Source organism: Cavia porcellus, unplaced genomic scaffold (genome assembly GCF_034190915.1).
Source record: "Cavia porcellus strain 051 isolate PalLab524CR breed Dunkin Hartley unplaced genomic scaffold, mCavPor4.1 scaffold_10, whole genome shotgun sequence".
Classification (NCBI taxonomy): Eukaryota; Metazoa; Chordata; class Mammalia; order Rodentia; family Caviidae; genus Cavia; species Cavia porcellus.
This window is the reverse complement of record NW_026947493.1, coordinates 49,948,231-50,224,351: the sequence shown is the minus strand read 5'-3', so window position 1 is coordinate 50,224,351 and position 276,121 is coordinate 49,948,231. Positions and strand designations below refer to the sequence as shown.

General features: G+C 37.9%; 2 protein-coding genes across 8 annotated transcripts; one reads left to right on the top strand and one right to left on the bottom strand.

Moving 5' to 3' along the window:
* Nucleotides 1-105,976: 105,976 nt before the first annotated feature.
* Gdap1 (ganglioside induced differentiation associated protein 1) lies at nt 105,977-153,625 on the bottom strand. Of its 4 annotated transcripts, none has more exons than XM_063257472.1 (8): nt 153,609-153,625; nt 121,525-121,633; nt 119,830-120,161; nt 119,013-119,205; nt 112,903-113,076; nt 111,618-111,712; nt 110,319-110,433; nt 105,977-109,124 (listed from the first exon to the last, which is right to left on the bottom strand). In XM_063257472.1, exons 3-8 carry the CDS (start codon nt 119,944-119,946, stop codon nt 108,742-108,744), a joined length of 1,077 nt encoding a protein of 358 aa, XP_063113542.1. In that variant the 5' UTR covers nt 119,947-120,161; nt 121,525-121,633; nt 153,609-153,625; the 3' UTR covers nt 105,977-108,741. The 4 variants fall into 4 exon arrangements, with proteins under 4 accessions (XP_063113542.1, XP_063113541.1, XP_012999548.1 ...); XM_063257471.1 differs by lacking the exon at nt 153,609-153,625 and adding an exon at nt 153,303-153,551; XM_013144094.3 differs by lacking the exons at nt 121,525-121,633; nt 153,609-153,625 and having other exon boundaries at nt 119,158-119,205; nt 119,830-119,968.
* A 281-nt stretch (nt 153,626-153,906) lies between these two features.
* On the top strand, nt 153,907-228,848 carry Jph1 (junctophilin 1). 4 transcript variants are annotated; one of them, XM_063257470.1, is made up of 6 exons: nt 153,907-154,564; nt 159,718-160,477; nt 209,720-209,838; nt 218,632-219,272; nt 226,288-226,383; nt 228,175-228,848. In XM_063257470.1, exons 1-5 carry the CDS (start codon nt 154,186-154,188, stop codon nt 226,366-226,368), a joined length of 1,980 nt encoding a protein of 659 aa, XP_063113540.1. In that variant the 5' UTR covers nt 153,907-154,185; the 3' UTR covers nt 226,369-226,383; nt 228,175-228,848. The 4 variants fall into 4 exon arrangements, with proteins under 4 accessions (XP_063113540.1, XP_063113539.1, XP_012999224.2 ...); XM_063257469.1 differs by having other exon boundaries at nt 226,828-228,848; XM_013143770.2 differs by having other exon boundaries at nt 226,554-228,848.
* Nucleotides 228,849-276,121: the final 47,273 nt, after the last annotated feature.

Sequence of the window (276,121 nt, the reverse complement as noted above, 5' to 3'; positions counted from 1 at the left end):
TTACAAGATACAACCACAACTACAAACACACTCAACCACCTTATCTTTGATAAAGGAGCCAAGCAGGTTCACTGGAAGAACGACAGTCTCTTTAATAAATGGTGCTGGAAAAACTGGCTCTCCATTTGTCGAAAACTAAAGCTAGACCCATGTCTATCACCATGTACTAAATTAAAATCTAAATGGGTCAAAGATCTGAATATTAAAACAGAAACACTAAATCTATTGGAAGACAAATTGGGTAGAAACCTTGGAAACATAGGAGTAGGTAAAGAATTCATGAACAGGACTCAAACCGCACAGGAAATACTTCCCAGAATCAATAACTGGGACCACTTCTTATTAAAAAGTTTCTGCATGTCAAAAGAAATCTCCAGCATAGTGAAAAGAAAACCCACAAACTGGGAAAAGATTTTAGTGAACTCTCTCTCAGACAAGGGACTCTTGTCTAAAACATATAAAGAATTAAAAAAAACTCAGACCTCCAAAATTCAAAGATCCAATCCAAAAATGGGCATCTGAGATGAATACGCAATTCTCAGATGAAGAAATGCAAATGGCAAATAAATACATGAAAAAATGTTCAGCATCATTGGTCATTAGAGAAATGCAAATTAAAACCACACTGAGATACCATCTCACTCCTGAAAGAATGGCCAGGATCAAGAAAACCGACAACAAATGCTGGAGAGGCTGTGGGGAAAAAGGAACTCTCCTGCACTGTTGGTGGGAGTGTAGACTGGTACAGCCTTTGTGGAGATCTGTCTGGAGATTCCTCAAAAAGTTGGGACTGGAAATCCCATTTATTCCAGCTATTCCACTTCTAGGCATATTCCCAGAAGAACTGAAAGCATCATACCACAGTGATATATGTGCACCTATGTTTATAGCAGCACAATTTGTAATCGCCAGATCTTGGAAACAACCCAAGTGTCCATCAACTGAGGAATGGATAAAAAAGTTGTGGTATTTCTATACAATGGAGTATTATTCAGCTATAAAGAAGGATCACATTGAGATATTTATCAATAAATGGGCGCAGCTTGATACCATACTCATAAGTGAAATAAATCAATCTCGCATGTGTGAATACCGAATAATTTCCCTAATGTAAGTAATGATTCAAATATATAAAAATATGTGGTAATCATGATTCCCCATTAGGTGGCCTTGAAGCCTTATAAAGTTTTCACTCATTAATTAGAAAGGCTTTATTCTGGGCTTCTTGATATGGAAATATTTGAAGCTATAGTATATGAAGTTTTATCCAAATATTTCAAGGAAAAAGACAGACACTATGGTTACTACTATTAAGTTGGGTTATTTGGTGGTGAAGTACTAGGTTGCTGAAACAGTCATGCTTTGACCTCTATTGTTATATTGTTATGTCCTGTTTTATCTCAATCTCCCCCTTATTCTTTAAAAAAAATTATTTAGTTATTTCTTATGTTTGTTTTAATTAAGGGGAAAAATTTAAAAATTAGGATATATAATAGTAACTCTTTTTTATTTCCTTTTAACTTGTTTTGAAGTCCTGTAATACTCCCACGATCTTGTTTTGACTGATTAGACTCTGTTCCATTCTGTATGATAGTATCAAGTTTGAGGGTATAGGCAACTACTTTGAAGGCAATAAGATTCACTAAGATGCCCATTCTGGTTTGACTATTGTCTCCTTTGGAAGTCCTGTAATGTTTACAATGCCTAAGTTTTATTGGTCTTGTTCTCTACTGTTTTGTCCAACTTTATAATATCTAATGAGATAGACAATTCTTTTTAAGGAAACAAGAGACAACATTGATAACCATTGTTGATAACCTTGTACTCTGTTCTACACTATGTGCTATGTCTATCCTTGGTTTTGACTGACAGCTTTGTTTTGCCATATTTGACTGTATTCTCTCCCCCCCAAAAAAGTAATAAGAACTAAGGAGTAATAAAATCCAAAATGTGTAAATTTTGTTGTAAAACAGAGAGGAAAAAAAAAAGAGCTCTAACGGATATAACAGCAAGTGTGTTTAGGGGTGTTAAATAGCTGACTATATTAATGTTTTTGGATCATTGAACACAGCTGTTTGCAGTCTCCCTGTTTGAATGTCCACTTTCTATTCTTTGATACTGTGATTTGAGCAACTATTTTCAAGATGATAATATGTAATCTATTAACAGGTGATTTCTTACTGTTACTTTTTTTTTGTAGTTCTGTATTACGTGTACCCTTACACCGCTTTGTTTTGTTTTGTGTTTTTCTCTTTTTCCTCTTAAATAAAATTTTAAAAAAAAAACATATCTTCAGGTCATTTCAGTAAATGAATAGACATAGACTGGAGTAATGAATGAATGAAATCTTGGAAGTTTGATGACTTACTGCTCCTGGGAACTATCTGTAACACTTGTCCATTTTTCCTTGGATGTTCAGAAATTGACTCTTTCAAGAAGGTAAAATATAGATGCTTATATAAACCGGCCTTTGCTGCTGCCTATCCGGTAGTTTTCTTTGTATGTTCTGTCTACCTTCCCTTACCTTTGCTGACAGCTGCTCTTTTCTTTACCTTGAAGATTTCATTTATAATCCCTAGAGAACTCACTATTTCAAGGAAGACTTTTTCAATTATTTTTCTCTAAATAAATAGTCTAAGGTTGTTAGGGTTTTTCAATATTTGAAATAAAGTAAGATATATTCGAGGCCTCTACATCAAATTATGTGTAATTTAGAAATCATTTAATAAAAGGGTTTAAACCTTAACCTAATCATGGCCTCAGAAAAGGAGGAGCAACCCAAACATAACACAAAAGAAGCAAATTTAAATCATTCTCATCCTTGGAGCTGAAGACGTGAGAGAAAATCTAAACATAAAGCCCTGCATGTGAATGGATACTTTCATAGAGTGAACATAAAAATGAAGCAGAGGTAACTTGTTAGACTCTCAGGAAAGCCCAGAAGTACACAGAAAAACTAAGGTACTGAAAACCCAACCTATCTCCCCTCCCAGCTGCCAGTGAATCTCAAATTCTCTATTCATAGATCCTGTCTTCCAAGGTTAGTATGATCACAATCACATGTTCTCTTGAAATTCAACTGTCCTAGTGATATAACACAATATGAAAATGTTCATTTAGCTTTATTTACACAAAGTGTAAGTGACAAAATTTTTGAAGGTATCAGGAAAGCCTGAACTTGAGCATGGAGAAAATTGAACAGAAATGATAGACTAAGGAATTTTAAATAGGGACATACTCTTTCACCACTTCATATTTTTATCTGATTAATCAAGATATAGGGAAGGTGCTATGTCTAAATCACAGTTTAGGCCAGTGGTGGTGAACCTATTGCACATCTGTTATTTTTCTTTTAAGATAAAATATGTTAACATTCAAGTTGTTTTTTCTGAACTAAAACCTCAGTGTTCAGGTTTGATTGTGGTGCTGACACTTTAATACAAATAAGTGGCTTTGGGCCTGAAATTTGGGCCCTCATCTCTAAAAGGATCAGTACCACTGGTTTAGATTAAGAATGAGGCAGCACAAATAATGGAGTCTTAAATAGAGCAACAATAGATTCTCTTGTAATGAGTAAAAACAACTCACAAACTGTCTTAAATACTTTAGGAAGAATTTCTTACCAATGGAGACAGTAGTATGTCAGTTCATAGATTTAATTTGTTCTATGACTTTGGGAAAAAAATGGCCATGTTTATGTTTGTGTGTCAAAGATGCCCACTGCTGTGTTTGTCACCAGATGCAGATTTTGCAAATAAAAATGAAAGTTTGCCTAACACTTCCATTTGTGAACCAAATTGTTTGCAAACAAAAGTGTTCATGAACCAAAGTACCACTGTAATATTTCAGTTTAAACTTTAACTCTAATTCACATATTAAATTTTAGCTTAACAGTCTAAAAAATGTGATGCTGAGTAAGGATCATTCTAGCTCAGAGTGAAAATAACACAATGTGGAATTTCTGAATACTCTATTGCTTTAGTGGGAAAAACTAGAGTAAAAGCTAACAAAGTTTATGCCAATTTTGTTTTACATAATAAGGCCCATCTCATTAATCCTCTCAAACTTGAACACAATAGTTGAACACATAGTCATAAAAATTCAAATAGCTCTCTTCACATAACCTTTTTACTGTATGATCCACCATTTCAAAGATTAGGACAAAAGGAAAACCAAAATTGAGTCAGCTTGCTTACAAACTGCTAAATCCACATCTCTTCATCATCAAATGGATTCTAAGGTACACCCTCATTAAATGAAACTCATGTGGACCTCAGAACCAGAAAGCTGAACATTGATAAAACTGCTATTTCCAGGGTAAAATCATAGTAAGCAAAAGGCACAATGTCCTAGGACCAAGTGGTCAGTCTTGGATTATTTCCTTATGTGAATTTTACAGTGAAGTGTCATACCAAGACACTTGCAGATTACTGATTCACTTCTAAGACTGACCGATTGTAATTTCTAAAAAGCAAATTTTAGCAACACAAGTTTCCAGGTTCTTTGATGCATTTTCCTAAAAAATAATATTAAAATCTAATACTTTATTAAGAGGAAATGCTCCTGCTTTTAAGGAATTTAACCCACCAACACTGTTATGAACATGAATTTCCAATGTGTTTGCAAATAGTGCTACTTTCTGCTGTTTGACAAAAATGAAGTTTCAGATATCACTTTAAATAGTTTGAGAAATAATCTTCTATAGGCAAGGAAGCTCTTTTGGGTTATCAATTTAATAACTCCATTTTGTATGATAAAGTTTAATATTAACTTTTGTTCCAACAATGTGGCAAACTTAATTAACCCCTAATACAAAATACCTGGAAACACAGCAAACCAAATTTTACATAGAATCCCCAAATCATTAGCAAAAAACAGGGAGAAAGAAGCAACTCCAAAGGAATAATAACCACACAGCAGAAACAGGCACTGTGCAAACTTTTAGGATAATTCTTGGTGTATGCTGACTAAACAATATAAAAGACTCAAGTTTTATTCATTATACAAGGACAAGAAATAAATACTCAGAAAATGAAGAATTAGAAAATAAAAATCAGTAACTGAATGGAAAAAACATACCTTCAGAGAAAATGTGAATAAGAGAAAAAATATACCCCAGCACAGAGATACAGCAGGATGACTTGCCTACCTTCATGTAGGTTTGAACTGGGAGTAAAAGGAACTTTTGTTAACTTGTATAACCACACACATGCCCCACTGTGATCTGTGGTTTAGATTTATACTACTCGTATGTGGCTCAGGAATCCTCAGGCCTTAGTCACTAATGTAGAAATGGTTCTAAGTCCATAACAACCCTAAAGCATCAGAAAAAAGCAAACATGCAACATCTCTAGCACAAAATGTCCACAATCCAGCTCATGAAGAATTCTTATAGGAAAATTCACTGAAAAGGGTTTAAATCAAGATTTATAAATGTATGAGGGAAAAAAGTCTATGATGAGGAAGTCACTATGTATGAGATGACAATATTAAATTTTCTAATAATGCCAAAGGCTGGAACTACTGCATATTTAAAAATAAATGTTAAAAATAATGCCACATACAAAGATGTATGGAAAACACAAAATCTCTATAACAGGATGAAATAACTTCTTAAACATGCATATCATAAAAGCCTCATGCTCAAGATACATGTAAGAAGATACTCAAACTCTTTTGTATTCACAGAAATAGGAAATAAAACCATAATGAAATGTCATTTTACATACATTAGATTAAAATGGCAAATGTCATAACATCTAACAAGTCTAAGTTGAACATGGCAAATTCTCATACATAGCTCGAGGGAGCAACATCTGGTATAACTATTTAAGATGAAAATACTTTTATTCATTGTGATGACTGATACATTGTGTCAATCTGAGAAGTTTAACTAAGGAGCTCAGAAGGAAGTGCTACCATTTGCAAAATTCAGTTTCAAAAACAATCAGTGTTCTGATCACTCATACTAATTCTGTAATCACTATGATATAGCTCTGGTCCAGCCTAAGTCAAATATCTATTTTTAATTCATCTGGCCATATGGACAGAACCTATATTATAAACAAACTAAGGGTCTACTTCTGAGTCTTATGTTCAATTTTGGAAAGCAATAGTTGGGAACAAAAAGACAAACCCAAAAGTAGTCTTCTATGGACAATCTATGCTGAGACATGGGTCAGATGAGAAGAGTATGTTTGCCTGTTTTTCCTTTAGAGTTTAAAGAATTCCACCCTGGAACCAGCACAATAGAATGTAGTTTGAAAAGATGTCCAAATATTTCTTATTCTTGACATCCTGAAGATGACTTGAATTCATTAATATTTATATGCTGCCACCGAGCCACAAATTGAAATATTTTCCCCCATTAGTCTCATAGCTCACTGATAACTTTCAAGGTCTAGAAACATTTGTTTTAGTCTACTTCTAAATATTACAATAAACTTTTTTATATCTTTACCTTACAAACAGAATAAAAAAATCAAAGTTGATTTATGATATCAGGGAATGCAGAGTAGAAGTTTCTAAATGTCTATTTTTAAGACTCAATATGAAAACCATGACAACCAAATTCAACATTTACATGCCATAAAGATTCTTATTCTTAGATAATGTGAAAGCTAATGAATGTGCTGATTTTTATAAAGACCCAGAAAGACTTTGTAAGCCATAGCTGTGTCCACATAACCATGCAACCTACTTTAGTTGTCTGATTTAAAAGTCAGATGTAGCCAGGCACGGTGGCTCATGCCTGTAATCCTAGCACTCGGGAGGCTGAGGTGGGAGGATCGTTGTGAGTTGGAGACCAACCTGGGCTACAAAGTAAGCTCAAGGCCAGCCTGAACTGCATAGGGAGACCCTGGCTCAAAAAAGACAAAAAAAATAAAAGTCAGATGTGTTCCAGGAATTTGAGTTAGATGAAATAGAAGCAAAGACAGGCACAAACTTATTGAAATGATTTCAATTCTTTCATCACTCTTTGTTGACTGTGAATTGCCACCTAATATAAATATCTGTGTTTTCCAGTGGGCTGTTTCTCGAGACCTTCTTGAAAATAGAAGATTGGATCCCAAGTTCAGTCTACCTGCACCAAGATTCACATTTTATATATATTCTCATGCTTCAAAGTGTAAATTCCTTAGGACTATATACTATCATTTTATCACCTAACATTACTCTATCTCTTAGATTCTATGTTAAAAGATAATACTTTGAAAAGAGATATCTACTGCTCCTGTGCACTCCAGCAGCCATCAGAAGCCAGTGCCCAACAGTAACCAGCTCAAGTTGAGAGACAGAGGCTGGCCCTGCCATTGTGTTCACCCCGGCAACCTTCTGGATGCTTCTGTCCCAGGTAGCCAGCATGGGTGTGAAACACAGCTGCCAGCTCTGAATGAGCATATCCAGTGGTGACCACTGGATACCTGTAGCCAGCACCGGCCAGGAGAACCCAAGAGAACCAAACATTCACACTCCAGAGAAATTGTACCCAATGTGGGAAGTACCTGGGACCCAATTGACCGTTTGTTTGGAAGAACTCAAGAAAATGTCAAGAATAATAATCAAAAGGCAGTCTCTGGACTCTAACCCAAGCAGAGCAAGTGCACAAGATGAAAACATGGAAGAGATCAAGAGTCACACATCTGAAGTTTCTGAAGTAATGGTAACCAAAGTAAAGAGACAATTTAACGAGGCTATAAGAGAAATTAGAACAGAAATGCTATCTCAGGTAAAAGAAGAAATGAAAAACATAATAAAAGAATTGCTCAGCATGTCTAAAGACATAGATTTAAAAAATAGAGACACATAGGAAAATGAACAAAACTGTGAATGAACAATATAAGAGATTTATAATGCACAAAAACAGATTCAAGAGATACCCAGGAAATTAAAAACTCCATTGAAAATTGGCAAAACCACTTTAAAGAAACTGAAAATATACTTTCAGACCTTGAGTACAGGTGTGCTGCTTGTGATCACGAAAAGAAAGATCTCTTTAAAACAACAAGGAACCAGAAAATAATTCAATGCCTACAACAATATGCAAAGCAAAATAATTTAAGAATAATAGGTGAAAGTGAAAAAGAATGGTCAAAATAAATGACATTAAAATTCTATTTATTGAAGTAATAACAGAAAACTTCCTAAACATGGGAAAAAAGACAGGATATACAGATAAATGAGGTATACAGAACTCCGGCTACCCCTAACCAAAACAAATCTACACCCAGACATATAATAATCAAGATTCCAGAAATTCAACACAAGAATAGAATATTAAAAGCTGTTAGAGAAAAGAAACATATCACCTAAAAAGGAAAACCCAACAGAATCACGATTGGCTTATCAATACAAATCGTCAAGTCAAGAAGAGTTTTGAGTCAAGTATTGCAAGTACTGAAAGCAAACAACTTCCAACCCACATTGATGTACCCTGAAAAACTATCTTTCAAATTTAATGGAGAAACAAGATACTTCCATGACAAAGAACAATTGAAGGAATTCAGGACCATCAAATCAACTCTACAAAGAACACTGAAGGATATTCCAGAGATAGATTAAAAAAAAAAAGAGAGAGACCACAGCTCCAGGAACGACAGCAGAGCAGGAACACCAAGCAGGGCAGACAACTGAATGGAGGAGAAAGCAGACAGCCATGAGCAGGAAAATAGGATGACAAAGATGAGCCAGTGCAGGCTGGCTATACCATTAATGTAGATGGCCTCTATTCACCAATAAAAAGCAACACAGGCAGAGAGGATCAGGAGACAAGATCCATATAATTTTAGGAGATATTACCAAATGGCTGATCTAAAATACAAAGATAGAAGAAAAACAGAATACAAAATCAGATCCATTATATGAAAGACAAAAACTTGGAATATCTCTGTTTATTTTCAACTCTTTTAGAAGATAAAGACTTCACTTTAGAGTAAGTTCATCTTAAACTTCTGAGTAAAGTAACCAAACCATTATTTGCTAGCTCAGCTATCACCTGTAGAACTGCCTGGTGGTACTTCCTTTAGAACTAAGGATAACAAAATTAGTTTGCAAAATTATATTTATCTTTGGAAAGGTTGAAGTGTGAGGCCATAGCATGAGGTCTGGTTCCATTCATGAGCACAGCTGATTCAAAACCTCAAAGCATTGTATCCATGTCAGATAAAGACCAAGTGGAATGAAAATTCATTCCGTAGTTTGACAGTGCCTGGAGCTGTTCCAAGTTCCATCTTCTTTAATATTGATCTTCAGTGTCTAGTAACAGGTCCCAGCACAGAATTTTCAATAGGTTCTAGCATTTAGTGACATTCAATTTAGTACATTTTAAATGTGAAACACTAAGAGGGCTTAATTATTTCATGAGAGCAATTATTACAATGTAGAAGGAAGCAGAAAGAAAGTCTCAGGTGTAACGAGTTTCTACTGTGGCAGGCCCTAGTGATTAATAGAAATGAGCACACGCTCAATTCTAGAATGAAGAAGGATTCATATGAACAAGGCTTTAAGGCAGTGTTCACAATCCAAGAGAACATTGCCCACAAAAGTGTCCTCAATTCAGATACCAGTTACAAGTTCAAGCACTCCTAGTGACACCATCACCACTTAAAATCACTTTTGTTGAAAATTTAGGAATTCTAATAGCCACGCTTAGATCTGATAATTTTCCGGAATGACTCACGAAAAGCTATTTGCATTGTCACATTTACTGTAAGCAAAGATACAAACTACAACTAGCCTAGAGAAGAATTATATAGGAAAGCAACTGGGCAGTTTACCAAATTGAGCTTCTGCTTGTCCCTCCCTGTGGAGTCATGGAATACATTATTTTCTCACTGTAAAAGACTGGTAATATCCTTAGAGAACAGCCAACCCAGTAGCTCACCAAGCTTTTGGTATCCAGAGATCAACCATATGCACTCTGTGTCACTGACTTTTATCAACTCTTCCTTAAGGCTTTGGACAATATATTTACTATCCAATTTGTCTAATTTGTCTAACGTACAGCATTTTCCAAAGCTCCCAGGCAATAAGAGACCCACCTATCAGGCAGGACATTCCAGAAACCTAGAAAGCACCTCCCAGTAATCAAAAGCAAAAGCTAGAACTCTTTCGAGGCAAGGTTAATTCTTTGGAACAACAGTTCGAAATATTAAGTTAAACCACAAAACAACTGTCAATGTTGAACTCTTTTATATTGGAATTTTATATTATTGTATTATATTTATATTATTGCATTGTATTTATATTATTGTATTGTGGTATATTCATATACCACAATACAATAATCAGAAAATAGTTCACTCAAAATATCTACTATGCTCATACTATTCAAAAAGTAGATATTTGATTGTGATAGTTGAAGTAAAATAGGCTGCACTCCAGTACAGATTACCTTGCAAAGAAGTTAGGAAATATTCATTCAACAGCTATCTGGAAAACATTGACTAGGTGTTAACCCCTGTTCTAGGTAGTGAAAATATGGTACTTAATAAGATCAAAAGATCTTTGTCCCCATGAAACTTTTAATACGGTGAAGTTGGAAAAGGAAGATGACAGAGGCAAGCAGGCAAGAAAGCAAATATAGCAATTTTTTATTTAAAGAGAAAAAAGGACATAAAAAAACAAAGCAGTAAAAGGGTACAAGTAATACAGAATTTCAAGAAAAAATACAGTAAGAAATCACTAGTTAATAGGTTACATACTGTCTTCTTAGAAACAGTTGTCCAAATTATAAAATTAAAGCATATAAAGTGGACATTCATACAGTGATATTGGAGACAGTTCCGTTCAATGATCCAACAAAAGTTCAGTAATATGGTTTTCCATCCTACAAAATCCCTCAGATCACCTTCCTTTCCTCTCTTTTTTACAATAACAATTACACTTTTTGGGTTTTATTACTCCCACAGTTCTTATTACTTTTTTTGAAGAGAATAAAACCAAACGTGACTAAGCAAAACAGAGTCAGAACAGAAGGATGGGTATAGTACATGACGCAAAAATAGAATCCCAGGTGATCAAAAGTGGTTATCATTGTGCCTCTTTCTCTTTTTGAACTGAGTTGCCTATATCATCAGGTATAACAGAATTGATCAAAACAGTGCAGAACAAGACCAATAAAACCTACACTGAGGACCTTACAGGATTTCAAAAAAAGATAATAGTCAAACCATAATGGGCACCATAGTATATCTTATTGCCTTCAAAGTAGTTGCCTATACCCTCAAACTTGATGCTATCAAACAAAATAGACTATAGTATAATTAGACAGAAGAAGATGGGGAGAGCAATATTGGGGTTCAAATCAGGTTAATAGGAAAACAAAAAATTACTATAATATATCCCACTATTTTTAATTAGTTTCCCTTAATTAAAAAATGAGAAAAAATAGATTAATTTTAAAAAGGGGGAGACTGAGATAAAACAGGACATTGTAACACAACAACACAGGTCAGAACCGAACAATTTAAGCATCATTGTGTTTCACCACCAAATAATCTAACATAATAGTAGTCACCATAGTGCCTCTTTCCTTGAATTATTTGACTATAACTTCATATGCTATAACATCAAGCATATCAAGACAGTGTGAAGCCATTCAAGAGAATGAAAGAATTACAGGGTATTTAGAACCAGCTAATAGAAAACAAAAAATGGTTTCTGTATTACCTCTTTGCCTGTAAAAAATTTTGTTTATACTATCGCATATAGTAAAATATAATAAGATACAACATGTTAAAACCAGTGGAAAGAGATGTACAACAGCTTGATAGGACTTCAAAACAAGATGATATTAAATCAGCACTAGCTTTTATGTTGTGTTGTTTTCTTCAAAATAGCTATTCGTACTATCACAGATACTAAAATCGAACAACCGAGGTTAAAACCATTGCAATTATTGAGTGAAAATGTTATATGGCTTCAAACCAATATGATTGGGAATCATGATTACCACATACTTTTATGTATTCTTATCATTTCTTACATTAGGGAAACAATTCAGAATTTATACATGTGAGTTTGATTTATTTCACTTATGAGTATGGTCTCAAGCTGCATCCATTTATTTATAAATGCCTCAATGTGATCATTCTTTATAGCTGAGTAGTACTCCATTGTATAAAAGTACCACAACTCTTTATCCATTCTTCAGTTGATGGACACTTAGGTTGTTTCCAAGATCTGGCTATTACAAATTGTGCTGCTATAAACATGAGTGCACATATATATTACTGTGGTATGATGGGAATATGCCTAGAAGCAGTATAGCTAGATCAAATGGGGCTCCCAGTCCCAGCTTTCTGAGAAATCTCTAGACTGACCTCCACAATGGTTGCACCAGTCTACACTCCCATCAATAGTGCAGGAGAGTTCCTTTTTTATCCACAGCCTCTCCAGCATTTGGTGGTGGTGATTTTCTTGATCTGGCCATTCTTTCAGGAGTGAGATGGAATCTCAGTGTGGTTTTAATTTGCATTTCTCTAATGAGTAATGATGATGAACATTTTTTCATGTATTTATTTGCTGTTTGTATTTCTTCATCTGAAATTTGTTTATTCATCTCAGATGCCCACTTTTGGATTGGGTCTTTGAATTTTGGAGGTCTGATTTTTTTTTTAATTCTTTATATGTTTTAGACAGAAGTCCTTTGTCAGAGGGGCAGTTCACTAAGATTTTTTCCCAGTTTGTGGGTTTTCTTTTCACTATGCTGGAGATTTCTTTTGATGTGCAGAAACTTTTTAATAAGATGTGATCCCAGCTATTGATTCTGGGAAGTATTTCCCATGCGGTTTGAGTGCTCTTCATGAATTCTCTACCTACTCCTATGTCTTCAAGGTTTCTACCTAATTTGTCTTCCAATAAATTTAGTGTTTCTGTTTTAATATTTAGATCTTTGATCCATTTAGATTTTATTTTAGTGCATGGTAATAGGCATGGATCTAGTTTTAGTTTTCAGCATATGGAGAGCCAGTTTTTCCAGCACCATTTATTAAAGAGACTGTCATTCTTCCAGTGAACATATTTGGCCCCTTTATCAAAGATCAGGTGGTTGAGTGTGTTTTTAGTTGTGGTTGTATCTTCTAATCTATTCCACTGATCTTCGGCTCTGTTTTGGTTCCAGTACCGTGTTGATTTTACTACTGTTGCTTTGTAGTATAATTTCAAGTCAGGGATTGTGATACCTCCTGGCTTGCCTTTGCTGCTTAGAACTGTCCTTGCTATTCTAGGTCTCTTCTTGCTCCAGATGAATTTTAGGAGTGATTTCTCAAGTTCTATGAGGTATGTTGATGGTATTTTTATTGGGATTGCATTGAATCTGTATAAAAGTTTTGGGATAATGGCCATTTTTCACAATATGTATTCTTCCTATCCATGAGCAAGGGATGTCTTTCAATTTTCTGAGATCATCTTCAACTCCATTTTTCAGTGTATTATAATTTTCCCTGTATAAGTCTTTCACTTCTTTTGTAAGAGTAATTCCTAAATATTTCATTTTTTGGTGTGCTAATTTGAAGGGTGTGGCTTCTCTTACTTCTCTCTCTGTGACTTTGTTGTTAGTGTATAGGAATGCTATTGATTTTTGAGTGTTGCTTTTATATCCAGCTACATTACTGAATTTATTTATTATATCTAGGAGTCTTGCAATGGAGTTTTGGGCTCTTCTATATAGAGTATCATGTCATCTGCAAATAATGATAGCTTAACTTCTTCTTTTCCTATCGTTATGCCTTTTATTTCTCTCTCTTGTCTAATTGCTCTGGCTAGTATTTCCAGTACTACATTAAATAGGAGTGGTGATGAGGGACATCCTTGTCTTGTGCCTGATTTTAAATCAGGCCTTCAATTTTTGGTGATTTAGTATGATATTGGCCATTGGTTTGTCATGGACAGCATTTATTATATTGAGGTAAAGATCATCTATTCCAATTTTCTGCAAGGTTCTTATCATAAATGAATGTTGGACCTTATCAAAAGCTTTTTCTGCATCTATAGAAATAATCATGTGGTTCCTACTTTTGGCTCTATTGATATGATGTATTACATTTATTGATTTACTTATATTGAACCATCCTTGCATGCCTGGGATGAATCCCACTTGGTCATGGTATATGATCTTCTTGTTGATTTGCTGCATCCTACTTGCCAATATTTTATTGAGAATTTTTGCATCTGTGTTCATTAGGGAGATTGGTCTGTAGTTCTCTTTTTCAGTTGGGTCCTTCTCAGATTTTGGTACTAGAGTAATATTTGCTTCTAGGAACAATTTAGGATGGATTGCTTCCCTTTCAATTTCACTGAAGAGTTTGAGGAGCGTTGGCATTAGGTCTTCTTTGTATTTCTTGTAGAATTCTGCAGTGAATCCGCCTGGGCCTGGGCTCTTCTTTGTAGGTAAAGATTTAATTACATTTTTTATTTCATTAAAAGAAATTGGGTTATTCAGCAGTTTTACATCTTCATGATCTAGCTTTGGTACATCGTATGCCTCTAGGAATCTGTCTATTTCCTCTGTGTTATCAAACCTTTGAGAGTAAAGGTTTTCGAAATAGATGTTGACGATCTTCTGAATTTCTATAGGGTGTTTTCTGTAGTGATTTCTCCTCTTTCATTCCTTATTGCATGAATTTGAGCTTTTTCTTCCCTTTTTTAAATAAGGTTGGCTAGGGTCTTGTCAATTTTATTTATTCTTTCAAAGAACCAACTCTTTGATTCATTGATTTTTGTTTTTTTTGTTTTTTTTTTTTTTTTTTTTTGTCTCTTGCATTGATTTCTGCTCTGATTTTTACAATTTCTTCTCTTCTTTTGGCTTTGGGCTTGACTTGCTCGTTTTTTTCTAGATGTTTGAGGTGTAACATCAGGTTATTTTTTTGTATTCATTCTGTTTTCCTGATGTGGGAATTCAGTGCAATAAATTTTCCTCTGAGGAGAGCTTTCATTGCATCCCACAGATTCTGGTAAGTTGTATTTGTGTTTTCATTTGTTTGTAGGTATTGTTTAATTTCTTCTTTAATTTCCTCTATGAGCCACTGATTACTCAAGAGTGTGTTATTAAGTTTCCATGTGTTTGTGGGAATTTTGCAGTATCTTTTATCATTAATTTCTAATTTCATAGAGCTATGGTCTGACAGCATCAAAGGGGTAATTTCAACCCTTTTGCATTTATTTAAATATGTTTTGTGAATCAATATATGGTCTATTTTAGAGAATGTCCCATGTACTGCTGAGAAGGATGTGTATTGTGTTGTTGTTGGGTGGAATACTCTGTATATGTCTGTTAAGTCCATTTGCTCACAGGTGCCATTCAGTTCTTTTATTTCTTTGCTGATTTTCTGTCTGGTTGATCTGTCCATTGGTGTCAATGGTGTGTTAAGATCTCCTGTTAGAATTGTGTTACTGCTAATTTGGTGTTTCATTTCTGTTAGTACTTGTTTTATATAACTCGGTGCTCTGGTATTTGGTGCATATATATTTAAGATAGTCATCTCTTCCTCTTGGAGTTTTCCCCTAACCAGTATATAGTGACCTACTTTATCCCTTCTGACCATTACTGGATTGAAGTTCACATTGTCTGCAAATAGAATAGCCACCCCATTTGGGGAGGGGGGTTCCTGTTGCATGAAGTATTGTTTTCCATCCTTTACTTTCAGTCTGTGAGTATCCTTTTGGGTTAGATGGGTTTCTTGTAGACAACATATGGTTGGATTTTGTTTCTTGATCCATTCTGCCAGGCTGTTTCTTTTAATTTGTGTATTGAGACTATTTACATTAATGGTTATAACTGTTATATATTGGTTTATTGTTGACTTGTTATCTTTCTGCTGTTGCGTCTTTATCTTCTTGTTCTGTTTAATTGTCTGCTTTGTTTAGTGGTTTTTTCCTAAATGTATCTAGGCTGTCTTTCAGTATTCTTTGCAGGGTTGGCTTGGGGATCATGTAGTTTTTCAGCTGTTCTTTGTCATGGAAGTATCTTATTTCTCCATTGATTTTAAAGGACAGTTTTGCAGGGTACATCAATCTAGGTTGGAAATCATTTTCCTTTATGATCTGAAATACTTCACTTCATGCTCTTCTTGACTTTATTGTTTGTGCTGAGAAGTCTGCTGTGATTCTCATAGGTTTTTCCTTTATAGGTGATCTGTCTTTTCTCTCTAACAGCTTTTAATATTCTATTCTTTTGTTCGATTTCTGGGATGGCCATTATTATGTATCTGGGGGTAGTTTTATTTTGGTTATGCCTATTTAGAATACTATATGCCACGTTAATCTTGATATCAGTTTCCAATCTCATGTCTGGGAAATTTTCAGCTATTAATTCTCTAAATATCCTCTTGACATCCTTTATGTTGTCCCCTTCTTTTTCATTTATCCCTATCAACCTTATGTTGTTCCTCTTTGCGTCATCTTGCAGGTGTTGAATTGTTACTTCCTGATTTCTTGTTATTTTTAAAAGATCTTTCCTTTCCTGTTCACTAGCTACAATCTTGTCTTTGAGGTCTGAAATTCTATCTTCACATTCATTGAGGCAGTTTTTACAACTTTCGATGGAGTTTTTCATTTCCTGTATATCTCTTGCATCTGCTTTATATATTCTGTTTGTTTCTTATATTGTTCATCTAGGGATTCTATCTTTTTGTTTAGTTCTTCCCATATTTTAACTGTGTCTTCTTTAGATATGTTCAGCATCTCCTTCATTTCTTTTATCATTTCTTCTTTTACCTGAGAGGTTATTTCTAGTTTGAATTCCTTTAAGGCTTCCCAGAGTTGTTTCTTTATTTCAGTTACTATTATTTCAGATATTTCAGGTATGTGGCATATATTTTCTTCTATGCATATGACTCCTAGGCTTTCATGGGATGGGCTGGATGTTTGAGATTGCATTTTGGTCCTTCATTTTGTCATTTTCCTATATTTTTAACCTTCAAGTGTTGTCCCAAGTGAGGAAGAGAGGTCCACCAGGCTGGGACGGGTTCTCTAGCTTTGCTGGACTTTCTGTTCCCTGCAGGAAACTGCAGTCGGGCCCCCAGGTGAGGGAGAGAGTTCCACCAGGCTGGGACGGGATTCCCTGCCTCTGCTCGACTCATTGGTCCCAACAGGAAGCCGTGGCCTGGTCCCCAGGCGAGGGAGAGAGTTCCACCAGGCTGGGACAGAATTCCCTGCCCCTGCTCAACTTACTGTCTTGACAGGAAGCCTCGGCCTGGCCCCCAGGCAAGGGAGAGAGTTCCGCTGGACTGGGGCAGGGTTCTGCACCTCTGCTGGGCTTACTGGTCCTGACCAAATATAGCAATTTACACTTGATTTTAGCCAAAAGGCTGAAAAGCAATAAATATGGCAAATTATAACAGTTGTAAGTTCTATTAAAAAAAATAACATAGGATAGTGTGATAGGAATTCCAGGTGGAGGTAAGTGGCTAACAGGGTGGTTGGAAAATGTCTTTCTGAAAGAGGACTAAAGCATAAATAATGAGTAGGTACCAGTTATGAAAGAATCTACAAGCCAAGCCCTACAGACAAACAGGGATAACAGCTTATCAATGGTAAGAAAATCTGGGTCTCTGAGGAATACAAAGACTTCTACAACTGCAGTATATAGAACAAAAGGGTGATTGTGTGATACAATGTCAGAGAAGCTGTAAGGAACCAGTTCGTGTGAGACTTGATGAACAATAGTAATAGAATTTTATTCCAAGTTCAAGAGAATCAATAATATCATATAATTTTAATAACATAATTCTTATGCTTTCAAAATATCAGTAATATTTGATACCAAAATATCAGTGATGCATGCCATAGGAGGAGTTCAACAATAGGCTGTAAAAGATAAAACAGCCTCTTTCAGCTCCAATAGAACAAATTTCAGCAATGGCATTTGTGCAAGACCTTGAATGATGTCAAGTCTTTTTACAGAGTGGGTAGATGAGGTGCTGATAGAACTGCACTCCAGGTGATAAGAACCAAAGCAGCATAATCAGGAGCCTGGTCAGGAAATGAGCCATTTATCCCAGCAAGAAGGTGGAATTCAGGGATACAGGCCAAGTGGAACATAAAACTTGAGAAGTAGACTTAGACAAAGTCTAAAAAAGATGTTAGATACCAGGCTGAAGAGCTGAGCTTTTATTTATTAAAAAACTGGAAAAAGCATTTGATTTTAAGTGACAATATTTTAAGCGGAGATGTGTTTTATGTGGAGATGAAAATATTATTGAATTTGCATTAGAACTAGCAGAATTTCCAGAATAATTTTATTTGCTCATGTGTTAGAAATTGAATTCAAATTAACATGCAAATTATTGACCCTGTGTTGGGGGAAAAAAGACCAGCTGTAAAACTGCCTTCAAGGAATGGCTGAATCTAAAAGCTCAAGAAATGGAGCTGCCCACAGTGTCCCTAATTTCCTGTCCAATGGAAAAAAAGACCACCAACAATTTTAGGTTTGTGTTGTTCTCTTAGTTCATGTTCTCAGAAAGAGACAGAAATTCTCCACTCCCAATGTTGATATAGTAAAGTTAAAGGAAAACAATAATAGATGTAGTGATTACTAAAATTTATTGCATGCTTCCCATGTGCCAAAATGCATTCCAAACATTTCACATGCATCATATTTAATATGAGATAATACTATCAGCCTCATTTTTTAGATTATAACACTGAAAAATGAAAACCTTTCTCACAACCATTTATTTACTAAGTCATAGAAGCAATTCAAGTCTAAGTGTAGAGACTGACTTTAAAGCCAACACTCTCTTTACCATTTTTATTGTAAAGAATTCTGAACATATTCAGATTAATCAAACTAGTCTAACAAATGTGCATATATTCATCACTGACCTCCACAAAAGCCAGTGCACAGATTAATCCCCTTCTACATTATTTTAAAGCATATTCTGGACATCATATAATTACATTTAACCCATAAATACTTCAGTATCTTATTCATAACAAAATCACAATAAAATTACCATTAAAAGATAAGAAGTGATTTCTGAACATCAACAAATACCAGTCTACATTCATATTTTCAGTTGACATATGAAAACAATAAATTATTTTTACTTTTACATTATGAGGACACACCAGCAAAACTGTTAAATAACTTATTTTCCAAAAGCAAAAGTTTAAAAGAAAAATAATGGGAGAAATATGAATTATTAGAGCCTAAAAGGTCTGAGCAATCCATATATGGCCCTTATTTGGACACTGAATACAAAAATTGGTTTAAAATTCTTTTTTGTGCAAGGGAAATGAGCTGTTAAATTACTGTATCTGAAAGTTCCTTGGAAGGGTTCCTTTCTGTGAGGCTATGTCTCTGATGGGACTTCCTGGGGTTGTTTCCTTATTTTGTTTTGTTTTATAATTATGTAAAACATTTCATAAGTCAAAAGCCTATTTTATAAAGCATATTCAGAAAATCTGTGTGTGCATATGTGTACTCAATCTTCCTCTGATAAGTGACAAAATACTGTACACATTTTTCTCCACATTACCTTCTTCCATCTAATGTATGGAGAACTCCCTCTTTCCTCTGTAACGTATGCATAGAACTAATGTGGCTGCATCCTAGTTTGTTCAGCTGGATCCTTCTGTGTTGCTTCTAGTCTTGTGCTACTCTAATATCCTTTAGTAAAAACCTTGTCCAGGCATCTTTCTGTATTTTCACCAGCATGACAAATTACTAGAAGTAAGGTTCCTTGGTCAAATGATAAATACTAAGCTCATTTTGAAAAATGACTTTGCAGTCATACCAGCAAGATATAAAAGTGCCCCATAGTTTTCCCAACTGAATATATTGTCATATGGTCACATTTAGCATTATTTATTTATCTAATAGAAGAACAGTTTTCATTGTACACTTAATTTAGATTTATTTCATAGCCAGATAAGATGTACAACTTTTTAATGAAATGATAATCTATATACATATCTTTTTTTCTGAGATAAGTTCATTTCTCAAATATAATTTTCTCTGTGATTGTCAGTCATCTCCATTTTGAGAAACTATATATTAGTTAAGATGACCCTAAATCAATGGTGCAAAATGGAAATGTTTTCACAGTGTGTCATTTGCTTTTGGTTTTTGATTTTTGTTTTGTTTCTGTTTTGTTTTTGTGCCTTATTTCTCATGTTTGTTTGTTTTTGTTTTGCCATGAAAAGGTATATCATTTCTAAATGCTACCAAAAATATTTTATTCTTTTATTAAGGATACATATATTCTCTAATACCACATAATATGGATTGAATTATGCCCTCATACAAAAAAAAACCCCTCATATGATAATATCCTAATGTCCAGTACCTCAAAATATCCAGAATATGTGAGGAGACAGAAGTCTTAAAAAAAGTAATTAAATAAAATGAAGTCATATATGTAGTCCCTTATGAAGCATAATTGGTGAGCTCATCAAATGAAATTAAGACACAGACACATGCAGAGGGAAGACTAGGTGGTGAACCTGAAAGACAACTTTCAGAAGAAAGCAACCCTACCAAAACCATGTTAGACTCTCAGCCTCCAGAACTGTGAGTAAATAAAGGCTATATCTGCTTTTTAAGACTCACAGTGGGTTTTTCATGTCCACTTTAGCAGATGGACATATGACATATAGCTTATAATGGTGAATTTCTCCTTCTTATTTCTGTAAGAGTCAGTCATTATAATTAGCAATATATCTCTTATACCTTTACCTGTTTATTATTGCCTTAACTAAGCTTTTGAGATCATATTTCACATTGAATACACATGCCCTTTCACAGACATATTTAGGAATCACTCTGGTTTCAGGGAAACCTCCTTAATATTTGTTGTATTTGACATTTGGAGGCAACTTCTCTTCAAGGATGATGATGATAATAATCTCTTTTTTTCTTAAGTGACTATTCTTTAGAGAAAATTGAAAGACCATGCAACTGAAGTAGTGAGGAAAATTGAAATGATCTCTTCTAGAGATTTAGAAGACAACTAGAATTCTAGTATCACAAGACTTCTTAAATATTCTTCAAAATACTATTGCTAAGGATAGATATTTTTAATGTGAATTAATTTCTTAATGTAAATGTTAACATGCAATGTATTATCCTGAATTGAATTCTAAATTGAAACTCTTCATTCAAAAGCTTCACATAAATATGTTTAAATCAAAAATTGAAACTGCTCCTTTCTTTTCTGATTAGTGGGAAAATTAGTAGAAGTCAGATTGTCTGTAGCTTAGTTACTAGCACTATAAATTAAATTTATCATTTTCATAAATATAGCATGATTATGTATATTAATAAAGTGGAAGCTGAATAAAAGATGTAAGGAAATGTTCTGTGCTATCTTTGCATTCCTTCAAGCTACTGTTATTTCAAATGTTTAAAAATTTTAAAACATTAAATATACTCAATAAATATATGTGCTCATACATGTGTATGAAAATTTATGTCTGTATAAGCTAGCTGGATATGTAAGTATAAGCCAGATATTCATATATGTAAGAATAAGTAGAACTAGAAGCAACTGCAGACCCCAGGATTGTTATATAACTAACATACCAACTTTGAAGTGGAGAATCACCAACCAAAGAGGAACAATGCAAGAACCCCAGCCTTCCCAGGCTCAGTGGAGTTCTTTGGTTCCCTCCCCTGCCTGAGAGCCTGTGAGAAGTGGTAAGAGGAGCAGAAGGCAGCAGTTTCCCCTTGTTAAATAACATTTTAAAAGTCTATAGAGATTCAGATAGATTTGTGGTGATTTGCTTTCTCCCTAGCTGTGCACTAAGTTGCTTTTCCACCTCTTCCTAGGTATGTAAGTTTATAGTTCTTACTTCTGTAAACAAACAAGCTCAAGAAATTTAGCAAGCTGTGCAGTCTTACCAGGCTTACAGTCTTTGAGACACTTCCTGATCCAGGTCCACAACAAAAAAGTAAATACAGGAATCAAGAATACAACAAGCATTTCTATACACATTTGTGGATTTTGAGGACCTATTTGTCCCATGTTTTACTCCTGACATGGGCTCAGTATTGATGATATTAATGGGCTCAGTACTGATGATATCAAGGGGTTCAATGCTGAGAATATTGATATACCTTGCTCCTTTTTGTGCACACACTAGATATCCCAGACAAGAAAGATGGAAGGAACAATGTTGCTTGCTTCAGCTGTAGAGGTGAAATGTTATGATTCTACTATAATATAGACTGTTGATAGACTTAATACTATTTCTTAAGGATTCTTAAACCTGTGTTGCAATATTGAAATTGTGAAATAAGAATAAGCATATCTTTGGTCTGGAAACCTGTTTAAATAAATGTGTCTGGTAAACAAGTTGATAAGGGGTGGATTGGAATGGTTTCTACATTGTGTCAACTTGAGAAGTTTAGAAGCCTGGCTTAGTAACTCATTGGAAAGGCAGGGGTTCTCCCTTTGTAAACATCCTTATCCTGCACTGGCAGAGGGCACAGAGATGGTGTGCATGCTGTACCTGCCCTAGGGGAGTAGTCTGCTTACAACATAGAGGGGGGAAAAGAGGCTTACTCTTCACCCCCTTCCTTTGCCCTTGCTGCTTTTACTGTCTTAATGCTGCCATGAATTGCTACTTCCTCAAATGCCATTCAACAGGCTTGTTTCCCAGACCAGCTTCCAACAAAATGCCTTACACACTGTACCAGGGAGCAGACGTGACAAATTGTTTAATAATGCTCCTCATGTGTAATACATTTTCCCTCACCTTCTATGGGAGTTAATCCCCAACGATTACACCCCAATCATTTCTGGAAAATGGATGTCACTCACATTCCTGAGTTTGGCTCTTTATTGATTTATTTTTTATTCTGCCCACATTGGCATAGCAGCTAAACAAGTCATTGCTCACTGTTTGGATGCCTTTATATCTTTAGCTGTTTGTGGGCACTTAGGACTAACAATTGTTTAGCCTATACAAGTGTTGAATTCCAAATGTTTTGTAAAGCTTTTCAATTTCCCTTACAATGGGAATTCCTTATAATCCTCAAGGTCTAAAAATTGTTAAACATGCTCACTGTATGCTCAAATTCAAAAGTGGGAATCCTTCCCTACAAAATTTACACCTTGTAATAGACTTCACTTGGCAGTATGTAGTATTAGCTTTTAAATTCTACTAGGGATAGGACTATAGCAGGAAAAAATACAGTTGAATCAGGTAAAAGAAAAAAACTAGGAAGGATCTTTTGGAAAGATCTTAACACTGGACAATTGAAACCCAGCCCACTACTCACTTAGGGTAGAGAGTATGCTTGTGTTCTTCCAAAGAATGCTAATTAGCCTATCTAAGTGCCAGAGCATAATATCTGGCTGCATCATGGACCCAAGTCTGGAGGAGTTGATTCCACCTCACAACCAGCTGATGCTCAGTCCTGTGACAGTATGACTTGGAGACTGAGCTCCAGCCAGTAGACAAGGATGGGGCTAGATATGGCCTGGGGTCCATTGAAGGAATTCACCCAGAATGCCCAGAAGATGTTAACCAAAAACAGAAATCAATGATCTGAGTAGGTGGTAGAGTGCTTGGAGATAACAAAGTTGAAAGTTACATGAAAGAAGGGGCATAAGGGTTACCAGTATTCTTAAGACAAAATAAAATACAAGACTATAGGTTGATTATAGATAAAAGATTTTGTTCTTTCCAAATTATTCTTAAAAGAACTTTACTAATTGACCTACAATAAAATCTAACTATTCTATTTATAGTTATAAATTCTAAAATTATAAAAAGTTATTATAATTCAATTTGGTCAAAAATATATTTGAATGCACTGATTTTGTAAGATGTTTGTCGGTCCAATCTGTCAAGTTGTGTACTTGTTTCTATGTCTGTTTGTCATATCCATAAACAGTTATTCTTTTTTATTTGAGTTCAGCAATTTTTTCTCTTTTCCTTTTCCTTTTTGCATTTTTGGATCATTTGTTCAAAGTGTAATTTGTTTTTTAGATTTAAAAAGCATGATTCCACCCAGCTTGCCAAATGGTCAAAATGATGCTAAAATTGACTGTGTAAATGTAATGTGCACTATTGTTTATTATGACTTTAGAATTTCTCATTGTTCAAAAATAATGTGTTTAATATTATGATTGGGTTTTAATAAGTCATAAAAAATTGTTAAGATATTAAAAATTTTTTCTGGAAGGGGGAGGGGTAGATTATTGGACAAGACTTTAATTGATAAATAAAAAGCAGCTACCTGGAATAACATTATCCAGTTCTTGTTCATTAATGGAAGGCCCCAGTGATCTCCATAGTCTCTTAAGAAATACATCAATCATTGTTTTTAAAAATATATTATTGTGATATATTTACAGTGATCATCATCAAAAGGATTAAGTTTTCCAAACTATAAAGTTTTTTATTTAAATGTTTTCATATGGCTGTGGCAGTTGACTGTTATTAACCTCATGGTGTATCAAATGTACTCAGTCCTCCAGATGTACAGGCCATCCAAAATGTAATGCAGGAATTGTTTATGGAGACAGAGTTTCCTTTCAGAGACCTCTGCCTTTAACAGAAACTTATATGAACTACCTCTCACTAACGGTCAACAAGTCAGGTAAAATCTTCTTATGTATTACATGGGGATGATTGTCTACAAGGGGTATTTCATGTCAATATGAATATTCAGATGTGTTACAAAATATCATCATGATTGTAATGCTATAATGTTGTATATGGTTTTGATTTCTAATTTTCTGTGTAAAATATATAACTGTTATCACTCTATAGGTAATCAAATGTTAAAACATCTATGGTTAGTAGAAAATAATTGTTCCACTTTAATTTATAAGGTATTTGATGTTTAGATAACATAATTATTCTATGCTTACTGCCTATTACTACACTGTACTATTATCAATCTTTTCTTCTGGGTGCTAAATAACCTGAGATGAAAAACTAGAAAGATAGATGAGCTAAGAGGATAGCCAATATTTTGGCCTCAGCCTTCCAAGGTCACTGAGGACCCAGGACAAAAAAAATAAAACCTCTACTGTAACATTCCTATAACTCAGTGAGTCTCTGGTCTTCTGGCCAAGGAGACTGTGGGACTATAGAAGGAAGTGATCAATGGCGTATAGTGTGCCTAAGGAGAATCACCAGGGAAAAAAATCTCCCAAGCTTTCATAGAAAGAAACTTGGCCAAGCAATGTCTATGATTTATCCAGATGACTAACACTGACAGAACTACTAAAAGGTGCTGTGCATGGTTCCAAGGTAATTACTGAGAAGACTTCACTGAAATTGATAGATACCAAAAGACTGATTGTAATTAATATAGATTTCACCTTAACTTGGTCTAGAACATTCCACAGAAAAGTTTAACTACAAGAGGTATAAAACAATGCCATAGTTAATGTTAGCTATAAGAGAAACTCAAATCACTAACATATTCTGATAATTTCCACATACACTGGTAACTGACTACTGCTATGGGTTAATGGACTGTACAGAGTTAAATTGCTGCAATCAGGGATTAAAATCCTTGGACTGGAAATCTTTAGCCTAAATTAGTAAATTCACTCAGATTGGAAAGGGTTTGAGAATGAGAAGGTCTTCTACAGCATCCTCCAGACATAACTTCTCCAACTTTGACTGACCACTGATCACTTGCAACTGCAAAACAGAAAAGGGGGAGATGTAGGCAGTGACCAAAGATGGAAATTAATCACACATTCAGGCCTAAAGCAAGGCCATCCCTGCAAACACAAAGAGTCCAAGACAAGACACATACACAAGCTGCCCTGGCTCTGAGAACACAAATGCCCAGGTGAGCCAAGCAGACATCAACCTTCTAAGCATATAAATAAACATGCTATGGTGGTTGAGCAGTTCCTTTCCTCCCAGCCAAAGAGAGCACTCTACCTGAGTCCAGCTTTCTGTGTCTTGTCTTCATTTCTTCAACTTATCACCCTTCATGGTCCTCAAGAGCCATACAGGTTATGGCAAATCTTAGATATTAAAAACCTACTGAGGGTTTATTGAGTTTCTATAAACCAGAGGGATTGGAAAAACTGGAGATTTAACTACCAACACCAATAATAACATCAACTCACATATGAAATATTTGTATGTTAGGCACTAAGTATATATTCCCAAATAAAATCTATTCCCCCATCTATTGTGACTCTCAATAGTTTAGTGAATCCAGAAAGACATAAATGAAAAGAAAATGAGAAGAAAAAATAAACAGTTTTTAAAACAGAGTACTTACATAAAGAAAATCAATGATGACTTTTTTTTCAATGAAATAAAAAAGAGGTCAGAACAAAAGCCTCACTGGATAAGAAATACCTCATTCCTTCAATCAATGATATGAATAAATAGATCATACAAAGACCTTGGGAAAGTACTTCAGCAAATGATGTCAAGATCTTAACACAGAAAAGATTTTGGGCATATTTGAATTAGTAAGTCATTTACTCAAAAAAGAGAGAGAAACCTAATTACATTTCAGCCATGTTATTTACCATTGCAGTTATGTTTAACCTATGTCTTTAATTGGATTTTAAGTTTTTAACTAGCTTCCTGTTTCCTTCGCAAAACACACGTACTAAGCTATAGCAAGATATTGGAACTTCACATATAAAATGACTAGGCTTACTTAATTGGCAGTGTGACCTCGGATAAGTCAGTCTCTCTCAGTCTCAGTCTCCCCATCTGTAAAACAGCTAATAAAGTTCACTAATAAACTCTGTCACAGCCTTCATTTAAGGCAATTTCATGAGATGCTCAGAAGGAAAGTATCTTTTAGTAGAAAAATGTCACACTCAAACCATGTTATTCAGGCTGCTCACAAGAATATGCCTTCCCAGAACTACAATTTATCAACACATTCTCAGCAGTTATGAAAAATCAGTGTGAGAAATGTCCAAACCTAGCAGAGTCCTGCAGCTTCTAGTGAAACTCTCCTTTGCACAACACCCTTACACAGGGTGCCCACAACTCAGCCTCCCCACAAGTCAGAACTAGGAAAGCTTGTGCACTCTGACAATCAAAACTGCTTCCCCTTCTGAAGTTCAGGAGCTTCATGACCCCATGCTTCATTTTTATTTTTACTTTTTCTGTGGCTGCTGAGAAGTTCTGAGTGAAGTAAACTTCCTCAGCTTTGTTTTGATTCTCATACCTTTCTCATTGCTTTCAGTCTTGAAGATTCAACCTTCAGCTTGTCAGTGGTATTGCCTACAAAAAGCTTGAATAATAAATCTTTCAGGGCTTTCACAAAAATATATACATTTTAATTAATTAAGTAATAATCTCAATAGTAATAAATGAGACAGACAGTCCTCCATATCTATGGGTTCTGCACGCATGGGTTTAATTACGTTCAGGTTGAATATTGACAAAAATACATCTATATTAAATGTATAAAATTATTTTTTGTTATAATTTTCCCCTACATTATATATTAGAAACTACTGACATAGCATCTACATTGTATTAAATATAATAAATAATCTGGAGATAGTTTAAACTATCTAGGAGGATTGTGTAATTATATGCAAATACGATACTATTTTACACAAGGGATTGGAACATCTGCAAATTTTGGTATCCACAAGACCCTTGGACTCAATCCTATGCATACATGAGTGAAACACTAAAATAATGGTAATAATAACTGCAAATAAATAATAAACTGCAAATAATAATAAATTATTAAATATACACACTAGAGGAGAGAATGGTAGGATTTATATTCATAGAAGTAATTCAAGAGGTTTGTACTTTTACGTATTTTGCACATCATATTCAATAGAAACATGTCAAAAAACTTTGTATTAAGAATAAAATTTGTAAAAGACTAGGCTTAACAGTAAGAATTTAAAGGAAATTGTCAATAGTAAAAACAAGAAATTCTGGGTGCCAGTTCCATAAGTCATACAACATCCAACAGAGCCATGTTTAGTGAAATTAAAATAATAATACCTGAGTTGGTAAAAAAGCAAACAGCTTTCACCAGTTAGTTGCCAAACAGCTTTTCAGTTGTCATATTTCACAACCAGGCTCACAGGCAAGTGGAGATCCAAGTTCCCTGCCACAGTGTCCAGAAAGCTAAGAGACAATGTCATTTCCCCTTGAAGAACGACACCACTCACTGGGTTTAATACAGTGACCTCCTACAAATTGCATCCCTGACAGCTGGGGTTATGCTATGTAGTTAGCTTTCTGTGAAGTGTGTTCTCTGTGGTTATCATCATTTTCACCTGCACATTCCCAGTGAGAAACTTTATCTCTTCAGGTTGTAGGCCTTTTTAATAAATAAGAGAAAATATGACTTTTGTGGTATTTATACAATAGTGACAAGAATTCATTCTTTGTCCCAAATGTTTGTGGGGAGCCAATACTAAGATCTCTGATTTCTTTTTCTATTAATTTCCTTCAAGTTGCTTAATTTCAGTTCAGAAAAAATAAATTCTATAAACTTCATAAGAAAAAATGAATTTAAGAAGAAATATTTGTGTTAAATGCTGGACAACCTAAAACCTTAAATCATCTCAAATACACATTTCAAACAATATGTGAAATAAAAATACATCTGAAGCCACCGTTGGTTATTCCAGTATTTCCTATGTACAAACAGTAGGATATGTTAAAAGCTTAATCACAATGTTTCTATCACCAAAAGAATAATTGGAGCTATTGCTCTGAATAGAAAAAAAAAATACAATTCAATTCACAATACAGTTGATCCCATTTATCCATGACTTTACTGTCTACAGTTTTAGTTCCTGCCCAAAAATATTAAGCGGAAAATTCCAAAAATAAGCAAATCATAAATTTTAAATGGTATATAATTCTGAGTAGTGTGATCTTATGTCATCAAAGACATTAATTATGCCTTTGTCCTGAGTATCCATGCTGTATATGTTACTTAACCATTAACCACTAAGTAGCCTTCTTGGTTACCAACTTGACTGTTGTAGCTCCATGGTGTTTGTGTTCAAGCAACACTTACATAGCAGGCTAAAGTCTCCCCACAACACTAATGTCATTCACATCTCCTCACCCAGGTATTGTGTCTTCTCATGTCATCAAAGAAGTGTGAATACAGAATAATAGGATCATTTAAGAGTGAAAGACCATATTTACATAATTTTATTATAATACATTATTATAATTGTTCTATTTTATCACTAGGTATTGTTGCTAATCTCTTACTATACCTAATTCATAAATATTATCATAGGTATGTTTGAACAGGAAAAAACTTGTACATTCAAGATTCAGTACTCTCAGCAGTCTCAGTCATCTCTAGGACTTACAACACAACCCCTGAGAGAAAGGGGAACTAGTATAATTTCTTTAGAAGCAAATGATTTTCTTATTTGTTTTTAAAGCTTTTAGTCTTCTTTTTACTGAGACTCATTGTCTTCAGACATGTCTGGAAATTCCAAGGTAGTATCTTTTCATGTGTTATCTATCTCATCACATTTGTGCTCTTTCTCCAACTTGTGCTGTCTATGTGAGACTTCTTTATTCCATCTCTTATGTCCCTTTAATACTACTAATCTCTCTGTATGTTCTATTACTTTGGCAAAATCCTTCAAATATATACTCCATGAATCATTTCCCTTTGGTGGTTAATTACAACCTTCTTTTTCACCCATAAATTGAGTTTAAATCTCACACATAGTTGATCATTTCACAGTGTAACTGGTACTACAAGTCATGCTCTATGGGTCTTTACCTGCAGGAACCCTGAAAGACATCATTAAGAGAACATCAAATTTTATCTTAGTTTTTATAAAGTACCGATTAATGTTTCTAAATTCCTGATTGAGGTTTATTTATATTTGGAACTCAGGGATAAGAAATTGGAATTCCCCCAAAATTCTCAAGAATTCTCAAAATTATGTTATTCTTAAAACATTTTAAGTATTCTTATAGGCCCGCTTATTATTGCACACATACATAAAACTGTTTAGTAAATAATAAAAAAATTAGTGTTGACTTCCAGGAAGATGATGGAGCAGTAAGCAGCAGAGTAAACAGCCTCTCTGAGAGAAACAGTCTAGATGCTGGAATATAGCATCATGGGGAAGACAAGAAGGAAAGAAGTGGATTCCCTGGACCCAGGAAGAACCTAAGAATTGATGCCCACAGAGAGAGAAAAAAGAAAAACTTAAATGAAGAAGAAGGCAGTAGCTGGTTGCACCTTCACTTGGAGTTGGACGCACTGTGACAAGAGCTACTGGAACATAGGGATGGTGACTGTGGTGGCTGGAAAGCCCAGAAGCCCCTGAAAAGAGATGCAGCAGTGGAGGGAAGCAGCAGACACAGGACTGCACTGTCTGGTGGTGAGTTTAGAGGGCTTAATTCTAGTGCAGGAGAAAGCAATTAGCTGGGAGCCATTCTGGAGTCAAGCTGGATAAGCCTAGAACCAGAACTGCAGCCGGCTTCCTCCAGGAGTTCCTAGCTGGGAGCAGTCTAGTGGACTGAGCACTGCCTCTGTGCACAGTCCAACAGCCCTTGCTGAGGTTCCCTAAAAGTAACCAGCTTGGCCTATGGAGGCCAGCCCTGCCCCCATGTGTACTCTAACAGCCATGGTGGGGGCTCCAGCCCTCCTGCACCCACTCTGGCAACAATCTTAGATCCCTGCAGGTAACCAACTAGGAGGCAGAGCACCAGCCCCACCCCTATATGCAGTCCAATAGCCACAGGTGAGCCACACAATGGCAGAGGGGGTTCACCAAGTGATCCGGCCTGCAGATCAACAAGTTCAGAACTCCTGGAGGGGAAACGGGGATTAAATAAAAGACATAGGGGAGACAAAAGAGACGAAGGCAAGTTGATGTAACCCAATCAAGCCTCCGGTTTATTCAGAAAATGATCACACCTTTTATAGGCTAAGGGCGGGAGCTGGGACAGGAAGAGGTTAAACAGATGAATACAACAGGGTCACCATCACATCCGGATACGTGACGTAAGCAGGAGAGGATTATGGTTAATGTAGGCAGACGCAGTGCCCATAGGAGAGAGAGGCATCGAGGCAGCAATGCCTGTCACTTGGCTCCATACAACCAAGTGGGGCAGACAGTGGGTGGCCAGTATGGGCAGAGAGAGCCAACAGATCTGTCTCCATCTGCCAAGCACTGCCACCAGAAGACTCATTCCTATGGGTGGCCAGAAGAAGCAGGGACACACAGCCATGTAAGCTCCAGGCACCTGTAGGCCACCATTGGAGGCCCTTAATTCTTTCAGGAAGCCATCACCCACCAACGAAATCACATCCCTGCATGCCTGCCATCATCATGGGAATCTCAGTGTAGACACATAGGCTGAAAGAAGTATCCCCCCCTCCACACACTCTTGATCGCAGGGAAGCCCTGGTGTAGATGCACAAGTCTAGATAAGCCTGCTCCATGCCCTCCTGCCTCCCTGTAATCTGGGGTTAGAGGAACCCAGGATGCTGTCCCATTCCCCTACATGGTGGAGGGACAGCCAACATAAGAAGTGCTTGGGGCCCCACAACCAGCTTGTTGGGAGGAACCCAGGAGAATGTCAAGGCGAAGGAGCAAAAGGCAATCTCAGACTTCTAGCCCATACAGAACAAGTCTAGAAGATACAGCCATAGAAGAAAATGGAAGTCACACACCTGCAATCTCTGAGAGGATAATAACTGAAGTAAAGAAACAACTTCACAAAATTATAAAAGCAGTCAAATCAAAAATAATAGCTCAAGTAAAAGAAAAAATCACAAACATACTGAAAGAATTGCTCAGCATATCTAAAGTAAACATAGATTTTTTTAAAAAAGAGGAGCATAGGAAAATGATAGAAACCTTAAATGAATATAGAAAGGAATTACAATGCATGAAACAGATTCAAAGAGAGATCCAGGAAATTAAAAATTCAATCAAAACCAGGCAAAACTTCTTGAAAGAGACTGAAGATAGACTTTCAGTCCTCGAAGATAGGATTGCAGATAGTGATTGTGAAAGGAAAGATCTCCTTAAAATAACAAGGAATCAGGAAACAACAATTCAATGGCTGCCAGATGACACAAAGAAGCATAATTTAAGTGTGATAGGTGTCAGTTAAGAAGGAGGGGTCAACACAAGTGAAATTAAAAGTCTATTTACAGAAGGAATAGGAGAAAAATTCCCAAACATGGAAAATGGATCTGGCATGCAGATAAATGAGGTATATAGGAATCAAACTAGCCATAACCAAAGTAAATCTACAACCAGACATATAATAATCAAAATCCCATAAATTCAACACAAGGACAGAATATTAAAAGCTGTTAGAGAAAAGAAATAGCTACCCAGCCACAAAGGAAAATCAAATCACACCAGACTTATCAACACAAACCATTAAGTCAAGGAGAGTTTGGAGTGAAGTGTTTCAAACTCTGAAAGAAAACAACTTTCAACCCAGATTGATATACTCAGAAAAACTATCTTTCAAAATTTATGGAAAAACAAGGTACTTCCATGATAAAAAAAAAAAAAAAAAAAAAAAAAACAACTGAAGGAATTCACGACTACCAAATCAACCCTGCAGGGAGTGTTAAAGGATATTCTAGAGAGAGATAAAGATGACTATGCTTCTAGGAACAGCAGCAGAGGAGGATCACCAAACAAGACAGGCAACTGAATAAAGGGGTAAAATGGAGGGCCAAAAACAGGAGGATACCATGGCAGAGACAAATCAATGTGTGCTGATTGTAACCATTAATGCAGATGGCCTCAGTTCAGCAATAAAAAGAAACACGGGGAGACTGGATTTAAAAACAACATTCATTGATACACTTTATATAAGAAACACACTTAGGGGCTGGGGATTTAGCTCAGCGGCATAAGTGCCTCCCTTGCAAGCAGGCAGTCGTGAGTACAATCCCCAGTACCGGTAAAAAGGAAAAAGACCAAAAAAAAAAAAAAAAAGAAAAGAAAAGAAAAGAAAGAAAGAAACACACTTAACTGCAAAGGAAATTCATAGACTGAAAATCAAAGGACAGAAAACAATTGCTCCATGTGACAGGAAACCAGAAAAAAAGCAAAAGTTACTTGCCCATCAACCACAGAATGGATAAGATATGATATTTCCATGCAGTAGAAAGCTACCCAGCCATAAAGTAGAATAATCTTGAGGCTCTTGAAGGTAAATGGATGCAACTGAAACCAAAATAGTTATTATAAGAGTGACAGGGAAGGAAACACCTGGGAGGTAAATGTTGTTATAGCCTAATTCTAACCATTGCACCTCCATCTTGTTCTGTATGCGCTGCACAGCCCCTCCTCCTCCTTCCCATCTTTCTAGGGTAAGTTTCTATTTTCTGAAAGAGTTGTAAAAGCCTTAGGTTTCAGTTTCTTGTAACTCCCCTACCCCCTCTTCCGCTCATTAATCATGAAATGTGCTATTCTTTAAGAAACGTTTAACTACAAGGAAATTACAGGATGTCTTCCTAATCTAAACTTGCTTGTTTAGAGGGAAACTTGCTTGTTTGCAGGATGTGCCTTCCCCCAGAGGATGTTTGCCTAATCTAAACTTGCTTGTTAGCCCAACCCTTACCTGAACCTTGCTCTTCCCAAGAAATGTAATCACCATGCTCCTGTTCTGTAGTGCGTGACTAACCCACCCCCCTCCTAGCATTGTGAGACCAGCAGCTATTTGCGGTTTTATAAGATAAAGACCCTGCCTTTTAGTTGTCAGGTGCACAGTATTCCATATTGGCTCCCGGAGGCTGTGTTGCCAGGCCTGGCCTAAAATAAAGCCTTTGCTCCCTAAATTTTAATTTCTTGCTTCCTTGGATTTTATTCTGGGATCTGAGCTATCACATTGGGGGGCTCATCCGGGATGGAAGCAACCCCCCCCCCCCGACTTAATTCTGAACACCTAAAACTAAGCACTCTGGAGGGTTTGTTTGGACCATGGTTACTTTGTACTTTTGGGACATGACGCCCTCAATTTGGGGAGCACGGACCTCCAGAGAAACAGAGTCAGTTGGTTTTTGGGATGAACCTGGTCCATTTGTGACTCCACCCAGGTAGAGAACCGTTCCGTTGGTTAGTTTGTTAAGTTAAACTCCTCCAGAATCCTAAGATTTGACCAATTTTTGATTTTTGAGCAAAGGCCATTTTTGTTGCAGCTTGTGTTGTCTTGTATGTCTGTCTGTGTGTCCAATTGGTCTAACTGTTCTCCTTTTGGTTATCCCAAGTCTAACAGAACATTCTCTCCTAGGAACCCCTTCTACAAGCCCAAAATGGACAAAGGGATTTAGACCATTATTTTTGTCTCATTGTTATTCTGTCTCCTTCTCCTAATCTTATCTCTGTCTCTTAGATTCTCCCACGGGGGGGGGGGAACCTGACACCTCTGCCAGCCATGGGGCAAACTGAATCTAAATCCAGCATGCCCCTTAGCGTTGTGCTTGATCACTTCAAAGGATTTGAGAGGTAGGGTTATGGAGAGCCTGTTTTCAAAGGAAAACTAATGATTTTTGCTTCTCTGGAGTGGCCGATAGGGACAAATAGCATCTGGCCCCCCGACTGGATCTTTTGACATGGGCACTGCCCAGGATGTTGGTCAGTACATATTGGGGCCTTCCCCCACCCTCCCAGTCCAATCTGGACCTGAAGCAGATCACAGCCAAATTCACCTGACTCCACCACGGCAGTGTCAGCACTCTGCCCCCTTTGGGAGGTTCCCAATCCCCAGGAACCAGGGGACTTGATTTTTGTCTAACATCTGTAAGTATTTGGGTTTTTTTTTTGCCTGTTTATAATCTGAGTGCATACATTTGTAACTGCAGATAAAGTGAGACAGCTTCTGGGGGCCTTTTTCCCCCTTTTGTATTTTAGGGCTTTTGGGGCCCATTCATAACTTTGGGGCTTTTTGCCCATGTATATTTATGTTCAATGTTTTTGTACTTTAGATTTGTCTACCTGTTTGAATCTGTTACTAACTTTGGGGGTTTTTTTTGGCCCATTTGAACTTGTTGAATTTGTTGCTAACTTAGGGGCTCATTGCCCATTTCTGTTGCAGGATCCATATCGCTTATTAGACTCAAGGTTCATAATAAAAAAATTGTTTCTTTAGCTCACCAAACTGCACAAAACAATCTTTTTTATTTATTTAAAGAGAAAAACAAAATTAAATGAAGCAAAACAGTAAAAGGCTAGAAGTAATACAGAATTTCAAGAGAAAAAATGTACAGTAAGAATTCACCAGTTAATAGATCACATATTGTCATCTTAGAAACAGTTGTCCAGATTACAAAATTAAAGCATACAAAGTGGACATTAATACAGTGAGATTGCAGTCAGTTCTGCTCAATGATCCAAGAAAAACTCAGCAATATGGTTCTCTATCCTACACATTTAATATACTTGCAGTTATATCCTTTAGATCATTTCCTTCCTCTCTTTTTTACGCTAACAATCATACATTTTAGTTCCCATTACTCCCAGTTTTTATAACTTTTTCTTTGAAGAGGAAAAGAAAAAAGATTTTTTAAAAGGCCAAAAAACAAAAAACAAAACAAAACAAGATGGACCAAATAAAAACACAATGTGACAAAGCAAAACAGAGTCAGTTAGATCAGGAGGATGGACATAGTATATAATGAAAAAAAAAAGGATTACTAGGTGATCAACAATGGTTACCATTATGCCTCTTGTTATCCTAAAAAGAGTAGCCTATATCAGCTGGTATAAAAGAATTGAACAAAACTATACAGAAGACCAATAAACCCACATTGGAGAGCTTACAGGATTCCAAAGAAGATAATAGTCAAACAATAACGGGCATCATAGAATATGATCTGGTTGCCTTCCAAATGATTGCCTATACCCTCAAACTGGATACTATTAAGCAAAACAAAATATAATAAAATCAGTCAGAACAAGATGTGGAGAACAATACAGGGTTCAAATCAGGTTAATAGGGAAACAAAAAGTTATTATAATCTATCGCACTATTTTTAATTTAGTTTTCCCTTAGTTAAAAGATACTAAAAAATTAATTTTTAAAAAAGGAAAGAAAAAGGGGGGAGATTGAGATAAAAAAGAACATATCAATAGAACAGCACCGGTCAGAATCGAAAAATTTAAGCATCATTGTTTTTCACGCCCAGATAGCCTGACATTAATAGTAGTTACCATAGTGACTCTTTCCTGGAAATATTTGAGTCTAACTTCGTATACTATAACATCAAGCTTATCAAGATCGTGTGAAACTGTTCAAGAGAATCAAATTATTGCAGGGTATTTAGAACGAGCTAGCAGAAACCGAACATCAATTTCTATATTATCTCTTGGTCTATAAAAAATTTGCTTATGCTATTGCATACATTAAGATATAATAAGATACAACATGTTAGAACCAATGGAAACAAATGAACAACAACTTGATGGGGCTTCAAAACAGGATGATATTAAATCAGCGCTAGCTATTACTCTCTTATTTTCTTCAAAACAGTTATTTGTAGTATCACAGAAAATAAAATAAAACAACCCAGATTAAAACCATTCCAATTAATGAGTGAAAACATTATACAGCTTTCAAACCAGTGTGACTGGGAATCATGATTACCATGTACTTTCATGTATTCTTATCGTTTCTTACACTAGGGAAACTATTCGGTATTTATACATGTGAGTTTGATTTATTTCACTTATGAGTATGGTCTCAAGCTGTGTCCATTTATTTATAAATGTCTCCATGTGATCATTCTTTATAGCTGAGTAGTACTCCATTTTATAAAAATACCACAACTTTTTTATCCATTCCTCAGTTGATGGACACTTAGGTTGTTTCCAAGATCTGGCTATTACAAACTGTGCTGCTATAAACATGGGTGCACATATATCACTGTGGTATGGTGCTTTCAGTTCTTTTGGGAACATGCCTAGAGGTGGAACAGCTGGGCCAAATGGTGCTTCCAGTCCCAGCTTTCTGAGAAATCTCCAGACTAACCTCAACAATGGTTGCACCAGTCTACACTCCCACCAACAGTGCAGGAGAGTTCCTTTTTCCTCACAGCCTCTCCAGCATTTGTTGCTGGTGGTTTTCTTGATCTTGGCCATTCTTTCAGGAGATGAAATCTCAGTGTGGTTTTAATTTGCATTTCTCTAATGACTAGTGATGCTGAACATTTTTTCATATATTTATTTGCCGTTTGTATTTCTTCATCTGAAAATTGTTTATTCATCTCAGATGCCCATTTTTGGATGGGGTCTTTGAATTTTGGGATTCTGATTTTTTTTTTAAATTCTTTGTATGTTTTAGACAGAACTCCTTTGTCTGAGGGGCAGTTCACTAGGATTTTTTCCCAGTTTGTGGTTTTTCTTTTCACTATGTTAGAGATTTCTTTCGATGTGCAGAAACTTTTTAATAAGATGTGATCCCAGTTATTGACTCTGGGAAGTATTTTCCATGCGGGTTGAGTCTTGTTCATGAATTTTCTACCTACCCCTATGTCTTCAAGGTTTTTTACCCAATTTGTCTTCCAATAGATTCAGTGTTTCTGTTTTAATATTTAGATCTTTGATCCATTTAGATTTTATTTTAGTATATGGTGACAGGCATGGGTCTAGTTTTAGTTTTCAGCATATAGAGAGCCAGTTTTTCTAACACCGTTTATTAAAGAGACTGTCATTCTTCCAGTGAACCTGTTTGGCCCCTTTATCAAAGATAAGGTGGTTGAGTGTGTTTGTAGTTCTGGTTGTATCTTCTAATCTATTCCATTGGTCTTTGGCTCTGTTTTGATGCCAGTACCATGTTGATTTTACGACAGTTGCTTTGCAGTATAACTTCAAGTTGGAGATTGTGATGCCTCCTGCCTTGCCTTTGCTGCTTAGAACTGTCCTTGCTATTCTAGGTCTCTTCTCACTCCAGATGAATTTTAGGATTGATTTCTTGAGATCTATGAGGTATGTTGATGGTATTTTTATCGGGATTGCATTGAATCTGTATAACAGTTTTGGGAGAATGGCCATTTTCACAATATTTATTCTTCCTATCCATGAGCAAGGGATGTCTCTCCATTTTCTGAGATCATCTTCAATTTAATTTTTCACTGTATTATAATTTTCCCTGTATAGGTCTTTCACTTCTTTCGTGAAAGTAATTCCTATATATTTCATTTTCTTTGTTGCTAGTGTGAAGGGTGTGGCTTCTCTTATTTCTCTCTCTGTGATTTTGTTGTTAGTGTATAAGAATGCTAGTGATTTTTGAGTATTGATTTTGTATCCAGCCACACTGCTGAATTTATTATATCTAGGGGTCTTTCAATGGAGTTTTGGGGGTCTTCTATGTAGAGTATCATATCAACTGCAAATAGTGATAATTTAACTTCTTCTTTTCCTATCTTTACACCTTTTATTTCTCTTTCACATCTAATTGCTCTGGCTAGTATTTCCAGTACTATATTAAATAGGAGCAGTGACAGGGGACATCCTTGACTTGTGCCTGATTTTAAAGTAAAGGCTTTCAATTTTTGGCCATTTAGTATGATACTGGCTGTTGGTTTGTCATAGAAGGCCTTTATTATGTTGAGGTAAAGACCATCTATTCCAATTTTCTGCAAGATTCTTATCATAAATGAATGTTGTACCTTATCAAAAGCTTTTTCTGCATCTATAGAAATGATCATGTGATTCTTACATTTGACTCCATTGATATGGTAGGTTACATTTATTGATTTACATATATTGAACCATCCTTGCATACCTGGATGAATCCCACTTGGTCATGGTGTATAATCTTCTTGATGACTTGCTGCATCCTATTTTCCAATATTTTATTGAGGATCTTTGCATCTGTGTTCATTAGGGAGATTGGTCTGTAGTTCTCTTTTTCAGTTGGGTCTTTCTCAGGTTTTGGTACTGGAGCAATATTTGCTTCCAGGAATGACTTGGGAAGGATTGCTTCCCTTTCACTTTCATTGAAGAGTTTGAGGAGTGTCGGCATTAGGTCCTCTGTATTTCTTGTAGAATTCTGCAGTGAATCCATCTGGGCCTGGGCTCTTCTTTGTAGGTAAGGACCTAATTACATTTTCAATTTCATTAATAGAAATTTGGTTATTCAGCAGTTTTACATCTTCTTGACATAGCTTTGGTACTTCATATGCTTCTAGAAATCTGTCTATTTCTTCTGTGTTATCAAACCTTTGAGAGTAGAGGTTTTTGATATAGGTGTTGATGATCTTCTGTATTTCTATTGGGTCTGTAGTGATTTCACCTTTTTCATTCCTTATTGCATGAATTTGAGCTTTTTCTTCCCTTTTTAAAATAAGGTTGGCTAGGGGCTTATCAATTTTATTTATTCTTTCAAAGAACCAACTCTTTAATTCATTGATTCTTTGTATTGTTTTCTTAGTCTCTATTGCATAGATTTCTGCTCTGATTTTTATTATTTCCTCTCTTCTTTTGGATTTGGGCTTGACTTGCTCTTCTTTTTCTAGATGTTTGAGGTGTAGCATCAAGTTATTTGTATTTGTTCTGTTTTCCTGATGTGGGAAGTCAGTGCAATAAATTTCCCTCTGAGGACAGCTCTCATTGTATCCCACAGATTCCAGTAAGTTGTATTTGTGTTTTCATTTGTTTGTAGATATTGTTTAATTTCTTCTTTAATTTCTTCTATGACCCACTGATTACTCAAGAGTGTGTTATTCAGTTTCCATGTGTTTGTGGGATTTTTGCAGTATCTTTTATCATTAATTACTAATTTCATTTCGCTATGATCTGATAACATGCAGGGGATGATTTCAACTCTTTTGCATTTCTTTAAATGTGTTCTGTGAGTTAATATATGGTCTATTTTAGAGAATGACCCATGCACTGCTGAGAAAAATGTGTATTCTGTTGTTGTTGGGCAGAATACTCTGTATATGTCTATCAATTCCATTTGTTCACAGGTGTGATTCAGTTCTTTTATCTCTTTGCTGATTTTCTGTCTTGTTGATCTGTCCATTGGTGTCAATGATGTGCTAAAATCTGCTGTTATAATTGTATTACTGCTAATTTGGTTTTTCATTTCTGATATTACTTGTTGTATATAACTGGGTGCTTTAGAATTTGGTGCATATATATTTAAGATAGTTATCTCTTCCTCTTGAAGTTTTCCCATACCCAGTATGTAGTGATCTGCTTTATCTCTTCTGATCATTGTTGGTTTGAAGTTCACATTGTCTGCAAACAGAATAGGTACCCCCACTTTTTGGGGGGGTTCCTGTTGCATGAAGTATTGTTTTCCATCCTTTGACTTTCAGTCTGTGAGTATCCTTTTGGGTTAGATGGGTTTCTTGTAGACAGCATATGGTTGGATTTTGTGTCTTGATCCATTCTGCCAGTCTATTTCTTTTAATTAGTGCATTAAGACCATTTACATTAATGGTTATAACTGTTATATATTGGTTTATTGGTGACATGTTATATTTCTGCTGTTTCATCTTTATCTTTTTGTTCTATTTAATTGTCTGCTTTGTTAAGTGGTTTTTTCTTAAGAGTATCTAGACTGTCTTTCAGTATTCTTTGCAGGATTGGCTTGGTGATCATGAATTTCTTCAGCTGTTCTTTGTCGTGTATCTTATTTCTCCATTGATTTTGAAATACAGTTTTCCAGGGTACATCAGTCTAGGTTGGAATTAATTTTCCTTTAGGGTCTGAAATACTTCACTCGATGCTCTTCTTGCCTTTACTGTTTGTGTTGAGAAGTGTGCTGTGATTCTGATAGGTTTTCCTTTATAGGTGATCTGTCTTTTCTCTCTGACCACTTTTAATATTCTATTCTTTTGTTCGATTTCTGGAATGGTGATTATTATATGTCTGGGTGTAGTTTTATTTTGGTTATGGGTATTTGGAGTTTTGTATGCCTCATTAATCCTGATATCAGTTTCTAATTTCATGTTTGGGAAGTTTTCAGGAATTACTTCTCTAAATATCCTCTTGACATCCTTTGTATTGTCTGCTTCTTTTTCATTTATCCCTATCAACCTTATGTTGTTCCTCTTTCCATCATCTTGCAGGTGTTGAATATTCATTTCTTGATTTCTTGTTATTTTTAAAAGATCTTTCCTTTCCTGTTCACTGGCTGCAGTCTTGTCTTTGAGGTCTGAAATTCTATCTTTGCATTCATTCAGGTGGTTTTTACAACTTTCAATGGAGTTTTTGATTTCCTGTATATCTCTTTGCATCTGTTTTATATATTCTGTTTGTTTCTTATATTGTTCATCCAGAGATTCTTTTTGTTTAGTTCCTCCAATGTTTTTAGCTGTGTCTTCTTTAGATATGTTCAGCATCTCCTTCATTTCTTTTATTATTTCTTCTTTTACCTGATAGATTATTTCTAGTTTGAATTCCTTTAAAGCTTCCCGGAGCTGCTTCTTTATTTTGGTTACTATTGTTTCAGGTATTTCAGGTATATGGCATGTATTTTCTTCTATGTACATGGCTCCTAGGCTTTCTTGGAATAGGTTGGATGTTTGAGATTGCATTTTGGTCTTTTGTTTTGTCATTTTCCTATATTATTCTGTTTCAAGTGTTGTTCCAGTGTTGATCATGTTGTAAATTGACTCTTATGTCCTGGGCTCTTGGGACTACTCTGGTAGTAGCTCCCTCCTTGGGCAGTGGAGTCCCTGGATTAAAAGAGGCTTGCCAGGCTCCTCTCAGGTAGACCTAAAGCCTCCTCAATTTGCACAGTTTCCCCTTCTGGTAGCAAAGCTCCCCTGAGGGATAGAAGGCCACCTGGTGTGGTCCAGGCAATCCCAAATCCTGTTAAGCCCAGGATAGTGTAGCCACAAGCCCAGTGGGCTCCCAACCCCCTAGAGCAAGGATCTCATAATCTCCCGGGGATTGCATGTTTTGTAACAATCCAGTTCCTTGTATGGCAAAACTCCCCAGGCTTATAGAAGGTTCCCTTATGGCCTAAGTAGGCCTCAAACCTCAGCAGGACTGCTCCTTCCTCCAGGCAGTGGCAGTAGTGCTGGTGCTCTCCAGATCAAAAGAAGGCGAGATCAGAGCAGGTTTCAGCAGCTTGGCCCAGCTCCCTCCTTCCAGCCAGCAGCTGTGGTGTGCTCCTTGGCCAGAGGAGGCAGTGAGCGGACCTGAGTCCCCTCTGCTCAGCTAGGCCCTCTCCTTCTGGCCAACAGCAGTGGTAGTGTGGCCACCGGGCGGGAAAGGCAGACAAAACAACCTTTGTTTGTGTCTTTAATGTTGATCTTGTCTGGTGGCACCTTGTTTAATGTTTTAGCCCTCAATTAATTTCTTGCAACTTGGCATGCCTTTTTTAAAAAAAAAAGTATTTTTCTTTGTGATTAAAATGTGTGTGTGTATATATATATTTGTGGATTTTAAAAATCATATTAACTTTACCAAGTGAAACCAAGCCATACTGTTTCTAAGACAGTTAAGAAAATTACAGTTTTTAAAGTGTAGCATTTTAAGGTGGTAAAAACACATAAAATGACTCAATATATTTTAGACTACTGAAAGAAAATCACTTCAAGGGTTTTGTTGAAAGTTTTAATGTTGTCTGAAAAGCAAGAGGGAAGGTAATTGACTGGTAATAATTTTTAAAAAGGACAAAGAAAGTGGTTTTGTCTTCAAGTAAAAATGCCTGGCTGTGCCAGAATGTGAAAGAAGGTAGGAAAAGCTCAACTTGAGGGTATATAGTAAGTTGTAGAAAGCTTGAGGGGATGTGAATTTTGTCTTGGTTTATAGTACCTGCAAATAACAGGTTTGAAAAGAAGTAAATGTGTTCAGAATTTGACAGTATTGGATCAGTTTTGGTAGATTTATTCATAAGATTGGTGAACCATTACTGCAAAATGTTTCCATTAAAATGAGATTATACTCCAAAGGGGGGAGGGTAGACTGAAGCCCTTTTTGTTAAGTATATAATTCAGTAAAATGATGGCCTGCCATGCAGCACCCTGGGACAAAAAGCGGTGTGCCATCCAGATGAAGCCTGCTCTCTGATCCAGAATGACAAAACCATGTTTTCCTTTTATCCCACCCCAATTGGACAACCAGAGGTAAGGAGGTTTCCCCAGTATCGCCAGTTGTTCTCTTTGCAACTCAGTCAGCCCCACATGTTAGACAAAAATTGCAAAGGCTTGAGAGATTTGAGAAAATGCCCCTCAGCCAGTTAATAGAGATAGCACAAAAGGTCTTTGAGAACAGAGAGAATTTACAAGAAGCTACCAACAAGAAGATAACCAAGGTGTTAGAATTGCTCTATGAAAGAGAAACTAAAAAAAAAAAAAAAAAAGTACGGGAATTTCTGGGGGCAGGTGGATACTGTAGGCTATGGATTCTAAATTTTACTGAAACAGCTTCCCCCCTATATGACTCCCTTAAGGGAGAAACTCAAAATTCACTGAACTGGACTAATGAATGTGAACAGGCCTTCCAGCAGCTCAAGTGGGCCTTGACAGAGGCCACAGCCCTGAGACTCCCTGACATTACCAAGCTGTTCACCTTGTTCATAGATAAACTCAGGAGCATTGCCAAAGGAGTCCTAACCCAGGACATTGGCCCTTGGAAGAGGCCTATAGCCTACCTCTCTAAAAGACTTGATCCAGTGACAGGAGGATGGCCCCCTGCCTGAGAATGCTAGCTGCTGTGGCATTGTTACTTAAAGAAACTAAAGAAACTCACTTTTGGACAGAAGATTTCTGTAGTGACTTCCCACAGTTTAGAGACTCTTATCAAAACCCCTCCCAAAAAGTGGTTCTCAAATGCCAGAATTTTACACTATCAGGCCCTGCTTCTAGACCCAGGGTCAGTGGTATTCAAGACCTCTTCAGACTTAAACCTAGCCACCCTTATGCCTGATGACAACCCGGAGGTTCAGAGTGCGCCTCTCCATGAATGTGCTGACATCCTTGAACTGCAGCAGAACCTACGGGCTGATCTCACCAACCAGCCTTTAGGAAATGCCAAGAACTATTTCACTGATGGGAGCAGTTTCATCCAGGATGGCAAATGAGTGGCTGGAGCAGCAGTGACCACCAAAAAAGAGGTACTCTGGGTTAAGCAGTTAGAGCCTGGCACTTCTGCCCAAAGGGAGGAGCTCATTGCTTTGATCGAGGCGCTAAAGTTAGCTATGGGAAAGAGGGTAAATATCTATACTGACAGTAGATACACTTTTGCTACTGTACATGTACATGGAGCCATCTATCAAGAATGAGGTCTCTTAACCTCAGCCAGGACTAAGATTAAAAATGCTCCACAGATTCTAGACTTGCTGGCAGCTGTCTGGCTACCTTAATGAGTTGCTATTATTCATTGCAAGGCTCACCAGACAGGAGATGACCCTGTCACCTTAGGAAACAATTTGGCAGATCAAGCTGCTCAAAAAATAGCAACCACATAAGAGGAGCCAACCAAGGAAGTAACTGCTCTGATGCTAGTCCCTCTAACCTTGTCAGAACCAGTCTACACAAAGAAAGACCTACAGTTAGCATCTCAACTTGGAGCGAAGACCCCCTCCCCAGGGGGCTGGTACCAGTTACCTGATAAATGAGTACTGTTACCGGAGGCACTAGGGCAGGAGCTGTTAAACCAGGCTCACCAAACTACCCATTTAGGGGGAACTAAACTTGCTGAATTGTTCAGAACTCGGTTTTTTTATTCCAAAACTCTCCAAACTGACTGCCTCTTTGAGCTCCAGATGCCCACAGTGCTTGTTATTCAACTCAGCCAAGAGCTCTATGCTGGAGACCACCCGATATCGAGGAATCGTTCCAGGAGAACATTGGGAAGTAGACTTCATGGACATGTTAAGCCTGGTTTATAGGGGCACTGCTATCTCTTGATATTAGTAGACACCTTCACTGGCTGGGTACAGGCTTTCCCTACTAAATCCGAGTCAGCCTTAGTGGTAGTTAAAAGGCTATTGTATGAGATCACACCTCGATTTGGCCTCCCACTATCAATGGGGTCTGATAATGGCCCGGCTTTCATAGCCCAAGTCACCCAAAAGTTAACCCAGGCATTAAAACTTGATTGGAAACTTCACTGTGCTTATCGACCACAAAGTTCAGGGCAAGCAGAATGCATGAATAGAACTATCAAAGATACTTTAACTAAGTTGGCTTTGGAAACTGGTGATAATTGGGTGAGCCTTCTTCCGTTCGCACTGTTAAGAACTAGATGTACCCCATATATTTCTGGAATTTCCCCCTTTGAGGCTATGTTCAGAAGGCTCCCTCCACTGGTCCCAAGACTGTCAGAGGATGAATTAGTTGAAATAACTAACCAAGATCTCATTAAGCCCCTGCAGACACTCCAGCCTGTGTTGACCTCAATTCACCAGCTGTTTAGACAAAAACACCCAGATCCACCTCCAGAGACACCACTCAGAATGCCCATCAAGCCAAGGATTTCCATCTTGGTGCGGCATCACCATCGAGACTCCCTGGAACCCCACTGGGAAGGACCATACACTGTGGTGCTCACTACCCCCACTGCCATCAAGGTGGCAGGAAAAACTTCGTGGATGCACCACACTCACTTAAAGCCACTGGAAACAGCAGACAGCGAGGGACATACTCAGTGGACTATACAACTGACTGGTAACCCCTTAAAGTTAAAACTGACTAAACATAGTTATATTATACCAGTCATGAACTGCTTTAACTTGCTTGCTTTTGCTCCTTCTATCCCACTTCTGGGGATTTTAATAACATTGATGCCAACCTTGCATGGTGGCTTTGGTCCCCCAGGCAAAGAACAATCGTTAAGATCTTTGTATGGGAGTCCCTGTGATTGTGGAGGAGGCTATACTAAAGTTGAAGACACCAGCTGCAGGAGAATTATACATACAATAGGAAAAAAGGATCATGGTCCTTCCCACATAAATGATAAATTATATACATATAGTCTTCAGACAGATTGTGGGGACAAGTTAGCATTCCTTGTTGCTATACCTTCAGTTAAAGGGGGTTTGACTCAAATGTGTATGTGTAAGTTAAATCCCGTGTGACACCTAACAAAGGCAGCCAGCCAGGGCCATGCCCTCAGAATTGTTCTTATTATTCAGAAATGCATTCCTCCTGCTATGACTCTCCAAGAATGTATAGGCATAGATAGCAAAACTTACTTCACTGCTGAGCTTATGAGGACATGGGCTAGAAGTGCTGGAGGCAATTGGTCCACCAATCCAACAGTAATAGGAAATTCAAAGTATGCCCCAGCCTCATGTCTCGGCATGGTTGGTAAATCAGTGTGCTGGAGCAGGGTGGCCCCAATACATGTGTCTAATGGGGGCAGTCCACAAGATAAGATTAGAGAGCTCATGGTTGAGGAGTGAGTCAAGCAGCTAATAAAAATAATGTTCCCCCAGATACATTACCACCCCTTGATGCTACCTAAATCACAGGGAGTTGATCTGGATGCTCAAACTTCTGATATACTAGAAGCCACTCATAAAGCCTTAAATGCTTCCAACCCAACTTTGGCTGAAGATTGCTGGTTATGCATGACACGAGGGCTCCCCCATGCCCCTTACAATTCCCACCAGTGTTTCTCTGACCATGCTAGAGGAAAAAGATTACTTAAATTGTAGTGCTGGTCCCCCCTTTAGTAGGCTTCAAGGACTCTCTCTGTCTCCAAGGAGGTGTCCATAACAATACCTTCGACATTGACGTGGGGTTCATTGTGTTTACTAATTGTAGTTCCATAGTTAACCAGACTACCTCCCTTTATCCCACTGATGGACAAGTATTTATTTGTGGAGGAAATATGGCCTATACTTTCCTCCCAACTAACTGGACAGGGATATGTGTAACAGCTGTCCTATTGCCTGATATAGAGATTCTACCCGGGGACAAGCCCGTCCCCATTCCTAGTTTAGATTACATTACAGGCCGCTCAAAGAGGGCCGTTCAATTTATTCCTTTATTAGTAGGCCTAAGAATATCAGGACCCTTAGGTATGGGGGCAGCAGGAGTAGGGATTTCTACCCAACTTTCCAACCAGATCGTTAGTGATGTGCAGGCATTATCTAGCACCATTCAGGTTATTCAAGACCAAATAGACTCATTGGTTGAAGTAGTTCTCCAAAACCAAGGACTAGACCTCCTAATGGTGGAACAAGGAGGGATCTGTGCGGCATTGCAGGAACGATGCTGCTTTTATGTAAATAAGTCCGGCATTGTCCGAGATAAAATCAATACACTACAGGAAGACTTAGTTAAAAGGAGAGAGCTATTTGAAAATCCTTTATGGAGTGTCTGGAATGGAATCCTGCCCTATCTCCTGCCCTTGCTTGGACCATTGTTAGGAGTACTGCTTTTGGTCACAATAGGTCCTTGTATACTCAATAGAAAAACTGCATATGTTAGACAACAAGTGCAAGGCATAAAGCTGATGATGTTACACCAGCACTCCTATGAGCTTGTTTCCCAAAATTCCTAAGTAGTAGGCCAAAAATTTGGCCTCAGTCACAATATCAGAGGGTAATGTTATAGCCTAGTTCTAACCATTGTGCCTCCATCTTGTTCTGTATGCACCACACAGCACCCCCCTTCCCATCTTTCTAGGTTAAGTTTCTATTTTCTGAAAAAGTTGTAAAAGCCTTAGGTTTCAGTTTCTTGTAACTCCCCTACCCCCTCTTCCGCTCATTAATCATGAAATGTGCTATTCTTTAAGAAACATTTAACTACAAGGAAATTACAGGATGTCTTCCTAAACTTGCTTGTTTAGAGGGAAACTTGCTTGTTTGCAGGATGTGCCTTCCCCCAGAGGATGTTTGCCTAATCTGAACTTGCTTGTTAGCCCAACCCTTACCTGAACCTTGCTCCTCCCAAGAAATGTAATCACCGTGTTCCTGTTCTGTAGTGTACCACAAACCCACCCCCCTCCTTGCATTGTGAGACCAGCAGCTGTTTGCGGTTTTACAAGACAAAAACCCTGTCCTTTAGCTGTCAGGCATGCAGTCTTCCATATTGGCTCCGGAGGCTGTATCACCAGGCCTGGCCTAAAATAAAGCCTTTGCTCCCTAAATTTTAATTTCTTGCTTCCTTGGATTTTATTCCGGGGTCCCAGCTATCACAAAGGTGAAAACTACTGTTAATTTCTTATTGTCTTGACTCTTGTACTGGTTTCACAATTTTGTTATGTTTGCCTTTATTCTGTCTTGTCTTGTTATATTTTAGTCTGTCAGATGATAGGGGCAGCTATTTTGAATATAATGGGCTATATTATGGTAATCATGGTTTCCTATTATATTATTTTGAAGTCTTATAATGCTTTCATTTGTTTAATTGGTTTTATTGTGTTTTCTTGTTTGATTTTATTATGTGTGATGGTATGAAAAGCTATTTTAAAGAAAATGAGACTTTATGGTAACCATTGCTGATTTCCTATCAGCTTGTTTTGAATTCCTATCATGTTTTTGTTCTTCTGTTTTGACTGGTTCTATCCTATTGCTTTTTATTTGATTTTATTATGTGTGACAGTATACAACATTTTTGAGGCAAATAAGATATTATAGAAGCCAATGTTAATTTCCTGTTATCTGGTTTTGAAATTCTGTAATTCTTTTGAATGGTTTATATTTTTTGTTATATTTGATATTATTGTATGTGAAGGTATGGTCAACTATTTCAAAGAAAACAAGAGACATTATGGTAGCCACCGTTGAGGTTCTGTTGTCTTGTTGTGAAGTCCTGTATTGCTTGCATTGTTCTGTTCTGATTTGCTTTGTTCTGTTTTGTTTTGTTCTCTTTAAAATAAAAAATTTTTTTTAAATTAGTATCATTATATTTAGACCAGTGGTGGCAAACAGTGGTAAACTTGTCACAGTGGACATGCAGATTTCTCTCTGTAAGCACATGAGCAAAGTTGCCCAGACAGCCAACCCAGGCAGTTTTTTTCCAGTGGAAAAAGCACTACAACCCACCATAGAGCAGAAAAGTTACAATTTTGAGAAGCTAGAAGAATGATACTAAGCCTATCTTCAGAGAAGAGAAAGAAATAGATATAATTCCCTCTCTTCTGTGTTGAAACAACAACACATCTCGAATTTAAGATTTGGCCTGAGAGATTTGATTTGCTCAGAAGTAGGAAAGAACTGTAAAATCTAAAGAATCCGTGCATGCCTGCCTGGAAATGTAATTAGGGTGATCTGAATATTCAGTCTGAAGATGTACATTTGATTATAAATAATTGAGAAAGGCATATAGTTTAAGTCCAGAAGAGAAATGGAACATTTTAGGTTTGCAATCAGGTCTAACTTTAAGAAAAGAGGTAAATATATAAGTATCTTCTGGTTATCTAAACCAGTTTTCCAGGAGAAAAAAGTAGCAAGCAAGAAGAGAACTCCTGACCAGAAATCATACCTGCACTTGGAAACATGCTGCCATAGGAGTTGTTCTAGAAACTTCTAAGAACCATGATTTCACTCTGATTTACACACTTCTTTAGTACTTTCTGTTAGTGAAAGCCTAAAAATGTCACACACAACAAAAGAGCAGTTGTATGGAATGTTTTCAAGTACACCAACTGCAGTGAAGCATTACGTCAACAAGTTATGTTTTGGTTATTCTAACAGCAGGCAGCTAAAATACTCCTGGTAAGCCTGCTTAACAGCCATTACTCTAAGTAACCATCCGTATGAGTCAATTGCATACACCTACCAACAGATATCCCTTAGAAACTCCATTCTAGCTTGGAAGATAAATTACAGCTAGGGAAGACTAATGATGAGTTAAGTTTTGTAGCTTAACTAATACCAGTTTGAACAATTCTTTATCACCATGGAAATGCATAATAGAAGTAAAGGATGAAGTAGTGTTGATTATGCAAACTTTTTCACCATTCATAAACATCACTGAATAAAGAAACAATTAGGAGGGACACAATACAATATTTCGCATCCTTTTGTCTCAAGCACTAATAAATGCAAAATTTCCTATTAAGTAGCCATAAAATTAGATCCTGTACAAAAGCTTTTTAAATGTAAGTCTGCTGTTACAAATACAATTTTCTGTGATTTCTTGTGATAAGTGAACAGACCCTTTCATTCAGGCAGATCCCACATTTCAGACCAGATTTTCTTGGTATCACAGAATATTATGTTAATGTCAGTCCTGTGAGAAGTGCATGTGGGTTTATAGAGCCAACTCCAATGTAAAGTTTCAAGCACAGAAAATAAAGTGTCTGAGTCACTGTTTATCATTACTAACCTAAAATCCATTAAATGGCACTGACTGTCCTAAACTTTAATTTGAGCAACAAATATTCTCAATAGATTGCCATGTTGCTGAAAAGCTATGTGTACCACACATTTTTTTGTCTCATCAGCTTTTCAGCATCTAAGAGTTACAACTCAGCAGTGATTAAAAACATGATTTAAACTAAGACAAGTTAGGTATGTGACTTGGATGATTCAAGGCATGTGGATCTGGCTGAATGGTTAGCTTTGTTTATGCCAAGGTATTTGTATTCTTATTAAAATAGTTTAAAAATCTATGCAAGGTACTGACATTTATTGATTCCAATGTATTTTTGGTTCCTTGGAAAATGTCCCATGTGGAAACTTTCACAATTTATCATGTCTCCTCAGAAACCAATTTTCTGCCAGAACCCCCAACAACTCCCCTTGACGTTCTTAATGTCATATTAATGACCAGCCTCTGGCACTGAAATTTTGAAATTCTACTGGTTTGGACAGATTTTGCCCTCAACTATTCACCGTGTTTTAGTCTCTCAACCTCTGCCCGTTGTTCACTGTCAAAACTTACTGTAATGCTTCAATTCTGCTATTTAAAGGCTGGTTTAGCAATTTTGTAAATAATATGACTGCCTATTCTCTTAAAATGAATACTATTTATAAACCCAAGAAAAAAGTAAGTTCACATAGCATAACAGCAAACTTTCAGTAAGTACAAATATAAAGATATAAGAAGATAGCAGCAAGGCATACAGGAAGTCCCCTAGCATAGCATGGGCATTGCTAACTTTACTTTGGTTCAGTTCAATACTCTGTTTCCATTGCATCACAATAAAATTCATAATGGTTGAGGGAAGAGGATGGGGAGGAGAATTCACTCAGATACAGGTGCAGGAGTCACTAAAGAAAGGTAAAATTCTCCCAGAGTCAGCTGATAATAACAATAAGCAGGGACTTCAAAGGAGTAGTAACTTTGAGAGGCATTGTAGTGTAGTACTTAAGTATGAAAACTTGGAAATCAGGCATAATACTTGTGGGAATCTTCCCTACATATTTAGTAGTAGTGACCTTAGATAAATGGCTTAACATTTCTATATCTCAGTATGCCTGTATTTTAAAATACAAATAACTTAACCTTATGTACTAAATATATATTCAAATACATTTGGAGACTTTTTGTCATGATTGAATACATCAGTTCATACAAACTGCCTGGCACATTGTGATCCTCTAGAAGATGATAGATACTGCTATTAATACACTGATGCTATCAAAAACCTAAGTTAAAAATATTTTTTACTGAATACACAAAGTAAATAATTCTCACTAAACAAATGAGTAGTATCAATATCTTTCCTAGTACATTGTAAATACTCAAAAGATAGCCCTTTTTATTATAATTTTTAATCAATCACAAACTAATAAATCTGACCATCTTTTTATTATCACAAATTTCTAACATTTCAACTTACTTGCACTGAATTAAAATTATTCTGTTATCTTTTTTAAGTGTTCATAAGCACTAGCCATCATAAATTTTGTTTAATAGAAAGAAATAAAAAAACAAAATTTTGTGGATTCCATAGAAATCTTACCCCAGCTCCAAATGTAGTCAGAAGATTGAATTTTAAAGCTTCAGTTTAATCTAAATATAAAAGCAATTCTGTCAAGTTTCAGGTTTAAACATAAGCTGTACTCTTTTGATGGATTACAGTGCATCTTTGCTGTTTTATTAAATGGTCTGTTAAAATTACTGAAGCACACAGCAGAAACGCAGTACAACTTGAGAAATCTACCTAAATGTTTTACTTGAATGCTGCTGACCCTAATCCATATGCTTTTACTGGAACTTCTAGTGAAATTCAGGAGATATGTCCCATCATCAAAATCTAAAGAGAAAGCATATAAAACATAAATACTTGGCCTGCTTGTTCAGAAAGGAAATTTCCACCATCTGGGTTCATTTTCCATTCTAGTTATCTCCCTCATAGAGCATGTAGGCTAAGGCAGACATCCAAATAAAACATGTAAATATGCTGTGTTAGTTACTTTTCTTTTTGCTGAGACAAAACCCAATACCAAAATTAAAGAGAGGAAAGTTTATTTAGCTCACAGTTTGTAGGCATTTCAGTCCATAATCACCTGGGTCTAAGGCAAGGTGGCTTGGAGGAGGAACCTCCAGTTCATGGTGGCAGAAGATAGAACAAGGAAGCAAGGCAGAGATAAAATTCTTTCTGTCCCTAATATTATATGAAGGCTATGCACACTAGGGCAAGTGTAACACTCACACCCTTAATGCTAGCCAGGACCATGTCAAGTCAATCAGTGGATTGATTCACTAATCACACAACCTTAATCCTGGTATCACACACTCTAGATTTAGTCACCTCTGAAAAATCCCTATGATTTCATGAGGCTTTGGGGGGACATCTAGACACAAACCATACATAATACATCCTATGTCTTTTCGGACTGGATGATAAAAAATTAAGAATAAGGTTTGGATTCCTTCTTCTTGTACTTTTTCTTCTAAATTTTTATTCAAATGAAACAATAAAATGCAGTCAATACTATAATGAAATTGGCAGGATGGGAAACCTAATACTAACAAACTTCAAGTAATTAAGCTAAAGCATCTACATCATTTAAAAACTGAATACAAACTTGAAACATTCAAATGTTTTTAGTAAATCAAATATATATAGTGAATTATTCTTCCACAAGTCAAAATATAAAGTCAGTTTATACTTTAACATCAGATTCTTCGGTCATTATTGTCATATATGTGTTTGTCATAAAAATGATCATTGCTATATTGTAGTAGTATTTCTATTCATGTAAGTTTATACATATCCATTAACCTTTGTACTTATTCACTTTTAAATAATGGTATAAATTAACATAAAACTCTCTTTATTTAGATCAAGTGCAGCAACAATGAGTAAGAAGAATTAGTGATGTATCTGTACAAATATATTTTGATAGGTAATTTTAGGAATTAATTGACTTCCATTAAATTGGAAGTTTTACAGATAAGTTCAAGACTTTTCATGTATGTAAAAAGTTATTTGTTTATGTTCAAGAATAAAATTTTTTGCCTGTAATGGAAAAATTTTTTGAATTTTATGAAATAATATTACACTAGAATTATAAAAACCAGTAACTAAATTGATTTTTTTCAGTTTTTCAGTTACCTTCTTAAAAATTTCAAAACTGAGAGTATATACAAAGAGAATTTCCAATTCTAAAAATATAATAATTTAAATTCCAGGATTTCTATATTTGAGGCAGTGGCTCTCAAATTCTTTGAGGCAGTGGCTCAAAGAGGCAGTTGCTCTCAAGTTGTTCTGATTATGATATACAGAAAAAATATTTTTATACCCAGTCCCAGTATACATATGCATACATATTGTAAAAAATACCCAGATAACAATACTTCTCCTTATTATGTATGAAACACTCTAGAATTTCTGTTCTTTTCTTCATTTTTTCTTTTCTTTTAAACTTCCCAATTCAGTAATGTGTTGTGGCCACTGTTGGAAAATGCTGTCATATAGTTTGTGTATTCCAGTTCTTTTAACTTGTTTTTCCTAAAATCTAAAACAGTATTTTACATGTACTAGATACAAAACAAATAGGGAAAGGATTCTACCAAGCTTGATTAAGCCTAAAAGTAAATGATTAGAAACAAATGTACAAGTATGTTAAAAAATACTCTGTGTTTAGTTTTGAGTAGAGAGGCAGTTAAACCCACTCCTATGTTGAGAGCTAGCAGCATTATAAGCATGTACATTTTCAGTTGGGCATCAGACAGTGCGCTGGTATCATTCACACAAAAGCAGAATTTCATGACTCTGAACCTAACCTCAAAGTATTCCTCCCATATTCTCTCAATATAATCACAGAGATTGCTCTACAGTGAAACCACCTGGCATATGATAGGAATTAGTACTTTCTCTCCATCAACTTTACTCATCACTCTTCAAAAAGAGAGAGGACATGAAATCAAGATTTGTATTTGCCGGGCATGGTGGCTCATGCCTGTAATCCCAGCACTCAGGAGGCAGAGGTGGGAGGATCGTTGTGAGTTCGAGACCAGCCTGGGCTACAAAGTGAGCTCAAGGCCAGCCTGAACTGCATAGTGAGACCCCGTCTCAAAAAAAAAAAAAAAAAAAAGATTGTGTTTTCTGTGCGTTTAATGCAACTCTGATACATACTGGAGCTTTTACATATAAATCAGATTCACTATGTACTTACTGGACACAACTGAGTGCTTATAAGATTTACAGACACTAACCTGCACCACATCCTAAAGTATTATTGAAGTTGTATCCATACTCAGTAACAATCTCCAGTGTTGATCAACCCCCAGGATTATCATCCATAAAATAAGGTAAATAACTGATTCATTAATTTAACACTCATTAAAGCACCTGAAACTGGGCTAAGCAATGGGAAATATAGACAAATAAAACATAGAAGCTGCCCAAAGAAAAAAGGTATGATCAGAGGATACTCTAAAAAATGTAAGCAAGTGAAAAGACTAGTAGAAGCAGCAATATCTGGACCCCAAGTATGCATTTTATTTGTAATTGATGTAACTTCAATTACCTCAATTTGGGATTTGACAATTTTAATTCCTGATCTGGCCCAATTACCACAATAGCTTTTTCCCAGACTGAGCTCTTTGGTTTTCCATTTTTAGAATTCTATGTCTTGGGTCCTCAGTGCCACTCTAACCAGCAGTGTTATTTTTTATCCCCAGCTCAATTTAATTCTACCTACCTTTCAGTGTCCTCTAAGTCACAGCTTCATCATATGCTTGTATGCAATCCTCAGGTCAAAATCAACATGTATAGTGAGTGAGTAAGCAGAAACAAGCTTTAGAAACAAAGAAAGGAATGGGTACCTCTACTTAGAGAAGTTAGAGAGTGCAAAGAAGGAAAACGGGCATCCTAGTTAGAGAGAACAGCAAGTACTGAAACAGATGTAAACACATGCCTCCACCAAGAACTTACAGAGACTAGAAGGACTGCTACTAGGTCTCCCCCAGTGTGGTCAGTTATCTTACTTCCCAACACAAATGTTAGTGTAAAGATTGTACTAGACTCCATGTCTGTCACCATGCACTCAGCTAAAATCAAAATGGATCGAAGAATTAAATATCAAAACAGAAACACTAAATCTACTGACAGGGAATGTAGGTAAAAATCTTGAAGACATAGATGTAGACAGAGACTTCATGAACAAAATCCAGACCACATGGGAAATACTACAAAAAATCAACAACTGGAATCTTATCTTTTTTTTTTTTTTTTTTATCGGTACCGGGGATTGAACTCACGACCGCCTGCTTGCAAGGCAGGTGCTTATGCCACTGAGCTAAGTCCCCAGCCCCTGGAATCTTATCTTACCAAAAAAAGTTTGCACATCAAAAGAAATCACCAACAGTGAAAAGATAACCCAGAGTGAAAAAATTTTAGCCCGCTACCCCTCAGACAAAGGACTTATATCTAGAACATATAAAGAATTGAAAAAAATCAGACCCCCAAATTCAAAGACCCAATTCAGAAATGGTCATTTGAGATAAATATGCACTTCTCAGATGAAGAAACACAAATGGCAAATAAATACATGAAAATTTGTTTGACATCATTGGTCATTTGAGAGATACAAATTAAAACAAGGAGAGTCCATCTTACTCTAGAAAGAACGGTTATCATTAAGAAATCAACCAATAACAAATGCAGGAGAGGCTATGGGGAAAAAATGAACCCTTCTCCACTGTTGATTGGAGGGATACAACCACTGTGGAAATCAGTATGGAGAGTCTGCAAAAAACTAAGGTTAGAGGTCCTCTTTAACCCAGCTATCCCCCTTCTTCCTTGAAGAATTAAGAACACCATACCATAGCGCTCTTGTTTCTAGCAGCAGGCACTCTTGTTTCTAGCAGCACAATTTATAAGCGCTAAGCCTTGGAAACAACTCAAATGCTCACCAACCTAGGAATAGATTTAAAAAAAAGATGTGGTACTTTTATACAATGGACAAGACGCAAGTAGGACAAACGAGACTTTTATAGGTAAATGCATGCAACTTAAGACCATACTCACAAATGACATAAATCAGACTCACAGACATCATAGTGTCTCCCTGATGTGAGAAACTGAAAGACTGAATAAGATCCAAAATGTACAATAGATATTGTGAAATGGGAAGAAATTATTCAAAGGCAAAAGGAGCTAGGATGTGACAAAGGGAAAAGGAAGGAAGGGGAAAAGAAAAAAAAAGTGCAACACAGTTATACAGTAGTTTCTTTTAGTTCATTGAAAAAGAAAGGTTTGTGCTAATATTATTTGGAGAATCTTTTATCCCCATATCTTGTACTTTGAGTAAACACTTTAAAGAGAATAATATACAATGTATTAACTATTGCTATTCTCCCATTATTTGTTATGCAATTTTGCTTTAATTCTTTTTCATAAAATTATTTTTAAAATATTGCACCAAGTTTTGTCATGGAAAGTGCAGTAACACAAGAATGAAAAAGGAGGCGAAAAAAAAATGGTGGCTTGCTAGGGGATCGGGCAGAGAGTCTTTTCAGAGAAATCGTATTAGAAGCTAGAATATGATAACATGGAGAAAGCCAGACAAATGGATAACGATTCTTATTAACCAAGACACTGCAGCTGGAGGATTTAAAGTCGTGCTGAGACTGTGAAGGCTGATAACGGGAGGCTGCAAATCCCACACCTTTAAATCAACAAACTGACCCGTGGACCCAACAGGAAAAGCTATGTTGGCTTTTGGTGACTGCTGGAAACTGAGACCTGGGACCCGAGAAGCAGCCAGGACTGCCCCGCTGCACCAGAGGAGAAAGGCTCTGGAGCTGCGAAGCGGAATGCTGTGCAGATTTCTGACCATTCCGCGCTGTGCCGGGAGCTCGGGAAAGGTGGGCAACGTGGTGTGCGGTGGACCCGGGACCTGTGCCGAACCCTGGTGAGTTCTGGGGACCCCGTGGCTGCTGGGGTTGGCCAGAGAACATCTTGGAACTGGGCAGTGCCCGCCATGACGGGGACATCAATAACACAGAGAGTCTGGCGGCAGACATCTTAGAGTTGGGCAGAACCTACAGCTCGGTGACATCACCGAGTCCCCCTGTAGGGAGGGCTGGTGGAAGACATCTTGAAATTGGGCAAAGCCTGAGTACATGCTGGCTTCAGCATCATACAGAGAACTAGTGGGAGACATCTTGGATTTGGGCAGATCTACTGTTCTGGTGCTCCTGTCACAGAGAGGTCTGGAAGAGAACAGCTGGGATTTGGGCAGAACCCTGTGCTATAGTGACGGATTGATTGACACAGAGGCTGGAGACTAGCCTGTACCGCCCCTACATCCCAGCCTACCCCAGATAATAGCAAATTGGGGAGGACAGCAAAAACTCAAGTCAGCACGCTTCTGAAAGGCCCTAAGCAATTCGGAGAGGATCAGAGACCCCCAGGACACTCCAGTCTGAAGAAACCAGAAACATGACAAGAGATAAAAATAAAAAAAAAAACTCCAGCTGCCCAACATGAGAAAATAAGCCCAGGAGAAGTAAACACTGAAGAGAACAAGCACAGTAACCATCCATTGCTTGACACGGCATCAGCCAAAATTAAAAAATACTTTCATGATCTCATAGATGAATTTAAAGCTGTACTCCTGATCCAAGTGAGGCAAGATATAAAGAGATTAATTAAAGAAATGACAAGCCCTGCCCAAGAGAACACAGATGGAAGAACTGAGGAAATCAGAAAAGAAAGAGAAACTTCTGAAGAAGAATTTAAACATAACTTAGAATACATGAAACAGATCCAAAGAGAATACCAGGAAACTAAAAACTCCATTGAACACTGGCAAAATGCCTTGACAGAAACTAAAGACAGCCTTCTGAAACTTGAAGAGAGATTTATGGCATATGATCGTGAAAGAAAAAGCCTCTTAAAAATAACAAGGAACCAGAAAGAAACAATTCAAAAACTAAAAGATGACAAAAAGATACATAACTTAAGAATAAAGAATGTGAGTGAGGAAGCAGGAGCAACCAAAAATGAAATACAAAGAATATTCACAGATATATTAAAGCAAAATTTCCCATGTATAGCAAAAAGAAATGATATCCAGATAAAAGAGGCATACAGAACACCAGCTACCTACAACCAAAATAGATCTACGCCTAGACATATAATAATCAAGATTCCAGAAATCCACCAAAAGAACAGAATATTAAAAGCAGCCAGAGAAAAGATGCAGATTACCTACAACAGGAAAATTATCAAAATAACAGCAGACTTATCAACACAACCTCTTAAGTCAAGAAGGGAATGGGGAGAAATATTCCAAGTCCTGAAAGAAAATAATATGCAACCAAAGCTCATATACCCGTCAAAACTCTCTCTCAAAATTAATGGAGAAATAAGATACTTCCAAGACAAGGAGGAACTGTGGGAGTTCGTGGCCACCAATCCAACCCTACAGAGAGTGCTGAAGGACATTACAGAGAAAGAGAGGAAGAGATACCAGGATTCAAGCAACAGTGGCAGAGAGGCCTCAATGAACAGGGCAGACAGTGGAATGAGGGAATAAGGTGGACAAATTATAGCAGAAAAGTGGAGTAGCAGGCATGAGGCAGAGATGGTAAGCTATAGTCTTTAGTATAGACAGCTCTGAAACATTATTTTAAAAAGGCAGAGGTCATTGTTAATGGTGTATAAGGATTTAAAAGACACAGTACTCTTATCGCCATATTTAGCTTGAATTTAATTTGTTCTGGTCTGTCCACTCATGTCAGATTTGAGGGCACAGACATCTTGACCCAAAAATAGCAGGTTATACCATGGTAACTACTTTCCTATTAACTTAAACTGAAATCCTGTATTACTTACATTGTCTTTCTATGACTGACCTTAATTGAATCTGAATCATAAGGCTATGGGTTGGCCTTGGCTGATTTTATTTGAATTTGGTATGCTTGTTAGTATCAACCCTAAAAGTAGAGGCAACTACTCTGAAGATGACAACATGTAAAGGATATCCATACTGGTATTAACTAGTAACAGCTCTCAAATCCTACAATGCTGTCAAAGTTAAGTTTTTATAAAAATAGGTGATACTATGTTTAACTATAATAAGCCAGTGCTGTGGACAAATCTATTGAAAATAACAAGAGAAAACATAGTAATTACGGAAAATCATCTATATTGCGGTCTTATATGTCTTATCCTTTGCATGTTTTTCTAGGAAAATGTTTTGCTGTCTTGCTATGACTTGGTTTTCCCTATAATACAGAGAGGATAGATATATATGTAGAAATTCACACATGGGTTTTTTTTTTAATTATCTACGGGAACAGATTATATAATGCAAGATGTAATGAACAGATACTCTGAGGAAGAGACGCTAAGAAACCCGAGGCTAATTTTGTAGCATTATGATATAAATTCTAGCAATACTATTGTTTGCTGATTAGAATGACACTGGACTGGTTTCTTGAGTTCAATTTCAGCATATGTAGAGATGGGGACAGCTATCACAAAGAGAATGAGAGATGCGATGGTAGTTATTATTGTCTACCCTATTTGGAACTTGAGGACCTAAAAAGCCTTCATCATCCTGTAATGATTTGATTAGTTCTATAATATGCAATAAGTATATAAAGTGGGTGAAGATGGGGACAACTATTTGTAAGAAACTAGAGACAGTTAGACAGTGAAGATCTCCAGTGGACTTGCTTTGAAATCTGTATTTCTTTAAATTGTTCTTTTAAATGTTTTGTTCTGTTTTGATATGTTTAAGCTTACTCTCTTTGAGATGTAAAACAAATGTGTAGGACAGATAACCATATTACTGAGCTTTTGTTCGATCATAGAGCAGAACGGTTTGTAGTGCCACTTTTTGAATGTCATTCTAAATACTTTAATTCTGGACGGGGAGAACATGGCGGACAGACAACAGCAACTACTGAATGCTCTCTAAAGGCTCGGCTCAGAGGCCAGGAATGATGCGGACTAAGGAGATACGAACCAGTAGAGATATGCTCTGCTGACTCAGGAACGAACTGGGCTGAGAGAATCCAACTTGGAATACAGTCCTGGCGCTAAAATAGGAACAGAAAAATCTCGGTGTGGAGGCTCGACTCCGCGCCATTGGAAACCGCGGTTTGGATTTCCCGCTGCCCGGCGGCTGGCTGCCTCCATAGCGGCTCGGCAAGGAGAGACACGCAGAGGCTTGGAAACGGGAGTCTGTGAACGGAGTCGCAAACGTGACGGACAGGGAGGAAGGCTGACTGGTGGCGAGGTGAGCGAGGAACTGACTCCCTACCGCAGGTTGACTCCAGCGGAGGTTTTTCTGGGCGCGGGCAGTCCTGTAAGAGCAGGGCGCGGTGGCAACTGCAGCCACACATTTCCCTCTCGGACAGGATTGGTGAAAGGTGCCTGACCGGAGGGACGCTGCTGGCGGACTCCCTAGGCTGGCCTAACCCAGATCCCAGAGCCTGACAGTGGCCCGGAGGAGCGACCGACTCCCGCGTAGGCTGCCTCCTCCGCAACTCCCTGGGGCGCAGCGGTGAGCGGGAACAACTAGCCAGCGCAATTTGATCAAGCTGTGGCTGACAGGCAGGGAAGCCGGGCCTCCTGTGTAAGATTACATTTTATAAGGAACAGAAAATATGGGGAAGGGAAGCAACAAAAAAGGCTCCTCGACCCCCAATCCTGAGAATCAGGCAGTGGACACTGCACCAATATACATTAAGTGCCATTTAGAGAGCCTCATAGACCAATTCAGGAATGAAGTTATCAATGACCTGAAGCTAGAAGTATGCAGAATAGTTAGAGAAATGCTAAGCACCACCCAGGAAAAAGCAGATGGTGGAATGGAAGAACAGAAAAAGAGGGGAGAATTGCTTGATGGAGAAAACAGAGAAAGCATTGAGTATGTGAAGCAGGTGCAAAGGGACTATCAAGAAATTAAGAAGTCTACCCAAGACTGGCATAACAGCTTGAAAGAAACTAAGGACAGACTATCTGAATTGGAGGGCAGACTTGAAACATGGGAGAATGAAATGAAAAACTTCTTAAAAATAACAAAGAAACACACAGCAATAATACAAAGACAAGAAGATGATAAGAGGAGCCATAACTTAAGGATTAAGAACATAAAAGAAGAAGTAGGGACACAAACAAGTGAACTACAAAAGCTACTCACAGAAATAATCCAGGAGAATTTTCCTAATTTAGCAAAAGGTAAAGATACTCAAATGTATGAGGCATACAGGACCCCAGCTACCTACAACCCTAACAGAGAAACACCCAGGCATATAATAATAAAAATTCCAGAAATTCAATACAAGAACAGAATATTAAAAGCTGTAAGAGACAAGAAACAGATCACTTACAAGGGAAGACCCATCAGAATTACAGCAGATTTCTCTTCACAAACCATCAAATCACGAAGAGCATGGGGAGAAATAATTCAAGCTTTGAAAGATAATAATCTACAGCCAAGATTGAGATATCCTGCACAACTGTCCCTGGAAATTGATGGAAAAACGAGGTGCTTCCAGGATAAAGAGGAACTGGGGGAATTTGCAACCACCAATTCAACCCTACAGAAAGTATTGCAGGATATTCTAAAAAAAGAAAAATACAAAGAACCCAGAAATAGGGGCGGGGAGGCCACAACGAATGGAGCAGAGAACAAAATGAAGAAGACAAACTGACAGCTACTGACAGAAAAAGAGCTCAACAGAAATGAGACAGAGAAGATTGGATGATAGGAACAGCTTTTTTTGGAGAAAATGACATCTTAATAGGTAATGCTGATTTAGTACCATCTTGTTTTGAAGTCTCATCTAGCTTTTGTTCTTCTGTCTCCAATGGTCTAAACGGGTTGTATCTTATTGGATTTTGTTAAGTACGATAGTATAAGAAAAAACCTTTTAAAGACAAGGAGATTATACAGAGACCATTGTTCATTTTCTGTTAGTCGATTCTAAATACTCTATAATGCTGTCATTCTCTTAAATGGATTTACATTGTTTTGATATACTTAATGCTACAGTATATGAAGTTGTACTCAAGGACTTCAGGGAGGGAGTCAATATGGTAACTATTTTTGGGTCAGGATTATCTGGTGGTGAAACACTATTCTGCTTAAATGGTTATGTTTTGATCTGCCCTGTTTCGCTGTTATGCCCTCTTTTTTCTCAATCTCCACTCCATTATTTACTTTTTTATTTTTATCCGTTTAATTAAAGGGAAAAATATAGCAGGATATAATATAGTAACCCACTTTGACTTTCTATTATCTCGATTTGAAGCCCTGTGTTACTCTCACCATCTTGTTTTTGACTGAGGTTCCTCTATTCTGTTTTGCTGGATAGTATCAGGTTCGAAAGTTTAGGCATCAGCTGAGAAGATAATGAGATTCATTATAACGCCCATTCTCGTTGACTTTTATCTACTTTTGAAGACCTACAATATCTCCAATGTTTTGGTTTTGTCGGTTTTATTCTTTACGGTTTTGTTCAATTGTATTACAACTAATGATATAGGCAATTCTATTAGAAATAGCGGGAGGCATTATGGTAACCATTGTTGATCACCTTGTATTATGTTTTTATATTATCTATTATGTCCACCCTTTTGACTTGACCGATTCTGTTCTGTTATGTCACATTTGGTTTTACTCTCTTCCAAAAAAGCAACAAGAACCGTGGGAGCAATGAAACCCAAAATGTGTAATAGTCACTGTACAAAAGAGAGGAAAAGAAAGTGCTCTAAACTATATAACTGCATGTATATTTAAATGTATAAGATAGAAAATGATATCACAGAGTTTTATTGGATCATTGAACAGAACTGTCTGCAGTATCATTGTTGGAATGTCCACTCTACAAGCTTTAATTTTGTGACTTGAACAATTATTTCTAAGATGGCAATATGTAATCCATTAACTAGTGATTTCCTACTGCACATTTTTTTATTCTGTAAATCTGTATAACTTGTACCCCTTCACTGTTTTTTTTCTTTCTTTTCTTTTCTCCTTAAATAAAAATTAAAAAAAAAGAAAACTTTAATTCTATAACCTGAACAGCTATTTCTAAGATGACAATGTGTAACCTATCAACCAGCAATTTCTTACCGTTTGTTTTTCTGTAATTTTGTATTATTTCTACCCTTTTTTAAATCTCCATGTATTTTTTTGTTTCCTTTTCTTTAAATAAAAAAAAAAGAATGATAAAGGAAGCGTACAAGGAACATAAATTCATAAAGTAGCCAGCATGGCTACTTTGACAGTTCCATTTTCCTCAAGTATAACTATCATAAACTAAAGAACTATGTAGCACTAAAGAGTATCCATAGATATGAGTGTCTTGTTGATATTGGCTCTCATTTCATTCTATGAGTATTAACTAAGAAATCTATAATAGCTTTTTAACTATTATTTATTGTAACACTCAATGATCTTTTTTTAGTACTTAAGAGATTAGTTTCTTAAACATATATATGTTGTTTTTCTCCTGGATGAACATGAGACATTTGGGTAATCAAAGCCCATTGAAATTTCTCATTAAATTCTGCCCCTGATTTTTTTTCCTTTATTGGTCACAATAAAAAGATTCAAAATAATAATTATCTTTCAATGCTGGTCAGAACACTCATCTAAGACTCTTATATAAGTCACGCACATTAAACAAAAGTTTGGGGCCAAGTTTTCCCATCCTAAATTCTCTGAGTAATTCTAGGTCAGATGACAGAAAAGAAGTAGTCTTCATGTGACTCTGTAGTGAGAAGAGTTAGAGTTAGAAAGGACAAACTATATTTTGAGGAGAAGAACAGAGGAAGGGCACAAGGAATCAAAAAATGTTGACAGGAAAATCACAAAGAAACAGAAAATCAACTCAGATAAAAGCATGAAGCAGTCTGCAGTGCCAAACTCAACTCCCTGAAGATGAGGGAAACTCAACTTTGCAAGCACAATGTAAGCTTGTTAAGTGATAGCAACCTATATGATCCAGAGGATAAGCCCACAGTTATTACAAGCTATTAATTCAGAGTGGGGACATAGTCTGAAAGTTGTTCATCCTTTATGGCAAGATAGCTCCAGAGAAGAAATCCACTGCAGCACTTAGCCTGTCTTGGAGAGATATCACCAAATGAAATGCTGAAAGAGCTACAGTAGAGAATAGAAGTCATAAAATAACTATATTTCATAGTTTGGAAAGACATCCTGACATGGTGACTAGAGGGGAGTCAATGAAGAGAAATAGAGAGCTAAAGAGCTCATCACAGAGCATATATACTGAGGAGTTTAAGCAGTTTAAATCTGGAGTTCAAACTATGAAGGCATAGTGTTTATCAATGACACTCTCTGTGGTGAGGTACAAGATCCACTCCATGTGCTGTTCTAAGAGAGCTGGGCCTGAGAGCACAAAGACCAAGCCAGTGCTTTGCTCAATTCCTGAAGCTGCCCTCCCCACCAGCATGGAACTCAGTAATCTGTTTACTTCCTCACTCTCTGACTTATTTTGTTTATCCCTCTTCTTGGACATCTTGAGTGAGAGGAGCAAGAGGGACACCTACCTGTTTTACATGTCCTGAATTGGCTGGGTTGTCCATTCTAGAAGGGGGAGCAGGGCTCAGCATTCACCTAGCACCAGCCTGGGAAGTCGGAATGGAGAGGAAATACAACAGGTTTCAGGTATAACTTGCTACCCTCCTACTTCTATACCTGTTGGATCCAATAATACAGATCCTGGAAAGGAGCTTCTCTAATCCAAATACTTCAGCAAGAGGAGGTTTTTTGACTCATTTTTCTATGTGTTCTATTCTATTTGGATAAAATAAAAAACTAGTTTTGTGAGTGGGGAGGGGAAGGGGTTTGAAGGGGGGACAGAAATGGGGAGAAAAGAAAAATCAAGACATATTATGTACAGATAAAAATTTCCTATAGTGAAAGTGCTTGTTGTTATATATATCTAAATTGTACCAATAAATTTAAATAAAAGAGAAAAATAACAAATGCTGGTGAGAATACAGGAGAGAAGGGAACTCTTAAAAACAGTTGATAAAGTGTAGATTAGTGCAGCCACTATGGAAATCATGAATGTTCTCAAAAAACTAAAAATAGAACTATCATATGATTCAGGTGTACCACTCCTTGTTATACACCTGCATTCCCATGTTTGTCATGGCAAAATTCACAATAGCCAAATTATGGAATTGACCTAGGTACTCATCAACAGTAAACAGATAAATAATATACACAATGGAGTATTATTCAGTCATAAAGAGATATAAAATCACATCATTTTCAGGAAAATGGGGACCTGGATATTATAATGTTAAGCAAAATAAGCTAGATTCAGAAAGACAAGTATCATATATTAATAGGGAATATGACCTGAAAGTAAAGGGAGATTAGACAAGACGATGGAATTGCAGGAGGGGAGTAGAAAATAAGGAAAGGACATTGCAGAAATGAATATGTTCAAAGTATGTTATATGCCTGAATGTAAATGTCACAAAACAACTCAATATTCCACATAAATTAATGTATAAAAGAAACATAATAATTTATATCAAGACAAAAATAAATTAGCCTTAACTAGGAAATCAAAAGGTGGCTTATATACTATAATACATTCTCATTGTTATTAAAAATATTATCCCTTATGGTGCCATCCAAAACAATGACAAATATATTAAACATGTTCCTTATATATTTGTCTTTTAATATCCAAGTATTCCTGATATGGGTTAAAATAATGCACACAAAAAATTAATACAAATTATATCTGTATTAGTAAGGATAATGTTAGCATCTGTAACAAATTTCCAAATATTCTTGTCTTAACTTTACATACCTCTCTTGCTAAAATAAGTTTGGGGCAACCCACTCAGGACCCCTTCTGTCTCTCTCTCAGACAGAAGCTTTCTTTCTCTCAATAAAAATTTCTGCTCTTAACCACCATTGTTCCTAAAGTCCATTCTTCAATTTTAGAGAACATGAACGCGTACCAGACACATAGTAGGTCATAAATTTCATTCTTCTATATCATTTGGAGGTCTTCCACTAAGATCATCAGACAGAGATAAGAGTTTCCTTTTATTTCATAGACTCTGGACTGAAACTCATTTAGGTAACAAATTTTTATGCTTCAAGTTTTGCTTTGTCTTTGTCAGTTGCTTATAATTACTTGTGATAATTGCTTGTGATTTGCCCATTGATTTTAATTGCCTTGTCTCTTAAAATAATGATAAATCTAAGTTAAAACATGGAACAGTTATAAAGTTATGATATTTCTTTAATGGGACATTTTTATTATTTTGTTCTTGTACTTGTTGCACTTAAGTTATTGCTGAATTTACTGGTACACCTTGCTTGACCGTATTTACACAATAGCACTAGAGAGAATAATATTAGGACACCGCTAGCAGACTTCAATATAAACTTCTGTAAAATGGGCCTTCTTAAATGAAATCTAGGAGCTGGGGATTTAGCTCAGCAGCATAAGCACTTGCCTTGCAAGCATGCAGTCATGAGTTCGATCCCCAGTACCAAAAAATAAAAATAAAAATAAAAATAAAAATAAAAATAAAAATAAAATGAAATCTAGCTTAGACTTAGAAAATACACATGCCTATTGTAAAACTGGGACTCCTTTCCCTGTTTAAGCAGCACTAGGCTGGTGGCTGGTCTCCAAGACTTGGGGAGAGGTTTCACTGAGACAGAGTGCTCTGATCCTCCTCTGTACTCTAGAGGAAATGTCAAGCTTGTTCTGCTTCAGTTTCCTTCCTTTGAATTTACCTCTACTCATTTCCCACTTTGCACTTTCCTTATAGAGGCATGTGAAAGCAGAAAGAACTCTAGATTGGTCCAATCTTTTCATTTTAAGTTAAGCCCACAGAAAATGAACACTTGATAATGTGGAAGAGAGGGAATTCATCTTAGGTAAAGGAAACATACCCCATCTCTGGGTCAGATAGGACACTGGATTTGTGCCCATAGGGAGAACAACTTCCCATGGCAATGAAAAGAAGCTGTCCCCCAAAGCACACATATGGGACCTAAACACATTTTAGACTAAGGAGGCTGTCCAAACTTTCAAGTTGTGGTCTTTAACATCTTTATTATAAATTCATAGAGCACTAGGTAGTGATATTGCTCAGGCTTTTAACTATCCCTTATAGAACTCTGATGAAAGGTGGTTACTCTGCCAGGTAATTAATTGTTTCTTCAGCAGCTGCTACTCTTAAAAGCAAAGGACAGGTTTCCCTAGCATCTGTTTGGTGAATCCCCATTAACGCCAGTGGCCAATGCAGTCAATGAAATGTTGACCAGACAGACACCATGGATTCCTTTCTGGAGGCTGACTTTTGGTTTTCTGGGCCAGTAGAAACAGAACTGAAGGTTTCTGGCCAGGGCAACTCTGGTAGACACCCAAAGGTTCCTCAGTGGACATTTGCTCAAGACCACTGAAAATCTCCACTTACCTATCATCTTTATTTCTCTGCTAGTAGACTAGGAACTCTCACTAAGCCTTTCAGTGGATTTTTAGATTATTTAGACTATCCCTCCATTTAGAGATTAAACTGAAGTAGTTTGCAATAATTGTTTACATTCCACAGCAGCTAGTAGGACAAGGATTTACATTTGTGCTTTACATGTTAATTAAGAGTAGTCAACTCTTTTCTGTGTGTCTAGGAGACTTCAGTGCTTTAACATATAAAATGTGATTGCTAAATGATGATTAATGTTTAACTTGTGAACTTCAAAGATATGGAAATTTAAATATAGTTTAGTCTTTTCCTGTTACCTATATAACCTAGGTAATTAAGGTTACCTAGGTAATTCCGTAGGTAATTATATGGAAGACACAATTGTCTGGAGACCTCTTTGCCCTAGGTGCATGGGGCAAAGCTCCTCCAGTCAATTATTCTGTCCATTTCTAGAGATAAATTATTTACAACCTGAAAAGCACTCTTCTTGCAACTCACCTTTTTTGTATGCTCTCTTCCAATGAACAAAAGCAGTAATCTGTTACCAAGTTATGCTTCCTTCTTTAAACATTCCTGTTACCATAACATAAATGTCATAGAAACAAAGTTCATGAGCTACCAGGGAAGATAAAGTTATACACCGGTTGGAGGGTGGATATGCCTGTTGAATTTATCTTCTGCTCTCCAGATGGCATCAACCTGCCCTGGAGCAGAGTCCACCCAAGGAACGCCTGGAGGATATCAAATGGAAATAAAAAGGGACACCTAAATTATCTCATTTTTGATCCGTAGCTCAATGTCAAGTCTCTAGCACTGAAGGGCTAAAGTGAGCTTAGTGGAAGGTCCTGAGTTCAATTCCTGTTACAAAAACATTTCATAGCCTTACATGTTGCTTGCTACATTACAGACATGTGCAATTCAATGCCAGAGACCCTTACTCCTTCAGAATACATTCTCAAGCACTGGAAGATATTCAGCCCTTCCATGTTGAAAAACAGTCAGTTGGTATTTCTCTGCTGCATGGCCTATGTTGCCCTTAGAGCAAAAATGGAATACAGAGGGAAGTATTAATTATGATTTTTTTACAACTAAAATTATACTGTGGGGCTAGGGATTCACCTCAGCAGCGTAAGTGCCTGCCTGGCAAGTGCAAGTTCATGAGTTAGATTCCCCAGTCCCAAACAAAAAACGTGTCTGAATAATCATACTGTAAGAAAGAGGAAAAATGGTTAGAATTGCTGTATGTCCAAAATTTTTTTGCATTAAGGGATAATTTTTATCTACACTCCAGGTATAATTATAATTCTTATGAGACCACTCCCATTCATAGGTCTTTCTCTCAGTGACTTAAGGCAAATTAAGCTAGAACTAGGAAAATTTTCAGATGACCCTGATAAGTACATTGATGTCTTTAGAAGATTTACTCAGAGCTATAAGCTAGGCTGGAAAGATGTATTGTTACTCTTAAATCAAACATTGACCTTTAATGAGAGACATGCAACATTACAAGCTGCTATTACCTTTGGAGATGAATACCATATTGTAAATTTTAAAAGGCCAGAAGATAGAGAGAGCCAGGGGAACCACCAGTGCACAAGATCCCAAGGAGCCATACAACAATACAAAAGAGTAGAACAGGAGATGTTTTCAAGTGTATATTCTCCAAAGTCTAAGAAAGACAAAAACCAAGCCTTCTAGTTACTTTAAATTGCCAGCTATTTCTCAAGAAAAGGTGAAAACCCTCTGACTTCTTAGGTCATTTATCAGAGGCACTAATAAAACATATGTCCATAGATCCTGATTCGACACCGGGACAGATTTTGCTTATAGACATGTTTATTACCCAGACAACTCCAGAGATTAGAAAAAAGCTACAAAAGATAGTGTCTTAGTTACTTTTTACTTGTCTCAGTGACAAAGTTGGGAAAGGAAAGGTTTATTTCTACAGTTTTTGGAGGTTTCAGTTCATACTCAGTTGGCTCCAAGGCGGGGTGGCATGGCAAGGCCACAGTTCATGGCGGCCGCAAAGGGCAACATAGAAACCAGCAAAAGAGTGAGACACACCTTCTTCCTGCCATTACATTACATCCTGGTTCCAACCCCTAGGCCAGTGTAGCACTCACACCTCCAATCCAAGCACTAGACAATGAACCAATCACAAATGCATAATGCAAATGCATGAGGCCTGGGAGCCACTGACACAAACCATGACAGATAGATTTTGCTCCAGATAGTTCTCTTGACTCTTTAGTAAAAACTGCTTCCTTAGTATTCTATAATCAATACTGGGGGGAAAAAGAGACCAAAAAATGACTGCCTTTATTGTGGCCTTAAAAACACAGGCCTTAAGTCTGATTCTTGGGGTTCCAAGAAGAGATCAACAATGACACCTACCTGCCATTGCTGCCACAAGCCAGGTCACTTTAAGAGGGACTGCCTTAAAAAGCCATGCCCTGACTGCAAAGGGGCGCACTGGAGGCTGGACTGCCCTCTGAGGCCAAGGCACCAGAGTTCAGACCCATCTTATCAGATGGTTCAGCAGGACTGAAGGGCTTCAGGGCACTTCTTCCCTCCCTGTGGCCAGACTGTCATCTTTGCCTGTCATCTCTGCAGAGGAGCCCTGGGTAATCATGACAAGAGGTAAAAACCAGCCAATTGCTGGACATTGGCATATGTCTCTTTGTCCTTCTCATCTCTGATCTTCCTTCTGGGCACTGTACCTCAATATAGTCACCAAAATATAGGATGCATAAACTATAACTGGGATAACTTTCTCTTCATTCATTCTTTTAGTTACCCCTAAAAGCTTGACTCCAATCCTGGAGAGATTTTATCCTGTCTAAATGCTGTATTATATATCCAGATTGCCAACTAATTAAACTGATGCTAAGACTGGTTTTTATGAATATAATACATATTGTTGTTCATATATAAAAACTCAAGAGAGTTTCATTTGTCAAAATAATGTATTAATCTGGTTCTCCTATATTATCAAAAATTTAAAGATAGTTATAACTAAAACTAGAAGGATTCATGACAGAATGTCAGATTTCATCAGTAAAGGGACATAAGTGTCAAGGAGTTACAAGTAAATTAGAAACAGTTTCTAAACCTACCTGTCAACTCCAATGTTAATGCTTTGACTATACATGCCTTTTTATATATTCTTTGATTACATACATGATTTGATTAAAGTTTGTTCTTGTGTAGAAGGTGCCAAAACCCAAGGCACCATACAGATGAAACCAATAACAAATATGCTAGATATCTTTTGGATTTCTTTCACTGGGATCCATGAGATCTTGGCCAGAAATATGATGCATATTGAGGCCTTAATTAACTATACTTAACAAGCCTTAAATGACATTACAGCTAATCTCTCTCATAAATAAAAAGGTAAAATTAATGAGACAGGCCATCCTCCAAAATCAGATGGCATTAGACATTCTAACAGCACAGGAGGTACTTATGCAACTATAAAAATTTTAGCTAATATCTCAGTTGTTCAAGATATTAGACAATGGGGCTGGGAATTTAGCTCAGCGGCATAAGCGCCTGCCTTGCAAGTGTGTAGTCATGAGTTCAATCCCCGGTACCAATAAAAAAGAAAAAGACAAAAAACCAAAAAAAGATATTAGATGACATACCAATGACATGTAATATTCTAAAATTTCCTGAACCTTGTCCTCACCCTCCTTAGGGGAAGCCATTACTAGCTCCTCTTGGTGGAACTGTTTGTTAACTATACTCATAATAATCCTGTTGATTCTATTATTTGGCCCATGCATACTTAATTGTTTCCTTCAGACTTAAAGCTGTACACCCACCCACAACAAACATGCCTGGTGTCTACCGAAAGCCATTAGTAAGAAGCTCTGTAGAGTATCTCTGACTGCTGATCAACAACTATGACCCCTTTCAGCCTGAAGAAGCTAGATCAGTCATCACCCATTTCTCCCTCATGATAGTTTGGGATACTTCTTCAGAGGGGAGAATGTTGCAGGCAGCTAGCAAGTTAGAAATATATGCAGTCAGCGCTAGGCTCTTGAAGAAGCTAGCACAGAGAACCAAATGTGTTGTGACTTTGGAGGAGACATCTACCTCTTGCTTTGGGCCAGATCTCAAAACAGAAAGCAAAAACAAATACAATTACATCCTTTAGTATAACCTTTAGGGATTAGGTATGGATCACCTTGAGAAGCGAAGAGTCACCATTCCAACCCCCTACAGAAAGAGTCACTGATCTGTAAAGAATGCTCATTTGCTACATGACTTGCTTCCCCATTTGTTCCTAATTTGGTCAACTTTACCTGAACAATTAAACTTATTGCTTGACCATACTTCTGTCCCACCTTAGGCCCATCTATCTTGTGAGTTCCCAGTTTTTTCCACTTTAGACTCACCTTACCTCATGATTTTATTCTATTAAAAAAATCCCTAGAAAATACAGAGTCCCTAACAACCCACTCAAAACCCTTTCTGTCTCTCTCTCTCTCTCTCTCTCTCTCTCTCTCTCTCTCTCTCTCTCTCAGATAGATACATTCTTTCTCTCAGTAAAGATTTCTGCTCTTAAAAAAATAGAAATAAAAAGAAAGTAAGTTTGATACTGGTGCTTGTTTTAGTCACTTTTCTCCTTGCTTGTCTTACAGGCAGATGAGCTAGTTAGAAATATTATAGGCAGTCAGGGGCTGGGGATTTAGCTCAGCGGCATAAGCGCCTGCCTTGCAAGTGTGCGGTTGTGAGTTCGATCCCTGGTACCGATAAAAATGAAAAAGACCAAAAAAAAAAAAAAAAAAAAAAAAAGAAAGAAATATTATAGGCAGTCAGATAAGGCTAGGCCCTCAAAGAGACCAGCACAGAGGTCCAGATGTCTGATGATCTTGGAGGAGACACACACCTCTTGCTGTGGGCCAGATCTCAGGACAGAAGGCAAAGCAAATGCAATCACAACCTTAAGTATAATCCTTAGGGATTAAGTCTGGATCACCTTGAGAAGTCAGGAGTCACCATTCCAATCTCTAGGGATGAGTCACTGCTCTCTAAGAATGCTCACTTTCTACATGACTCACTTACCCATTTGTTCTCAATTTAATCAATTTTACCTGAGCTGTTAATCTTATTGGCTAAACACAGCGAGTTCCCAATTTTCCCCAATTTTGGATCCACCTTACCTCTGGTTTTACTCTATAAAAATCCCAAGAAAATACAGAATCTTTGGCAACCCACTTGGGACCCCTTCTGTCTCTCAGACAGAAGCATTCTTTCTCTCAATAAATATTTCTACTCTTCACTGTTCCTAAAATTCATTCTTTGATTTTAGAGAACATGAACTCACACAGGACATACAGTAGGTTGGCAGTTTCATTCCTCTATATCACTTGGATAATACTCAACTGCCACAACTTAAAGGAGGCAAGTGTTGTTTGAGCTCACAGTTTTTTAGAGGCTTTAGTCCATAGTCAGCCAGCTCCATGGCAGAAAAGCCATGGTGGAGGGGCATGATGGGTGAAGAGCTATTGGTGGCATGGCAGCCAGGAAGCTGAGAGAGAAAGGAGACAGAAAGGGAGATATAGCCTTCCAGATCATGTCCTCATTGACCCCCTCCCAACAAGGCCCACTTGCTAATAGCACCGTTAGCTGGAAACTCATTCATGTATTCACTCATGATGAGTACAGTGCCCCCTCTGATCCAATAGCCTTCTAAAAGCCCCACTTTTAAATGCATGACAGTGTGGGGGTGTCCTAGATCTAAACCATAATAGCACTCATGATTAGTAGAAAGTTTCCTCCATGTTATGACTTTTTCTCTGTACTACTCCATAAGCCTTGATATCAGTATCAAGTCCAACAGAAAAAGCACACAGAAAAGTAGAGAAAATCTTTTCTGGCCCCATCTCTGAAGGCATAAATCTTTCCTCTGGCTTTTCATTGGTAAAAGTAAAAAACAATGCCTAGTTATAAAGAAGGCAGGGAACTGTGATTCCTGACATCATATCACTCCCAAAGACAGCTCTGTCCTATCAAAGAAGGACATGAATGTTATGGATGATTACTAGTCTCTGCTACTACTGTTTAAATTGCAGAAAGAAATACTACAAACTACAATGTTGACTGAGTTGTGGTTAGGTACTCAATCTAGAGCAGCACAGAATATTAAAACAGACGAGGCAACTAGATAAAAAAAAGAGTTTAATGCGGGCATGGAGAGAGTCACCACCACAAGAATGTGCTGGCTCTCTGAAGACAAAGGGCAGGGTATGGGCTTATATGCGTTCTGATGGGGGGAGGCACAGTCTAGCTGACATTAGATGCTTGCTATCTTGAAACAGAGAGGGATAGGGTTATTTTTGCCATGCACGGGCTTTGGCAAAGGCAGCTGGGAAGAAGAAATCACAGGGGTCTCTGGGAAGAGGGGGCTAAACACCATCATGATTTAGCATTGGGTTGTTGCCACAGTGACTGCAAGTCTAGGGCAGGGGACCTAACAAATGTTAATTGAACTTACACCATAAGTAAAAACATGCAACACCGAGAAGTTAGTAAACATTTTCCACTGAGATCCATATTCACCTTAACCATTGCTATATGTTTTTATGGGTTACAAAAAGTAACCCATAAAATTCAAACTTGATTTTCTTGTCAATTTCCTTAAATTTGGTTTTTGAAATTATTGATATCAAAAATGTACTTTGTTGGCTGGGGATTTAGCCCAGCAGCATAAGGACCTGCCTGGCAAGTACATGGTTGTGAGTTCAATCCCCGGTACCAAAAAAAAAAAAAAAAAAAAAAAAATGTATTTTGGCAATCACTTAAATTTTCATTCTATAGATAAAATTTACAGAAGTAAAAGATGAATCACACTAGAGAAATGAAGCTAATTTAAAATCATCTCTCATATCTGAAATAATTAAGTAAATTAAATAATTATATCATCTTTGTACCTGAATTCAATCAATGTGAATAAAATGAATATGTCTTTATAATTTAGTTACATATAAATATTTAGTCCATATCACAGATAATGGAAGATGAACAATTAACATCAATATTAGCTATAATTGATTAATATTCAACTCTGTCTGTAGAAAAAGATATGCATAATACCTAAGCCTTTGTCCATAAAATAAGAGACTTGGATTTGGTAAAATCTAATTGTTATTACAGAAGAAGTACGAGAATAAGAAAAAATTATTCCTAAATTCTCTTTCTAGTTCTGTGATTCCAGATCTTTTGGGATCAAATAGATTAATGTTTAATGTTTAGTGACAGAGTAACATCAATGTAATTTTCTTTGCTAGTCTTAGCATCACTTGTGTCATTCCCCTGTAATTTGTGATGTCAACACATCACAACTTTTTATATAAAACTTTTTATATAAAATGTGAATAATTCTAGACTTCAAAACAGAGTAGACTTCATTCAAAACTTAAAAATGCAAATTAACACAACTATGCAGTGAGACATAGGCATTGCATTTCACTGGTGACAGGCATCAGTCTTCTTCCAGGGTTGCTTAATGCTTTTTAATGAAGTTATATTGCATTTTTGTAATGTAACCTAAAACCAAATGAAACTTTCTTGATGTGGAGTTTATTTCTGGAAGTTTGAGGTTTCTCTATAAACTCCAAATTCATGTGTGGTTCATAGAAAATGTTGGTAAGATTCAATCAACTTTTCAAAAGCCTGGATAGAGTTTCAGCAATTAGGAACAAGAGAATAAATGTGTTTTGTTTACTTTAAACCAGACTCTGAGTTTTGAATTTAGAATTGAACAATTGGGGTTTAAGTTCCATTCACAGGGAAAACATGCCTTCCTAGTGGAAAGAAAAGACCTGAAATAAGTAACTTTTACTTTGGAAAAATACAAAAATTGCTCATGTGTGGACCCTGGAACCAACTCGTCATGTTTGAAATAAGGCTGCCTCGGAGAAATTTAAAAGAAATTGTGTACTACAGCACATTATTGCCAGGTGTTAGTCTCCCTATTGAATTCCCAAAAGACAGAAGAGGTATGGGAATACACAGTCCTCTAAGGAAAAAAATTGTTCACCTCAGTCATATGGTAATGCACTAAATTCAACAACTTATTTTTAAAATAAATAATAGAATCTTTTAAAAAGCAAACAGTTGGTTATCAGTGCATGGTTTGAATCAGCTGACTGTATTCCAAATAAGAAGTTCCTGTGAGGTAAATAATGAAATCATTGTTCTCAGCATTTCAGAAGCAGGAAATCTGCAACTTGGTGTCAAAGGCTGCATTCATGTGTGCTATGTGACAATGCAAGTTTAACAGCCCTAATGCTTAGATACCAACAGCCAAGTTGTGGGCTGATTCACAAAGGTGAAATAAATCTGCCTGCTCTATTTGAGAGCTTCGGTCTCCCCCCCCACACACACCTCCTTTTGGCATTCCATAAATTTTGATTGGAAAATTTCATGGAAGAAGTGGATCTGCAGGAAATACAGCTAAAAATTATACTTGCTAACTGGCAAACTAACAGAAAAAATAACTTCTTCCAATCAGAGAGAGAGAGTGCAGAAAAGAGGTATGGATCTTGACTGTTTCTGGGCATAAAGGGGTGATTAAGTTCCAGACCAGGAGTAGATGAAGAGAAATATTTGGGAATGAGATTTCTGTCATGCCTTGTATACGGTATTGGAATCTGTTTTTTCGCTAGAAAAACATATTTTTAAATTAAGAATGAAAATATCTGTAGAAATTTTAAAACAGACTATCAAATCCAAAGCTCTTGAAATCAGCTCTACTACTTAAAATACAGTCAGACTCTTCTTTCACAAGAAGGGAAAAAAGTGAAATTTCTCAAAATAAGTTTTGGACAAACAAGGGCTGCAGTTCAGTTAGATGCATTTGGAACAAGCCTCGGTCAGTTTCTAAAGCCAATTAAATCTGATTTTCAAATAAACCTGGACTGAGTTAAAAACTGGTGTGTAAGCCATAAGAAACTTGCAAACAGGTGAAATTTAGCAAAGCAAGCTAATTTGAATTGATTTTTAAGATTTCCCCCAACTGAATTTTGGAAGGACCAACTGAAGATCCTGTAAAGTTGTTCACAAGTTGGATTTGTATAAATACATTTGTTTGTAAACACCCAGGGAAATAAGATGTCATGTTTTGTAGAACTTTGGGTAACCTAAATGCTACAAGAAAATCCAGATCAACAAAAAGGGTTGGAAACTTTCATAAATATTTTGTAAGCTGACTGATTTGTAAGAAAACTGAGGGAGAAGTATGTTTTCTTTTGTTTTTAATTTAAATGTCATTCAGATTCCATGTATTTTAATTCAATAACTAGGGGTAAAAAGTATAGAATTCTTGAAAAGATTCCAAAAGGAAGAATAATAGAAATAAAATGCAAACAAAGTATCCAAAGATTTGCCACCTGAATAATTCAAACTTCAAGCAGATACAAACTCCAGAGAGGGAGAAAAAGTAGATATCTTAAAAGGGAACATTTGCTGGACAAAAACTGAAAGCTTTCACTCTAAAATCAGGAACAAGACAAAGATGTTCACCATCACGAGTCCTATTCAGTTTAGTTCTGGAAATAATAGCCAGAGCAATCAGACAAGAGAGAGAACTAAAAGGAATATAAAGACAGGAAAAGAAAAGTTAAATTATCACTATTTACAGATGACATTATACTCTACATGGAAGACTCCAAAAACTCCATTAAAAGACTACTAGAGTTAATAAACAAATTCAGCAGTGTAGCTGGATACAAAGTCAGCACTCAAAAATCAATACCTGTACATCAACAAAAAACTCACTGAGAGAGAAATTATGGAAATATCACCTTTCACAATAGCATCTAAAAAAATGAAATACTTAGGAATCAACCTAACCAAGAATGTAAAAGACCTATATGCTGAAAATTATACTACCCTAAAAAAGGAGATTGAAGAGGATATTAGAAAATAGAAGGATATTCCTTGCTCTCGGTTAGGAAGAACAAACATTGTAAAAATGGACATATTCCCAAAATTGTTACACAGATTTAATGCAATCTCAATCAAAATACTATTAATATACCTTACAGATCTAGAGAAAACATTCCTAAAACTCATTTGTAAACAGGAGAAACCTAGAATAGTAAAGGCAATTCTGGACAACAAAGGCAAGGCAGAAGACATCTCAATTCCTGACTTGAAAGTATACTACAGACTTCCGGGAGAACATGGCGGACAGATAACAGCAACTACCGGAGGCTCTCTGAAAGGCTCGGCTCAGAAGTCAGGAATGGTGCGGACTAAGGAGACATAAGCCGGTAGAGATATGCTCTACTGACTCAGGAACGAACTGGGCTGAGAGAAACCAACTTGGAATGCAGTCCTGGCACTAAAATAGGAACAGAAAAGCCTCGGTGTGGAGGCTGGACCCCGCGCCATTGGAAGCCACGATTTGGGTTTCCCGCTGCTCGGAGGCTGGCTGCCTATACATCGGCTCGGCAAGGAGAGAGACGCGCAGAAGCTCTGTGAACGGGAGTCTGCGAACGGAGTCGAAAACCGGACGCGCAGGGAGGCGTGCGCTGACTTGTGGTGAGGTGAGTGAGAGAAACTGACACTCTACCACAGTTTGACTCCAGCGGAGGACTTTCTGGGCCAGGGCAGTCCTGCGGGAGCAGGGCGCGGTGGCGACTCCAGCCACACATTCCCCTCTCGGGACGGGATTGGTGAAAAGTGCCTGGCCTGCGTGATGCTGCTGGCGGACTCGGTAGGCTAGCCCAACCCAGATCCCAGAGCCTGACGGTGGCCCAGAGGGGCGACTGCCGCGTAGGCTGCCTCGTCTGTAATTCCCTGGTGCGCAGCGGTGGGTGGGAACAACTAGCCAGCACAATTCGATCAGGCCATGGCTGACAGGCAGGGAAGCTGGGCCTCCTGTGTAAGCTTGCATATATATAAGGAACAGAAAATATGGGAAAAGGCAGCAACAAGAAAGGCTCCTCGGCCCCCAATTCTGAGAAACAGGCAATAGCAGACATTGCACCAATAGACATTAAGCGCCATATAGAGAGCCTCATAGACCAATTCAGGAATGAAGTTATCAACGACCTGAAGCTAGAAGTATGCAGAATAGTTAGAGAAATGCTAAGCACCACTCAGGAAAAAACTGATGGTGGAATAGAAGAACAGATAAAGAGGGGAGAATTGTTTGATGGAGAAAACAGAGAAAGCATAGAGTACGTGAAGCAGGTTCAAAGGGACTATCAAGAAATTAAGAAGTCTATCCAAGACTGGCATAACAGCTTGAAAGAAACTAAGGACAGACTATCTGAACTGGAGGGCAGACTTGTAATATGGGAGAATGAAATGAAAAACTTCTTAAAAATAACAAAGAAACAAACAGCAATAATACAAAGACAAGAAGATGATAAGAGGAGCCATAACTTAAGGATTAAGAACATAAAAGAAGAAGTAGGGACACAAACAAGTGAACTACAAAAGCTACTCACAGAGGGGCCGGGGATTTAGCTCAGTGGCATAAGCACCTGCCTTGCAAGCAGGCAGTCGCGAGTTCGATCCCCGGTACCGATAAAAAGGAAAAAGCCAAAAAAAAAAAAAAATATTCTCTAAAAAAAAAAAAAAAAAAAGCTACTCACAGAAATAATCCAGGAGAATTTTCCTAATTTAGCAAAAGGTAAAGATACTCAGATGTATGAGGCATACAGGACCCCAGCCACCTACAACCCAAACAGAGAAACACCCAGGCATATAATAATAAAAATTCCAGAAATTCAATACAAGAACAGAATATTAAAAGCTGTAAGAGACAAGAAACAGACCACTTACAAGGGAACACCCATCAGAATTACAGCAGATTTCTCTGCACAAACCATCAAATCATGAAGAGCGTGGGGGGAAATAATTCAAGCTTTGAAAGATAATAATCTCCAGCCAAGATTGAGATATCCTGCACAACTGTCCCTGGAAATTGATGGAAAAACAAGGTGCTTCCAGGATAAAGAGGAACTAGTGGAATATGCAACCACCAATTCAACTCTACAGAGAATACTGCAGGATATTCTAAAAAAAGAAAAATACAAAGAACCCAGAAATAGTGGCAGGGAGGCCACAACGAATGGAGCAGAGAACAAAATGAAGAAGACAAACTGACAACTAATGACAGAAAAAGAGCTCAACAGAAAAGAGACAGAGAAGGTTGGATAATAGGAACAGCTATTTTGGAGAAAATGACATCTTAATAGGTAATACTGATTGAGTATCATCTTGTTTTGAAGTCTTATCTAGCTTTTGTTCTTCTGTCTCCAATGGTCTAAACAGGTTGTATCTTATTGGATTTTATTATGTATGATAGGATAAGCAAAAACCTTTTAAAAACAAGGAGATTATATAGAAACCATTGTTCACTTTCTGTTAGTCGATTCTAAATACTCTGTAATGCTGTCATTCTCTTAAATGGTTTTACATTGTTTTGATATACTTAATGTTACAGTATACGAAGTTGTACTCAAGGACTTCAAGGAAAGAGTCAATATGGTAACTACTTTTGGGTTGGAATTATTTGGTGGTGAAACACTATTCTGCTTAAATGATTATGTTTTGATCTGCGCTGTTTCGCTGTTATGCCCTCTTTTTTCTCAATCTCCACTCCATTATTTACTTTTTTATTTTTATCCATTTAATTAAAGGGAAAAAATAGCAGGATATAATATAGTAACCTACTTTGACTTTCTATTATCTCGATTTGAAGCCCTATATTACTCTCACCATCTTGTTTTTGACTGATGTTCCCCTATTCTGTTTTGCTGGATAGTATCAGTTTCGAAAGTTTAGGCATCAGCTGTGAAGATAATGAGATTCATTATGACGCCCATTCTTGTTGACTTTTAGCTACTTTTGAAGACCTACAATGTCTCCAATGTTTTGGTTTTGTCGGTTTTGCTCTTTACTGTTTTGTTCAATTGTATTATAACTAATGATATAGGCAATTCTATTAGAGATAGCGAGAGGCATTATGGTAACCATTGTTGATCACCTTGTATTATGTTTTTATATTATCTATTATGTCCACCCTTTTGACTTGACCGATTCTGTTCTGTTATGTCACATTTGGGTTTACTCTCTTCCAAAAAAGCAATAAGAACCGTGGGAGCAATGAAACCCAAAATGTGCAATAGTCATTGTACAAAAGAGAGGAAAAGAAAGTGCTCTAAACTATATAACTGCATGTATATTTAAGTATATAAGATAGAAAATGATATCACAGAGTTTTATTGGATCATTGAACAGTACTGTTTGCAGTATCATTGTTGGAATGTCCACTCTACAAGCTTTAATCTTGTGACTTGAACAATTATTTCTAAGATGGCAATATGTAATCCATTAACTAGTGATTTCCTACTGTTCATTTTTTTCTTCTGTAAATCTGTATAACTTGTACCCTTTCACTGTTTTTTTTTTCTTTTCTCCTTAAATAAAATTTAAAAAAAAAGAAAGTATACTACAAAGCTAAAGTGATTAAATCAGCATGGTACTGGCAAAGAAATAGATATAAGGATCAATGGAACAGATTAGAAGATGCAAACACAACTATAAAGACACTCAGCCACTGTATATTTGACAAAAGTGCTAACCATGTTCACTGGAAGAAGGATAGCCTCTTTAATAAGTGATGTTGGAAGAATTGGCTTTCACATGCCAAAGACTGAAACTAGACTCATATCACCATGCACTAAACTAAAGTCAAAATGGATCAAAGATCTAAATATTAAAACAGAAACACTAAATCTACTGGAAGACAAGGTAAGTAAATATCTTGGAGACACAGGAGTAGGCAGAGAACTCATGAACAAAATGCAAACCACATGCAAAGTACTCAAAGAATCAACAACTGGGATCTCTTATTAAAAAGTTTTTGCACTTCAAAAGAAATCACCAATAAAGTGAAATGAAAACCCACAGAATGGGAAAGAATTTTAGCCAGCGACCCCTCAGACAAAGGACTTATATCCAGAACATATAAAGAACTGAAAAATATCAAGTCATCCAAATTCAAAGACCCCCCCTCCAAAATTGAGTATCTGAGATGAACACATATTTCTAAGATAAAGTTATACAAATGGCAAATAAATACATGAAGAAATGTGTACCATCACTGGTCATTTGAGAAATGCAAAATGAAACAGCATTAAGATATCATCTCACTCCAGAAAGAATGGCTACCATCAAGAAACCAACTGATAACAAATGTTGGCATGGCTGTGGGGAAAAAGAAACACTTCTCCACTGTTGGTGGGAGTGCAGACTGGTGCAGCCACTGTGGAAATCAGTATGGAAATTCTTCAAAACCTAGGATTGGAAGTTCCATTCAGTCGAGCTATTCCTCTCCTGGGTATTTCCCAGAAAGACTGAAAATGTCATGTCTCAGCAATACATGTACACCCATGTTTATAGCAGTGCAATTTGTAATAGCTAAATCTTGAAAACAACCAAAATGCCCATCAACCATAGAGTGGATGAAAAAGATGTGGTATTTTTTAAAAAAATAAAAATTAAAAAATTAAAAAACAAAAGAGCCTGGTGTGGTGGCTCACGCCTGTAATCCCAGCACTTGAGAGGCTGAGGTGAGAGGATCGTTGCGAGTTCGAGACCAGCCTGGGCTACAAAGTGAGCTCAAGGCCAGCCTGAACTGCATAGCCAGACCCTGTCTCAAAAAAGACAAAAAGAAAAAAAAAGATGTGGTATTTTTATACAATAGAATACTACTCAGTTATAATAAAGGATGATCTTGACGTTTTTATAGGTAAAGGAGGCAACTTGAGACTATTCTCGCAAGTGAAATAAATCAGACTCACATTTGTAAATATTGTATCATCTCTTTAGTATAAAAAATAATAAAAAATTGAAAGAGTAATAAGATCCAAAGTTTATAATAGATAGTGTAATAATGAAAGGGAAAGAAAGTGCTCTAAAGGATATAACTGTATGTATGTTTAAGTATGCGAGATAGATAACCATACTGTTTTTGTTAATCTAGTTAATTTATCAAATAGAATAGTTTATACTGTGATTGTTTGTCTGCTTTTTCTGCTTTAATTTTGTAACTTGAACAACTACTTCTAAGATAACAATATGTAATTTATCAACTAGGGATTTCTTACTTTTTTTTTAATTCTGTATTATGTCTACTCTTTTTTCTGTTTTGCTTTTTTTCTCTAAATAAAAAAGGGAAAATTTGCAATAATTTATTCAAGGTTATAGAAGACAATAAAAGTTCCAGCCTTTTATTTGTTTCCTAATTAACTATTTTTTCTAATGAGCTTATTTTAAGGTCCTAGTAATTTACTTACTATAATCATATGAGTTCAGCACTGATAAAGAGAATTCAGAAGTATGGCAGTATTTTCCAATGGACAAACAGATGAGTTACTCAAGGATTAAAAACATGTTAGTATTTTGTATGTTCTTAGAATAAAGTCAGTAAACTCAAATAGAAATTTAAGTTTAATGGCAACCAGTATTTTTACATCTCTTTTTATACCCAAAGTATCTAGCCATGCATTAGCTACAGAAGAAATTTATGATGAGTTCATGATTGTAAATGTTTAATTATTCCAAACACCACCCACTAAAAAGATCTAGAAAATATTGCCCAATAGGAATAAGTTACCTTCACACCAATTTCTCACTAACAGGACCCAGGCCTCTTTGGAAAATTAACTGATTTCAAGTCTAGGAAAAAAACGTAAAACATGAACTTCAAGTACCTTACAAACCAGAAATTAAGGAAGCTCTTATATCAGAAACATAACCAAAGAACTTGAGCCAACTTAAATAAGTGCACAGTGGCCAAAGGTAGGACAATTTGAACATCAATAAGACAATAAAGATAATAGATTGAAGCCTATGAAATATGTTTAAATCTAAGAGTTCTTAATCCCACCCCTTACCCCCTTAAAAAACTAATTCACTGGCCACCTTGGAGGGTACTAAGAAACTAATACACTATTTTGAAACTTAGAAAATAATGGAAAGGAGCCTTGTCCTTGTACTTGTTAAATACTCTAGCACAGCAGTCAATATTAGAAGAAATGAAGAAAAAAAAGCAGGCTTGAACTCTCAAAGGTAAGCACAATATTCAAAACTTCAGGTCCTCTCCCTCATTCTAAATTAGACAGAAATTAACATACAGTCAGAACAGGACTGGGCCCTCAAGAAGTCAGCACAAAACAAAAGGACATTGAGGTGGCAGCAAATGCATAAGGTGGATAAACAATGATCAGGCCTTCCTGCCTTCCTAGAGATAAACAGCAACTTGAGATCATACAGTAATTAGCACTGCCTGGTCCAGTAGACCACATAAGCATCAGGCGTGTAAACGGGTGACCAGAACATCTGGATCCACACTCCCCTCCCTTCCCAAAAATCCCTTTGTTCTTTTCATAGACCCTGGTTATGTGACTCATTTCCCTATTTGATCAAATTAACTAAGTGGCTGTGGTTTTGATGTATAAATACCCCTGACAAAGAGCCGCAGTGGCCACCCTATTTAGGACTTTTACTGGAAATCCAGGAGCTATCCATCTTCCTCTTATTAACTTCATTCCTTGATGTTGTGGGACCACAAACTCTGAACATTTGACATCTAACAGGGCAGGTCATCAATTCTAATCCACATAAATCCAATCTAGAAAACCTCTCTAAACTCACTCACTATTAAGTTTAATGTTAATTTTTCCAAATAGTCTTACATATTTCTCTATATAATTGGAAATGAATACAATACAATGCATATATATGAATCTTGAGTTTGCACTTGATGGTCATCCCACTTATTCTAACAGCTGTGTATTATGGATGTACTATAATTTATTTTAATAATTCTCTTCCTAATAAGATTGTTTCTGGCATTTTTGTTATAAATTCTTCTTCTATGCATATCTTTACTCCTATATTTCTCTATATAAGTAATATTATAACAAAATGCTCTTAAAAGTCAAACTGGTGGGTCAAATGATTCATATTTTAGCAGTTTTAATGAAGTATAATTGTTATAAATAAATAGCTAGCTTGATAAGTTTTGACATATGAATGCATTCAGGGCACCATCACCATACACACAATGAATATGTCTATTCATTTCCTCACTCCTTTTTCCAGATCCTTTCCCCTATATCTTCACATGCTTTCTGTCACATGTCAAAAAAATTGCATTAAACAGATTTAAGAATATTGAATTTCAGACTACTGCAATAGAGGTCAAGACTTACAAAAGGGGAGACACTAAACTCAATTTCACTGAAATGAAATCAGGAGAGTTTTACACATTGGGGTGAACTGGTAGAAAATGCTGGAGGACATTAGTATGGAAGTTGGTCCATGTGATTAGGATATCAGTATTTGCTAATTGTTTTTAAACTCCTGCCCTGTAGAAAAACATTCCTGAATTATAAAATTGGCAAGATGTATATCTCACAGAGGCAGAGAAAATTTATAATTGTAAGTTTTCTAAAATGAAAGCTCTAAATCTAGCTAAAGTAGGAGAACATTAAATGACCTTCATGGTCACTAAATTGTTTTGAATTTTCTAGAATTTTATATATATGGAACTATAAAAAATAAATTTATAATACTGCTCCTTTAACCCAGTACAAATATTTTCATATTTATTCATGTTGTTCCATGTATCATGTCTTTTTTATCACTAAAGTGTATTGATTTTATTCACACACCAAAATTTGTGTATCATTTACCTACTGCTGAACATTTAAGTAGCTATTACAAATAAAGTTATTATGAGCGTTCATGAACGAGTCTTTGCATGGACTATGCCTTCATTTCTTCTAGTTAAATACCTGGGAGTCAAATGGCATATCATATGAAATAAAATTTTTATATATAAAATGTATATAAGGTATATTAGATATATATAGGTATACCATGTTTTAAGAAAAACTGCAAAACTATATGTAACTTTACATTCCCACAGGTAATATAGGAGATTTCCACAAATGTGGCACCACTTAGTATGATCAGTCTTTTTAATTTTAAGCATTGTTAGGTGTGCAGTAGTATCTCTTTATGGATTTAACTTGCATTTTCTAAAACTAATCATCTTGATTATCTTTTTGCAAGTTTATTTTTCATTCATATATTTGCTAAAATGTTTAAACCTTTTCTTATTTTTGTGGCTGAGCTTTCTCATTTTCAGATATAAGAATTGCAATTGTCTGTGGCTTGACTTTTAATAATAGTATTATTAAGGACTTTGGTATTATTAAGGACTATTTAAAACTATTATTAAGGACTACTATTATTAAGGACTACTTAAGGACTTTAAAAAGTGCTTAATATGATCAGTTCCAGTTGATCAATATTTTTTGTTTTGTGGACTGTGCTTTCAGTTTTAACTAAGAAATTTTTCCCAAATCTGATGTTTTTCCTGTGTTTTCTTCTAGATGTTTTTCAGTTGTAGCTTTTACATTTAGGTCTGTATCTGTTTCAGGAGTTTTGTTTTGTTTTTTCTTTACTGGGTATTGAAACCAAGGCTTTCTCACTGAGCTATGCCCTCAGCCCTTTTTTACCTTTTATTTTAAGACAGGCTTTCACTAAGTGGCTAAATTGCCAGGGCAGGACTCAGACTTGTTATCTTCCTGCCTCCCAGCTTCCCAGAATGTTGGATTTAAATGTGTGCACCACGGATTGATTTGATTCTTTAGGGGGTTTTTGTTAGTTTGTTTGTTTATTTTGTTCAGGTTTTTTCCCACCCATGAATATCCAATTACTTTTAGCACAGTTGTTGAAAGGCTGTATTTTGGCACTGAATTATTTTTGCATTTTTGTCAAAAATACGTTGCCTGCATTTGTTAGTCAATGAGGAAATGTTAAGTGTTGTGTTTGCAGAGTCTAGTTGTGTAGTAAATAGTGGAAAATATGGGGCTGCTAACTGGAAATTATTTAAAATAACTATATGAAATGTAATTGACATATACCTATTAAAGGAAAATATTAAATAAGAAAATGTCAAATTTCAGAAAACAATTACAGTGTTTAAAACAGAAAACTTTTGGTGTGCATTTCATCTTGAATAAATGAAATTATACCTCTATTCTTTTTCTTGACATCATCAGCATTTGTTGTTTTTTAAGTCTTTGATGATACCCATTTTTTTTGTGTGTGTGTGTCTTTTTCATTTTTATTGGTACCGGGGATCGAACTCACGACTGCCTGCTTGCAAGGCAGGTACTTATGCCACTGAGCTAAATCCCCAGCCCCAATGATGATACCCATTCTTATTGGGGTAAGATGGAATTTCAGTGTTGTTTAGATATTCATTTTCCTAATGTCCAAAGATGCTGAACATTTTTTCATGTACCTATAGCCATTCATACTTGTTTTGAGAACTGCCTATCCATTTTTAACTGCTCATTTTTAATTGGGTCTTTTTGGGGGAGGGTCAGTATTTTTTTTTTACCCTCTTTATATACTAGTCCTCTATCAGAAGAGTAGCTGTCAAAACTATTCCTCATTTTTAGGTTATCTCTTCACTCTGTTGGTTGTTCCTTTCCTGGGAAAATGCTTTTTAATTTTATGCAGTCTCATTTGCTGATTTGGGCATGATTTCTTATGTAATTGCTGTTACTTTAGGAAGGTCTCGCTATGCCTGTGGCTTCAAGAGTTTTTACCTATTTTACCTTCCAGCCAATTCATTGTTTCATATGAGGACTAGAATAAAGTTGATCAATTCGTAAAAGTGCCTGCTGGAGTATTATTGGCCCTGAACTGAATCTACAGATATAAATGGGAAAATGGGCTGCTTAAATATCATGTCTTCCAATCCACACATATTTTATCTCTGTCTTCCTTAAGATTTCAGTTATTTTAAATTTCCACTGTAGCTGTCTTTCACATCAGCTAAATTGTAAATATGTTACTTTTTTATGTACTTGTCTTAGTTACTTTTTACTCATTGCTGAGACAAAATACCTGAAGCCCAAAGTTGGGAAAGGAAAGGTTTATTTCTTACAGTTTTTGGAGGTTTCAGTCCACACTCAGTTGGCTCCAAGACAGGCAGGCATGGCTGGGCTGCAGTTTATGGCGGCCCACCAACAGCAAACTCAAACCAGCAAAGAGCAAGATACACCTTCTTCCTGCCATTACATCATATCCTGGCTCCACCCCTATGTGGGTGGAGCACTGACACCATCAATCCAAGCACTATACAATGAACCATCACAAATGAACAATGCAAACTCATGAGGCCTGGGGGACACAAACATAAACCATGACATTCCACCCCTGGTCCCCAGGACTCATGTACATCCTTTATACAAAAGACATTTAGTCCACCTCCAAGAGTTGCCAAAGTTCTAACAGCTTCAACATTGCTCAAAAGTTCAAGTCCCAAGTCTCCTCCAAGATCTATGGCAAACTCTTAACTGTAAGCCCCTGTACAAAAGAAACAAGGTTAAACATTTCTGAAATGCAAAGGCACAAGATAAACATTACCATTCCAAAAGTTACAAACAGGAGAATAGAAAGCATTCAAAACAAAGCAATTCCAACATCCAGCAGGGCAAACAGTAAGTCCTAGAGTTCTACACTCAGCATCTGAAGCAATCTGGTTGCAAGTTCCAAAAGCCTTGGGTGATTCCACCCCCAGGGCACTTCCAGGGATTTCAACTCCAGCAGCTTTTCTCTTAAATCCTCTCTGCTTGCTTTTTGCAGCTTCCCTTGGATCATCCATGTTCCTGGCTTTTCCAAACTTCTGGGGTCTCCACTGCACCTTCGGCTTCACCCTTACATCTTCACAAATTACCCTCTCAGGGGCACACTGCTTGGCCTCCCAGGCCCTTTGCAATCAAGGTGGAAGCCGTCTTACCCTCAGAATTCGTGCATTTTCTGTGCACCTAAAATCAGCACCTTGTGGATGCCACCAAGGTTTGCTGCTAGCTGAAGCAGTGGCCAGGCTTTTCTCTCTCTTGGCTGTAGGGATCAGTTGCCTGGATCGCAGGGCTCTGTTTACCTGATTGTGATGAAAAGCTTCTCTGTGTTGCCGCCATTCTGGAACCTCACGTGGCCTCTGTCACAATTCTGGGACCTCACATGGCCTATGTCGCCATTCTGGAACCTCACTTGGCCTCTGTCGCCATTCTGGAGCTTGGCACTCTGTAGCTTTTTCCTCTGAGCAAAATTTTTCATCTTTGCTGTGAGGTTGCACAGGGTGGGGACCTGCTTCCCGGGATGCCCCACAGCCATCTTTCTTATCTCTCTGTTTCTCTTCAGGAATCAAAATTTCAACTCTGTCTTTACAATCCACAGCCTTCCTGGAATTTTCCTTCTGGCCAAACTCACAGCATTGTAAATTATCCTGCCTGGCTCTTTGCTCTTGATTTGAAGCATATAGCTGGCTAAAAGCCGCCAACAATTGCCATGCCACAGCCTCAACATTTGGTTGCTTTTTAATTTCTTTTTCAAGATTGATCAGTTCATTGCCCTTTGTCTCAGTCTCAGGCAAAGTCTCTGGGCAGGAGCAAAATACAGACAAACTTTCTGCTAAGCCATAACAAACATCATGTGGAGTCCAACGACCAATGCAGTCCTTCCCAGCAGAAACCTCCCAAGCCTGGTCTTTACCATCAGGCTTTCTATCAGCTTTCTGGTCTCCTGAGCTCTGACCAGAATCTCCTCTACAGAACAGCCTGAGCTGCTCCAGCTCTATGCATCCAGGCGACATGTCCAAACCTTTCCAAACTCTGCCCACAAGCCATTTCCAAAGCCTTTTGAAAAACATGGCCAGATATAGTCACAGCAAACGACCCCACTCCTCGGTACCAAATTTCTGTCTTAGTTACTTTATGCTAGTCGCTGAGACAAAATACCTGAAGCCCAAAGTTGGGAAAGGAAAGGTTTATTTCTTACAGTTTTTGGAGGTTTCAGTCCACACTCAGTTGGCTCCAAGACAGGCAGGCATGGCTGGGCTGCAGTTCATGGCGGCCCACCAACAGCAAACTCAAACCAGCAAAGAGCAAGACACACCTTCTTCCTGCCATTACATCACATCCTGGCTCCACCCCTATGTGGGTGGAGCACTGACACCATCAATCCAAGCACTATACAATGAACCATCACAAGTGAACAATGCAAACTCATGAGGCCTGGGGGACACAAACATAAACCATGACAGTACTGTGAATGGAATTTTTAATTTTTTTAAGTTTTAAAACAAAAAAGACAAAAAAAGAGATTAAGATAAAAGAGGACATAACAAAACAGGTCAGAACAGAACAATTTAAGCAACATAGTGTTTCACCACATAACAGTAGCTACCATAGTGTCTTTCCTTGAAATATTTGAGTATACCTTCATACACAATAGTATAAAACATAACAAGATAATATAAAACAATTCAAGAGAATGAAAGTATTACAGGGTATTTAAAACCAACTAACAGAAAATGAACACTGGTTACTATATATCTCCTTGTCCATAAAAATTTTGTTTATATTATCATATATAATAAAATCTAATAAGCTACAACATGATAAAACCAATGGAGACCGAAGAACAAAAGCTTGGTAGGACTTCAAAACAAAATGGCATTAAATCAGCACTAGTGGCAGGTTTCTGCCTTGCTGTTTGCACCCACCATGAACTGTGGCCCTGCCATGCCATCCTGCCTGGGAGCCAACTGAGTATGGACTGAAACCTCCAAAAACTCGCTTGAATTGGTGCAGCAAGAATTACCGAGCTATCTGAAAGCCCACCGCCACTTCAACTCATGAGAGACACACTCGCACTGAGGATGGGAGTCAGTAAACCAAATGGAGAGCTGAGCTGGTGGCAAACCTGCATCAACCTGCAGTGAGTGACAGGAATAAAACCCTTCCATAGAAAAAGAGGCTCCAACAGTTGACATTCTGGGACTGCGCAGACTGGCAAGAACAAGGAGCTGCAGTGACTTCAGTCAGTTGCTCCCATCTCATTGGTGGGATTGGTGGGGAGCCTTGACCTGGGTCACACCCCAGACTGCGACCCAATAGGCTAGCTGAAACCAATTCCGTATGCCTGTCAGTGCACCCTAATGCAGTGAAACCCTCAGCAGGTAGACTGACCTGGAAGGGAATGCCCAGCATAGGCTGCCCCAGTATATACCTCCATAGTACACTGCAGTGGGCAGGAGCACCTAGTCAGTGCACTTCAGACGAACTGTAACCAACAAAGAAAGAAACCGGGGCCTCCTATATACACCTCTATGGAAGGAACAAAAAATATGAGAAGAGGAAGCAACAAGAAAGGGTGCCTAGCCACCAACCCTGAGAACATTGATCCAGGAAAGGTAAATGCAAAGGAGATTGAGAATGGCAAACATGCAATATCAGACATGGTACCAGTGGACATAAAGCGATATCTTTGGGACCTCATAGACGAGTACAAAAGTGAAGTATTTAACCAAGTAAATCAAGATATAAATAGAATAATAAAAGAAATGCTAAGCATCTCTCAAGAAAAAAACAGATGGAAGAATGGAGGAACATAAAAAAGGGGAGAATTGCTTGAAGAAAACAGAGAAAACATAGAATACATGAAGCAGGTTCAAAGAGATTACCAGGAAATTAGAAACTCCAATGAAAGCTGGCAAAACTACTTGAAAGAAACTAAGGATAGATTATCCAAACTGGAGGACAGGTTTGCAATGTGGGATCAAGAAAGGAAAATTTTGATAAAAATAAGGAAACAAGCAGTAACAATACAAAGGCTAGAAGATGACAAGAGGGTCTATAACTTAAGAATAAAGAATGTTAATGAAGAAACAGGGGTACATACAAAGGAACTACAAAGGCTATTCTCAGAAATAATTAAGGAAAACTTCCCAAACATAGGAAAAGGAAAAGATATTCAGATGTATGAGGCATACAGAACTCCAGCCATCTACAACCAAAACAGAACTACACCCAGGCATATAATAATTAAGATCCCAGAAAATCCAATATAAGAACAGAATATTAAAAGCTGTCAGAGACAAAAAACAGATTACTTACAAGGGAAAGTCCATCAGAATTATGGCAGACTTCTCATCACAATGCATCAAATTGAGAAGAGCTTGGGGCGAAGTATTCCAAGCCCTGAAAGAAAATAACCTCCAGCCCAGATTGATGTACCCTGAAAAACTGTCCCTAGAAATTAATGGAGAAACAAGATGCTTCCAAGGTAAAGAGGAACTGGGGGAATTCACAAACCCCAACCCAACTCTACAGAGAATACTGCAGGGCATTCTAAAGAGAGAGAAAAGCACCAGGATTTCAGGAACAGTGACAGAGAGGCTCCAAAGAATGGAGCAAAAAGTGAACTGAAGAAGACAAACAGACAACTAATGATGGAAAAAGAGCACAACAGAAATGAGGCAGAGAAGGTTGGATATAATTTCTAATATAGATGGCCTAGACACACTAAATTAAGGGAAAAAAAGAGAATCACAGGCAGAGTGGATCAAGAGGTAGGGTCCACCAAGATGCTCTTTATAGGAAATATAATTAACCTGAAAAGGGTATATGGACTGAAAATCAAATATGAGAAAACAGAACTATGTAATAGGGAACCAGAGAGTAATAGGGGCAGCTGGACCAGTATTTATGGATATGTTGGAAGACAGGCTTTAATAGGTAAAGAAATACAATCAGAGATCAAGCCCAGAAGTGAGAAAGTTCAGAAATGCTTAGGTAAATAGCAGGCTGCCCCCCAATATAAATCCAAGGGTGTTGGGGAGATCCAAAAATGCACAGTACACCCTGGGGGGCCAAAAGGGGAGGAATAGTCTTTAAAAAGACAGCAGAAGATATTGCTAGTAGTGTATCAGGAATTAAAACCCATATTACTCGCACCACTCTGCTTAGATAGAACTTATTCCATCCCAGTTTGTATATAAGCACTAGATCTGAAGACACAGCTATCCCAAAAGTATCAGGATATAGCACAGTAATCATCTTTAATTTCTTATTAACTTAATCTGGATCCCTGTAAAACTTATACTGTTATATAATGACTGATCATAGTTAAATCTAATTTGTTTGATTGCTGTTTGTTATTGACAGATTTTATTCAAAACTGTTAAGATTGACAGTATCAAGTCAGAGAGTATAGACAACAATACTGAAAATGACAGTGATTCACTGATACCCATTTTGTTTGATTACTATATTTTTGGAGTTCTACACTGTCTACAAAGTTGTATTTCTATTAATACTGTTATGTACTGATATATTCAATTATACTTTATCTGATGATATAGCCAATTCTATTGATGATAACAAGAGACAACACAGTAACCATGGTAGAACTCCTTGTACAGCAGTTTTACAAGTCCTTTTTAGTTTTATGTGTCTATAGGAATATGTTTCATTCTGTCCTGCTTTGTTCTGTTTCTCCTTCTAATATAGGATATAATATAGGACCTAATATAGGATATAAATACATGTTAAGACTCATGCTTGCATAAAACCTATAGTTTATGAGAACTGATCTTATGACACATGATGAAATGAACAAATACTATAGTACCCAATGCTGATTCCAGAGTGTCATGATGTGAAATTCAGCAATATTATTCTTTGTTCAGAGTGATTTTAGTCTGCTTTGGTTTGTTTAGTCTCAACATAAATGAAGATATGGGTAAATGCATGTATGTTTAAGTGTATAGGATTGATAATCATATTACTAAGTTTTTATTAGATAGTGAAACAGAACTATTTGTGGTCTCTCTGTTTGAATTCCCATTTATATGTTCCACTTTTGTATCTTGAACAATTATTTGTAAGAGGACAATAGGTAAACATCAACTAGTGATTATTACTGTTCATTTTTGCTTTGAAAATATGTACTATTTCTACCTGTTTTGTTTTGTCTTTAATAAAATTTTTAAAAAACAAAAATAAATTAATAAATCAGCCTAGCTATTATAATGTCTTGTTTTCTTCAAAATAGCTGTTCATACCATGATAGACAATAAAATCAAACAACCCAGAATAAAACCATTCCAACTAATTAATAAAAATATTATAAGGCTTCAAAGCTATATAATGGGGAATCATGATTACCATATACTTTTATGTATTCTTACCATTTCATACACTAGGGAGACTATACAGTATTTATACATGTGAGTTTAATTTATTTCGCTTATGAGTATGATCTCAAGCTGGATCCATTCATTTACAAATACCTCAATGTGATTATTATTTATAGCTGAGTAGTATTCCATTGTGTAAACATACCACAACATTTTTATGCATTCCTCAGTTAATGGACACTTCAGTTGTTTCCAAGATCTGGCTATTACAAATTGTGTTGCTATAAACATGGGTGCACATATATCACTGTGGTATGATGCTTTCAGTTCTTCTAGGAATATGCCTAGAAGTGGAATAGCTGGGTCAAATGGGACTTCCAATCCCAGCTTTTTGAGAAATCTCCATACCGACCTCCACAGTGGTTGCACCAGTCTACACTTCCACGAACAGTGCAGAAGAGTTCCTTTTACCCCACAGCCTCTCCAGCATTTGTTGTTGGTAGTTTTCTTGATCCTGGCCATTCTTTCTGGAGTGAGATGGAATATCAGTGTGGTTTTAATTTGCATTTCGCTAATGAGTAATGATGATGAACGTTTTTTCATGTATTTATTTGCCATTTGTATTTCTTCATCTGAGAACTGTGTATTCATCTCAGATGCCCATTTTTGGATTAGATCTTTGAATTTTGGTATCTGATTTTTTTTTAATTCTTCATATGTTTTAGACAGAAGACCTTTGTCTGAGGGACAGTTCACTAAGATTTTTTCCCAGTTTGTGGGTTTTCTTTTCACTATATTGGAGATCTCTTTTGACGTGCAGAAACTTTTTAATAAGATGTGATCCCAGTTATTGATTCTGGGGAGTGTTTGCCATATGGTTTGAATCCTGTTATGAATTCTCTACCTACCCCTATGTCTTCAAGATTTTTACACAATTTGTCTTCCAACAGATTTGGTGTTTTTGTTTTAATATTCAGAACCTTGAACCATTTAGATTTTAATTTAGTACGTGGTGATAAGCATAGGTCCAGTTTTAGTTTTTGGCACATGGAGAGGCAGTTTTTCCAGCACCATTTATTAAGAAGATTATCTTTATTCCAGTGTACATGTTTGGCCCCTTTATCAAAGATAAGGTGGTTGAGTGTGTTTGTCCATGTAGTTGTATCTTCCAATCTATTCCATTGATCTTCAACTGTTTTTATTCCAGTACCATGTTAGTTTTACTACAGTTGCTTTGTAGTATAACTTCAAGTCAGGGATTGTGATGCCTCCTACCTTGCCTTTGCTGCTTAGAATTGTCTTTGCTATTCTAGATCTCTTCTGGTTCCAGATGAATTTTAGGAGTGATTTCTCTAGATCTATAAGGTATGATGATGGTATTTTTATTGGGATTGCATTGAATCTGTATAACAGTTTTGGGAGAATGGCCATTTTCACCATATTTATTCTTCCTATTCATGAGTAAGGGATGTCTTTCCATTTTCTGAGATCCTCTTTGATTTTTTTTCAGGGTATTATAATTTTTGCTATATAGGTCTTTCACTTCTTTCATGAGATTAATTTCTAAGTATTTCATTTTTTGGATGCTAGTGTGAAGTGTGTGGCTTCTCTTATTTTTCTCTCAGTGGTTTTGTTGTTAGTGTATAGGAATTCTATTGATTTCCAGCTATATTGCTGAATTTATTATATCTAGGAGACTTTCAATGGAGTTTTGGAGGCCTTCTATGTAGAGTATCATGTCATCTACAAATAATGATAATTTAACTTACTCTTTTCCTATCTTTACCCCTTTTATTTCTCTCTCTTGTCTAATTGCTCTGGCTAGTATTTCCAGTACTATATTGAATAGGAGTGGTGATAAAGGACATTCTTGTCTTGTGCCTGATTTTAAGGTAAAGGCCTTCAGTTTTTGGCCATTTAGTATAACACTGGATGTTGGTTTGTCATAGATGGCCTTAATCATATTGAGGTAAAGACCATCTTTTCTGGTTTTCTGTAAGCTTCTTATCATGAATGAATGTTGGACTTCATCATAAGCTTTTTCTGCATCTATAGAAATGATCATGTGATTCTTGCTTTTGGCTTTATTGATATGGTGGATTACATTTATTGATTTACATATGTTGAACCATCCCTGCATGCCTGGGATGAATCCCACTCGGTCGTGGTGTATAATCTTGATGATTTGCTGCATTCTATATGCCAATATTTTATTGAGGATTGTTGCATCTGTTTTCATTGGGGAGATTGGTCTATAGTTCTAGTTTTTAGTTGGGTCTTTCTCAGGTTTTGGTACTAAAGTAATATTTGCTTCCAGGAATGACTTAGGAAGGATTGCTTCCTTTTCAATTTCATTGAAGAGTTTGAGGAATGTCGGCAGTAAGTCTTCTTTGTATTTCTTGTAGAATTCTGCAGTGAATCTGTCTGGGCCTGAGCTCTTCTTTGTAGGTAAGGACTTAATTACATTTTCAATTTCATTAAATTCAGTTTTACATCCTCTTGACCCAGGTTTGCTTCTTCATATGTTTCTAGGAATCTGTCCATTTCTTCTGTGTTATGAAACCTAGGAGAGTAAAGGTTTTTTGAATAGGTGTTGATGATCTTCTGTATTTCTACAGAGTCTGTAGTGATTTGACCTTTTTTATTCCTTATTGCATGAATTTGAGCTTCTTCTTTCCTTTTTTTAAAAAAAGTTGGCTAGGGGCTTACCAACTTTATTTATTCTTTCAAAGAACCAACTCTTTGATTCATTGACTCTTTGGATTGTTTTCTTGGTCTCCATTGCATTAATTTCTGCTCTGATTTTTATAATTTCCTCCCTTCTTTTGGCTTTGGGCTTGACTTGCTCTTATTTTTCTAGATGTTTTGAGGTGTGGCATCAGGTTATTTGTATTCATTCCATTTTCCTGATGTAGGAACTCAGTGCAATAAATTTTCCCCTGAGAACAGCTTTCATTGCATCCCACAGATTCCGGTGTATTTGTGTTTTCGTTTGCTTGTAGGTATTAATTTCTAATTTAATTTCCCCAGTGACCCACTGATTGCTCAAGAGTGTGTTATTCAATTTCCATGTATTTGTGGATTTTTGCAGTTCTTTTATCATTAATTTGTAGTTTCATGGCACTATGATCTGATAACATGCATGGGATAATTTCAAGTCTTTTGCATTTATTTAAATATGTTCTGCGACCTAGTAGATGGTCTATTTTAGAGAATGTCCCATTTTACTGCTGGGAAGAATGTGTATTTTGATGTTTTTGGATGAAATACTCTGTATATGTCTATCAATTCCATTTGTTCACAGGTGTAATTCATTTCTGTTATTTCTTTGCTGATTTTCTGTCTGGTTGATCTGTCCCTTGGTGTCAATGGTGTGTTAAGATCTCCTGTTATAACTGTGTTATTGCAAATTGGAGTTTTCATTTCTACTAATACTTGCTTTGTATAACTGGGTGCTCTGGAATTTGGTGCATATATATTTAAGATTATTATCTCTTCCTCTTGAAGTTTTCCCCTAACCAGTATGTACTGACCTTCTTTTTCTCTCCTGATCATTCTTATTTGAAGTTCACATTGTTTGCAAATAGGATAGCTACCTCCCACTTTTTTTTTCAGTTCCTGTTACATGAAGTATTGTTTTCCATCCTTTGACTTTCACTCTGTTAGTATCCTTTTGGGTTAGATGGGTTTCTTGTAGACAGCATATAGTTGGATGTTTTTTCTTAATCCATTCTGCCAGTATTTCTTTTAGTTGGTAAATTGAGACCATTTACATTTATGGTTATAACTGTTATCTATTGGTTTATAGTTCACATGTTATCTTTCTGCTGTTGCATCTTTATCTTTCCATTCTGTTTAATTGCCTGCTTTGCTTAGTGGTTTTTTCCTAAGTGTATCTAAACTGTCTTTCAGTATTCTTTTCAGGGTGGGCTTGGTGATCATAAAGTTCTTCAGCTGTTCTTTGTCATGGAAGTATCTTATTTCTCCATTGATTTTGAAGGACAGTTTGTCAGGGTACACCAGTCTAGGTTGGAAATCATTTTTCTTTAGGATCTGAAATACTTCATGCTCCTCTTGACTTCATTGTGCTGAGAAGTCTGCTGTTATTCTGATAGGTTTTCCTTTATAGCTGATCTGTCTTTTGTCTCCAATAGCTTTTAATATTCTATTCTTATGTTGGATTTCTGGGATGGTGATTATTGTATGTCTGGGTGTAGTTTTATTTTGGTTATGGCTATTTGGAGTTCTATATGCTTCACTGATCCTGATGTCACTTTCCATTCTCATGTTTGGGAAATTTTCAGCTACTACTTCTCTAAATATCCTCTTGATATCCTTTGTGTTGTCACCTTCTTTTTCATTTATCCCTATCAATCTTATGCTGTTTTTCTTTGCATCATCTTGCAGCTGTTGAATTGTTATTTCCTGACTCCTTGTTATTTTTAAAAGATCTTTCCTTTCCTGTTCATTAGCTGGAATCTTGTCTTCGAGGTCTGAAATTTTATCTTCACTTTTGTTGAAGCAGTTTTGACAACTTTCAATGGAATTTTTGATTTCCTGTATATCTCTTTGAATCTGCTTCATGTATTCTGTTTGTTTCTTATATTGTTCATCCAGGGATTCTATCTTTGTGCTTTGTTCCTCTAATTTTTTAACTGTTTCTTTTTCAGATGTGTTCAGCATCTCTTTCATCACTTTTATCATTTCTTCTTTTACCTGGGAGATTATTTTTAATTTGAATTCCCTTAAAGCTTTCTGGAGTTGCTTCTTTATTTCAGTTGCTATTATTTCAGGTATTTCAGGTGTATGGCATGTATTTTCTTCTATGTACATAACTCTGAAGCCTTCTTGCGATGGGCTGGATATTTAAGATTGCATTTTGGCCTTTTGTTTTGTCATTTTCCTGTATTTCCCTGTTTCAAGTGTTGTTCTAAGGCTTCCCCTGGGCCTGTTGGTAATTGTCTTCTATGCTCCTAGCTCCTGGGGTTCCAGGTGCCCAGTTCCCTAGATTGAGAGAAGTTCACTGCATGGCCTAGGCAGGCCTGAAACCTGTGGAGCCTCCAGTGGCCCAGTTACCCAGATTGAGAGAGGGTCACTGATGGTGGCACAGGCAGGCCCAAGACCTGTGAGGCCAGTTGAGTGTGGCAGGAACCTGGATAGTTCCTTGGCCTGTGGGAACAATGATCTTAGACTCCTGGGGCTCAGGATGGTGCATGGACACTCACCTCCAGCTGCCCAGTTCCCCAGATTGAGAGAGGGTCACTCAAATTTTTAATTTTTTAATGGTAATAAAATCATAATTTTTAATGGTAAAAATTATAATACAATTATGTTTTGTATATTGATCTTACATTCTGTGACTTTGCTAACTTCACTTAATATGTCTAAGCATTTTTTAGGAAATTCCTTAGGGTTTTCTATATTAAAAATATCATTTCCATTACAAATATAAAATTTTTCTTCTTTCTTCCCCATGTTATGCCTTGTGTTACTTAGGTGCTTTATTTCACTGCTTTTTATTCCAGTGTAATAGCAAAGAGAAGTGGTAACAGTATGTATAATTGTGTTATTCCTGATCTATAAGAAAACCTCAGTGTTTCCCCACTAAGTATATTATTTTTGGATCTTTTCTGGGATTCATTTACCATACTGAAAAAGGTTCCTCCTATTCCTGCATTGGATGCTTTTATTTTGAAAATGTGTTGAATTTTATTACAATCTTTCTCATCACTGAGATTTTCTAAGGGTTTTTATCTGTACTAATAAATGTGGCAATTGTATCATGTGATTTTCAAGCATTAAATCAAGATTCTACTCCCTACATAAACGGTTTATATGGACTCTATTTTCCAATATTTGCTGGACAATCATAAAAAGTGTTCAGTATCTGTTTTCTTCTATTATAAATATTTGTTAGATTTTGCATCAGTGTTACACTACTCTCATAAAATAATTTTGGAAGCACTTCCTTCTCTTTTTTCTGAAAAAAGAATCTGAATATAATCAGTATTATTTCTTACTTTATGTATGATAAAATTACCAATGAAACCATCTGGGTCTGATATTTTCTTTGCTCAAAAAAGTCACTACACATTTTTTTAATAAACATACAGATACTCCAATTTCATGTGTGAGTGAGTGTGTGTGTGTGTGTGTGTGTGTGTGTGTGTATGTCTGATGTGTCTGGTACTGGGGACTGAACCTAGGGCTTTTGCATGGAACTATATCCTCAGCCCTTTTTTAAATTTTTTGAGACACAGTATTGTTAATTTCCCAAAATGGATCTCCACAGTGATTTTCCTCCCCCAGCCTTCCACAGTGCTAGAATTATAGGCATGTGCCATCACACTCAGACTTAGATAAAAAAATTAATATGGGGCATCTGATATGGAGACACACTTCTCAGATGAATACAATCAGCAAATATATATGTGAAAAAATGTTCAACATCACTAGTCACTCGAGAGATGCAAATAGAAACAACACTGAGATTCCACCTCACCCCAAAGAATGGGCGCTATCAAGAAATCAATCAATAACAAATGCTGGAGGGGCCACAAGAAAAAAGGAACACTTCTCCATTGTTGGTGAGAATTCAGACTAGTTCCACCACTGTGGAAATCAGGGTGGAGAGTCCTCAAAACGCTAAGATTGCAAGTCTCATTCAACCCAACTATTCCCCTTCCAGGTATCTTCCCAAAAGAATTAAAAGCATCATACCACAGTAATATATGTGCGCCCATGTTTATAGTGGCACAGTTTATAATGGCCAGACCTTGGAAACTACCTAAATGCCCATCAACTGAGGGATAAATAAAAAAGATGTGATCTACAATGGAGTACTACTCAGCCATAAAGAATGATAAATGGGAGACTTTTATAGATAAATGGAAGCACCTTGAGAACATATTCATTAGTGAAATAAATAAGACGTGTAATCATTGCATTAAGTGTGACAAGCTGAAAGAAAAAACATATGTATATGTGTATGCATATGTACATTAGTTATACTACTGATTTCTCTGAGAGTGCTAAAGAAAAAGATTTGTACGATGTAGTTCAGACAGTTGAGTGCAGATGTCCTGTGCTCTGGGTGAATGATTTGGGGATGACAATGCACAATGTATGTACTATTGTTACCCCCTGATTGATGTGCTTTGAAATTTTATTATAGTTTTCCTCTTCTTCTTCATCTTTAAATAAAATTACCTTGAAAAAAATTAATACATATTTTACACATACATCAAATTATCTTATGTACCCAATGATATATATGATTATTCCAATTTTAAACCTTCTTTCTCTTGATATAGATATTTAAACTTATAACTTTTCCCAACCACTGCCTCTACTGTATTCATAAATTTTGAAATGTCATATTTTCATTATCATCCATATCAAACTATTTCTTTATCCTCATGATTTTTTTCTTTTAGCCATTATTCATATATGTATTACTTAATTTCCAAATACTTGGAAATTTTAAAAATAGTTTAAATATTGACTTTAATTTGAATCCTTCGTGGTTATAGAATATATTCTGTAATAAGGGTAATCTTTGGAAATTTGCTAATATTTGTTTTATGATCTAGCATACACTTACCTTGATGGGTCTTCCATATATACTTCAAGAAATGTTTATTTCACAGCTTCTAGGTACAATGTCTTATAAATGTCAATTAACTCAAGTTTGTTGATAGTATATTTAGATATTCTATATTCAAACTGAACTTTTGTCTACTTGTTCTATTAATTATTAATTCATAAATTATGATGAAAGAAAGGTTATAAAATTCTCCAACTTAAAAAAAAACTATTTTTCCCTCAGTTATCAGTTTGGGATACATAAACTATGAAATTTTGTTATTAGTTAAACATATATTTATAATTATTATGTCTTCCTAATGAATCATTGTTTTTGTTAAGAGTATCCCTATTTGTTCCTTGGTGTTAAAATTACTTTTTCTCAAATTAAAATAGCCAGAGCAGCTTTCTCAGGCTATTTGTCTAGCATATCATTTTCCATACTCTTATGTTCAATTTATACAACACTTTAAAATACATCTCTTACAGACAGTATTCTTGCACATATCTCTATTCTAATCTACTGTAATTTGATGATCACCAACTGGCAATTGAATCATTTTACAATTAACAATATTTACAAGCTGGGCGTGATGGCACACACCAGTAATCCCAGTACTGTGGAAGCCAAAGCAGGAGGATTAATGTGAGTTTGAGGCCAGCCTGGCCCACAAAGTGAGTTCAGTGCCAGTCTGAACTACATACATAGCAAGACCCTATCTCAAAGAAACAAACAAAAAAGTTTACACATAATGAGTATAATATATTTAAGTCTACAACCTTGGTGTTTGTTTTCCATTTGTCCCATTTCTAGGTTCTGCTGTTTCTCCCATTCTATTCCATCTATTGTGTTGTTACTTTTTAATTACTGTTTATTTTTCCCCATGGCTAACACTGTACTCTTAATTCAGCCTAGTCTATTTACAATACTAGTGTGTATTACTTTACACTTGAAACTTAAACCACTCCCTTTCTCCCACTTCCCACTTGTTATTTTATACTCACACATCCTTCCCCATTCTTCATAATCTAATAACCATGGAATATGTCCAGTGAATCATCATGTAGTTTTCTATTCTAGTATTCTAGGTTTTCTTCTAACAGTTTTCCTCTGCTAGTATTTCCTGTGTTGATGCAATCAGACTAAATTTTCTTTTAGTTCTATAAACATATACTATTTGTTAGCTGCTTTAAAGTCTCACTCTATTTCTACTTAATGCTACTGTTCATTGACTATGATTCTGTAGTTTTGCTTATCTAGTAACTTTTCACTGTCTACTGGACATGGTTTACCATACAGAGACTAGATTCCATTATCTTCCTTCTGAAAACTGCTCTTTTCTGCTAGGCAATTCAGCTACTATCTTTACATCAGGTACACTTGGCTTTATATTCTGTCACAGAAGATATGTAGAACCTTAAGTTACTTCTCAAGTACCTCTAAATTGGCAAGAATCAACTTCCAAAATATATCTCCCCAGCACATTTTGTGAGGGCTTGGTTTTAGTCTCTGCTACAGTGAATTCTGAGCAGTGATCTTCAACTTGAAAAATCAAGAGATGATTTTTTCCCCAGTGACATGTGGCAACATATGAAGACATTTTGAGTTGTCACAACTTAGGGTACAAGACACTACCAATATTTTAGAGGGAACACATTTTACAACACACAGAACAGCTCCATACAATGAATTACTTGGCATGCAATATCAATAGTGCCCAAATAAAAACACTGTACACTTTAAGGCATAGTCTTTTTTTCTGCCTGGCATCCTGGAGGCCCCCTTGCCCTCTAGAATGGAGCTCCAACGACTTTCAATATAGCTTGATGTCTAGTATTGCTAGTGAGGTGCTCTCTGGTAAGCCTTATGTCCTCTTGCTCTACAAATGCTGTTTCTTCATGGGAAGGTTTGAAACATCACATTGCAAGGGGATAAGTAATGAGAAGAATTTGTGGCCATTTTTACAATGGATCCACTTCTGTTTTTAGTACTAACATTTTCTAATTCATATAACTTTCTTTTTTTAATATAACTTTTTCACACTAACCTTAATATGGGATCTCTGAAAACATATCTTGTGTATTTAATGATTTTATGGATATAAATATGATTCTTAAATTTAAAATAATTTACTCTGATGACTGAAAAAAATATGATACTTACATATGCTGGCCATATGTCTGCCAATTACTTTAGGAATTAAATTTGTATATAGATGTGAGTGTTGCTGTTAGCATGGGAACGACCCCTTGCATTATATTTCATCAACATCTTCATACAACTGGGATACCTGTATAAAGAGAGTTTAATGATAGTGCATTCAAACAGCCAATACATAAGTGATGCAAAGTAAAAGAAAAACATAACTTTTCCATGAAACTTCTTCCAGAGTTTTATGATGAAGTAGTCTGGAGAAGATGCAACATCCTACATGAATGAAGTTAATCAAAACTCATTATAGGAATGTTTCATCTCAAGCCCTACATGATGTTACTTTTACTACACACACTACCTCACTACCTTCTTCCCCATCTGTCAAATCTTCCTATGACAAGTAACCACCCAACTCAAATGCAAATGATACAGGTCACTGTGGGGACAGCCAGATGCCAGTCTTTTCCCGTGAATCAGGGCCATTCACATACTGCAGAGGAAGAGAACAAGAAGTCACACAGAAGCAAGCCCTCCCTGCAAATCGGTGCCATACACAGGCTGCTATGGGTACAGCCAGACACCAGCCTTTTCCTGTGAGTCAGTGCCATCCGCGGACTGTGGGGAAAAGAATAAGAAGCAAGCCCTCCCTGCAGATCAGCGCCATGCACAAGCCACTGTGGAGATAGCCAGATGCCAGCCCCTTCCAGCATGTAGGCTGAGAAACAAGAAGAGATAACCCCCATCCTCACCCCCACTGCTGTAAGCTACTGGCTAATCTGGGGAAACACAAGCTGAAATGATGGCTACTGCAGTGGAATACAATTTAATGCTGCAGTATTTAGTGTTTCACTAACTTCGCAGGACTAAAGTTAGTGGTCTGATCATCTATTCAGAGGATGGTAACAGGCAATGTAGCGTCTATGAGGGATCTCCTTCTGAGGCCACTGTTGATTCCCTAATGTCTTATTTTAAAGTCCTGTGTCATTTTCATTATTTTGTTGGGTTGCATTTTGCTCTGTTTTGTTTGATTTTATTGTATCCAATGGCATGGGCAGCTATTTCAAGGAAGATATATATTATGGAAGCCATTTTGGATTTACTATTACCTTGTTTTGAAGTTCTTTATTGCATTCATTGCTTCGTTTAGGTTCTATTCTGTTCTGTTTTGTTTAACTTTTACTGTCTGAAGGTATCTGAAGCTATCTGAAGACAGTAGGGGGCATTATGGTAACCACTTGTTGATTTCCTATCGTTTTGAAGTCCTGTGTCAAATGGTTCATTTTCATGGGCTTTGTTCTGTTTTGTTTTGCTTGGTTTTCTTCTCTTCAAATGCAAATGATAACAGATTGTTTTAATCAACACTGCCTTTCTAACCCATGAACTTAGTTCCTCTTCATTTTCATAATGCAATAATACACAATTAAAATAAACTATCTTCGAAGCTGAAATTATACTTTCTCACTCAGTTTGTAAACTTTTACCTTACCTAGTAGCATACTGTTCTAGAGTATTAGAAAAACAAAACAATCTGAGGTAAGTAGAGATAAACAAAATAAACAGATCAGTATTTAATATAAATTATATGACAGTTATGTCTAAATACTGATTTATTTATTGGACTAATTTTACTTTTTTATATCATTACCATGGTGATTTTTTCTTTTCCAAGAAGACTAGAGTTACATAGTCAACTGACTTTCCATGTATTTTAAATATGTTTGCCATTTGTTGTTGTAAACTCAGGGACAACAACATCAATTAAATTTCCCCTTAATTTGCTTAGTAAGTATAAAACAAAAACAGTACTCAATTTGTTTGATAATCAAAACAATGGCTAAGCTTACCAAGGACAGAAATGTGGATGATAACTTGGTTATTCATAATTCAAACTTAATAAAAGAACTAGCTATTTCAAACATACACATAAATATCCTGAGGGTAATATATAAAACTTATTAACATATAACAAAATAATTTTACAAAGATAAATACTTTCAGGGCTGGAGAGTTAGCTCAGCAGCATAAGCACCTGCCTTGCAAGCAGGCAGTCAGGAATTCAATCCCTGGTACCGATAAAAAGGAAAAAGACAAAAAAAAAAAGATAAATACTTTCATAGTATTATATCGCACTCAAGTTTGCACTTATTTGGGAGCCTGTTGCAAAGGATCAATGTTATTTTTTAAAGTGCAATTCATTTTAACCACAAAATTGTGCATCTTTAAATGAAGTGAATCAGTAGGGTTTATTTATTTATTTATTCATTTATTTTTTTGTCTTTTTCCTTTTTATCAGTACCGGGGATCGAACTCACGACTGCCTGCTTGCAAGGCAGGCACTTATGCCACTGAACTAAATCCCCAGCCCCTGAATCAGTAGTTTTTATGTTATAAGTAAAGTATGACATTCTATAGCTAAATATCTTGAATCTAATTTCAGCTTATTTTACCCTACTCATCACATGATCCTTTGATTTTAAATGAAAGAAAAAAAAATACATCTTTTTCCCCAGAAAGATTACAAAATGAAACTTTGTGTTCAGGTTCATGTTTATTTTTCAATTATGTTTATCAATCTTACAGACAGAATAGAATATTTGTTTTTCTATAATAGTCAATGCCAACAAAAATCTACAATTCTGGCATCAATATCAATAATTACTAAAAATTGAGCAAGCAATTTACAAGGATTTGAGATTTAGAAGACATAATTACAACAACAATCAAAGAGAATGTATGAGTATTAAAACATAATAGCCAATAGTTTTACTACCTCAGGCATTTTCTACTTGTGACACTTTTGGAAAACAAGGAGCATACTGGCCAATCATTAGTGATCATGAAAAAGAAGATATGTAAAAGTGCCTATTTACCTAATGGTGCATGTTCAACTGTTTAGCTTGACATGGTACGGTGCTGTTATTACTCACAAAGCAAAAGAAATCCATGTTACATTTTCTCAAGCTTTTTTTTACAGATGAATAATCTGATGAAGATGTCCCGTTCAGAGATAAGGTCATTCATGTTTATCTTCCCTTAAAACATTTCAGAGAACAGGCTGAACCTGATAAACACTCCCTTAGACCACTGGATGAACAGCGGCATCTAGCGGTCATTACATCACTAATTTTTTTTTTTTTAAAAAACCTGGTAAGAGTACCCATGAAACAAGTAAAATTGCTAGGAAGCTTCATCTTTAATATTGACAAAAGTATATCTCTAATAAAATTTTATAAGAAAGTTGTAAATATTTCCTAGATTTCCTCTGATTCAGTCATATATACATTGAAAGAAAATTAAGATTTCTATTTTATTCTTAATCAACAACCCTTTCACAGGTAAATATCCTTTGTAGATTTTTAAAGCCAATTTTTATTTCTTTGTATCTCAGTTCTTGTTATTAACAGACTGTCATAAAAGATTCTGAAACACTATAAATTAGTTAATAATCAATTATATGACTCTTTCATGAGCACGAAGATTGGAATGCTCCGAGAACAAACAGATTCACATACTCCTTGAGGTGATACACTGGTTTGCAAAATTAAGACATTATAAAAGCTGAACCTATATTCATTACCATTAGATTAAGTTCAGTCTGGAGGTTTTAATTTTTCATCAACAGGGTATATCCAGTTTACCAAGGTTTTCAATAACTAGATCATGAAATGGAATGTAGAGTCAAAATGGAAGTACAAAATCATTTTACCATCAAAAAGTCTTGCTTCCCAGGTTTGACTGCTTGTATTAATGAAAGAATCGGTACATTCTTTGGCTATTTTCACAGTCCACCTGAGACAATACAAATGAGCTTTTATTACGCTCTAAAAGAGTTCATCATCTCTGTACAATCTGCCCACAAGATGCCTGGAACTGCTCTGGAGACCTTGATGGCCAGCTCAGAAGCAACTGCTTTCCTGACACCATGGAAGACTTTTTGGAAGACACACTATACATTACAATTCCACTACTCGTTGAATGATTGTGACTGTGTACTCCAGGTGGACTGAGGTATCTCCAAAATGTCTTCACATACATGGATGTTACAGGTGGGTCTCATTACATTTCTTCTCTGATTAATTGCCAAAGGCAAAGGCTAGCCCTTTCTCTTCCTCTTTAATTTCTTAAGACTTTGTGGACAATCATAAATATATAGATGGAAGGCCTATACAACAGTTTGTACTAATGTATTAGCCAATCAAAACGAAGGTTGAAGGTACTTGATATTCCTCAAAAGTAACTACCCAGCCACACCCCATGTTATGATCTGGGACATTCATCTACTTGCCACTTACGTGTACAAAGAGGGTTGTAGAGGCCAAGCTTCTCAGAACTGGACACAGTGGTAGACAAGAATATTTCACATGGTCCCCAATGAATTAAAGGCCAGAAGGAACAGTCTTCGTATCACTTAAGACATTCATGTAAACGCTACGCAGACATATTCCAATGGGCATCACGGCTCAAGTATATAATCACTTAATCTTACTAAATCAATGTGTATGGTCCACAAGTATTTAAGGTCAAGTAAGGTACAATATACATAAAGTTTGGGCTTCTCTCCAGCTCCCTGCTCCCTAGTAACTTCCCAGCCCTCTCTTCCCTAAAGTTTTCAATTACAGGAGTATATGTGCAAGCTGTGGACATGAGCAGTTAAATGTAGTGTTTAGCAAAGAAGCAGGCAACCATGAGTGACACTGGAGAAAACTGGACGTTACAGTCTGCCGCTCTACTCTGTATAGGTTTCATTCTCCTATTCTTCCTTCTTTCTCTTCTTTTTGACTCCCATATATCTGCCTGAGACTAGCAGTGGTAAGATAAAGCAGTGTGAGGTTCTGATGCTGTCTGAACCTCTGTGTTGGGTACAAAAATGACTTCTGAGTTCTATGGAAAGACACTGTACCTAACAATCAACATATGCAGATAATCTCAACTGGAGAGCTATAGGTAGTCACGATTATTGATTCTTCTGCTCATAATAATAACCTTCTCCCTGAATTACTTTAAGTTGATCCTGAAATGGATTGGGTTCAAGGTCTATGCTCTACCAGTATTTATATATCTTGACCTTGCACATGTTTTAAGAATATATAGTTCACATTTGCAAACAAGTCATCTCACTTATCTGCCTACAAAAACATTTTCATAACCATCTCTCCCCATAGAAATTATCCAAAGAGTAATGTGAATTATGCTTCTAACTAGTTGCCTGGGATAATTCTTCACTGGGCCTGGAAGAGTGGACAAGAGTCTAGCTGAATGATTGGGTGAGTTGCCACCACCAGATCCCAACAAAACTAGAAGTAATTTGGTCTGGGTCTAAATGTTAACATCATGCTGCCAAGTCTCTTTCTAAAAAGCATAAAAGCAAAATATCCTGCTCCTGCAAGCAAACCAACTACAAGGGTAGTGCCAAGAACTTTTGGGGCCCTTTTCTTGGCCACTCGGAATGCTGTTGGCAGCACTGCAGAGATTAATATGTTGTTGACATGTCCTAAAACCTTGTTAAACGTTTTTCGTTTCAAGACACGCTCGTAATAGGTTTCCAAGTTCGGTCGCTTTCCATTTCCCCAATTTCTCCTTGCAAACCCTAGGAACTTCAGGCGATGCAATGTGACAGCAAGAGAGACATCTGCCAGGGTAAAAGATTCTCCACAGAGCCAAGGCTGGTGGCCCTCTTCTAATTAGAGAAAAGGACACAGAGTATTAATGAAAGTACTGTACAAAGAAACTCTAGAAAATCCTATCTGTAGTCACTGTCTTAAAGGCAACTGTGAATTGACCAAAATGGTACACATTTTCTTGACAGTCACTTAGTGAGCAATTTTATGCTTAACAAAAAAAGGTTCATTCAAATATATTCCAAGCTAAAGAAGACTTGCTTACCATTTTTCAGCTACCTAAGTCCCCAGGCAAAACTGGAACAACTTAAACTCAAAAACTTTCTACTATTTTGTAAATAACTCTGAAGGTGACAGCTTACAGATCCAGAGGAGTTAAAAGATTAACAGACACTTCTGATTTAAAAAACAACAGGTATGCTATAAGAAAAATCCATGAAGTTATACCTGAAACTATTCAGTGGCCAACCACAGATCAAAAATACTTGAAAAACAAAATGGCATTTGTATTGAGCATGCATAACTTCTTCTTGTTATTAAATAATATATCTATTATTTGTATAGCATTCACAATATAGTAGGTATTTGAAGTAATCTAGAGATAATTTTAGGTATACAAGAGGATAAGTACTTGCAAATATCACAACATTTTATACAAGGGACTTCAGCATTCATAGATTTTGGTATTCTCATGGGACCCTGAAGTCACTCCTTCCTGGACACGGATGACTGTACTTAAAGCAAAAGAGAGCCCTATCGAGAAGCAAGTTTCAGATAACATGGTTATCATTTAGAGTAGCACGAAGTCCATGAGTATATACTTAGACACTGATTTGAAAGTAACACTCACAAGTACAGTATACAGGCACACACACACACACTGGCCCCTACTTTACACTTTAGAAGCTGTTTCCCTAAGGAAAGAACTAGAAGGACTTCAAAATATTAAATTACTTCACCAAACCATTGAAATTACAAATTTTTAAAACAGATTAGGTTTTCCTAACAGATGGTTCTTCTAACCATCATTTAACTGGTGCAAGAAAATCCTTCACAAGTCACACTTCAGCTACAGACTGAGTTACAATTAGACACCTTAATTTTAATGGCACTGTCAGTATCATAATTAAAGCTGCCCATGAATAACAAAGATAAACAAATTAAAGGATGTATTTGATGAACTCTAAGAATGTTCCCATAAAGATTTCTGGTGATTAAACAAAGAAACAAAAAGAGTACAAATGAGAACCTACCTGGGGTTTCTTCATTTCTTCTTTGCAACTCGGTTTCAACCTGATCCAATACCTTCTCCAACTCATCAAGAATTTTCTTCAAATATTTCACATTGTCATGATCAAGAAGCTTTGACTAACAACCAAAAAGAGAAACTAAACAGTTTATTTTTGCCCATAAAAAATACTGGTGCATGTATACATGTATATACATTCACATGTAATCTTTTCCCTTCTTCCTTTTCTCTTTTCTTGTAAGTTCATCAAAAAGAACAGTTTTTCTTCTTTCATTGATTGTTCAGTCATGTTTTTCATGCCTAAATCTTGTCATCTGGACAAACTACTTCTAAAACAACAGTATGCAATATATTAACTAGTGTTAATTTCCTACTTTTTTTGAAATTCTGTTTCATTTCTATCCTTTTATTTTTTAAAATAAAAAATTATTTTTAAAAAATCTGGTGCAAAGTAGATATAAACTTTTATATAGAGTTGGAACCTATTTTAGACAATGGCTTGAAACAGAATAATTTTGTTAAAGAAAAACCTGACCAAAATAGAGTGAAAATACTCCCACTGTGAAAATAACCCCAGAGAAAATCCAGTGCTCACTGATAACTCCTGGGAGGCCAGATGACGGGGGAGACCAAAGAACATAAATGATAAGGAGACTCCTCTCCTGCCCCACTCAAGAATGCAACTCAATCAGCCTTAAGTAACTGAGTAATCAGAAGTCCAGGAACAAGGCAGAAGTCTGGTTGCAGTGACTGGATTGTGTGGAAGACGACTACGTACACAGGCATTTCTTCTGAGGGCTCATTAAGAGGATAAATGAAGCTGGCAAATCAAGGGAGGGCTTGGAGGGCTGCTGTTTCTACACCTGTAATATGGGAGAAGCTTCGATGTCTGTCAGTGAGGAAAGATTCAACAGAATGCAAAAGGCTGACTGTAACAGATGCTCCTCATTAGGGACAGAGTCAATCAGTGTAACATGCACAGGGACATGGGTCTAGTTAGACCTTAACATGAGGCACTACCTGAAATGACAAATTGCCAAAGTTTTTTATTAACCTTGTTTTGCATTTTGTAACTTTCTGTGGCAACCAGAAAGGTCAATATCTGCTTCTTAAGCAACTGCCATGGAGTTTAACCATCAAATATAATAAAGAAATTCTAAAAGCAATGCATAAGCCAAAGGTAATATACACACTGGTGGATCACAATGTTTAATAGAAGATGTTCTAGAAGTAGTGTTATTCCTTTATAGAAAAAAACACAATACAAAAGTGGATGTCATTTGACAATAGCCTGCTCACTTACTTTAAGCCGCTTCTGTTTAGCGATATAAGCCTCTTGTAAATCAGGGTTTTCTTCGGCAAGTTTCTTCAATTCCGACTCTGTATTACCAATCTGGCCTGCCAAACAAAAAACATTTTTAATAGAAAAGTATTCTCTCCCTTCTGTACTAGTCACAAGGAGAAATAGCAATGGCAGGGACATGAGCTTTGGGGCTGATGCCAGCTACTGCTTCAAATATACTGTGTCTGTGCCTCAGTATCTTCACTTTTAAAACGGAGCAGTAGCACCTGCCACACAGGCAGAAGGCCAACTGAGAAGCACTGGGAGGGACTGACAGAAGGCCCAGGGCATTTTCATCCCCTTGAAGGTGAGTTGCTCCCTCTCTCCATACTTCTCAGTTTTTCTAGAATGAACAGGCAAATGAAGGGAAGGGAAAACGCTTATTTTTAAAATAATGTCAACATAGGTAATATAATTGTGAGTAGAATACATGCTTCAAATCATGTAACGAGCATTTATGAAGAGGAGGAGGAGGAACAAGAAGTAGGAAGAGAAGAAAGGGGAGAAAGGAAATAGGAGAAAGATAAGATGAGGAGAGGGGGAAAAAAAGGTCTCAAAGAGGGAAGACAATAACGTAAGAATGATAAAGGTGAGGTAACATGTAATAGGAAAACATGATTTCTGCATTGGAAGACCTGAGACTGAGCATTTCTTGTCAAACACTCCAGAATCTGACCACTGTCACCACCTGCAGCCATCCTAGCCTCAGTCACCTACACTGCAGAGCACACCTCCTTCTTTCTCTCACACCCTGTCTTGACTCTCCCATGACAAGAGTAAGGGAGTTGAGTGACACTCAACCTTGATAAATCTCTGATTACTGAAGGCAGAGGTAATCATCACCTCTAATCCAGCTCTCACACAGTGAAACAATTAAGGATCAGAAATATGAACTTAGTTGCCCATCATCCCAGGCAAATTGCAGTTTCCCGGCTCCCAGTTCATCTGTCCACGAGGACATGTTATGTTTTCCACTTTTCCATAGGCCATACTACTAAACATCATCCAAGCTTGGTCCTCAAAGCCAAGAGCTAATGAATCACGTCCCATAGGCAATAAGTGTCCATCTGACATCTGACGAGCAGATTAATCACACTGGTTCTTGGACAATGCATAATAAGCACATCCACACAAACTCAACACTCTATTCCCAATCTTCTCTCAGTGACAGGAGACCTGCCAGATCTCAAAAGAAAATTAAAGGAAACTTCAGGCAGAATTCTAGGTCTTTAAAATTTCTACATACTGCGAATCCTTGTGGTCGCATAAGCTGGGATCATTGAGTCCACAGTGAGCTCAGGATGTAAAATGCAGCCATGTGTATAGGCATCCATTGGCAAGGAGTCAAGAAGTTCTCGGTAATGCTGCACCCGTGGGTAATACATGCTTCCCTTATCGGGCATTAACCTGGGTGTTCTTTCTGAAATACACATACAAACATAAACACAAACATTGAAGAAAAGGTTGCAAATGAAATGTTATATCCCAAAACAACAAAACACTAACTCCTCATCACTAACATTTCAACATTACATATTTAAAAAATGATGTTCTCCTGGCCCCGACATTAACAATCTGAAATACTGATGTACCTGGGCAGATAAAGGCCTAATCACTCCATTAATTCTATCACTTTTCACATTGCAAGCTGTTGCTCGACACTCGAGGTCCAGTTATTTACATTACTTTCTCCACAAAGCGCGGTGCAGCCAACTACAAGTGCCAGCACCCATCTGGCTTGGGTGTGCCTTCCTCAAAACAGCGTATTTACTTATAGCACTTACCACCCTGTAGATAGTTATATTTGTGCCTCTTTAACATCTTCTAAACAAGGAACTACTGTTATGATCTAAATTACACATTTTAGACCCAAAATAAAAAATTAAGTGAATATGCATTATGGGAAGATAATTACAGCCCACTATTTCCTATGCATCAAGCAACATCAAGCATGATCCTGATACTAAATGAATATCAAATGACAATCTATTTGCGTCTATGCAAATATCACAGTTGTACTTTATCTAGATATTTCTAATAACATAAAAAGTAGATGGACCTAAATACTCACTTGCTAGTTAAATTCTAGACTGTAGACTTCTGGAAGGACCATATATTACTTAAGACAATGTATGACAACATGCTATCTGCTCAATAAATTATAACTCATGAATATGTCCCCAAATTTCTAGTTTTAATGGTTATTTGACCTGGAGAAGCTCTACAGTAGTTAAGAGGGACACAAATATGGTAGATGAGAAGTTCCCCCAAAATTATACAGTTAATTAGAAGCAGAACAAAGACCTCAGTTAATCCTCTATTTTATTATGCCATCACATCATCAAAGAGTTTACATTTCAGAGACTTTCCACAAAGATTAAAAGTGAAAGATGTGACCCAAAAGTCAGGGCTATGTCCTCTCAGAATCATTTTGCACTCGGCCTCGGAACCCATCCTTAAAAAATGCCAACTGAGGGGCTGGGCATTTAGCTCAGCGACATAAGCACCTGCCTTGCAAGCAGGCGGTCTTGAGTTCGATCCCCGGTACCAATAAAAAGGAAAAAGACACACAAAAAAAAATGCCAACTGACTTATTTCAAAAGAACAGCCTCAACATTATTTCTTCACTTATTTCTTACTTTGAGTTATTTATTTAATTTAGAATTCTTTTGAGCCTCCATTCCCGATTCATTCATAAATATTGACAATTCAGAAATAGTTGCCATCAATACAGCATTTCAAGCAGTCTCCTAATGCCAGACCAAGCAGATCAAGATTTTTAAACCACCAAACTGTCCAAGAAAAAAAGAAGACAGATTATACTTTAAGCTAGTCACCAGTCAAACATGGTGGCACACTGTGGTAATCTCAGCCCTCAATTGAGGCAGGAGAATTATAGCAAGTCAGAGGCCAACCTGTGCTACAAAGTAAGTTCAAGGCCACACTGAACTGCATGGTGAAACCCTGTCTCAAAAAGGCAGGGAAAAAAAGTCAACAAATGTTTAATTTCCTGTTGGAGAGTCCAGTACTAACATCTGTATTAGAATAACCAAGAAGGACACATCGGCTACACACTGCTCCTCCACAGAGAGCTTATCTAGCCACAGCATGCTTCACTGCTGACCCCAGGGGGAAAAAAGGCAAGCAAGTCACCTACTCCACAGCCAGCCTCTAGATGCCACACATCTAAAACCAGACTTTTCCAGACCTCAGTATCACTACTGGGACTTCAACCAATGCACTGTAGTTATTTCCATAAAGAAGAAATACCAGAGGCCTTAAAATCTAAGGAATTCTTAACTTTGAATGTGCCACTGATCTCTTCCCAAAATCAAAGTGTTCATAAATGCATAAAACAAAGGACAAACATAGGATTGCATGCATGTATACCAAAATAATCTTAAATTATAAAATACTAATACACATACCTTTTAACACATTAACATGACCTAGTTGGAAACCTAATAAGTACCCTAATTTAAAAATATCAAGATATCTTCAATAACTTAATACCCTCTAAATGTATACATGATTTCTTTTGGTAGCAAAGTCACAGGCAAGTTCTGATATTGCTATGATTATGCCCACACTGACAGTGGGAAAAAAAACTGATAAATTCCTATTAAAAATAAGTAAAATTAAAGACCAAAAAAGGACTGCATTGAAGATTTTAAATCTCCTGAATTCTACTCATAGATCCTTAAAGGAAAATTTTTCAGTTCCTAGATCTATAATCTAGCCCTAGCCTCCTCCAAGACAGTTGGAGAGTATCCACATGGTCAAAGATTTTTTTTACAACAATATTTAGATATCCACTGCTTTTTTTCAAATACAATCAGCACTTCTCTCTCTCTCTCTCTCTCTCTCTCTCTCTCTCTCTCTCTCTCTCATTCCTTAATGCAGCCAAATTTTCTAAAAAATTCACATATTACATTATTAGCTTTGTTAAACTTTACCTAGTGTTCTTCCTATTTCATTCTTAATCTGACAAATATTTTATCAAATAGTCATCATTTTAACCATTTTAGTTTTTCCGTCATTTGAAAATATAATAACATCACTTCTATACCTTTGTTCAAGTCATTTATGTAAATATTAGGCCCAACTCAAGGAACAGAACCCTATAAGAAGATCCCTAGAGAGCAGGGGGTGTAAAGCCTAGCATGCTTAAGGCACTGGTTTCCATCCCAGGAAGAAAAAATAAAAATAAAAAATAAGAATACCACTAAAGATTCTCAAACAGGCTGCCATCCATTTCAATAATTTGTTCATCTTAATCATTAAAAAGTACTTATTAACATCTATTAAAGGGTATTCACTTTAAAAGCACTTTTAAAGGCATTGGGTAGACAGATTTTAATAGATATTGTCTCTAACATCATGGGTGCTCAAAGTGCTCTACAGGTAACTGAAATATTTAAAATAAAGTATGGTAAGAAGTTATTATAAGTAAAATGAGAGTCTACAGCTGGAAGGATAACCTAGTATGAGAAATACACTAGAGAACATTCAATATGGAAATTGGCTTATCAACTGGCTCCTCTACTCTTGTAAAGTAATCTCAAATGTTCTCCTTATCAAGTTATACTGTTTCTAGAGCCATGGTTGGCAGATAATAGACATGTTTTTAAAAAGTGTTTGTGATATTCTCTGGCAAAATAAAACTTAAGCCAATCTTTTTTACTAAGAGACTCAAAATTTTAAAATACGTATTTGTTAACCATTAGCAATTTTATCAGTTGCAGAGATAAAACAATCCAATCAACTTATTTCACTCTTTTCTCTTTCCCAGAAGAGTAGTTACCCAACTGGAAAATATTTTTTTAAATCCTTTGGCAAACTATTCTAGAATTCTTCCAGACTTAGACTATGATTTATAGCAGTGCTTAAAATGTAAACACAGTAATTTATAGCATCATTCTCAAACTTTAATGTACACATAAATCACCCAGTGTTCTTATTAAAACGATTCTAATTCAGAAGATCTGCTGTAATCTCTAAAATCTGCATTTGATGATAAAATTCACTCTCAGGTGACACCAATGTTGTCATTGGATGGAATATGATTTAAACAGTAATGATTGGTAGAATTCATCTTTCCCTTTCTTTGACATTTGGGATAACATTTGTCTATCTCTTCTTTGGCTCTTTTTCCATTTCTTGTCAGTTCTTAAAGTTAAAAAATGAGTATCTTAATTACAATTGTGATAACATTTATGATATTTTAGTTTCAATACTCTGAGATAAACTCATCTTGACCTGTAAACAGGACTAGCCTGGATTTATATAACTATTGTCCTTTGGCTGTCTTCATATCTACCATAAATTTACAGACTCTTTATCTATTTAATCCTTTCCAATTGGATAATTACTCTCTAGGGAAAGAAGAAAGTGAACTAAAAATTGGTTGGATTTGTTTTATCTCTACAACTGATAAAACTGTATCAACTAATACAAAAGAAAACAGAAAAATTAAATTACCAAAGATATTCAGCAAGTTAGCAGCAGCATGAGACTAAAAGCTAGGACTCACGAACGGAACTGAACTCTGTTAAATTTCCATATTTCCTTTGTATCACTTAGCCACAGTGCCTTCTCCTCTAATTCAATAAAAAAAAAAAAATCAAGAAAATTTTCATATTTCCCTTGATTAGTTATCTAAATACATGTTAGCAAACTCAGAATATATTTCAGTTCTGTTATTACTAACAAAAGCAAAAAAGAAAGCAGGAAAACTTTTAATAAAACCTAATGATCAGTAATATTACTATGTTGTAAAGACCCATTTTATACTGCTGGGTTTCTGAGAAAAAACAAAAGGAGGAGGTGGTGATGAAAGAGGAGAAGTAAAGATTTAGATATGACATTTCATTTATTGTAAGTTTTACATGCGTATTTGTAAAGTTTTTGATCATTTAAAATGGAATTCTTACACATTTGTCTTATTCATGTTTTTATAATGACTTCTCCCAAGAAATACAAATTATTAACAGACTTATCCATTTCCAAAAAGCTCAAAGTTCACAAAAATTTTCCTAAATCACTGGGTCCACCATTTTCACTACAGTCCTCAGTATATAAGGGATGACAAGTAATAGTGAATGAACAGTTCGTTAAACCAAGTGATTAGGCCAATGCCGCCTTTAATTAAAATCTCCTATCAGAATTTAGAATCTAGGAAACTGATAGATCAAAAATAGTGGTAGCTTTGCCATTTCATGGGGGGGGGGAAAGAATAGACGTTTCTAATCTAATTCCCTGGGGTTCCCTGTTCCCCTACTACTAAGGTCCCACACCCGGTATTTCTTTTCATCACCCCAGATATGTTTTGAGCCAGAAATTCCTTTCTTCAGCTTTCTCTATTATGAGTTACACTCTGCTTTCATTCTGTCCAATTAACATCAGTGTAACTTGTTGCAGATGAAAAGTAACTAGATTGATGTGGCTTGTTTTTTCAGATGAGAATCAACAGAGGCAGAACTAGGCTGTTTGCTCTCAGTTCTTGCCAGGGGCCATCTGTGTACTCTTGGCCAAAAAATTGAAGCTACAATTCACCTGAATGGGTTTTCATCAGAGACAAGTGAGACAATGTGTGACTGGCAAAGAATACAAAAACAACTGGTATACTACGAAGAGACTGGACACAAAAGACTATGCCACTAAATGGCTATCTTATCTTGGGTAACTGTTTATCTTCCCTCAAGTACAAAATGGAAATAGTCTATCATGTCTGTCTCAGATGGGTTCTTTTGGAAGAAGATTAAAATAGAAATTATAAAATGCCTGACATAGGCTATCAATAAGTGATTACTACTTCAAAACAGTATATAAATTTAAACTTTATAAAAGATTTTAAACCTAAAAAAGATTTTTTAAAAAAATTTAAAGTACACAGAAGGAACTAAGGCCAAGAATTCAAAGTATACTAACATTCTATTTCTCTTGTGTAGGACTTATTGTTCTTTTCCCCCTTGTTTCTAATATAAAACCACTTAATAGATGAAACTCTTTCTCATAGAGTACATTTAGAATCAATACGATGAATTTGACTTTGAGGCTAATAAATGACTACTCCAAACAACACACTTGCAGGTTTTTTCAAGTGAATTTAAAGTTTCAGCATTGATGTTTGTACATTAATGAAATTTTTTAAATGGAATTACATTGGCTTATGTGAAACTTATGATACTGACCTATATTTATGTGCTTATGGAAATGGAAAAGGTTTTTATCATCAAAGCATATCATCAAACCAGAAAGAGAGAGTATGCAAGGAAGAGAACAAGAGAGAGAAAGAAAAAGAACACATTTGTGTTGAGAATAAATCCAAGAAATCACAAATAGCCTTAACATTACCATCCAGGAAAGTCTGTTCAAGATAATCAATGATCTGAGTGGCCTCACAAATTATGTTTTCCCCGTGGATAAGGACAGGCACTTCTCCAGTTGAGTTCAAACGCATAAACCAAGGTTCATTGTGCTCACTCAGGGGCAGACTTACATCATGTTCTTCGCACTTCAATGCCTTTTCAGCAATTACCAAGCGCACCTGAAAGAGTTCACACACGTTACTATAGCTGAAGAAAGTTTTCAATTCAATGACTTCTCTGGACATCACTAAGCAGCCTCTCTGGGCTTCCTGTGTTAACATTTTCAACATTTTTAAAAAGGATTTAAATGCCTAGAATAAACAAGTGAGATATAATCTAGTCTTTTCCTTAAAATTAGACAAAAACAAAATACGTAATGAAGATGATTCGGGCTATGTTCATTATACAGCCATCCTTCCCGCTACCACCATTTGCTTTGTGTCCTAAGCCTAATTCTGAGTCCTCCCCATTTAAGAAGAATAGTTAGGCCTTGCTGAGACCGGATTCGAAGAAGAAAGAGTAAATAAAAGGAGGAACGTAGGTTAATCGGTTGCATGAAGGCAGTGGGCTAGGCCTGTAGGCCAAATACTGAAAGTGATGCTTTTTGTTGCATTTCGTGAGTGGTAGTCCTTGGTCCGCGTCCTTTCCAGCTGAGATGGATTCTCCCCACCCCCAGCAAGGAGCAATCTCTATCCCACGGGAGGCGCCCCACCCGCCAGGTTGGCCTCCCTGGGTCAGGCCCAGAGGGAGCTGTCCGGTGCTGAAACTCGAGGCACGCCGCCCTCAGCAGCAGAGGCCTTTACCTTTTGAGAGCTGAAGGAGTGCGTCCAGTGGTACAGAATAAGCTTAACCTCTGCCTCGGCTTTGCTTTCCGCCATCAAAGGCGCACCCGCTCGCTGTTCGTCCTGCCTCCGAGCCATCTGGGATGAGCCAGGGCCAGAGGGTCTCGCCGGTCGGCCCGTGCTTCTCTCACCCGCGCAGCTTCGCAGAGCGTCTGCAGATTCGCCCAACACCTCCTACGGAGCGACGGCGACGAAGAGGATTCTGGGAAGTGTAGTTTCGCCGGTGAGAAAGCTGCACGGGAGTGAGCGGGAGGCGGGTCTGCGCCCGGGAAATGGCCCCTCGCAGGCGTAAACTGCAGGATGTAAGCGGGAGTTTTTTTAGGGGAAAAAAATTCTAAAACATGAGTTCCTAGTTATTTGGGTGAGAAAGTTAAAAATGGTGACAATATGTAATTCATCTGCATTGGAAATTGCTTAAGCATAAAGGCAGCAATTTTCCAAGGTACTTATGCCCCTTCCTTTGGTGGAAAAGGAGTTCCGGCGGCAGATAAACCAATGGGAAAAGGACCAGTTAGAAGATGGTATTATGGAGTCATGGGGACTAAAACAAGTAATAATCATGGGCAGTGTAAAATAGCCAAACAGAAATTTTAGAGCAAAATGGCCTCGCTTTTGGTTATGTGCTGGTTTTTCCATTTTCAAAGTAGAGATAATTTTATTTGGCTAATAAGGTTTTTTGTGAGAATTGAATAAGTAAATAAAATATTAAACACTCAAAGTGGCCTGGTATGTTGTAGGCACACAATATTATTACAAGGTCAGCTACCTTGTAAACTTTCTCTTTATAATCATGGTCAACCACAGTTTCATACCACTGCATTATTTTGTACCTCTTAAAATTTGGCATCATTATAAATTGGTATAATTCCTCTTTCAGGGATTATGTTACATGAAATAAATTACTGCATAATTCATCCAACAAAAATTATTTGAACACTTACTATGTTCCAGTTCCAGGCATATTTTGGATCTTGGAAATAGATGTGCAAGATCTAATACCTAGCACCAAAGATATGTCTGGTGGCAGTCATAAAACAGTAAATAGCCACAACAAAGTAAGAACTGTCTCATAGTAAACATATGAAAAATATTATACTCAGGGCAAATACTGCAAGAGACAAAGGGATGGCAGATAGCACATACAGGAAGCTCCCAGAAGAAACAAAAATCCATGAGGTTATTCCTCCCCTTTATACCATTTCATTTTTTGTTGTTGTTCTGTATAAATATTTATAATGCGTAAGTACTTCATAATATCTTCTTATAACCTTGGGTTCATATGAATGCTACAGCAAAACTGATCTCCTTACCAAATTTGTTATCAATTCATTTTTTAAAACTAAGTGCTGAATACCAGGCCTGAAGTATGACAAGCATGTGACCTACCACTGGGTTATGCCCCCAACCCCATCAGTTTGATCTTAAAAATAGGAGAGGAAAGAGCAAAGCTTTTAAATACGAGAGTGAGTTTCAATTCAACCTCCACCCCTAGCTTGGCCTTTCTTCAGCCTTTACTTCATCTTTTGTAAACTATGAATGTGCATAAAATATATGCTCACCCAGACTGCTCTGGGTATTCAGTCAGATAATGTATATAAAGCACCTACGATATTGCTTGGAAAATCATAGTTGATGGCTGGGTATGGTGGCACACACCTGTAATTCCAGCACTCAGGAGGTTGAGGCAAGAGGATTGCCATGAGTTCAAAGCCAGCCTGGGCTACACAAGCAAGTTCAAGGCCAGCCTACACTGCATAACAAGACCCTGTCTCAAAAAAAAAAAAAAAAAGAAAGAAAGAAAGAATCATAATTGATGAGCACATGTAAAAGCCATTCCACTGACATTAACAGGACATCATATTACATTTAATCTTTTTATGCCTCAAAATTTTTACAGCTATAGTACTATAACCATCGATCCTGATATGCCAACTTCATTGTATTATGAAATTCCTAGATTAATAAAGAACATTCCTGAGTATGTCCAGGGGGGTCATGAAGGCATGACCTTGAGTACCATATATGATCCCTATCTTCTTCCTGTTGGTTCTGTTCTCTGGTTCTGCTTCCTAGACCCCATGAACTAGCAGCTTGGCTCCTCCATGCCCTTCTGCCATGGTGTTTCTGCCTTGGAGTCAGCCTACCATGTTCTAAATTCCCTGAAACTACAGACTTAAGTAAACTTCTCTACCTTTACGCTGTGGGTATCAGGTTATTATGTCCAGTGACTAAAAGCGACTATACCTCAATAATCTCCTCTCCCATTCCTCCTTATCCAACTCTAGATTCCAATATATGTTATATAGTTCCTTTTCCTTAAATCACTAAATGTTTGAATAAATGCAATGCTCTTTTAGATTATCTTGCAGCTGAAAGCTTCCTAATAATAAAGTTCTGGTCTATCACTCAAAACTTTTTATCACATATTCTTCTCCAACAAAACCAGATAGTGAATAAAAAGTGAAATGATGGATTACTGAATAAGTAGTAGTAAGTACTAGTCACATGTCATTGTGAATGTAAATATGTAGAGTGTCTAAAGAGTAACTTAGCAAAATGCATCAAAAAAAACAACCCTTTAAAATGGGCTTGCCTTCCAACCTAGGAATTTCTCTTTAACTAGGGAAACTGTCTCAAACTCTGATACTTGATCCTAAAAATCTATTTTCCCCTTCTTTAATGGTTAATAGAAATTTTAGCTGAGCACGTGGCTGCTGAGAATAAAGACTACATTTCCCAGATGCCATTGCAGTTAAACATGACCTTGTGACTATATTCTAACAAGCTGGTGTCCATGAAGCAAGTTCTAAGAATTCTTCCTATACCACTTCATCCCATTCGCTGTGCTGCTCCCAGAAAAGCAGATGCTGAGTTGGAAGATCAGACAGTAGGGTCAACAATCTATGGTGGCTAAGCCCTGAGCAGGGTATCAATTTGAGCCTCTGAAGATGGTGGAGAGCAGAACTATTATACCAACCTCAATCTATAATATTCACTTTTACTTAAAGAAGAAATAAGGGTCTTGTTTAAGGCAGTGTTATTTGGTACTTCCTAACGTATCCTAATGTCACACTTCTTAAACAAAATGTCTTTATGCTTCTATATATCCTAATTTTTCTACAGTGAATATGTGTTGCTTTTGTCTCTTAAAAACCTGCACATTAAAAGAATATCATTACACAGATCGAAGAACTGCTGTATCTACTCTCAATCATCTATAACCTTTTATTTTCCACCTCAGTAAAAGCCCCTCTGTCAGTAAAAAAGATCTTATTACTAATTCACGTTTATTCAGAATGTCCACTAAATTGTCTGTGTATTTAGTGTCTGTGTGTCTTTGTACATCATCACATTGTTGTGAGCTCCTGAAGGGCCAGGAGCCAGATCCAGGTAGATTATCAGTGGATATGTTTATTGAGCCCTATATTTATAGGCACAGTGCTAGATGCAGAAGACATGAAGTCACAAGTTATAGTCCCTGACCCTAGAGAACTCAAGTGTGGAGGAAGAGAAATGAAATTTCAGTATCCTGGGGTAATTGTTTTGATATCTAGAAAGTAAAGACACCTAATATAGATGAGTTTCCCAGAAAAGGTGATAATTTTTACAATAAACTATGCCATACTATGCAATTAGCAATATATTCAGTATTGTGCTGTCACTGGCATGTTGTACTTAACTTAAATTTTGAGGAATTTTGCAAGCTGGGTTCTTCAGCCCAAACATATTAAAAATTAAGTCATTGAATATCATCTAACTAATTAGTGTTAATGCTAAAAATATGCAAAGCTTATCACTTTGTAATTACTTTGTGTATTGCTGTCTATGTTCTTTGGAGTTTATGACTATTATACCAACCAGATAGAAATAGTGTAAGAGTGTACTATTACGTGTCTCTTCCTAACTCCTGTTCAGTATTATGTTAGCTGCAAGTTGATTATAGTATTTTTACCAAAGAAATGAGTAAATGGTACCAGTAAATTATAACATGTTTATTTTTCCCAGAGATTTGGTTATCAAACATTTATCCCCCACCACTAAATATATCTATCTTATTAGTATTTAATAAATGGTTTTATGATGATAATAATCAGGAGAACTCTAGGTACCTCCGTGAACGAGTACACAAATTTTATACAAATCTGTTAATTACTTTTTGTGGTCCCAACCAGCTTTCATTCTTCCTTCTCCATTTCTCAAACACTGATTACCTTTTGTGCCTTCCATTGTCTTCATTGTGCTTAGAGAGAAAGTGGGTATGCACACATCTCTCTGTCCACTATCAAACACTTAGCACTGTCATGGGCACCTCTTTCCTGTACCCAAATCATGAACTTTTAGTAAAGTACATGAACTACATCTTTCCACTGGTGTTTATTATTAATGCACAAGCTAGAATCTTTGTACCTGAAGGGGACCAATCATATTTTTACAGTCTCCTTTGGTTTTAATGGCAGCCTGTGAGATAGCTATCATCCCCAGTTGATAGCTGAGGAAATAAAGTTCACTAATTATGAAACTAGTTCAGTATCCTTGAGCTAGTGACAGAGTCATAATTTAAATGTGAATGTCCTGACTATTAGTCAAGTATTATTTTCTAGCTCTGAACCAAGGATAAAAAGCTGTGGCTTTTCAAGCTATTGCCAACCTGGAGTGGACTTCTGGGAAAACACAACCACATTTTTAGAAATTTTTAGAAGTAAGTCCAGTTAGGTATATACATTTCTATCAGAGCTCTTGTCAAACTAAAGCTTCAAACTATTGTTTGTATGGCTTCCGTACACATTAGACTGAAAGGAAAGGGCCTCACATTCATTTTAGTATCCCCAAGAGCCCAAAATAATATGTTTGAATTGCTTGTTGGAGAAAAAAATACAGCTGACAACAACAGCAACAACAATAACCAATAATCAATTGCAGTCTGTCTCTAGAAATTCTATGAGTAAAGATAATTTCATTTAATAAAATTTGATATTTACAAATATGGATTGACGCTAACATCTCTGTAAATTGATAGTCCTTTATAATAACAGTTATTATAGTTTCCTGTCATTTAAATATTTCTGGGTGAATAATGTCTAAAGAGATTTCATTTGGATTTCATTGCTATAAAACAACAAATCACATAATTTCTTTGAGCCTGTGTCGTCTTAAAAAATTATAACCTACTAGATGTTATCTAGACATATTGGCTCATACCAGGAATCTTAGCACTTGGCTAAATCATGAGTTTGAGGCCTGCCTGGGCTTCATAGTACAATGGTATCCCAAAAAAAAATCTATGAGATAGTCTGGCTACACATACATACTCAGTTTGAGAAGGTTCCCTGAAAGTTCCTAGACAGTTATGGTCTGCGTGCTTTCCCTACATGTTCTATGTTTTATGCTTCCATAAATTGATAATAAAGTTTTAATATATCATTTAGTATTGTTATGGTTGAATTATATATATTCAGAATGATATATATACATATATATATATATTATATGCAATTTGCCTTACTAATAAGTGTCTGGAAGTTGATAGCCACCACTTTGAGCACCTCCTATAATTGCAGAGGACAAAATTAACTTGTATTAATCTCACAATTAATCCCTTTCAATAAATTTCATATTAAAATATTCACACAAGTTTTTTTCTTGATGCATACATTTTTGGCTATCTATGTAGTTACCATTATGTAAAATTCTTTGTAGGTATTAGGTAATTCTTATATTTTTTAAACGACTGTCAACTAAGCCAGAGATCTTGAAACCTGACAAATTGGAAGTCATGTAAAATTGTTTTTTAAAACACTTTTATGAATGACCACAAGAGGTCTCTATTTTTTAAGAAAAACCTGTCTCCTATTTTTTTCTTTCTTGAAAAATTAGAAATCAAAAAATGATGATATTCTCTTAAGAATATATTTAATTAAGAAAGTTCAAAAGCAAGTTTTCCAAAATTAAAACTATCTGTCATACATGTTGCAAATTAGAATTGTCTCCACTTTCTCTTGATGGTACCAACATTAATACCAATTAAGCACCCAAGAACTAGTTTGCTTACTCTGTCTTGACCCATGCCAGTAATATAATGAATTATATAAGGTTTGTAAGTGAAATAAACACTAGAAAAAAGTGAGGAGCATTCACCCACATAGATAGACATAGGAAAGCAAGCACATTGTCACCAAGATGTACTGTAACTGAAAGTATGCTGTGGACAAGGTGCTCAGTAACCAAGGCTTAGTGCTATGACAAAGCTATACTGTGTAGCAGGAGCCCTGTGGCCAATGTATGAGACTAAAGCATGTGGGAACCAAAGAGCAATGATCCATATACCCACCACAGGAAAAGAGGGTTACTTATTTGTAGATTTTTCTTTAAATTTTTATCTTGGATTGTAAATATAATTCTATTAACTGATATTCTCAAGCATCCTTCACAATTCTTAAGTATGATCTACTTAAATGAGATAAAAGATTTAGGAGTGGCACACTCCTATAATCCCAGCATACTAGCAGGCAGGAGGATGTCAGGTTCAAGCCTAGCCTGGGCAGATTTAGTGACCTTGTCTCAAAACAAATTTTATTTTACTTTTTTTTTTATGGAGGCACCACTGGGATTCAAAACAAATTTTACAAGACTAGGGGTTATATCTCAGTGTGCAGTTCCTGTGTTGAATCCCTAGTACTGCAAAATTAAGTTAAATTTTTTAAAAGATGGCTCATTGAGTACATTGATTTAGTAAAAGAATTGTGACAGTTATGACTATGTGACTTACATATTTGATTTATCATAGTAGTTCTCAAAGTGTAATCCTCTAATAAGTAGTTCATCACCTAAGAACACGTTAGATGTGAACATTCTATTGAATTATTATGCCAGGGAAGGCACCAGCAATCTGTGTTTAAACAACGTGTCTCTGATGCTCAAAAAGTTGAGAACTACCAACTTAGTGTGTAACTGTCTAACAGTTCTTAGCTTCTTATTTCTCCAGTAGCATTTATACAGCAAAACAGTATGTGAAAGTCATAAGGCTGACTTAATAGTATTTAAAAGAAAAGTTAAAGAATTTGGAACAGTCTCTACAAAATAGACAGTAAAATCCCAACACTGACAAGCCATGAGTTTGAATTCCCAGGGTCAAGGTGCTAAGGCTTCCAGTCTACCTTCAAAAAGTATAGATTACCTCCTTCTTGGCTTTTGAATAAAAGCCAAACTGATCCAAGAATAGCTCATACTTGATTTTGAGACTCTAAAATGTTTCTTCTGTCCTACCTTGCCTCCCAGAGCAAATTATAATATTTAACACAGTACCACTTATTAATTCAACAAGTAATGCTAAGGTTACTTTAACTCACAATTATTCAATTTTCTAGTTTTCAAAAGCTAACTAATAATACTAATGATATGCTAAATTCTTTACCTTTTAGTTGACAGTCTGCTTTGAGCCATATTTCTAGTAGGAAGGATTTGACAAATCTACCTGCTGTCTTTCATCCATCTGCACAGTGATGATGGTATACATATTCAGAATAAGTACAAGAACATAGGTAATATGCAATTCAAAGAAAGACGTATTTGCATTACTTGGTGCTAATTTTTTGGAGTGTGTACTTTGAGGGTTGTTATGTATACTGAATGTATACTGTATTTAATACTTGAAAAATCCCTTAAGGTGGGAAGTTATCCTCTTTTTATAGATGAAGGTACAGAAAAATAGAGTAAATTCTTCAAAAAAGTCAAGTAAATTCTTCAAACTGTAACAGTTAGTAAGAGTCAAAACTGAGGTTTAAACTCAGAAGTCTGGTCTGGAGAGTAAACTCTTCCACTATAACATCTAGTCTTATTATAAGAGCACAACTGTAGTCATCATCTGTGATTTTCCTGGTCTCACATACAAATATTGATACTACTCCCTAAGTCACTAATTGTTTTACTTTAGGGATTCCTAGTTCAAAACAGTATAGCATACATAGAAAAAAAACAGAGGAGGAGAGAATATACTCCTAAAAAATAAAACAATTCATTAATTGTATTGTATTTCTACAGTTAAGTGATTTTTAAATGTGTTTTTGTCCACTCTTGCTATTGTGGAAGGTGCTTGTTTCTTGCTATTTCAATAAATGATTCAGGGACTCTTCCAAGACACTTTTTATTCTTTTTCTTATGTTTAAAGAAATCTTTAAACATAAGAAAAAGACTTAAGATCATTGAATATATGTTTTTATAATTGAAATTATAATACTGAATAATATATTGGAATTTGTTTTTCAAATGCCCTTGCTTTTGTGTTCATTTATTCAGTAATAAGTGGAGAAGTTGACTTATATCTGCATTGTCTCTGGACACATGAGAAAAATGGCCCAAAAAGCCAGACAGAGGCTTTAAAGAAAGAAACCAGTACTGTTACCGGGGTTGCTCTAAGTCAAATTTTGCTTTGTGAATATAAAAATAGGACAAGATAAGATTCTGGGCAGTAGCAGATTCTGGGCACCAAATAACCATCTATGTTCCTTTGGCACCAACTTCAGCACACCGGCATGACTTTTTTCTTAACTACCCAACGTCACCAGAGCCATTGAGAGAACACACACAAGAGTTATGGCTCTAAAAACCTAGTTCACTAATCTTGTTGGTCCTAATAAGATCCTAAAGAAATTAAGATAACAGTGACGACTGACTACAGTGCTGAATTTTAAGTCTACTTTTAAAGTACAATGGCTTTAATTTTTTAAATATGCTGTTTTTTCAAATAAATATAATAATGTGATCAATAGGGAGTTTAATTCCAATGTATGCAACTGAAACAAATGGAAAAATGAAGGTGAGACTGTCTATTAATGCCACATGAGAAAAATGGGTAACATGGCCAAAATGAACCTACTTCCAGTGATCCCCTGTGGGGACAGGTTGGAGACATAGATGAACCACAAAGATCACAAGAGAAGGAGTTTGGCTTCCTAAGAAACTGTTATTTCAGAACGGAGACATTTAACAGAAAAACGAAAAAGGTCAGATGCAGATGATGCTTCCTTTGGTTCCCAAAGCACATGGAAAAAACTAGCCACAAACATTAGCATAAAAACCTTGCATTTTAGAGATTCCTGCTGTGAGGAAGTTATGAAAATCTAAAAGCCTGCTCCTGGCAATTCCAAATGGCACATGAAGGTAAGACGGTAAAACAACTACCTAGAGATGCAGCCATGCAGTGCACGAAACGGGTGTGTGTGAAATGACAGACAGGCGAAGTGCCTAGTGAGATGGCTAGAACCCGGTGGCTCTGCTGGAAAGGAAGATGTGGGAGTCTTGAAGGGAAGAAGATGCCCTTTCCTATTAGATCTCTCAGAACAAAGGTGCTGATTCTGTGCAGTGAAGTGGTTGAAATCCAGTGGGCCCTCTTTAAATAACTGATGACCAGTAAGAGCCCTCTTTTTCACCTTCCTCATTACTCATGTGCCTTGATGGCCAGGGCAGCTGCAGATAACAGCAGTTTTTCAGGCAGACATGCAGGGAAGGTCTAGGCTCAGTTCTCAAGAGCCCTGAGCCAGCTGTCCTGAAAGCTCCCTGGGACCAGAAAGATACTGAACTCCCTTTAGCTTTGAGTTTGGTCTGTGCCCTGCACCTTTGTTCTCTGCTAAGTCACAGCTCTGGAACCAACCCTTGTAAGTCAGCTTCAACCTATGTACATGATTCCTTCAAACTCCTGAGCCACCCCTTGTAGCCAGTAGGCCTGTTGGGTGCTGTAAATGTGATCCTCTCTGTCGTTTCATCCTCAGCAGAAGAGCGACATGACCATATTTATTGCTGTTGCTATTCTAGGGCCTGAATGACGTTTTTCTCCCCTTGTGGCTGAGCACTGCCCGTTCATCTTTCACCACTCCCTCCAAGTCTACAAGGCTAACACCAGCGATACAAATAGATTCCATCAGGAGGAAAGTTAAAAGGAGAAGTTCTTAGGCATTTCCAAATCAATCTGTGACAGGTGACTAAAAGCTTTATATTCTGCCATCCTGTATTTTAAACATGTACTGTTAGCAACCCTCTGTTCTCACAGACAGCTGTAGGTAAGTTTGCCAAGGAATGGGAACGAATGAGAGGGGTGACTTGACTGATAAACACGGCTTAGTAACTTGGCAAATGTTGACTTCTTCATTGCTGAGAGTGAGGAGCACCCAAATGTTACTAGAACCCCTAAAGACTTTCTACTTATTTGTGTGCAGCCTCAGTCCCTCCACTCTTCCGCACCAAGACACTCCTTGTTTATGACGCAAAAGGGATTAAATGCCAACCTGCAAACACTCCAATTAAGGATACAAACATACAAGGCACAGGTGATGACTCCTGGAAAGTAACTATATACAGGTTTTCTAAATGAAGAACACAGACACATAAATAACTAATTATAACATGCATTGCACTATTCCCTGAATGAGGATGATTCTGATTTAACCATTAAACACGCTGCATTACCAGCCGGAAAAATCTGCTATCATACCTCTTATCCCTCCATGTTGGTACTCAAATGGATGATCACAACAGCAAAGCTTAAACTGACTGCCTCTTCAGATTTCTTGTGCCCATCCACAGATCTTATTTGCAATGTACATGAAACCAGATAAACAGTGAAGGCAGAGTTGTGGAGATGACATGCACAGGTTGGGTTTGAGCCCTGCTCTACCACAGCCCAGCTGTCAGAACCATGTGAGCTTTCCTTCTGTAAAAGTACAGTAATAATAACTTAGCAGGAGAATTCAGTGAGATACACTTAGCAGGAGAATTCAGTGAGAAAAAATGTGTGTGAAAGAAGTTAGAAAAATTAAGAGGCAGAGACAGGAAGCTTGTTTTCCCTTTACAGCAGGAAGGTTTTAGGCCAGCAAGTTTTCTTTGGATAAGTTGTAGCACAGCCTGAGCAATCTGTTCACTCTTAAAACAAACAGTACACACTTGTGGCCCAGACTCTATGTTTCTGGCTGCCTGCCAAGGAAATACCTTCTCAATAGCCAGGGTATTACACAAAGTCAGCTGGCAGCTAGACTAGTTTTCACCTGAATAGTCTGCACACTATATAATCAAAAGTACTTAGAACAGGATTTGACAGTAAAGTGATATCTAACCACTTATACAGTGTATTTGCCCTGATACTGTTTTTCTCTCCTCTTTTCAGTCACATATTTCTGCATAATCACACCTCGTATGTAACTTGGCAAACTGGAATTTTTTGATGTATGTAAGACCAAAACTAATAGCTCTGGAGAACAGTTTCCACCAATGGTAGAAAAATCCAGTTCTATCTCTTTCTGGGTAATTCAACCACCTCCACTGTAATACAAATCTCTTTCTGGTAAATATTTGGTCATACTGGAATACTACACTCTCATGGTATGGGGTTGGGGGTAAATGGATCTATTTTTCTGGTGGTTTAGTATTCTCCTAACTTCAAGGGGAGGCACCTGGTTTGAGAACCATTCACTGATCCGCTGTAGCCTCCCTTAAATTGCCTTATCCAGCTGGATCTTTGGGACTTGACCTCTGGCCTTGCTGCAGCTGCTGAAAGATTCATATGTAAGGTCACTCGTGGTCAGTCCTCTCAACATGGTCAGGCATGTGGCCATCCACCCCTCCCTATCAAAGCTGACTCAATCTTGGCTCCAACTGCGCCTCTGAAATACTGCCACATCTTCCATCCAGTCTTTCCCTTTATGCTGTTCATCTACAGCTGTTACTCTCAGCATCAGTGTCCACTGGCAACCCATCAGCCTGTAATTCTTACCCACATTAGTTCAAGAGAACTTGATTACAATCTCCCACACACTTCAGCCCCAGAACCCAAGTAGTCTAAGGAGACGTTGCAGTTAATGCTCTCCAAGAAACAAATTTTAAGATTTGCTCATACAAGTTTTATTGAAAACTGTTCCCCAAGATACTCATACAGAAGCAAGGGAAGGTGGGCTTAGCAGACATAAAAGATAGACTTGCTCTGCCAGCACAAGAAGCTGCTTATTATAACATCAACTCCAGAATTGAGTTTGGGTTCTTCTTGATCCTAACAAACTTTTGAGTTCTAATGGTCCCTTTTTTTGAATGTTACAAGGAACCATTTTTCCCGCCCCATGGCTCTACATGAAATCTTTTCTCTTTACCTCTAGAAGTCTTTGGAAATAATCTACTATTTGTGAGTTGTTCCAGTTGCAGTAGGGAGCCAGACTTTTTAATCATCTGATCATATTATGTGTGCTGCCCCCTCCAAAGAGCTCTTTGGCTAAAGGCAATTCTTGGAGGACTCAGCTGAACGGCCCTGGCTCCCAACATTCAAAGCAGCTGGGGACACCAATGCCGGATCCAGAATAGAGTCTGGGCAGCACCTCAGGGTCCACTATGGGGCTACCTCAGGCTGTCTACCAATGTCCCACACCATGCCCTCTTTCTTGAGGTGTCTGTCCTGGGCTGATGCTGATTACTTAATGGAGGTTGCAAAGGAAGGAAATGTTGCCTAAGGCACTTTTGCCCTCAGATCCAAAATATATTTGGAGATATATCTGGAAATTTCCATCTCTACTCAACCTGTCCCAAACCTCTCCAAACTGCTATATAAATATATCTATATGCTCATCCTATATGCTTTTCCCAGTAAAAAGCCTGCATACAATTGTTCAATGGATGACTTTTAGGAATCCTACTAATTTTCTCCCTCAGGAAAGCCTGAATCTTACAAATATTAGCCTCTTCCATCTCTTGAATATCATTTCTTCTCAAGTTAAAATCTGTTTTTAAGTTGGAAGTTTCAAATTTACTAATTTTGTACATTGTCCTTCTCTCTGCCTGAAGCAATGAGCACTGTTGGTTGAGAGGAAGACTTGTGGAAATCTGGAACCTGAATATCAGATTTAGTTGACACTTCAAATACATTAATCTAAATGTAGACTATACCATTTTTGGCCTTCTCACAAAATGCACATTTCTTTTAATGGCTGCTCTTTCCACTTGGTAACTTAGACGTACTCTTGCGAGCTTGCACTTTTATTTCTGCCAGAGCTGCTCTTTATGTGCCTGAGGATAGAGCTCTAGTTTACAAGGATTCGTGATACTTTCTTCCCACAAGGAATGGTTTTGTGCACCTGCGTTTGTGTACCCAGCCAGGGAGGCAAAAACCACTTAGTCACTTCTTTCTAATCTTATCTGTGGTGGATATCACAAGGAGGAACCATAGAGACTGTGACCTCATTCAAACTGCTCTCTTCACACTCAGATATTATAAGGATCCTTCTTGACCCTAACAAACTTTCAGTTCTAATGATCCTTCTTGTAGAATGTTAGAAGGAAATATTTTTTCTGTCTACCTGACTCTATGTGAAAGGAAATCATTTCTCTTTCTACATCTAGAAGTCCTTGGAAATAATTCACTGCTTAAGGTTGTTTTCCAAACAGAAATTTACAAACCCATAGGAATTCACCCACTTATTCTAAAGGGTCTGACAAATCTCACTGGATTTTTCATCTCTGACTCTTATACTTTGTGTTTATATTTAGGTTAACTTTACCCCTGAGTTCTTCCACTTTAACTTTCTAACTAATGAGAAGAGAAGCAGGACTAATATGTAATTGGTGCATCTCCACCAAGCAATAACAAAAAAGGAGTGACAGCCCACTGCATAAAGGCCTAACAGATCGCACAGCAGAGGCTTCAAAAGCTTCTCTCAGGATGCATATGTCTAGCTCAGAAGCTGTGCCTTCGTGGGCAGTACTCTAACATTTTAAGATGCAAAACATCACCCATCATGCAAAACTCAGGTTGTTAATTTCTATGTTATTGTTTCAGTTTATGTTGTAACTAAGCACATAATACCTTATTTTTTACATATTGAAGTATCCATATATATGTAATTGCAAATCAAAATAAAAATGATAAAATTATTTAAGCCATCATGGAAGATAGGTCTAGATACATTTTTGTTTTGTTTTCAAAGCTATTTGAGAATTTCTCAAGTTTGAAAAGCATCAGTGCATAGAAGAGGGGGACCACATCTTGCTTCAGGGTATGCATTAGAATAGGGAGAGGTTGGCATTTAACACTCTTGTCATATTATCTTTTTAATTCTACCCTTCTTCCTCTTTTGTTTTCTCTGCCTCCGGCCCCAGCTATGGGGGAGGTGACTAAGCAATCCTGTGTTTATTGCCAAGCTCCTAGAACAAGATCACAAACAAACGTTGGTCCTTAGCTTTCTGTCCAGCGTTGTCTATCACAAAGACCCTCTCCCTCACTCAGTAAGTTGAAGCAAGGGTGCTTTTCTTATTCCCTTCAATGTTCCCCTTTTAGTTGTTTCCTCTTCTCCTACTGATTTATTTTAAGTTTCCTACCTATCTCCTACTCATCCTTCAGAATTTAGCTTAAATATAACTTCTTTACAGCAGTATCTGAGCAATATCTATAGGAAGGAAGGAAGAAAGAAAAGGGAACAAGAGAAGGAATGGGAAGACAGAAAGGAAATGGGAATGGAATGGAAAGGGGAAGCAAAGATTTCCCTGACTTTGCATGATTAAAACCTTCCCTGATTAAAAGAGCTTTTGCTATTCTTTTTTAATAGCACTATTTTCCTTCTGTTACACAATTTACAATGATGTAATGATTTAGTATTCACCCTTTAACTGAACTGTAAGTTTCATAAAGGCAGAGTTAATGACCATATGCCTGCTCTAAGGCATTCCATTTAGAAGTTAGTTGCTACCTGCATCCACAGTATCTCAATGAAGGAAAGCTTGAGGATTTTATATCACATCAATGACATAACTGCAAAGAGGATGAAAGACCTCTAACACATTAGAACCTTTTAATTAATGGATTACATTAATATGGAACAACCAAAAAGGATAAGTTTAAGTCAAAGTCATATGGCTTTTGAGATGAAAGAAAAATCACAAACCACAACATCACTTGTAGACAGCCTCCTTATACATTAACAATTGACAAAATATCCACCATAACCAGGATGAAAATGACTTCAAAGATTGCAAGTTTGTTTAGCAAAAATCAGCTATTTCTTGGACAGATCAACTCTTAAGATATATATGCATATATATAGAAATGCTATATGTATATATATATTAGCAGTCACTGAATTATTTGCTGGTAATGGTAGAAATGATTTCTTCTTCTTAATTTAATTTTATTCTTTATGAGAAAGTTGGTTTATTAAAAACAGGACTGTTCGGGGCTGGGGATTTAGCTCAGCGGCATAAGCACCTGCCTTGCAGGCAGGCAGTCATGAGTTCGATCCCTGGTACCGATAAAAAAGAAAAAGACAAAAAAATGTTAAAAAAAAACAGGACTGTTCATGTGTACAGGTATGAAATACATTAAAATATTGGGATACATTAAATACATATTTTGTGACCTAACATGCTTTATACAGAAGTATTATGTGTTCAAAGCAGTATTGTATTTGCCAGTAATGACCAATTTTGATTTTGCTGTACTTTTCGTCAGAATTTTTGAGACACTTCCCAACAAATATTTTAAGACTGTAGAAAATAAAAGATAAGAACAGGCATCTAGATAAGAGCAATTTGGGGGTGAGAAATAAGTTGTCTAGGAATTCCCTTTAATTTTAAAGAGCACCTTAAAAAATATCTTGAAGAGGCAGACACAAGATCACTTGGACACACTGTTTTCCAATGTATTCAGTCTTCAACTTTTCCTGTCTCAGCACTGCTCCAAAGCGCCAGGAAGTGACAAAAGAAAACCAGCTCCTCCAGGAGCTGACATTCAAGAGCAGGGGCAGGTCCAGGTGCTCAGCAACACAATGCACAGCAAGAACAGAGCCCTATGAAACTCACCAGGAGATCAAAGCTACAATTGTAAAGTGACTGGAAAACCACAAGAGCTGGGTGGGGGATTCTTTGTTATGTGTCAGCTCAAGGGCAGTTCTCCAAGCTTAGCCCAGGTCATGAGTCCTAGCCCTTTTAATTTTGTTTTAAAATGACAAGGAAGATACTGTATATAATTCACAGAACATTTTGAGAAAGAATTCACCCAAAAAAGATGAAGTCATATTAAGATCATTAGTACCAAGCAACTTTGAATGTATTTGGTCAGGTTACAAAATCTATGGTAATCCACACTACATAATATTTCCCTGAAGAGCACTCAGTATGTATTAAAAATAGATTCCTGAGCACCAATCCAAACCTAGGGAATCAGAACTCATAAAGTACCACTGGTGATTGTCATCAGGGGAGTTCTAGAAGTTGTTCTTCAGGAGTGACTTCATCAGAGAAATGTGAAGTATAATTTTAAAAAATATAGTGAATGTCGGGATATAGCTCAGTGGCAAGGTCGTGAGTTCAATCCCTGGTACCAAAAAAAAAAAAAAAAAAAAAAAAAAAAAAAAATATATATATATATATATATATATATATATATGCTAGGATTATTTCCAAAAGATGAGAAGTATAAAATAAAAAGCAGCCTTTATTCTGAGAACATGGAGAGAGATGACCAGCACCCCCACCGCTGGCGACCAGTGATCTCTCCGGCGGACACGTGGTGTGGGGACATGTAAATAGCCTCAGTTTGGGGTGGAACCTAAGGCGGGCATTAGGGATGTACTGGTAGCCCACTGGTCCTAGGTTTGGGCCATATGTAAATTTCCAGGGGCGGGAAGATGGCGTCACAAGTAACTTCCTAGGGACGGGAGAGATTGGGGCTTCCTGCTTCCGGTTGAGGCTTTCCTGGCTACAGTGTCCTATTTTGGGCCAAAACCCTTTCAACATATATATAGTGAATGTCAAAAACCTTTTAAAATTTATTACAGTAAAAGACACATTGTCATTAATCCTCCTCAAAATACCACCCCTGCACACACACACACACACACACATACTTCAAACATACTTATTCCATCATTCTGGCCACTTTCTGTAGCAGTTCTCAAAGTCCTTTTCAGAGAGTAGTTACTCTCCTAGGACTGCCTTCGTGTCTCAAACTGATTCAAAACATTTACCTTTCAGGTCATTTTGACTTTGTGGAAGAGCCACCAGTTTCAGGGTGCTTAATCCAATGAATAAGATGGATGAGGACAGAGTGTAATGTTTTCAACAGAAATTGCTATTATGGAAGCAAAGTATGACACAGAACATTGGCTTGATGGAGGATAAAAATGCCCATTTCTCAGGCTGTTTTCTACACAATTGTTTCTTAAACACTTTAACAAGCCTTGATAATATCCAGAGTTTACCACAGTGTTCTGGATACAAACTCAGCTCACACAATTCCATCAAGATCAAAAAAATATAATCAACATCACCTTGGTGTTGAATTTTGATTGATTCATTTTTATCATGAGGAGATCCAGATGATTTCCATTGAGAAATCTGAACCTTGGTCTCAGTATCATAACCATGGACCCAAATTCTATACTCATGCTGACATTTCTTAAAAAGCTGGAATCTGAAGCTGGAATCTGAACCACACAACTCCATTGAAATGTGTTGCTTGTGAACTAAGATTTACAGCACATGTCAAAACACATCTTCTCTCGGTTGTATCTTTCAACCAAATAACTGCACCAAACAAGCTGAAATTTGTCCCATTGTTACTAAGGGTCAGCATGCCACTTTTCTCATAGTAAAAATCCCTGCCTTTTTGATGGCACTCAGCAATCACAGTAACTATATCTTCCAATCATACTTTACTAGAGGAAGTTCTCAGAATACTACATATGTGATGGGGCTATACTCAGAGATTTTGCTGGGGAGTTGCTGCACAGTCATATTTTAAAAATGCTTAGCCGGGCAAGGTAGCACAAGCCTGTAATCCCAGCACTCCAGAGGCTGAGGCAAGAAGGATCGCTGCAAATTCAAGACCATACTGGGCTACAAAGTGAGGTCAAGGCCAGCCTGAACTGCACAGTGAAACCCTGTCTCAAAAAGACAAAAAAAAAAAAAAAAAAAACTAAAATTCCTCACCAAGCGATTTTTATCTTTGCCTTGACAAAGTATCAGTCCTGAAGAACTATTCAATGTGAGTATGAGGTGTAGAATTCAGATATAATTTAGCTTAACCAATTACTTGAGTGGGAATGACAGTGCACACTCTTTTCTAGAAATAGCAGAACTTTCAGACTAGCAAATACAGCGGACCAACAATACCAGCATACAGCTGGAAGTTTCTAAATGTCCATTTCTGTCACAGTCAGGCAGACAAACTATGAATTATTCAATCAGTTAATGAATCAGAAATTGCTCATACCATCTGGATTATCCAGGGAGTCTTTTTCCATGTGGGACAGTAAGCTTTGGAGGGTCCTAAAATTCACTGGGTCCACACATTGCTTTACATGTTATTGTATCATCTGCCAACAGGCAGTTCTAGTCAATCACACATACAGGATTGATTTTTTTTTTTTTTTTTTTTTTGTCTTTTTCGTTTTTACCGGTACCAGGGATCGAACTCACGACTGCCTGCTTGCAAGGCAGGCACTTACACCCCTGAGCTAAATCCCCAGCCCCCATAGGATTGATTTTTTAATAACAAAAAGAATGAAAACGTTAAGATACTAAAGATCACCGTTTCAAATTAATAAGTAATAAGCAGAGTAATTTCAAGGTTCAAAATAAAAACAAATGCAACTGTGCTTCAATGGAGCGTTCCTCTCCCACTCTTTTTCTTGGTATCTTTACATCTTTTTATATATATGCAACAGAATATGACACTGCATTCATGTTTTTATATTGTGTTTTTCCATCCATTAGATCTTGGGAATTTTTCCACATCAATATTTAGAAAGCTTCCTCATTCCTTTTCTCTTTTAGAGATACTGTTATAGAGCAGTTTGCTGTAGTGCATACACTACATTCTGAAGGACACACCTCATTTTTGCAGATTGGCATCAGCAAATTGAACTATCTGTGCCTTCAGGAGCTCATTCCATCATTCCATGAAGTCAGCTCTTCATAGATAATACAGGTATGTAACAATACAATATGTGAAATCTGAATTTTAATTCAATTTGAGGAAGTTCTGGATTTGATTTTCCATTTCTTTTTGACAAAGACCAGCATGTGTGCATGTGTGTGCGTGTGTGTGTGTGTGCATGTGCTTAAAGTTCAAAAAATTAAAAAAAAAAAATAGGGGCTGGGGATTTAGCTCAGTGGCATAAGTGCCTGCCTTGCAAGCAGGCAGTTGTGAGTTCGATCTCTGGTACCGATAAAAAGGAAAAAGACAAAAAATAAATAAATAAATAAATAAAGTTAAAAAAATCAATCTATGCATTGGTTCAGGCTTCAAGGAAGCAAAACCTAGGACAGAAGTAGACACACAAGAGATTTAACAGAACAAACACGTGTGAAGGATAAAGGCCACAGGAAGCAAGAGAAGGTTAGAAAAAGTCTTTGAATTATGACACAGGTTGAAACTGATGAAACAAAGAAGAAAAGAACATTATCTAGAGGAGCTTCATACTAAAGTAGCCCTGAGGAAGTTTCAGCCTTGAGGAAGAGGCACAGAAAATATTACCTGTCTGAAATGAGAGATGCACTGAGAAAGAATGGCTGCACTTCCATAATCCCACCATGCTCTGTTATTGGCTGCAAAGCAAGTGGACAGGAAGAGGGTTGGGACCCCAAAGTGCAGCAGCTGCAGGCTGTTCAGAAACCTCACTCCTAGATTCAAATTCTCTTGCAGAAAAATATGAGTGGTACATGTCTATGACCACAAGCTCCCATTAATTACAAGCTTCTTCACATGTGTTTAGAAGCAACTCCGTGGATCTTTCTTCCTGAAAGGAAGTTTTGGAAGGGGAATCTAATAGACAACAGCAGCCCTTGTCTCTGCAGGGGGCCTTGAGGTCACACATTTTTCTCATCTTCTCCACCTCTCTTCTAAATTCCCCTCACCCTCACTTGTCACATCAGTAAGTCCCAGTCGTTTACCTGGTACTATACCAAACCTTCACTCCATCTGACCACTGTGTAAGTCATACCTTTCTTGGAACAGGACTGCTGCATGTGTGCATCAGTAGTAACAAAGGAACAAACCAGGAAGCACTGAAAAGGATTGCCTGGGTTGTGCATGAATGCCTTTCTATGTCCATTGTATAGAATCCTCTTCTTACCCACTGGGGTCAGTCAACCATGCCAATTCGGTAATTTCTCATCTGCTGATGCCAGAGCACAAGTCAATGGAATTTGACCTTTGTAGTTGAAGTTTAATAAAATTTCTACCTTGTCCTCTGACAGTTGTGTTGACCCTCTAAGGACCCCACAGAACACAGAGTTGTAGGTACAGAACAGACAAAAATCCTGAGCAAGTCATTGAATATGATGGAAAGGAAGTACTGTTGCTTCTACCTCTTAATTCCCAGGTATACATACTCTTCCTGTTAAAGATACTGCTATATTTTCCGGGAGAACATGGCGGACAGATAACAGCAACTACCGGAGGCTCTCTGAAAGGCTCGGCTCAGAAGTCAGGAATGATGCGGACTAAGGAGACATGAGCCGGTAGAGATATGCTCTGCTGACTCAGGAACGAACTGGGCTGAGAGAAACCAACTTGGAATGCAGTCCTGGCGCTAAAATAGGAACAGAAAAGACTCGGTGTGGAGGCTGGACCCTGTGCCATTGGAAACCGTGATTTGGGTTTCCCGCCGCTCGGCGGCCGGCTGCCTCCACAGCGGCTCGGCAAGGAGAGACGCGCAGAAGCTCTGGGAACGGGAGTCTGCGAACGGAGTCGAAAACAGGACGGACAAGGAGGTGTACACTGACTTGTGGCGAGGTGAGTGAGAGAAACTGACACTCTACCACAGTTTGACTCCAACGGAGGACTTTCTGGACTCGGGCAGTCCTGTAAGAGCAGGGCGCGGTGGCGACTCCAGCCACACATTCCCCTCTCGGACGGGATTGGTGAAAAGTGCCTGGCCTGCGTGACGCTGCGGGCAGACTTGGCAGGCTGGCCTAACCCAGATCCCAGAGCCTGACAGTGGCCCGGAGGGGTGACTGACTCCCGAGTAGGCTGCCTAGTCCGTAACTCCCTGGTGTGCAGCGGTGGGCGGGAACACCTAGCCAGCGCAATTTGATCAGGCTGTGGCTGACAGGCAGGGAAGCTGGGCCTCCTATGTAAGCTTGCATATATATAAGGAACAGAGAATATGGGGAAGGGAAGCAACAAGAAAGGCTCCTCAGCCCCCAATTCTGAGAAACAGGCAATAGACATTAAGCGCCATATAGAGAGCCTCATAGACCAATTCAGGAATGAAGTTATCAACGACCTGAAGCTAGAAGTATGCAGAATAGTTAGAGAAATGCTAAGCACCACCCAGGAAAAAACAGATGGTGGAATGGAAGAACAGAAAAAGAGGGGAGAATTGTTTGATGGAGAAAACAGAGAAAGCATAGAGTACGTGAAGCAGGTTCAAAGGGACTATCAAGAAATTAAGAAGTCTATCCAAGACTGGCATAACAGCTTGAAAGAAACTAAGGACAGACTATCTGAACTGGAGGGCAGACTTGTAATATGGGAGAATGAAATGAAAAACTTCTTAAAAATAACAAAGAAACAAACAGCAATAATACAAAGACAAGAAGATGATAAGAGGAGCCATAACTTAAGGATTAAGCACATAAAAGAAGAAGTAGGGACACAAACAAGTGAACTACAAAAGCTACTCACAGAAATAATCCAGGAGAATTTTCCTAATTTAGCAAAAGGTAAAGATACTCAGATGTATGAGGCATACAGGACCCCAGCTACCTACAACCCTAACAGAGAAACACCCAGGCATATAATAATAAAAATTCCAGAAATTCAATACAAGAACAGAATATTAAAAGCTGTAAGAGACAAGAAACAGACCACTTACAAGGGAACACCCATCAGAATTACAGCAGATTTCTCTGCACAAACCATCAAATCACGAAGAGCATGGGGGGAAATAATTCAAGCTTTGAAAGATAATAATCTCCAGCCAAGATTGAGATATCCCGCACAACTGTCCCTGGAAATTGATGGAAAAACAAGGTGCTTCCAGGATAAAGAGGAACTGGGGGAATCTGCAACCACCAATTCAACTCTACAGAAAGTATTGCAGGATATTCTAAAAAAAGAAAAATACAAAGAACCCAGAAATAGTGGCGGGGAGGCCACAACGAAAGGAGCAGAGAACAAAATGAAGAAGACAAACTGACAGCTACTGACAGAAAAAGAGCTCAACAGAAATGAGACAGAGAAGATTGGATGATAGGAACAGCTATTTTGGAGAAAATGACATCTTAATAGGTAATACTGATTTAGTATCATCTTGTTTTGAAGTCTCATCTAGCTTTTGTTCTTCTGTCTCCAATGGTCTAAACAGGTTGTATCTTATTGGATTTTATTATGTACGATAGTATAAGCAAAAACCTTTTAAAGACAAGGAGATTATACAGAAACCATTGTTCATTTTCTGTTAGTCGATTCTAAATACTCTGTAATGCTGTCATTCTCTTAAATGGTTTTACATTGTTTTGATATACTTAATGCTACAGTATACGAAGTTGTACTCAAGGACTTCAAGGAAAGAGTCAATATGGTAACTACTTTTGGGTCGGAATTATCTTGTGGTGAAACACTATTCTGCTTAAATGGTTATGTTTTGATCTGCCCTGTTTCGCTGTTATGCCCTCTTTTTTCTCAATCTCCACTCCATTATTTACTTTTTTATTTTTATCCGTTTAATTAAAGGGAAAAAATAGCAGGATATAATATAGTAACCCACTTTGACTTTCTATTATCTCGATTTGAAGCCCTGTAGTACTCTCACCATCTTGTTTTTGACTGATGTTCCCCTATTCTGTTTTGCTGGATAGTATCAGGTTCGAAAGTTTAGGCATCAGCTGTGAAGATAATGAGATTCATTATAACGCCCATTCTCGTTGACTTTTATCTACTTTTGAAGACCTACAATATCTCCAATGTTTTGGTTTTGTCGGTTTTGTTCTTTACTGTTTTGTTCAATTGTATTATAACTAATGATATAGGCAATTCTATTAGAGATAGCGGGAGGCATTATGGTAACCATTGTTGATCACCTTGTATTATGTTTTTATATTATCTATTATGTCCACCCTTTTGACTTGACCGATTCTGTTCTGTTATGTCTCATTTGGTTTTACTCTCTTCCAAAAAAGCAATAAGAACCGTGGGAGCAATGAAACCCAAAATGTGTAATAGTCATTGTACAAAAGAGAGGAAAAGAAAGTGCTCTAAACTATATAACTGCATGTATATTTAAGTGTATAAGATAGAAAATGATATCACGGAGTTTTATTGGATCATTGAACAGAACTGTTTGCAGTATCATTGTTGGAATGTCCACTCTACAAGCTTTAATTTTGTGACTTGAACAATTATTTCTAAGATGGCAATATGTAATCCATTAACTAGTGATTTCCTACTGTTCATTTTTTTTCTTCTGTAAATCTGTATAACTTGTACCCTTTCACTGTTTTTTTCTTCTCTCCTTAAATAAAAAAAAAAAGATACTGCTATATAGCAGTATTGTTTAGTTATACATACTGCATCCTGAAAGACACCACTCATTTCTGCAGGTTGGCATCAGCAAAATGAACTTTATCTGTACCTTCAGGAGATTATTCCATCACTCCATGAAGTCAGCTCTTCACAGATAATACAGGTATGTAGCAATACAATGTGATAAGATCAGTGAACCTATAATCAGTGCTCACTCTGGCACTCCCTACTCTATCAAGTGAGTTTTCTGATGAGATATACATTGTGTAAAATCCCATGCAATGTGGACCCAGAATTTGATAATATTTCCCTGGATAGTAGTGGCAGCGGCTAAGGCTTTCTGGGAAGAAAAGACAAACACGTACTGAGGATAGTTGTCTCTTGAGTAAAGATGGATCACTGGCTCTTCTGGGAGCATAATCAACTTGCCACTGAGAAGGTGATTGGTATTCTAGAAGAATAGTCTGTTGCCAACAGGTTGGACAGTCAGAAGCAGCAGTGGATAAACAGGATTTGATAGGTAGAAGCCCTTGCTGTTGGCCTCCATCTCTGCCACTGAGACCACTGAATTCTTGTGCACCCATGCAGAGCTGCAAAGGTTGATGAGGAAGGCTACTCAACTGGCCCAATTTATTTAGGTCTCTAGTACCTCTTCCATGGAGGCCATTAGCATATAGCATAAAATCTTCACTCTGTGTCCAGTCCCATGCTTTTATCCACATGTCTCCTCCCTAGACTCCTAATGTTTCCAGTCTCCAGTTCTTTCCTTTCCAAGTTTTTGACCAGATGGCCAGGCTATTAACCACTGCCCAGAAATATGAACGTATTGAGATGTTGGGTCATTTTTCCTTTTACATAAAATAAATGACCAGTTCACTGTTCATAGATCTGTCCACTGGAAAGATATTCTCTGTCTACAAATATTGAGGACTAATCATGAGTATGGTTAACATGCAGCCTCTATTCATTTTCCATCCTCCAAGCAGTATATTCATAAACCAAATACAGCCTTTCTCCCTTCCACACATGATTGTATGGAGCCTCAATCTGCACACAGGTGAAAACTTAGGGAAGGATTCTGATGCAACCCTGGTGAGGGATGTGAGAGATTAGACAACCCATCCTTGCAGATTCATGTGCCATTTTGTCCTATTCAGCTTGGTCCTGGACATACCATATCCAATTTATAATAGGTTGCTTCCAGTCTACCTGAATTTGTCATGGTAGATTCAGTAGAATCCAGCTCATACTGGGAAATTCTGGATGAATGGCTGTTGGTTCTATGATCAGTGTTCCTTCTCAAGCAAGGACAAGTAACTTACAAAGAACTGTTTCTCAAAAGATACATAATTTTCTACTGCAGATGATAGGGCTTTGCTTAAGATCCCCATAAATCAGCATTGTGGTTCTTCTACTCATGATTGTCAGAGTTTTTACATATCTTTCCTTACTACTGAAGCCTCCAACACCATAGGATCTGCCTGATCATACTCAAGGCTGCCTGTATCATAGGCTGAGCCTCTGGGAAAAACCCTGTCCTGTCCTGAGCCCTCTCAAAGCGGGAAGCCCTCCTTCCACATTACCCAGCCTTACGACTGGAGAGGTTTCTAACTGTGGTAAAACTGCAGAAGTTTACTATGTGCTCTGCTTCATTTCTTCCATTAAGGAACACAGATACAGTCATCTGCTTTTTACTCCGGAGGATGCATCTTGGGCAGAGGCTGGCTGTGATGTGAGCACTACAGCAGATGTGAAGCCATGGCAGCTGGAAGCTAGCTACTAGTGCCCTCCTGCTGCAAGTACTCCCTGAAGGAGGTCTGTGACTCCATAGCCACCCCACAGAGAGTCGTGATGTCCCGAAAGTTTTAAAAAAGTGGTTGTCATGTGAAAGTTATAAGTAAAATGCATAAGATGACAAAAATGCTGGAGTATGATAAAAGAAGCAAGAAGGCTCTAGGCTTTGGAATGCAACCAGTACCTGAAGAATCCTATACGGGCTTTGAGATGTGCAAGGTGAAGTGATATGCAGATGGGGTGAGGGGGCTGCAATGCTCAGCAAAAATAAAACATCCCCAGTCATTCAGTTTGAAGAAAGCCTGCACTTATATTCACTATTGTTTCAAATCCCATTCCCAAGCTCTTGGAACCATTCATTCCTTAACTATAATTTACATTTCTTTCACTGCCTGATAATTGATTTTTTTCTTTCCTTCTGCTGTGAGTCAGTTAGTTAACATACTCCTTAGTTGTGCTTTCAACAATATTGTGTGCCACCTTTTTTGTTCAGCCACTTTATGGAAAGGTTATCACATCAATTTCACAACTTTTAATATCTCAATAGCAACACTCTCAAATATTCTTTTCTATTTCCATGCCATGCCCCTATGTGAGCTTTTTCAAATACCGAGTTGTTTTTCAGTTATATCTTCAGAACAAGGCTTTGTAATTTTAAATGCAGTAATAGAGAGATAAACTCCTTGTCTTGTCTCCTCAGATTGTGTATATTCCTCTTGTAGCAGGTCTCTTCTGTAGTCACAATCAGACATGGATTCCTCTCATTCCTTCTCTCTGTGGGGTGTTTCAGCTCAAGAGCAATCCATTATGTCTGGAAGGTCACTATATTCAACAGCTAAACAAGATGCCAATGATTCCCAAGAAAAGCTTCAACCACAGCAGTCTATAAAAATCATTCTATCCTCTGAACTCTTAGAACACGTGGCTTTTATTGGCTACTTGTAGTTGTTTTCCTTGTTTTCTGTTATTTTTCTTTCTCATGTCATGTCTTTTATTTTGGTTTCTTTTTTTTTTTTTTCCTTTTTATCGGTACTGGGGATCAAACTCATGACCCCCTGCTTGCAAGGCAGGTACTTATGCCGCTGAGCTAAATCCCCAGGGCCTTGTCATGTCTTTTTAGAGTTATTTTAGAGAGAACCTAAACGTAAAGTCTGAATCTTGTCTCCAAATCTGACAATTAAATATACACATATATTTATGCATGTACACATTTACACAAACATTTTATAGTTTGCCTCCGGTACTTCAATATGAACCTACAAATCACTCTGCATCTTCAAACTTATTATTCTTTTATCGAGTCTCACTCTAATCTGTCATTATCTTTTATATATTGTTAGAACTTTACTGAAACCCTCTACACGTGCATTGTAGACCTAGGTGGAGCTTTCCCCACTAGGAAGAGCAGGCAGAGAGCTGCAAGGGACAGATCATGAAAGAAACCAAAGTAATGTCCTTGAGACTTTAAGACTCAGCTGGTGTTTTGATGTAAGAATTAGCCCATTTCTAAATTAGATTCTTAGCCTCTAGGCAGGATTGCCTAATTCTCCAGTCAACATGTATCTAGCAGTTATACAACATTCTGGTACCTTAGAGCTAATGGCTGTAACACAATAGCTAGCCTAAAACTAAGGAAACAGAAGATGAAAGAGCTGAAGTGGTGGGAGAGAAAGATGGAACGGAAAAGCAAAAGACATAGGATCCACAGATGCCAAAAAGATGAATGCTCACAGGTGTCAAATTTGCAGTTGCTGCTGGTAGGATAGGAACTGAAGAGATGGCATTGCATCTGTCAAACTCGTGGTTGGGCAATTTCACCACACAAGTGAAAGAGAACCAAGTCCAGATTAAGTGCTATGAGAATTAAATGTAGCTAAGACTGAACTGTAATAAGCTCAAAGACATTCTGTAAGAATGTCAGCCGCTTCAAGAATAGACATCAAGAGCTTGAGAAAGGGGACTGTTATAGTTTATAACTAGATGTCCCCTAAAAGCCTCATGTGCTCATAGGTGGGACTTTGGAGAGGTAATTAGATAAGTGAGTGTGTGATACTCATCAATGGTTTAGTCTACTGACTGGTTTCTAGCTGGGTGCGATGTTGGATGGTGAAGTCTGTGGGAAGAAGAGATGAGTCACTGTGGGCATGGCCTGGAATGGTATATATCCTTCTCCTCTTGATCTCTGCTCCTTCCTGCTTGCCATGCCTTGAGCTCTTTCTTCTTTGCTATGTTCCTCTGAAATGTCTGTCTTGGAGTCAGCCAAATATGGACTACAAATGAAACCTCTACAAAGTATGAGCCAAAACAGCCTCTCATCTTTTAACTTGAGGGTCCCAGCAACGAGAATGTAACTAAGACAAAGCCCTAAAGATTAGGCCTGTCTGGAGGCCTCGTATGGAGGATACCAGGGCATACATGTCACCTAGAAGAAAAAAAAATTAAGCAAATTTAAAAGAGGAAAAAAAAAAAAATCAACCTGACTTTGAAAAGTAAAACAGTATTTTTTCCTCTGGGAAGGGTTGTGAGGAGACAATAGGAACAGTGTTGTTATGGTTTGGATCTTAAATGTCCACCAAAAACCCATACGCTAAATTTAGTTCCCTACTTATGGCACTACTGGGCAATGGTGGAACCTTTAGTGGACTGGACCAAAGGAAAGGAAGTTAGGTTGATCAGAATAATGGAACCCCTGCCCATTTCTCTCTCTTTGTACCCAGACTACCCCAAAGTGAGTCATTTCTTCCACCATACTTCTCACCATGACGTTGTGCAGGCCCAAGGGCCACAGGGACAAATAACCATGGACTGAAATTTCTGAAACCCAAACAAAGTCAAAACAAATCTTTTCTCCTTGTAAGTTGATTTTCTCATTTTGTTACACCATGACAAAAAGCTGACACTAATACTAAATTCTGAGGAAACCAAATGAGAGTGTCCCTGTATGCTGCCTCCTTCCTCTGTGAGGGAGAACATAAGGTACTCTGCAGAGGGTGAGAGACCTGGAGCTGACAGGGGCTCCAAAACATCAAAAGGGTGCCTGAAAAGATCTGCCATGCTGTGGGAGTTTGCAACTCCAGAGACTCGCAAACACAATTGGGTGCAGTAGCAATTGGTAATGTGACTGTCTCTCAGTGGGAGTTCTTAGGGGCAAGAATGAGAAGTGGTGACAGTTCAGAATTGGGGACTGGCAGACTAGATGCATCAACAGGTCACTATGAAAAGGGAACTGAGTACCAAGGACAGAGTGATGGAAACGACTCAGGAAGGCCTCCACACAGGGAAGGGAAGAGCCCAAAGGATAGAGAAGACATCAAAACACTAGGGATTTTGATAAGAGTTCATAGTTTGTTCAGGGATAGAGGGAGAGAATGCTGTCAAAAAGTTGAATTGTCAAGTTCCAGCTTTCAGAAGTTACCTATGTCTGGATCAAAGTAAGGTTCACATTGTGTTTGCGGAAGTGAATTTTAAGATCACGAAGTAGAGAAAGGCAACAGATTCTGAAGCCAGGATGAAGCTTTCAAGGACAATGGCAGGGAACACTGTAGAGGAGTAGGTGAGCCACTGGTCTGGGAAGAAGGTGGGATAGTGACCTAGAAAAGAAGCCAACAAAAGTAGGCCACCAGTGGCACAAGTGAGTTGTTCAGGTCTCAAAGAGGCACTATCAAATAGAGAAAAAGGAGAGCTATTTTGTCATCGGCTTACTTATGCTTCATTTCTCACGTCTATTACCCAACTGTCTACTGATAGTCTCCTCTTGTGTCTATTTCTGAGGGTCTGTTTGCTTTTGTTGTTGCTTTTGTTATGTGGTACTGGGGACTGAACCAAGGGCCTTACACATGTTGGCAAGTAGCATCGTTCTAGCTCTGGGATATATTTCAGGATCATCGTCTTCTAATGGACTATATATTCCCCAACTCTGCAATTTACTCTTTTTCCCCTCATTTTGTTTTTAAATTGCAGATAATAGCATTACTATTCACCTGGGAGGGCAGGGGATCAAACTCATGACCTCACGCTTGCCAGGCAAGCACTGTAGCTATTGTAAAATCATAGGAAACAAAATTTCTTTATCATCTCTTTTTGTCAACTCCCTTCTTATTCCCCTTTGCAAGTGCTCAAAGTGCTCTCACCCTCAATCAAAAAAAAAAAAAAAAAACAGTAATAAAAACTTCTCTGCTGACATGTTGGCTCATGCTTATAATCCCAGCATTTAGGTGGCTGAGGCAGGAGGATTACTGAGTTCAAGGCCAACCTGAACTACATAGATCCTGTCTTTAAAAAAACAACAAAAAAACTTCCTTTAGGGTCACACAGACCTGAGTTTGAATCCCAGTTCAACAATTTCTACTTTGAATAATTGTGGGCATGTCTTAATGACTCTTTACTGAGACCAAATACCTGATACCCAAAATGAAGGAAGGAAGGGTTTATTTCTTACAGCTCTTGGAGGTTTCAGCCCATACTCAGTTGGCTCAATGGCAGGGTGGCATGGTGGGGCTGTAGTTCATGGCAGCCACAAACTGCAAAGCATGAACTGGCAAAAGAGAGCGAGACACACCTTCTTCCTGCCATTACATCATATCCTGGCTCCACCCCTGGGTGGGTGAAACATTCACACCACCAATCCTAGACAACGCTAGACAACGAACCAATCACAAATGCTATGAAGCTTTGCACCTCCATGCGCCTGAATGAGGGTTTGGGGGGACGTTTAAATATACCACAACAGGGCACAAACACATCCTAATCATTAATTTTTTCTTCTTTAAAATGGTTATAATACTACTACTGATCACACATAGTTATGATGAAACTTATATGAATACATACCAAGAATTTAGCACCTTGTAGTTACTTTAAAAATATGAATAACATTAAATCTAGAACTTCCCCCCTAGATTCCTGATTTCATGCAGTGAAGCTTACAATCATATTTCTTTTTTTTTTTTTTTTTTTGTCTTTTTCCTTTTTATCAGTACCAGGGATCGAACTCACGACTGCCTGCTTGCAAGGCAGGCGCTTATGCCGCTGAGCTAAATCCCCAGCCCCTACAATCATATTTCTTAATTTCTGTATTTTTATGGGCATATTTCTTAAATTTTTATGAATGCTTGGATTATTGCAAATACTCAAATTATGTTGATCATTTGATTTTAAAAGTTCAGTAGTAATCATTTAGAATCATAAACAAAATAGTTTTAATTGTATGTGTCTTTAAATTCATGTCCTTTGAATAATAAATACATGATTAACATTTTGGTCATTTATAAATTCAGTATGCATTCTCAACAATTAAATCTAATACATAAATAAAATGAAGTCATCAATAAGTTTTTAAATGCATCTTATTTTAGAAAATATAGGGCTGGGAATTCAGCTCAGCAGCACAAGTGCCTGCCTGACACGCACGAGGTCTGGAGTTCGATCTCCGGTACCAAAAAACAAACAAACAAAAAATATAATACCATTGAATTGTAAGTAAAATATTCTTTCAAACACCCCGTTAATGACTTTACACCTGAAGTAGCTGTTTGTTTCAGAACGGAAACATAGAATAGTTAGATTTTGAGCATGGAAGAAAACCAACTGCTAGAGTGGTGCTGGCCCCTGGGCTCCTCTGACCTCCCCCATCCCACCTGTCAAACCAACATTCACATTCTCTTCTTACTAATCCCTTCTTAAAGCTAAATTCAACTCCCCCTTATCCAGGGCAAAGGTTCAGAGTAAGAGGGAAAATAAGGACATTACTAACCCTGCCTATTGAAGCACAACATGATTCCACAGCCTGCTATCTGCCATGCCATCACTGGCTACACCTCTGCTCCTCCGACTTCTCTTCCCTGGTCTTCTCTGGCCATGGCCATTGAAACTGAACACATACATTAAGTGATACACCAGTGTGATGGGAAACACTCCACCCAAATGGCAGCTGGTTAAAGGAAGCATGACTTGTATGGTTACTTTGGCAAAAATTACTCAGTAAGACACCAAAATTTCAGTGCTTTTTCCCATAAAGAATCAATGGCTGAGTCAGGTTAGGAGTAAATTTTGTTAAAATTGACAGAACATATCTACCTGATCAAAGGTTCTCCCTGTTAATTGTTTCTTTTTAAGGAAGAAATGTAGTAGGGCTAGCTAGAGGATAAAGATTAGGAAACAAATGACCATGTCTGTTATCTTACCCAACATGCCACACTCTATACAACGTGTTACTCTTTGCCCTTCCCTACAAATGGACAAAACACCCCCACCAAAGCTAGAACCATGCTCAGTGCTATATATCGCAGGAAACTCATGTGCATGAGAATTAATTAGGAAAGTAAATAAATAAATGCTTCAAGACCTTAGTCTTTTCTTTTTTTTTTTTTTTTTTTTTTTTTTTTTTTTTTTTTTTGCTACTGGGGATCAAATTCATTACTTTGCTCTTGCCTGGCAGGCATTTATGCCACTGAGTTAATTCCCTGGCACTAAGACCTTAGTCTTTTTTTTGTCTTTTTCCTTTTTATTGGTACCGGGGATCGAACTCACAACTGCCTGCTTGCAAGGTAGGCGCTTATGCCGCTGAGCTAAATCCCCAGCCCCCAAGACCTTAGTCTTTACAGAAACTTAGTCCTATATGAGTCTTAACAAACATAGATGGATCCAAAAGGGGGTGGGGGGAAACGGCAAAAACTCCTCTATGACAAAAACCAGTTTAAAAAGAGAGGAGAAAAAAAAAAAAAAAACCAGGTGTGGTGGCACATGCCCATAATCTCAGCACTCAGGAGGCTGAGGCAGGAGGATTGCTGTGAGTTTGAAGCCAGCCTGAGCTACATAGCAAGATTTTGTCTCAGAAAACAAAAAAAAAGGAAAAATAAATGTTAGCTTGAGCAACTACAGTTTCTTCTATTAAACAGAACCTCAGAAAAGATGGGACGGTACTACACAGTTTCTAATTCTGGTGTATCCCATAACAGAGAAAAGGTATTATGGCTCAGCTGCAAACCCTGGGCCCTCCTTTTCCCAGTGGCCTAAATCAATCCCCAGTCCAGGACAAGATGCTGAGTGAGACACCTAATTATTTCAGGCCACTAGGGTAAGCACTATTCCTGGCAACTCTGCAGGCAGCGCCATGGATGAGGGTTTCTAATTCTCTTTGGTGATTTGGCTCAGTGTAAACTGAAATTTTTCTTTCAGTCTTTCAGATAGATAAGTAGGAAAGACAAGCTCCAGTCCTGAGAGAGACACAATCAAGGTTAATTTCAGTTCCTTTTCTGTGCAGTAAAGTCCACTTTTCCTCTGCTGCCTTTCTGACACCTGTCCTTATATTTTTATCTACTTATTAAATACCTAGTGAGATATCTTTGGCAGTCTCTGATGTTCACCCAGTCATCCAAGGCTTCTCAGTCTAAAGAAATGAACAAGGTTGTACTGTGAGGCAGTTTCCTTCAGAGGCTGGGAAGCTGGGAGAAGGTCTCCCTACTATGGATGTTTTGAGGGTATGGCTGAGATCAATACCTCTTCTCAGGAGAGGCAATACTGAGTGATTCAACTTGTCTATTACTAAATCTCTCATTATTGGTTACCACTGCTCTCGCAATATCCCCACTTATTACCTAATGCACAAAGGGAAAGGCAAGGCAACGTATTTCCATTCAAAAAATTGTCAGTTCGAGGTTTAAAAGTTTAGAAGCTGGAGGGATCCCTCACTAGTAGAGTGGCAAGCATCTCACACATTATTAGGCTTGGGTTCAATTCCCAGCTCAGGGCTAAGAGGAAAAAAAGTTTAGGAGAGGTGTTTAAAGTGAATTCAACAAGACCATGTTTTCACTGGAAAGTGGATCAGCTGACACCTGTCCATCGTTTTATAGGTCACAACCTCTTTGTAAGTTTAGCAAGGTGTTTTATTTGCTATTTCCTCTTTGAAAATTTCTATTTCTTCTTTCTTATACCGTGGATACCAGTGAAGAAGCACCAGGTGGCCATTCCAGGCACTTCTACGATATACACAGGCTGTGCCTATTGAGTATACAACATCAGGCTGGAGAATTTCTGAGGTTGTAAAGACAACAAATAAAGCATTAGGGGGAGCAAGCTCTAATGAAATATTCGTGCTCCCCCAAAGACACACTTAACACCTCCCCTTCCTTATCACAAATAAAACACTAACCAATGTACTCTGCGCTTTTCCAAACTGCACCGCTCTTCTCAGTATCTTCAAAGAAACGCAAACACTGTGCTTTGAGATGGGTAGGTGTAAAGGAACATTCTGCACAATTATATCTAGGCTGCCGCAGATTTATATCACATGCATACATATATTTGGAGGCTATTAATTCATGGTGACAGCTGAGCATGACAAATGCAACAGTACACAAGTTGGAAACGCGGAGCGGGGAGGGGGGGATGCAACTACGAACCCCATGCAGACAAACACACACTGAGTTTTCCTCATCACACACGTGGCTGCACTTACAGGAGTTTAACCACAACCGAAAAACCCCAAACACAGGAGGCTCCGGCGCCCGCGAGCTGCCCACACACGCGGGGAGCCGCGCCCTCAGCGACGTGCGAGATGGTCGCGCGTCCCCGGGCACACTCGCGCTCCCACCCGCATCCCACTGCGCGAACACACGCGCGCCCTCCGGGGACGCGGCGGCGCCCGGGGCTGGGGGCAGGGCCGGCGGGGCGGGAGCGCCGCCCGGGGAGGGGACGAGGGGCCGAGGGGCGGGCGCGGGGCGGCGCCCGGCTCACGTGGGCGGGCGGGAGCAGCTGAAGGTCCGCTCGGGAGCCCGGGCTGTCCTCTCGCGCGCGGCGCTGGCCCGGGCGGCGGCGGCGGCGAAGGAGGAGGAGGAGAAAGGCGGCCGTGGCGGCGGCGAAAGAGGAGGGGAGGACGGGGGCGGCGTCGGACTGGAGCCGAGCGGCGGCGCGAGCTGCCCGGGACGCAGTCGTGAGCTCGCCCGCCGGGCCCCCACCCCCGAGCTACACCCTGCCGTGCCCAGCTCTGCCCGCGTCCGTGCCCCCGCGGGGAGCGCGCCGGGGCTGCCCCCCGAATGACGGGCGGAAGGTTCGACTTCGACGATGGCGGCACCTACTGCGGCGGCTGGGAGGAGGGCAAGGCGCACGGGCATGGCATCTGCACGGGGCCCAAGGGCCAGGGCGAGTACTCCGGCTCCTGGTCACACGGCTTCGAGGTGGTCGGAGGCTACACCTGGCCCAGCGGCAACACCTACCAGGGCTACTGGGCGCAGGGCAAGCGGCACGGGCTGGGGGTGGAGACGAAGGGCAAGTGGATGTACCGGGGGGAGTGGTCACATGGTTTTAAGGGGCGCTACGGGGTCCGGCAGAGCCTGTGCACCCCCGCCCGCTACGAGGGTACCTGGAGTAACGGGCTGCAGGACGGGTACGGCGTGGAGACCTACGGGGACGGAGGTGAGCGGCGTCGCAGGCGGCTCCGCGAGCCGGTGCCCTGGGCTCTGCCCGGGCTGCGGGGAAGCGGGGAGGACGCGAGGCGCACATGTCCGGAAACCCGCCAAAACACCTGGGGGCGCCTCCTGCCTACGGAGGGGCTTTGGGTCGCCTCTGGGGCGAGAGGGTTGGCCCTGACCCGGTTCTCGGAGCGGGCAGTGTCCACACCGGGGGGGGGGGGCGAGGCGTGACTACACCTGGCCAGCGCTGCGCTGCCACCGGGAGGGAGCACCGCCCGGGAGGGTTGGGTTGGAGAGAGGACGCTGTCACTTGAGCCCGTCACATTACGTTCCTGATCCCTCCCTCTCCCGGCCGCGTTTGAAATCGCCACTCCAGTGGAGTTAGAGCGAACGCTCTGGGCTTCTGAGGCTGCCGGTCTGTTGCCACCGTTCCCCGGGTTAGTTTCACGTGGAGTCTCGGATTTCGCTTCTGGTCCTCTAGTAGCCTAAAGATAGAAGCCAGAACCCCATAACTAGGATGTTGGGGAACTGAACCTTATTTAGTGTGCATTTGGAAATATCCTAGTTATGGGCATAGAGAGACCACCTGATGCAGGTGGGATTCAGAGAATCCGTTTTCTGTTTCCGATTTTCATTGGTTCCTTAAAGTACTGCTTTTCAATTAAAAGAATAGCAGCCGTAACTGCTATTGTTTGGACAGATAGGAAAGCATTTTAGAAATGGGCAACTGTATTTTTAAAAATACAATTGAAAAGTATGTTGTTCCTGTAGTTGCTAAGTTAGCAGCGATAGTACTTTGCTCCTGAAAATAGTACTGAATCATTGACTTCCATTAAGGTATATGACCCAAACGATAATCCTAGCTATGAACACAAATCACCTTATTTTCGTAGTTCACAAAATTTGTAAAATAATTTGTATGTATAATAGTTCCTTTTTTAATTAGAAAAATTACATGATTGAAACAGGTGTCAAAACTTGATGAATTTCTTTGCATACAAAGCTAAGAAAAATGAATGACTTATGCTTTGGCCAAGTACATTTTTCGATAATAAACATAATCATATTTAATTGAAAAGAATTGTAAGAGGCGATGTCACCTTTTAGAATTAAGCTGCTCAGAGATGGAGGATATTAAAGGGATCCAATTAAGAGTGTCTCCAGCCCACTGCAACTCCAGTTATTCCATTGCTTATATAAAAGCTTATACAATTTGTACACTTCACTTACTCAGAACACTTGGGCCGTGTTTCAAATGCAAAACAGCAGAAGGGTAGGATTTTCTAAAAAGGACATCTTTTCGTCCTACAGTATAAGTAAAGGATATGGTTGAGTTAAAAAAAAACAACTTAAATACTTTTTTGTAGGCTGTTTGGAATCTCAAATTTAGTATTAATCAGGGCCATTAAATGATCTCAATGGGCATAAAGTGCCTTCACTGACAGTTCTATTTTGTGATTTTTTCTTGGAAGCCCTAATGTCCAACAGAATTCCATGCTCAAGGAAGGAATGCAAAAATTTTTTTTTCATTTAAATGCAGGCATTTTATAATATTTTAAGATCATGGCTAGTTTGGAAGGTTAAAAATACTGTGTTAAAAGTAAAGAGTAACTTTCTGAAGTTCCTACTCATTAAATCTCTTGGTTCAGAGTATTCATTATACCCAGTGATCCAAATATATATAGCACAGTATAAGCCTCTATGTTCAAGCCCTCAAAATGTCTTTATGAATAATCTGTCTTCTGTTTTAGAATTCTTAAAAATTCTTAAAAGTCTTAAATTTGGCAATACCATAGTACTGTGGTTTTCTTTTTCTACTCCCCCCTCAAAACCACTAATGTGCTACAATTAGGAAGGAAAATTTAAAATCACTTTTGAATGTCCACTTTCTGTTAGTCAATTTTGTTGTTTTTGTTTTTTCCTCGTGTCACTTCATTAGACTCTCCTTACTCATTAAATGGAAATACACTGCTATGACTTATTTCATAACAAAATTTTTGGCCAGAAAGGGATATTACTTTCCCTAGTCTTACTCAAGAGTGAGCTTGTTTTTGCTTGCATTCTGCATACCACCACGTCTGTCCATACAATCAGATTTAGGGACAATCTGATTCCATGTCTTTTGTGGTGACATTAGGCTAGAAGAGGAGAAAAGAAATGGTAATTCCATATGAGAAGTATCACTGTATCTTATTAGTGGTTTGTGTGTGAAGTATTGCTGAATAGAACCCCCCTGACTATTAAGAATAAATAAGTACTATGCTCATGCAAGATGAGGCTTGGTACCCAAAATTTTTGGTGCAAATTTTGATACGCTGCACTTTGGTTTTTTTTTTTTTTTTTTTTTTTTTTTTGCTTGTCATAAAATGATCAAAATAGACCCATTGTTTCATTAGCTACTTTGCACATAACAAGTTTATAGCATATAAAATATATAGCATATAAATTTGTAGCATATATTGGCATAGAGTAGTCCAAATCTGAAACTCCTTATGAATTGGATTCCTTCCATTACAAGAGTGTGCAATTAAGGGGACTAGATCTAAAAAGTCAGCTCCCAGATGAACAAAACTCAAAACAAAACCTGTAAAAAATAAGTTTTACACTTGTGAAATATGCATCTATATTTTAGGAATCAAGAGGAACTAATTACAACTTTATTTGAACAGCAAGAAGTTGGAACCCACCTGCTTCATAAATATACTTTTTTCCCCTATGTTCATTGACTGAATGAGACATTTTAAATTTCAGAAAAACTACTTATTGTTTGGCTATAAGTTAGTTTCTAGCAATGCCATAAAAGAATTCTTTTATCTACTGTAATTAAACACAATAGGAGAGGCATGTGGCTGGTGTTGCTGTTTTCCATCCCCCTGCCTGAAAGTTAAGCAGAGACTTAAACTTTCTGATTATTGCTGTTGCTTTTAACAGCCTAGATTTTCAAACAGTACTTTGGAAATGCTAAATACTGGTCTTACTTTGGAAATACCAGTTTAAGAAAACTAGCTATGTATTTCCCATCAATGTTAAACACTTAAGAAAGATGATACGGTCATGTTTTAAAAGCGTAAATACTTATATCTAGCAGCTTCTTTACAAATTGTTCTAGCAAAATTTGTCATTATGTTTGTAGAAGAGTTTGATTATGTCACTTTCAAACTGAGCAAAATATTAAAAATAAGGTAGTTTGTTTTAATATGTTTAATTCAGGCTGCATACCTTTTACCCTAGAGTTTAAATTTTATGTATAGACAAGGGAAATATCAAAGTTGAAATTTCCTAAAATTCAGTTCCTATTTCTGTTGAGGTGGCAGTGTTTGGTGATAGCTGACCTTCAGTAGGAAGCTTCTTACCCTGAAATGTTCGATATAACCTCTTTAGCCTTTTGGGTGTATCCTCTTGAGAAATAACCACCTAACCCACCTAACCCTTCAGAAGTACATAGACATCAGATTAAGACTTCATATCCACTCAGAATATGACATTCATAGTACTAGATCCAGATCCAGACTGTGACAGTTCCACTCACCGTCACTCTATTTTTCACTGTTTCTATGGTATACTCCCGAATGAAGAGAAAGAGAAAATTGATTTGGAATTTGTCACAATGCGATGCAAAAGCCATTAAATTTTAGTTTTTAAAGTGGAATGAAATAATTAGCTTTTGTTTATTACACAGTGATGTAAAATCATTAGCATTATTCAGAATATTTAAAATGATATGTCCTGTGCTTTGGAAATCTGTGCATGATTGCACAATATATTGAATATAATGCATCCCATGCATTGGCAATAAGCTTTTGCTCACATAATATGCAAAGTGCAGAGTAAACCTAAATAATCAGAAATGGAACAAGGTTAAGATAAAACCATATTCATGATTTACTTCCAATGACATGAGTTATAACACAGAAGTTACTACGTTTTAAAATTTCCAGGTAGCTACTTTGGGGGAATGCAACGACATAAAATTTCCATTTAGTTAAAGAAATTACCTCAACTTTGAAAATTCTGAAATCTCTAATTTAACTTTCATCTCCTCTAAAGATTATTTCAAAATCTGTGCGCATTGTTTTTGAAACACATTTAGAAGAACTTAAAATAAATGCTATATTAGAGATACCCTATTCCTGAAACTCAGTACATCTTTGCTCTGAGCTTAAGTTCATACAGTGACAGGAAAGGTTTCCTCTGTTTTTATCTCAGTTATTTCAAAGCTAAAATGTGTACTCTTGTTAGCCACCATAGCTGTAAAGCCTGGTTGTAAAAACTGAGACCATAGGATGCACAAATCTGAGTTTAACAATTTTGGTCCTTTTTATGAAATTCTTTGTGCTTTTAGTGTGCTTCCAGTCAGTGGTGTGATTCGTAACGCAGCAGTCTATGTGGGGACAATTCATTAAGAAAATGGCCAGGAGGAAGAAATTTAGCAAGTAATATACAAAACTGGACCTTTTTTCTTGGAAGTACAATAATGTTAAATTGCTTTTTTTTTCCATTTACTAGAGTCAGGACAGAAAATTGTATTAATCAGGTCACTCTTACCTCATTCAAATCCAAATATCAGTCCTAAGTGTTAAATGGGTTTTCCCTATCCTAAAAAGCACATGCTGAACACAATAGAACATCTAAGTCTATACCATTTGACAACTATTCAATAATTTTAAGCCTTTGTGCATGTTAGGATGTTATACTGAAGTAGCCCCTACAAGTCATTGGTAGAGAATTTTTAAGCTAAATTAATGAAATTGACAGAATTCATTTCGTCTTTTTTTCACTGTCTTCATTAGAAGCAATTTTGATGGGTTCATTTCACGGGGGAAAAAAGCTGTTTCCTAATGATGACAGTTTTTGTATTGGGAATGTGTGTTATCATGTGGAAACATGCATGAAGTTTAAATGAAAAGCAAAAATTAGACTACTACTAATGGGAAATCCTAAATAAGTACAGTATAGCCACATATCCAAAATCACTGCATGAAGATTCACACATGGGTAAAAAGTAACCCCTGAGGTTGATGTGCAAGTGTGATGTATTTCTTTAACCGGGGGCCTGCACGCCCTGTGTTCTGCGCCCTCCCAGCGCACCCAGGCTTGCAGGCCACCATGTCTCCCTGGGCCACAACTCACGCTGTGCTTTCTCGTGGTCTCCCTAAGGTACCTACCAGGGCCAGTGGGCTGGAGGCATGCGACACGGCTACGGCGTGCGCCAGAGCGTGCCCTACGGCATGGCCACCGTGATCCGCTCACCGCTGCGCACCTCGCTGGCCTCCCTGCGCAGCGAGCAGAGCAACGGCAGCGTGCTCCATGATGCAGCGGCCGCAGCCGACAGCCCGGCGGGAACCCGCGGCGGCTTCGTGCTCAACTTCCACGCGGACGCCGAGCTCTCGGGCAAGAAGAAGGGTGGCCTCTTCCGCAGGGGGTCCCTCCTGGGAAGCATGAAACTCCGCAAGTCCGAGTCCAAGTCTTCCATCTCCAGCAAGCGCAGCTCAGTCCGCAGCGACGCGGCCATGAGTAGAATTAGCTCCAGCGACGCCAACTCCACCATCAGCTTCGGGGACGTCGACTGTGATTTTTGCCCTGTGGAAGACCATGTGGACGCCACCACCACGGAGACCTACATGGGTGAATGGAAGAACGACAAGCGCAGTGGCTTCGGCATCAGCGAGCGCTCCAATGGCATGAAGTATGAAGGCGAGTGGGCAAACAATAAGAGGCACGGATATGGCTGCACTGTGTTTCCCGATGGCTCCAAAGAAGAAGGAAAGTACAAAAATAATATTCTGGTCCGTGGAATAAGGAAGCAGCTTATACCAATAAGAAATACAAAAACTAGGGAGAAAGTGGACAGAGCGATTGAAGGCGCGCAAAGGGCAGCCACCATGGCAAGAACCAAAGTGGAAATAGCCAACTCAAGGTATGTAAACACAGGGCGGGTGCGTTTGCCAGGCCTGATCCTGCAAAAGGTTGGAATGCTGTGTCTGTCATTCTGCTGGTGACATCAGCAAGTAGGTTTCTACATGTGCCCTCCCTCCAAAATAATCAGAGGTGGAAAATGATTGTAGGAGAAAGTCAGAAATGTGCCTGCATTGTTCTGAAACTTGCTCTTGCCAGAAAATTTGAAGGTGCAGTGAGCTACCTTACTGTTCTAAATTTCCTAATATTTAAGTTAACATTGGAATAGGCATTCAGACTGTTCTGTGGCCATTTTCCTGAGTCCAAAAAGTTACATTTTTCAAAGAAAGATGTTTTAAAATATTATCATAGAAAGCTCTGTTTTGGTGCCAAAAAGAAAATATCCCTGCACACAGAAATATATCTAGTACTGATACATATTTTTATTCTTATAATTAAATTGGACATCTGTAGAACCTCTCCCAAAAATTAATCCCAATTTATAAAATCGAGCATCTGTTTATTGAAGCCTTTTAGGTGAAATTGATTTTGAGAAAGCCACTATCTAGGTATGGCCAAAGTAGAAACTTACGTGACAAAATGTGGCATATATTGTTTAAAACGACAGAGCTGCTCTCCATGGGAAAGGCAGAGGCTCAAGCTTATAAAAATCACCATATTCTGTGCAGGAAAGATTAGATCACTGGTATATTGAAAGGGTTGGGGAAAGCCTAACATGGACAGATGGGACTCTCCTGGTGCCAAGATTGAAGGAAAGTAGAGCAATAGAGAGGGCTGGAGTAAGAGGGAGAAAGCGGGTGAACATTAGAATGATGAGGGGTGCATGTGGGCGCAGAAGGACCTTGAGCCTAGAGGGGTTTTTTTCTTTTTTTTATCATTTTTAGCTATTTCATGTCCTTTATGTCTATATACACAGTTTAGAATTTTGCTTGTCTCCCCTCCCCTCACCGAAATCCTTCTGGAGACAGTTTGTTTGTTTGTTTATTTATTTATTTTGTCTTTTTCCTTTTTATCGGTACCAGGGATCAAACTCACGACTGCCTGCTTGCAAGGCAGGCGCTTATGCCGCTGAGCTAAATCCTCAGCCCTGTGCCTAGATTTTACCACTAGAGTTTAGGGACTTAACAAAAGGAATGGTGAAATCTATTGGGAATAGAATTTTATTAGGGATGATGTCATGTGGTAGAAAAAAAGAAAAATGAATACATTCAAATTTTATTCTTAGCTTGTTTAAGTGGATGCTGACTGGAGTTTTGTATGACTTCAGGAGTGAGTTTGGTATAGAATATTAAAAATCTTGTTCCTGCTTCAATAATACTCTTCTGTCATATTGGCATCTCTGAAACCACAAAATACTAGCATGTCTTTTGGTTTTATTCTTAGCTTTGAATTAAACAAGCACCACATGTTTTGGTTGAACTTAGGAAGTTTCTGATATTTTGATATACCAAAAAATGGCAATTTTATGTGGCTCAATTTAACTCTTTCAGACATCTGGAGTTTCTTTTTTTTTTCAATGCCCCTATTTCACTTCTGAGTATCTCCAACACTAATTTTAGTAGAAAAGGGCACGTTTTTTACATTATTTTTAGTTAGGTAGTATGTTAAAAGTCCTTAACTTTTCATCCCAAATGAATCCTATTTTAAAGTGAATATTTCTTAGTAGTCAACAGATTTCATGAAGGGTCTCACCTGGCTTCTTGGCTGAGCATCTTTTATTTTAGATCATAGATTTCTGTGTTCACTAAGCATTAGATCTATGTGCTTTTCAGTTTGCTTTGTACACAGGTCACTTGGCATATCTAATCTTGCTGGCTTCCCAAGCCCTCAGCAAACTTTGAGAGCTAGTACTCTCCCTTTTGCTGGTCTCTAGCCTCTAATTTTAAATTCATTCCTAGATTGTTCCGTTTTATTTTCACATTTCAGTTTAGTAATATATCACAGGCAAGTTCAGTCTTGAAAGTTCAGCAGATAGAAGATAAACCTGTGCGGGACACTCTAGGAATGACTTATTTTTGTTACTGACTTTCATGACTAGTTTTAGTTGGAAGGAACTAGATAACAAAAAGGGGCTGTTTATGATGCCAAGATGGTCTCTGAGTGGACTAGTATCATAAAGTTCTCTCTGTTCAAAGACTTTTAGGGGTGATGTCATGTAGTTGGGGAGGATGTGTTACATAGTTGTAGTCAGGAAATCTGTAAAACTTTCTACTTTCAGCCAGCTAACTACTTCATGAAGGTTTCACTTTGCTATTTAACAAACAATTCATTATGCTCAGTACAATAAACCAGTCATAGAAGGATAAATACTATATGATCCCACTTAGATGAAATATCAGAAATAGTCCAACTCAGAAACAGTAAAATAGTAGTTAAGTGCTGAGGGGCAGGGGCTAGGGAATTGCTGTCAAGGGGTGTAAAGTTACGGCTATGCAAGATGAGTGAGTTCCAGAGATCTGTACAACATTGTGGCTATGGTTAACAATACCAGATTGTGCATTTAAAAATTGGTTGAACAGGCAGGCCACCTTAAGTCTTATAATAAAAATGAACTATTCAGACAACACAATAGGAAAAAGATTAAAAATAAAAACATTTGATTAAACTTACCTATTTTACTTATTTTCATCTTTTTTTAGTCCTCTTTCCATTAGCATACTACAGATACAGTTTTGCAGTTTGTTTGTGGAGAAAGCTGAAGTGCTGATATCCCCTATATAATAGCTCTAAGTTTAGATTTCCACAGTCTTTTTAAATGTTTTTAAAAATAGACTCTTTAAGGCTTAAAGATCACAACCTGAAGACAATGACTTCTAGCCATGTTACTGTAATCAACCGTGGCTCTTTATAATGCTACAGCATTTGTGCCGTCTTTCTTGACCGCCCTAGGGGTGCTATTGTTGTTACGGTGTTTTTGCAGTGTTAAGGCTGGAACCTAGGACCTTGTGCATGCTAGGTGCAAGTTTCTATACTGAGCTGCAACCCTACCTCAGTATTTTTTATTTAACTACAGTACAATGGAGAATTAAGAGCATAAAGTGTTACTTCTTCAAACTCCCTGGCAGAATAAGACCTAGAAACTGAGGCTCCCGGTACCTGCTGCTATGGAAATCACTAGTCAGTTAACAGGAAAGGGAGATGATCAGTTAATAGTCAATCACCACTCACTATATCCTCCCAGAAAGTATTAATCCCTGCACTACTATTTCTTGTGCTTCAGTGACTGTTTCCTTACATCCCAGAGAAACCTTTGTCCTATTTTGTCTTAAGCAAACCCTCAAGTTGGCTCTGGAGGATGATAATTGTATCCCTCAATAATGTCTCCTCAGGGAAACCAAGAACACAGAACCAGCCATATTCCCACAGAGGTTCAAGAAAATATGGTAGATCTCTTTTGCTTTGCTTCTCTGAAGAAAGAGGGAGAGGTGTTTCCACAGTCAACATGGGAGGCTAGTTTCCAAGGCATGTTTTACATCCCAGCTTAATTCTTACAGGTCAGGGAATATGAGCATAAGTTAGTAGATGATAGACACTAAGTGGTAGAAGAACACGTATGTAGTTTATAGCAGGTTAGCACTGGAAGAGTCAAAGCTATGAAAGATGCTAATAATTTCCTAACAAGTAGAATTTGACTTTGGGTTTTGTACTCTGAACTGAAAAGTACAATAAGATTTAATGAAACTCTTGACCTTCTCATCTTGGTTGAAGGTAGAAATCATCACCTGTGACTGAGAAACTAACCTTAGTTTCAATAAATGTTCAAGAAATAGGAGAGCAGCTCTAAATATTTCAAGAAATAAGTGTGCCTAGTCATCGCCGAGGCTGCCTTAGCCAGCAGCTGAAATACGGACACTTCTTCTGTGATGCCAGCAGCCCTGGGGGACTTTAAGGACTGTGGCGAGCAAAGCCAGTCCCAAGCCCAGGCCCTTCATTCAGCCTTTCCTTCATCCACATTGCCAGTCAGATTCTTTTGGGGTCACTGGAATGCTGTTGAGAGCATTATAACAAAAAAGTGAGTTCCCAAGTATGCTGAATTTACTTTCTAGAAAGATGTAACAGGCAGGGGCTATTTTGGTAGAGGAGACTGAAGCCCCCCAATCTTAGATCTTGAAGGACTGTGTGATCTTGTATAGTCTGAGCATCTTTCATTCCAAGGCAGAGTCTGAAGCTCTGACTGAGGTCACCCCACTACCCTGTGGTTTTTCCCTTCCCTCTCAGGTGCTCAAGCTCTTGCCTTCTGTGATTCCCTCAGTCACTCCTGGGGTTTCAATTCTGTTTCTCATTTTCTCGCTGTTTCTTCTGTCAACTCTTAGCTCCAGTGATTCCTTAAGTGAGGTGTTCAAAGAAGTTACAGCTTCCTGAGAATGATACTGTAAGAAGAATTTCAAAAAGAGGCATTTAGTTGAGAGAGCAAAAGAGATCTCTTCATGGACACTTTCGCTAATCCCACTCCCTCCCACCTCACTTCCATCCTTCTCAGTCTAGACCAATCCCTCGGTTAATCTAAATTGCCCTCGTAGGTCAGTGTATTTGTTGAATATATCTCATTGCAGCTGAATTAGGAAAGACAGCTCTGCACCGGAAGGTGGCTTTGTTCCTTTTTATGTCAGAAGACTCGGTAAGGGCTCTAGTAAATATTTGATGAATGGTGAATTAAATTCTTACCACTTAGAGAGTAAACTCCTCCAGAGGTTCTAATCCAGTTTTGCTGGGCATTTATAAACTATAATTTAAAGAGAGAAATTTAGTTGTCATAATTGAGCATGCTACAGTCTGGTAATAGTCAAGGAAATGCAGAAAGTGCACAGGCACATGTAACAGGTAATTTTTTCCTTCATTAAGTCAACCTTATTACAAGGTACAGCTAGGGAGTCGAGCTCCAAGTTAAATCACACTGTGACCTCTACTTTTCATAGGTATTGAGCTGGTCCAATGATAAAACATGTGAGCTATTCTCTTATAGATAAAACACTCCAGAAACACTCCAGAATAACCCCAGTTATTCTATAATAATATTTGACATCACCAAAGTATATAACAAGTCAGAATATAACAATTTATTGTTTTCTAACAAAAACCAATTTGCTGAATGTTTAGCTCTCTTTGTTTCCTTTTGAAAGTTTTCCTCGTCCTGCCACTTTTCAGAGGACATTTTTCTTAAACTCAGATATGATTCAATTTAACACATAAAGTTGTCTAGGACAGATAGAACAGTCCTTTGCAAGATTATGTGGCTTAGTTCACACTTCACTTGTTAGTAATTAAAAAGTTAACTAGGAGCCAATGCACATTATGGATCCAAAGTAAACTCACTACTACTGATTTTAGAAAAAAGCTCATTCTCTGCCAAGTTTTCATAAAGAGCCAAGACTTTGAAATTCTTGAATCCTGTTAGACAAAAGGATACCCTTTACCTTTTGCAAATCAAAAGTGATAGTTTATATGCTATATGTCTTTTCTGTAATGTTAGTGATCATATATAATTTTAAAAGCAAGTATTGGTTGCCTTTTTCATGATTTTTTGTTTGTTTGTTTGTTTGGGGCTGTAGTGCCTTTTCAGTCACTAGTTCAATGATTTTTGTAGGGAGGTAAATTTTTTCTAATGCCTGTTAAGTTAATGAGAAAGCTGTTACATAGGTAAAGAGGGGAGAATTTACAGCCACAAAATCATTAATTTTTTTCTATAGTTGTACCATCTATGTTCTTCATATCTGTGCCTTGGCTGTTGGTCCTGCTTCCTACATGTTTTAACTGACTTGTCTCTGGTTAAATCCCAGAGGCGTGGCTGAAACATTGAATCTGAGACTCAGGAAAGTTTTACTGGGAATAGAGGCTAATACTCACCTCAGCCTTCACATCAGACTGGTTTTGAGGATTCAGTGAGGGTTTAGGTACAATCACTATACACTATACTCAGTTAATGTCTAAGAAAATGTTCTGCTGCTGATAGTACCATTTTCCCAAGTGAAAGTTGATAGAAGACTAAGAAGCCAGACTGGAATGGAGGCAAAGATAGAATGAAGGAAAAGAGAATGTTTGAGAATCAAAAATAAGGATAAGCAAAAGAAAAGAGTGAAATCCACCAAGCAAGGCCACCTGTGCAGAGATAATATGTGTCAAGATTCACCCCATTTCCAGCCTCAGAGCTGTGAGGCAACGTACTGCCAACAAGCAAATATATTTTTTAAGACTGAAAAGAAAATGAGCAAAAAAATTGCATATGTATCTGTACTAAACTATGTTGGAGTATTCTGAAGAAAATATAAGCTAATAAACCTTTTACTTTCATATTGTGTAAGTATGTTAGTGTGGAACACCATCTCTTAGACACAAAAATTTTAAATACTTTTTTTGCCTCTTTACTAAAGTACACCCTTTTCTCATGGAAAAAAATCAAGGAGCTTGGACTTCCTTAAATTTGTCTTTGGGCTGTTTAAAGAAAGACATGCTTTTGTTTGCCCAGGACCCAAGCACAGTCCCTGAGGATTCTCTCTACGTGGGTGTGTGAAGGGAGCAGATGGAACCAGAAAGATGACCTCCCAAGGAGCAGCTTCGTCTTACCCCCAGGGAAAGGGTTAGGCTTGGCTGCAGTAGTACTAGGCGGTGTGACTTGGGAACACAGAGAAACTCAGTGGCAGCCCTTCTCCTTCAGCTCTGATATTACATCACTTATCTCAACAACATGGGAACATGCAGTGTTAAGAACCTTGTAAAACCTGAAGATATCTAGTTTCTAACAATCTTTCTTTCCAGACTTCTTCCTCTGGTTCTCCCAAGTCCAGGCCCATCCAGAAACTCTTGAGGCATTAAGGTGGGCATGTGTTTGATGACTAAAAACTGGGTTCAAGCAAATAGAAACTTAATGAAAATTAGAGTCCTAAGCCATAATGAATGAGAGGGCCACACAGATAACCAGACTTGTAATCTGTAAAACAATGTACTTTTTAAAATGTGAATCACAGAGGTATGGCTGACCACTTTGACTAAACAAAGAGGACAAGAGGAAGATGCTCAGTGTTGTAAGAATGGGGTAGGAAACAATATTTAATACAGTGGAGATCTACTTAGTGAAAACTGGCTGTGAAGGCTACAGAAAAAGACAAATCAGAAAACCCAGAATGATGATAAGCTTTAACTAGAAATTGGAGTTAACTTGGTACGAACTTCAACAGATTTCATTTCTTTTATCTCTGAAATATAATACTTTCCAGACAGTATAAATAGGAAGAATTATAGCAGCAGTTTCTTTTTAGTCTAACTTCATTTGTTATGTTTTCTGGAAGCCCCCACAAAGTGTGGTTGTGTTTATACTCTACCCCTCTGCTCTGTGTGAAAGTCAGCATTGACCTGGGGGAAACTGTTTGGGGGCAAGGTAGAGTCCTGTGTGCAAGCTAACTTAGCCAGTCCACTCCTCCTAGCAGCAGCTGCCAGGTAGCCAAAGCAGCCTGATCACAACTTTCCATTATGGATTAAGCTGACTCTGCCAATCTCACTTTACTCAAGACACCAAACTGGACGCTTGCAAGACTAGTGCCTTGCAAATCTTTGAGATGCTTTTCTTATTATAGATGAAATATGAACATTGTGTTTAGGAACAGGAGCCAACAAATGCCAAAGGTATTTATGTAAGTCATTCAGCTTTAGTACAACAGCCTCTTGAGAATAAAATCAAATCAGCTTTTCATAATTTGCCACTCTATTTCATTTCAAGTTTCACATTTATTTGTATAATATACTAAAATCAAATAAGCCTCTTTCTCAGAAATTTAATTAATATTTAAAGAGTCAAGATTGCCTCAAAATAGTATAACACTTTGAAGTAAGTCTTCTTAGGATTTCTGTGCAGGCCAAAGAAACTTATTTTAGCCAACTAAAATATATTTATTTCACTTTCAAAACAATAGATCATGCCAGAGGTTAACAAACATTTTTGTTTTATTTTTGCTAATTTCTTAAAGTTTTAAATAAGGTAAAAACTTTGGCAAATTTTACTGGATCAGGTCAATCAAATTTAGGTCTCAGTTGCTTGGCCTGGAAGTATTCCTATCTATTTAAGGTTTTAATGTTTTTTTTAAACTTGATATTTTTGAGTTTGATTTTTGAATTTCAAAATTTCATGCATTTTCTCCTTTGTTAGGGGAAAGATTTGAGAGACACATGGGGAGCCTACTAGTGAAAAACATTTTGAGGAGGTAACTATAGAAGTCAGCAATTTAGGACTTAAGGGTAAGAATGGAAACCTATCAAACTGATCACTGGGGCTGGGGATTTAGCCCAGCGGCATAAGCGCCTGCCTTGCAAGCAGGCAGTCGTGAGTTCGATCCCTGGTACCAATAAAAACGAAAAAGACAACCTGATCACTTACTCCCCACTCCATCCTTGCTAAACCAATGAGGTGAAAATAAGTTGTGCTTTGTGTACTTTACCTTGTAAAGACACAAATGCTCCCAAAAGATGACACCTTTAGGTCTTGTCTGTGGTCAGTTAGAACATTTGTTAACACTTTGACATGGATTCATAGAAAAGACTTAACTCTAAGGTTTAGTTTTTAGTGAAATACTAAGTTTAATCATTTTTTGTTATATTAATTACTATGCAAATATACAATCAGGATTAAGACCCAGCTCTTTCTTTCCCATATGTGGTTGGGACAGATGAAAAATAGCAGTTACCTATCATATCATTGGCACATTATTATGAGCTTAGGTTACACATAGGAAGACCTTAATCAAAACTCCCAGCTGGAGGCAACATTCTGCAAGGCCATTCAGCCTAAGAGCCACAGGATGTGTGGATATTTTCAGAAGATAGCAGAGGTCCAAAGGGCAATGGCTCATGTGTATATGAGAGTTTAATATAATGTTGAGTGTGGTTGGAAAAGAGATTGCTCTGTGGGGAATGCTGAGAGATGAGATGTGACATTATCCCAAGGGTGAGAGAGAACTATTGATGGATATGTGGCAGAAGAAATCTTATTTAGAAAGATACATTTGGCTGCAAATGGCATAGTGATTGTGGAAAGTAATGGGCAGAACAACTGGAGATTATCATCTGCTAACCAGTAAGAGCCCATGGATTGAGCTAAGTAGGGCAGTATGGATGGAAAGAAGCAAATGTGTAGGTAAGAATGCCTCATGCAGACCTATTGGGACTCATGAGAGCTTACATAAGTGCAGGAAAAGTCAGAGTGACTCGTGAGTCCCTTGTTTGGCTAGGATACCTTAGGTTTAGCAGGGAAGGTGAATTTGGAATTTTGGTACTTTGAATTTTAGGATGTTAGCCCCAAAGATAATGGGAAAAATGAGCTTTGAATTCAGAGAAATTTATACTGTACTTAGAAAGCTTAGATCCCAAACCAGAGGAACAAAGATATTTTGGGACATGCAGAGAAAGTGGAATCCTGTGTATGTGATACTAGACATAGCTCTTCTGAAGTCATACAGTCAAACAATTCTCAAGTTAAGAGACTGGGAATCTGTAGCCTTAGGACAATGCAATTTAAGTATCAGAGTTTCTGTTCCTGAATTTGTGAAAATATACTTTCTAAGATTTATGCTCAGGAACACAAAGATCTGTTGGACTATTTCTTTTCTTGGTAATATCCTGAAACAAAATACCACTCTCACAAATTATGCTAAATAAAAGGCTTCAGCAAACATTTACTTAGTGCCAGCTGTAAGCAAACAGAACAGTAGGCCCTGGAATACAGAGATGAATGAGAAACAAAACTTATTGTTAAAAGCAAATACCTATCCTGGTACATAGCACTGTTGTGTAGCTGGCAGGTGCTATAGGGCTGCAGGATGATAGGACCCCACTCCCAGACCCAACCCTTTCCTGGGGCTCCTTTGCCCAACCAGCTGTCTCTGTCTGTGCCTTCACTTCAAATCGTCTTTCTTTGTATAACCTTTCTTAGTTGTTTGTGATGATGTTCAAGGACCACAGAATTCTAAATGAAGAAGCCCCAAAAATATGACTTTAAATAAAATCTTATCTCTAGTAATAGGAATGCTTTTTAAAAAACTATATAAAATGTGTAAGAATTTAATAATGTTAAGGGAAAATGACTAATGGTTTTTATAAGAGTTTAGAGAATTAAATTATTTCTAGATAGAATCCATAAGATACAATACTAGATGGTAGTGTGGTCCTACTAGCACCAAGACAACAAACTTAGCCATTTTCCAGTAATGAAATTTTTGGCAGTGTTTCCCAGTAAAGAAGCAGTGTAGACAATGCTAAACATTTCTCTCAAGTGCATTTGTGTTTTCTGCCAATTCACATGCCTTTGCCTTTCTGGTCTAAGGGTAATGACCTGGGCGATACCTTTTGACCATATGGCAACCTTGGGAGCTGGTAGGAAATCAAGGTGTAAAACAGTCATTAACTATGTGGCAGATCTAGACTGGGTCCCAAGCAAAGTAATGTCAGAACCCAACTCTTCACCTGTTCTGGGCTTTGAGAATTTGAGTAGAAACTTTTTTTCTTGAACCCGTGTACTTTCTTAAGGTTCATAAGCGTCAACTTGTCTCTAGCACTATTATTTTGTCATAGGCTTTGCAGCATAAAACAAACATTATTTCAACAACCACAAAGCTAACAAGTCACACAAAACCAGATAATGTCAGTATAGTATGGTTAGTTCTTTAAAAACAATAAAATAAAAACTAGAAAATGCAAAAGAAAGAGGGGCCCTGAGGCACATGGACCCTAAGAGAATGGAGCTAAGATTGAGGGAAGACTGAGCAGTAAGCAAATGGTAGCAGGAATGTCACGGCCAGATGGAAGGCAGATCCCGAGCAAAGGTACAGTGGCACTTAACTATAGCCTAAGTCCCTGCAAGCAGTTGAGTACTAGAACAGTTTCCCAGCGGTGAACAGAGTCCTCCCAGAAAAATCACAAGGAGTATTCACAGTACCAGCTCTTCTACCCAGTGCCTAACTGGCATTTCTTTGAATGAGGCCCAGAAACTTGGACTTTACAAGCTTCCTAGTGTATCTTACATGCACTAAAGTTAGATAAGTGGAGGTTGGTATATGAAATGAAACGAGCTCTGGAAGGTTCGGAAGCTGCATTGTCTATTGTCAGCTTTGAAAAGTCCTTAAAGGATTTGAGTAGTCTACCTTTGAGATGAATGGTCTGACTGCTTAGAGTGATTGCTTGGAGGAGGGATTCAAGTGGGGAAGGCTGGTCTGTAGAGATCTTAAAAGACTCCAGTCAAGGACAGTGGTGACAAAGGCATGGGATAAAATTAGAAGAACTTGGGGGACCAGAAGTAGTGGGTGAGGAACAGAAGCGAGTCTAAGATGTTGTGTGTACAACGTTCTAATGGCCCTATTTTATTAGCAAAATAGTTTAATTCAACCTTAGAGTATGGGTGATTTATTTTGAACATATGAAACAAGTGATGGGGGTGTGAGGTAGGAAAGTGGTCAGATCATTACAGAAAATCTGTACCTGTGTCTTTTGTGATGTCAGTTCCTCTTTTTGCCTGTTTGTGGACCTGACTTCATATAATGACACTTGCTCATAGAAATCACAAATCATCTGTCTCCAATCAGAAGGTGATAGGTTAAAAAGGAAAAGGTCCTACTGTGTGCTGTTAGAAGAATGATCATAGTTAGGGACTTGAAAATTAAAAACTGTCTTGAAGTAACCAGGAGCACAACTTGAATACTGATCATTTTTGCTCATCTCAAAAGTATTGTTAAAACACACTTCAAACTGCCTAAGTTTGAAACTTAAACTTAGGCACTTGAAAATTAAAAACTGTCTTGAAGTTTTTAAGGGAAACTTAGAGTAGTGGAGACAGTGCATGCAAATAGGAACGAAGTTTAAAAAGTAGTGCAAAACAGTTCAGCCCTGTGTTCTGCCTTGCTCAATAAGGCTTCAAGACAGTTCACATAATGGCAACTGCCTGGTCTTATAGAAATTAAAAATGAATAAATAGTCTTGTTCATAAAGCAGTTCCAGTGACTCCTTGTTACTTGGTTACATAGTCTAGCAATATTTTTTGTTTTTCATATTACATTATGAACTTGACCATTACTCTTTCCCTGATCACAACCCATTGTTAGAATTATTGAAATCTGATTATAGCCTGAGCAGTCACTAATGTTTAATTCCACAAATGAAAACAAGTGAGTAGGGGAAAGAAGAAAGGGAAAAGGCAAAAAATGGAAACAAAGCTTTTATAAATAAGGAAGGGAAGAAATGTTCGAGCAGGGGGAAGGGGCATGGGGAAAAGAAAAATCAAGGCTAAGAGAAGCATGTTTAGGAGTTTTATCTCTCCCAGTTTTTGCTCCAAAACTTTCAATAATGTGTTACTTTTGTGGTATTAAAGTATAGCTACTAAACTTTATTGTTTAAAGGTTTTCTTTAAATTGCAGTTGTTATATTTGTCAGAATTGTGGAGCCTCCACTGCATCCAGTAATAAGAATTTAAGGTGATTTCAAGGGAAATAGAAAGTATAAGCCAAAAAAGGAAATAAAACCATCATCCGCTTCCCCAAAACAATGTGTGTGTGTGTGTGTGTGTGTGTGTGGCCTTTAAGAAATGATGAATAATAACAAAAAGAAGAAAAATTAGAGAGATGACATGAATACAGGGGTCCTGGTATAACTGGTACATCTTTGCCAGGTATAGTTGGTCTGAAATGACTTCATAAAGAATTTGATTGCTGAATCACATTTTGGAGGAAAGCTAAGGGATTATTTGTCAGAGAGGGGGATGGAGGTGTTGCCAGGTGGGGGAGGAATAGCATATCTGATGACTCACGGCCTAAGGAGAAGGAAACACACTGAAAGGCAACGAAGATCCCCCCTCCCTCACCCTGCTCCTTATCTGTGGGTGATATTGTCCTGAGGTCTGCTTGAGCAGATCTGGGTTTTAAAGTCATGGTTAATTTCTTGATGTTCTACCTTTATGTCCTGAATGATTCTCATAGCCAGTAGAAACAAGAAAACATGGATCTCTCTGATGCAAAACATCTCCTTCTTGCTTTCTTCCTACAACCAGGAAAAACATGATCCAGAAAGTTCATAAATGCACAGAGAGCAGTAGTGATGCTATTCCCAAAACATTTGAAAATTAATGCTATGATATGTAGCAAAAATTTTTTTGAAAAGGATGTTGGAGGCTAAAAACACAAGACACAGCCATATTGTTAAATTTAGACTCTGGAGCTTCGTCTTCATTTGAACAGTCTAACAAATGTGTGTATAAAAATGTACCAAGAGCCCTTCTGCTTTTCACTGCACTGATACACACTGCATACCCTGTCAGTGTGTATCATCCAGTACTCCCAGGGTTTTGCTTTGCTGTGGTGTAGAGCATAGCTGAGTCAAGGCAAGAGAAGAGAACAGTTATATATGGGGTGCCTGACTACTAAAAGATGTTAAAATCACTAATCAGGCATTCAGGCAGCACACAAGTGAAAGCCATTTCAGAGTTCCAAGGACATTAGTAACATGAGCAAAACAACATATGAAGAGAATGATTTTATCTGCCATGTGCGAAGTGCATTGCAAGCAGCAAAAGTTGGGGACAGGAAGAAGGCATCAAGAACAGGACTAAATCAACCCAGGCAGAGACCATACCTCTTGAAATCTGTAAAGGAAAAACTCCTCTCATATACCTGATTGTGTACAAAAGAGTTAAAGCTCTAAGGCTAGGCATACAGTTAGCCAAGAGTACATGTAATATAATAATGATGGAACATTTAGGGGAGAAACACAATGCTTGGACATTTAGGGTGGGATGGATAACATGAGATTCCTGTAAGAATGGTGATTTGAAGCCTTGAGCATTTAAGAGCTCCCTAAGGAAATGGCAAAAAAATCAAAGATTTACACTGGCCTTTATAAAAAATAGTTGTGAGGAAAATGAGTAGAGTGGGCTGGGGAAGAGGAATCACTAAGGAAGAAACAAAGATAATGAAGCAGGAAATTACTTTATACTAAAATAAGATGTCCAAAAAGGTTTGATTTTGGTTTAGGTATAATTCAGTAGCATAATTCCACTTACTGTAATCAAATTAACAAATCTGTGTTATTTAAAGTGTAATGAATCGAGTAGTGGTCATACTCTCTCATCTGCTATATAGATAGTAGTCAGAGCTTTAATGAACTCTTCATGCTGCTTGTTCTCTTTGACTAAGTCTCTATAAAAGAATGAAGCACTTGTGACTTCTCTTTTTGCCTTACAAAAGGCATTTTTCATTTTTTATTAATTATTTGTGTGCAGAATGGAACAAAGCTATGAGCGCATGGCTTTCATGAAGACACTCATCTTGCCAGTTCAAGAGTGAAAACTTTGCAGTGGCTAATTCAAACACCAAACACTCTTCTTTTTTTTTTAAACTACATGGCGCTGGTATGATGAACAGTGAATCGGGTGTCCTGCCAAAGCACTTAAGTTCAGTTTAGGAATGGAACTAAGGGGAGCTGGGATTTCTTTTGTGTTTATGTTCTGCAGTACCATCTACATCTTTTCTTTCTCTGGCCCTTGCTCCAAATCCTTATGGATTTGAGCTGCTTCTGTGGCTTTAATGGAGAATTCTCATGGCCTCTAGGAGCTGTCTGAAGTAAGGTAGCCTCCCTGAAGCTCCTTAGTGGTGGCAGGTCCCTGCTTGTGGGGATCCTAGCCCTCTGAATCTGATCATCCACCCATCTCTTAGGAAACAGATAGATGAGGGTGCTTGATGAGGCATAGGAGTTCTTGTGTTTTGCTATTCAGAAGATACTAGTTGTATAATAATATGCTCAAGTCCACCAATCATATTTCTTAAGGTTCCTAAATCAGCATCTAAAAAGAATGTATTTTACTAAATGATGAACAAATGGCTGAAAATATAATTGTTTATATCATACCAAGAGTCTCTTTAAATATGGGTTACTCTTGAAAAATCATGGATTGCCTAGACTCATACTTAATACTTTTGGTTTATATAAGGACTATGAAGTAGCCAGAAATACAAAGTTTGTTTTCAATCCATGGAGGTTAATTAAGGGATTTCTTGGCTGTGTTAATTAGCTTGATTTAATCTCTCCACACTTTATACATATAGGAAAGCACATTGTACACCATAAGTATAAACAACTTTTATTTGCTCATTATTTTTTGATAAACCTGTAAAGGTAGAAAATAAAAGGCATTTCTTGGTAGGAAAAATAACATTTTTAGGCAAGTTGTAGTATCATTAGGCCATACACCAGGCAGGTAATAAAAAACTTTAGGAACTTACTATGTCTTCCTAAGTCATTTCATGATATTTTCAGGACATTTTTCTTTATCCTATCTATTATATCTTTGATTAATGTGAAAATCTGCTCACTTAACTAAGTGTTAGAAATCTGAATACTAAAGTCATGAGCTATAAAGTCAATTACTAAAAAATTTTAAGTAACATTCTTTTTTTTTCATCTTTTTCCTTTTTATCGGTACCAGGGATCGAACTCGCGACTGCCTACTTATAAGGCAGGCGCTTATGCTGCTGAGCTAAATCCCCAGCCCCTTAAGTAATATTCTAAAGCAAGTTAGAATCCTTTTTAGAAAGTACTCTGAGAGTTGCACTCAGAATAAAATGTTTACTTCTATGATAGTAAGGGGAAAAGTGATTATCATGAATAGATCATTTTTAGGCTTCAGTACCAATTTTATGCATATTAAATGCATACTATGTAGCTAATAAAAATTCAGTGTTTTATCCTTTGCATGGAATCTTGCACAGATGCCAAGACCTTGTAGGCCCTTTATAAATAGTTGGCTTTGATTGATTTAGCTTGTATGAGCTAGTGTCTTCCTTAGAGATTTAGAATATGCAGTACAAGACTAAGATTTAATCAGGTTTTTGACAGTTTATGAGTTCAGTGCTGCATGATATATATATCTTTAAAAATTATTCAGTTTAGTATGATTATTCATTTTTTCATTTCACTTTTTATTCTGAAAGTCCTTTTTGGTGAGCAATACTGGTTTCCTTGGGTCCACCTCCACTTCACGACTCCTAAGTGGAGTGAGATGAGGAGATGGGACAGTTGCAGTCTTAGTGGACCTATTCGCCCATGAACTGGGGCTGTACCTACTCCCTTCACAGGTCTCAGGTTAGGGACTACCTATGGGCAAACCACAGGAGAGTACATATCCTGCTCTGTCCCAGGGCAATGGGCCTGCCCTGTGTTTGGGGCCAGGGATGCTAGTATGACTGGGATCTTACTAGACTGAACTGAGGCAGGAAATTTTATTCACATGTAGTCTGAGACCTTTTAAGGATGGTTGGCACCTAAAATAGAATAGCTTGCACCCAAAATAGGATAGTTGGCACCTGTCTTGCAGAAGGTTGTGAGAATGAAACGAAATCAAGTGTATGTGAATCCCTCTAACACAATGAGTAGCACTTAGTAAAGGCTTAAATCATTATTGCCAAAAATTGTTAAATACTTCCAGGCCGAATATTGGGAAGAGAAGAGGCAGCTCTTGCCCTCAGGAACTCCTATTCTGGAGCAAAAGATTGAGGAGAAAACCAGCAGGTAAGACATGATGAAATCTGTGAAATAGCAGAAGAAAACGTGCATATACAGGAGCCCAAAAGAGGCTCCTTAACCACCTGGAGGACCCAAGAGACACTTTCAGGGAAACACATTAAGCAGAATCTGGAAAGGACAAGGAGTTTCCAAAAGTAGAAAGAATATCCAAGTAGGTGAAAATGTGGAGAATTAAGACGTTTGTTTCTTCCCTGTAGAAATGGAGATATTATCATCATCATGCAGTTCCAGGGCACAGAAGCAGTATGCACAGTTGCTGGTGAAAAACATACACCACGCAACCAGATGGTCAGCACAACTGGCACATGGCTTGACCTTGGCATTTCTTGTACTCCTTATATGAAACAGGACAAGGACAGTGGTAGCTGCTCAGCAGACCACTGTGAGGACCAAAAGAGTTAATAAACTTGAAGTAGAAAATAGAAATAAGCGTGTTATGTTTTGTAACCATTTTAAGCAACATTTCCCAAATGCCTGTTCCATGTAAATGAAGCACAATAACTGTCCTTGGAGAAACCAAACTGAGACGGATACAGTGCCTGTCCTCCAGAAAATGTGTGACCAAGTGACAGAGATAGATCTGGAAACAACTAGGATGAAGAACTGCATTTAGGTCAGGCAATGCGTGAAGCAGATTTGTCTCAAAAGTCCCTGGAGGAAGAAAGTTGAGTGTAGTTTTTGTCTAGTGCTCACTCTGGCTTCATGGAATGTGAATCAGGGCAGGTGCACCCAGGCCTGCTGTTGGTCCTGTTCCATTTACCATGGCCAACTTTGTCTTGGCTCCCCTCCCACCCACCTGGACAGTGTTCAGATAGCTCCCATTAGAACTGAGGCTAGAGAGGTGGCAAAGGTAGTTTTGTGTGATCTGTTTAATCATTCAGCAGCCTAGGGAGCAGGAGCTGGGGAGCTTTATCTTCACTGGGGAGAAGTCAGGTTACAGAGAAGTCCCTAGGCCCTTTGCTTGGGAGTTCAGACACAGGATTCTCCTTCTAGCCACCTGTGCCACTTCTGTGTACTTGCTCTGAGTTCCAGAGTATTCAACAGCTCCCACCTTCAGATGCATTCCCTCAACTTTTCAGGGTTGTTCCCCCAAGCAATCCCCCATAGCAGACCAAAGTGAGCCTTGTATTATATTTTGGTAGCCAGGTCCAAGTTCCCTGAGAGTGCAGGATTACATGGTAAGTGTATCACAGAGGTATCCCCACTTCTCCAGGGCCTGCTTTGAGTGAGAGAAAGGTAGGGGTCTTATGCCCAGGGTTTTCTTAACAGCACGGTCCAAATGATCCTATATCTGGCAGAAATATCTCACAGGTGGTGTCCATAGTCTCACCTCTGATGCAGTGCTCTGTCTTGCTGTGGTCAGTCTGGTCCTGGGAGGAGAGAGAAAAAGCCAACTGTAGTTCATTTGTGGTTGCCAAAAACAGGGGAAAAGTGAATACGAGCTATATCACCAAGAAACTCAGAAGAAAAGAGAAATCATTCATTTTTAACGTAATAGCCAGACTTTTGTCCAGAAAGATTTAGGAAATTGTTTTGAAATCTTTCTTCCATATGGGGTGGTGGTGAAAGTTACCGACTTGAGAGACAGAACAGCTTCAGATCCTGCTTTTATCACTTTTTAGCTGGGTGGACTCAAGCAATTGGCTTTACCTCTCAAAGCCTCAGCTTCTTCAGGGTGTGCTAGAAATGTAAAATGGGGGACCATTGCAGGGTTAGAAAGTTTGCTGGATGTGTTGGGGTATTTTAGGTGTTTGGAACAGTCATGGACACTTACGACCTCTTGTTCCTCTTATGGGACATGTTAAGAGATTTGTGGTAAAGTTACTCTGTTGCTGCATTAGGCACACACAAGGACAGGAAGATACCTTTGAGGTATTACCAAATACTTGCATGACTTTCAGCTAGTATGTGTGTCCAGGTAGGGAACTATGGAACTATACTGGCATATGTGTGTTCTCAGAAATAACATCTGTAGAGATTCCATGCAAACTATGTTGCAGTGTAATTTGCTCCTAATACATTGCATACATATTTTTAAAACAATTCCAGCCTGCAATTTATGTGACCACACCTCTGTTTGAAGTTCCTAAAGGCTGCTCCAGGGTGTGTGCAGACTGGCCATACAGATTTTTATAATGCAGGTTTCCTTTTTAAAATTCAGGGTAGCCTGGTTTACCCCTGCCTGTCATCCACTGCAGATGTTTAAGCAGCTTTGAGCTATCCACTGGCGTCTTTGTCTTGGGCGGGCCTTCCTCAACAGGATTGGATTGGACTTCCCTTCTCCACACAGTTGCCCAAGTACACATCTGCATTTCTGAATCCTTTCAGTATTGTTGCACTCAGCTTGTTCAGAAAAAGTAACCAGATCTAACAGCATGAAAAAATTCTCCTTATACAGTTTCTGTTTGAGATTTTTTTTTTTTTCAAGACAGGCTCTTGCCATGTGACCCAGGCTGGACTTGACCTCTAGGTGCCAGGATCACAGGTGTGCATCACCACACCCAGCCTCTGTTTAAGTTTTAAAAAACAAACAGTGTGAAGTGTCTGCCTTGGGGTTATTAAAATATCTTCAGTTTTATCCTTTCCTCAGAGTATCCATTTATGCTTAAGGGTAATGACTGAAACCAAATTCTTCCTCCATGTGCAGTTGGGTAAATTTATAAGCTACCAAATAACATTAGAAGAATTAACTTAAAATTGCACACCTAGAAGTTAATATACATAGACCACTTCAGTCTGCATTGTATGGCAAATCATGGAAAACTGAGGTCATTTCCTTTTATTAACACATACTTGAAGCTTCTGTGATTAAACACTAGTGGGTGTTTAAGCAGTTCCAAGTGAGCAGAAGGTGCTCCCAGCTTTGAAATTACCATGTCTGTGAACAAGGTGAGGAGTAAGGACAGAATCCATTGTCTTTCAGAATCTTTGTAGGTGCTAGACAGTTTAAAAGAGGAAAGGGATTTATCCATGTCAGAGCATCAGAAAAGGCTTCATCTGGGAAGGGGATTAGAGTCATGAGAAGGATTTGGGCAGGCAGAAATGGGGGAGAGCTGGTTCTAAACAGAGCAGAGAGGACGAGCAAAAAGCACAAAGGGGGTATAAGGGAGAAGGGCAGCACATTGGGGGACCTGGAACTGTCTTGGAACATACCCAATTCCTAGTGTACCATAGAAGATTTGTGATTATTATTCATTTTTAAATTAAATACTTTTGGTGCCTTTTTAAAATCAGTTTTAATTACTGTTACCAATCTGTTAGACCATCCTGCCATTCTTGCTAAGCATATTTGCATTACCTTTTCCCCGCAGTGAGGACTTTGTAATGCTGCCGTGGTGCGTCCGTGATGGTTACAGTCATTTCCATGATTGCGGTCAAGTTGCGCTACCATAGTTAATTCCTTTTAATTCCACACAGAAATGAAAATAGGACCTCACTGAACAGTCACTCCATTTCTTTCCTGTTACTGTTGTTAGCTTGCTTGTATGAGTCCTGAGGTCTTAGTGTCGATGGCTCTGTAAGGACCAGTCAGCTGACATCACCTAGAGTAAATACAGTGGTAACCCACCCGCTCCCTTCCTGGCTGCTCATCTACTCCCTTCATGTCACAGGTAGATGTGTCTGTGTTTGCCCAACAATAAACTTTTCAGTAAATTTTTTTACATGCACAAAAGAAGTACATCGTTTGAGAGTCACTTTTAAATCATGTCAGTTCTACACATTAAAATATGCACTAGCTGAAAGGGTCATCCAGGATGACCATTAAAATTATGATAGTATGGCTTCATCCCCTCTGTTGATTTAGTATTTACTGAGGAAGATGCATATATTCTAGAGAGGTTGGCCAAGAGGCTTAATTTTGTTTCTGTTTCATCTTACAAGGAAAGCATTTTCTTAGCTCTGTATTCCTTCCCCTTCCAGACCACTGATCTCTGTCCTTCCCCATGTGGATGTCCCGCTCTACCATTTTTACCCTAAAGTTATTTGTTGACTGGGCTCAAAGAATGGATGTTGAGAGCCTCCCTGCGCCTGTTATTCAAGAGATGGGCTTTTTAAAGTCAACCCTGAGTGAGGCAAATAAGTAAACAGCCGCCTGCAGAGCATAAGTGCTTGTACAGCTGAAATTCTGCTGGAGAGGGGAGCGAGAGGCTTAGCAGCCCACGGGAGGATGGGAAGCCGAAACCTGACGCTGCCAGAGCCCCTTCTGGGGCTGCCTCCTCCATTTCCTTCCATCTTCCCTCTTCTCATAGCTTTTGCCAGGTTTGGGCACTTATTAGGTGATACTGTGTTTGTTTTATAAATTCATCCAGTGATTTTTAATCATCGTCCACCTCACTGACAACACATACAATAACTGTGACTTCCCTGTTCTTAGTTTTGTCATCTGTGAAGTGAGAACAGCAATTCAAAATTTTTGCCAAGGTCTTTCTGGCTTAAAAAAATAATCTGTGATTATCTGCAAAAATAAGTACATATTTGTATTGTGTATGCAAACATTTGTCTTTAGTTTGTGTAAATATAGGCATCATTTAAAAGTGTACTTCTTGAGTAAGATTAATTTCCAAGAGAAAATGTACTTTTTTTTTTTAAGAGGTAGATGATTTAAAATACAAAGTGACTGCCTCAGAAGATCACAAATTCAAGCCCATCCTGGACAACTTAGCAAGATCCTGTTTCAAAATAAGTAGGATCCAGTTTCAAAATAAGTAGGAAAAGGGGGGAAAGTCCTGGGGATGTAGCTCAGAAGACCCTCCTTGATCACCTTTAATTTTCACTACCTCACAGAAAAAAAGAGACTGACTGAATAATTTGTTAATTTTATATATGCATTAATTCAGAAACTGTTAACTGATTGTTAAGTTGCCTATGCATACCATTCCCATTAAATAAACTAATTGCTAAATTGCATATGGATACTAAAATAAATTAACCTATTCAGAAATTTTAAGGTAAGGATTTGTGTTATTTCTGAATTTAGAAGCCCATTTTAAAGGTTTTTTGACTCAGTTTATGTTCATCAGGACTCCTGAACAATTAGTAGATAATTTTTTTTTAACATTATGGGGAACAAATATTTTTTAAGTCTCGATAATTCTTATTAGACTATTTTATAAGTATGCAGGAGCTCCAGAATCTGTTTTCTCCACTGTAAGTGCACATAGGAGTGCTTGGGAATTTAAACTGAGCAGCTCCCTGTCTGCTCAGGGCTTTCTCTTGTACCTATCAACTTGTCATTACAGATAGTGTTTGAGTCTTAGAACTGTGGCTTGATTCTTTTCATTATAAAGGCATTGTAGGAAATGATTGTATTTTATAAACTGAACTCAATTTAGCACATATTTATTACTTACAATTTGGGCAGGCCCTGGGGAAGCTCATTAGGAAGACCAAATATACACACGATATAATTGGCCATCAATGTAAGAAAAACTGCCAAGTAAAAATTTTAAAGGCAGATTTTTTTTATCTCTGCGTCCATGAATTGCTACTATAGTGAAGATAGCACAAGGACATTACACATGTATCTGACATCAAATTACATGTAGAGTTACAGAAGTAGCTGACATCACATAGGTAGGTTAGGAAGATAAACACCCTTCATTTAAGAAATGGACTCTAGAGTATTTTAAGGAAAGGGTGAGCTGCCTTGAAGAAACTCAAGTATGCTTAAAATGGAATTTAGGGTAACCAGGAAGGACTGGTCAAAGATACCCACTGACTGTACATGTGCAATATTTCTAACTGAAAATTGTCAATAGGGTTATTTTAAGTAGATCATGCTCTTGCCATGTTTACAAGTGGTGATTTTAAAAAAAAAAAAAAGTTTAGATTTTCTTAAAGATGATGCATGTTCATGGGTCAAAATCTGATAGTTACAAGACATGGTGAACTTCCCTCCTTGAAGACAGCATATGTTATTAGTATTTTCATAAATGTATGCATGCAAATACACATTTTATCCCCTTTGCAGGTGGTCACATTCCACAAGTCTATAATCACTAACCAAAATCTTTGGGTCCAGTTATCTTTTAAAATTTAGAACTTCCTGGATTTTAGGAAAACAATATGATACATATAGTATAAATTACATAATACCCAGAGGTTCTGAACAGCACCAAGTAATCAAACATATTAATTCTCCAGGAAAATTGAATATTCGTAGTGGTTGAGGTTTAAAAAAAACAAATAGCCCCTTATCAGTTGTATTCAGGTGTTACTGTCAAGTTTTGGCATTAAATTTATAAAAAGAAATTATAGTTTTTAAAAAGCTTTTCACATCTTGCCATCATAGATGGAGGATTGTAGCTTGGAATAATACTTTCTGCAGCCTGGGTTTTTGTTTTTGTTTAAAGTGTGTATGGAACTTAATTCCTACCAGCACATAAATAATGTCCCCATTCTGTTAGCAGTTAAAACTGGCTCACATGCCAGACTTGTAGAAAGTAAATTAAATAAGTATAGTGGTTTATGTATCTGTGTGTGTATGTGTGTGTGTGAGAGAGAGAGACAGACATATTATTGGTGGTGTTTATAATCAGATCTAAAGTCACTAGTTTCTAATAAGGTGTGTTTAAAAAAAAAATGCAGTAGACATAGTCATCATAGTCATCTATGGAAAAGTGCAGTTTACCTAAGCCAAGAGGGTAATAATAATAAACAGCGTTAAAATTTGTTCGGGGGGGGGGGGGCTGCTGCTGAAGAACTAGATCTTAATTTGTTCCTTATGAGAATTTCTTCACCAAGGAACCTGCAGTTGACCAGAAATGGCATTTTTCTCTGTAAGAAAGTTGCTAGTAGGACGGACAACTGGCAGTTTCACTAGTCAAGACACTTGATTTTAATTGGTGTGTCAGCAGATGACTGAAAGGAGAAAGACTTGTAATAGCATGCGCAGTTGTCACCATGCACCGGTGTTGGGGCAGAAGTCTGACTAAATAAGGCAATGCCCAAGTGAGCCTTATCAGCGTTTGACCAGAATCTGGGCATGCAGCTGATAGACAGTGCCTGGCCACTTGCTCTGCACTTCTTTCACTTCTTGGCAGATGTGCATTTATCACATCAAAAGTTACTGCCTGTAAGGCTCAGGGTTGTTGTACCTGCATTTTATTTTATATAAAGTTGAATAAGAATGACATGTAAATCTCTAGAGAGGATAAAGGAGAGTTTGGTTTACTGTTCCAAAAATGTGTTATGCATGTAAGCATACTTATTTTTAGTGATGTGTCAGTGGAGAGTTTGTTTAGGAGTTCATTCACCAGCCCTGGCTCCCAAAGGCTTTTTCCCCAACTGCTGCAGTACCTCCCTAGCTGGTCTGAGGTTAAGGGATAGGAGAATTCTCGAGGCTGGGGTCCAAGGAAGGAAATTTGCAATCACTGCCAATCCTTGAATTCAGCGAGTACAAGCATGGAGAATAGGGGAGGAAGAGTCACATTATAAATCCCTTCCAGCTACTCTCTGCTCTTCATTTCTGTATTGTTTATATTCTGCTGGTTTGTGTATTTGTAAAAAGAAAGTGGAGTAATTTTTACAGGACTGAATCCAATAGTTCAGTTCTGTTGCCCACAAGCACTATTTTCAATACACGTTAGTTTTCAGACTATAACCTGGGCTTGTAATCAGTACACCCAGTTAAAGAAGTTTCTGAAACTGGTGATTATATGATGTCTCTATAAAGTAAAAATAGAACTAAGATAAAAATGAATGTGTGGAGTCAAAGTTCTGAGCTGGATTGGGAACTTGCCGTCATCCTTTATCGATCTACTTATCTGTTCATCTTTCCACCTCTTCCCTTGCAGCTTCCTTTCCCTTTCCTTAACCCTTATAAGGTTAAAGTAGTCACAATCCTCATTTCCTGGCCTTCTGTCTGCAACCATCTATGTAAAACTCTTCCCTTTTTTCTCTTTTTCCCAGGTCCATTCCTTCCTCTTTGTCAGTGCTGAGTAATTTATGTTTATTTTATGTCACTGAAGACACATAAATTGAAAAAATGTTATGGTGTTCTCTTTGTTTACATAAATGACACCAAGCTATTAAGCTCGTTTGTTTTTATTATATATATTCAAATATTTGAGTAATGTTTTATTTTCTACTTTTATATATATCATTATACTTTTTCTACTGAGTGTTTTAAGATTTATGCATATGCTTCGTGTACACCTAATTCAGTAATCTTGGCTGTCACACTGAATTATTCTAAAGTCTGCATGCACATTTTGTTTACTCTTCCCCTTGTAATGATGGACACTAAGGTTGCCCCCAACACCCTTCCATTACAAGCAGTACTATAATAATCATTTTGTTTGACTACCTTTTAAAAACCCAGGTGCTGTTAATTAAATACCTGTACTCCAATGTTGTGGTACCTGTTTAAACTCAAATATGTGCTTTCTAAAGTTCTTAATTTAAAATGTTTTCCTTCAGTACACTGTTGGTACTTCCCATAGCATGCATATTCTTACATCTCTGTCCTAATAGCACTGAAGCTTTAAACTTTCTTGGTGGAATGGATTCTGGATTGGGCAGATCACCCTGGGTGTTCTGTTTTAGAATAAAATATTCACATGGCTTTGCTAATAAAACTTTGGATCTTTGACAGAGAAAACATGGAAGATTATAGGCTACAAGGGAGACTGATCTAATTCACATGCTGTTGATTTAAGGTAGTGGAATGTGGAAAGAACACATGCTTTGAAATCAGGCATAGTCTTAATTCCACCTTGGAAAAGCTATTTTAACTTCTCAAGACCCATGGTGTCTTCATCAATAACATCAGGATACTTACAAGACCTTCCTCAGAGGAAAATCAGAAGGATTGAGGTTTGGGGTGAGGTAATGCCTGGCCGGCAATGTGCCTTCAATGAAGGGTAGCTATGGAACACCAGGAAAGTCTGCTAACCTCAAGTTGGATTAGACAGACTCACAAGTATTTTTGTAACAGCCAGCTTGCTCAAGCTTGGTCTTTCCATGTAGCACCTCTCTATCCTCCCATTTGTTACAGTGTCAAAGGTGGCTGCTGTTCACAAGGAGGCTGGCAGTGGGTGGTACCAGTGGTTAAAAGAAAAGGGCAGGGTGTAGGAGGGGGAAATCCAAGAAGATTTAGCCCATGACCTAAGAGCCCACAAGTATGGCTGTGAGGGGATGAGCCTGGAATGAGTTGGGCCAGGGTTGGGGTGGCTCCCACTTACCACACAGTGCACAGGAGAATCAATCCAAACACATTGCTATGATCCCAGGGCTTGCCATCCGGATTTCCAGTAATCAGAACTTTACAGATTCTCAAAAACAAAATGTTCTTATCAAACATCAGTTAGAACATTGCCCATAGACGACACTTGCTTCTAAAGAAGTATGGGGTTATTTTAAGTGTGTTGGATACCAAGGCTGGGTCTGTTTGACTGAAATAATTGGGTAAACACATCTGCCCACTTAGTATTTTCAGCTCTCTTAACCAAATTGGTACACGCGGGATCAGTAGGGTTTTTACTCCTACTATATTAAGGCAAGCTTTACATGCCCAAGTGACCACTGGTAACATTCTGATCCAGGGAGGATCATGGTAGGTAGAGTTGGCTTAGCAATGCTGGTTAATTTCCAGCTGGGGATTAATTGTATCTATAGCTTGTGGAATTGATACAAATCATTTTTATCTGAAGGATCAACCTATAAATGTCCATTTATAAGAATCAAATGCAGCATGTGGTCGTGAGTTCAATCCCTGATACCGATAAAAGAAAAAGAATCAAATGCATAAATTGAGGATGTTAAGACTTAAATACAAAAAGCAGTACAATAACAAGTAGGTACCCCAATTTTCTCCCATTACATTTTAATTCTTCCTAGCTGATAGGCAAAATAACAGAAAAAATAACCTTGGTTGATCATTTAACATATCTGAGTTCAGTCTTGATTCTGCTGTATGCTGAGTGTAGTCTACGTATATTACTACTTACTAGAGTATGTTTCCTTTTATATGAATTAGGCTGATGATTTTGCAAGGTTACTGTATCCAACACAATAATTTTATTCATAAAGTGTTTAGTAAAGTTTTTGAACTACAGATGCTCAGTGATTATCGGGCAGCATTACACATTTTATAATTATTAGAGAAGATATGTCTCTATATGCATGTAGTAGTATTGTAAAAATTAAGAATTTAGTACTTATATATTTCTCTCTGGGTCTGGTCTGGTAGATTTTCAGTGTTATATTTAATTCTAGAACGCTTACTGGTTAAGTACTCTCGGCCGTGTTGAGCCTCCAGGAAAGTGTGCTCTTTTCCTCCTCAGTTTTCCTGTGATTAGCCTTCCCTTGAGCTGATCCTTCCTTCCTTTTCCTCCCTTCCCATCTCCATACATTTTATCACTAAAAAAAAGGTATTAGTAGTATAGTCAAAAAATGAAAACAAATATTTGGGGGAAATCTTTCTACTCTGCCAATGAGTAGCCCACTTCTGAGATTTAAAGTGGTGGATTTGTATGTGAGCTTACAGTCCAAGAGGATGGCAGGTCCTCCCAAGTTTTCACCATCTACAGTGAGGAAGGGACCCCTTTGGCCCAGCCCACTAGCAGTCTTTGTATTTTGCATCCTGGCTGGCCCTGTTACGATGCCTTCTACTCTGCTGTCACTGTGGAGGCTAGAACCAAGCAGTCTGTGTGCCTTGCAAACACTCATGATAAGCATATTAGTACAGAGGAGGAACTTTTAACCTTAACTGCTCTAGGCCTCAGCTTCCTGGTCTGCATAATGAATTAGAACTAAATCGTCTTTGAGGACTTTCTCAGTTTCCAGATTTTATGAAATGCATCTGTTTATATATATATATATATATATATATATATATATATATATGTTTAATAATTTTGGGTTCAGTTATCAGGTTGTAAGATAAAGACTTTGCCCTCCATTGGATACCCACTTACAAAAATAAACGGCTATTAACCGGGCGTGGTGGCTCATGCCTGTAATCCCAGCACTCAGGAGGCTGAGGCAGGAGGATCCTTGCGAGTTTGAGACCAGCCTGGGCTACAAACTGAGCTCAAGACCAGCCTGAACTGCATAGTGAGACCCTGTCTCAAAAAGACAAAAATAGATAAATAAACAAACAGCTATGAATCAAGTATTGTGTTCATAAATGTATATAAACATTGACTACTAGATGTTTTTATCTATAGTTTAAAAATACATATAACATCCTGGGGATTTAGCTTAGTGGCATAAACACCTGCCTGGCAAGTGCAAGGTCATGAGTTTGATTCCTGTACCCAAAAAAAAAAAAAAAAAAAAAAAAAAAAAAATATATATATATATATATATATATATATATATATATAAACTAATACATGTAACTAGTTTTTACTTACCATTAATTATTTGATTGTGTGTACAGACCTATTATTTAGTATTCATCATTCACATAATAGGAAAATTTTTTCAGAAGGTGTATTTCCCTCTCCTTACATAAATCTTAACACCTCGAACTTAATTTTATGAAAGCAAAATAATTCATCTAATAAAGAGGAAGACTGCTGTTCGTTTAAAAAAAGAGAGATCGCTGTTTTTATTTATAGTAAAAGAAATCAAAGTGTAGCCACCACAGTTTTGAATATTTAAGTTGAAAAGAATTTTTGAGCTTGTTAGTTTTCTCGTATTCAGTGTTCTTGGAGTTCTTTGGTTATTCAGACTATTGGTAACAGGTGGGAAAATTGAGATGTAGAGATGCCTAGAAGCTGAAACATACACTTTTATCTGCTTTTCATTATGGAGGAGAGAACATGTGAAAGTTCTTAGAAAAAAATTAGAATTTCCTTTTTGATTCCTAGCAGCTAATTTATTCTGATGAGGAAACTAATACATCACAAGTAGGTAAGAGGCATGAGCAATAGAAAGAAGCTGAATCTGAATCTTTCAAGCACCAGGCAGAGCCTCCCCTTAAGGGGTCCTGTCTTCCGGAGGTACACATGCGGACACTGTTGCCACACAGCAGAATTCGTTTGGTTACTTCTGAGGCGATAAAAGCGTTTGGTACAACTTTCTACTTCCAGTGTACCTCTGGTTTCTTTTCAACCCTTATGGCCTAGTGTCAGGTAAGAATTATTGTTGACAGAATTTTTGTAAGCAACAAAGAAACTAAATCTACACTAAAACATTGAACAGCGTCAATGTACCAGGTTATTCTTTGTTGCTCAAAGAAAAGTAGACTCTCTGACCCTAGGCAAGGAATGTCTTCTGACCAGCCAGTTCCTGAGTCACAAACAGAAACTGTGTATTCTTCACATCATTACTATTTTTCAGTGTAGAAAGAGTGGTTTTGTGGGTTGTAGAAACTTCTGACTGGTAATAATGCAGGGTAGAGCAAAATTCTTCAAAACACAACACTTAACTATACTCCACAACAACCAGTACCTCACCTTCAGAATTTAAATAATCCACCCTCTGTCACACAGCTTGCAAAGGGCAGAACAGGTCTTAACTCTGGATTTGCTATCCAGGGCCCCATCACCTCCCTACCGCCCTGCTTGACCCAGGTAGTTAGTTACGTTCACTGTTACCCCTCGGAGGTAAAGTGCTATATTAGTGTGGCGTGCCTTACACTTTGCTTGGTCACTACTTACCAGTTAAATTTTGCAAAGATACACAAGTGTTGTATGTATTGCTTTCTTTTATTTAGAAAAGGTAGAAATAAGCGGGGCATGGTGGCACACACCTGAAATTCAAGCTACTTGGTAAGCAGGGGCTGAAGAATCACAAGTTTAAAATGAGCCTTGGGAATTTAGTAAGGCCAAAATGTCTCAAAATAAACAATAAAAAGGACTAGGAAGGTACCAACCAAAACAAGGTGGAGTGGTGGGTAGAAGTTTGTATTCATATGTTGTATAGATTTATTCTCTGGGAAAAGTCTATTTTAAGAAACTGCAGCACTGGTTGTCTGTGGCTGGGTTAATGTAGGTTAAATAGCAGACTTATCCCACCTTTTTGGCTGTGTGGGTGACTGAAGCTAGGGTCTTCACACAGGTACTTGAACTCCTCAGTGCCCCGCCATACACTTTTATTTTGAGACTGGATCCTCTAGGATGGGCTCAAATTTGTACTCCTGCCTCTGCCACTCATAATGCTGGAAATGCAGGCACGCACCACCATGCCTGGCTTCATCCAATAAAAAATTAGTATATTTTTTGAAGTGTGTGAATGTACTACTTACCTAGAAACTTACTTTATTTTTAAGTTATTTAGTCACTTACATATTCAGTACGTGCTGCTGAGTGATGATTCTGTGCCCAGTTATGTCCGTATGGCCTGTGCTGGGGTTTCTGTGTTACCATCTATGACCTCACACCACACTGAAAGTTAGGTTCAGTGGTTCACACTGCCAGGTGGAGACTGGGGCATAGTGATGCTGAATAGACGACTCTGGGTTGCAGGATCATGAGTGGTGAGAGCTCACATCTAGGCAGAATGATTCTAGAATTCCTACTTTTAAACCACTATAAGATGGATTAGACAAACAAGAAACTTGACTGCGTACATTCCAGTAGGCACTTTTGAAGTCTGTGAATCTTAAATAACGTGTTTATATCTTTAAGGAGACTTTGAAAGTTCCATTATGCTCACCTGTTCCAAGAATTTATGCTGTTGTTGTAACAACGTGCTATAAATTGAAGTGTAGCCTGGTTTGCCGTGCCACATATTACAAATGCAAAGATGCCTGAGGATATGCCCATGGCAGGAGGTGGGGAGGGGACAGTCAGAGCCTCCAGATGGCGGGAGCACAGCAGGGACCAGGATGGGATGCAAGCGTGGCCTCAGGGTAGCCTGGCAGCAGAAGGCTTCATATGCCACCCCAAGGGCGTGAAGTGCCCCCTACAGAGGGCTTGGCAGGTGTCACCTGCTGAATGTCAGGGAAGAGAGATCCATGCATAGCACTTCAGCGTCTGACAGGGTGAAAAGGAGATGCTTAGTAAATGTTCTTAGAGTAAAATCATTTGAAGAGTTAAGCACAACTAACAACACTTGCTCGATCTAGCCCATTTTACTTTTACAGACTTAAAATTGTCTATCTCCTGAAACTTCATACGCTAAGGAGAAATGGATATGTGAATTTAAGAAAAATCTTAAAAAATCATACCTGGAACAGAATATTCGACTTATAGTAATTCAGATGATGAGGAAACTAAATACAGTATTGACAGGTGGTGAGAAAGACAGACCACCCTAGGAGAAATCTGCAGCTTGGCCAGGGTAGTGACCGTAGAGGTATGCAGGCACATGTCTTATCTTTAGCTGAAACCAACTCCCATGACTCACTCACTGAAAACCCAAGGTGGATTGCAGGAGATCTTACACCTAACTTTCTAGATAATGCAAGTTAAATCTGGCACAAGATCACTTAGTAAATATGAACCATAATTATCATCATCAATACTTAGCTGTTTAACTTAGTGCAGCCATGATAGCAAGTGTTTATATCTTTCCAGGGGTCACACAACGTAGATTTACAAGTCACTGACCAAGAGGAGTCTCTCCCATTACTGCCTACTCATGAGCAGCAGCAGGTTCTGATGTCCTTGTCAGAGGGCAGAGTTCTCAGGCCATCTCCCTGCTCTTGCAGCTGTGGAAGGCCTCTTAATCAGGAAGCATGGAGCACAGGCCCATGGTGAATTCAGACACTGACTGTTTCGTTCATTCATCCTTCTTTGCTCTCAAAGCACAGAAATTTGGCCTGGCTTCCTGTTTTGCTTTTACCATCTGCAGCATTATCTGTTTAATGGTAGATCCTTTCCTAGCCACCTTAAGAAGTGTGATATAGTTTCTCTTCCCCTTTATTCTGTCATTCTTACAAATAATGACCCATAAATCCTTTGTTCATTTTAATCTTGGAGTATGTGTAATCTGTATACATGTGTTAGTTGATATTTATTTCAGAGAATCACAGAAGATAGTAAAAGTTAAAACTGTATCTTTAGAATCTCTAATAGTTTCTGTAGTTTTTTGTGTGTTTGTTGCTGTTGTTTTTTGGGGGGGTTGTTTGCTTTTTTATTTCTTTTGTTTTGTTTTGTTTCAGCTAGAATTGGCCTGTTTTCGGCTTTGGTTTTGCCCTAAATAAGAAGAATCTCTTTGGGACCTTTGTCTCCTCAAAAAAGGGTGAGGAAGAGCCTTGCTTTTTAAGAAAAACCTGATGACAGTTGGGGCAGTTAAATTAAAGGATTGGAAATGATTAGAGATACGAGGTTCCCACTACCTATGGTGACATGGCCACAATTACTTTCCAGCTGGACGCATCTCTTATGGCACATTCTTGATAGAGGTAGTTACTCATGACTTATTCCCGTGCATAGTTTGTGCAAGAGTCTCACGTTTTTCATTATGCCTTTAGGAACAAGCCTGGGACTGGGAATGTAGCTCGGTGCTGGTTAATGTACAAGGACCTGGGTTCAGTCTTTGGCACTGGGGAGAAAAAAAAAGAAAGAATGATTCCAGATAGTATCTTAGAAAAAGGAAACTAAACCTAGAACGATCTAGGTAATTGTCTTACTTAAAAAGACTTAAAAAGAGGCTGGGATAACATCCTGTTTATTAAAATTTGGAATTAGCTATCCAAAAGCTGAGAGCAGTAAGGGCATGTGGGGTTTATTTGGAGTTATGCTTTGATGATATTCAAAGCATAACTGTATTCAGAGCTATTTGTACCTTTCAGTAAAAACAGACACCTCTGTGGTGATCCATTTTCTTCATCTCTGTTTTGCCACTATGTAGATAAGTTTGAAAGTCTGTATCCCTGACTACATGTAACCAAATAGTCTACTAATGGCTCCTCTTTTGTTCGGGACATTTAAAAGTGGTTTTGTGTTAATTAACTAGTCTTTATGGTTGAATACTATTTTAACACAACATTTCTGAGGTGGTTTTCCTACTTATTCCAGAAACCAAAAGTTGGGTCTGTTATTTATTACCCACTTATATAGTAAAGTTTATTCACCAAAAAATAAAACAGTAGTTTGGCTAACAGCAAGAAAATTCTCATAGCCCAAGCTGTCCAAGTAAATATCAGTACAGTAAAGAGGCAGAAATGTGGGTTTCTATACTTAAAATCCTCTAGATCTGGTGAAGGAATAGATCATATGAATAGGCTGGATTTTCACTCTGCTGCCAGCAAAACATGCACGTAAATATTAGTGTCACATACATTAAGATCCTTAGACAAAAACTGTAGACTTGTAAAATATTTCCTGAAACATTAACTGCCATCTCACCCATTATGACAGAGTGGTAGGCTAAGTCTGGCTTTAGGCAAGCTTTGAACTCTGAATGTTTACAGGATCTCGGCAACTATTCTGCAGAAAGGTAGTTTTTACATTTTATTTAACTTTTAATGATTTGAGGGCATTTATAACCTGATTTTCTTCTGTGAATGGACACACCTCTGTCTAGCACAGGAACATATAAGCTTGAAGCACAAAAGAGATGAGTTGGTAGGAGAGGGTTTAGACTTAAGTATCCCTTAGCCTGTCCCCTTAAATAAAAGCTCAGAAACTCAATGAAGCCAGCTTTTTGACTATGTGTGACTTCTGTTAAGGCTCTCTGAATAGATGCATTATGTTTTATAAAATTTTTTTCTGAAAATTGGTCCCTGGAAAATTATTCTACATGTATTCTGGTAGTATTCAGGCTGGCATTGGTGGCATTTTTGCTTTTCCTCATTGCCTTCTTTTGGTGACTTACTTGAAAGTTTCGGTGACTGTCCCATGAGCCCCTCTCCTGCCTCTTCCTTCCCAGAAGATGCCCACTGCGCTGTGATTGGTGGTAAACCCCTGGGGAGTGGGAGCCGCCTCAGTGTGTGGTACTGTGCATGACGCAGGACCGCACGCAGCTTGATTCAGAGCCAGGGCACAATTGGATTCTGTCAAAATGGGAAAAGTTGCCACGTGCATTTGCTGTGTTTCTTCACCGTGCAGGCCAATTTAAATATAGCTACTACCACGACTTGTCCAGAATCAAAATAGCTCAGAACAAGTGGCAAGTGGCAGGGACTAGGGCTGTGTGCCAGAAGATGGCTCGGGGAAGGGAAAATGGGCTTTGAGCTCAATTGTAGGGCCGGGTTAACCACAGAAGGCAGATGCCCTGAGGTCCTGTGGCATGACTTCCATCGCAAGCCAGCATGGGTTCCCCAAGCATGAACGAGGAGACTGCTCAGATGCTCAGAAGCTTAGCGTGTTATTTTCAAAACTATTTGTAATGAGCTGTCTCATCTTAAAAATAAAATCTGGTGACTGAATTTTTGTTAATGATTTCTCAAGACTCGAGGACAGTGCCATAGCAATTAGTTTTTCCAGGCAGAGGAGACATTTGTAAGCTGTGGATTGAATTACATAATGGCCCATAATAAAGTTTTATTTTCACAAAGGAGCCTGCTATTTTTCATAATGAAATTGTAATTAAAAAATATAAGCAGCTTGGTTTAACTAGTTGTCAAGACAGTGTTAGTGGTCAGTGTAAAAGTTTAAGCTAGTGTTTTGGCTGTTTTCAGGGTCTTTTGTTGGTGGCAGTTCTAGGGATTGAACCGGGGGCCCTCACACTGAGCTACAACCCCAACCCTTTTTTTTTTTTTTTTTTTTTTTTTAATTTTGTGACAGGATCTTGCTTAGGCACTAAATTGCCCAGGCTGAGTTCAAACTTGCAATCCTGCATTGGCTTCACAGAGTGCGAGGGATACAGGTGTGTATCACTGCACCCATCTGGCTTGTAACTTTTTGGTTTTTCTTCATTCCAACTCTGTCATATTTCTTGGGATTCAGTAAAACCAAAAATAATTTCATTGCTGGATAATAAGTATAGTCCAAATGAAAACAAAAATACCTTGAAATACACATAAACAGTGGTTTACATTGATTGGTACAGATACGTATTTTAATCAAATATATTAAAAATGATTCCTTTCACCAGATTCTTTTAAAGATTCATGAACCAAACAGTACAGAAATATGATTTGTTCTCTTTTCATGGTTTTATCTACTGTCAGTATTTCAAAACCAGCTAAATATTAATGATTTAAAACCCGTATTCCTTGCCTACACTCCTGAGTTTATTTATTCTTAAATTCTCAAATGTTTGCCAGCCATCTTTGTTTTTTTGTAGCAATAACACAAATCCACAAATTCTGTGATTAAATTCATGATCCTTCCTTCTATAAATAAATATTTAAATTGAGTATATTATATATATTTACATATATTTGTGTACCAGTCTTTCAAGATTCACTGTCAGAGCAGATCCACCATGTGGATGCTTAGTGCTTCTTTAGAAATTTTTGATAATATCATGGTTTCATCATCTTATAACTTTGAAATTGATGGTTACTATTGAGGTGGTTAAAGTGAGAGGATTACAAAGCAGATTTTAAAAATAGTAATCTTAGTAATACAATCTTCTGTTCACAGTGGAAAAAGTTTTCTGTCAAAAAATTAATTTTGGACTTTAAGAAGCAAGTAGACATACTTGTCTGGAGTTAAGCCAGCACTCTGGACACGCTCCTGCAACCAGTGACTACAAGAGAATATTTACCATGTTAAAATATGCCACTTGTAGTCTCCGAGCTCACTCCATGACAGACATGTCCTCTCAGACCAATATCAGAGCCTTGTTCATTTCATTCTGCTACACAGGATCACCTTCTAAACTACTGTTTCTGTGTCCTCTCAGAGCAACATTGTGCAGAAACTCCGTATTTATACTCAGCTGTTGCCAGCAGTGATCATCTGCCAGAGAGAGGAGGTTCAGGGGAAAGAAGCTTCATTTCACTCCTAGAATTTCAGAGGGGGTGGAGCAGGACGATGACTCAGCCAGTACCTTAGTCCCCCTTTAACTATGGTTTCACTCTGCGGGTCCAGTCACCTACAGTCAACCTCTGTTTGAAAGTATTAACTGGGATCTCAGAAATCAATAATCCTAAGTTTGATTACAGGATGACATTATAATTATTGTATTTAACACTAGCTGTTGTTGGTAATCTGTTACAGTGCCTCGTTTTTAACTTTAGCATAAGTAGATTCATAGAGGTAAAAATAGGATACATGGGCGGTGTTCAATACCCTGTGTGGTTTCAGACATCCCCTGACATAGTCTTATGCAATTACTGTTTTATGTATATGAGGACGGAAAGCACAGATTTAGAGTTAGAAGTACACATACGCCAAGAGGAAGGAATGTAAGCATTTCTAGTCATTGGTAGCTCATTCAGCATGTCAAGATTTTGTTTTAGGTAAAAAATAGTAGTTGATGTGAAATGAAAGTAGAGAGGCCAGGAATGATTATTCTAAGGAACACAAGTACAAATGTGTTCAAAGTCCTGGAGACGGCTCAATAGGAAGACAGGAAACAGTGGGCACTGGAGAGGGCAGTGAGCACCCATGAGCCCAGACTCTGCAGTAAACAATGCGAAGCCTGAGCATCTTGGCACTGTCGCCTGCTCCCTTATCTTGGACATTGAGAGGCTTCTTGCTTGCCTTGTGAGTGTCATGACTGCTTCTTGTGGGCTTCCCCTTTCCTTAGTGTCCCTCAGGCTTGCAAGGTAATGGGTCAACACCAGGGAATTCTGTATGAAACTAAAAAAGGGCTGTGTGCCTGTTTCTTTCATGCTAGAATAAAGCATACAAGGTAAAATCTCATCTTCCATCACATCCACTACAGTAGTACTGGGGTCCAGAATATAAATATATTTTTGCAAGTTCACATGAGAATCACAGTGGCTACAGGGTTCTCCACTTGAAGTGTAAGGGGATTTTTTACATTAATGCTTCAGATATGACAGAATTGGCCAGGTAAGACAAGGACACATCTTTTTGTCCCCAAGACTATTATTTCAGAAAAATTCAAGAACTATTTGCAATGCACTTTGCTGGATAAAACTTAACATTGAATAATTCTAACTTGAACACATAGCTGAGTGCTCTGGGACTATCTGGAGAAGCGTCTGTGGCAGCTGCCAGATCACAGCCAGGCAGCAGGTGACCTTGGACCCTAATACTAATGCTGGCACCTTACATGGGGGTTGTTTGGGATTTGGAGGTAACTCCTGCTTATTTAGAGTTCAAGCTGACATCCCATAATTACAAGATACCAGAAGAGTCTGACTTCTTAGGCCTGAAGGTAAATCCTTACTTTGTTGGAAGTGACATCCTCAGTTTCTCCCTGTTCTTGGGATGTATAATATCCCCGTGCGCCTGGCTTTGCTCTTGGACTTTGAACTAAACCTGATTATCAGATGGTGAATAGTAGCTTCATTCACATTCACATTTCTAGAGTAAGGTATGGCAGGCAGCAGAAGTGCATCCAGCCTTCTGACAGGCTCAGAATCCACCTGAAGCTAAGTAAAGATTAAAAGTTCATCAGAAAGCTTGTAGAGCTAATGTCCAGAGATACAAATCTGGTCAAGAATATAGTTACATTATTAGTTCATTGAGAGGAAAGGTTTGTGCTAATATCAGTTGGACTGTTTTTTATGCTCATGTCTTGTACTCAGAGTAACTACTTTAAAAATAACAATAAACAACATATTAACTATTTTCTTCTATTTTGTTATAAATTTTTTTTTACTTTTTCCATAAAATAAATAAAAGCAAGAAGCCAAAACTTTTCCTCTTTTGAAGATTAAAAAAATATATTTCAAGTGTTATAAGCGTTATAAGTATTGAAGCAGTTCACTTGACAATTTATTGGGAACACAAGGAAAAGATAACTTGTTTGAGCTGGTGTTTACAAGATTCTTTTGCTCACTTGATTTGAATCCTGCTTTGCATTCTTACCATATCTCTAAGAAATACAAATATTTTTAGCTCAAAGTTCATATATTCATTTTGAAACCTGCCTTTGTCGCCAGATTATACCAAGTGTCACTTTTTAATTTAAAGGTACCACATAGGAATCCATTTGCCCTCATTTATATATTTGTTTCTCCATCTGTTTTTCTTACTGTCTTTAGATAAGCTATTTATCTGTTGAGTATCAGGGTGAAAACTTTCTCTTCTCAGTTTAACGCACCAAATGCTGAAAACAGGTAAACACAACAGAATATTTTAGAGATTCTCATGGGGAAAAAGAAAAACTTTTTAAGAATTCAGGAGGGACTGGATGATCTGATATTTCCTTTTAAACTTGGAGGCGTTAATTACTAATTTGGTGATTTAGGAAGGCAACTCTGAGTTGGATGAATTTGTAGTATTTTTAACACCACCTAAAAATGTTCCTGCTAAAGAATAACCTTGATGAGAACCAAATCTGTCCTGTAATCTTTAGTAAAATGTTTTCTGAGCTATGCTATTTCATTTGAAAGGCAGTGAAAGTGGTTAAGAAAATACGTGCAGGAAAAGAAAATTCAGAATTTGCAGTTTCCAATAGCTATAAATCCATTAAGCACAAAGATTGATTAGGGAAATAAAGAGAGCAGTAATGACTCTAAGAGAAAGCATAATATAAGATAAATTATGAAAATGAATGAATTTTAGAGCAGAAAGAAAGAATGTATGCCTCGAAGATAAAATAATTAAATAATGTTTGCCAAAGTAATACTGAAATGTTTTCACAACCACCTCACCCTTCGTTGTTCCAAAGGTTAAGGGATCTGGGTTCTACCCATTCGTAACACTGGATAACTGTGTAACACTGAAGATGTTTCATAGTTTGAGTCCCAGTGTCTACAAAAAGAAAAGTAATTGCCTAGCTACAGGAGAGGGAACACAGGACTCTCAGAGGCCCTTCTGTCTTGTAAAGCAGAAGTTTCAAGAGTTATTTCTTCAAAGCCAGAACATTAACCTATCTCAAAGCATGACTTTTGGGGTTGGTATGTTATTTTCTGTAGTATCACTTGCCGGAAAATAGTCAAGGCCTTTTTGATTGAACTATTGAGTGATTCTGTGTTACGGAACAAGTGTGAAACAGAACCCCATTTCTACCAGGGAAGTGAAGTGAATAAAACTAGTTTGCTGAGAAAATAACCACACCCCTAGCATTTTATCACTCCACACAAGCTATCCTTTATAAACTCTGCAGCTTCAAAATGTGTACCTTTGAAATGCTAAATATTTAAGTTCCAGAATGGTTATTGTGTAATCGCAAGCAAGTTCACTTTCATATTGTTTAGCATAAAAACTTAATAAAAGAACAGCCCCTCTTTGTTGATCACGGATTGGGTGCATCTAGACAGCTCAAAGTGAAGTTGTAAAGTGGCAACTTCGGGATTTTCAGAAAGCCATTTCAGTAATATAAGATAAAAGATGGATGCTTTGTTACCTAAAGGAATGTCGGTCATGGGCGAGTTCAAGGAGACATTCTAAAGGGTTTATGTCATTTTTCAGGAGTGAGTGGGAATTGCTTGATTTTTTTAATGTGTGCTTATAAAGTGAAATTGTTTGAACTCCAGAGTATGCATGTAAGGGGTTTTTCCAGTTCTAAGTGAGAAATGGCCCATAATGATCCGTTTGTCACTTGGTCAGTTTGCCATTCAGCTGAATACTTCAAATGCCACCATGTGTTCTGACCAATGTGTAGTCTTTTTTTTTTTTTTTTTTTTTTTTTTTTTTGTCTTTTTCTTTTTTTATCAGTACCGGGGATCGAACTCACGACTGCCTGCTTGCAAGGCAAGCGTTTATGCCGCTGAGCTAAGTCCCCAGCCCCTCAATGTGTAGTCGTACATTACTTTAATTCTAGCCATGCTTTAATTTGTATCCATAATGGATTCTCAGCAAAGGACAGAAAAGGTAACACTGGTGTGAAAATAAACATAGCAGTGACATTTTAATTCTCATCACTGCCCAGGCCTTCTCAGGTTCTGCAGGTTGCAGAATTCTTATCAGGCACATCCAGGTGTCTCTGACAGTGCCAGAGAGAAAATGTAGTCAGGATTATATCTAGCTTGGTTTTACAGAATATACATCCATTTAAAATTAATTTGGTCTGCCTCTTTTTTCAAAAGTCCTACTAGCCAATAATTTAAACAAAAGATATTTTCTTTAGAGTAGAAAATTAGTCAAAATTTAGTCAAAAGACTGCTTCTTTTGACATAGGAAAGACAGAGACCTTATTTTAGTCAAACCCAAAAGCACCTGAAACCATAAAAGTCTACATATTTATGACTTTACATTTATTGCCTTCCCATTTTTACTCTCCCTTGATTTGGCCGTCTCTTTCATCTGGTCCAAAGGCCATGGCGAGCTGTGTATACTTCCTCCCTGCAGGACTTGGGGTGAATTATATTGATGCAGCCCATCCTCTCCTAGCTCTAAGTCTTTGGTTCTGCATCAAGACAACTTTTTACCTTCTCTGCTCCTCCCAGGAAATAAAGCCCAATTAGAAAAAGGTACAGTCACACTGAATTGAAGTCAGATTCTCCTCATCTAATTCAACAATTTTAATATTCCTGACTTCCATTCCTTAGAATTTTTATACAGCTGATTCCAGATCTTCACTTCTTTACAGATTCTCCCCCACTAACCCCTGATTTCTGCAGAACACCAGTAATGGGCATTTACCTTCCAAAAACCCTGTTAATACTAAGTGTTTCACATAAATTATTCTTGATTCCAGACCAACTCTAGAAGAGTCTATTGTCTCTATGTTACAGATAAGGAACTGAGGTACAATTAACATGTGATAAACCTAGGTGAGAACCCAAGATGGGTTCTAAAGTCCATGACACTCTGGGTGTCTTTCCAGCTGAGAGTCCTTTGAATAACTTGAAAATACTGAACCAACTTGTCACTGTTTTTATTTTGTTTCCTGTGTTCTTTCTTTCATCCAGGATATGCTTCCAATTGCCATCTTCTCAAAACTTCATTTCCTCCTGTTCTCTGAGCATATTTCTTCCAGTCTTCTAATAGGATCAGCTCTCATTTGCTTAAAATACAAGTAAAAGAACTTTTCCCTTGACCCAGCTAATTCCTCTGGTTACTATCCAAATTTCCTCCTTCCTTTCTGGGTCAGAAGTCTCCAGCATGTGGCTCACACCTGCTTCCTCTACTTCCTCTGCCTGTTCCTCACCAACTCTCTTCCATCTGGCTTCAACAGTGGCCTCCTTATTTGCACTGCCTCTCAGACAGGTCTCCTCAGATCCAGCCTTTACTCAGCCCTCATCTCCCCAGTACCTGAAGGCCGATAAACCACTACTTCCTCAATTTGTCACTGTGCTGGGTGACACACAGTGCAGCAACTGCACATAAGTTAGTCACATAGCCTCCTTGAAGAAAAGACAAACTTGGACCTGGCCCGATTAACTCCTAAGAAGAACACAGTACTTATCCAAGACTCTGAGGGTTCTAGCAGAAGGTACCTCAGCTATCTGTGTGTTTCCAGAGCTCAGTTTACTTTGTTATCTCCTCACCAGGCCCTGGGACACTTTGGTCCTGAGCCTCAATTCTTTGGTGTGATGGGGTTTTTGTTTTGTTTTGTTTCATTTGACTCACTTTTTTGGTGGATGTATCCACATTTCCTTGAATTTACCATGATGCCTGCACAACTATAACCTAGACTTTTAATTTACATCACAACCCTGTATTTCCAGCAGTAAGTAAAATGTCTATCTTATGTAAAGTACTCCTTATCTAAACTTGAACTTGTCCTCACCTTCAAATTAGTGAGAAACCTGCACAATTTCTATCTATAGTTGGGTTAGACATGTGGATGACACATTGGAAAACTTGGAGTTACCTCTAGTTTCTGTCCTCCTTACATTTACTCATTCCACTAATGTTTCTGAAGACAGCTCTCTGCTAGGTTTTACATTAACAGCTGGCAAAAAGACACCAAGCCTGCCCTCGCGTTGCAGAGTTCTGATGCTGTGCTAAAATGTCCAGCAGTGACTCCTTTACGGCTGTTTCCTTCATTAGACTCAGCATACCTGGCTGGGATTACTACAGCCACTTCTCACCTGAGAGCCCAATCTTTGGAGTTTTCCCCTTCTTTCCTCTGGACACATTGGACGCTCTATAAATACCTACCTACCAGGTGACTTTTTATTGTAAAATGTATATAGCAAAACTTACCAGCTCAATTATTATTAAAGGTACAGTACAGTACAGTGCAGTACAGTAATAATACAACCACAGTGTCCTGTAGCCAGTCTCTAGAAATTTTTCAGTTGGCAAGACCAAATGCTTCCTCATTCTCCCTTTCTCTAGTCTTCCCGTTCTTTATGTCTATGAATTTGACTACTTCCTGTATCTCATGCAGTATATGTCTTTGGGACTGGCTTATTCGACTTAGCAAAATGTCTTCAAGATTATATCCATATTGTAGTATGTATTACAATCTTTTTTAAGGCTGAATAGTGTTTGTATATATTGTACCACTTCTGTTTATTCATCAATTGACAGTCAGTTGTGTTACTTCTATCTATAGGCTATTACTATGCTGCTTTGAACATGAGTGTACAAATATTTCTTTGGGACTCTTTTTTTGGCATATACAGAACAGTAAAATTGATAGATCATATGATAATTCTATTTTTAATTTTGTTGGGTAAACATACTGGTTTCCAATGTAGTTGTACCATTTTACATTTCCTCTAGCAGTGTACAAGACTTCTGATTTCTCCACATCCTCTCCAACATTTGTTATTTCTGATTTATTTGAATGTAGCTGTCTTACAGGGTGTGGGATGGACTGTCATTGTGGCGATTTTGTTGTTTTTGTTTATGACCCTGGGAATTGAACCTAGGGCTTTAACACTAAGATACATCCCCAGCCCTTTTTTTAAATTTTTTATTTTGAGGCAAGGTCTTGCTGTTGCTGAGTTTATGATCAAACTTGCTACATCACCACACCTGCCTCTCATTGGCCACTTGTGTATCTTTTGGAGAAATGTCTGTTAACTTTGTTGCCTATTTTTTAATAAGGTTTTGTTATTGATGGTGATAAATGGTAATAGTGCTTTATATATTCTGGGTACTAATTCCTTGTCAGACATATAATTTGCAAGTGTTTTTCCCAATTCAGAGAGTTACAGGAAGTTTTGTTTTAAAGAGATGCTTTAATCTTAATTTAATGGTAATATATTAGAACCTTATAATGGTTCTCATTAAAAGGACTTCTCTCCAAAAATCATTTTAAAAATAAACCAGACCTTACATCTCTTATCAGATCTTTCTCAGTGCATAAATATCATGGGAAAGTAAATCTTAGGTAAATTTTGTAAAATAAAATTTAGAGGCTAGAAGTGTAACACAGTGGTAGCATGCATGATATTCAGGTTTGATCCCAAGCCTCCTCACCCCAAAATTAAAGTAAAACAAGCAGTTATTTGACATTATAATAAAGGATTAGAAACATGCCATTGACTTGGCTATCAAGAGAATATAGTCTCTTAGCTTAAATTCTAGATCAAATGTTAAGGAAAAAAGTTTATAACATACTTATAAAGTTTATAAAGTATTTTCCAAGTTTTAAAATGTTCTGGATATAAAAATACAGCCGAGAAAATCTTATAATAGAAGATTGTACTCTGTGCTATCTCCAAATCATTACATGTGTCCCTGAAGTATTAACAGTGAGAAGCACTAATGTCCAGCAAACCTAGTATAGCAGGAGGTTATTAATCCAGGCATTGGCTTCTTGTTTTTTCTGTATATCCGACAGGTTTCCAGAAAAATATTGCAGGGCACTGTGATGAGTCAGATACATGACAGCATTCCTGACATTGGGAATGTAGAGTTAGAGCCTGGAAGATAAACTTGAGTCATTTGTAAGGAAATGGCTGCACCTCAAGACAGTAGTTAAAGTGAAATGCATCAGACGCACAAGCTTAAATATCACAAGGTTTCTCTTATATGAAAAACGAAAGTGTAGACAGAAAATAGGAAAGAGATAACCGCAAGTAGGGAGATCTTTTTTATAGGAAAAAGATCAGGAAATGGAGAGAAGGGGAATAAAAAAAAGAATGAAGATGTGTTGTGTGCATGTACCAACTCCACACAAAGAATATAAACATGTATTGCAAACACATACCAAAAAAAAAAAAAAAAAAAGAAAAAGCAAAGGGATCAAAAGATGGATGGGCTGGGTGGGGAGGGGAGGAAAGGGGATGAAGAAAGAGAATTAAGATGTATTATGTACATGTTTCAACTAACCACAAGGAATGAAAATATGTACTACAAATATAGTAATAAAAATACTAATAAAAAGTTAAACATTTATAAAAAATAACTATACACATACATTAAGGAAATTTTCTTCCATGTTTCCTGGTACCCTTAACAAAAAGAGTAAGAAGATTATATAGTTCACGTGTATGATTCAAAAAGCAAACTATTTTATCATTAGAGACCTGATTTTTCTTGGCATTACACCCTTAGAGAATAATTTCAGCTACATTTTTATAAACCGAATGATGCACATAGTGAACAGGATTTTATAAAAGGTACACAAATATTCTTCATATAAGCCTTGACTTTTCCTTGCTTCCCTTGATGAAAACCCAAAGGTATGATACTTATTACTGTTCTAGGAAGCATTTCTGTGCTAAAGTAATATGATTTAACCCTCTTTGTGACTCACATGAGATTAGGCCTAATCCCTAGCTATTAATGCATTCAAAGCCTGTTTTTTAATACATGTGCAATAGTTCAGGCCCTTGAAGTATCAAATACCAAACTTCAAAAGCACTTTTTTTTAGTGTGTGTGTTTTATGTCTAGTAAATAACTTACTGTTGCTTTTAGAGGAAAGGATGACATGAGCTTTTGCATTGGCAAATAGGATTAACTGTTCATTGATGATGTAATTTGTTTTAAACTAAAGCCTAAGAATTCAGTCTTGAAGTTACTATTTCAGTGCATGTCTTTAAAAAGAACAAAAGGAAATTTATGGATAAAATTAACATTCAAGAAAACCAAATTTATTGAGGAGAAAGATTTAGCAGATCATTGTCCATTCTAGTTTAAAAGTCTTCCTCTGTCAGTCATAAATGTGTAAGAGAGTGAAAGTTCGTGGTTGGGAGGACATCCAAGGTCCCTGCATCATCCTTACAATGCTGAGGTTTGCTGGCCTGGTCTTAGCAGAGAACCAAATCAAGGTTGAAAGACAGTTTACTGCCAGGTGCTGGTTATAATAGAGAAATCATGCCTCTGGGTTTTTGTTTGTTTGTTTGTTTGTTTGCTTTTTGTAATACTTGGGCTTGAACCCAGAACCCTTGCATTGAACTACACTAACCCTTTATTTTTTGAGACAGGATCTCTTTACATCCGTAAGTTGTCTAGGCTGGGCTAAAACTTGCCATCTTCCTGTCTCAGCCTCTCAGGGTACTAGAATTACAGGTGTGCCCCACCATGTCTGATATGCCTCAGCTTTTTAAGGTATGTGATCCAAGTCATTTCTTGGTCCTGTGAGTGGTATTCCTTGCTCGGCAGACTAATTTCTTCTAAAAAGGACTGCAACTGTCTGCATGAGATAATTGGTTTTTCTCAAATCTAGGTCTCACATAAATGAATAATGTCACAGTCTGGAAAGAAGGCTAATGCATTATATTTTTTGCACTTTATTCCCCATCATGCCATAACCCAGGGAGAAATTCCTGGTTATTGTCAGGCATTTTCAAGAGAACAGAAAGGACATAGAGTGATGTACAGAAAGAAGGTGGAGCAGAGAAGCCTTCTGTGCCATAACAGCAGTACTGGTGAGAAGGAGGTGATGTCACCAGGGCAAGAGCGGCCAGGACAAGAGGTGGCCGGGTTTTTAGGATGTATTTTGAGGGGAGTGCCAAGTGGACTTCCAGACAGTGGATGGGGCATCTTGAGAGAAAGGAAGGTGTCAGGGGTGACTCCAACAGGTTTGAGTGCCTGGAAGATTTGCATTCCCACCCACTGAGATTTAGGGTCTCACATGCTAGTGGATCTTATTTTTCAGTTTTCCTGGTAAAGATTTTCTTTAAATGTTTGAATAATCAAAGCATGTCACAAGGACAGATAACTGAACCAATCAGATGATAGCTTCTACCCTCAATTTAAGAGTTGGATCAGTTAACAAAGTTGACTTACTGTTTAACTAGCTTTTTAAAAATACCACAGTCAGTGTCCTTTTGAAGCAGCTTACTGTCAGGAACAGGAATATGTAAAAAAGTCGAAATGGCAAAATCTGTGAACGTCAGGCACAGTTTTACATTTAGCAGAATCATGGCATGCTCTGAGATCTCATCAGCTGTGTCACTCTGTAGATTCATAGAAGCAAGAAGTTGGGGTGACTTCTGAAGGCTCCATGTGCACCTTACCCAGAAGAATGTATGCTGAGCATCTTCATTCTAACATTGAATACACTTTTTGTAAAAGCATTATTATATTTTTAAAGATTGAGTGTGCTAATTTAAAAAGCCAAGTCCAGAAAAGTAGATTATTTTCTTCTAAGTAAGGTGACCTGAGAGCTCACAAACCTTGATTTAAATTCTTAAGAAAAAAGAAAGCTCAGACACTGAAGTTACTAATTAGAAAAATAATTTGCAATAAAGGTGTTAACTACAAGTGATGCCTACCATTCAGGCATCCCAGTGCTGCTGAAGTTGTGTACTGTTGCCCTTTGCAGGGCTGTGTTCAGGTGGGGTCTGCTCACAGCATTGCTCAGCCCACTGCAACATGAGTCTCCACATCCCTGCACCATTTGCGTGGCTCCACCCCTGTGTCGTAACTCTCCACTCAGACTTTAGTTTAATTGTTATATAAAAAAAAGAACCACCCTAGGAGAAAGTCAGCAGCTGATGCCTCACTGAAAGGAGGTGCTGCTCAGTTACTCTGTTCTGCACTCAGTGAGGAATGTATGTGTGATAATGGTATATATGGAGATTCTTGAGGGGCCAAAGACTTGTAAATGTCAGAGGTGCCTTGAATAAATGTGCCTTGACCATTGTGATCCTTTGATGCATGTACATTTTCTGAGTGACTGGCTGCAGAGTGGTTTCAGCTGGTCTCCCAACCTGCCTCGCTTGAACCCCTGACCTTAGGAACAATGGCTTTTCTTACAGCTGGCTGGAGAAAGGAGCTGTGAGTAGCTCTAGAACTGAGCATGGAATTTAAGTACATAGATTCACTAACACAAGCAGAGGCAAGTTCAGATTATATTACTATTGACAAAATCTAGGGCTGCCAGTGGCCTTGGCCACATAAGACTGATGGCAACAGCTGACTCAAAGTGGCTGCCTGTTCTCTCACATTTCTCATGATCAGGTCCACTGAGAGCTCTTGAGCAGACCTCTAGATTCAGGTTGAATGTGTTATGACTCATCTGGCCAGCTGTGCAGCAGCCCTGACACTTGGAGGGTAAGGCACTCTGCGTGTATATGGGTCTCACTGGAAAGAGCAAGTAAAAAAGTAAAGAATTAAGTACAAAAGTGACACATGAGGCTTCCCTTATGCTATGCTTCTAAAATACATTTTCAGGAAGGATAACCTAGGTTTGTCTGCTCTCCAGTGTAGGATAGTGTAAAAAATAAAAAAGTGGAGAAAATATGTTTATTTGCTATAGGGTAGTATATTGTCATTGTACCAAAATAAATTATTCGTACTTGAGTTTTGTAGATTTATCATTGAAAGGCCAGCAGATTACATTACAAGGCAGAATAGCATACTCTGATGGTTTCATTAATTATGATACCTCGACATAATTAGGCTCTCACTAAGAATAGCAGCTAAAATAGAAAATCATTCTGGAGAAAAAAAAAGTTGATATTCTGAGGAAACTAAAACACTTACAAAGGGCATCTGCTGGTTCTCAGACACAACCTAAGGAAATAGAGCATCGCCTAGCATGAGGGTTGACACCAACCATGACATGCAACCAGTCACTACACCTGGCTGCTTCACAATGTTTTCTTGGCCTCTTGATTTTGTTTCCATTTCACAGTTTATGTTACTATATAGACAGAAATAATTGGAAATATCTAAAGATTCAGGAATACCTTTCGATGCTTAGAACTTGATCCAGTCTTAATTAATAGACTGTATTTTTAGAGCAGTTTTAAATTAACCAGGAAAAACTGACCAGAAAGTACAGAAATGCCATATATCCCTTCTGTCCATTCTTGGTCCCACACTGCTTCCTATCCAGTGTTAGTGGGTGCATTTGGTACAGCTGATGAACGGATGTTGATAGTATAGCAGTCCACCTCCCTGTTGTACAGTCTGTGGGTTCTGACAAGTGCATAGTGTCACATATCCTGACATACGGAGTCACACAGAGCTGTTTCACTCCCTCTGCTCCCCCTTTCCGCTCCCATATTTGTACTTTGAATCTTTAACAGCTTCTGTTGTCACTGCTCTATAGTTTTGTCATTCCATTTATTCTTAAGTAACTACCTAGCTGCTCCTAAAGAGACACCATTTTTTTAATTCATAAAGTAGGTTCTTGGTAAATACTCTGAGCCAGTGAGTACTCTGTGTGTTGGAATTTGTAGCAGAGGACCAAAACAAAAACTCCATTCTTCATGAGGCTTAAATTCCAAATGTCTCAAACTTCCAAGTTCATCTAGGAGTGAGGTGGGCCTGTGAGTGTCCAGTGTGAGAGGAGGTGGTTGGAGGATGTAAGTGGACAGAAGGGCCTCCTACAAGCTGCCCCCATGGTCTTCCATCAGACCCCTCTTTCTGTTTTTCTTTCCTGCAGTCTAGCCTCGCAGAGGTGGATCCACTGGCCTCCTCCCCTAGAGACCAGTTAAAAGAAGGAGAACTCTTTCATTAGGTTTTTCCTACTACTTATCTTTAGCCCTTCTGGTGCTGAGAATGTGTGATAGAAAGTTGACAGAGTTATAAAGAAACCCTTGCCTATGATCACCAGTTAGTCACTAACTAGACAAGGTCTTCCCAGCTTTGCAAGTCAATGACCCACATTTCTCTCTCTGACTTTCAGACCCTCTCTGACTAGTGAACATCCATTCCAGTCTTGTTATTAGATGCTCACTTTTTTTTTTCCCTCTGCTTTGTCCCTCACCCCAAACCCTGTGGAAAGATGAGAGCTTTGTCCTGAGTGAGGATGGCCAGGGAGGAGATGGAAGACCAAAAGATCCATTCTATCCTCAGCCACTCTGCCTCACTGTCTCCATGTTTCAAAAAAGAAAGGAACTTAAAAAATCAACTACACAGAAAGCTCAGTCACCCTCCTGAGCAGTCAGGTGTGAGGCAACGGTAACTATCTAACTGCATGCCTAGTTGCAGCATGCTGGGAGCCCAAAATTAGCTATGTGGTCATATTCATACCATGAGAATCAGTAAATACTACCAGTAAATACTACCAGTAACAGCTGTGCTTATTTTTTCTCCCCAAAAGTCACTTTACTGCTGTACTATTGGGCAGACTTTCCTTAATCAAATTCTCACGTGAATTCTACTATAGGAATGAAACCCACACTTTACACATTCATATGCTCCAATTCTACTCTTCATACTTTCAAAGGATAATGCCTACCAAGGAAAGAGGAGATTCGATCCAGTAAGTTTTCCCAACTAAGTAGACATCAGCTACACAGACTCTGCTCATATTTTTTATTTCCCCTGAAAGGAGCACCAAAGTGATTTCCAGGTATAGTTTCATCTCAGTTATTCTCACTGAAATCTCACAGCAGTGTGACACTAAAACTTGCTTTTGTAGGTGTCAGGCCGTGATCACAAGTAACATCTCCTGGAGGGAGACTTGCTTGTCGGAGTGTAATCAATAAGGTGCTGACTGGCCCTTTTGTGCCCCGTGTAGGACTGCGCACGCAAGGGCGAAGGCTGACGCTGCTGACCAGGCTGCCCTGGCTGCCCGCCAGGAGTGCGACATTGCGAGGGCTGTGGCCAGGGAGCTGTCACCCGATTTCTACCAACCAGGTAAGACAGGTCTCCTCTGAGTGGAGCCCTGCCTTTCGTTTTATTTCCTACTTCACTTAAAGGTCTGTGTATCATGAATTTCAGCAGTACTACAAAATAAGTGGGCACAAATAGTAATAAAGAGCACCCAAAGACTGAATGTCAGCCTGGAGATTTGGGTTCCGCCCAGGGTGTCTCCCTTCCTGCCTGTCACCTGTGACCGCACATGACCAACAAGCTTTGAATCAAGAGCCTAAACAAGAGACAGATATAAAAGAAATGTCTGACTCTGAAAAATTGTATCATTGATGACTGCAGATTCTGAGACAAATATCCCCAAACTCAGAGGCGCCCCTAGTAGCACTTAGCAATAAGAGAAGAACCAGTAAGTACTGCGGGAATTTTCTTTTTCTTTTTTTGTCTTGTCTTTTTTTAAACTAGAGACTGAACCCAAGGAGCACTGAGCTACATCCCCATCCATTTTTTACTTTTTTAAATTTTGGGACAGGGTATTGCTAAATTGCCTCAAGCTGGCCTAGAATTTTCGGTCTTTCTGCTTCGGCCTTCTCAGTAGTTGGTGATTACAGACAGATACTACCCTGCCCAGCTAGTTTTTTTGTTTTTTGTTTTTAGATTTTGTTTTTCTTTTTTTTTTTTTTTTTTTCTTTCTTTTCCTGTACCTGAAGTTGAAGGAACCGGGATTAGGAGGTACCCACTTAAAGCCATATTATTCTGCACAGGAGGAAAATAAATGTCACGATAGAAGAAATAAAAATGGCAACTTCACAAAAAATCAATATTGATCATCAGCCTCTCATATATTATAATAAATATTTATCATAATTTTAAATGTTTCACTCACTTTCTAATAGTGTCCTGGTGGACTGTTTGCACTCCTTTCTATAATAAACTGGTCTTTTAAATTTTAACATAGTTGTCATCGTATTACATGTTTCTCCATTGTATTATAAACATCTTTCTAGTAATTGCTTCCAAGGATTTCTAGGTAAAGAGCCAGAAAGTATCATTCTTTTTTTTTTGTCTTTTTCCTTTTTATCGGTACCAGGGATCGAACTCACGACTGCCTGCTTTCAAGGCAAGCACTTATGCCGCTGAGCTAAACCCCCAGCCCCCAGAAAGTATCATCCTAATTTTCTATTAAGATGTATGTTCCTGCTAACGAATTTCCATATTGGTATTTATTCATTTTGCCAAGTTGTATTAACTAGCACCCTGTGCCTACCCCGGCACCCTCAGCAATATATGTGTTTGCTATATGTTTGGTTCCACTGAGGTGATACAATATTGTGGTGATACCACAGAGCCTTTCTGAATCCTAGTGCGCAATGTAAGTCAGCATGAATGGAAGTCCAAGAATCCTAGAAAAATGTAGAAACTTGGCTGGAAAAAATGAGTAGAGAAATGCAAAAATATGACCTGCATATTTGAAGGTCAGGGTGGGATTATTTCCTGTAAAGAAAAACATAGTAAAAGACTAAGAAGGCTATTTTTGGTGAAAAAGGATGCAGCGGGGACTGCAGTTCAGGTGCTGAGATAGGTTGTTGTCAGAGAGTGAACGCGAGTATGAGGCCAAAGGAGACAGCCAGAGATAGTGAGTGTTTTAAGCTTTTGAGTGAGACTGAAAATCACTGAAACATACATATATTTTGTTAGAAAATGGATCCTCTGCATTTTCTGCAGTGACTTCTGATTCAGTGAGCTGGTTTTCTAGTGTGAAATGAAGTCACACTTCCCTGGTGCCTAAGCACCTTGGCAAACTAGCCATCTTAGGATGTGAGAGCCACAGGGCTGAGCGTTGGCATGTGCTCCCCCAGTGGTGCTGCTGTCAGGAGAAGGGGACAGTCAGGAGACACTCAGCTTCAGCTGCTTCAGAAAGCTAAACAAAGTTGCTATTGTTGCCTACAAATGCTAATTTTTAGTTCTGTTAATTCTGGGAATGGGGTTCCACTAGACTTTATTAGGTGTTACCAAGAGGTAAATGATATGGAAGGTCATTTGAGTTCCCAGACTGAATGGTTTTTAAAGTGTTTTATGGGGTAAAAGCATTTGAGAAGAAAAAAATATTGTGGGAAAATGTAATTCCACTCTTTCTTAGCTCAACCAGCTTCGTATAAGCAAGCTGTCCATCAGCAATGAATACATCCCAGGAGACGATAGTGGGTCCATTGGAGACTGGGGCTCAGGGGAAAACTGCAGTCCCCTTTGACCCACAGCCAACACTTCCTTCAGCAGCTGTATAGAAGGCCTTTTCTTGTCCTGACCATTACAGGTCTTCTCAAGGGACCATAACTCATGCTTTCTACGGCACATTTACAGGGTGATCAAATCAGATAGACATTTTCTAAAAGGGCTTTCAAGTACTCTCTATGGAGCTGCTCATTTAATTTACATATCTCAGATATAAATGTTTCCATTGTTTGGAATGCAGGCGCCATCATTAACTGGGAAAAAGAATGCCTGTCATAGCTTACATTTTGGACACTTTTGTGGTAAGTTACCTATTTTCAGGAGCTGACATTATTTTCAGATATTTACCATCTTAATTAAACCTTATGTGCTTAGTTCAAAAATACATGTAAAAATGCAAGAATAAACAGCCATGTGGGATGATCGCAAAGGGTTAATAAAAACATACCAAGAGATATATGTGGATGTGGGTGTAGATAGTTGCACACACACAGAGAAACCTAAATTAACATCAGTGAGTGACACAGTGAGTCACTCCCCAACAATTCAGAAAGAACTTGGCCCTCTGAGAGTTAAACTCGAAAACGGGGCCATGATACCAGGCAGGGATCCTGATAATGTGGCTTTAAGAACTGCAAGATCTGCTTGTTACATGCTTAGGTATAAGAAGACATCTAGAGGAAGAGATGGTCACCCAAGAGTACATAGAAGAAAACGAGTCACAGAGGCAAAAATTGGCAGTGTCCATCCAAACCCTGTCCAGGGGAGGCGCAGTCTGAGCCAAAACCTTGGCATATTGCAGTCACGTTGGCAAGGGCTTTTTTTATGATGGGGCAGGATACAGGGAACTGCTGCCAGCACCGTGTGTCTCTGTTGGCAAGGTCATCCTCACTGAGGAAGCAGACGCATCAGGCTAGTTCAGCCATTAGGTAGGTCATTCATCTGGGGCTCTTCGTTCTGATTCCATGTTCACCAGTAACTAATTTTGGTTCAGCCTGTTGATAAGGAAAGCATATGCTGGTGGGATAGTATCAGTGTGAGCCCTGTGGCCCATGTGACGTTGACACTGCACACTGTAAATTAATGTGAACTTTCCAGTATTATACGTCAGTCTTGTGAGCTTTGGTAATAGGATGGCTCTACTTCAAAGTACTGATAAGGTCAAATTTCTAAACCAGGAAGGTAGAGAGAAAGCTTTGAAGGATGATCACCAAAAAGTAGGAGGGACTGGAGAATGGGGACAATTAGAAACTATATGTGTGACTCTTTGTCTCACTGTTTGGTTGCCTTTCTTTTTATCTTTTGGTGGAGATCAGGTCTCACTATGTAATGCAGACTGGCTTCAAACCTCAGCATCCTTCTCTCAAGTGCCAGGATTACAGGTGTACACCACCACTCCTGGCTCTGTTGTTTTTCTATCAAGATTCTAATTTTGTTAATTTCAAATGAGAAAGGTGTAAATTTTTTATATTTATTAATAGAGCTGGGAAAAAGTTAAGGAAATTGAAATACTGCCCTGAAACGTGAATTTATTACTGTGAGCCCTCTTGGTTGATAGCCAGCTGGCTTCCTAGGCAACATCACCAACAAGCTTTGTCTTAGTGTGTTTAAGTGTGGATGTGCTCACATACACAAAACCTTGATCACTTAAGGTGAAAGTGACCTCACTAGTGCAGGCTATTATGGACCAGTAATGACCTAGAAGCCTTTGGTGGTTGTTGATTTTTAGGTTTGTCTTTTGCTGACTGGCAGTCTCTAGAGAAAATGTTTAATTTCTATTTAGTGACTCCTGTTGTCACTACAAAGCATTTGATATGGTCACTCCCTTGTCAACATTTGTGCTGGGGAATCTTCTGGTGCTTCTGAAACTGCCTGTCGCCCATGGAGGCTCACCTCTGAAGTTCAAACTGCATTCTTCACTGCCGCCAGCTGCCATTGTCTGTTCAGAGTCTTTGTGCCAACTATGACAACTTACCTTTCGGTGTCATTGGATGGCGTGCATTCTCACTGTTGTTTCATATATGTGGCGTGTCACTGAGCATGTGACTTGGATCTGACTTCGTCCCATGTGAATCACAGAGAGAATAGGGCAATGCAACTCTTAGGATTTATAGACTGTCTATGCTGACTGTAACAGCTATCTCCAGTTGTCATAATTTCCCTCCCTGGCAATATTCGGACCAGTCCTTCTAATGAACTGCTGCACCTCATCAGCTTTATGCTGCTGGCATTGCATTGCTAACACTCATTACTACACAGAACAAGTCGCAGGCACAGCATGTGCCTTCCAGTAGAAAACAGTCCAGGAAAAACCTCTGTCTTCTGCATTACATTAAATGTCTCGTTTAAAATGCATTTAATCTTGCTCTGGAAAATCTAGCTATACTCTCCCCTTATTTGGCCAGCTGTCACATGACCATGCCACACTGCAAGCATTTCCAGTTGGATATGGAAGGCTGGAGTGAGATCTATGTCTAGTTCGGCATAGGTACTTTTTGCATGTCTTCAGACATTTGTGAACAGATAGATATATTGGAATCACACAGAGCATCTGATAACATTTCAAGTTTCAACACGTCAAACAACTTGAAGTTTCTAGGCCTTGATTTGTACTTACTTAATCAAAATTTCCAGTCATAGCACCCTAATTGCTTCTAATGGGCAACAAGTATAGGAGCCTCTACTTGAGAGTATATTAAAATTCCTCAGCAAGTAATTTTCAAATGTATCATAAAGCTAGGATTGTTTTTTAAATTTAGAAGTGATCTAAACGATACTTTCACCACTCTAGTAATTTCTTTGAACCTCGTAGATTTTGAGTAACATTAGGCCTGTAGATAGAACTGAAAGACTCAGAAGACAGGGCATAAGTGGTCACCTAAGTAAGATACACCTTTCCTGATATACCTACGCAAGAAAACTATTCAGAGGTAACATATAAGACTTCTAAATGTTAAAGAACTAATTAAGATGGTATTTGAGAGTTAATAAGCATATTAAGAAGTACATTCAATAGAGTCCAAACTTTAACTTCATAAGTCCATTAATACAAATTCCTGCAATAGCCAGATCATTCTTAAGTTGGCCTATTAAAGAGGGTAGAGTATAAATGGAGAGGAAGAGAAAGTTTCTTTTAGTGCTTATTGAAAATATGTATTACATTCAAGTATTACAAGTTTTCTTGTTTGAGATAACTAAAGCATATACCTTGAAGTATGGTCTTTAAAAATTAACTTTTCTTAAACCAATATTACTGAACTGCCTGAGCTGCTTCTACTTGTGTTTCAGCAGGCCTGTCCTCTGCTGGCAGCTGTCACTTTTGCTTGTCAAAACAGCTCCTATTTCTGCTTCTTATCTGCTTTTTGTGGTAAACCCAGGGCAGGACTGAAAGTCTCTGGGTAAATCCTGAATCCATAAGCTGCACGGTCCCATCTCACATCTTCAGAGCAAAGATGGGCTGCTGGCTTTATTTCTCACAATTCAGCAGCTTTTTACCTTTTCCTTCCAACTTTAAGAGTATATAACTAATAATGGTTGCCACGATCTGTTATTTTTCACTCTTTCTGTATGTACTTAAGTTAAACATTAGCTTTTTGGGGGCTACAGATTTAGCTCAGTGGCTTAAGTGCCTACTTGGCAAGTGCAAGGACATGAGTTCAATCCCTAGTACCAAAAAAATCCAGGATTACCCTGTTTTTGCAGGTTGGCCTCGAACTTTCCTCAGTCTTTTGCCTTGCTAATGCTGAGGTTACCAGTGTGTGCCACCACGCCTGGCTTAAACATTAGCTTTTAATGTGCCTTAATTCTTTTTTCTTTTTTTTTTTAATTTTATTTAAGGAGAAAAAAGAAAAAAAAACAGAAGAAGGGTACAAGTTATACAGAATTTCAGAAAAATAAACAGTAGGAAATCACTAGTTAATTACGTATTGTCATCTTAGAAATAGTTGTTCAAGTTACAAAATTAAAGCATATAAGAGGGGACTTTCAAACAGTGAGACTGCAAACAGTTTTGTTCAATGATCCAACAAGACTCAGTAATATGGTTATCTATCTTATACACTTAAATATATATGCAGTTATATCCTTTAGAGCACTTTCTTTTGCTTTCTTTTGTACAATGACAATTACACATTTTGAGTTTTATTACTCCCACAGTTCTTATTACTTTTTTTTTTTTTTGAAGAAAGTAAAACCAAATGTGACATAATAGGACAGAGTCAGTCAAATCAAAAGGATGGACATAATGTAAAAACAAAATACAATGTGATCAACAATGGTTACCATACTGCCTCTTGCTATCTTAAAAAGAATTGCCTATATCATCTTTATCCTGGAAGCACCTTGTTTCTCCATCAATTTCTAGGGACAGTTGTGCAGGATATATCAATTTTGGCTGGAGGTTATTATCTTTCAAAGCTTGAATTATTTCCCCCCACGCTCTTCATGATTGATGGTTTGTGCCGAGAATGTGCCTTAATTTTAAGAGAGAAAGATTTTGGCAGTTCTTTGCAAAAATAACTTTTGTGCTTATCTATTAGATTGAAGACTTTATAAATCCTTAGTCATTTGTATAATTGGTTCAAGGTTGTGTGGCTTGAATTAATACTCCATTGGCTCCAAAAGTCTTGACAATTTAATTACCTTTGCACACAGTATGTTCACTGTCATATCTACACAGGTATAGTCAGTAATGCTATAAAATTGAGTAACAGTGAGGCATGAATCCTAACAACCTGGATGCCATTTTGGATGGAGGGATGAGGGTAAAGTATGTAAGCAGCACAATACATCAGGCTACCTCAGAAAGTATACGTTATCACAAGAGAGGTGGGAGGTGTTTGTAAAAATAAATCTCCAATAGAATCCCCAGGGGCTTCTTCAGAGTGAATGACCTTAGGGACTTCAAAATGTTGGGGCAAATGGTGAGGATGTAACCTGACACCACCCAGGCACCAAAAATAAAAGTAAAAAGTTGGGGTGAGTCACTAATGGAGAACATAATTCTAAGGTGCATGGTGTTTGCTCAGTCCCTTAGTGCTGTATCCAAACACAGCCTAAGGAAGCGTGTACACACAGAGATGCCACCTTGAGCATGAGTGCAGTCACCCCTTTTCTTCATTCAGTGAAATTTGTTGTACTGGGTCAGGAATTCATGCTGCTATTTTCTGACAGAGTTAAGAGAAAATTGCCATTTTTTAAAAAAAGAGACACTTAACCATATTTAGAAAGGAAATCTCAATTGCTGACAAGTGATCTTGACAGATTGGGGAAACTCTAATCCCAAGGGGTGGGTTTCTCTTCTAGAAGATGGAAATGGTTCTAACCGTGTCGTGTCTGTGGCCCTGGGTGCAACCTGTGGCTGTGTGCTCCCTGGAATTCTCCTTTCTGCCTGGAAAATGTTCTGTGTTGCATGATGTTTTTTCTTAAAGGAGACACAGGAGCCATGTGCTCTTTTGGCTTTTCAGCTTCTATAGCTGCTTTTGTCTCAAAAACGGGGATAATATCTACTTCTTAAAATTTTGATGAAGCTTTAAATTTCATAAAATACCTTGACTAGTAAGTTGCAATTGCATTACAGTAGCTTATTATTCAGACCACCACAGGAAGCGCCATTAAAATTGTAAGTGTAGTTTTAAAAAATAAGGATAATTGTTCTTCAGTCCTTCGGCACCTCTTTTGCTAATGCGGGATGGAACATGGGGTTAAAAGCAGGAAGGAAAATACCTGAGATGCAGTACAGTACTGTAGACTTGATACGAGCCAGTCAACTCTGAGCCAGTAGTGGGAGAGGGTTTCTCCTTTGTGCACTGGAGAGACGATTTGGCAGCTCCCACCCAGAACCAAAGACAATTTCTTTGTCTTGAATTTGATGCCTGCAAAACACTGACTGCATCAAAGTGGCAGGGAAGAGGGCTAACTAGCTGTTGCATGTAGAGCCCTCCCACTGAGCTCCATCCCTAGTCTTTTTTTTCAATTTTTTATTTTGAGACATGGCCATGCTAAGTCACTGAGTTGCCCAGGTGGGGCTCAAATTTGAGAGCCTTGTGCTTCAACCTCCCAGTGCTGGGATTACAGGCCTGCACCCATACCCACCTTCAAAGTGCTTTGTGTAGTACAATGTAAACTACGATCGTTGTTCCTAACTGCAAGGTTTTACTGACCAGTACAAATTTGTTCTCTTCAGAATTGCTTCTTATTTACAGTGCAGATACATTCTTAAGTTTTCAGACAGGAGTCATTTCTTCATACAAATGTGTACCTCCTGTGTTTTAATTATATTATATAATTTGGATAAATAGGTTAGTTATGTTTTTGTATCAGTATGGGTTCTGCAAATACAAAAGCATGACACAATTATTTGAAATGTCAGAATTATTTTTATGGCCATAAAAATAGTGTAAACAATAATACTATCTTTATCTTTTTAGTAATCAGCAATCTCTTCCTCTACAGAATGAACATGCTCATATTTAATCAAAGCATTGTAAATATATTTAAAAGAGAAATACTAACCCATTTAGCAAAAACAGTGTGTCAACCTTTAAGGTACAAGACCTTATACTTATTTTTATTACCTTCATCCCTTTTTTCTTGATTTTTTTCCAGGCCCTGATTACATCAAACAGAGATTTCAAGAAGGTGTAGATGCTAAAGAAAATCCCGAAGAAAAGGTACAAGAAAAGCCGCCTACACCAAAGGAATCTCCTCATTTTTATCGCAAAGGCACAACCCCCCCTGCATCTCCTGAGGCAAGTCCCAAACAGAGCTACTCTCCCAAGCCTTCCTCTCCAAAGCCCCTGAGGAAGCAGAACCCCACTTCAGGGGCAAGACTCAGTCAAGATAAAAGGAGTGTGGCTGATGAGCAAGTAACAGCTGTTGTCAATAAGCCCTTGATGTCAAAGGCCCCCTCAAAGGAGGTGATACCCCAGTCCAAGTACTCTGGCCGCCACCATATCCCCAACCCCAGCAATGGGGAGCTACATTCTCAGTATCACGGCTACTATGTGAAACTGAATGCCCCCCAGCACCCTCCTGAAGACGCGGAGGACGATGATGGATCAAGCCAGGCTTCCTCAGCACTGGTGCACAAGCCATCGCCCAACAAGTGGAGTTCCCCTAAATCTGTGACAAAACCAGTTGCCAAAGAAAGCAAAGCTGAGCCAAAAGCTAAGAAGTCTGAACTTGCTATACCAAAGAATCCAGCAAGCAACGATCCGTGCCCTTCTTTGGAAAAAGAAGCCAATTCAGTAAGTCTTACAAGAAATGTTTTCTCTTCCCTTTTTCCCTTTGGTTCTTTCAGGGAGCAGCATGGGGTGACAACATATCCACAACAGCCAACCTAACAAGAGGTCCCAGGAGCACAATTTGTTTAGGGCAGAGAGTAACATGTTTATAGCTTGAGATAACACAGAACTCTCCAGGCAAGAATTCCTGTGTCCACTCAGCCACCCACCTTGAACATAATCCACGTAAGTTCCGCAGCCTTAGACAAGCTCAGTCTCAGTAAATCTTGGTCAGGACTTTGTGGTTAGCCTCATGTCAGCTTGCTGTTTTGACTGCGGAAGGGAAACATGGCTACCACCGTGGCTAGCTGCTCTCCAAGCTCCCAGCAAGTTCTGAGCCCCTCTCCTGCTCCACAAGTGTATTTCTTTTAGCTGTTATGAATTCTTTTCACAGATATATGTCTTAGATTTTCCTTGATTAGTCAGGCTTTGTAGCAAGACCATTTTTCTTCCCCCATGAGAAAATTTGCAACAATTTAAGAGAATTACTTTGGTATTCTAAAGCCTCGGACTGTGCTTGTTCTCTCTCAGGTATGCAGTTCCCTAGGAGATGCTCATTATTATCAATGAGACTTGGGTATGTAAGATATTTACTTAGTAACTCTAAAAAAGCTTAGAATTAATGATAAATGTTTAAATGCTCATTCACATGAGATTTGTTTGTTGAGTAATATGTGCCATTATTTCATCAGAGTCTTTAAAATTTATATAATCTGAAACGAATTACTGATTTTTTTTTTAGAATCAACTAACTGATATGTTAACTGCTCACATGCTTGGGAGTTGGATATTAAATGTAGCTCAGGAAGAACCTGTAGCTTAGAGATATATTAAAGATTGGTATTATAGCCAACACAATGATAGCATATTCTTATTTTTGTCTGTTTAGTTTACTCATAGGCCTTAGCAACTTGTTTATCTCTTCAATTAACTTATATTTGAAATTTTTGTCTCTTTTGCTAATAGTTATAAAATGACAGTTCTTTTGTTTTTCAAATTATTTTTAATTAGCAAAGTATAAATTAATTGGACTATTAGAACTAACTTCTTAACTGTCAGCCTCCATAAAGCTAAATGATTTTCAAGACAGACTAATATAAGACTCTGACTATTCAGTAAGCACTCATTTAAAAAATGTTTAACATCAATACATCAGTACTCTGATAGTATAATGATACTTGTTAAATTTAATAATTTGTTTGTCATTTGACATTCAGCATTTGTATCCATACTAAAGCCTCACCCCGGCCTGATGGCATATGCCTGTAATCCCAACACTCAGGAGGCTGAGGCAGGAGGATCGCTGAGAGTTCGAGACCTGCCTGGGTTACAAAGTGAGCTCAAGGCCTGAGCTGCATAGTGAGATCCTGTCTCAAAGAGACATGCTAAGACCTCTCATACATATCAGTACTAGTTTGCCTGACTTGCAAGTGAGAAATACAAACACTGTAAGACCGTTAGGTGGGTACCTCAGCATTAATTATGGGTTCACTTCTAGATCTCTACAAGGAAAGAATATCCCCAGTGTCTTGCTTATCTGAGTTACCAAACTGTTACCTAAAAGACACCTTCTGTAAAACAGCACTATGTTGAATAAATTCACAGCCTCCTTATTTAGAAAACAAATACCTGTTTTACTTATGCGAGGAATTCTCTGATTTTTGGAATTAGCCAAGCATCCTCCATCTCTTACGGTCAGTCCCCAGATCCCTTTTCACACACCAAAGGACACAGGGGCTCAGTGATCTGCAGGCTCCTTGAACTTCTGGCTGCCTGTATGGGTGACAGGAAGTGGCATCTTTACGTGGAAGTCTGTCTGCCTGGTGGTAACTGATAGCACCTTTGACACTCCTGACAGATGTTAGTAACACCATTGTCATAAGGATAGTCAGTGACTGACCTTTAAAGTGAGGAAGCATTGGCAAGATTGTGATATAAAGGGACTTTGTGAATTAGAAGTTTATAAATAACGATTTAAAATTCATGGAAACATTCACACTAAAACAGATGTTTGAGGGAAACCCAGAATGAATCAGAGCTCTTCATTTTTAGTGGACAGGCGAGAGATCCAGTTTGAGTCAGAATCTCTTTGTATTGTGTGACCAACCATAATCTCATGTGACTCAAGCAGTGCTGGCTATTGATGAAGAGCATGTTTTCTGGTGCCAAACCTCCTATATTCAAATCCCAGTCTGTAGATTTCCAGCTATGTGGCTCTGGACAAGTTTCCTAACTGGTTTGTGCCTTTGGTTCCTCATCTGTGCCATGGAGTTGTTATAAATTAAATGAGTTCATGCTTATTAAGGTGCTGAGCAGAGTAAGTGCCCTAAAAATATTGCCTGTTTTTTTTTCTTTTAATGCTGTTCAAGTTGAAACATACACAGTGCCTAAATATTCTAATAGACTTGTTCCATCTTTAGAATTTGTTTAGATGTTGATCTCCTGGAAATATAGAACATCTTCTAGGACACAAACTAACTGAAAATAAATGACTTGCTTAAGTATGAGAAATGGGGAAGGTTCCTTCACAGGTATCTCTGTAAGAAATTTGTCGGCCCTGCAGGCAATGCTTGCCTGTGGACTCGTGTCCCAGGAGGCATATGTTGTCCTGAAATTTTTGTAGGATTTTGCAACACAGCGGCTGTAATAGGAGCCACAGAACCATCTTTAGAACCTTGTTACTAAGGCTACAAATTATTCCTCCAGTTAGGAATTCCATCCACTCTAAAAATTGGCTAAACTTTTTTCATCCTTACTATGAAATGTATTTCTGTGATCAGCTTCCAAGTTTGAGATATACCTAATTTTTCTTTTGAATTTATGGAAAATTTAGAGCATCTCTGTTCAATCAAGTTTGAATCTCACCAAAAAAAGAAATAAGGACATACACATATCATCAGATTTTGCTATTATTAAAATCAGCTTGCTCTTTGTATATACTTTTAGGTAAAGAAGTTTTAGGTTTGACATAAATAAAACCTAATAACTGAGCAAAAAATTCTTCACCATTTTCAATGTGAAAGATTATCTCTAAAAGATTTCTTGAGCTAGAATCTCTTTCACATTTTTACCTCCTCTTTTTTATTCTTTAACCACCTGAAAACTTTCCTTTTATTGTAAAGAAAAAAAATGATAGAAATCATGTGTATAGAATTTCAAAATAAGATTGTTAGAAGAGCATCAATGGTTAGTACATTGCATATTGTTATCTTCAAAGTACCTACTCATATTACAAGATATAGACATGAAAAATTGATCAAATAATATAGGCAGAAATCTTTCTTTTCAGTGAATGAATAGCAATTAGTAGTACAACTATCTTAACTATTTTGTGTGATATATATATATATATATATATATATATATTTCCTTTCCCTTCTTTTCTCCTTTCCCCATTCCAGTTTCGCTTTCCTTTTGAGCAATTTCTTCCCATTTCACAGTATGTATTGTACACTTTGGATCTTATTAACTCATTCAATTTCTCACTTTAGGGAGACAATACAATGTTTACACATGTGAGTCTGATTTATTTCACTTATGAATGTGGTCTCAAGTCACAGCCATTCCCTATATAGAAAGACCCAACCAAAAAAGAAAAGTACAGGCCAGTCACCTGGAAATTTCATCTTGTCTGGACTTAAACTTTGCTCTGCTGTGTCTCTTTCCATTATACCTGTCCCAGCCAGTCTAGAAAAGCAGACTGAGGGGTTTTTGTTTTATTATTTTTGTTTTTTATTTTGCTATTTTAAGCCACTACTGGCCACCACAGTCATATTTATAGGACTTCACTTTAAAGCTTTTCACCTGATATCCTGCCTCAACTATCTGAAGAACATAGAGGTCACGGCTTGATATCTGCCCTTTAAACTTAATGTCCCAGATTCTTATTTCTTACCTGGTTGCTGTTTGAACCTCTTATGAAGGCTTACTCTTGTTCTCACTGAGTCATCTTTAAAAATAACTTTATAAATGGAGCTATGCTAGTAGTATAAATATGCATGCATGTTGGAATATATACAGGATAAATACATGTGTGCTCAGTAGGAAAAATACATATGTATGTATGTAAAGCACTCACGCATTATTTATTGAATCTAGATTATCAATATAATGAGATGTGAGCCAGATATAAAGAAAGATAGTAGGCTAAATTCAACCCAAGACAATATACAAACCCAAAATACTAAACAAATTTATGAGGTTTTATGAAATGGGAGTTAAAGATTACAAGTTTTTCATTTCTTTTGTTTGTGTTGTGTTATGTTGTGGTTCCTCCACCCCGTTTTAGGAATCAAACCCATATTAGGCAGTCTCTACCACAGAGCTACATTCCCAACCCTCACCTTAAGCTTTTAAAGTTGGCTTCTCCAAAGCTACTTTCCCTGGGATTCCACTATCTGAGACCACTGTGCGACACTGAGCTGTACATCTCATATTGGTCTTACAGAGTATATTGTCATTCATCTTTCACTAAATACACTGGCCCAAAGAGTTGAGATTATCCCAAACATCAACATTCATGAGCAAAACCTAATCAAAAAATGTAGTAATATAACATTTTCTTAAAATACCTGTGCTGAGTTCAATGTTGAAAAATCATTTCCATTATTTTCAGGTAAAAGTTTTCTGCATTATTTCTGTGCCCTGAAGTTACCTAATTAAAGACTTACATAGGTTGGGACTCCTCCTACTAATTTGGAACACTAATCTTCTGAAAGAGGGGTTGGTCATTATGAAGATTTGATGTTTTCCTGATACTGGGGAAATTAAATAGATGAAACTGATCATAAAGAACTTAATGGGAAATTGTTTTTAAATTAAGACCTGAAGCCAGGTGCAGTGGCACATGTCTGTAATCCCAGCACTTAGAATCCTAGCACTTAAAAGAATTCAAGGCCAGTCTGGGCTACATAGTTCAGGACCAGCCCAAACTACATAGCAAGACCCTGTCTCAAAACAGTAAAATGTAAAATAAACTAAGACCTGAGGCTTTCATAAGGATGTAAAGAGCCTAGAGCGCTTAAGTGGACAGACCAAGGTTTAATTGTAGCTCAGATTTGTCCAACCAGTCTAAGGAACCTTGAGAAAGACCCTAACTTCTGTGAAGCTCTGTAAAATTAGTTGCATGTGAAGAATTTTTTTAAAAAAAGTAATTACTTAGATACAGTCACTGCCAGGCAGTATAAAAACCTGTTTTTTTCCCATTGCCTTGGAGTTTAACATGTTATAACAGGACCCTAATTTGTATGTCTCGCTGCCAACCAGCTTGATCGTTGCTGGTATGTATGTGACTATCCCATCTAACAGCTTTTTATTAACTTTGTTAGTACAAAGCTTAGTAATGTGATTAAATCCATTTGTACCACCAGTGGTCCAAACCACCCAATGAGAGAGCCATGCAGGTACCACCTGTGGGAACATGTGGAGAACTAGAAAGCTGCTTCTCTCTCCCACCTTCTATTTTCCTAGTCACTCATTTGTTTAGTAATTTAACCTGCTGGTTCAACAACACACCCAGGGCCCCTGGGAAAGATCTGGAAGGTAGCTGATTCTCTCTGTATTGATTGCTGGAATGAATTGAGCATCCCCGCACTCTTGTGGATCAGGCATTCTATACGTAGTGATGGGAGGTGGTAAGACAAGGCCTTTGCTGCTGTGGAGAGCAGAGTCCACATAAGAAAGTGACAGTAGATGGTAATAAATGTGAAAAGTAATACGACAGAGAAAGAACTGGTCACTCTGACCTCTACCAAGAAGATGCTAGTAAGAGAGCTCCATCAGTATGTGATGCAGGTGACCTCAGCCCAGCCGTAGATCCAGGGAGAGGAGCACTTGATGGCAGTTCCAGTCTTCCTTTTTTTTTTTTTTTTTTTTTTTGTCTTTTTCTTTTTCATCGGTACCAGGGATCGAACTCACGACTGCCTGCTTGCAAGGCAGGCGCTTATGCCGCTGAGCTAAATCCCCAGCCCCAGTTCCAGTCTTTCTTATAACTCACCCTGGCCACCAAAAAAAAAAAAAATGCAGCTGAGGTCTCTATAGCACTGTCTCCACATAATCCTATTTGATATCCAGCTACTGTACAATCGATTCCTCTGCCATGAAATAGGAACAGCAAAATTACTTATCCTGCCTCCCTCATGAGGCCAATTTGGAACACTTATGCTGTTTATGAATTAGACACTCTATGAATGGTAAATACCAAGATCATGTCTTTCTAATAAAGGAGAATTCTCCATGGGCCAGATCTCAACACATGGGTTATACAAGGTTTATTTAAACAAGTTTGGGGACCTTGGCCTTTCTGGTATTTATTATAGTGATAGTCATTGAAATAAGATTCTGCAGTTTGTTAAAAGTAACTCGATTTCTGAGATTTGGTTTGAAAAGTTAAATTTGTAAGAGTAACTTCTGAAAGCATTCACCTTCCCCCTTGCAATTGTTACTTACAGGAGACAGTTGAAGCCAAAAAGGACTAGGAAAAAAGCAAGTTAGAGTACCTCATTTTGAGTTTTTTCTGACATTTCCCTTGGAAGCTTCCTTGTCCAGATTTTGCTTTTGTTCCCTAACTCCTCTGACAAGGAGCGTCTCTTCCCTGTCCCAAGTTGAGTCCTGACGACAAATAGGGGGTCAGATTTCCATTAGCGCCCGGCCTTCTTACAGTGACCAGTTACCGGTCTCAACCCAGACTGTTGGCCTCTGTACAAAGTTAATGGAGTAGGACGTTCATAAAAGCATTTTTAACAGAATCAAGACTGGCTTCATTTTTGAAGTAGAAGTGCAGCAATGGCTCCATCTAAACATAATGTTGCCACTTTTAATTTATACCTTTTGGAACTGCTGTTCATGCTTTAGTTACTCCAGCCATATCTGTTATATTTTTGATCATTGTTTCTGGCAGTATATTTTGGTCATGCAGCAGTATTAACAGGGAAACATCATGCTTGTTTTTTATTTTTTTTTTTCTCTGTTTCGTTTCCAGGGCCCCAATTCAGTCATGATTGTCCTGGTCATGCTGTTGAATATCGGGTTGGCCATTCTTTTTGTCCACTTTCTAACTTGATTGGAATTAGGAAAGGTAAGAAAAGCCTTAATTTCTATACAAAATTACAATTAAAAACATTCTATTCTCATAATCAAATTGGTAATTGTTTGAACAATGACATATTGTCCTTCACTTTAATTTTGACTGTGCCTGAATGTGATTCAACGTAGTTACTGAATGCTGTAACTGTTTTGACCCTTCAGTGAAGTCAATGACAACTAGTGGTGTTAGCCCGCAGTTCTCTGCCGTGCTGTCGTCAGCCCTTTAAATGGCACACCCCAGTCAGACTCAGACACAGGCAAGGAGGCTTGGAATTAGGATGGGATCACGAGAGAGATGAAACTTGGAAAATTCAGCCCGAGGACCTGTGCAGATCCCCGGGAATGTTTATGGCTTTGGGGTTCTCTGGGAGTTGAAGCACGCAGCCATGTTGAAGAGCAAAACTTAATAACAATTCTTTTTTAAAATCTGCTGAAGCAACCCCATCCGGCGAAGTTCTTGGCATTGGCTACTCCATCTGTCCTAGCAGAGTGTGACTAAACTGGAAATGTATGGAGCTGCATTTTTTTTTTTTTTTGATGGAAGTCAACAGCTGTCTTACTATTTTACCATCTGACGTTTTTAGTAGGGAGCTGGGGAAACGACTGCCCGAGGAATGCAGTCGGAGGATTGTGTTGCTGTGGACGTGGTTCCAACATTCACTCCTATCTTATTAGAAGAAATAGGTAGCAGCATCACTCACCAGTCTTATGCCATGACCTGCTGCTTTAACATCTCCTGGAATGTTCTGGGAGAAAACGTTTCATTTGCTTATGCACGACTCTGCTAATTTTTGCTGTTTATTTAAATACAATGTATAGTCATCTACCACCTGCAATCCTGGCTGGACAAAACATATGTTCTGTATCTCAAGGAAAAGAAATAACAAAATGCTAGTAAAGATGTATTTATTTTGATAGCAATACATCATTTTTCATGTGATTTATTCTTCCTAAACCTAGGAAAGCCTATTTATCTTTAAAATTTAGCGGTCTGAGGAAGATGTTACACCTTCCTAAGAAATAACTTATTTTAAATATTTTTAATATTACTGAGATGAATTATTTATGCACTTTTAAGAGGTGCTAAATTTTAAAAACTGAAAGACAACAGAATTCTAAGAAGTATAAAATGTTGCATGGATTGTGGTAATCAGTGTTTAAAGGATTCAGTTTCATTGCTGACGTACTTTACAACCAAATAAAATCTTGTCAGTGGCTATGTTAATTCCCATGAAAGTTAAGCAAGATGCTATTAATAACTGCTTGTCTCTTTTTTTTCCCCAAGTTAAATTTTTGTTGAATACATTCAGGTAGAGCATAAAGCTTCCTTAAATCACTGCCTCTCAATTTTCTGCCTTTTGTGTTTTTCAAAGTCCTTTTGTAACTTAATTTCAAATTTTAAAAGCTTAGACATTTTTATTTTAAATATTTGTCTTTTGCAATCCTTTGTTCTGCTGACATACTCTGATTTTATTTTTGCTGTTTTATAATTTATCCTTTACTTCTCAGAAGCATGCTTACTTAGAGAAACTATGTGTTCTTTATAAAAATAATTATTTAAAAAGAAATCAGGAGAGGAAAAGTATGTGCTAAATCTCTTTAAGACATTACCTATAGAAGGGGAGCTCTTCCTAAATATTTTCATGATTTGCATGGGTTTAATCAGAATCTTTTTTACCTTTTCAATGCAGAAGAGACAGTTTCCATTGTCCCCATGTTAGCACAGGTGTGGCCCGCATGCTCTGTCACCTGCAGGGTAGTAACCCAGTGGTGTCTTTTGCAGAAGTACAATATGTTGAGAATCCTGGGTGTGACCAATATGGAATAAAGAAGAAGGCAGAAAGAGAGCAAATGAAAAATTACAACTTGTATATTTATTTTTTACATTTTGCTTTGACTTTTAAATTTAGGAAGTACATTTTTACCCAAGAACAAACATTTAAGTTCCTGTAAAACTCTCAGAACTCTTACTGCTCCTTCCTTACCCTGTAGCTCCTTAATAATGGAAAGCTGATTTTTTTAAAGAAAATAAAATATTTAGTCTTATTAAGTGTTTATTTAAAATGTGTAATGTTTTGGAAATAATGGATAACAGATAATTAAAGGATATGTTTATAAAGTGAGCATGTTGGTTCCATTTATAAATATATGTATGATTTATAAGCTTTTTTAAAACAAAGCTCAAATTGTTGGTATTTTTCTAAAATGTGCACAGCTGTATTTTACATGAAGGCTCTTTCTAATGGGTTGTTATACTGTACTCTACATTTTGGACAGCACATGAAGTCTGCCAATGTACTTAATAAAACATGACTTTGTTTATTTAAAGTTTCTTGCTGTGAAAAAAGAACTCCCTACCCGTGAGTTCCTTTATTTATAATCCTTGAAACCAAAATGTATAATGTACAGTTTTCACAACTGTATCTGCTCTAATAAAAAAAGTTGGTTATTAATAAAGTTGAAAGTGTGTTTCCTTTGTGAGTAATAAATTACTGTCTTGAGCTACATGGACATTTTTTGTGATGATGGTGTTCAAAGAGATGTGCTGAAAAATTAACAGTAGAAATGGGGGTACGGGTGGCCCCAAAGAGGCCACATAGAAGACAGTGGAGGTAGTGCTCCTTTGTTTCTCTCTGCATTTCTTTCATCATGGGCCTTCCAAATAATTTTGCAAAACAACATTCATTACTCTAATACCTTCATTAAATGGATTAGGGCACTTACGCAGAGTTTTAACATTATTCCTCTATTTTTAAGAAAAATTCCCTCCTGCTTGGGCACTTTTCAGCTAATTAAAGTTCTTCACTGTTGTGCCCCAAATAATTTAAGAGGTTGCTATGGTCCCTGCTGCTTCAACATACTTCTGGAAGTCGGACACAATGGGAAGTTGAATCACCTGACTGCCACCAACACTTCCAGCCATGCTGTCCTTTTGAAGCCATTTGGGTGCCCACTCAGGCTGGCTTACTATGTAGGCAAGTTGCCTATGCAGTAATAATAAAAGAATCTTCACCAAACCAACCATGCCTTTCATGTTCCCAATTCATCACTGCTGTGTAGGCCTAAGATATAGGAGACCCTCATATAAATAATGCCCAAAGTTATCGCCTATAGGTTTTACCAGATTTAGCAACATAAACAATTAGTCTCAGCCCATTCTCAGGGAAGAAAGCACAGAAGAGATTTTTGAACCGGGCAAGGCAGGCACAGGGTGCTAGAAAGATTATTGGTTCCAGATTCATGTCCAAACCACATACTGTAAGGGCTGTAGCCAGTGCTAGGGTAAAGTCTATGTGGTTGGGAAACCTGGAAAATATTTCACATGTCCTTTTAATGCAATAACTGTTTGTCAAGCGAAGTGGTGAATAGGCTCCTTAGGCAGACACAGGGCCTTTTGCAGCTTCCCTGCTGTGCTTTGGAAAGTTGGATAGCTTCATTTTTCCAGTTTAATAGATGGTGTTAGATGTGAGATATTCTGCCGGTAAGAATAATGGTTCATCAGGCTCCCATTTGATTGTTCTAGATTTGAGAATTACCCACATCTGACATTTCCCTCTCACTCCAAAGGTACTGAAAAGTATTTTAGTATTTTCAACCTGATTAGAGTAGAAAAAAAAAGCAAACAATACAGTGACTACTGATCAGTGCAGTAAATATGGGTGAAATTCTGGCTCTGGTCAGGACTGATTGTGGGTCCTTCTCTAAAAGTGTACTCCTGGGTTCCTTATCTGTAAAATAGGTGTAGCTATAGCACCAACCTCCCCGGATGACTAAGGATAAAATGACCTTCTGTATGTTAAGTGTTCAGTACAGTGCCTGGCACTGTATTAAACTATTTATGTATGAACTATATTAACTACTTTGTATGAGTTTTAACCAGGAAAAGATAAATTCCTTTTAGTTTCTCAAACACATGGAAAAATACATTGAGAGCCCAAATTAACAGCACTTCTGCAAAGGCTAAGTAATTGTGCAATTAGGTATGATCTTTCTTCACTGGTTTCCTTATACATCTTTCTCACTTTCTCAAAGGCCATACGTAGAGTAGATTTTCTAAAACTAAAATTCAGTTTTGCGTATAGAGAATATAATCATTTGCTTTACAAAGAGCTTACATATCAGTGCCCAACTGGATTCTTAGAACATCCTGGTGAAAGTTTCTTAGCAGTTAAATGATTTACCCAAGATCACATAGCCAAAAAGTTGAAAAATCTGTATTGCAGTCTCAAATGTGACTACTTTGCTTTTCATTTCTTATATTAGCTAGCATTATTTCACATTGTCACCCACTGGCCACACAAATGTGACAAACATCCTGAAATCCAAAAATTGAAGTGTGGGTCTTGTGAACCTATGTCTGTATCTCTGTCATTAAGCTCTGTGGTGCTGAGTTAATACAACCATAGTAGAATCTAATAAACTTCTGTATAATCTTGTTACATATATTAAAAATATTTTACTAGAAGTTTAGCATCTAGTTGATATCTTGGTGTTCTTGAGTAAGAAAGACATCGGTCAACTTGGTATGGGTGAACTTTATCTCAGAATTAACACAGAAATTGCACATTAGAGGGATTAGGGCTATAGCTCAGTGGTAGAGTATTCATGTAGTGAGCCCCAAGTTTAATCCACAGCATCAAGAAAGAAAGGGAGGAAGAAAGAAATTGCACAGTAGTGCCTAAAGATTTAGATGAGTTTTGTGATGTTATTCTAGCACTCAGTATTTCATAGAACTTCTTGGGCATTCTCTTGGATCATGAGTCTGATTTCGATGAACTGTTAGAATTAACGAAGTGTAAGCCTGTGATCAGTTCAGTTGATGATTGTTAAAGATACTCACTGGGAAAAGCGCGTATCAGACAGTCCTTTAAAAGAATAGATGCAGAGATGAATTTGATAGGAAATTACAGTGTGATACATAGCTCTTTCCTTTCTTCTTACCCAGGAAGAAAGCTTGTTGTCAACATATTGAACACTGAAATTCATGATGCCATGGGCTCAAGGAATAGGAATGGGGGCCTTCTGCTTCAGAAGCACATATGTCACATCCTTGTCATTTGTGGCACATATTAAGAAAATCTGATAGACAAGTATCATCAAGTATGCAGTAGAAGCAACAGTAGAGAGCCAAAGGCTATCTGATTTTCTCATATGCTGGGCACATTTGGCAACAGCATTCAACCAGAACAAGTATCTAAAGGTCAAGTAGCTGTTTCTAAAGTTGATAAAGGCCAAGATGTTCAGCCCTAGCTACTATTGTAGTGCTGACAGGTGGTGGAATCCATAACCTAAGTACTGGAGATGACTTTTAAAAGCAACTTTACAGCAGGTCAGTCAGTCAAATAAAAAAGTTAGTAGAGGTTAGAAAGGTTCCAATTCATACATTATTCAAAAGGATAAGCCATTATTACTTGTGTATTGTTCTTCACTGAAACTAGGCAAGAATTTGCAAAGTAATCTCACAGAAGAAAGCCCTAAACCATGAGATATTTTTATGCTCAAAATAAGACTTGATGTTATATGTGTCCAGTTTGGTACCTGGATTGTGAAGGATTCTGTGTAATTTTTCATTTCTCAGTGTCAACTTGAAGCTGGCTTTCTTCCATTAGAATTTCCGTGCAGAGAAATATCTTCATGTTTTCTAATAATCACATCTACATTTTTTCACCAAATGTATTAGTAATCTAAAAAAAAACCTACCAGACTATATTTTTGGGATTTCCATTGGTTCATTCAAGCTAAGTTAGCTATTTTTGTTCTGACATCCTAAGAACTATGTAGGTTGTAAAGGAAGCACTCCAAACCTTTCTGCAACCCTGCCCAAACACTGAGGAATGTTAATGCTGCCATGTGCCCAGTAGACCCCTTCATATCTTAGTCCCCTGCAAAACCTGGCTCTGTATTACACCAAACCCATCATTCCCTTATCCATCTCCCTAGGCCAGTAAGATGCTTCCACATGTAAGTCACTGGCATAGTTTGGTAAGGAGGTCAGATTAAGAACAGTAGTTTGACTGAAATATAAGAAATTCCTCAATTCAAGCATACCACTATTTACTTTCTCAGACAGCATTTTTTATGAAAACAACCATGTGCTTATTTCAAGTCTCACCCCATATTCACTGGATTGGCCAGCACCAATCATCTTGTGTTCATTTTGGAACACTAAGGATGATTTTGGTGTCTAAAATGGGAATAGTAATAATCTGCCTCATTGTTTATACAAATCAAAACCAGTAACAGTAATAAACTCTGATGTGATACTCTCAACATATTGCAATGAACACTTACCGCCTTTCACAATTGTTACTTATTCTGTCATCAAACATTTATTACATATTCAATTCTTTTAATTCATGTAAATGCAATTTTAAACACATGGTTATTAAGCATCAGGTCCTGCCTTAAAGAATGTATTGTGCATATAGAATAAGTAGTAGTGTCTGCAAGCAAATGGGTTTCTTCTTAAAAGCTAATGGCAGGCAATTAAAATCTGAAGCACCGAAGAGTCATCAGAAGACACATTGCTTATCGATGCATTTCGTAAGAAGCTTAGTAATATTCACTAACATAGAATACTCATCCTATTCACTAAGCACAGCTATTCATTAATGTCTATTATTCACAAAAGCCACATCATAAAAAGATACAATTAAGGTACATGAGAAACAAGTTTGGCAAGGGCTTACTATAATGATTATACTCTTGGTTGTAGGAATAAATACCTGATGTAAGGGCCTCAGTATTGTCACTGATAAAAAGAAATGTTTTAGTGGATCTAGCTATTATGTTTTAATTGCTGTGGTTATGAATATGGATAAAGGGCTCTGGCTTTAAATAAAAATGCTGAGATTTTCCACAAATAGAAGGCATGGACAATACACAGGAGAGAAAATGCACAAAGTCAGTGAACTTGAAAAGAGCTCAGCCTGACTGGTAGCCAGGAAAATGCAAATAAAAATTAAAATGAGACTATTGAACCACAGTGCTTTCCACATTGATTACATTCCTAGCTGGAATGGAAAGAGGAAGGAGATGGTTTCTAAAATTCACGTCTTTATTTTCCAGCTCTGGGAAGGCTTCCCTGTGCATCCAGGCTCCTGCTCAGTGAGTCCTGACCATCTTGCTCTGTTCCTAGCATGCAACCCTGCAATGCAGCCATCTGTTATTCTCTGTTTTCACCCCAAAGCTGTGGGCTCCTTGAAAACTGAGATGTCCCCTTTTTACACCTTAAAGTGTCCCACATAAGGTGGTGAATCAATGCTAATTACCTCAAGACTATATTAATAAGACACAAGTAACCTCACCTTGGAAAGCTCACACTAATGTGAGATGGCCACTTCCCATGAAATCCTGAGGCTGAAGTACCCCAATTCTTTTATCTTTGATTGCCACAAGGGGAGAAATTGACTATTTTGTGGAAAAGTGAGACAGTTTGAGCATATGCAGGAATACTGTTGAGATACTACTCATTTTTGTTTTTCAAAACGTAGGGCTTGGTACTGTGGCCAAGCAACATGATCATGTATCCAAGAAAGCCAGATCATTGACCTTTGCTGAAAGTGTCTTTGTACCTTGGAAAGACTGGCCATATTTAGATGGGTAGGTGGCAGAATGGATGCTAAGTGCTTATTTCTGATGTGAGAGAACATAATTCTTACTTACCTTAGAGTAAATAGGGAGTAAAGAGAGAATAAAGCAACATTGGAGAGAAAGAATTAAACTAGAGCCATCACATGTAGAAAGCAAGGAAGGGAAGGGCTCAACTCTGCAGGTTTCTGGTTGGAGAAGCTGAGTGCATGTTGACAATCACTACCATCCATTTTCTAGCTTTTTGACATTTTTTTGAATGCTTCAGAAAAAAAATTATTTGTGGTTATGTGCACTAATTCAGGCCCTTTGTATCATTACAGAGGAGTTAAAGGTTATGATTTATTATAATTCTGAAGTGAGTGACTATCGCATTCACTTTATAACAAGGAATTGATACTTAAACTGTGTTTGACTTATCTGTTACCAAATCACGAAGGGTCAAAGGTGTTTTTCATTGCAGGAAGGAGCCTGAGTCTTGCCTGCCATCAGGGTTATGGGCAAGCGGGCTGGTACTAATCAGGGCAGCCCAACCCTTTCCCGCCCAGGCGCAGCAGGCTTCTTTGCCTTTCCTGTAAACGCTGCTTCCTGTGTAATGAAACCTTCAATCAAACTCAGAGGGAGACTGAAAGCAACAACAAAGTTCAGTCTTGAACTTACCAATGTCTTAGTTATTACCCATTTGGAGAGATTTACTTATTTACTGGAGGCGGGGAAAATTAAAATTTCTGTAGGCCTTGGGAAACCAAAAAAGTGAAATCATCTCAGCCTTTCAGCAGTTCTCTTATCTCCTAGGAAACAGAGTGACTACCTACCTACTCATCCACGAAGATGTTCATTGATCTACCACTAAATGATAAATCAACCAAAATTCTGTAAGACGCCAAAATATCCGCAATGTAAAAATTTCCCATTAGGCTACAGAACAATTATCAGGTATCCTGTTCTTCCTTTCCAGATACTTGTGTTCCCAGTCTTTAAATCCAAGGGCATGACCATGTGACCTAATTCTGCCTAATGAAATTCAACTGGGTCTTCCAGAAATGTTTTTCTTGCCTAATAAAAGGGAAAGATATCAGGGAATTCAGTGGTGCTGCCATTCTTTTTTTTCTTTTAATTTCTGTCTTGAATATAGATTTATTTGATGCCTTATGCTATAGCACCAATCATTTTGTTCTCTTTTTATCAGAACATGTTTGTGGTACATAATGACTACATTCATCATGGGGAGCTGGTAATATATATGATATTTCTTAATTCTTTGTAAGCCCCTCCCCTCCTTGCTCCTTCTCCTTAAGGGGGGTCTCTTGGACCCCCCTTATCAGAGTCTTGGACAACCCACTTGGGATCCCTTCTGTCTCTCAGACAAACTTTCTTTCTCTCAATAAAGATATTTTGCTCTCACAAAAAACGTCTCATTTCCCTCCTGCTTCTATCCCACTCTTGGTTTATAGCAGCAATCTTGCAGCCCTTAAAGCAGTAAAACCAAAATTCCAAGACTGGGGAAGCAAAAATTTGGAAACAGCCTTAATAACATTATTGCACTTTTCATTTTAAATCAATAATAAATCCCATTATGGTCTAATCTCCTTTACAAAAATCTCAGCTCAGTGCTGGGGATTTAGCTCAGCGGCATAAGTGCCTGCCTTGCAAGTGCGTGGCCGTGAGTTCGATCCCTGGTACCCGTTTAAAAAAAAAAAAAAAAAAACTCAGCTCCTGTTAAAATAGCAATAAAAAGAAGAAAATGATTTCCACTAAACTGTTTGGTAAACTGACTCTGTTCTGCGCTTCAGATAGTTGGCCTTCCAAGCATCCAGACCCTGAACAGACCTGAGCACAAACACTGACCCTTCTCTGAGTAGCGTGCCTAGAACCCTTCACTCCTCTGCAGGCACAGCCTCTGTTGTTAAATGGCACTAATGATACTTTACCTCGTCACTACCACTCACTGAGTGCTCATTGCTGTGCAGGCCTGTCGTAAACGCCTTGTGATGTTTCCTCATTTATTCTTTGCAGGAAATAACTCAATAAAATAATCGCTATTATCCCAGAGTTCACATATTAAGAAACAAATCCTACTCCATGGCATGACTCGTATATCCAGCAGTACTTACACAGCTAGTAGTAATATGGCTAGAATTTGAAACCAGTTCTATTTTTGAAACCTGTGTCATAGGGTTTATGAGAATTGACTTCCCAGTCTCCTTTAACAGCATTATCAGCCACCTCACCTCAGGGATTGAAACCAGATTTCTCTGTCCAAGCCATTGTTACCTCCCACTCATCCTGCCTCTAGTAAGTCTCCATTGATTCCTCATCTATTTCCATCACCACCACTAGTTGGGGGATCACAGCTGACCTCAACTAGCCTCCCTTCCCCTAGATACCCCTCTACCACTGCTGCAAGGATTTGCCAGAGCGCAAAGCCTAGTCTTTCTAAAACTGAGCTCTGAGCCTGTCATCTCCCCTCAGAGATGCATACCAGCATCTTCGCTGCCCTAGAAATTACAAGAAATAAGGTAAGAGGGCCTATGTAATTTACAGGACCAGATCTGACACTTTCTGATACAAGGTTCTCCAACTCTAAGAAAGCATGTCATCCTACCACAGGTGCCAGTTCCCTGCTGAGTCTTGGCTTTTTGCTTGGCTGTGAGAACTCAGCCAGGACAGCACAGACAGCAGGCCCTGGTCAGGCACTATGAAAGCTCAATGGAAATTAGGTACTGAGTCTGTTCAAACAGAAGCAAGCCAGGCAACCTTGAGATACTTTGTCAGACTTGTGTCCTCCTGTCTGGATGTGCAAGAACATTCGCAGGGTCCCAAGATCTGCTCTGCACAAAGTGGGTGGGAGGGCGTTGTAGAACAATCACCCAGATTTCCCAGCTTCCCACGGGCCCGAGGTAAGACACACTTCCAGGAGCACTCTCAGCTTTACCAAATAATCACTTAATATTTATAAAGAGGAATAAAGAGTAACTGGTTTCTTACACAATCCAAACTAAAAGTAAATCCCAGTGGAGTCATCTCTCCTGGTGGGGCTGACAGAAGTTAGGCTCTCCATCTTGCATACCTCTAGTCCTTTCAGGCATACTTTTTTGCTTATAATGCTCTATTTATTTAAATCTGTTTCATTTTTCCCTAACCTGAAGTTTATGTTCATTGGTTTCACTATAGTAACCATTTTACTATATTAAATGGATCTCATAATATCACATATACTTTAAATACAAAATTTATTTTTAAGAAGCATATCTTAGGGAAAAAATCACTTTGATAAAACATTCTCATATTTATAACTAAGCACAAGATTTTTATAGCCATCAAAAGTGGGACTGGGTTTTATGAAGATTGAGGCCACTGAAGGACTGAAGTGTCCTCCTCTCACTCTAAATCTCCTTCCTCCCCAACACTAAGCCTCAGCCCAGCTGGCCCCACCCTCTGTTCTTTCCCACGCCCTCCTCCCAGCGGGGCAGCTTCAAAGACAGCTACCTCCACCATGCACATGTACATGCACACACACACACACACACACATACACACGCATACACATAGAGAGGTACACACTCGGCTCTGGCATACCTGGCTTTTAAGAGTTGAAGGCAAGTTCAGGAACATCTTGATCCTATAGCCCTTTAGCCAAGCTGCAGAGTATTATCTGGATGTCAAAATTGGGCTCCAGAAAAGGGTACTAGACAGGCTTCAGACTGGAAGCCTGGAAGTGTGCTCATGGCAGTACCAGGGAGGGAAGGTTTGGAAGTGGAAGTGGGAGGCTGGCCCATGATGCAACCCCAATAGGACCTCAGCTGACTCAGGGGAGCTCAAGTACCCAGAGAACCTTCAAAGTTGGTCCAGGTGGAAGAGCAGTCCAGGCCTGGGTCTGTCACTCTTGGGGTGTGGGGGACAGTGGGGCACATCTGCAGCAGGTAGGATTTCTATAGCTGGTCTGTTCTGGAGATTGCTAACTGGCCCAACAGCAAGGGTATAAGACACTCATTCCTAAGAACTGGGCTGGACAGCTCACCAGTACCGAGCACCCTATACATTCCCTTCTGCTAAGTCCACCCACTCCAGAAAGTCACCCTCTCCACAGGACTACTCGGCCTGCACTGCAACCCAGTGGTCTTTCTGTTTGGTGCTCCAGTCCCCTTGCAGAGCATCTTCATTTCTAGAATGGTGGATGAGAATATGTGCTCAGGGCTGCAGTGCAGCCACCGTTCATTCTTGGGGCAGTTTACATGCATGTGCGTGCACGCACACACACATACACACGCATATACACACATAAACTCTTTCAACCCCAAATATCTTAATACAGGTGTGCAGCCAGGCATGGTGGTGCACACTGTAATCCCAGTACTCTGGAAGGCTGAAGCAGGAGAATTCCAACTTTGATCCCAGTCTGGGCAACCGGGCTGGGGATGTAGCTCAGTGCAAAGGCTCTAGGTTCAATCCGCAGTACCTCACCCTGCCAACAGATACAGACACAGAGACAAACCATGCTGTTCTGGGCTGTCTATGAAGACAGCACACCTGCAATGGGAGGCCCCAGTGCCCCCCTGGCCCTTCACATACATTGTTCCCAGTCCTTGCAACATTCCTTTGTATATGTAGAAGATGCCTGAAGGTCACATAGCTAAAAGCAATGTAAGAAGCCTTAAAACCTAAGCATGCCTTTTGATAACCTAGGTCTGCAATTCTACTTTTCCACCTGCAGCCACTTCCAACCACATCTCCATAACATCTCTCAAGCCACATGGGTCTACTTACACTGCTCCCAAGCCCAGTGTTTTACCTATTTTTTCCCTCAGTGCTGAGAATGTTCTCATCTCACAGATCTGAGTTTAAACAGCACTTCATGTGTCAAGGATCTCTGATCTGTTATTGAGCATCAATAGATTCTCTGTTATGGCTTGTATCTAACGTTCCCCCAAAGCCTCATGCAGTCATAAGTGGGGCTGAGTCTAGTGTGTGATTGATGCACAGTGCAAGGCTAGGATTAAAACTGGGTCATTATTAGATTCACTGATTGGTTTGGCACTGCTGTAATCCCATAGCCTGGATACAATGTAAGGGACAGAAGGAGACTTGTTTTGTACCTTGCCTTGTTACTTTAAGCCAGTCATAAAGTGTTTATCCTCTGTAGTGCCCCTCTGCCATGCCACTCTGTACTGCAGCCAGCCACTGATGAACTAAAAACCTCTACAAACTGTGAGCTAAATTAACCGTCCCCCTTTAACTTTGAGTGAGAGAAAAATAACTAAGGCAACGTCCTAAAGACAACATGAAGTAGGAAAAAAGTAGGAACATGTGAGCCTTTGTGTATCCTCCTTTGTACCATGTCTAGTTATTCATACCTTTCCTTCTGAATGGACTGCAAACTCCTTGGTGGGGGAGGGTATAATCTTACCTATCACACTCTTCATAGCACTCAGCATAAGGGTTTTAAAAATAATGATAAGCATTCAAAATCCATCTGTTGAATTAAATTTCTTTAAAAACTATAGTTCTTGGGTTTCAGGAAGCCTTTTTAAAGCTCTAATCCCATTTCCTTAAGAATTCTGCAGATTGTTTTGTGGAGAGTCACCTGGGCCAGACATCCTGCTGGCTTTTCATATTCAGTGGCTATGATTCTTTGCCTGTTATTGATTTGTGCCCATCCCAGCCTGGTGAATGGACAGAGCAAGCTGTGAAGGATTCTGGAGGAACTGTTGTGAACAATCAGAACCAACAAAGCAACCAGCAAATCAGTACTACTTGTAAGAGTCCCAGGGAGGGAGCCTGCCTTTCAGGGCACCAGGTGAAAATGATCTAGATGATAGCTCACCAGCTCCTCTTTTTTTAATTGATTCTCCTGCCTCCCCAAGTGCCAGGGAGATGATCCTATGCTTGTACCCCCTAGAAATCCTGGAAAGTCATGGCCTAATGCACTTTTAAAGCCCTATCAGTTCACCCAAGAATGAGCTCAGCGAGAGGAATGTGACCAAACTTCAGCCTCCTCTGAAGAAGGTAAGTTAGGTGAATCAATTTGAATTTGGCTTTTTCCTAGAAAAACACTATGCTAGGTGCTATAGGAAACATGCAAATAAAATGTAACTGCCCTGTCCTCAGATAGCTTATAGTCTAGTGGAAAAAAAACCCACTCATTGACTCTCTGGCTCACTTTGGTTTTCTGGATCTGTCGTGAGAATGAGGTAATTATATCCATTACCATCTTCCTGTTGAGATGCTAGGTCACAGCAAGCGAAAAGCAGCAGAAAACACCTGGCTGGTTCACCATTCTAACAACCCCCCTGACCAAACAGTACATCAGGTAAAGCCTCTTGAATGACATATTGAATTACACTGCCATTAGCCATCAGTTTTTACAGCTCAGATCAGTGTGTTCCTGACTTTCAGAGGACAGACGCTTGGTGCTGAGAGCCACAGCTGCACTGAAGAAAAGCTACACTCAGTGGTGACTTGTTTTCAGGCCCCCACTGGCAGATGAAAAGAAGCAGGCCAATTATCTGCATTTCCTATTTTAACAAGCAGTATTTTCTCCTCCAAGGCATCTGCTGGTTTTATGCAATGTTCTTACTAAGGGAACCAATAGGAAGGCAAATTCTTCTGTATTCACAGGAGCTGGCAAGTTCCTCACTGTCAGGAGGAACTCCACACATAGCCAGAGCTATATCCAGCTACACTACTGAATAGTCAAGTGGGAAAAGGCTGTGCTGGGAATCAGGGGTCCTGGGTTCCTCCCCAGGGGCAATGGGCAAGTTCAACAAAAATTTGCAAAAAGAATATGGGGGGGGGTGACGGAGTAGAGAGGGGAAATTGCAGTGAGATTCACTAATATTTTAATAATAGTAAAGGAAACTCTCCTATTTAATGATTCAGTGGATTGAATTGGACTTTGAGGAAAGAATATTTAATCCTCTTTAAAGCCTTTTGAAAGGCTTGACTTAAATTGTGGAAGATGTTACCCTAGCAGATTCCTTGTCTTTGTGAACCACACTCCTAAATCTCCCAGGGCCCCAGAGCTGTTGTCCTAGGCATCTTGTTGTTGCCCAAATCTAGTCAATCACCAGCTCCTATTGATTCCACTTTCCAAAATATTTTTCTTTTCAATAATGAGGATCAACCCCGGGGCCTAAGGTCCAGAATATTCTCTGAATCTGCCTCCCCGCTCCATTTCCATGACCTCTGACTGAGCTGAGCCTGTCCTAACATCTCATCTGAGCTAGAGCGGAAACCTCTGTGATGAGGTCTGTCGCTTTTGCTTTTCACTGCCAGAATTCAATTACGGTTCCCCAGCGTGATGCTTCTTAGGACAGCAACTGCAAGTACATGACTGCACACCCATCAGCTGCCCCACAGGCTCCATGGCCTTCTTCACATGGACTTTCATCCACCTGTATTCACTTTCTCTTTGTTTGTCCACCTGATAAGCTTTACCATCTACTTCAGTGCTTGAGTTAATCATTATTCTCCCAGAGAAACATTTTCTTGGTGTCCTCAAGATGCATTAAGAAACTCTCCTATTGCTGTAGCACATAATAATTGTTGGTTTTCTTTTTTTCTTCTTTCCCCTCTACTGTCAGCTTATTGGAAACAGAAACCCCCTTTGAATTCTATCCTTGAGCTGAGCACAAAGAATTGCTCAATTAATACTCTCCAACTGAATGAATGAATGAACAAATCTCTGCTGAAGAAAAATGAATTAAAACTAAGGGAAGAAATATTCTATACAGATATAATTTTTTAAGACTTCTTGTTTATAAAAAATTTTTTAAAAATTCAACTAGCATTATATCATACATTAAAAGTAATTCAAAATGGGCCATACACCTACATTCAAGAGACAGAAATATAAAATTCTTAGGAAAAAATATAGTAATACATTTTCATGGTATTGGACTAGGCAGTGGTTTGTCAGATATGATACCAAATGCACAAGTGACAAAACAAAATAATTTGGACTTCATCAAAATTTTAAAAAATTGTTGTTTTACAGGGCTCCATTAAGAAAATGAAAAGATTACTCACAGAATAGAAGGAAAATTTCCAAGCCATATATCTTATAAGGAACTCATATTCAGAATATATAAAGAACACTTGCAACTAAATAATAAAAGACAAATATTCCAATTTTTTAAATGGGCAACAGATTTAAATAGACATTTCTCAAAAAAAGACACAAATAAGCATATGAAAAATGTTTAACATCATCAGTTACTAGAGAAATGTAAATCAAAACTATACTGAGACACTATTTCATGTCTAGAGGGTGACTTTACTTTTTAAAAATGGAAATAATTTTTCCAGTGGTCATTCATTTAGGTTCTATCTCCCATTAGCCAACACACAAACTATCTAAAGGAGAAAAAGACACAAAGAAAATGAAACAAAGGATCATGTCAGTAAGTCCTAGATGTATTAAGTTGACTATAAATTTAACATTAAAGTTAGTATTGATTCAGAATTGTTTTGCATTATAAATAAGTCCTGAAGTCAAAAAAGTTAAATAAATTAGAAGAGACCAGGAATATAGCTAAGGGGCATCAGGTCCTTCCTGACAAGCGCAAGAGCCTGAGTTCAATTTCCAGTACCAAAAGAAAAAAAAAAAGAAAGAAAGTAAAAGAAAAAGAAAGGAATGAATTAATTAATTAGAAGAGTCAGAGAATGGAGATAAAAAGGCAGGAGAGAGCTAATTTGACTCTAATCAAGGAATGATTCGTAAAGAACAAGATAGGTAGTAGTAAAGTGTTAATAAAAGTTGTAACTGTGCTATGGCCTAAACATGTTACTCCAAAATCATATATTAAAATTTAATTAGCAGTGTGATAGTATTAACAGACGGAATCTTGAGAAGGTGATTAACTCATGAGCACAGAGCCCACCTATGTGGGATTAATGACATTGTAAAAAGAATACAACGGAGCTCTTCCTCTCTCTGTCAGGTGAGGACACATCAATGGAGTCATGTTAAAGGGAAGGCAAGGCTTTCCAGATACTGGACCTACTAATGCCTTCATCTTGGACTTTCCAGTCTCTGGAGCTATAAGAAATAAATTTCTGTTACTGAAAAATTACCCAGTCTACGTATTGTGTATCTGTGTATCTAGCAGCTTGAACAAACTAAGACACATAAGGGGATAACAGAAGGAAGGAGAAAGTAACACATAGGGCAAATGGACAGGAGAAGACACTCAACAGTGTTAGGGTTACAGACTTTTAAAATAACATTTGTTTTAAATTAACAACAAACCTAGCAAACAACTCAATTAGCAGAAAACATGTAATTCTAAAAAAAAAAAGAATATATGTATACCAAAAGCCAATAAGCATAGGAAAAGATGTTCAACATGACTAGTCATTAGGGAAATGCAAATCAAAACCAAACAAGATACTGCTACCAAGCTATTAGGAGAGCTACCATAACAAAACCAAAAATTAATGAGTGTTAGAACCCTGGTGACTTACTAGTAGGCACGGAAAGTGATACAGCCACTACAGGAGACAGCATAGTGGTTTCTACAATGTCATATATAACTACCAAAATCATATAGTATTACTGTATGACTTAATTTCTTTCCTGCATATACATCGAAAAGAAATGAAAGCAGCCACTCATACAGATAGCTCTACACTAATGTTCATAGAACTGTGATTCACAATAGCCAAAAAGTGGAAAGCATCCAAGTGGCCATCATCAGATTGATAAGTAAAATACAGATTATATGTACAATAGAATACTTTTGAAACATAAAAATGAATGAAATAACCAATAGGTGGATCTCAAAAACATTATTCTAAGTGGAATAAGCCAGACACAAAAGGATAAATATTGTCCAATTCCATGTATTTGAGATATCAAAGTAATCAAATTCATAGAGACAGAAAGCAGAATGATGGTCACCAGGAACTAGCCAAAGTGAGAGAGGGAAGTTAGTGTTTATTGAATACAAAGTTTGAACTTGGGAAAATAAAAGAGTTTTGGAAAAGAATGATACTGATCATTCAGTAATCAATACTGAATCTATTTGATGACACCTTACACTTAAAAATGATTAAAATGATAAATACTACATTATATATATTTTATCATAGTAAAAATAAAGAGACTGGAAACATAGCTCCATGGATAGATCACATGATTAGCATACATGAGGCCCTGGGTTTCATCCTCATCAACACACACACAGACACACACACACACTCACAGAAAAAAAGAAATGATATCCTGATACATATTCTAACATGTATGACTCCTGAAAATTTATGATAACTGTTCTTCGTGAAAGAAGCTAGAAATAAAAGGCCATAATATTATAATGATACCATTTATATGAAATGTTCAGAAGAGACACCAAGGCAAATCCACAGAAAATATATTAGTGGTTTCTGGATCCATAAAGGGGAGAATAGAATAAGGAGTCACTATTCACAGACACAGGTTTCTTTTTTGGAGATTATTAAAAATATTCTGAAATTATACAATGGAGGTGATTGATAACTCTATAAATATAATAGAGAAAACAACCAGAAAGGAAATGTACTTATTGTGTTCTCTTTTGTATTGCTTGGGTTTTTACCACGGCTCTTTCAAACCCACGTTCTGAACTACACGTTTTTGGAGCTTTAGCTGTCTTCCGGATCTCTGCTGCCTGGTTTGCCAGCCTGCTGCCATTTTGTCAAACTAGTCCCAGCAGGCAGGTAAGGCAAATGGCCGAGTCTCCAGCTCCTCCCGCCACTGCAATGGGGTACCATTCTCTGGGGTCTGACTTCTCTAGCAGCTGCTAAGGAGTCCAGCAGTGAGGGTGGGGACAGACACATCCTAAAGGAAACTTTAGCTATGGGAGGATACTAGATAGGAAAGGGACAACCAATAAGTTCCTTGTTCACTCATCCTTCTGATGGATCGTGGCAGAATACAGTGTTTCTGTGTGTCTTATCTAGAGCCACTCCGTGGGCTGGGAAATGGGTACGCTCCATTTAGGAAGCAGCAGCCAGCTTACACACCTCTGGCAGATCCCACTCTATTATCACAACACCTTTTTGGGGGCTGGGGATTTAGCTCAGCGGCATAAGTGCCTGCCTTGCAAGCAGGCAGTCGTGAGTTCGATCCCTGGTACCGATAAAAAGGAAAAAGACAAAAACAAAAAAACAAAAAAAAAAACACCTTTTTGCTTCACCTGGCTGTTGGCCTTGTATTTGCCATTTAAGATGTAGCAGTTGAGCTTTCCCCAGGCTTTTTCCTAGGCTAAAGCACTGGAATTGCACAGGTTTTTTTTTTTTCAATTAAATAACTATTTAATTTTTAGGAACCTGTTGAATAGAGTGTGCAGCTGGTGGGGGGAGGTAAGCATTTAACATCAGCTACTGAATTTTTAGCTATTTTATTCTATAGGCTTTTATTTGTGCAGTTAGCTGAAACTTTAAACATAAGACCTTTGTTCCTCTTAACAACCCAACATCTTTATTTTTTCTTAGAGTATTTAATTAAGGCATTTTATAAGTATAGAATGCCGTAAAAGTAGGTTTAAAACCACAACACATAAAAGAATCTGAATTTTTACTCAATAATTGAAACTCAAAGTGATAGAACCTCAAACCAAGGACATAGCAGAACACCTGTGTATGTTATCCTCATCTGACATCGTCTGAAGTTTAGAGACAGTCAAAGTCCCATCATTCTCAAATTTAATCTCTCAGACTGCAGGATCAGCACAAGAGTCTCCAAGGCCATGCAGTGGTTCCTACGTTGACACTGATTCTAAAATTCATTGGCAGCCAGTCTAAAAACTGCAGGCCTTGGGAGCTGTGTCTTTGGAGGTTAGTGACCTAAGTGAGAATCCTGATGATTGCATTTCTCAGAAGCTAGAGCAGTGGTCACACTCTTCAGGCATTCTTCTGCTGTAACACAGCTTCAAAGTCATAAGCTTCTGCTGCTACGACAGGGAGCCAGCATTGAGAGACAGAAGGATTATCAGCCAAACACATACACAGCACTTACAGGGCAGGGTCATGGAATGCTGTGACCTCCAGCTCCAAGCGTCCAACCTCTGAGTCTCTCTTCAGCAAACTGAGGTGCCCTTCTATCCAGTCTAGTAAGATCAGGAGTTACGTTATGTACAGGATTTGAAGCAATTCATTTGCACAAACTCTTGCTATACCCGTGCAGCCTAAGGTCACCCCTCTTATGATCACTCTGTCCCTTAAAGTCCTTCTTTGCAAAGCGAGGAGATGGCAGCACACTGTGAACATTCTCACAGCTGTGCCAGGGACCAGCTGTTGTGTCTAGGCACCACTGAAGCATCCAAAATTCCAAGCATAGCTCCAGCAGAAACACTGCAGGCAAGTCCCCATGTTCTGCTTCACCCCAGAGTAACATGGATGCCCTATCCAGACAGAGGTCAAAACTGCTGCTTTGACAACAAATCAACAATGCATTATTGTTCAAAGTAGCCAGAAGGTGAAACAACCTAGTGTCAATCAGTGGATGAATAAACCAAATGAGGCATTCACATAAAATATTATTTAACTTTCAAAAGGAATAAAATTCTGACATGTATTACTAGGTAGGTGAAACTTGAAACATAATGCTAAATGAAAGAAGCCAAACACAAAAGTACAAGTAATACCTATAGGAGGCAAATTCATAGAAGCAGACAGTAGAATAGAGCTTACAAAGGCTAGGAGACAAATGAATGGGAACTTATTGTTTGGTGGGTTTGGAGTTTCTGTTAGGATGATGAACAAATTGTGGAAATAGATGTACGGATGATTGCACAATGATGTAAACATACTTCATGCTAATAAACTGCATGCTTAGAACAATTAAAAGAGTAAACTTTGGGGGCTGGGGATTTAGCTCTGCGGCATAAGCACCTGCCTTGCAAGCAGGCAGTCGTGAGTTCGATCCTCGGTACCATTAAAAAAAAAAAAAAAAAGAGTAAGTTTATGTTATGTATATAACAGTCAAAATTTTTTAGCTTTTTTTTTTTAAAAGAAAGGCTAATGCTCATCCCTATTTCACTGTACATTCACTCCTGTCTTAAAATATCATTTATTTGGGAATTTGATCATCAGTTTATGTTTATTATGGAAAGAAGAGAAGCCATACTCAATTTGTAGCCATTGACTTAATCCTCAATTTGGGTCTTTTAATTAGCAGGGGTAAAGTGATTTTTAACAAAGGCTGTGAAAATTGTTGGCACATATTTGGGCACATTTTTCTTCTCCTTTAAAATGGTCAATTAAAGAGGGAGGTCATCTACTCCAAAATTACCAACTCTGGAATTATCTGAAAATTGGTTAAAAATGCAAATTCTAATGTCACCCCAGAATTGTACCTTAAATAGTCACATAAACCAGCTGCCCACTTAAGGTTATACAGGATTCTAAAAGACATGGACATGGGCAAATCTTCTAAGAAAATAAGATCTGAGGGTACACCTCAGAAGCCCTGGGCTCAGTCTCCCATGACCCCTTCCCAAAATAAGTATACTAAAGAGCTTTAAGAAGGCCTATAAAATCAGTATTTGTCATAACTACACTAAGACATTATCTGGCTTTTTCTACAATTTTCAGGTAGACTGTAGAGTTTCCTGGAAAAACCAGCAATATTTTTAAAATTTTTTTTATTTTAAAGAGATTAAGATAGAAGAGGACAAAACAAAGCAGGTCAGAACACAACAAAATTAAGCAACACAGTATTTCATCACAAGACAACTTGATACAACAGTAGCTACCATAATGTTCCTTTCCTTGAAATAGCTGAGCATACCTTTATACACAATAGTATCGAACATAACAAAATAATGTAAAATCTTTCAAGAGAATGAAAGTATTACAGGGCATTCAGAGCCATATAACAGAAAATGAACAATGATTACTATATTATCTCATCCATGAAAAATTTGTTTATACTACCACACACAATAAAAGGCAATAAGATACAACATTGACAGAACCAATCATAACAGAAGAACAAAAGTATGGTAGGACTTAAAACAAGGTGATATTAAATCGGCACTGGCTATTATAATGTCTTGTTTTCTTCAAAATAGCTGTTCATACCATCACAGATAATAAAATCAAACAACCCAGGATAAAACCATTTCAACAAATGAATGGAAACATTATAAGGCTTCAAAGCATTGTAATGGGGGATCATGATTACCATAAACTTTTATGTACTCTTACCATTTCTTACACTAGGAAGACTATACGGTATTTATACATGTGAGTTTAACTTATTTACTTATGAGTATGGTCTCCAGTTGTGTTCATTTATTTATAAATATTTCAATGTGATCATTCTTTACAGCTGAGTAGTACTCCATTGTATAAAAATACCACAACTTTTTTATCCATTCCTCAGTTGTTGGGCATTTAGTTGTTTCCAAGATCTGTCTATTACAAATTGTGCTGTTATAAACATGGGTGCACATACATGGCTGTGGTATGATATTTTCAGTTCTTCTGGGAATATGCCTAGATGTGGAATAGCTAAGTCAAAAGGGACTTCCAATCCCAGATTTTTGAGAAATCTCCAGACAGACTTCCACAAAGGTTGCACCAGTCGACTCCCACCAACAGTGTAGGAGAGTTCCTTTTTCCCCCACAGCCTCTCCAGCATTTGTTGTTGGGAGTTTTCTTGATCCTGGCCATTCTTTCTGGAGTGAGATGGAATCTCAGTGTGGTTTTAATTTGCATTTCTCTAATGAGTAACGATGAACATTTTTTCATGTATTTATTTGTCATTTGTATTTCTTGATCTGAGAACTGTGTATTCATCTCAGATGCCCATTTTTGGATTGGGTCTTTTAATTTCAGGGGTCTGATTTTTTTTTTAATTCTTTATATGTCTTAGAGAGAAGTCCTTTGTTTGAGGGATAGTTCACTGAGATTTTTTCCGTTTGTGAGTTTTCTTTTTACTATGCTGGAGATTTCTTTTGACATGCAGAAACTTTTTTTATTGATTCTGGGAAGTATTTCCCGTGCAGTTTGATTCCTGTTCATGAATTCTCTACCTACCCCTATGCCTTCAAGGTTTTTACCCAATTTGTCTTCAAACAGATTTAGTGTTTCTGTTTTAATATTCAGATCTTTGATCCGTTTAGATTTTAGTTTAGTACATGGTGATAGGCATGGGTCTAGTTTTAGTTTTTGGCATATGGAGAACCAGTTTTTCCAGCACCATGTCAATTTTATTACAGTTGCTTTGTAGTACAACTTCAAGTCAGGCATTGTGATGCCTCCTGCCTTGCCTTTGCTGCTTAGAATTGTCTTTTCTATTCTAGGTCTCTTCTGGTTCCAGATGAATTTTAGGAGTGATTTCTCGAGTTCTATGAGGTATGTTGATGGTATTTTCATTGGGATTGCATTGAATCTGTATAAGAGTTTTGGGAAAATGGCCATTTTCACAATATTTATTCTTCCTATCCATGAGCAAGGGATGTCTTTCCATTTTCTGAGATCCTCTTCAATTTCTTTTTTAAGTTATTATAATTTTCCCTTTATAGATTTTTTACTTCTTTCATGAGATTAATTCCTAAGTATTTAATTTTTTTGGATGCTAGTGTGAAGGGTGTGGCCTCTCTTATTTCTCTCTCAGTGATTTTGTTGTTAGTGTACAGGAATGCTATTGATTTTTGAGTATTGATTTTGTATCTAGCTACATTGCTGAATTTATTTATTGATTATATCTAGCAGTCTTTCAATGGAGTTTTGGGGGTCTTCTATGTAGAGTATTACGTCATCTGCAAATAATGATAATTTAACTTCTTCTTTTCCTATCTTTATGCCTTTTATTTCTCTCTCTTGTCTAATTGCTCTGGCTAGTATTTCCAGTTCTATGTTGAATAGGAGCAGTGATAAGGGATATTCTTGTCTTGTGCCTGATTTTAAAGTAAAGGCCTTCAGTTTTTGGCCATTTAATATGATACTGGCTGTTGGTTTGTCATAGATGGCCTTTATCATATTGAGATAAAGACCATCTATTCCAATTTTCTGTAAGGTTCTTATCATGAATGTTAGTTAGACCTTACCAAAAGCCTTTTCTGCATTTATAGTTTTTCTGAAGCGTGCTGACCTTCTCCAGTTTGCTGTTATCTGAGGTGCACGTAGGGAGGATGTGGGCTGGCCCCTCTCCTCTTAGCCAGTCAACCAGCAAATGCCTTCAGCAACTTAGTCTGTGCTTTCTGATGTCACAGTGTCCAGACAGTTTCGTCCCTGGCCCTTGGGTCTCAATCAGAGGTGTGACTCAGCCCAAGCTAATCCCACCAGTCCTCTCTGGGCCAGGGATGGCTGACTGATGCCACCATGGTGCCAGACTCTGCCCCACTCCATGATGTCCTCCTGCGGGCCACATCCACCATGGGACCCAGTTTCCAGCACTCGATGAGAATTAATGCACCTTGGCTCCACTCCATGCTGCACCATGTCCTCCTGCCAAGGGCCCGGGACTCACCAACTCCTGTTATTGGTGGCCATGGCTTCAGTGCAATCTTGAATCACCTGACTCCATGGCACACCCAGCACAGTGTGGGATGGGTCTTAGTGAGCGCATCCAGCTCCAGCCCTCCACCCACGTTTTTCCTTCCTCTTCCTATTTTTCTTTGTCCTTCAGTTTCCTACTAGGGTCGCAAGAATCCCTCTCCCCTCATGCGGTCCTCACCATGTTGTAAAATTCCAGTGTCTGAGCTGTTTTTCCCAGAGAAGCTCTCCATTCAGCTACCTATCAAGCCACCATCTTCTTCTGCCCTCTTTTGCATTTATAGACATGACCAGGTGGTTCTTAACTTTGGCTTTAAAGATATGGTCAATTGTATTAATTGATTTATGTATGTTGAACCATCCCTGCATGCCTGGGATGAACCCCACTTGGTCGTGGTGTATAATCTTTTTGGTAATTTGCTGCATCCTGTTTGCCAATATTTTATTGAGGATTTTTGCATAAATGTTTAGTAGGGAGATTGGCCTGTAGTTCTCCTTTTTAGTTGGGTCTTCCTCAGGTTTTGGTATTAGAGTAATATTTGCTTCTAGGAATGAATTAGGAAGAGTTGCTTCCCTTTTGATTTCACTGAAGAGTTTGAGGAGTGCTGGCACTAAGTCTTCTTTGTATTTCTTGTAGAATTCTGCAGTGAGTCTGTCTGGGCCTGAGCTCCTCTTTGTAGGTAAGGACCTAATTACATTTTCAATTTCATTAATAGAAATTGAGTTATTCAGCAGTTTTACCTCTTCTTGACCCAGCTTGGCTACTTCATATGGTTCTAGGAATCTTTCCATTGTTTCTGTGTTATTGAACCTATGAGAGAAGTGTCTGAAACAGGTGTTGATGATCTTCTGTATTTCTACAGAGTCTGTAGTGATTTTAACTTTTTTGTTCCTTGTTGCATGAATTTGAGCTTTTTCTTTCCTTTTTAAAATAAGGTTGGCTAAGGGCTTCTTATTCTTTCAAAGAACCAACTCTTTGATGCATTGATTTTTTTTGATTTTAGAGAATGTCCTATGTACTGCTGAGAAGAATGTATATTCTGTTGTTGTTGGATGGAACACTCTGTATATGTCTATCAAGTCCATTTGTTCACAGGTGTGATTCAGTTCTGTTATTTCTTTGCTGATTTTCTGTCTGATTGATCTGTCCTTTGGTGTCAATGGTGTGTTATTTTCTCCTGTTACAACTGTATTATTGCTTATTTGATTTTTCATTTCTATTAATACTTGCTTGGTATAAATGAGTGTTCTGGAATTTTGGTGCATATATTTAAGATAGTTATCTCTTCCTCTTGAAGTTTTCCCCTTACCAGTATGTAATGACCTTATTTATCTCTTCTGAACATTCTTGGTTTGAAGTTCACATTGTCTGCAAACAGAATAGCTACTCCCACTTTTTTTTTTTTTTTTTTGGTTCCTCTTGCATGAAGTGTTGTTCTCTATCCTTTGACTTGCAGTCTGTGAGTTTTCTTTTGGGTTAGATGGATTCCTTTTGGGTTTGATGGTTGGATGTTGTTTCTTGATCCATTCTGCTGTCTGTTTCTTTTAATTGGTTAATTGAGACCTTTTACATTAATGGTGATAACTGTTATATATTGGTTTATTGTTGACATGTTATCTTTCTACTGTTGCATCTTTATCTTTCCATTCTGTTTAATTGTGTGCCTTGCTTGGTGGTTTTTTCCTATATAATCTAGACTATCTCTCAGAATTCTTTGCAGGGTTGGCTTGGTGATCATGAAGTTCTTCAGCTGTTCTTTGTCATGGAAGTATCTTATTTCTCCATCCATTTTGAAAGACAGGTTTTCAGGGTACATCAGTCTAGGTTGGAAATCATTTTCCTTTAGGATCTGAAATACTTCACTCCATACTCTTTTGGACTTTATTGTTTGTGCTGAGAAGCCTGCTGTGATTCTCATAGATTTTTCCTTTATAGGAGACCTGTCTTTTCTCTCTGTCAGCTTTTAATATTCTATTCTTATTTTGGATTTCTGGGATGGTGATTACTATATGTCTGGGTATAGTTTTATTTTGGTTATGACTATTTGGAGTTCTATATGCTTCACTATTTCTAATGTCAGTTTCCATTCTCATGTTAGGGAAATTTTCAGCTATTACTTCTATAAATAGCCTCTTGATATCATTTGTGTTGTCTTCTTTTTTATTCATCCCTATCAATTGCATGTTGTTTTTCTTTGCATCATCTTGCAGCTGTTGAATTGTTATTTCCTGATTCCTTGTTATTTTAAAAAGATTTTTCCTTTCCTGTTCACTAGCTACAATCCTGTCTTTGAGGTCTGAAATTCTATCTTCACTTACGTTGAGTCAGTTTTGACAATTTTCAATGGAATTTTGATTTCCTATATATATCTCTTTGAACCTGCTTCATGTATGCAGTTTGTTTCTTAGATTGTTTATTCAGGGATTCTATCTTTTTGTTTTGTTCCTCTAAGTTTTTAACTGAATCTTCTTTAGATGTGTTCAGCAACTCTTTCATGACTTTTATCATTTCTTTTTTTTGCATGGGAGATTATTTCTAGTTTGAATTCCTTTAAATATTCCCAGAGTTGCTTCTTTATTTCAGTTGCTATTATTTCAGGTGTATGGCATATATTTTCCGCTATGTATATGGCTCCTAGACTTTCTTGGGATGGGCTGGAGGTTTGAGATTGCATTTTGGTCTTTCGTTTTGTCATTTTCCTATATATTCATGATCACCAAACCAACCCTACAGAGAGTACTAAAGAATATTTTAGACAGAGGTAAAGATGACATTGGTTCCAGGAACAGCAACTGAGGGGAATTTCCAAACAAGACAGAAATTGGACAAAAGGCCAATGGCAGGAGGGTAGTATGGCAGAGGTGAACCAATGCAGGCCAGCTGTAACCATTACTGTACATAGCCTGAATTCACCAATTAAAAGAAATAAACAGAGAGTGGATCGAGAAACAAGATCCATCAATATACTGTATACAAGAAACATATTTAATTCAAAAGGAAATTCATAGACTGAGAATCAAAGGAGAGAAAATAATTGTTCCACATGACAGGAGACCAGAAAAATCAAGGATAACTTATCCATCAACAGCAGAATGAATAAGAAAAATACAGCATTTTGATACAATGGAAAGCAGCTAAGCTATACAGGATAATCTTGAGGCTCTTAAAGGTAAATGGATGCCCCTGAAGATCATTCTCATGGGTGAAATGCTTTGGCCTTATACAGATGAACTCCTTAATTATCTCCCTAGCATAAAACTGAAGGAGTTAGTGGGATCCAAAAAGCACAGTAGATATTATGAAAATGATAGAGGAGGAAATACCTAAAAAGGGAAAGCAGTAGCCACTGTTAATTTCCTATTATCTTGTTTTGAATTCTTGTATAATTTTCATAATTTTGTTAGGCTTAGTTGTACTCTGTCTTGTTTTGTTAAATTTGTGTCTGATGGTACGGGCAGCTATCTTGAAGATAATGGAACATATTACGGTAACCATTGTTGATTTCCTAGTATCTTGTTTTGAAGTCCTATAATGCTTTCATTCTTTTGTTTTGATTGGCTTTAGTTTGTTTTGTTTTGTTTGATTTTATTATGTGTGAAGATATGGACAGCTGTTCTGAAGAAAACAAGAGACATTATGATAGCCACTGTTGATTTCCTATTGTCTTATATTTTGAAGTCCTGTATCACTTACATTGTTCTGTTCTGATTTACTTTATTGTGTTTTGTTTTCTTTAAGATAAAATTTTTTAAAAGAACCAGGGTGATTTGGGGTTTCTCATGTAAATATATGCAATTAACCAATCTCTGAGCTCAAACTAATATGTTTGTGAATTGAAATAAAGATAAACATACTTATTTTAAAAAATTTAAATCAAGATGCAGATATTCTGTGAACAGGCATGTAATTAAAAACAAACTGTGCCTTTAACATGTAGTCATTATTTTAAGTAATTATGCACTAAATTTTGGACCTAATATTTTGCAGAGTATGAATGCTAAATCTCAGGAATGTCAATACCTAAATATATTTGAGTAAACAAAATATTAGTATGGAGAATCAAATAACAATACTTATGTACATATAAAATTACATAAGTAATTTTATTAACAACTTACATTTGTGTTACATTTACCCAAGAACCTCTTATTTTACTTAGTTCAAACATGTGGCACTAATACAAACTATGTGATCTTAACATGTTAGTCATATCATCCTATGTCATTATTATTATAAGTGAATGAACTGAAATGCAGGAAGATTAATAACTTTAGTCAAGTTCCCATTGCTGATAAAAAAAAATCTGACACTTATAATCTGTAGGAGACATTTACTTTGGCTCATGATTTCAGAGTTTGGATCATGGTTTAGTCCATGACTCCAAAACAGAAACAGCCAGGTGGAAAGGCATGGTAAGAAAAGCTGCTCAATCTATATTAGCCAGGAAGCCAAGAGGGAAGGGAGGAGCCAGAAACAAAAAAAAAAAAAAAACACTTCCAGATCATGCCCCAAGTGATCTACCTTCTTTGACCAAACCCACCCCTGAACAGCACATTCAGCTATTGACGCACCAATGGATTGATCCTCTGATGACTATAGCACCACCATGACAAATTATCTTCCAAATGGGCCACTCTTGAGCACTTGAGACTTTTGGGGGACATTATATATCTTAACTATAACATCAGCACATGCCAAAACACTAGAGGCTTAAATAAAATAGGGTATATTTCTCTCTTCTTGTTAATGAGTAAGCAGTCTATTTTTAACTTTTATTTTACCTGAGACATACTTGTACATGTATATGGAATACAGTGTACCATTTCAATGTGTGTATTCAATATAATGATTAGAACAAGGTATATGCATTACCTCAAACACTTATCATTTCTTTGTGATAGAAATATTAAAAATCAATTAATTGTGGTCAACCATAGTTATTCAGCTGTGCTATAGAACACTGGATGTTATTCCTCCTCCTATAGCAACATCTCTATAGTGCAGGAAACATATCCTTGTTTGATCTTTGTTTTTGCTAGTCTCAGTATGCAGCTCCTATTTTCTAATCTATTATGAGACTGCTGTAGCTCCTATCATGCTAACATTTCAGCCTACAGAAAGAGAGTAAGACAACTGAATAAAATTTCCATCCCCTAAGAGCACAACCCAGAAGTTGCATATATTGCTTTGTTTATATAACAGAACTTAGTCTCACAACCACATATAGAGATAATACTGCTTGGCAGTCATTTGTTCAAAAAAAAATAGGGTCTTTCTTGACTACAGATGGACAAAGATCAGTCTCTGTGACAATCACCACTTACATCTGGACAAAATCAGTCAAGACGCCTGGTTCCTGACTGCAATTGGGCCAGATGAGTCTGACAGGCTTCTAGTCACTCCACACCAAGCAATCGTGTGTCTATTCTGTGCCTTTAGTTGCTGACAAATAAATGCTGATGTAAGGGAAGCAGTCTGATAAAAACTATAGCAGGAGAATGGCGCTGTGCATGAGAGAAGCAAAGCGTTCCCTTTATCAACTCAGTTGGCTCATTAGGTGATATTAGTCATGAGAAATGAGAGAATTAGGAAACTACGTGGCCTGAAGCAACCAGAAAGCACAAGGCAAAGGTTACCCTGATCACAAGAGCATAAAGGAAACAGCATTTATCAGTCAGGACTGTGTCCTGGCTTTAATGTCCCAGCAACTAGGCTAGCCCAAAGGCTAGCACTAAATAAAAAGCATGTGTTTTAATACATTACAGTGTTTCCATAGGTATTATCTAACCTACCAAAACTCCGGGAAATAATTACTATTGCTTTTACAATTTTATAAAGATGATGAAACTGTAGGTAATGGACCAAGACCACTGCCCAAGAATACATAATCAGGAAAGGACAGAGCTGGGACTCAACTTATTCAGAATGTGAAGAATCTTCTATTGTAGTAACTCTTTCCTTCTGAAACTAACAGCATGTCTTGGTTACTTTTCTAATTGGAACAAAACACCCAACATCCATAAATTAAAGGAAGAAAGGTTTATTTTGGCTTACAGTTTGTAGAGTTTTCAGTCCATAGTCAGCTGGCGCCAAGGCAGGGCAGCAGGCAGAGGTTAAACAATCCAAGGTATGCTAGGCAGGAACCAGTAAGAAGCAAGCGTGCATTTCCTGTCTCCTTTCACCGAGGCTGTATGTCCACTAGTTGGTACCAACCACAGGGTAGGGCCTCCATCTTCAGTAAACCCATTCAGACACACCCAGAACTATGGCAGTCCACGCAATGTACTAATCCAATTATCACACCTATAATCCAGGATCACACACCCTAAATCCAGCCACCTCCAAAAAGCTCCACCTATGAACGCATGAGACTTTGGGGGAACATAGCACTTAGCTTAACTTTTAAATTTATTATGAAATGTAAACTATTTACTATTCATTTTTTTGCAGGATTTTTTATGGAAAATGATAGAACAAAATTATATAACAAAATAATAGAATAACAAGTTAATACATTGCATATTGTTATCTTTACTGACTATTCTTAAAAATATAAACTATAATAAACATTGTGCTTGTCATGGGGACACATATGCAGCCTTCTCCTGTGCATCCAGCGTCCTTCCCTATCACTCTGCTTCCCCATGGCGTTGATTATCACTGCTCTAGCATGAAATAAATTTAAGAGAGGAAGGAATTTAAAGCAAGATGGCAGAGGTCAATCCAGAAGAGATTCTCTTTCCTCTTGTGATTCCCCATGAGAGGTATTTGTACTGATAATGACAAGCACTGGAATGAAGTGAGACGTAGCTAGAATGAGGGCGCAGGTAGCACTGAATTTGGCGTCTTGTCAGATGGCTCCGATCCTAACTTGCTAAGTGGCCTTGGGAAAATAACTCAGTTTTGCTAGCCTCAGTTTCCTTGCCGATAGGAAGGAAATAACGGCTGGAGCAGAATTTAGAGAGAAAATGAACTGTAATAAGATGCTGCAAAGGTGCTCAGCAACAGTAGATCCGCAACAAATGTGCCCATAGAAGTCTTTATCTAAGACTGTTCCAATGCTTTGTTTCATAAGTGAAACTGGAACTTGAGAAGTACGGTCCCCAAGGGGGCCCAGCGGGGCTGTGCAGGGCCAATCACTGGAGCCTGGTCTAGTTTTGCCTTATACGCTGCACTGTTCTGATGTGTGGAAGGAGAGGCTTTTGAAATTGAGATGAATATGCATGATTTGAAAGCAGATTTGGACAGCTGCAAATCTCAAGGTTGGATTAGGAACACACTTGCATGTGAGTGCGCGCACACACACACCTTTACTTCTCAAAGCAGAGCCTGGATCAGAACTTGACTGCATACTACAGTAGCTAATGATTTAAGCTATATTAGTTGTGCCTCAGAACCTTCTGTCATCTGTCAGAATGTTCTTTCTGCCCGATAACCAATACCATCAACATTTTAAAAGCTTTTAGGCTCTAGTTTCCCTATCATCAAACTTACGGGTCTCTCATCTCATAATTTCTGGAAACTGATCCTTCACAGTCTATATGACAAGTGGGATTTGGCTAATTAAATTAATCAACAGATTAGCAAAAATTAATTTTAAAAACTCTCAGCAGTCTTAACAGTATAAAGCAAGGAAATGGAATATAGCAAAATGTCAGTGAGAAATTACCCATTGAAATTCCCAGGAGAATACAGACAACTGGAATCATCACTGTTTCTACTGACACCCAAAGAGGCACATTGAGGAACATGAAGAAAACTGGGCTAAAGAACACCTGCCATGTGTCTTCCTCCGAAGCTCTCAACAGATAGCAGTTGATATGAAGGCATGCTGAGTCCACTGCTGAGAACAAGCACTCAGGAATGTCCTCGGGAACCCTGGCTTATTACCAAACAAGAGGCAGGATTCTTAAACAAGAGGAAAATGTATTCCAACAAAGCTAGAAGGGAAGAGATTCTGTTAGACAGAAGAAAAACTGAAAGTATCCCAAAGTTGAGAAGCAAGAAAAGTTATTTGGAAGCAAGAGAGACTAGTCTTCTAAAACAGAAAGTAGGTTTCACTCATTCTGTTTATCTATTTGTAAATCAAACTGGTTCTTACTGGACAGCAACTAGCTGCAAGCTCTGTGCTTTACACTACAGAAACCACAGGAGCAAACAAAGATGCAGGTCCTGCCTGCAAGGAGATTAGGCTCCTGTGGAAGAGAGATGTCAATCAGACAACCGCACATGCTAGCATACAGGCTCACTCGGGCAAGTTTCATCTTTGATGGCCTGAAAGAAGGCGGTCATGAGGCTGGGATTGGAGACACACATGTGGGGCCACCCAGACCTCTGGGTTTCTTCCGCTGATGAGTCAGATCTTCCACGACCTTCCCAGGGGACTGAATCCACATCTCTGAGGAAGTAGTTGGGACTCAGCCTATCCTGTCCAGGCCCATACTCCCTGATGAGGGTGGACCTGTAAGGCTGCCAGCATTTGCCTCAAGGCAGACCCTGCAACTTAGCTAACTTGCCTGTTCCCTCCATGTCAAGTTGAATCCAGAGTCACCTGAAGTCACATTCCTGTGTGGGTCTTTCTCCTTCCTATTTTGGTTCCTTCACTCCCTTTCTGTTTTCCCAAAGGGACACCCTCAATAAACCATGGGCACCTATACCCCAGGACAGGTTCTACTCTTAAAGAATATAATCCAAAATAATGATATTCTTAAAGGTATATAATTGGAATATTTAACCAAGGCAGGGAAACAACAAAAGGCTTTCCCAAGGAGATGATTTTTAAAAATTACCAAAATGGGTTCAAAGAGAGGGAGAGGGACTTCTAAGCTGATGAAATGTCATGAGCAAAGGTCCTGTGGCTGCAGGATACATCTTCAATTTGAACTTATTGTTTCTGACTGCCTGAAAAATAGTGTGTCATGAACCCACATAGTAATGAGAGCCCGGTATTAGATGTGATGACTAGAGGAGCTCAGGAACACAGAGATCCAATTTATCTACATCCAGAGGGCTAGAAGTTACAGAGAGATATTTCAGCTCAATAATCTGGATATAATAGTGAGCTCTAACTCAGGAGTGACTGCTCTGAGAAACAGTAATGAATGAGAATAAGAGGCAATGTTTGGAACAGAAGAAATGTATGCTTCCTAATTATAAATTTCAGTGCTTAAACAGTCAGTCCCAGATGTAACTGAGGGGTAGAAAATGTTGTTTCCTGCCCCTCCTCCTTTTCCCCAGGACCACCTCAGTACCCTTGAACTAACCTTCTCCGTGATGCTTGATTTCTTTCTGAGAACACAGGGCCTTACAGCTCATAAGTGTCTGGTCTCACCCAACCATCAAGCATATGATGCATTAGATGCATGGATTTTAGTATTAAAATGCCTGATTTAAAATCCTGGCTGTGTATTTCCTGTTGTTGTGAACTCAAATTAATTCTTTCTTCTATCCAAGTTTTATTTCCTGCATCTTTTAAATGGTAACAGTACCTATTCTATTGGGGCTTGTTAATAATAAGTGAAATACTAAACAAAAGTGACTTGGTGTGACTCACTTAAGGTGGACATGGGATTTAATGAGTGACACTCGTTAAATATTAGTTACTGTCATTTAAATTAAGGAGTCAGTTGCTAGTAAGACTCAATTCTGCTCTGTCTAGAACAGCATAATGATTAGGAGCATGAATTCAAAACCAGTCCGCCTAGATTCAAATCTTGCGTCTAACCGCATTCTAGTGTGACCTTCTTTGAACAAGCTTCTTAATGGCTCTGCACTGCTATTTCCTCTGTGTAAAATGGGAATAATGATAATGCCTACTTCATTAGGCTGTTGTAGGAATTCAGAAACTTAGCTGTAAAACACTTTAATTAGAACCTCTCATAGAGCATAGCAGTGTATGTGAAGTATGATTAGTATTTGAAGAATTATTCATATTTCAAGTGATCATTCACTGATAGTCTGAAAAAAGGAATCTGTGATAGTGAAAGTCAGATATGCATAGTGACCTCCAAAAAGTTCATTTTAAATTGGAGGCCTTTGGAACCTACAAAATACAACTGCATATATGAACCATAACTCTTTTTTATTAGACATTTTTACTATATGTTGCGATTCCCAGTAAATATATTTGCCATGGGGTATGGGTACATACACTTATCACTTCTTGAACCCTGTTATCTTCCTTCACACTCCCCTCCCTTCCATATCCTCCCATTTCTAGGTCTACTTCCCAAGTCCACAAAGTCTGTCTTTCTATTTCCTATCATCTTTCATTTAGCTCTTTAAACAATTTATACTTTGGCTTTCTTTATAAGATAATCCACCTGATAAGTAACCTTCTGTGTCTGATTTATCTCAGTGTTATGGACTCAAGCCACATCCATTTTCCTACAACTGATTCAAATTTATCCTTTTTGAAGTATGTGTAGTACTCTATCATAAATAACTCTTTTGGGCCACTCATGGTTCAGAGCACATCAGTGGTTCTGCCTCTGGATAGCCTCTAGAACACTATGGTGTAGAGATAGGAGAACAGGTTTCCCATCACTCAGGCAATCTAGATGGAAGGGAGAGGGAGCTGCATGGGAGTGGAGACCAGTCCACACATCCTCATCGATCTTTGTTCTCTATCACTGAGGGAAGGGCTACATCTCTTTGGTGGAAGCGTCTCTCACAGACACTGGTAATACCAAAGCCCTTCTCCAAGTTTCTACTGCAGGCACAACCTATTTCTTTTTCATCTCTGTGTTCCAGAACTTGACAGTTGACCTAGAATGTTGCTCTGCAAGAATTATCAAATGGCAGGTCTGCCCACATTCCTGCCTCTGGGCTCCTGACCATTTCTTCCCTTAGCCACTAAGCCAGATAGTTTCTGGGGCCCTGTTATGTTTCAAACTAAAATGTTCCCCTAAGAGTCCAATATGTTTGAAGGTGGGGCTTGGTCAGAAGAGGCAGATCACTGCGGGTGTGATGTGGCTCTCTCTCTCTCTCTGCTTTCTGACTTCCACAGAATGAGCACCTTTCCTCTGCAACAGTCCCTCCCTCCACCATGCTCTTCTGCCTTGCAGCCTTCCAGCTATGGACTGAACTGTCTAAAACCATGAGCCACAATAAACCCCTCCTCCTTTACATCATACATGTCAGGTATTATATGCCAGGGATGACAACAAAGTGCCTAACATAGACCCTATGTGGAACATTCTTCAGGGGCTTCTCAAATTTCTAAATCATAGCTGTGGCATCTTTATCTGTGTTGTCAATGTTCTCAGAAGAGGATCTTGGAAGTATTCGGGGCAACACTCTGACTCATATAGAGCCAGCAAGGTAACACATGCAACAAAACTCTAGCCCTATAAAACTCCATTTCTGCTTGTCCAACTTTCATACAAGAGGCTCTTGCATCACTTCTCTAAGCCTTATGGTATGTTAAGACTATCCCAGTATATTTAAAGAGTCTCCATCACTTCTTCACAGTACTCAATAATTCTTATTATGGTTCCTGTATATAATTCAAAATTACATGATCGGACATCCATCTGATACTTGTCCCTCTATTTAAAGATGGCATAAAATATAGAAAGATGGGTGTAACACCCTCAGGATAGCCCATTCCATTTGATGCTCTCATGTACTTCAAGTTAATCCCCATAAATACTTAGAGGAAAGCTCCTTCCATTTTACAGAAGGGAACACTGAAACGCAAGGAAGTGGAATGGCATGTGCAAAGAGTCACAGCTATCCTCAGTAGCAAATTGAGTACAAATTTGATTGAAGAAAATAATTGAGGTAGTTCTAAACATCAATACAGAAAAGATGAAGCCTGAAGCAAACCTCAAACCACTTCACATGAAAACTGTAACAGGGCAGCAATGGGGAGTGAGGCAAAGTTGAATTTTTCAACAGCTCCCATACCCCAAAAAATAAGCTAGGTCATTCTCAGTTTGCTCTTCTAGAGCAACCACATATCCTGCCATCCATTCATTGAGGACAAGACACTGTGCCAAATGCTAGGAAATCAAAGGTTGATGTCTCCATAACATTTCAGCCCATGGGACTGCACAAGAGTCAGGAGAATCACTGGATTACAGAGGGATATGGTAAGTCTTATTATAGGAATATTTGTGTGTGCACGGTCAGGAACACCAGAAGCAGGCACTTGCCCAGCTTGAAAAGGTCAACAAAGCTTCAGAGAGATGTTATTGAAACTGAGTACTACAAGGATTAAGCAGAGATTGCCAAATGGATGAGGGGAGGAGGAGGAGGAGGGTGATCTAGGCAATGGGAAAATCTTGGCAAAGGAAGGGGGCTTATAATTGCACAGCATACTGAAGGAACTGCAGTTGTAACTGGGAATGGGACCAGTTCATAAAAAGTCATGTCTGTCATGCTAGAGAGTGGGAACTTGATCTTGAAGATAACACATAATGATGAATAATTTTATTTTTAAATGGAAACTATGCAATCATATTTCCATTTTAGAAAGTTCCCTGTGGATTATTTAGAAGAGATAGTACTCTAATGGGAAAATAGTTAAAAACAATGGCACTCAAATAAGTGAGAAAATTTTACAGTTTAAGTTAAGGAAGCAGCGGATACAGTGGAAATGTTTGAATTATATTCAGAAATTAGAAAATATTAGGTTGACTTGTGTCAGACTTGAGAGAGAGAAGGACAAAAACCAACTCACAGATTTCCAATGAGTGAATGGGAAGATGGCACCATTCTTTAAGACAGAAAGTGGTTGGAATAGTACAGAAGGTCATTAATTCAATTGGAACATGCTGAATAGGAAATGCAGGTGGGACATGGAGATGGTGTTAGTAATTAGTGTTAAGTAAGAGTTAGAAGCCGAGGAGAGAGAACCGGGATGGAATGATATATTTTGGAACAATTGGTAGATGGTAGCTGGAGTCATTGGTATGGATGACATAAGCCAGGGAACACACATTAACAGAAAAAGAGAACAAGGCTGAGGACAGATTTGGAAAACAACAACAGTTCAGAGGATAGACACAAAAGTGGGGAAAGATGTGCCAGAGACACAAAAGAAGTGACTAGTGAAAGGAGGAAAGGTAGGGGAGGGAGTGGAACACAGAAGAAAAGAAAGCAACACAGTCGACATTACTGAGTTATAATTACATTTGCACCATACCAGGAGCCTTACCAGGTTCTGTCACTTACTGGTCCTGGGGAAATTCCATGAGTAAGGTATCAGTATTCTGACTCAGCTATTATGAAAATTTTGGCTCCAAAGGTGAAACAAATTGTCCAGGGTCATGTAGCAATTAACTGATGAGATTCCAAACAGACCTTGATGATTCCAAAACTCTAATACTCTTTCCATACCATAAACTGTTCCAGAAAAGTCAAGTCAAATAGTAATTGAAAAGAGCTAAATGAATGCGAGAAGCCATGGTCCAGGCAGGGGTGAAACTTCATTGCTATAAATTACAAAGTGAATAGAAAGTAAACAAACAGAGACAACGGAAGAGTAATCTTTTAGGAAAACCTCTCCTATCCACTCAACAAACATTTCAAAATACTTTTCACTATACTTACAATGTATTATGGACTGTTTAGGAACTGGAAATACAGCATAACTGATCTCCAGGAGCTATTATGGGGCTGGGAGACAAACATGTAGCCTATGACACCAGACACAAAATATTATTTCAACAGATGGCAAGCTCTAAGAAAAAAACAAAGCATGTTAGTCAGCTTTCAATTGCTGTGACAAAATACCTGAGATAATCAACCTATAAGAAAGAAAGTTTTGTTGTATTTCATGGTTTTAGAATATTCAGGCAAATGCTCCCTTAGCCCTTTTGTTTTGAGCCTATAGCAAAACAGAACATCATGATGGGGAGTGCACGGTAGAGCAACACCCCTCATCTCATGGCAACCTGGGAGGGAGAGATGGTGGAGGAGAGTGGGCTGGGGTCCCAATACATGCTTGAAGAGTACATGCCCAGTGACATAACTTTCTTTCACTAGACCCCACTTTCTAAAGATTCCTTTATTTCCTAACAGTCCAATGGGTTGAGAGCCAACACGTATTCTTTGGAGAACATTTTAATCCAAACCATAATTGTCCAAAAGCAGATAGAAGGTCAGGTGAGAGAGGAGACGTAGGTTTTTAGGTAAAATGGTCTCTGTTGAAACAACATTTGAGCAGACATTTGATGAAGTACTTGAATAAGCAAGCATAAACCCCACCCTGGAGAGAGGTAGCAGCAAGACAAATATCCAGAAGCAGAGGTCCACCTGTGTGCTCTGAGACCTGATAGGAGGCCAGCACGGAGGGAGCAATAGAAGGGGGATTAGTAGATGCTACTGTGTGTAGGACCCTGAATGTCATGAGAAGAAATATGGGTTTTATTATACACACAGTGAGAATCCATGGGAGGTAAGAAATGCTGTTTTATCATTCATTCCAGAAAAGGAGGTTACTGGGTGCCACATCCTTTCCTAGGAAGAAGTTTGGGAGCCAATCTTCCCACATAAGACCATTTATCAGGATTTCATTATCATCCTTGATGGAAACATCAGTTGCTATCATTAATAGTGGATGTTACCTTGCTTCCATATGTCCAGTGACTGAAGAGACCCAGTTGAACAGGAAATGTGTCCCTCAAGGGGATTTTTTTAGTGAGTAGCATACAGCAAAGAGCTGCATACACACTGAGTACCTACCAGCATCCAGGGCAGTGAAGGTGCACTGCCCATAAATGGCGTGACCTGTTATTAGCAGACATTGTCATGTATAGCACCTCTTTGCCCCTTAGTAACATCTAAAGTTGGGCAACTGATTTTTTTTTTCACCCAACACCAAGGGCTTCACTCAAGTCAGAAGGAATACTTCAGAGAATTTGTTTCTTTGTGAAGTTTAATACTACCATGAGTACTGCTATTGTCTTATCTAGTGTCCTCAAATCATAGACCCATAGGTCCCATGGTACGTTATATTCCTCTCGCACAGCACTTAACCAACTTCCATATATTGGCCTGATTAACTGTTCCTTATTCAATTGTTTGGACCCCACAAAGCACATACTATGAGTGAATGACATTGAAGTCATCATAATATTAGCAAATGTGGTTTTGCTCACCCTCATAACAACTGGAAAAGTCTTGTGTTTGGTGGGATAAATTTAAAGGAGGATATAGTGAGCTCACCAATTGAGTCTGCCAGCCATTCAGGAACAGTTTAAGAGGGCAGAAGGCCTGAAAGTGTTCTCAGTCTTAAAACTATGGGAGAATGGATTCTGGCCAAACATACGAAAAGTCAAAAAGCAGATGAAAACTGACACTTACCCAGAAAATAAAGACAATACTTTGTACAACTTTCCAAAAATCGGCATGGTATGATTTGTTTAACACATACATACTCATTTTTTTGTATTTGCCTCTTTCTTGTCTTTATAATTAGAAAAGTAACAACATGTACAAATTTAAGCATACAAAAATAGGTAATCAAAACACAAAAGTCCTCAGGTTTCAAAAGATAAGCCTATCTTTTAATTCTGTCCAATTCCTCTTTGATATGAGGCTTTACTACGAGACCTTTAAAAGAAATCAAACAGCAGTGGTTTATGCCGGTTATCCTAGCTACATGAGAGGCTAGGTTACAAGATTGCAAGTTGGAGGCCAGTCTGAGCAACTTGGCAAGATCCTGTCTCAAAATAAAAATTAAAAGGACTGGAGATGCAGCTCACTAGTAGCTTGTGTGTCTAGGAAAGGTGAGGCCCCCGGGTTCAGTCCCAGCACTGCAACGAAGACAATCAAACCATTCTGTGTGTTTGCCCCTTTCATTCTTTAAACAAGAGTGTCGGTTCCATGAGGTCTAAAATCAGTGTGTGTGTCATTCACTAGCCTATGCGTAGGACCAGAACCAGTCCCAGCACAAGGTAGGTGCTCTGAAAATACTTGTGATGTAAATAGTCTCTTGTTAGACACCATCGTGAGCCAAGTGACAATACTCTGTCCTCAATAGATTCAGCAGTGGAAAGTTAGATAGAGTCCCCTTTCCTGGCACTTAGGGGACCGGCAAAATGACCTTTCTCCCCATTTGTATAAAACCGCAGACCCACGTTCTAACTTTGTTCGCTTTTCTCATCCTTGCCTTTCCTCACCTGCATCCCTCCAGAATGAATATCTGAACACACGCCAACTGCACTCTAGTTGTGTGGTCCGCATCACAGGCACCACTGCCCTTCCTCCTACTTACTCCATCAAGTCAGTTGTCACACCAAATGTCATTTTCTTCCTTCTTCCCCATTAGACAATAAATTACTTGAGACAGGGAATACAATTTTTTTTTCTATCATCTTCATATTTGTAGCCCAAACCATAGGTCATCAGAGATGCTGAACAAATGATTGAAAAGTCTACTGTCACACACAGGCATGGAATCATTGCACCAAAAGAGATTTAATTAGAATGTTCAGCTCTTGTGGTGGGCATTTGAGGAATGGGGCAAGTGAAATTCTCTGGGTCCCTCTCACATCCTGGAAAGACAGCTGCTTCTTTGGTTATGCATGAGTGAACCCTAAAAATACTAATCATCCTTTCTATTTCTTTGTGTTGTTGCTCTTAAGCCTTAAATTGAATACTTGGTTTATGCCTGACCCATCTCGGTGGGTTTAAAAAAATTTTTTCCATTCAGATATCATTTACTTTTTACCCCTGAACTTTATTCTTCCCTCACCTGTTACACAGGGGTTTTTTATTTGATATATGAAATTGAACATGTTTATGGGATACACTGTGATATTTTAAAATATGTGTATAATGTGTAATAATACAATTGGAGTAGTCATATCCATCACCTAAGACATTTGTAATTCTTTATGGTAAAAAAAAAAAAAAAACCATTCTAGAGCCTCTCTTCTAGCTATTTTGAAATATACATTGTTATTGTTTGTAACAAGCCACCCTAATATGCAGTTTTGAAGAAGATCACTAAATGCACAGCCCTTTGATGATAAGAGCATCTGATAAAAAATTATGTGGGGCAACACAGAGTTTCCTCAAACTATCTAAATTGCAAGGAGAAACTCTAGTTTCTGTTATGAAGAAAACCTTGCATTCTGCTTCCCCTTCAAGCTAGATGGAATCCATGTCCCTCAGTTGGTCGCAAATTTTGTTTTCTTTGCCTTCTACATTTCTTTTTCCCCCAAGCGAAACATATACTCACTTTTTTAGCTGCCTCATAGAGTCATGCTGGAAACTGAGATGAATCATCAAGTTTCCGCAGCAGCTATAGAGAAACCTGAGCTGGGCAGCTGAGTGCTTGTATGTAGAGGACATGTAACACCCATTCTACCCAGACAGGGCAGCTTATTTTCCATAGCATCTTAAAACTGGGCTTGGTACCACCATTCATCCTATTTATAGTTTAACATGCAACATAATATTTACTCTAGACTCCAATAGGAATGCTTCTTATAAATGTCAGTGGATTATTTACTATGGTAAATTAATTAGTTACATAAATGCTTCCCTTTTCAAGGCGAATGAGGAAACTGTTAATGCTTCTTGGATTAACCACGTGCTGTTTTCCTTTGAAGTTCTTTTACATTTAAGATAGTTATTATAAGACTGTACAACTTTACATGCACAGTACAACTGTTACTGAAGTGATGTGAAGCATTTTCAACTTAATTCACATAGTGAAAAGGACAACAGAATGTGGATATCACACACTTAAGTCAAGATCAAATCACTGTAATTTGAACATGAGAAAAAAATCAGCATTCCACGTTGATGTTCTTGACTAGGTACTTTTAGTTCATGCTAATTTATGAGAAATAGATCAAATATGAAAAATGGTTGCAAACGAAAAAAGTTTAAAGGTCCATAATCTGAGGAACTGCTATGGTGGTGGAAGGCATTTTGCTGGACTTCTCTGAAATTCAAATCAATGGTGACAGTAAATAGAGAATGATATCGATGTTTGGAGATTCTGAAAAGGTGTCTAGTATTTCTGTTAGGTAAAAATACAAGTAGAAAATTATATATAATTAATCAATTATATAAAGTGACAGATGTGAGGACAGGGCTTCTGAAATACAGGACAAAACGGTAAATTCAATGAATTGCTCAGAGGGATTTTTATAATGCTAATGTAATATGAAAAAGTCATTAAAACAGTTATAACATTACATGATGTAAGGAAATGGAATCTAGAAAACAGCACACATGGAAAACAATCTGTTTACAGAAATTGTAGTGAAAACTTCACAAGTATAAGGAAAGTTTTCAGCACACAAGTAAATGAGGCTTACAGAACACCATAACAGACAAAACAAGATGCTCCCTGTGACACTTCTTGATTAAAATCCCAAGTGTCCAACAAAAAGGAGAATCTTAGAAGTTGTCAGAGAAAACCAAAGAATCATATATAAAGACAAACTTATTAGAATTACTGCAGACTTTTCAACACAATCTTTAAAGGCCAAGAGAATTTGGAATGAAGTGTTTTAAAAGCAAACAAATTCCAACCCAGATCAATATACCCTGTAAAACGTTCTTTCAAAATAGATGGAGAATAAAGATATTTCATTAAAAAGAACAATTTAAGAGATATACAAGCACCAAACCAGCACTCCAAAAAAGTACTCAAGAATATACTAGACAGAAACAATAAAGCCAACACAGCCAAAAATTTAGGTGTAATGAATATGTCAAGCAGAAAAAAATCAATAAATAATGAAAGAAAACCATGAGTCATCAGCAGTAAAACAATGTAATGACAGAAATAAATCAATACTCTTCAGTAATATTTCTCAAATGTTAATGACCTCAATTCCCCAGTTAAAAGACACAGATTGGTAGACTCCAACAGTCTGTATTTAAATAAACTCATCTAATACAGAAAGATATTTATAGAATAAAAATCAAGACATTTCATGCTTTAGGACACCAAAAGAAAGCAGGGTAATAATTTTACTCTCAAAGTAAACCTTAAGCTAAACCTGATCAGAAGAAACAAAGATGATCACTAGATATTAGTTAAAAAGAGCAATCCAACAGGAAGAGACAACACTTGTAAATATACATGCACCAAATGTTGGAGAAACTAGCTTCATAAGACAAATGCTGCTGGACATAAAAGACTGAATAAACACCAAAACGATCAGAGTAGGTGATCTCAATAACTCACTTTCACTGAAAGACAGATCAACTAAACAGAAAAATCAATAAAGAAATATGAAACAACCCATATATTAGAACAAATACATTCAAATAGATATCTACAGTGTTCTACCTTTCTATAACAGAATACATGTTCTTAGCAGTGTCTATTTCTCTAAAATAGACCACAATGCCTGCTTAAATAAATACAAATACATCAAAATCATCTCATTTTTTTATCATACCATTGTGCATTGAAACTAGAAAGAAACCACAGAAAATGTGCAAATACCTGGAAACTTAATAACAGACTCCAAAGCATCCACTGGATCACAGAAAAAAATCAATGAAGAAATATAACAATTTCTGAAATCAAATGACAATGTCAGCACAACACAAAAAAACCTAAGACACAATGAAAACAGACTCAAGAGGAATGTGATTGCAACCAAAACTCACATTAGAAAAACAGAGCAAGCTCAACCCAACGATGAACCCCAAGACACTTGAAAACAGCAATGGTTCAAACCCAAACCTAGCTTAACATGTGCACAGGAGGCCATAATTTTATGTCTCTCTGACAGGTGGCTCTGATTTGAATTCCATTGGTGGATTGAGCCAATGGTGAGAAGTCATGCATGTACCACGAGTGGCTCAAGCTAGTGGGAACATGTTAAAGAGGTAAATCACAAAGATCAGAGCAGAAATGAATAAAATTTAGACAAAAATACAAAGAACCAACAAATTGAAGAGTTAGCTCTTTGAAAAATTAAACAAAATAGATAAACCCTTAGGTATACTTACCAAAATATATAAATATTTAGGATTCCTACCATTGATGTGATAAGAGACTCATATCAATGCAATTAGGAATGAAAAAGGCAAAATTGCAACAAACACCACCAAAATTCAGAAGACAGGCACTACTATGAAAAATAATACTCCAAAAATTGAAAAATATTGAAGAAATGAGAAGATTCCTCCTAGACTCATATGAACTACCAAAACTAAACCAGAAGACACAAAAATTCTGAACATAACAATATCTAACAATGAAATTGATACAGTAATAAAAAAAAAAACCCTTACTAACTAAGAAAAGCCCAGGATCTGATAGATTCATTGCTAGGTTCTGTTAGATGTTTAAGGGGGTTGCAACACTGATAGCCTCCAAACTCTTCATGAAATTGAAAGGGAGAGAAATGCTTCCAAACTCATTTCTGAAGCTCAGCATCACTGTGATCCCCCAAAAAAAGACTCAACTAAAAAGAAAACTATACATCAATCTCCTTAATGAATGTAAGTTCAAAAACCCTCAATATGATATTGACAAACAGAATACAGCAGATCAAAAGGATCATATATTATGACCAACTATGTTTCATTCCTGGATTTGTGTATGGTTCAACATCCATGAATCATTAAACGTAATGTACCACATAAACATAAGTGGGAACAAAAATCATTTGATCAATAAACAGATGCAGAAAAAAACTTCTGACAAAATCCGACACCCATTCATGATATAAGGCCTGAAGAAAATGGGTATAGAAGAAAGAACATTACCTGAATCTGATTTTTAAAACTATTTCTAATAAATTAATGGCTAAAATCTTATCAAATCAGGAAAAGCTGAAAGCTTTCCTGATAAAATCAGAAACAAGACAAGGATGTCCACTATCACCATTCCTATTAAACATAGTACTTGAAACATTAGCCAGAGCAAACATATAAGAGAAATAAAAGGGACACAAATAGGAAAAGAAGTAGTCAAATTATCATTATTTGCAGATGATATGATCTTCTACATTTAAGACCCAAAAAATCCCATGAAACTCTTAGAATTAATAGCCAAAGTCAGCAATGTAGCAAGATTCAAAAATCGATAGCATTCCTGTACACAAATAATGAACTCACTAAGAAAGAAATTAGGAAGACAATAACACTCACAATAACATCAAGAAAAATTAAGTACTTAGGCAATAACCTAACCAAGGGAGTGAAAGAGCTCTACCATGAAACTACAGCACTCTGAAAAAAGAGATTGAAGAAGATATCAGAGAATTGAAAGTTACCTTCATTCCTAAATGGTTATAACCAATATAAAGTAGCCAGACTTCCAAGAGTAATATATAGATTTAACACATTCCTAATTAAATTCCTGACAGAAGAAAAAATTCTAAATTCACATAGAACTGGAAGAGCCAAGAGTAGCAAAAGCAATCCTAAGTAACAGGATCAAAGCAGAAGACGTCACAATACCTAACTTCAAATTACACTGCAAGGCTACATTGATTTACAAAAAAGCATGATATCGGCAAAAAACTGATATGTGGATCAAAGGATTCAAACAAAGGATGTAAAAACAGACACATTCATCTATTTAATCTTTAACAATGGGGTTAAAAACACACATTGAAAGAAAGATGGCCTCTCTATCAAATGGGGCTGGGAAAACTGGATAATCATATACTGAAGACTGAAGTTAGACTCATCTCAGCATGTACTGACCTAAAACCAAAATGGATCAGGGGTCTAAATATTAAAACTGAAGCTCTTAACATACTAGAAGATAAAATAGTTAAAACTCTTAAAGGCAAGGACACTGAAACAGAACTCCAATTGTACAAGAAATTACAAGAATCAACAAACCAAAGTTTCTACCCAGCAAAGGAAACAACCAGCAGAGTGAAGAATACCTAGAGATGGGGAGAATTTTTGCCAGCTACACCTTGAACAAAGGACTAATATCTAGAATATAAAAATAGCTCAAAATTTAGATTCCCTTAAAATAAAAGACCCAATCAAAAAACAATGAACAACTGAAATGAATATTTTTCAGGAGGAAAAAACAAATGGCCAATGAACACATGAAAAAGCCTTCAACTTCACTAGCCACTGAAGAAATGTAAATTAAAACCACACTGAAATTTCATTTTATCCCATAAAGAATGGCTATCATCGAGAAATAAAGCAATAATAAATGATGATATGGTTCTGGTCAAAAAAGAACACTTACTTCTACATTATACTAAATGGGCAAAAACTAAAAGCCTTCACTCTAAAATCAGGAGCAAGACAAGGATGTCCACTACCACCATTCCTATTCAATATAGCTCTGGAAATGTTAGCCAGAGTAATCAGACAAGAGGGAGAAATAAAAGGAATAAAAATAGGAAAGGAAGAAATTAAATTGTCATTATTTGCCGATGACATGATATTTTATATAGAAGACCCAAAAAACTCCATTAAAAGACTGTTAGAGGTAATAAATTCGGCACTCAAAAATCAATAGCATTCCTGTACACAAACAAAAACCTCACTGAGAGAGAAATTATGGAAACATTGCCTTTCACAATGGCACCTAAAAAACGAAATATCTAGGAATCATCCTAACCAATAATGTAGAAGATCTATATGCTGAAAATTATACTACTCTAAAAAAGGAGATTGAAGAGGATATAAGAGGATATAATGAAAGGATGTTCCTTGCTCTTGGTTAGGAAGAGCCAACATTGTGAAAATGGCCATACTCCCAAAACTGTTATACAGATTTAATGCAATCCCAATCGAAATACCACTAACATACCTTACAGATCTAGAGAAAACACTTCTAAAAATCATTTGGAAACAGAAGAAACATAGAATAGCAAAAGTGATCCTGGGCAACAAAGGCAAAACAGGAGGTATCTCAATTCCGGACCTGAAGTTATACTACAAAGCCACAGTGATAAAATCGGCATGGTACTGGCAAAGAAATAGACCTGGAGATCAATGAAACAGATTAGAAGATGCAAACACAACTACAAAGACACTCAGCCACCTTATTTTTGACAAAGCGGCTATACATGTTTACTGAAAAGGGATAGCCTCTTTAATAAATGGTATTGGAAAAATTGGCTTTCCACATGCTGAAGACTGGAACTAAACCCATGCCTGTCACCATACACTAAAAAGTCCAAATGGATCAAAGACCTAAATATTAAAACAGAAACACTAAACCTATTGGAAGACAAAGAACAAAATGCAAACTGCACAGGAAACACTTTAAAGAATCAACAACTGGGATCTCATATTATTAAAAAGTTTTTGCACTTCAAAAGAAATCACCAACATAGTGAGAAGAAAACCCACAGAATGGGGAATAATTATAGGTGACAATTTATCAGACAAAAGACTTATATCCATAATATATAAAGAATTAAAAAACATCAAGCCCCCCAAATTCAAAGACCCTTTCCAAAAATGGGCATCTGAGATGACACACATTTCTCAGATGTAGATATACAAATGGCAAATAAATACATGAGGAATTGTTCACCATCAGTGGTCATTCAAGAAATGCAAATTAAAGGGGCTGGGGATTTAGCTCAGTGGCATAAGCGCCTGCCTTGCAAGCAGGCAGTCATGAGTTCGATCCCTGGTACCGATAAAAATGAAAAAGACAAAAAAAAAAAAAAAAAGAAATGCAAATTAAAACAGCATTGAGATTTCATCTCACTCCAGAAAGAATGGCTGCCATCAAGAAAACAACTGGTAATAAATGTTGGTGAGGCTGTGGGAAAAAAGGAAAGCTTCTCTGCTGTTGGTGGGAGTGTAGACTGGTGCAGCCACTATGGAAATCAATATGGAGATTCCTCAAAAAACTCGGATTGAAAGTTTCATTCAATCCAGCTATTTTCCTCCTGGATATTTTCCCAAAACAGTAGAAAAGTTCATGTCACAGTGATGTTTGCACACCCATGTTTATAGCAGCACAATCTGTAATAGCTAAATCTTGGGAACAACTAAAATACCCATCAACTGCAGGGTGGATGAAAAAGATGTCATATTTTTATACATGGACTAAGCTATAAAAAAGGGTGATCTTGAGGCCTTTATAGGTAAATGGAGGCAAATTGAGACTATCATCATAAGTGAAATAAATAGACCCACATTTGTGAATATCACATTGTCTCTCTAGTCTAAAAATAATAAAAAAATGGAAAGAGTAATAAGATTCAAAATGTATAATAGAAATTGTGAAAGTGAAAGGCAGGGAAAGTGCTTTAAAGGATATAACTATATTATGTTTAATTATGTAAGGCAGATGACCATATTACTAAGTTTTCATTAGATCATTGAACAGAATGGTTTGCACTGTGAATGTCTGAGTATCTGTCTACCTTTTACACTTTGATTTTATAACTTCAACATCTATTTCTAAGAGAATACTATATAACCCATCAACTAGCAATTTCTTAGTGTTAATATTTTTCTTCAAAACTATGTATTACCTCTACCCTTTTTTCTCTTTTATTTTCTTTCTTTTTTCTTTAAATAAATAAATAAAATACTTTGCCAGGGATTTAGCTCAGTTGCATAGCACCTACCTGGCAAGTACAAGGTCCAGAGTTCAATTTCTGGTACCAAAAAAATAGTACTAATAAAATAAAATGCTTAGGGTTCAATCTAATCAAGAAGATGAATGATCACTACAAAGAAAATTTCAGAACACTGAAGAAGGAAATTTAAGAAGATATTAGAAGAAAGACCTCTCATGTTTGTAAACTGACAGAATTAACATTGCTAAAATGGTCATATTGTTGAAAATGACCTACAGAATCAATGTATTCCTAATCAAAATTCCAGTGACTTCACAGATCTAGCAAAAACAATCCTAAAATTCATATAGAACACAAAAGACTTAGAATAATCAAAGGACTCCTAAGGAAAAAAGAGCAGGCCATAGGCATAACAACACTCCACTTCAAATAATACTACAAAGCCATAGTAAAAAAAAAAAAAAAAAGCATGATACTGGCACAAAAATAAACACTTAGACCAATGGAGGACACAGACACAAAAGCATACAATTACAACCATCTGATTCTGGACAAAGGGACCAAAAATATATGCTGAAGAATATATAGCTTCATTAACAGTGTTGGGAAAATTGTATATCCACTTGTAGAAGATTGAGATTAGATCTCTATTTCTCCACTTGTATAAAGATCAATTCAAAATGGATCAAAGACCTAGGTGTAGGAATTAAAAGTTTCTGCACAACAAGGGAAACAACTAATTGCACTAACAGATCCTACAGAATGGACAGAAATCTTTGCCAGCTACCCTTATGCCAGAAAACTAGTATCTTAGAATATACTAAGACCAAAAAAACTTAACACCACAAATCAGATAGTCAAATCAATACCTGGGCAAATAAACTGAAGACATTGCAATACATTTGAAGAAGTACAAATGGCCAATAAGTCCATGAAAAAAATTGTCACCATCTTTAGCCATTGAGGAAATGCAGATCAAAACCACACTGAGATTTTGTTTCACCCCAGTCAGAATACAAAAATAAATAAACAAACAAATAGTGGCAAGGATGAAGAAACCTTTCTACATTGCTGTGGGAATAACAATTATATTGAGCACTATAGAAATTAGTACAGAAGTTCCTCAAAAACCTTAAAATAGAGTCACTTTTTGGTACGCTATTGCATTCCTCGGTATATATCCAGAGGAATTAAAG

What these genes read in the sequence shown, in the direction of transcription:
- Gdap1 (XM_063257472.1), bottom strand. Translation starts at nt 119,946, where the DNA reads ATGGCTCGGAGGCAGGACGAACAGCGAGCGGGTGCGCCTTTGATGGCG. An exon ending in CTAAACAGAAGCGGCTTAAA is followed by an intron (nt 110,434 to 111,617) that starts GTAAGTGAGCAG and finishes TTTGGTTGTTAG; the next exon opens with TCAAAGCTTCTTGATCATGA. An exon ending in AAGAAATGAAGAAACCCCAG is followed by an intron (nt 109,125 to 110,318) that starts GTAGGTTCTCAT and finishes TTCTCTAATTAG; the next exon opens with AAGAGGGCCACCAGCCTTGG.
- Jph1 (XM_063257470.1), top strand. Translation starts at nt 154,186, where the DNA reads ATGACGGGCGGAAGGTTCGACTTCGACGATGGCGGCACCTACTGCGGC. An exon ending in GTGGAAATAGCCAACTCAAG is followed by an intron (nt 160,478 to 209,719) that starts GTATGTAAACAC and finishes TGCCCCGTGTAG; the next exon opens with GACTGCGCACGCAAGGGCGA. An exon ending in TGGAAAAAGAAGCCAATTCA is followed by an intron (nt 219,273 to 226,287) that starts GTAAGTCTTACA and finishes TTTCGTTTCCAG; the next exon opens with GGCCCCAATTCAGTCATGAT.